Source organism: Choloepus didactylus, chromosome 22 (assembly GCF_015220235.1).
Source record: "Choloepus didactylus isolate mChoDid1 chromosome 22, mChoDid1.pri, whole genome shotgun sequence".
Classification (NCBI taxonomy): Eukaryota; Metazoa; Chordata; class Mammalia; order Pilosa; family Megalonychidae; genus Choloepus; species Choloepus didactylus.
Window position 1 is genome coordinate 25,935,764 of NC_051328.1, and position 288,358 is coordinate 26,224,121.

Consider the following 288,358-nt stretch of genomic DNA (forward strand, 5'->3'; position numbering starts at 1 on the left):
GGAGCGAGGTGTCAGCTCATCTGGGGCAACTGCTGAGTTTAGGGCTTTGTTCTTAAAGATTTGGAAAGATACAGCTTAGGGAAAAGTTGTGCAGACGGAGTCCCTAATTCATGCACTGGTCACTTGCCCTCTCACTTGGAGTAAATAACATTCTGCTGGATGATTAATGGGGGATGTTCAGTTCATTAAACTTGATACCCTGAGGGCAGGATGGACTGGTAAAATATTTATATATCTACATCCAAGGCTGCTTTCATAAGGGCCAGCGTGTGCAGATTTGCCAAAACATGGGCCAAGCTGGTCTCCATCAAGGTGGGGCCTTGGGTTTGGCTATTGACCTCAGGTCACCATTAGAGTGGAGAAAGACGCTCTCCATTTCCAGCAAGCAGAGCCATTTACCAGTCCATGGTGGGTCCTCTCAGGCGAGCGTTCATCTGGGTGCTCTCAGGGACAGCCAGGGTGCCCCCCACATATTCAAGACACTCTTCCACACTCCCCCACCTGCCACTCCTTCCCCCTTCGTGGGGAGAAAAGAGAAGGGACTCCCAAAGACTTATCAACATCCTGGGAATTTTCTATCCCTTTTCCACATCCACAGCAATGGCAGTAGGAGTTAAAAATAGGGGAGGTTAGGGGAAAACTGGAAACAAGGTTCATTACCTAAGGCTTCTCTCATCCATTTCAACAGATGAAAGCAAAAGAAATAAAGCAAAACCCATCCAAACAGTAAGCAGGTGGTGATCACTAATAGAGAAGAAATAAAACCCTTTTAGAAATCAGAGCCAACTACAAAAAACACTAAGAACGTGAAATGAAAGTTCTGAACAGTCAGTTCAAAGAAAAGGGTGTTTGAAATAAACCCTTAAAAACATTTCAAATACTGAATGGAAAAAAAAACATAGCTCCTTTAGATATTTGAAGCCAGGGTGACTTAATCTAAGGAAAGGACTTTTGGGATTCTACTTAAAAAAATAAAACAACTAATGAGTTCTTAGAGGCAGTGGGGCTTAGAGGACCAAACTGTAGATCGGGTGCTCATGCATGGGTCCATCTCCAACTCCTGGGTTGACCTGGGGCTTTTAACCCCCTTGTGCCTCCACTTGCCCAGCTATAAACCGGGGTTACTAACAGGCACGTCTTCTCACCCCCCAGGTCCCTGAGGAGGTATAACCAGATGATGGACCTGACCCTATTGAGGCATAACAGCCATTTTGTGACCACCTTTAGAGGCCAACCAGGTATCCTCCCAGAGGCCTTTGGGAAAGCTTACCCTTTTTTGGTGAGTTTCAACATTGATTCATTCATTTCACATTATGTATGCCTGCTATGTGCCAGTTTTTATGGTCCATGATGACAAAATGAGGAAAAACATACAGTAGGAACCAGGCAAGTTAACAGGTGATTATAATGCTTTGAGAAGACAGCCTTGGGGAGGCTTCCAGGCGGAGGTGATGACTAAGCTGACTTCTGACTGAAGGGCAGAAGCTGGCTGGGTGTCAAGGCTGGGTACAGCCTCTCAGGCCAAGGAGGTGGCACATGTGAAGGATGAGAGGGATGAGTTTTGAGGATGTCAATGAACCCTTTATGGTAGGGATATCAGCTGAGAGGGGCAGAGTGGAGAGCCCAGAGTAGGAAGCAGGAACTTCAGCAAAGGGTGTTTGTGAAAGTCAGAAACTGCATTCAGCTGCTGGGGCTGGAGGTCAGCAGTTCATAGTTTTGGTAGCATCTCAGTCATCAGCAAACCCGGATCCTTTTATTTTTCACAACTACCGTCCTTAGCAGGTGGCTCATACGAAAGGAAAAAGAATAGAATTGACATGGTTTAGGCAACAAGCAGGCTCCAGTGCAGCCTTTCACAACGTATGAAGGAACTTGGATTTTATCTCAGGTGTGGTCTGTGCCCATTATCACAATGAGTTTCACATTCAGCTTGCATCCATGCCTGAACAGGTATTTGTACCTTCCTTCTCTGTTTCATGACAGAGCTAGGAGTCCTTAGGAACAGGCAAACAGAAACACACTTAAATAGAAGAGAAAAGGATGAGAAGTTTAGAGACTTGCTTGAGTGAAAATAAAAGCCAAGAATCATAATACAACCCAACTTGCCAGGGGATCCCTGGTTTATTCCTGTTGTTTCCCTTCTAGTTTAGCATTGGTCCCAGATTTTACTTTTATTAGTATGTTTAACAAAGTGTGATTATTAATTTTCACCTTAAAATAAGCCAGAAATGAAATAGTGACACATCCCAGAGTAATTTGGGCAGATAATAAAAAATATATTTACAGCCTCCCCCTCCCCAGCCCCGAGGATCTGGGGGAAGGTGCAGATGTGTTGGACATCCTCACCTGGACTGGTGTTGATGTTGTCACAAACATTGGGACTGGCGGTTTGATGTACTGAGCCCTTGAGCATGGGTCTTGCCCTTATGAAGCTCATTACCACAAAGGAGAGTCTAAACTTGCATGTAATGGTGCCTAAGAGTCTCCCCCTGAGTACCTCTTTGTTGCTCAGATGTGGCCCCCTCTCTCTCTCTAACTGAGCCATCTCGACAGGTGAACTCGCTGCCCTCCCCCCTACGTGGGACCCGACTCTCAGGGGTGTAAATCTCCCTGGCAATGCAAAATATGACTCCCGGGGATGAATGTGGACCCGGCATCGTGGGACTGAGAGTATCTTCTTGACCAAAAGGGGGATGCAAAATGAGACATAATAGTTTCAGTGGCTGAGAGATTTCAAGTGGAGGTGAGAGGTCACTCTGGTGGACATTCTTATGCACTATATAGATAACACCTCTTACGTTTTAATGTATTGGAATAGCTAGAAGTAAATAACTGAAACTACCAAATTCCAACCCAGCAGTCTGGACTCCTGAAGACAATTATATAATAATGTAGATTACAAGGTGTGATTGTGAAGACCTTGTGGATCACACCCCCTTTATCTAGTGTATGGATGAGTAGAAAAATGGGGATAAAAACTAAAGGACAAATGGGGTGGGGTGGGGGGATGATTTGGGTGTTCTTTTTTCACTTTTATTTTTTATTCTTGTTCTGGTTCTTTCTGATGTAAGGAAAACGTTCAGAGATAGATTGTGGTGATGAACGCATAACTATGTTATCATACTGTGGACAGTGGATTGTATACCATGGATGATTGTATGGTGTGCGAATGTATTTCAATAAAACTGAATTTAATAAAAAAAAAATAAAAATAAAAAAAATAAGCCAGAAGGAGTTGGGTAGACCTCTATTTTCTCCCCCCAGGTTCTGGCAAACTCTCACCTAGGTATGTGTGAGAGGCAAGACTAGAGAACAGAGTTTTCATTTTAACTCGTGGTGAAGTCTGAAAAACCACCAGGGATGACCCATCTCTCTTTTGCCATCTGTTCCAGTTACGAGGCAACTAACACGCCCTTCCCAAGGTCAGCGTGCAGCGTGCTTGCTGACGAGCTAAGTGCACTTGGTCGTGAGCGTGGAGGGTTAGTGGTCAGAGAGAAGTGGCTGATGCTGCTGTCCCGATAGCTACTCGTGCTGTGGCCCCTGCTGGGAGCAGCCGGGTACAAGGAGTCACCATGATGCCACTTGGAAGGGTCAGTGGGAAATGTGGAAACCTACAGGATAAGTGTGCGCAGAAATGCTGGTCATGTGCGGGAAACAGAGGCTGAGCAGCCCTGCTATAAAACAAGGAGAGAATCATCTGACTGCTCTTGGGATAAGAAATTTGTTGTTTATTATAAAATGTAAATCTATAATGATTTATTTTATTATTTGGTAATATACTTTATTTTGAAATAAACTCTTTTGCAGCAATGAGCTCAAAAAATCAAAAGTGCTGAAAAAATAACCACTGAATTTCCATTTCTTAAGGAAGTTGATGATGATGATGAACAGGTAACTTGTACACAGTGTTTATCTTACCATCCACTGTGGCAAATAGCCACATGGAAATAGAAGACAAAAATTTGCTGATGAAGTATAAGCATCTAGTTTTAAGAAACTAGCTATTTTAAGAAGACTCTTCTATAGATGATGATTTCACATAGGAATCTGCCAAAGGTGCATTTACAGATCCCTCTGAAAAGCCTGATTTTTCATTTTTTCCAAATGGCTGATTTTTAAAATTTTCACTCATTTTTATTCCAAGTTTTCTTATGTGTATGCAAAACATGATCACAGTTAATGTGTTGACTCTAAAGGCAGAAGGAAAACTTTGCAAACGGTTCTGATTTAATCAGTATTAAAAGATACTTCAGAAAGAAACCCAGGTAATTCTACTAATTGGTTCAAATTTCCCCCTCCAATTCAGGAAATCAAAATAAAGTCTCTGGAAGTTCATGCTACTGAAGGGGAAACTTCTGACCTTATTGTGAATACCATTATAAAATTCATTCAGAAAATTCAACTATGAAGATAAAATTACTTGTTTCTGTGATGAGAATACCCATTCAGATTTTGATGAAGCATAATTTTGTGGTAAAGGCAATGATATTACAAAATTAAGACACCTAATAGACAAAAATAGGTTTGGAATTTGTTTTGGTATTCAGATAATTCAGAATTCCCTCCCCCTAAGCTGCAAGTTCAATCAAAAAGCTCTAGTTGTTTAAATTTACAGATATTTTTTAGTACTCTGTTAGAGTAACCAAATCACAAAATTTTGTGATGAAGTTCATGTGGAATATAAAAAATACCATGACAGAATGTACTTCTCTTTGCTGCCCATCATGAATGGGATTTTAGAAGCTTTTGTGCCTTTGAAGAACTACTTTATAAATCAACCTACATGTTCTGCAATGGAACTGCAATTCTTTTGCTAACAAATCTGTAAATTTTAATTATATTTTATTCAATATTAGTTGGAAAACTTTAATCAAAATCTCTAAAGAATAGAGTGTTCAATAAACTTCATTTTAAAGATTTTAGCCAATTTCAGCTGTTGAAAACAAAGCTTGCAAGCAGGAAGACAATGAAATTTATCCCATCAGTAGAAAGAAAAAAAAAAAAAACTGAGCAAATTAAAAGTTGAGGGCTCAAAAATTAAACAGGATTTCATTTTCAAAATTTTAATTGTTCTTTAGAATATTTTGACCTATGGGGAGACTATTTTGATGGCATTTCCATTTTTAATTGGATGACGTTATATTTTTGCCAAAATGGAAGGAAACTGAAAAGCTTTTGTTGTTTGGAATCATAAGTAAAGGCAACTTATTTGAAGAGTTTGTCCTACAAAAATGTCTGTCAAAGATAGGTACTTGGGGAAAAAAAGACAATATTTGGGCTAAATTATGTATACATTTGAGGATTAAGAAAATAGAATTTTCTCTGAGCTTACAAGGTACCTCAGTAACTTTGGAGAAAGCATTTTTGCAATTGAAAATATTATTATAATCTACAGGAAACACTCAATTGAGGTTGTCAATAGTTTCACTGTTACTAACAATAAAATACGACTTTAGTACATTTATGTTTGTGATGCTTGAACAAGTTTAAAAATACAACTTCGAAGATTACATGCAATTTTATAAAACAAAAAGATTAAAAAATAAGTCCATGTTAAAAACATGCATCCTTTAGGAAAATACCAACACATAGTATTAGAAATAGATACAACTGAAAAAATCATTATACCATTTTATCAAGCACAATTATCTGCTAATGTTATTAATATTCAGATAGTAGATTTAATTAAATAAATTATTTTTCTTTTGCTTTAATGGAAATAGATATATATTATATTTATTTGGTAGAAATAATCTTTTGAAAATAGATTTTAAGTAAAACTATTCTGTAAGCCTACCAAAATAATAAAATCAATTTATTGGTAAAAAAAATCAATATTTTAAATTACATATTTTAATTATTCTTAGAATTCCCTTTTACTCTCAAAAATGTCCTGGTTTGTTTAATAAATGATGTGGTCACTCCAACAATGGGAATAAAAACTGAGGAAATATTCAGCAAGAAGAGATAGCAAATGGATCGAAGGGTTGGCGAGCAGAGGGACAGACTGGCAGGCTAGCCATGGAAGCACAGAGAGAGGGAAGGAGGGCCCTATCATCCCGGGAGGTGAGGAGCCTCCAGGGGCTGTGGGATGGCATGCTGCTCAAGAGGAAATCCCTTGGTATACAGCTTGGGGTTAGGGGGGACAAGGAAGAAGCTGTAGTGAATCCCTGAAGAAATAACCCAGTGACCTCAAAATATAGGGTCCCTTTGGTGGTAACTGCCCACCCTCTTTTCTGAAAGAAACAATTTGTCAACTGGAGAAGCGGTGCTACCAGTTGTTGATGCATCCGTTTCACTCAATCATTCATGAACTCATTAGCTCTATCAACAAAGAAGATTTATCTAGTGCTTACTATGTGCCAAGCACTTTGTTAGGTATTGATGATACACAAAATGGAATAAGACAAAACTCAACGAGAGCATAGCCTAGTTCTGGAAATGGGCAGGGAAACTGAGAGCTGTGTGCTGGAGAACCTAGGGCCGAAATGGAGGCATGTAGGAGGCCTGTAGGGGTCCCAGAAGGAACATATGCTTTGAAAAGGACAGCAGGGAAAGGTTTTCAGGTTCTCCGATAGAATCACACCTCCTCCTTTTTCTCCTCCTTAGGGAATGCTGCCTCATCCGGCAGGGCTTTCTATCAGAATGCAGGCCATTGCTCTTTGCTCTTAGCATTTTTAATCATAAAAGAAGAGCAATATATAATGCAGATCCCAAAGAATGATTCGTTTTGCTCCCTTCGTGTGATTTCCAACCGTTTCATTTCTGTCTGGTCTCAGACAGTGTCTTGGAAAGACTTTTAGGACCCAGTAGCTGTTTCCTATTTTACGTTCCTCATGTGTTGTTTTTGGGCACAGAAACAAATCCAGTTCAAGCAAATAATGCTGTCATCAGGATCTTGTGCAGGCATTGGGCGGGCGAGGCCTGGCCAATGGAGTGCTATGCTTGAAATGTCATGAGATCTTCAGAAACATTTGTTTTTATTCAGAAGTGCTCATCTGTTGTTTCCTCAACCCATGCAGTTTCCCTGTGGGCTTAAACTCCCATTTGTTAAAGAAACAGATGGAAAACCAGTTCAACTTCTGTTTGGCTTAGCATTTAGGACAGCTTACCATGAGATGGGAGAGTTTGGATATTGCAGGTTGGGACAGATTATATTTAGCAGGTATGTGAGCAAACAGAATCACATGGCCAATTTAGAGAGGGGGGAGCTGGGACAAAGGAGAACTTCCACAGAATTCCACAGAATAAATCAGTGGGTGCCACTGGAAGTGAAACCCTGTGATACTACTGTGGACTCATTTAACTTGGGTGGGATGACCTAAAGTAAACCAGCAGAATCTTGGCTGTGTCAGGCAAATTTTGCCAACTGCTGTTGCTTTCCCATATATCTTCACCTTATTTCTGCCCTCCCCCCCACTGAAATGGAAGTGACCCCATACCCAAGTCAGCTGATATAGGCTATTGTTACCTTATATGTTCCACTCAAGAGAGCTAAAGAGCACCCCTAACCCACAATGGCACCCTTGTATTAGTCAGGGTCCTGAAGGAAAAGATGGCACATCGATGAGTTAATTTAATGAAGAGAGTTTAATAATGGGATACCTATAGAGGTGAAAGAGCAAAGGGAATAGACAAGGGATGATGAGGTGGCAATGAAGTGGCAAGAGGAGGAATGGTACTCCTGGACCCTTGTGAGACCTGTGGTGCAGGAAAGGAGTGGTTGGCCAGGAGCTGTGGCCATAGGTAGACAGGTGCAGCCACTGCTAAAACCATGGGGAGGCAGGGATGGAGCTGAGGTAATTAATACCCAGACCTTTGATCTCCTTCTGGTGCTACTCATCTGGGAGGTGGAGGCATCTGGGTGATGCACTCTGTAGAGGTCAATCTCCTGGGACACAAAGCAGAGTGGACAAGGATGGAAGGTGGAGGGTATATCTAGGAGGTCAAATAGAATCACTAACACACCCCTTAGTTTTGGAACACTCTCCCAATTTAGGTACTTATGATCTGTCCAAAATCCAATATGCTATTCCTCCCAGGGGTGGCAGAAATAGAAAATATGCCCTTTCAGTGTGATGGAGTTTTGGGCAGCAAACTAGATGCTTTGTGATCCAATAAAATACACAGCATGGAAACAGCCTACAAGGATTGAGAACCCTGGTTCTACCAAGCCTCTTAAATGTGACTGTATTATACCATCATAGACAAGATAATCCAAAAGTTATTGTCTTTAGATTTGCCATTTTTAATAAATATTTAAAATAGAATCTTGAACTGCGTGTCAGGAACCTAGGCTCTTGTTCCATTGGGCTGTGAGACCTTTGATAAACCTTCTCTCTGGGTGTTTTCTCATATAAAAATAAGGAAATTGAGTTAGATTCTGGTTTATACTCTTCTAGCTCCAGAGTTCAATAAATTAAAACCAAAAGACTTTTAGGAGGAATGATTATACTTATGCAGGTGAATGTCTGAACCATCCTCAGAAATGAGCTCATGAAGTGGCAAGAGCTAGTTCTGAGATGCTCTAGGGCACTGGACTCGTTGGGCATCACATCACCAGAATCAGCAGGTGGGCAGGTGGTTTATCACCATGGAATGCCCCCAGAGCCCAGGCCTTGCTGGTTAGCCCAGATGTGTAAAATGTTAGATCCTCTCACTTATCTCAGCATGCTTCCAGGGGAAGACTAACCCTAAATATATAGGCAACTTTCCCCTTCTTCACCCAGGGGGAACAGAAAAATTCAAGTCTCCCTTATATGAGTTTCTATCAAGGGGATCATTAGTAAAATGCATGTCCTATAATTCCCTCTAACCTAGTCCCCAAGGCTATCAGAACCCATAAAGGGGCTAACAGGGCCCTCCTTTTACCACCATCACCCAAGTCAGTCAGACCTGCAGTAAAGGGTAGACCTGGGGATGAATGAGGTTTAGGCATATAAGACAATTCACAAAGAAAGTCTCTCTTGCCCACTTAAAACAGACATAGGGTATGAACAGCCTACTTTGGCTCATCTCTTTACTTGTGATTCAGACTTGCAGGCAGCGCAGTGGTGAAAATCAACCCTCAGGAATATATACCTGTGCTCCACTTGGTATTTTGTAAAAACGGCACCAAAAGCAGCTGCCAGTTACACATCCTAAGAGCAATCAGGCTTCCTACATCACACTGTTAGTTGTTGACTATGATAGCCTATCTTGGTATCAGTTTTTCTTTAATGAATTCCTTAATAGATGTCATTTAAATGAAGAGAATATCTAAGGAAACTACAAAAAGATGGAGAGAGAGAGAGAAAGAAAGAAAGAATTCGCGTCCCAAACCAGACCTGAACGCCTTTATTCTCCTCAGTGATGTGCTCACACGAACTTCTCTGGCTTCTGACAGTATGTGGCTTTGAGGATAGAATTTGAAGCTACAAGTAGATCTTCATCCAAAAAGTGGGACAAAAGACTTTCTAAGAAATTCACTGGATCCCATAGGAAGCTCGTAGACATGGTGAGAAATAGATAAACAATCTCAGTTTGTCAGCAATCCGTGTAGGGAATTAATCTCACAACTTCCATGTTAATGATACTTTCACGTTTAATTTCCTGAGTGCCACACTGAAAAATGTATCCGTTGAAAGTGGAATTTCACTCCATAGAGCTGCCTTATTAAGTGAATGCGGGTGAGGTTGTACCTGTCAAAACAAGATTCCGTAAGCTCATTTAGAACTATGATTTGGGGGTAGGGAGGCAGAGGGGATTGTGTTGTGTAGGACTATCACTGCTTGCTTGGTGTCATTATTGCTATTAGTAATTGGCTACTCATTAGCACTCAGCATTAATTATTAATATTAATAAGAGCTATGTTATGCACCAATGTGCTCTCTGCCATTCTCAACATGGGCTTTTTTAGCTCATCAGTTTAGTGAATGACACGCTAAACATGAAGAAAGATGCAGATCAACCAGCAAGGAGCAGGCCTACAGACTTGGTCAGAGAGGTTCTCATTAAAGATAGAGACATTCTCTGGTCTTAAGACAACCTTGCACAAGGACACAATGCATAAAGCCCCATGAATATAGGGAAAGCTTGTATTATCTATAGGAGAAATGCAAGAGTGATCTAGACACTTGCTACTCAAAGTGTGCTCCAAAGGCCAGCAGCATCGGTGTCACCTGGGACCACCTGGGACCACCCTGGACCTCCTACCAAGAATCTGCATTTTCATGATATACCAAGACATGGGTGCATTAACATTCGAAAGCTGCTGCTCTGGAGCAGTGATTCTCCAACTTTGCTACATATGAGAGTCATGTTGGGAGCCCTGAAAAATCCCAACACTCAGGCTTCACCCCAGACCGACAAAGTCAGAATCACTGACGGTATGACCAGGAATCAGTATATTTATTAAAATCCCAGGTGATTTTAATGGGCAGTTTGAGAACCTCTGACCAAGAAGATCATATGAAGCAAGGACTAATTTCAAATCCTCTGAGAACTTTGAGAACTTATACTTTTCTAATCCTTAAATAGATCGGAGACCACATTGTGAATATGGTGCATCTACACACACCTGGACACCGCCTTCTGACAATATCCCACACCCCCATCCTCCTCCTAGAGTCCCCAAACATTGAGAGTCCTTGGCTGGCTCTCCTTGGCCCAGTGTTCTCCTTCTGCCTTCCTGCCGTCCACTCTGGGCTTTTGTCGCTTGTTCTCCCCTCCATGCTGGATCACCTGTTTAGGATTCCTCTGCTCTCAGGCAGCCTCTATGTTTTCAAGGTTTTAGACATCTAATGGAGGTGGTGGAGCTGGAAAGTAGGAAAGACTGGGGAGCCTTGCTCTGCATCCTCATACAGTTTAATAGTGGCCTTCTAAGTTTTGAAAACCTAGGGAAACCTTAATTTCTTAATGCTACATGATGCTAATACCTACCTTACACCTTTGCTTATTAAATTCTGAAGCACTCATCACATAGCTTATTTCCTTCTCCACCTCCTTATGTGATCAGGCCAGAAGGGAGGCCATTGTTCAGGAGGTCAGTTTATAAGGTCAGAGCTGATCCCATGGGAAGGCAGAGTAAGTAGAAAACTGGATTTGTGGCTGGAGCATTCTGGAAAGACATTCTCCCTACCTTTGAGAGAGATTTCTAGTCATCCTCCAAAATCCTTTCTCCCTTTTTCATAGTAATGTGATTCTGCTGGGCACATGGCTGCCAAGAAAAAATAAGGGCTGTATTTCTTAATCTCCCTTGCAGCTAAATGTGAACACACAACTAAGCATGTGCATCAGTTTCCAGGAACATACCTTAAGAGGTAGTTTCTGCATGCTGTTTCCTCCCTTCTTCTTTAGGCCTTCACTCACCCTGCTACTTGGAATACAGGTGCAGCTATCTTGGACCACAAGGATGAGGACCATCCCTTAGGGCATGGTGGGAACAGTGAATTATAAAGGACCAGGGTTCTTGAGATGGTTCAAGCACAGAAGCTTGGGCCACTTCTGTTTGGACTTTGTTTATGTGAGAGCAAATTGAATTTCCATCTTGTTTAAGCCACTATTGATTTGACCCATCTGGCACATGCACCCAAACCTAATCCCATCCCATGCACCGCCTAAAGTTTCTCCTCCACTGGCCAAAATTCTGCTTCTTACAGTTTATTTCTTTGTTTCTTAAAGTCTTGTGTCACTCATTAGGAAAGATCTAATAAAATGCAGATTCCATAGGATGAGCTAATAGCAAAGTTTTATAAAAAAACTTCTTAGCAGCTTGTCCAGCTCTGGGAAGTCGTGCAGATGGCACTGAGGAGCAGAAAGGCCAGAGGAGAGAGTGGAATAAAATCTATCCCTTCTCTATTCTGCCAACTGTTGTTTTGGGACAACTTGTCTTAAGGCCATGAGGGTATGGTTGATTATCTTGGAGGCTTCTACCTAATATCTTTCCAATGTTTTATTGTGAAATTTTTCAAACACATAAAAAAGTTGAAAAAAACTTTACAGTGAGCACATGTAGACCTACCACCTACATTCAACTATAAACATTGTAAAGTACTTGCTTTATCAGAGATCTGTGTGTCTATTCATCCCTTTGCCCATCCATCAACCCATCTTTTTTTAAAAAAAAGTATTTCAAAGAAAGTTGTGGACATTGGTATGCTTCCCCCTAAGTATTTCCCTGCTACCTAAATTTTGTTAATTTTTACAACATCCTCTTCATTTCTGTTAAATCCGATTTCTCTGACAAGGGAGGAAAATAGAAGCTCCAGGGCCAAGAACTATGACCTAAAGACCTACCTAGGGCTTCTCTTATCTCTTCTATTGGACAATTAAGGAAAGAAAGTAGCAACCACAGGCAACAGAGATGCCATCATTTGCAAGATATCTCGCCTCCTCTCTCTTCTACTCTAAAAGCTGCTCTAAGGTTGTTCTCTAGAGTTTCTTGAACCCTGTAGGTGTCCCCTCATTGTCTGGCTCCCAGTTAATGCCTTTTACTCCCATTACTTCTCAGGGTACCAAGACTATCCCCCTTTAGCCAGAACCTTTATAACAAAAGACACCTTCTCCATCTTTCTCTTCAACTACCTACTTCTGCCATAAAGGTCTTCAGGGAAACCTGCCTCCCTTTGTTCCATTCTCAAGTCATCTGACCAGGCCCTTCTGTGCCTGTCAAATCCTACCCATATCATCCCAGAAAGCCAGTTCCCCTCCTCTTTGCTCAAAACTCACGTTTGGCCCTGTGCCTTCTATCTTGGTGTTCCCTACGGTCACAACTCTTGACTCCTCGCAGCCCCAGCCTCCTGAACATCCTCCTGAGCATCCTCTGGAAACACCAGGATATAAGATTTCCTGGAGCTGAAGAGGGAACCAGCTGGGTACTCAGGATGAGGCCTCTGAGTTTTCTAGTAACAAGACAGATACCAGTAAGGAGTTACTTTGATAAAAAGCTGCCACTGATTGAGAACTTGCAATGTGTCAGGGTCATCTAAGCACTGTACACGTATTATATCATTTTATCTGCCCCCCCAACCATCCTTTGAGGAAGGTACTCTTATTTATCTTCATTTTACAGATGAGGAAACTGAAGCACAGAGAAGTTAAGTAACTGGCCCAAGCTTGCACAGTTAATAAGTCTTCTGGATGTATTTTTTTTGCATCAGAGATGCTCAGGTTGGAAAGAATGATCTTTGTGAGGAATTTGAGCCTAATGCTTTATAGAGTTATAATTGTTATGTTTATATTTTCATGTTGCTGGAGTTTTTCCTTTTGTTGGTTTGTTTCTCAAGTCAATGTTTTATAAATGGGAATCTTCAGATCCCAAGATCCACAGGCATTCCTTTGCTTTACTACACTTTTATTTAAAGGGCTCAATGCCTCCTTCCAGTTTGGGAAACACTGGCTTAGAGGCCAGGGAATAGGGTGGGGTGGGGTTGGTCCCTCCCATTGTCTCCTCTCCTTGTTGTCATGCCCCTGGACCATAATTCAGGCCATTTAGGCAGCGCTGTCCCAGAAACTTTGTTTCATCATCCACGTGGAGTAATTTTCTTACCCATCTCATCTGCACTTTGGGCTACAAGTGGAGGCAGGAAAGGAGAGAAAGATTTAGGAAAGAGGAAAGAAGGGCAAGGTTGTATTCAGGTCAGGGGGAAAGGCACAAGCAGAGACCCAGAGGAGAGAATTTGCTGACACATTCTGGAACAGTGGCAAGACTTGTCACCTGAGGTGATGAGACTGTACAGGGTAGTAGGAGCAGTGAGGTAGGAGGGCAGGTTATCTTTAGAGACCTTGAATCCCAAGCTAGGGAGTCTAGACTGTAGGCAATGGGCAGCCAGAGAAGGAACAACCAGGGAAGAAACAGACATGGAGAACCCCACTGCGGTTCCAGTCTCCCAGTGAAGCCTTAGTTCCTGGGAGGAAGCGGGGGTTGGGGATGGGTAAAACCCAAGCCCATCTTGGTCTGGGCAAACAGACTCCCTTTAGTCATGGGAGGGAAAACATAAGAGCTGAAGACTAAGGTCAGCTTTTAAACCTGAAATATAGTTTTTAGTTATCCTTCCTCTGAAAGAAAATTGTCTAATTTTGCTTCTTGAGCTGGCCTTTGCTTCAATGCAGCACTGGCTGGAGAGAGGGAAAATAACTATTACTCAGTGAACTGAAATCACAGCAATATGGCAAATAGTTCTCCATGCTTTTTGAAAGCACTGGACACTGGCAGCCAAGAGCAGCCAAGCTAGACCACACTGGGTCCCCTGATCTAATGACCAGCCCAGCCCTCTTCTGGCACATTCATGTCCAGCCCTGACTCTCCTGTGAAGGTGAGGCCCCTAGCGTGTCCCTTTTTCCAAGGAACCTGAATAAAATCAACAGAGCAATGGTCTTCAATGGTCAGGGGATGTACCAGCAAAATGAAGTATTCCATTTGGACAAAGGAAAGATAAGGAGAGAAGGACCTAGAGGCAGGTTGGGGACTAAGTTGGTCCCCAAGCCCCTTGGCGTGACCCAGCCCCAGCACAGCTGTGACATTAGCAGCCGGCGTCTGAGGCATAATAATAATTCTACAGATCAAAGCAGCTCTGTCTTTAGACAATTATAGTAAAATTGAAGCTCTCCTCTAAAAGAAACACATGCCCTTGATGTGTTTTCCCCTCTCCCCCCTCCTTATTTTATTCTTTATGAACAAATTGGTTTTCAGGGCTATAGAAAGAACCTATTGGAAGCTTAAATTCTTACTGTCTGCCCAGGGGTGGATTCGCAGGGTTAGACATGTAACATCTGAAAGCTGACTTTTTTTTTCAAATTGATATCCAAGAATAAAAGAGAGAATGGTAGGAGAAGCTGATCAGGAATGAATAAAGTCTCCTTTTAAGCTGAAATAACCCCCTCCCCCCCATTTTCCCTCCAGAAAAGCCGGACTGTAATTGCTTGCAATCACTCGGCACAAATTGTCTGCTCGTATTTGCTTTTTAATTTTGTATAATCTGGTCCATTTCACTCTCTCTGCCTTTGAGCTTAACCTCTCTCTCTCTTTCTCTCTTTCTTCCTCATATTCATTCTCTCTTTCTGTCTTATTTTAATTCTTCATGGCTGTTTTAAAAATTAATAATTCCCAGTGACATTTGATGGCTTTTACTAAGCAAAGGCACTCAGGGAAAATCGTATTTTATTTATTTATTTGTTTGTTTGCTTATTTATTTATTTATTTATTTATTTAAGGGACTGAATGGAATGGATCTGGGCTGTGTCTACTTAAATGTTCATTTCTGTGTTTAAAGCATTTATTTTAATGCATTAATATTGTTTCTTAAGATATGGCAGACATTTTAATAAACAAATAGACTGACCCCAGAGCTAGCAAAGAAGGATCTGGAACAAGAGAAATGATCTCTCAGAATAGCTGTGTACTGTTTTCTTCAAGTTTTTGAGCAGGCTTGTGTTTACTGGCATCTAACATATCTCATTATAATGGAAGCACCTCTGTTTAGCACGTGGCAACAGCCATACTGCTGTCTCCCCAACTAGTACTTATCCTTTATCTTATACCTGTGCTGTATTTATGTGGGAGCCAATGAATCTGGAAGGAGATACATCAATTGGTATTGCTTACTTTCCAATAGTCTCAAAGGTGATAGGGAAGTAAAGGGGATTTGAAAGGGGAAAAAATTCAAAGGAAAAATCCTCAATGCACAGAAAGGAAGAAAAAAGGAAAAGAGATAAATATTAGGTATGTGTAAAGGAAAAGCAAATAAAATGGAAAGCACAGATTGTACTGGAAGCCATGGACTCAACTCAGACTCAGATCTATGCTTCCTGTTAGCACCATATGCTGGTCTTCCAACAGAGAAATCAGATATCAAGAGAAAGAACTTTAGCTGAGCAGCCTAAGAGCTCAATTTCTATCCTACCTCTGATTCTTACAGCCTGTTTTCTCATAGCTAACTTAACTTCTCTGGGCTTCAGTTTCCTTTTCTGCAAAATTGAGATTTTGTGGGCTTGCTTACATGAAATAACAAATGTAAAGTGCTTGGTAGGTGATTGGCCTGTTTCAAATGCTCAGGAAAGGTTAGCTATCATCATAATTGTCATCATCATTGTCCCAGCTTAATAGCAAATGACTTCAAGTATTAGTCAAGATTCAATCAGGGAAGTAGATACTATGAATATTATAGACTAAGGGATTTATCATAGACATTAGATATTGCACAACTGTGGGAGGATCTAGGGAACTAAGTCTAGAAGAGCAGTTGGAGGAGAAAAATTGCTGGTCCAGATGGTTTCCCTGGAGAATCCTAGCAAACATTTAAAGAAGAAATAACACCAAGTCTACACAATTTATTCCAGAAGAGAGAAAAGGAGGGAACACTTCCCAATTCATTTTATGAAGCTAGTATTGTCCTCATACCAAAACCAGACAAAGACAATCCAAAAAAACAAAACCATAGACCAATATCCCTCACAAATATAGATGCAAAACTCCTTAAAAAATGTTAGCAAATAGAAATCATCAATATATAAAAAAAGATCAAGTGGAATTTATTCTAAGGATATAAGGCTGGCTTATATTTAATTAAATTATCAATTGATAAGTAATCAACCATATTAACAGGCTGAGAAGAAAAACCATATAATCATATCAATCAATTCAGAAAAAGTATTTGATCAAATTCAATATCCATTCATGATTAAAACTCTCACAAAAATTTGAATGGAAAGGAACTTCTTCAAATTGATAAAGAGCATCTACAAAAAACTTACAGTTCACATTTTACTTACTGGTAAAAGACAATGTTTTCCCCCTAAGTTTGGAACAAAGCAAGGCTGTCCATTCTTACCACTGTTATTCAATGTAGTGCTGGAAGTACTAGCCAGTGCAAAAAGGCAAGCAAAGGAAATAAAAGGTACACAGATTGAAAAGAAAGTATTTGTGGAAGACATTATTGTCTATGTAGAAAATCCCACAGAATCTAAGACAAAAAACAAACCAAGAAAAAATCCTAGAACAAATAAGTGAATTCAGCAAGGTTGCAGGACATGAGATAAGTATAGAAAAATCAACTGTTCATTGCTAGATACATCTAAATTAAAAATATAATACCATTTACAATTGCTCCAAAGAAAATGAAATACTTAAATGTAAATATAACAAGATATGTCCAGGACTTATATGCTGAAAACTACAAAATGCTGATGAAAGAAATTAATGAAGAAATAAGTAAGTAGAAAGACATACCATGTTCATGGATTGGAAGATTCAACATAGTTAAGATGTCAATTCTTCTCAAATTACAATTCAAGTTTAACATTATTCCTTTCAAAATCCAAGTAAGATTGTTTGTAGAGATAGACAAGGTGATTCTAAAATTTCTAATGGAAAGGAAAAAGTACAGGATAGTTAAAACAATTTTGATAAAGAAGAATAAAGTTGGAGGAATTAGCTTACCTGATTTTAAGAATAATATAGCTACAGTAATCAAAACTCTGCAGCACTGTCACACAGTTCAATGCAATGGAAAAGATGACTCAGAAAGAGTCCCACACAAATATACCCAAAGGATTTTTTCCAGAGGTATATAAACAATTCAGTGTTGAAAGATAGCCTTTTCATCAAATGGTCCTGGAGCAATTAGACATCCATGTGGAAAAAAAAACAAGAAAAGGAAACTCATCCTGTCTCAAACCTTATATAAAAGTTAACACAGGAGGCGGGGCAAGATGGCAGACTGGTGAGCTGTAAGTTTTAGTTACTCCTCCAGGAAAGTAGGTAAAAAGCCAGGAACTGCGTGGACTGGACACCACAGAGCAATCTGTCTTTGGGCATACTTCATACAACACTCATGAAAATGTCGAACTGCTGAGATCAGCGAAATCTGTAAGTTTTTGCGGCCAGGGGACCCGCACCCCTCCCTGCCAGGCTCAGTCCCGTGGGAGGAGGGGCTGCCAGCTCCGGGAAGGAGAAGGGAGAACTGCAGTGGTAGCCCTTCTCGGAAACTCATTCTACTGATCCAGACTCCAACCATAGATAGACTGAGACCAGACACCAGAGAATCTGAGAGCTGCCAGCCCAGCAGAGAGGAGACAGGCATAGAAAAAAAAAATAACACGAAAAACTCCAAAATAAAAGCAGAGGATTTTTGGAGTTCTGGTGAACACAGAAAGGGGAAGGGCGGAGCTCAGGCCTTGAGGCGCATATGCAAATCCCGAAGAAAAGCTGATCTCTCTGCCCTGTGGACCTTTCCTTAATGGCCCTGGTTGCTTTGTCTATTAGCATTTCAATAACCCATTAGATCTCTGAGGAGGGCCCTTTTTTTTTTTTTTTTTTTTTTTTTTTTAATCCTTTTTTCCTTTTCTAAAACAATTACTCTAAGAAGCCCAATACAGAAAGCTTCAAAGAATTGCAATTTGGGCACGTCAAGTCAAGAGCAGAACTAAGAGAGCTCTGAGACAAAAGGCAATAATCCACTGGCTGAGAAAATTCACTAAACACCACAACTTCCCAAGAAAAGGGGGGTGTCCGCTCACAGCCACCATCCTGGTGGACAGGAAACACTCCTGCCCATCGCCAGCCCCATAGCCCAGAGCTGCCCCAGACAACCCAGTGTGACGGAAGTGCTTCAAATAACAGGCACACACCACAAAACTGGGCGTGGACATTAGCCTTCCCTGCAACCTCAGCTGATTGTCCCAGAGCTGGGAAGGTGGAGCAGTGTGAATTAACAAAGCCCCATTCAGCCATCATTTGAGGAGACTGGGAGCCTCCATACACAGCCCAGCAGCCCAGAACTGCCCTGGGGGGACGGCACTCACCTGTGACATAGCACAGTCATCCCTCAACAGAGGACCCGGGGTGCACAGCCTGGAAGAGGGGCCCACTTGCAAGTCTCAGGAGCCATACGCCAATACCAAAGACTTGTGGGTCAGTGGCAGAGACAAACTGTGGCAGGACTGAACTGAAGGATTAGACTATTGCAGCAGCTTTAAAACTCTAGGATCATCAGGGAGATTTGATTGTTAGGGCCACTCCCCCTCCCCGACTGCCCAGAAACATGCCCCACATACAGGGCAGGCAACACCAACTACACACGCAAGCTTGGTACACCAATTGGGCCCCACAAGACTCACTCCCCCACTCACCAAAAAAGGCTAAGCAGGGGAGAACTGGCTTGTGGAGAACAGGTGGCTCGTGGACGCCACCTGCTGGTTAGTTAGAGAAAGTGTACTCCACGAAGCTGTAGATCTGAGAAATTAGAGAAAAGGACTTCAATAGGTCTACAAACCCTAAAAGAACCCTATCAAGTTCAGCAAATGCCACGAGGCCAAAAACAACAGAAAATTATAAAGCATATGAAAAAACCAGACGATATGGATAACCCAAGCCCAAGCACCCAAATCAAAAGACCAGAAGAGACACAGCACCTAGAGCAGCTACTCAAAGAACTAAAGATGAACAATGAGACCATAGTACGGGATATGAAGGAAATCAAGAAGACTCTAGAAGAGCATAAAGAAGACATTGCAAGACTAAATAAAAAAATGGATGATCTTATGGAAATTAAAGAAACTGTTGACCAAATTAAAAAGATTCTGGACACTCATAGTACAAGACTAGAGGAAGTTGAACAACGAATCAGTGACCTTGAAGATGACAGAATGGAAAATGAAAGCATAAAAGAAAGAATGGGGAAAAAAATTGAAAAACTCGAAATGGACCTCAGGGATATGATAAATAATATGAAACGTCCAAATATAAGACTCATTGGTGTCCCAGAAGGGGAAGAAAAGGGTAAAGGTCTAGGAAGAGTATTCAAAGAAATTGTTGGGGAAAACTTCCCAAATCTTCTAAACAACATAAATACACAAATCATAAATGCTCAGCGAACTCCAAATAGAATAAATCCAAATAAACCCACTCTGAGACATATACTGATCACACTGTCAAACACAGAAGAGAAGGAGCAAGTTCTGAAAGCAGCAAGAGAAAAGCAATTCACCACATACAAAGGAAACAGCATAAGACTAAGTAGTGACTACTCAGCAGCCACCATGGAGGCTAGAAGGCAGTGGCACGATATATTTAAAATTCTGAGTGAGAAAAATTTCCAGCCAAGAATACTTTATCCAGCAAAGCTCTCCTTCAAATTTGAGGGAGAGCTTAAATTTTTCACAGACAAACAAATGCTGAGAGAATTTGCTAACAAGAGACCTGCCCTACTGGAGATACTAAAGGGAGCCCTACAGACAGAGAAACAAAGACAGGACAGAGAGACTTGGAGAAAGGTTCAGTACTAAAGAGATTCGGTATGGGTACAATAAAGGATATTAATAGAGAGAGGGGAAAAATATGACAAACATAAACCAAAGGATAAGACTGGCCGATTCAAGAAATGCCTTCACGGTTTATAACGTTGAATGTAAATGGATTAAACTCCCCAATTAAAAGATATAGATTCGCAGAATGGATCAAAAAAAATGAACCATCAATATGTTGCATACAAGAGACTCATCTTAGACACAGGGACACAAAGAAACTGAAAGTGAAAGGATGGAAAAAAATATTTCATGCAAGCTACAGCCAAAAGAAAGCAGGTGTAGCAATATTAATCTCAGATAAAATAGACTTCAAATGCAGGGATGTTTTGAGAGACAAAGAAGGCCACTACTGTACTAATAAAAGGGGCAATTCAGCAAGAAGAAATAACAATCGTAAATAGTCTATGCACCCAACCAAGGTGCCACAAAATACATGAGAGAAACACTGGCAAAACTAAAGGAAGCAATTGATGTTTCCACAATAATTGTGGGAGACTTCAACACATCACTCTCTCCTATAGATAGATCAACCAGACAGAAGACCAATAAGGAAATTGAAAACCTAAACAATCTGATAAATGAATTAGATTTAACAGACATATACAGGACATTACATCCCAAATCACCAGGATACACATACTTTTCTAGTGCTCATGGAACTTTCTCCAGAATAGATCATATGCTGGGACATAAAACAAGCCTCAATAAATTTAAAAAGATTGAAATTATTCAAAGCACATTCTCTGACCACAATGGAATACAATTAGAAGTCAATAACCATCAGAGACTTAGAAAATTCACAAATACCTGGAGGTTAAACAACACACTCCTAAACAATCAGTGGGTTAAAGAAGAAATAGCAAGAGAAATTGCTAAATATATAGAGACTAATGAAAATGAGAACACAACATACCAAAACCTATGGGATGCAGCAAAAGCAGTGCTAAGGGGGAAATTTATAGCACTAAACAGATATATTAAAAAGGAAGAAAGAGCCAAAATCAAAGAACTAATGGATCAACTGAAGAAGCTAGAAAATAAACAGCAAACCAATCCTAAACCAAGTACAAGAAAAGAAATAACAAGGATTAAAGCAGAAATAAATGACATAGAGAACAAAAAAACAATAGAGGGGATAAATATCACCAAAAGTTGGTTCTTTGAGAAGATCAACAAGATTGACAAGCCCCTAGCTAGACTGACAAAATCAAAAAGAGAGAAGACCCATATCAACAAAATAATGAATGAAAAAGGTGACATAACTGCAGATCCTGAAGAAATTAAAAAAATTATAAGAGGATATTATGAACAACTGTATGGCAACAAACTGGATAATGTAGAAGAAATGGACAATTTCCTGGAAACATATGAACAACCTAGACTGACCAGAGAAGAAATAGAAGACCTCAACCAACCCATCACAAGCAAAGAGATCCAATCAGTCATCAAAAATCTTCCCACAAATAAATGCCCAGGGCCAGATGGCTTCACAGGGGAATTCTACCAAACTTTCCAGAAAGAACTGACACCAATCTTACTCAAACTCTTTCAAAACATTGAAGAAAATGGAACACTACCTAACTCATTTTATGAAGCTAACATCAATTTAATACCAAAACCAGGCAAAGATGCTACAAAAAAGGAAAACTACCGGCCAATCTCCCTAATGAATATAGATGCAAAAATCCTCAACAAAATACTTGCAAATCGAATCCAAAGACACATTAAAAAAATCATACACCATGACCAAGTGGGGTTTATTCCAGGCATGCAAGGATGGTTCAACATAAGAAAAACAATCAGTGTATTACAACACATTAACAAGTCAAAAGGGAAAAATCAATTGATCATCTCAATAGATGCTGAAAAAGCATTTGACAAAATCCAACATCCCTTTTTGATAAAAACACTTCAAAAGGTAGGAATTGAAGGAAACTTCCTCAACATGATAAACAGCATATATGAAAAACCCACAGCCAGCATAGTACTCAATGGTGAGAGACTGAAAGCCTTCCCTCTAAGATCAGGAACAAGACAAGGATGCCCGCTGTCACCACTGTTATTCAACATTGTGCTGGAAGTGCTAGCCAGGGCAATCCGGCAAGACAAAGAAATAAAAGGCATCCAAATTGGAAAAGAAGAAGTAAAACTGTCATTGTTTGCAGATGATATGATCTTATATCTAGAAAACCCTGAGAAATCGACGATACAGCTACTAGAGCTAATAAACAAATTTAGCAAAGTAGCGGGATACAAGATTAATGCACATAAGTCAGTAATGTTTCTATATGCTAGAAATGAACAAACTGAAGAGACACTCAAGAAAAAGATACCATTTTCAATAGCAACTAAAAAAATCAAGTACCTAGGAATAAACTTAACCAAAGATGTAAAAGACCTATACAAAGAAAACTACATAACTCTACTAAAAGAAATAGAAGGGGACCTTAAAAGATGGAAAAATATTCCATGTTCATGGATAGGAAGGCTAAATGTCATTAAGATGTCAATTCTACCCAAACTCATCTACAGATTCAATGCAATCCCAATCAAAATTGCAACAACCTACTTTGCAGACTTGGAAAAGCTAGTTATCAAATTTATTTGGAAAGGGAAGATGCCTCGAATTGCTAAAGACACTCTAAAAAAGAAAAACGAAGTGGGAGGACTTACACTCCCTGACTTTGAAGCTTATTATAAAGCCACAGTTGCCAAAACAGCATGGTACTGGCACAAAGATAGACATATAGATCAATGGAATCGAATTGAGAATTCAGAGATAGACCCTCAGATCTATGGCCGACTGATCTTTGATAAGGCCCCCAAAGTCACTGAACTGAGCCATAATGGTCTTTTCAACAAATGGGGCTGGGAGAGTTGGATATCCATATCCAAAAGAATGAAAGAGGACCCCTACCTCACCCCCTACACAAAAATTAACTCAAAATGGACCAAAGATCTCAATATAAAAGAAAGTACCATAAAACTCCTAGAAGATAATGTAGGAAAACATCTTCAAGACCTTGTATTAGGCGGCCACTTCCTAGACTTTACACCCAAAGCACAAGCAACAAAAGAGAAAACAGATAAATGGGAACTCCTCAAGCTTGGAAGTTTCTGCACCTCAAAGGAATTTCTCAAAAAGGTAAAGAGGCAGCCAACTCAATGGGAAAAAATTTTTGGAAACCATGTATCTGACAAAAGACTGATATCTTGCATATACAAAGAAATCCTACAACTCAATGACAATAATACAGACAGCCCAATTATAAAATGGGCAAAAGATATGAAAAGACAGTTCTCTGAAGAGGAAATACAAATGGCCAAGAAACACATGAAAAAATGTTCAGCTTCACTAGCTATTAGAGAGATGCAAATTAAGACCACAATGAGATACCATCTAACACCGGTTAGAATGGATGCCATTAAACAAACAGGAAACTACAAATGCTGGAGGGGATGTGGAGAATTGGAACTCTTATTCATTGTTGGTGGGACTGTATAATGGTTCAGCCACTCTGGAAGTCAGTCTGGCAGTTCCTTAGAAAACTAGATATAGAGCTACCATTCGATCCAGCGATTGCACTTCTCGGTATATACCCCGAAGATCGGAAAGCAGTGACACGAACAGATATCTGCACGCCAATGTTCATAGCAGCATTATTCACAATTGCCAAGAGATGGAAACAACCCAAATGTCCTTCAACAGATGAGTGGATAAAGAAAATGTGGTATATACACACGATGGAATACTACGCGGCAGTAAGAAGGAACGATCTCGTGAAACATATGACAACATGGATGAACCTTGAAGACATAATGCTGAGCGAAGTAAGCCAGGCACAAAAAGAGAAATATTATATGCTACCACTAATGTGAACTTTGAAAAATGTAAAACAAATGGTTTATAATGTAGAATGTAGGGGAACTAGCAGTAGAGAGCAATTAAGGAAGGGGGAACAATAATCCAAGAAGAACAGATAAGCTATTTAATGTTCTGGGGATGCCCAGAAATGACTATGGTCTGTTAATTTCTGATGGATATAGTAGGAACAAGTTCACAGAAATGTTGCTATATTAGGTAACTTTCTTGGGGTAAAGTAGGAACATGTTGGAAGTTAAGCAGTTATCTTAGGTTAGTTGTCTTTTTCTTACCCCCTTGTTATGGTCTCTTTGAAATGTTCTTTTATTGTATGTTTATTTTCTTTTTAACTTTTTTTTTTCATACAGTTGATTTAAAAAAGAAGGGAAAGAAAAAAAAAAAAAAAGAAAGAAAAACAAGGAAAAAAAAAAAGATGTAGTGCCCCCTTGAGGAGCCTGTGGAGAATGCAGGGGTATTTGCCTACCCCACCTCCATGGTTGCTAACATGACCACAGACATAGGGGACTGGTGGTTTGATGGGTTGAGCCCTCTACCATAAGTTTTACCCTTGGGAAGACAGTTGCTGCAAAGGAGAGGCTAGGCCTCCCTATATTTGTGCCTAAGAGTCTCCTCCTGAATGCCTCTTTGTTGCTCAGATGTGGCCCTCTCTCTCTGGCTAAGCCAACTTGAAAGGTGAAATCACTGCCCTCCCCCCTACGTGGGATCAGACACCCAGGGGAGTGAATCTCCCTGGCAACGTGGAATATGACTCCCGGGGAGGAATGTAGACTCGGCATCGTGGGACGGAGAACATCTTCTTGACCAAAAGGGGGATGTGAAAGGAAATGAAATAAGCTTCAGTGGCAGAGAGATTCCAAAACGAGCCGAGAGATCACTCTGGTGGGCACTCTTACGCACACTTTAGACAACCCTTTTTAGGTTCTAAAGAATTGGGGTAGCTGGTGGTGGATACCTGAAACTATCAAACTATAACCCAGAACCCATGAATCTTGAAGACAGTTGTATAAAAATGTAGCTTATGAGGGGTGACAATGGGATTGGGAAAGCCATAAGGACCACACTCCACTTTGTCTAGTTTATGGATGGATGTGTAGAAAAATAGGGGAAGGAAACAAACAGACAAAGGTACCCAGTGTTCTTTTTTACTTCAATTGCTCTTTTTCACTCTAATTATTATTCTTGTTATTTTTGTGTGTGTGCTAATGAAGGTGTCAGGGATTGATTTAGGTGATGAATGTACAACTATGTAATGGTACTGTAAACAATCGAAAGTACAATTTGTTTTGTATGACTGCGTGGTATGTGAATATATCTCAATAAAATGATGATTAAAAAAAAAAAGTTAACACAAAATAGATCACAGAGTTAAATTCAACACATAAAAGTATAAAACTTTTAGGAAAAAGCATAGGAGAAAATCTTTGGGATCTAGGACCAGGCAATGAGTTCTTAGACTTGACACCAAATGCTCAACCCATAAAAGGAAAAGTTGATAATGGAACTTCATCAAAATCAAAACCTTTCACTCTGTGAAAGACCTTGCTAAGAGGATTAAAAGGCAAGCTACACACAAAGAGAAAATATTTGCAAACAACATATCCCCACAAAGGACTTGCATTTAGAGAATATAAAGAATTCTCAAAACTAAATAGTAAAAAAAGAAAAAAATTAGGAGATGGGCAAATGACATGAAGAGATAGTTCACCAAAGAGGATATACAAATGGCAAATAATCGCAGGAAAAGATATTCAACATCATAAGTGCATGAATTAAAACTACAATGAGATATCATTACATGCCTATCACAATTGATGAAATAAAAAATAATGACATATCAAATGCTGGAGAGGATGTGGAGAAACCAAATCACTCATATATAGCTGGTGGGAATTTAAAATGATAAAGCTCCTATAGAAAATAGTTTGGGAATTTCTTTAAAAACTAAACCTACTACTAACTATACTCCTGGGCATTTATCCCAGAAAATGAAAACCTTCATTCACACAAAAACCTATACATGAACATTTATTACAGCTCTCTTTGAAAGGACCCCATACTGGAAATAACCCAGATATTCTTTAATGGGTAAATGGTTAAACAAACTACGGTACAACCATACCATGGAATAAAAAAGAATAAGTTATTATTAGCATGCAACAACCTGGATGAATCTCCAGAGAATTATGCTGAGTGAAAAAAGCCAACCAGAAAGTTATATACTGTCACCAGAAGGAAAGTTGGCAGTTAAAACATGGGAATATACAACACAGTGAATCTGTTGGTGGACTATGACTGCGATTAACTGTACAAATATAAAAAATATACAAAAGTTCTTTCATGAACTAGAACAAATGTACAACACTATTACACTAATAAGAATAATAGAGGGGTATATGGGAAAAAAATGTACCTAATGCAAACTATGGACTAGAGTTATAGTGCTATTTTAATATTCTTTCATCAACAATAACAAATGTAACACACCAATACTAAGGGTCAACAGTGGCGGGGAGTGGGGTATGGGAGGATTTGGGTTTTATGTTTTATTCTTATTTCTCTTCTGGAGTAATGAAAATGTTCTAAAATCGATCATGAGGATACATCCACAACTATGTGAAGATACTGTGAGCCATTGATTGATGCTTTGGATGGTTTGTATGGTGTGTGATTGTATCTCAATAAAATTGCAAAACTAAAGTTGTATACTTGTGATTCCATTTATATAACATTCTTGAAATGACAAAATTATAGAAATGGAGAAGAGATTAATGGCTGCCAAGACTTTGGGAGAGGGTGGTTATAAAAGGGCACCATGAAGGGTCCCTGTGACTATGGGATGTTCTCTATCTTAACTGTGTCGATGTCAATATCCTGTTTAAGATATTGTACTATAGCTTTGCAAGATGTTACCATTAGAGGGAACTTGGTAAAGAGTACATGGGACCTCTCTGCATTATTTTTTAAATTTCAAATCTACAGTTTTCTCAAAATAAAAGTTTAATTAAAAGAAAAATGATGAGGAGCTCAATGCATCCAATGACTCCACAAACTCTTTCATATTTAAAATCAAATTAACATTTTTATTTTCTCTGAGTTTTTTTTTTGTGTGTGTGTGGAGGAAATTATCTTACCTGGTATATCTCAAATATGTGTCCAGTCTTTCATCTTTTCCTATCTTAGTGATACCCATCAAGAGGGTAAATAGGTGTGATAGAAAGAGGGGAAATGCTACAAAAGCAGATGGATGAGTTTGTTCAGTAATTAGGCAAATGAGTGTCTCAGGCAAGTCAATTAGAATACTACAGACTGGAATATTTATTCTCCCTGCTATTGTAGGCAGGTTCCAATTGCTGCTAACATGAAACCTTATTCACATGTTTCAATCATGTTGGTTCTCTGATTATTTAAAGCAAGGAAAAGAGTTTATAGAGCAGACAACTGGAAATCATCTTAAGTGTTTTTACCAAGAGGTAAAACTATAATACAAAAGCATAAGAAAATGAGATAAAGATTAGGGGTGAAGCATGGGGAGAGGTGACCTAGAGTAGAGAGAAGGAGGGGAAAGACATCAGGACAAAAAAACGAGCATTAGAGGAGAAGCTCAAATATCAGGTGTAAGAATTCTGCTTGTCTTAGGCAGCAAGTTACCACTGGAGGGTTGGAAATGTGTTTCTAAAAGGAAGAGAGAAAAAGAGAGGGATTTGAGGTGTTAGAGAGAGAAAGAGAGAGAAATTTCTGTAAGGACAGACTTTTCAGTTAACTAAAGAAGGAACAGAAAAATGCAAACCAACAGTCATTAGAACAGGTGTCTGTTTTGGGCAGGGGTTGTAACAATGCTGACCAAAATGGTTTGAACATCTTTTTGTGAAGCAAGCACAGAAGAACCTTTAAACAACTATCCTTAAGGGCCCTTTTGTTTAGCTATGCCACCATCTTCCCGAGGAAGGTGGGATGGAAGGGAGCTACAACTCTGAGTTACCCATGTGCTAAGAACTTTCCTTGCATTATCTCATTTAGGTATCAGTATGCAGAAGATATTACTCTTTCATTTTACAGGTGTCCGAATGAGGTTCAGAAAGGTATGCATACACTTTAAGTGCTAACAATTCTCAGCCCATTCTCCCCTTTAAATATTGTAGTTACATTCCAGGTAAAATACTTAGATCATTCTAATAAGTAGTATATCCACGTATAAGGAAACTTCAGCTTCCACAAAACAATCAAACCCAAGGGCTTTAGGGCTGGCCATGGTGGGAGACCATCTCCATACCTGGTGCCTAGGACTTTTCTCTCCCATTGGGTTGTCTCATCATTACCTCTCTACCCACCAGGCTAGTTTCAAGGGGGAGTCAACCTCATGGAAGAAAACTGTTGATTTCCTCAATAAACCCCTCCAAAACTGGAAGAGGACTATATTGGAGGGCAGGGGGTGGAGTTTGCAAGAGAAAGAGAGGAGTGGGTCTTCCAATCTACTCAGGAACACAAGGTTCAGCCACCGTCCATCTGTGATGGTCCCCCTCCATTTCCAACCCAAAGCAATCAGTGATCAGTGGATTTCCTCTCACCTGAATGTAATCTCTAGTCTGTCCCATCCTAGAGCCAGGGTCCTTCCATTACTCCACACTGAAGGCCACTTTCTGACTGATGATTCAAATATTTTACCTAGAACATAAGTACAATATTTAAGGGGGAGAGTGGATAGAGAATTGTTAGTACTTAAAGTCTATGCATATGATTTTCCGTAGTTGATGATTTAGTAATCCTTTGTTAAATAAATAGTCAAATGCAGCTTAAGAATTTCCATCCAGACAGAAGGTAGAACAACATCTGGATCCCATTCTCCAGGCTTGAGAATTGTAATTTTTGAGGTTATAATTTTCATCTTGATGTTGAAGCAGCTACTTTTAGAATCAACTGGGAAGAGATGAAAGTTTGTGATTGAGTAGCACCCATTTTCCATCACAGCTGGCTGTGGTCTTTTCTATCAGACCATGTGCTATATTTTGACAGTTTTTATCAGTTAAATGTTCTGTACAAAGAAAGTAACATTTACAAAGAAGATTCAACTGTTGTGGATGTTCTCTGGTGGATGTAGCCCCTTTGATACTTTGGTTTGTCTCTATCTTTTTGCTTTGCTTATTGTGGAAGGTGATCTTTATTAACTACCTGTGGCTTCCTCTGCTGCGGGAGATGATGAAGAAGGGAGGAAGGGAGGAAGGCATCTCTTCAATTAGGAAATTAATCTGAGTGTCCAGCCAATTTAATAATTTGACAAATTGCAAAAACTCTTTCTCTTCTTTTCTCTCCAGGAACTTGAGAAGAGAAACGAGGAACAATTATAAAATGTCCCTGCCTAATGACCCTGTCAGGTTCTCAGGGAAATGAATATGTAGAAGGCTGCAGGACACCCTAGCAAAAGAAGTGAAGGACTTGGAGAAGAACCCTGCCATCTGCTTCCCACATTAATGGATGGGCTCCTCTATCGTCCTACTGTTTTCTGGAGCTGATCAAGAACAAGTGTGGTTTCCAGTACTGGCGAAGTCTGAATAGCACTTCCTCCTAGGTAAGTGATACTTCTGCTTCAGGTTCTAAGAAATCTGAAGAGCAAACAATAAGCAATGCAGTGTCATTTGTCAGGGGGCCCCTACTACCTGGGTGGTAGGGCATGTGCCACAAATAAAGGTAAAGCTGGGAGCGCCTGTTAACCCAGGTGAAAGGATTTTTTCTGATAGATGCATTCACTCTTCCCCAAATCAAACAGTTTCCCTCTGTAAAAATAAATTGGTACCTGCTTCTCTACAAACAAACCTTTGAGGGCAATATGTGTATATGTGAAAATTGCATGTGTATTTTCTCCTGACACAGTTTTTAAAGTTGTTAGTAGCTGATTTACAATGCTCATAATATTCAGCTTTTCATTTGAAATTCTAATAAGTCCTTTGAATGGGTTGAAGCTTATTAGAAAGTAAAGGGACTGAAATATCTTCCTTGGATTGTGAGGCTTTTGCTGACTTCTTCATGAATGGTCCAGGTCTTCCTTCAGTGTCAACTTACCTTCCATGGAATGTTCCTGAGTAGATATCAGCAATAAAAGTGAATATGGAGTTGGAAGTATTACAGTGCAGGACCCTCATATACGTTCCATGTTAATTTATTTTCCACCCCTTAGTTTGCCTGTTTCTTTCATGTACTAATTAATTGGCTGAGCTATCTTTGCCATTCTCCCAAGAAACCCTCTTCTTTTTCCAAACTCTTGGAATACGAATGCAAAGCTCGTGGGAAGCCTTTGGAGCACTCAGATCAGGGATGCTAATTTGATGGACTAAATGCATTCACCTTTGTTCCAAAAGCAGGTGTTGGTTGGTATGAAAACCAGGCCTGTCTAGCTCTAGGTGTCTATCACAAGGCCATGTTCTAATTTTACCAACTCCCTCATCTGCGTTGGGCACCAGATAATGCCATAGAGGTTTTTAAAAAAGGTCGTCAGAATTTGGAATGACAAGCTTCTATTTAGAAATCTTTTAAAAACAAGCAAGATATTCTTGGCATAGGTCTAACTCTCTTTTGGCCTGACCTTGGAGAAGATAAATCAAGGTCCAGCCTTACCACCTTATGTTCTTGTATCCTAGATCTCCCAACACTGTGATCTTAAATGATGGAAGAGTCTTAACTATTTGCATTTTATAACATAATAGAAAATTTGTGACTGAAAAGGAGAGACGTAACTTTGTAAACCAGATACCTTTTCTCATGTTTTTGTAGTCACTTCTCCTTCCTTTCCCTTAGGCATATATACCCCCGCCCCCTTTCTTTGTGGTGATTTTCTAACTTGGAAAAGGAAATAGTAATTGTGAGGTTTTATAGTGGGCTGAGGAATGAGTAGAAGGTGAAGAAATGGAGACAGTATGTATAGATGGCTCTTTTGTGAGAGGGAGGAGAAAGGAGCTCAATTTTTACTAAATAACCTGAGTAAAATTTATGGAGAAACTTTGGCTAATTACATATGAAATCCTCATGAGATATTTAGTCCCTTGGGGTTGTCAACTGGTTCAAAATTCCTACGAATTTTATTGTGCCTGCTGAGGTTACTTCAAGAACCTTCTATTTTTATACCATTTGTAAAAGGGTTTATGGTTGAATAAGATTCTGTCTGAATTTTCTCTCTAGAAGAAAAAGTAACAGTTTCCTAAAAAAGAGGCAAAGGCATGGTAGCATATTACAGCCTCCCAGGATGTTCTGGTTATCAATTGCTGCTTAACAAACCTCCCCAAAACACAGTGGAGCAAAACCAAAATGATTTTATTATGTTCATGGATTCTGTGGGTCAGAATTTGGTTGGGGCATGGTGAGGATACCTCATCTCTGCTTCATGATGTCTAGGGCCTCAGCTGGGATGGTCCAGCTGGGAGCCGTTAGTCTAGAGATGGTCTTCTCCATGAGGAATCAGCTAGGGCTGCACTATCCAAGAAAGTCCCTTCACTTACATGTCTGGTTTTTGGACCAAGATGGCCAGAACAGCTGAGGCTGGCTAGTGTTACTCTATCTTCTGAAGTACTAGCTTGAGTATCCTCATAGCATGACAGTCTCAGGTAGTCAGATTTCATAACATCACAGCTTACATCATCCCCAGCAAGCATTCCAGTCAAGGAAAAAAACCTATGAGTCCTCCTAAAAGAAAGGCCTAGACTGGCACAGAATCACTTCTCCCATGTTCTGCTGGTCACAACTTAAAGAAGGTGGAGAAATAGACTCCATCTGTTGATGGAAGAATCAATGGGAAAGGCATCTGATGATAGCCTTTTTGGAAACAACTGACCACACTGGATTTCATGACCAGAGGGCCAAGTGCCACCCAAGTAAATCAACCACTCAATCAATCAACAAAAATTTATTGTACCAACTGTGAGGTACGCAGTGGTGAACAATGCAGATGTGATACTGTTCTCTTGGTGCTTACATTTTAACATGAAAGACATGCATAAAAAATAGTGTGGTAAATCTAATCAAGGGAAATAGACTGGGATATGATGGAAGCATGTAGCAAAGGGGATCAGAGCTGACTTCTCTGAGAAGGAGCTATTTAGCTCAAGTCTTAACGAATGAGTAGGAAGAGACAATGTCTGATGTGTTGATTAAAAAAATAGTAACCATTGGTTAAAAGGCAGTACTTTGTGGTAGTTTCTGTGTTAAAGAAATATTCCCCAAACCCTCGCTCCATTTGAAACCTCAGGGTTTATGCTTTCCACCAGGCTGAAACTTTAAACCAAGCATGAGCCTTTCCATAAAGGAGGTAAATCAAACAAATGAAATACCAAGCAGCTTTTGGTCTTCACAAGTGGCTTAATTTAGGAGTAGGAGTTCTCTTTCCAGGGCCAGTATTTGGGAAGTCTCCAGAAGAAACTATTCCATATCAAAATGCACTGGTTAATTGGGAAGAGATTCATGGCTATGTATGACTCAGTCCCTATCCTCTCCATGAGACAGTATTTCCAGCTCCTTAACAAGTTGGAAAAATGCTTTACCAACCTTGGTTTGCCAGTAAGCATCAGACTTTTTAGTGTCTTTCAGCCAGCTGAAATAGTCCATTATATTTTTAATGCAATTAAAAAATTAAAATATAATAGTGATTTTATACTCAGATGTTGATGAAAGATGTGTTTTTAAAGCAGTAAATTAAAATCTCATTAATGTTTCAGTAAGAATATTTTGTGCTTATCTGTTTCATCTCTATTTTTGACCTATGGCTTAGAGTTCGCAGCATGAAGGAAATGGTGAAATCTGTTCACCATAAAATGTTAATTATAAGTAAATTACGGCACAAACGTTCAATCAGCCACATTAATTCTACATAAAGTGAATTATTGTAGCAGAAAATTTTAAAATGTGACTGAATTTTGTAATCTTCAGACTCCTTTTACTAGCTCTCACACAAACACTGATCCCCATATGTTTATCCCAGAAACTCTGAGGTCTTTGTGTGGTTGAGCTCATTGCACTTACTGTGTTTTGAAAGTTAAATGTGGTGTGCAGTTCCCATCTCTCCAAATGATTTGGAATTGCACATAACTCTGTTTGCCCCGTGACAACTTAAATGGAAGCTTTGATGTTTTTCAAGCAGAGAGTAGGGTTCCTAAAATGAAGGTGTTCACTTCAAAACTTAGACTATTTCTCTCCTAGAATGTGATCAAAATGCACATACCTATCTCTCTCTCTCTCTCTCTCTCTCTCTCTCTCTCTCTCTCTCTGTGATGTGTGTGTGTGTGTGTGTGTGTGTACATATATAAGTGTTAGAATTATTTTTTTTTCTGGCTTTAGGTCTGCTGTAAAGTTACAAACTTTTAAAGAAAAATGCTTTTATGTCCCCAAACCAATGGTTATCCCATTTGGGATCATGTCTCAGTATCAGAGAAATGCTGAAGGAGTCAAAAACCTTTCCAAAGAGTAATAAATACCCATTACAACTTATAAATTGATTTAAATATCCAGAGTGAAGGTGGCTCATTCTGTCAACTATGCTAATCGTTCAATAGTAGAAAAAACACTGGTGCTTCCCTGAACAATAATACCCCTGTGTATTCATTTTGTAATTAGAAATAGGGATGCTACTTAATATTAAGAGGATCCCTAATCCAGTTGCTATGTGCTATTAGGTACTGCACACAGGGGGAAGCCACAGATTTTGCAAAATACCCAGAAAGGGAGAAAAATAACTAAACCAAACAATATCAACAAAAATATTTCCATTACATAGGGCAGCTAACAGCCAACTGAATTCAAGAAACACAAAGTCTAAAGGAATTGGATAGTAGTGGTTTCCCTTTCCTCATTGGCTTCCATCCTAAGACATTTTGTGATGGATATAGCCTGTCTCCTTCCACCCATCAAGGTCTAGTGTATCCCTTGTGGATCTTGGATGTTGATGCTGGATATTTAAATCACATTCTGGAGGATCCCCATTTCAGATTAGTTGTCTGTTGTTTTCAAGTCAGCAGCCCCAAACTCTCTCCTGGTCTCATTTCACTCACTGCAGCAACATTGTTGCTCCAGTTATCTACTCTGTGACCTCATGGGAACACAAAACATGGGACATGTATGTTCTCTGCCAATGTCTGGCTTCCATACTAAGGATCAGTCTTCCCATTAGTTGAAGGTAGAGTCTGCTTTGTTCTTCCAATAAGTCATTGCATTTAAAACCCATGAACCCAAACAGAAGGCTGAAGCAGCCAAGAAAAAAAACAGAAATGCTTTATAGATTACATTAATAAGGAACATGCAGAAATGGGAATCATAGTATTGGTAAGAGAAAAAAAGTCTCCCACTCTGAGAGGGATGAGGGACGAGATTTCCAATTTGCTAATGGCAGAAGCTGTTAATCTGTAAGTGTAGGCAGACATTGGTGAGCCCTCTTTTAACATACTCAGAAATCCTAGAGGATTGAAATATCCAAGGAAGTCAGTTTTAGGGATCTGGCGCCACTAAGAGACAAGGAGTGTCAGCTTCCAAAGAGGCTAGATCTTCTAAAGAAAATATCAAAATAGTCAATGTAGAAAGGGTAATTGACAGCTATTTTAATTTAAAATCATCAGCAAAATTATGAAAAAATAAAGATATTTTGATGCTTCTATTATCATTTTCTTCCCCTTTTGTTCTGCCCAAGCTCCCAGTCTGGGCTCCCAGCATCTTCAGCTTCTATGATCCGTTTCTACCACGTAGAAAATCATAAACTCATTCACAAGGTGTTAGAAGCCTGTATTTTTCTTTTGTAGAATGCTGGCTTCGTTGTTTTTCTAAAAATGACACAGCTTGACTTTATAAAATTTTAAAATATGAAATACAAAGAAGAAGGCAAAATTTCACTAAAAATGTCACTACCCAGAAATAGTCATTTTGCAAATTTGGTGAGCATTTTCCCAAGCACTTCTCTGCCATGTATTTATAATAGCAAAGAGAGAGAGGTGAGAGAGGAGACAGAGAAAGAGAATGACAGGCTCAAAGAGTCTAGGAAAATCTGAGGTTTTTAAAAAAGGGATTATATGTGAGAAAGATAAATTGATAAATAATAAATTCAATGGTATTAGATTTGTTGTACTAGAATTTAACAGGAATAAAAAAGAATATGAAGGTAAAACTGCAAGAATCACTGAACCTTGGAAAAATATTTTTCAACAGAATATCAAAGGTCTACGTTTAAAAAAAAGATTAGAAAAAACTTTAATTGTCTAAATCTATTATGGTTGTTTTTTTTTTTCCTTTTTTTCAATTTTATGGAATATTGACTGACTCCCTGCTTAAAAGATGAGAAAATTAGCACACAGCTGCCCAATTTCCTTCTCCTGCCTCCTGATATTTATTCATTATTGTTTACTTTGTCATGGTTTGTAATACTTGTCATCTTGTTCTGAAATCATAAATACCACTTTTATTTTGTCTTATTTCTATATTTAAATAATAATTCAGTGCTCAATTCAATTTTTTAAACTCATCTTCTCCATTATTGTGTTCTTTTATTTTGAGTTATCTTTTAGTTGAATGAATTTTATTTCTAAGTAGATTTTTAGAAGGTTTTTAGATGCTATATTCCAAGCTCTTGCATACTTAAGAATGTCTGTTGCCTTTATATTCAGACTTTATATTTGTAATTTAGCTGCAGGGTATGCTTAATTTGAGTGTATTGGAACTGGAGGTGGGGAAACTGGCAGTGGGTTAAATTAACATCTTGCCATGATACCATCAGAAAATCCAAAATAAACACAGCTCATCTTAAGAAAGTATGATCTAAGCCCTACTGGCATTAGGGTGGGAGGCAGCAAACAAAATCTCTTGTGCTTGTCAAGGCTTCCTCTGTGTGTAGGCATAGAAAACAAATTAAAAATAGATAAACAAGAATGAAAGAATAAATGAAGAGAAACCTTAGCTGGTTATAAAATTTGGGGAATTTTCCATAACTATATTGTAGGTATTTTTCCATTGTCTCATAGCACTGAATACTATCATTTAATCACCAAGTTCCCATTCATATTTTCTTTGATTGGTAGATGAGATCATAGGTGCCATACTCTGAGTTTTTTTATGTTTGAAAATCTCTCACCATTATAATTGTATCTGAACATCAACTTGACTAGATATTATATTCTATATAGCACACTTTTTTAAGAATCTTGTAAATATTATTTCCTTATTTTCTGGGATTAAATGCTATGGTGAAGACAGAGGGCCACCTAATTTTAATTTATAGAGAACTTGATTTTTCTCCCTGAATGACTAAATTACTTTTTTGTCAGCCTTTAAATTCAGCAACTAAACCAGGATATGTTCAGCATCAACCAATTTGTATCAGTTTTTCCTATAATATGCTGGGCCAGTTTGATATGTATATTTCTTCCTCTTCTAAGGGACATTTCTTTCCTCATATATCTGAACTTTTTTCTATCTGTAACATTCTCTGTACTAGGGACATCAATTATTCTTTCTTTTTCTGTTACCTTCTCTAATTTTTCTTTTTCTCTGCATTCACTAAGATTATTTCAAGCCTTTCCCCTATGCCATTAATTCTATTTTCAGTCTTGTTTATTGTACTCCTACTTGTTACTTATTTAGTAGTTCTATAAAAATGTTTTGCTCTTCAATTTTTCTCCTCAACTCACAGCATCTTTTTATATCATTATGTTGTTTTAATAGCTTATCATTTAATTCCTATTTTTGTAAATTTGTGCCATATTCTGCCGGTTTGAATGTATTGTGTCCCCCAGAAAAAGCCATATTCTTTGATGCAATCTTGTGGGGCAGACAGAATAGTGGGGATTAAGTTGGAACATTTGAATTAGGTTGTTTGCATGGAGATGCGCCCCACCCAACTGTAGATGATAGGATATTTCCATGGAGGCATGGCCCCACCCATTCAGGGTGGGCCTTGATCAGTGGAGCCATATAAACGTGCTGACTCAAAGAGATGGAACTCAGTGCAGCTATGAGTGATGTTTTGAAGAGGAGCAAGCTTGCTAGAGAGGAACATCCCAGGAGAAAGCCATTTTGAAACAAGAACTTTGGAGCAGACGCCAGCCAAGTGCCTTCCCAGCTAACAGAGGTTTTCTGGATGCCATTGGCCATCCTCCAGTGAAGGTAGTCAATTACTGATGTGTTACCTTGGACATTTTATGGCCTTAAGACTGTAACTGTATAGCCAAATAAACCCCCTTTTTATAAAAGCCAATCCATCTCTGGTGTTTTGCATTCCGCAGCATTAGCAAACTAGGACACATATTAAACTATTCTATAGCATGAGTATTCAAAAAGAAATTTTGTTTTTCCTTGACTTGTGTTTTCTTCTTCCATACTGTGTGTTTCATCTCTCTTTTGCATGCCTCATTTCCTTTTCCATATTCCTGTTTCCACCCTAATCTTAAGGTGTAATCTTTTGGGGTCCTAACTTAATGTGGGAGGTCTCTTATGAGACTTTCTCCACAGGTGGGCTCTGGCATTGATTTCTGTCCCCACCCACCTCACACACAATGAAGTTGTCAAAACCAAAATTCAGGTTCGTTGATTGGGCAAATATCCTTCTTGACAAATACCTTTGGGGGAAAAAGTGACTCCCTGCTTCACTTTTCCTTCTGGATTCTGGTGGTTTCTTCAGTTTTAACCAACTTGATCCCTCATCCATTCTTCAATGCTTTTAAGGTTGTACTATGTGTTCCAGTTTGCTAATGCTGCCAGAATGCAAACTACCAGAGATGGATCAGCTTTTATAAAGGGGGTTTATTTGGTTACAGAGTTACAGTCTTAAGGCCATAAAGTGTCCAAGGTAAGTCATCAACAAGTGTGTACTTTCACTGGAGGATGGCCAATGGTGTCCAGAAAACCTCTGTTAGCTGGGAAGGCACGTAGCTGGCATCTGCTCCAGAGTACTGGTTTCAAAATGGCTTTCTCCCAGAATGTTCCTCTCAGGCTGCTGTTCCTCAAAAATGTCACTCTTAATTGCTCTCAGGGTGTTTTTCCTCTCTTATCTTCTCTGGAGCAAAAGTCTGCTTTCAACGGCTGTCTTCAAACTGCCTCTCATCTGCAGCTCCTCTCTCAGCTCCAGTGCATTCTTCAAAGTGTCCCTCTTGGCTGTAACAAGCTGTCTCCTTCTCTCTGAGCTTATATAGTGCTCTAGTAAACTAATCAAGGCCCACGCTAGATGGGCAGGGCCACACCTCTGTGGAAATTATCCAATCAGAGTTATCACCCACAGTTGGGTGGGTCACATCTCCATGGAAACACTCAATCAAAGAATTACAATCTACTCAACACTAATACATCTGCCCCCACAAGATTGCATCAAAGAATGTGGCTTTTTTCTGGGGGACATAATACATTCAAACTGGCACACTGTGTATCTAGCATTTTGAGTTTTCAACAGAGATTTGGTCTGAAAGAACAAGTTTGCTGTTATTGAAAGTGGAAGTCCCTTTGTGTTCTTTTATTTTTTTTTCTTATTCTTGCTTAATCTGTGAAGCTCAATCCAGATTTTCTACTTGCACTGAGAAATCTTGGGTAACTTCTTGACCTTTACTCTCCCTACCTGAGATGTGTTTTTTCCTGTCCCAACAAATTCTATCCTGTTGTTTATTTCCTGAGTGCTTTGGAGGAAGGGATTGTTCTGATGGGCTGTGTACTGGAGAACCAGGGGCTTGGTGCGTTCTCCTGAGATTTTGTTAAATGTACTTTATAGGGTTAATATCACCTAGTTGAGAGTATATCTTATTTCCCTAGTGCCCTCCTTGCAAAATATCAATCCCTGGCAGTTTTTACTGCCTCACATAAGACTCTGAGGTCTTAGAGTGGTAGGTAGGGGTCTTCTATTCTTGAAAGTACTTTCCTGACTTAGCCTAAGGCACTTAAACAACCCTTCAGTTTGTTTCTCTCCAAACTGTGAGGTATTGGAAGAAAATTATAACTATTTAATCTACTCTTTTCTACTAATTCTGGGGTCCAGAACTTAAAAGCAGCATTATGGCACACCAAAATTGTCTTTCTCCTCCACACAGCTGATATATTTTTGAAGTTTATGGATTGAGGTTATACCACTTTCTTTGACTATTGCTGGTAAGCATTTTGCTTAGTTTGTCACTACTTTTGTTCCTTTTGTTAAATGTAGGAGTAGGATATTCTGGTATATCCCACCACCACCATCACCCAATCTAAAATTCAGCTTTTTAATAGAAGATACCTAGAGATATTGATACTATACCAGATATTATTCCAAAAGAATGACTTGTGTCTTCATTTGGGTTCTTCCAGAAATAGAACTTTAGGCAAGTTATTAAGTAAAAGTAATTTATTTGTAAGGTGATCCCAAGTGCTAGTAGGAATGTGGGAAAGTGAAGCAAGGAAGGCAAGGAAGCTAATAAAGAGTGTATTATCGGGAGACTCGGGCAAGATGGCGGCATAGAGAGGAGTGGAAGCTAAGTAGTCCCCCTGGAACAACTACAAAAAACCAGAAACAACTAGTAAATAATCCAGAATAACTGCGGGGGGACAAACGAGACCATCCATTCATCATACACCAACCTGAATTGGGAGGAATGCCCGAGAACACAGCATAAAATCTGTAAGTAAAACCTGTGGAAACAGGTCGGGAGACCCCCTCCCCCATAGCCCGAGCTGCAGAGCTGCGTGATGCCACAGAGAAGCTCTCTCTCAGCAAGCGAATATAGCTCAGCTGAGCTCCAACTGGGGTTTTAAGTAGCAAGTGTGAACTGCTCACTACAGGTACGCAGCCCCAAAAAACAGACAGAGGCTTTGGGTGACGACTGACCTGGGAGAGCCGGAGGGTTGTCTTGGACTGGGTCTGAAGGGGACTATCTGTTTCTTTTTTGGCTCAGTGGAGAAAGCCCCAGTCATTTTCAGTTTCCAGGGCTGTGACTCTGGGAAGGGTGGAGACACCACAAGCAGAGAGTGAGACCATTGAAATGCTAATGACCTCCACCTGAGGGGTCTGTCTTCTCTAGGAGGAAAGGGGTGGGGCCCTTTCCATTCAGAACCAGACCCCAGAGCCTGGGGGAACACGGCCATACCTCTTCACACCAGGCAAGAATTATAGGCTAACAGGCGTCACCTGCTGGGCAGAAAAGCACAGTGACCCTAGGCATCAAAGGGTGGAGCAATTTTCTAAGACACACCCGCAGGGAAAGCAGATACTGAATATTTCTTCCCTCTGGGACCTGAGCCTATTCTGGTCTGGGAAAACCTGATTTGGATAACCAAGGAAACCATGCCTAGACAACAGAAAATTACAACCTACACTAAGAAAAACAAAGTTATGGCCCAGTCAAAGGAACAAACATACACTTCAACTGAGATACAGGAATTTAAACAACTAATGCTAAATAAATTCAAAAAGTTTAGAGAAGATATTGCAAAAGAGATAGAGGCTGTAAAGGAAGCACTGGACATGTATACGGCAGAAATCAAAAGTTCAAAAAACCTACTAGTAGAATCTATGGAAATGAAAGGCGCAACACAAGAGATGAAAAACACAATGGAAACATACAACAGCAGATCTCAAGAGGCAGAAGAAAACACTCAGGAACTGGAGAACAAAACACCTGAAAGCCTACACACAAAAGAACAGATAGAGAAATGAATGGAAAGATAAGAGCAGCATCTCCAGGAATAGAATGACAACACAAAATGCAGGAATGTACATGTCATGGGTGTCCCAGAAGGAGAAGAGAAGGGAAAAGGTACAAAAGCAATAAGAGAGGAAATAATCAATGAAAATTTCCCATCTCTTATGAAAGACATAAAATTACAGATCCAAGAAGCACAGCATACCCCAAACAGAATAGATCTGAATAGGCCTATGCCAAGACACTTAATCAGATTATCAAGCATCAAAGACAAAGAGAGAATCCTGAAAGCAGCAATAGAAAAGCAATCCATCACTTATGAAGGAAGCTTGATAAGACTATGTGCGGATTTCTCAATAGAAACCATGGAGGCAAGAAGGAAGTGGGGTGATATATTTAAGATACTGAAAGAGAAAAAAGAACAACCAACAATCCTATATGTGGCAAAACTGTCCTTCAAATATGAGGGAGAGCTTAAAATATTCTCTGACAAACAGACAATGACAGAGTTTGTGAACAAAATACCTGCTCTACAGGAAACACTAAAGGGAGAACTAAAGACAGAAAGGAAAATACAGGAGTGAGAGGTTTGGAACACAATTTTGGGAGATAGCACAGTAATGTAAGTACACTGAACAAAGATGACTGTGAATATGGTTGAAGAGGAAGGTTAGGAGCATGTGGGACACCAGAAAGAAAGAGGAAAGATAGAGACTGGGACTGTATAACTCAGTGAAACCTAGGGTGTTCAACGATTGTGATAAAAGGTACAAATGTTTTTACATGAGGGAGAACAAATGGATGTCAGCATTGCAGTGTTAATAATAGGGTGGGATTGGGGGAAAATACAATCAATGCAAGCTGGAGACTATAACAGAAACATTGTATTATGCTTCCTTTAATGTAACAAAGGCAATATACCTAAGCGAAACACATTTGGGAGACACTGGGAGGGGTATGGGACTCTTGGCATTGGTGATGTTGTCTGACTCTTTTTCTACTTTAGTTTAATGCTACCTTTCCTTTTGTTGCTTCCTAGCTGTCATGTGTTTTTGTTTTCTTTTGTTTTATTTTTCTCTTTCTTTTTCTTTTTCTTCCGTCTCTACCTTCTTTGATTCTTCCTCCTTCTTTGTGGAAGAAATGGAGATGTCATTATGTGGATAGTGGTGATGGTGGTGAATATATAAATACATAACTATACAGGGAACTATTGATTGTTTACCTAGGACGGAATGTATGGTGTGTGAACAAAGCCGTCTGAAAAAAATGGGTTCATGAAGAAACCTTGAGGGCACTATATTGAGTGAAATAAGACAGATACATAAGGACAAATATTCAGTGGTCTCACTGATATGAACTAATTATCATATGTAAACTCACAGACATGAAATATAAGTTACCAGGATATAGAAAGAGGCTAAAGAATGGGGAGCAGTTGCTTATTATGAGCAGAATGTTCAACTAGGGTGAACTTAAACATTGGAAAATGGACAGACAAAATGAAGGGATTGGGACTTCTGGAAGATGGCAGCTGGGAGAGACAAGGCAAAAAAACACCTCCATGAAAAATACTAGATAAAAGCCAGAAAGTGACCCAGAACATCAGTTCCAGTGATGCACCAGCTAGACAAGGTCTGCTAAATCCACAGGGACCGTGCACTTGGTGAAACTGGGAGTCTGCGTTCTGAAATGAGTGAGTAAGCCTGCTGAATATCTGGCAGCCATGCTGCAGTGTGGGGAAACTGTGGGTTGGTGTTTGGAGTCGGACTAGTTCTTTTTTAAAAAACCCAAAGCAGCTGTGGGTACGGCAGCGAGAACCACACAGTGAAGCGTGGCAGGAATGGGCTGTGCCAACTTCTCAACATCTGGCATGGATGATAGCCTTTCATGCACCTGCTGCTAGGAAGGCAGAGGGGAGCCATCTTCCCGGCGGGCTGGGAACACTCCTGCCCGGTGCCGGCACCACAGCCCAGAGCTGTGCCAAAAAAACCAGTGTGACAGGAAGTGTTTCCAGCAACACACACATGCCACAATATTGGGTGTGGACAATAGCTTTTCATGCACCCACAGCTAATTGTCCTGGAGCTAGGAAGGTGAAGCTGTGCGAAAAGGGGGAAATTAACATGCCCCATACAGCCATCCTTACATCAGGCTGGGAATGCCCCTACACGACTGGTGGCCCAGAACTTCCCTTGGGGGATGGCACTCACCTGTGACATAGCACAGCCTTCCCTCAGCAGAGCCCTGGGAGGGCACAGTTTGGAAGAGGAACCCACTCAGAAATCCCAGGGACCGTACGCCAATACTAAGGGCTTGTGGGTCAGCGCCAGAGACAATCTGTGGCGAGACTGAACTGAAGGTTTAGACTCTTGCAACAGCCTTAAATCTCCACCTGGGAGGTTTGATTATTAAAGCCACCCTCCTTCCCTATCCACTCAGACACACACCCCACATTCAGGGCGGACAGCACAAACAACACACCCAAACTTGGTGCACCAATTGGAACCCCACAAAAATCAGACCACCACACACCACAAAGACAAAGTTGGGGAGAACTGGCTTGAGGGGAATAAGTGGCTCATGACACCACCTGCTGGTTAGTTAGAGAAAGTGTATGCCACCAAGCTGTAGATCTGACAAATTAGAGATTAGTCTTTGAATTAGCATACATATCTTAAAAGAACCCTATCAAGTTAAGCAAATGCCAGGAGGCCAAAAACAACAGAAAATTTTGAAGCATATGAAAAAACCACACAATATGGGTAACCCAAACCCAAGCACCCAAATCAAAAGATCAGTACTTGGAACAATTAATCAAAGAACTAAAGATGAACAATGAGAGCATGGCACAGGATATAAAGGACATGAAGAAGAGTATGGCACAGGATATAAAGGACATGAAGAAGACCCTAGAAGAGCATAAAGAAGAAATTGCAAGAGTAAATAAAAATATAGATAATCTTATGGAAATAAAAGAAACTGTTGACCAAATTAAAAAGATTCTGGATACTCATAGTACAAGACTAGAGGAAGCTGAACAACGAATCATTGACCTGGAGGAGGACAAAATGGAAAATGAAGGAACAAAAGAAGAATGGGGAAAAAAAAATAGAAATGGACCTCAGGGATATGATACATAAAATAAAATGTCCAAACTTAAGACTCATTGGTGTACCAGAAGGGGAAGAGAAGGGTAAAGGTCTAGAAAGAGTATTCAAAGAAATTGTTGGGGAAGACTTCCCAAACCTTCTACACAATATAAATACACAAAGCATAAATGCCCAGCAAACTCCAAATAGAATAAATCCAAATAAACCCACTCCAAGACATATTCTTATTGGACTGTCAAATACTGAAAAGAAGGAGCAAGTTCTGAAAGCAGCAAGAGAAAGCAATTCACCACATACAAAGGAAACAACATAAGACTAAGTAGTGACTACTCAGTGGCCACCATGGAGGCAAGAAGGCAGTGGCATGACTTATTAAAAATTCTGAGAGAGAAAAATTTCCAACCAAGAATTCTTTATCCAGCAACGCTCTCCTTCAAATTTGAGGGAGAGCTTAAATATTTCACAAACAAATGCTGAGAGATTTTTCTAACAAAAGACCTGCCCTACTTCAGATACTAAAGGGAGCCCTACCAACAGAGAAACAAAGAAAGGAGAGAGAGATATGGAGAAAGGTTCAATAATATATTGTTGGATTCGATTTGCTAATATTTTCTTGAGAATTTTAGCATCTGTATTCATAAGAGATATTCGTTTGGAGTTTTCCTTTCTTGTAATGTCTTTATCTGGTTTTATCATCAGGGTAATGCTGGGACTTGTGTAACTTCTCCCCTTCAGTCTCATCAAATATATAATTGGATTTAAACAATAGGTGCTACCTCATTAGGTTATTATGCAGGTTAAACCACTAAATACATGTAAAGTACCTATGACAAAGCCTAGTACATAATAAGTACTAAATATATATTTTTTCAAGTATTGCTTTCTTGGAAGTAAATTCTACATGGTTACAATTCAGTATTCAATTACAATGTTGTTAGATTTCACTTGTTAAATGTTTATTACTTTTTCTTTGGTGTTTGTAAAGTGATTTGCTTATCATCTTCTTTATATATTCTGTTCTTGTCCATCTTTGGTATCAGGGTTCTGCTAACTTCCAAAAGCGAAGTGAATAGCCGTCCATCTTTTTCTATTCTCAGGAGTGTTTACATATATAGAAAATCATCTGGGCCTGGGACCTATTTTTATATTAGTTATATATTGCTGTGTAAGAAATTACCCCCAAAACTTAATGGTTTAAAACAACAAAAATTTATTACCTCATAATTTCTATAGACCAAGAAACGAAGCATGGATCTGTCACAGGCTGCAATCAAGGCATTGGCTAGGATTTCAGTCATCTTAGGGCTACTAGGAGGAGGATACATTTCCAACCTCACCCATGTGGCTGTTGGCAAGATGCAGTTTCCTGTGGGTTATCTGACTCAAGACCTCAGTTCTTCATGGGCTGTTTGCCAGAGGCCCCCTCAGTTCCTTGAAACATGGAACTCTCCCCAGGGCAGCTCACAACTTGGCAACTGGCTTCACTAAGGGAGAGAGTCATGTAGCAAAACAGGAGTGACTGTCTGTTTTGTAACCTAACCTTGAACGTAATAGCCCATCACTTTTGCTGCAGTCTATTGGCTAGAAGAAGTGAGTTGCTAGTCCAGCCACCCTCAAAGGGAGGAGATTACACAAGGGTGTGAATACCAGTAGGTGCTATTATGGGCCATTTTAGAGTCTGCCTGCAACAAATTTTAAACGTAGATCTTTGACTACCCTTCCACTTTCTTCTACAGCTGTTGCTCCATACTAGTCCTATACCTTTTCTTACACAATTTTGGTAATTTATGGTTGCCTACCAAATAATTATGTTTCTGTCTTGAAAATTTATTTGTTAAAAAATCTAATCTGGAGCTGAAGCTTATTCCTGTCATTATTTATGTCTCCCCTCTCTTTTTCTTTATCAGGAAGAACGTTTGTCTAATTGGTTGGCCATTGCAAAGAAGCAGCTTGTTATGTATTGCTCAACTCTATTTTTTGTTCTTTCGTTGATATCTGACTTTATTAATTACTTCCTTTTACTCTTATTTGAGCTTATTTTGTGTGCTTTCACCTAGATTATTGAAAGCTTGGTTTCTTTGTTTTCAATTTTAATTTCTAATAAATGCATTTAAGGTCATGCTAAAAAAAAAAAAAAAAAGAAAAGAAAAGGGACAGAGGTGATGGTAGCACATAGTGAGAATAACTAACAGTGCTGAATGTTCTGTGAATGTGGTGGAAGGGGTAAGCTCAGAGTCACGTATGTCACCAGAAGGAAAGTTGGAGGTTAAAAGATGGGAATGTATAAAACTGTGAATCTTGTGGTGGACAGTATCCATGATTAACTGTACAAATATTAGAAATCTCTCTCATGAACTAGAACAAATGTATGTCACTATAACTGGAAGTTAATAATAGAGGAGCATATAGGAAATACATATATATACCTTTTGCAAACCATATACTGTAGTTAGTAGTATTTTAACGTTCTTTCATCAACAGTAACAAAGTACTATACAAATACTATGAATCAAGAAGGGAGGGGGTTGGTTAGGGGTGTGGGAGGATTTGAGTTTCTTTTTTGTCTTTATTTCTTTTCTGGAGTAATGAAAATGTTCTAAAAATTGAAAAAAAATTAATTGTGGTGATGGATGCACAGCTGTATGATGGTACCAGGGGCAATTGATTGTATACATTGGATATTTGGATAATTGTATGGTATGTGAACAATCTCAATTTTTAAAAATGCATAAAATATTACCATGACAGGTTTGAAAGTATAATAGGTGTTAAAAACTAAGTAAACATTTATTGGGGGAAAAAAGTGGTGAGTCACATTAAATCTAAAGGGAAAAAATTAAAGCAATCTCTAAGCTCATTGATTAAGGTCAAGAGAAAATGTATCATTTTAAATCAGCAAGGTTAGGAGATTCAGGTAATCTATTTTGCATGTAAAGTGTTTATATAGATTATTATATTTTAAAAGTCAAGTGTTCTTCAGAGTTCCCACCCAAAGCATCAGAATTGTGTATATATTCATGTTATAAGGAATGCCAGCTTGTTCATTTTCTGGTACCCAGCAAAATTATACATGCTAGAAATCATTCTTTAAAATTCCTAAGTGTTCTGTCTTATATTTAGGATGTCAGGTGGTGGTGGAGAGACTGTATTATGTTTATTTGGCTGAAATAAGAGAAAGCCAAGGAGTAACTTAATTACCCAAATATACAGTGCAATTTTCTGAGGATATTTCTGAGTAATCGTTTTCCATATCCATACAAGGAGGGACTGAGAGAGACTGAAAGATAGAACAGGAGGGAATATGAAAGAGAATGAACACATCAAAGTCATGAAGCCTTGAAATGCTGAACTTTAACTTCCATTAGCAAGAGATTTTGGTCAGACATAAGAAATAACTTCTCGCTAGCCCTAGTGATAAATCATCAGAGTGGTTCTCTAAATGATCTTGGGCAGTATCCATTTCTGGCATCTTTTAGAGAAGAAACTACCATCTTTCATGAAAGGTCCAGGCTAGAGTTTGACATTATTATAACTACCAGAAGCTCTGATTATTCTCTGAATCAGATTGTCTATTGCTTTAAGAAAATTTATACACAAAAGCACATCTCAGTAACTTCTATCCACAAAATCATTGCCTATGCCAAACTCCTTAGTCACTGTATCTTTATGATTATCTCACAAAATATTTGGGCTGTGCCATATGCTTGCAAATGTGTTCCTTCCCTCTCTTCTTGTTTCTTTGTCACATTAAGTAAAGCTCCAGATTCATCTATGAATTTACATGTCTTTTCCCTTTCATTCTCTCTCCCTTCCCCCTGCCTTCACTTGGAGTGTCCTGGGCAGGCTCACTAATATTTCTTTTCCTTCTAGTCGTGTTTAAAACACAGCCCACCCTCCCTTCTTTTGGTTCCTAATGATATCTCTTCACTTAGAAATGCCATTTGCTTCCTGCCTTACCCAGGCTTCCATCAAAGGGAGCCCAGCATCGAGTCCTTTTAGGAGAGAAAATGTGAATTTCAAGACTAACTCTTAAGACAATTTTCAACCACACAAAATGTCACCTTTCTTCATTGCCATTTGTAAAAAGTACACTTTTTAGAGAGACTTTTGTATTTATGCTTGTATAGCACGTTACAGTTCAAAAAGTATTTTTGCAGATACAACTTTGCTTAATCCTCACCAAATTTCAAATCAATTATTTTTTAAGAAACTGAGACTCAGAAGGGTCAAGAATCTTGGTCAAAATTATACAGCAAATAAATGGTAGAGCTAGAATTTGAACCAGTGTGAAGGTAAGCATTCTTAACTGCTTCCAAATGAATATGGTCAGTGACAGCCATTTTACAGTGTGGCTGTCTTGTGCCCCCTCTGAACTGGACTTTCATGAACTTTCTGCTGATATGCACTATCACCCCTCGCGAGATTTGCTCATAAATTATTGTCACTACAACTAAATTGTAAGCTCTGGTGAGGCAAGATCTGGGCTGTACTTTCTGCTTAGTTATGGTGTTTGGGGAACATCTGTTGACTGATTGGTTAACTGGACTTTTGTACCAAATGATTTGGATATGCATGTAAGTGGCAGGGAGTTCATAATATTGATCGGGTCCTTTTAGACAAAACTTGGGTAAGGATAGGTATAAAAATAATCCTGTGGATTGACATTGTTGTACAGTAAGTATTATACCCTGTATTTATACAGCATCTCTCCTCTCTCAACTACCCCTACCCCCACCCCGGAGCTCAAAGTCATTTGTAAGTGTGGGCCTTATCCTGCTGCTAAATAGAAAATAAATTGCTTATCTCTTGGAAGAGAATTAACTCTTTCAGGGCACTGGGGTACCATTTAATAAATTAGTAATCCTCTAAATAGCACTCTAGATGCTAAAGATCTGTCATATATACCTGGAAAATGAACATGTTCCCAGTGCTTAAAAGAAATCAGGGCATGCCTAAGAGAAATCAGACAGCAAGCTTAAAATATATGTAATGTACTTATCTCTTTCTTCTAATAACTTTATGTTCATTCTTACTTAAATCTTTTTGTGACCAAAGCTGAATCTATTTGCTAAAAGCTGGCCCTTCTGATCTTTTAATCTACTAATATGAGAGCAATAAAGGGGAAGGGAGCAGATGATGGAGAAGCTGAGTGGTAGTGTTTATATGCATGGGGCCCATGACAATTTGTTCAGCTAAACAGATTTTGAGAGACTGATGAATTTTCTCGAAACCATTCAAAAACTGGCCTCAATGGTTCCCTGAGGTCCTGCAAATGTTCATCTACTGCCAAAATAGTGGTTAGTGAATTGGAATTAGCCTCATGAATCTCCTTGGAACCATTGCTAAGGGAGGTAGGGGCACAAGCATGAATTAACACTAGCTTTTTCTAACTTAGAAATTCAACTCTCAAACAATCCGAAATGAGGTCGAGGATGTGGGCACAAACTCAGAGATGCTGGAGATTGTCCATGGTGGGTGTAGAGAAACAGGAATGGTTAATTGGTACTGACTTGGGTCATTTTATAAAAGCAGATCAACTCTAGTCTTACTCTCTTGCCTTCACTTTCTCTCTCTTGCAGTTCCCTCACATGCTATCTTTAAGACACTGCTCCTGAAATTATGATCTGATCACCTCAACCCATTTAAAATTTTTTGGAATTCATTCATCGACTCAAATGCTTCTTAGATGCACTGGCTAGTCCAGGTGTTGCTACACTGAATTCTGATTGTAATTCAGCAGCACATTATTGATTGTTGAGACTTATGGTTTATGTGCAATGAGATAGAATTTGGAAACTGGTGTTGGTTTATTGACTTTCTGATTTACGCTGCTGGGAAGCTCACTGGATGGTCAGATGGGTTGCTGCCAGGCAGTTTGGCAGTTCAGTAAACACCCGGTGGTTATTCCTCCCAATTGTGTAGCATTCCCATCAGTGTTCCCAGGCTTTGTTCCCATGTGTTTATGAATGCCCCACTTGACTACTAACCATGATCCTTGATTCTCTGCCTTAATTCCATGCTCAGGAATTAGTCTCTCTCTGAAGCCTAGTCCCTCCCCTTTGGTTTTTTTCCTCTCCTCTTCCTGCCCGACTGACAGCCAGCTGCCAGGGGCTTCTTTACACAAGCCTCAGCTTTTCAAGGTAAATATGCCAAGTAAGACCAATTTCAGCAATCCACATACCCCTGAGCCCCTCAAACTCCAAGGAGCATCCTTAAAGAGAAGAATCAGCAGGCTGCTAAAAAGAAATCAAAGTAGATCAGCAAAATGTCTTGAAAGGGGGAAGGAAGGATGAGGTACATATACCAAAAGCCTTTGGTTTCCAGTAAGCAATGTGACTGGTGACAAAAATAAACACTAATGGGAAAAATGTGTACTCAGTCTAATTGTGTAATTGTAGGTTGCTTTCTGTACATCACACAGAGAATGAAGTAATGTATCTTTGGGAAGTATCTCAGTGGTTTCCTTCATGCATACCTATGCATTTTGCATTTAGTTCCACTCTGGTGTGGCTAAAAGTCCAAATAAACCAGGCTTGAGGATTATATCACCATGATTCTAAATCCTCGTCATCCCAAGATGAAGGCCAGGTTGACTTACTGGTCTGAGCTCCAAGGTAGCAAAAAGAAATGAACAAAGCAAGCACCAGAAACAAAGCCACTAATTCATCTCCCAGGTGGCCCTTTAACTGTTGCAGACTGCTTTTAATCATGAAGTAGTGGGTTAAACTGAGAAGCCCAGTCAGCAGTGCCCTTCTGCTGACTGACCTAACTTTCTAGCAAGTAAGGAAGCTGATAGACTTCTCATCCCACACTTATTGCTGACACTAGAGCCTCAGAGACTTTTCCAGGGAAGAAAAAGCTGGATAGCATTAATTTCCTTTAGTTTGGGGAGGTGGGTAAAAACCACAGAGGTTGTATCTTTTGATGGTGTGAGACAGTTCTGCTTCTCCTGTCTGAATCTCCATCCCTTCTTTTTCGACATTATATTGCTCTCAGGTTTGCACTACCCTCAGCAAACACAAGCCACTGGCTTTACTGCTCCAAGTCTCTGTCATCTTTGTCCCTGAGCCTGGCTGCCACTTCCTTTGCTGTTTGTGACTCTGATTTCCTCTTGAATGAAAAACACTATCACACTCTAGGCAGGTATGAAGTTTCTGTGAAAGTGGCATTTGAGCTGCAGTGGAATGAGTAATTATTCTCAAATTTTATTCTCAAATTTTCAAGAGAAAGCTGGAAATACAGAAAGAGTTTGAGGTTCCAAATATTCTAAATTAACGCAAATTTAGTAATAACAATGAAGTAAGGTTTATCATTAATACCTTATTCTTCTTCTTTTATAAATCAGGGATCTTTTAAAATTCCTGAATTTTGTACAATCCAGAGGCAATGCAGAGATAAATAATATGGTTTGGATTATTATTTTTTTTCCTGTCAACATAGAAAATTAGTAATCCATAAAACTTCAAATACACCTGGATGATTTCTTTCATCTAGTGATATGTATTTTTGTAATTTGCTTCACACCTTCTTCTTTCATAATCTTTGTCGCTTTTTTTTTGAGTTATTATAAGTTCAGGGAAAAGCCAATTTTTGTTTTCCCCAATTCATTGTTAATCTGACTCTATGATAAGGTCACCAGACCTTAGTCTACTCTTTGTTGATAGGCTAGAGTTCTCTGGGGCTGAGAGTTGCAGACATGAGAGACCGTGATAAACTGGAACCATTGCATTAGGCAAATACACTTTTGATATTCCCTTGCCTCAGACATAAAATTGATGGACTCACTTTTGTCATTTCTTAGGTTGAGGGCAACCCCAGAACCACTTGTTCAACTCAAGCTCTATTAATGATATCCGACTCAGGAAAAGGATGCCAAATTAAAAGTTGAATATTTATGTTAAAAGAAAATATTGCCCTTCCTTTTAGCCCTGGTTTAAGAAGTGGCATAATGTTTAGACATCCTGCGAAAGAATTTTCAAGGACCACTTTGGTCTGAAAAGTATTTTGAAAACTTAGCAGACATTAATGCGTAGTGGATAAAAAAGTGCAAACAGTAAGATTTGAATTTCTTTTGGTTGTTATTTTCCACTTGGAAACAGTTTTATCCTCCAAATACTGGTAAACATAGATTTTTTTGTTGCAAATAATAATAATAGACTACTTCATTTATGCAGAAGTTGCTTACAGCGATGTTGACTATTTGGACCAAAATAAAAACACCGAAAAGTAATGAAAAATATCTTACCGAACAAAAGTAGTACAGAAAATGCACACATTAATATCGATTAGGTAAAAATCATCACATATTCTTCTTCAATGTATTTTAAAAATATTTCATTAAAATATTTAAAATAAAAAAGTGCTTTGGTGCTTGAAGACTTCAAGCTTCAATTTTCTGCCACATTCATATATAAAAGCCCTTTATATCCAGATAATGCCAGATAAACAGGTATTGTTGTACAAAACATGTTTCCTAAAATTAATTTTATTAATTTTTACAATTTTTGTAGTTTACAAATTAAAGGCAACTACCAGAAAGGGAAGTGCACATCTTTTTCTTGCCTTTGTTACTCTAGTTGTGTGACCTTGAGCCAGTCATTTAATATGTCTGGCCTTAAGTATTTTCATTTGCAAAATAAACTATTACTCCAAAATTTCGTTTCTGCTCTTTGTAAGAGGTTAAGTGATTCCTGTGCAGTGAGGAGTCCAGTTGGACATGTCAGGTGGACGGGTAGGCTCTAGCCTTCCCCAGAGCCCAGGATGTCACACAGCCAGGATGTCACCTGACCTCCCTGTGTTGAAGGCTGTGGAGGACACAGTGTAGCCATGCATGTTTGGCTTCCCGTGTTTTGGCAGCAGCAGAATTCCCCAGAGCAGGGTGGGGGGCCACAGGAGGTTTCACCACCCATCGGGTAGCATCAGAAGCTACTGCTCGGGTGTGGGAATGAGTGCTGGGAGGGGACGCTCTCAAGGCCCAGACTTCAGCAGATCTCGCCGAGGGAGCCAGAACAGCAGAAGAGGCAAATGGTGGATTCCTAAGGTAGCTACAGTTTCTTGTTTGTGAGTGCCTCTGAGCCCCTACCCAACAACTGAGAGCCGGAGCAGAGGTGCAGTTCTTTGACAGCTTGTGAAAGCAGGAGCCTGGGAAATATCCTTCGTGCCTATTCCTTTATCTCAATGGTTCTCAACTGGGGACGATTCACCCTCCCGACGACATTTTGGTAATGCCGGGAGAGATTCTGGTTATCACAACTGTGGGGAGGGGTAGAATGCAGGGATGCTGCTAAACATCCTGCAATGCACAGGACAGCCCTCCAGTCCCCAGCAAATAATTATCCATGCCAAAATGTCGATAATGCCAATGTTGAAAAACCTTGTTTTTCCTCCTTTGTACCAACCCTTCTATGCAGTGTGAAATAGGAAACTATAGATTCTACCTTCATACACCAGGATAGTGAATACTGTGCATATGGTCATCCAATTTAACAATAATGAGGATGAGTCTATGATCTTAATAACATAAATAATATCGCTAATAACACTAACATGCATTGAGTCCTCTACCTGCCGGCACCACTCTAGCATTTGGCAGGAATCCACTTCACAACTCTAGGAGGTAGGTATAATCTTCATCCCCAATTTACAGACGATTTAAACAACCATGCTGGCAGTTTACTACAAAGCGTCAGCCACATTGTTTCCCCAATTCGAGTGGTCACATCAGTGAAAGGGCCCATGCAGGAGGGTATGTCCAAGTGACGGCCTTGCTCTCATCTCCGCCATGTCCCAGAACCTGGAAAATGGGAGGCCGAACTCCACACTCCCAGACATCTGCTCTGCATCTTGCGTTCAGCCCCAATTATGGAATCTGACCACCTCTGAAAACACATGATTTTTTCCTGCAAAAAAATAAATTACAAAACCACAGACAAACCAACATAGCACGAGGTCAGGTGGAAGGGGATTGGCAAGGATCCAGTGACTCCAAGTGTCTATTAAAATAGATCATTAAGGCCCCAGAGTCTGTTTTTTTGCCTCAATTATTCGAAGAGATGCAGATTGTTTTTAAATTACCCAGATAATTGGGGCAGGGCAACTTTGACTGGTTTCCATAGGATTTTAGTAGATAAACTTAATGAGATGGACTAATTAGTCCTTTAGCCCCTTGGTTCAGTGGCATTCGTTTCTTTAGAGGCACAACACAGACCTCCCATTCACCTTTTATCTCAATCAATCCTCTCGTATTTACTAAGGGCCCCAGGAGTGGGGCATGAGATGTGTAGATCATTCAATTTGTCGCAGCACACATTTTCAATATTATGATAAGAAGACAAGGGACTCTGCATTTTGTCAACTTGCAAGTCCAAGATCGATCAGCAAATAGATGGGCCTCCCATACTCTGAAGTGAAATGTGTGTTTTGGCGGTTTATTGACAGTTGATAACTACTGACCACCAGTCCTGATAGGGTTACAAAGGTGGGGTCAATGCGGGTCAGAGGCACAAAGGACGCCTCCTGCTTTTGCATTCTGCACCCCTCCCAGAAGGGACACACAGGTCAATAACTGAGCCACCTGTAGGATCTGAAGGTTTCTGCCTTTTCACCTCTGGCTGTTCTGTGGCTGACCCCAGAGGAACCTCGTCCCTCCTGCTTGGACTCTTCTTGCTGCCCCAAAGTCCCGCAGGTGGCAGTGAAGCCAGTCTCCACTGGGCAGGGAAGGAGGGACCAGGCCACCGTGGTGTAGGCTCGGCTGGCGAACCACTGCAGGGCCTGTCCCCTGCCTCCACCCCATAACCACAGAGAGTTAAGGACACACGGAGGCAAAGAAGCTGGCTGTCTTCAAGGCTCCCCCAGGAGTGTAGTTCCTCCTGTGCATATGCAAACCACTCTTGGCAAGTAGAAGTTTAATTAAAAGCCTCTCAGAATGCCTCTCCAGCTGGGGTGGGCCTCAGTCACCAGGAGGGGCCTTATCAAGTGGATTTGAAAATGTACAAATGATAGGCCTTGTTCCCAGGAAATGTCATCTGGTTTCTGCCTCACTTGGTGCCTTGCTGAGGGGGGAGGAGGGAGGCTGTATGCCTGTTTTTGATGCAGTATCCATTGTCTACCTGAAAGATGCAAATGATATTCAAATTTGGTTCCAGTGTACAGGCTGCTCGCGCATACCCCACGGCAACCCTCAAGCAAGTGACTAATGGGAACATGTGTTCTTTCTATTTTTATAAGGCTGGGAGAACAAGGGGGTGGAGGGCTGAGCTTGTGGGGTTTGAAATCTCTCCTTTCATGGGACATGCTGCAGTCTGCAATGACAGTAAGGCCCAATGGCAGCTCCATGGCAGTGGCCCAGTCCTGCCTGGATGCTCTGCTCCACCGAGGCACTTGAGCTGAATAAATGGCCCTGCCTGGCCCATCTGTCCAGACAGGAAAGGGGCAGGGGACTCAGCAGGGCTCTTAGTGCTGGGTGGGGCCCCCAGCCTCTCCTTCCCAGGTGTTAGTCTCTGCAGGGCTCTGTCTCAGCAAGCTCCAGTGGGGGATTCACCTTCAACCCTGCTCCTGACTTTCTCCATGTAAGGTCAGCAGGGGGGCTTGAAGGAACCTGAAGAAAACCAGATCTGCCTTCAAAATCTTTTGCAGCCTCTTCCGGCCCAAGTTAGAAAAAACAAACAGAAAAATATATCCATCCAAGACAATCTTAGTATCAAAAGTCCTTGTTTGCTGCTCAGTTCCTGTTGCTGATATTATTGTGAAGGCAGAGGTGGGCCCCCGACATCCTGACTGCTTTCTCTTCACCCCTCAATCCAGCGAACAGGAATCACGTGGCAAAGAGGGATGAGACAGGAAAACAAAATCTCTTTTAAATGAAAAAAATGATCTCTTATTAGGAGAATAACAGGGTATAAGAGTCTTGAAATTCTAGGATTTGGAGGGGCTGGAATAGAGTAACCAGATCAGTGGCCATCACCTGGGACTCTAGAGTCTTTTCAGAGGAGAAGTAACTGGTTTGGGCTCACCTCCTTGCAAAATAGTCTAGCTCTAAGTTTACTTGTTTTTTATTGGGTGTCACAATTTCCAAGACTATAGAATGGGGTTATGTGCTAACTCCAGTTAATTAATAGAAGCTACCTAAATTTTGATGATGAGAATCCCACAGCCAAGTTCAGGATCTCTGGGCAGGAGAGCTGGAATCAGTAGGCACAGGACTGGAGAAAAGGCATATAAACCATGCATGCACCATCCCTACCCCGTGTCAACTTTTTTGAAGAAGAAGAAGAAGAAGAAACAGTTGTGAGGCTTTAAAATGTTAAAAGACCACCAAACTGTATTTTCTTGCATTGGGATTGGACTCTTCATCCAAGTCTAGGCAGAGATACATCTTGTATTTAAAGAAAAACTTTGCGAGTGCTCAAGGGGAGCCACTACCAACTCAGCAGTTCTGAACAATTTCTTGGTATAAGGAGACCAACCAGTCACTTTAATTAAAAAAAAAAAAAAAGTCAAACCCCTTCCTCCCATTGCCAAATGGAGGAGAATCTTGGGGAGGAGATTAGAGCCACAAGTCCAGTTGCTTTTCCCCACGGGAATTCATCCCCATTGACCCAATTGGACCCCACTCCCTGCCTTGCCTCATCAAGGACACCAGCTGTTTCCGTATACTTTGTGGTTATGATTCTTAGAGATCAGGGGCTTTACACATTTCAGGTGTCTTACCCAGGTTCATTCCTTTTGACCAAACTTCCAGGATTTCCTCTCCTAGAGATTTTCTCTCCTATAATTGTATATAAAAGTGTCTAAAACAGCGTTATTCTAAATAATAAAAACACTGGGACTAACTAAATGTCCAACAATAAGTAATTGCATTTATAAATAATGGAACACTTATGAATTACATTTATATATAACCGGAATGTTAGGAGCCTCTTAAAGACCATGCTTTTTACAAAGATGTTTTTGAAGACTATGAAGTGGACGAAATAGGATACAAGTTATCGTATATATGTTTAGGTATATACTGGGTGTTTCAGAGAGGAAGAAGGATATATAAACATATATAAAACAAAAATGGGTAGAAGAATATGTCAAATATTGATAGGGGTGATCCCCAAGAAGTAGGATGATAGGTGAGTTTGGTGGCTTTCCTGTAATTTTTGTATAGTCTAAAAATTGTTTGTATAATCAGTAAACAATTTTTTTAAAAGACCCTGGCTCTCATAAAAATTTGGGTGCCTTATTTTTAAGAGTATCTCTGTACCAGAGTCCCTAAAAACAAACGAATTGCCATAGAGCATCTATGAGGGTGAAGTGAAATGAATTTTCTGTTGATATCCACTTGGGGTTAATATCCAATTTGCATAATACGATTTAAAAGAAATGCACTCTTTTTCTGCAACTAGGTGTTTGGCCTTCTTTATCTGGAAAATTATTTCAATTTTCCATTTCTCCTTGCTTACATGGCTACAGTCAAAATGCATGCCTTTTTTGTTTCGTGCTATAACCCCAGAACCTAGAATAATGCCTGGCAAGAATGCAGAGTGGAAGTAGTGTAGTCATGGTAGGGTCACCCTGTAAACCATGCAAAGAAGATTTCCTCTACAGACAGAAGGGACCAGCTGGGTATTTTCTAACCAGGCAAGTGGCATACTCTCCTGTTCTTTAGGATGCTAACTCTGGGGCCCATGGAGGATGGATTGGAGCAGACAGTGATTGGAGTCAGTTTGGGGCCACTGCAGCCATTCATCTGGCAGATGATGCAGTAGATCAGGGCAGGGGGGATGACAGGAAGGTCATGATGTAGAAGACAACTTAGATAACTATTATGACTGTCTTCAGATTCTTATAGAAGGTCCTAAGTCTGTCCAGAGTATTGGATTCCAGTCCTGAGCCAGTTCTAACCTTGTGAGTTTAAATGGAGAACATAGTAGGTTTGGGGGATGATGACATGCAGTGATCCACGTTTATTCTCTCTGTCTATTAATTTATTTATGGTGGGTGAAGGAGAAAAAAGGCAACAGATGGAGTTAGAAATGGGCATGACCCTACATTTGCTCTGCTAACTCCCCTCGGCTTAAAGAAACGTAGCTACTTTCCTGCCCTGTGTGTCTGGCTGACCTAGGTGGTCCTCACTGGTTGCTGGTCGTGGGGGCAGATGCATTCATCATGGAAGAGGCTAGCTCACTGCAGGGAGGGGTGGGAGGGCATCTCGTTCACCCGCTGAAGAAGGAGCAGAGGGAGGTGTTTTCTTCTGCTGTAATAAGATTGTCAGGGTCCCTTCCCGGCCTGAGCATTGCAGGGACTGATGAGGCTGCCAGAATGGCGAGCTCACTCTTCTTAATTAGCACTAATGCAGTTGAGGCTGTTTTCTTAGCCTGACCAAAGGGAATAGCAATTAATATGGTGGGGGAGACAGACGGAGAGTTCAAGGCCAGCATGTGTGCCCTCGACCCCGGGGTCACTGGGGAAGAGGCGCCCTGGGCCTAGGAGGCTCACATCTAGGGGCCTGGAAGACAATAGCCTGGCTCTGCCGGCCTGGACAAAGGCTGGGGCTAGTTCTCAAACATTAGCTCACCGCAGCCTCCCCATTACTGAGAAAATTCCACTTCTGGAAGGGGGAATGGCTTACTGGTCTCCTAATTAAGGTATGGGGATGTGTGTGCGTCAGTGTGTTTTAAGGGACTATTCCCCCCCCACCCCCAAACACACACACTTAAACTTCTAAAAATCCCAGAACCTGGGGAAGTGCCTCTATTCTCACTGCTGGCCTGTGGCAACTCTTGTTGCTGGTAGAGGCTAGATTTGTCCTCCCAACAAACAAAACATAGTATTCATTTCCCCTAAAGCCTATACAGCCTCGCAGGGCTGGGAGCTTAGAAGGGAGGGATTATGGCCTTTTGCAAGCTGGGGAGAGGCCCTCCACGTGGAGGCAGCATAGCTGGAGAGCTGAAGCCAGAGCTAGCGACAACCCAACAACCCGGCCTTCCAGGGAACCCCCACAGCGAGAGCGAACGGGAGCCTGTGGCATGGTGAGTGGATCCAAGTAACTGTTTCACTCGTTCAGGATGACTTTAGCACTCACATGTGACAGGTGGACGGGTGGTGCCACGAATAAGTGAAAACACAATGGACTTTCAGAACCTCTTTCCTGTTTTAAGATTCTGATCCTCCCAGAGATGATTTTAGTTCTTTTACATCTTGCCCTCTACTTTCCTTAGGCTGGTTTCTTCTATTATTTTTTTTCCCCTGTAATTAAATATTGCTGCCTAACTCTTTCAGGTCAGCAGCAATGTCACTAGCATCAGCCATGAATCATGGCCCGGCTGACATTTTAAAAATGGCATCGTCAGGGCAGCGAGTGCAGGCCAGACACCCAAGCACAGTGGCTGGACACCGTAAATTACACTAAAAGTCTAATCAGAATAATCAACACGCTGACATCTTTATGCATGTGGGCAGAATGCAGGGAAAGAAAAGGCCCCTCCTTGTATTTCTCTGAGATTTCACTTGGAGCTGATTCCGGTGCTTGCTGTGGATACAGAGAAAATCCTTGGGTATCTCTTAAGTATTCTGTGATCTCTTCCCTCAAATGTACATTTTGTGATGAGAGCACAAATAATGAGTGCCTCTCAATACTGTGCAGCATAGCCATATATTTTTTTGTGCAAACATCCCACATACACATATGTTTTCATCAATTACAGGTACATTCAAATGCTTCTAGCTCATACACACACACTACAAACACGATTTAAAGGCATTCTTAGGTGCTTCTGTCTGCAGAACTGCAATCGAACTTGTCCACTGTAAGGACAATTTTCATAATTCTGACCCAAATTCTTTACCGAGCCCCAATAATGTGGGGCCAGATTAAGGTCAGACTGGACAGCCGCTGTCTGGCCCAAATCATTCATCAGCCTTCTCACTCCATTTCCATTTTTGACTTTTCCCTTTTTCTGTCTTTCTCAAACTACCCCCCACCCCATGCACATCCTTCTTATCTCTGTAGTTTGCAAAAACAAAAGCAAAAACAAGAAACCTCCTGAAGGGCTTGAGGCTTTCAGCCTCTCAAGGAAGGTTAGTGCTCACTGGCTTACTGAGGTATGGCCAGGCCTGAAGGTGAATGCAGTTACATTTGGCTTTAATCAGTTTTTCAAACATTTATTGAGCACCTGCTATGTCCCAGGAATGAACAATATGTGTCCCCTAAATCTGGTGGTAAGACTGTAGATGCTACTTGAAATATTCTGATTTTTTTCAATGATGGCAAGAGAAAGATGTGGCTGATCTCTATATGCTGATTTTTCAGATGGGTAAACTGCAAGGGTCCATGTGGGGAGTGCCGCGTACACCTCCCCTCTAGTACTTCTTTTGTTATATCCTGTGGGATTTGACCCTGTTCTTGAACGCCCTTGGGTCATCCAGCATATCCCAACCACCGGGCGGTCCTCAAACCCTTGGATTCCTGGACCTAAAAACGTGGACTCTGGTTTGAGTTCTGGCTTTTCTACTCACCAGCAATAGTACCTTGGTCATTTTGCCTCTCAGATCCTCAGTATCTTCATCTATCAAGTGGGCTTCTTGCCTTTAAAGTTGTAGTGGAGATTAAATAAATGTGGTCATAAGGCATGGGGCATTGTGCCTAGCAAAAACAATTGATAAATGTGAGCTGGGTGTGTCCCGGCTGGGCTGTGTGGGCACCCCCAAGTGGCCGCAGCATGAGCATGCATCCTGAGCCACCATCCAGGCAGGGAGCTAAACAGGAAAGCACAAAGGCCCCAGGATGCAAGTCTCAGGAACAGTTGCCAGCTTCTCCCTGCTCGTTCTCCCATTGCCAATCCCTCCCCAACACTTTGTTACAATGATTCCTATAGACAAGCATTTGCTCAATAGGCACTTGTTTCAAATGGGAAGCTCTAGATTAGGTGCTGTGGGGCAGGACAGGTGAGGTGGGAGGAGGGAAAGGGCAGGGAAAGAAACAAAGCAGGGAGGGTGTAGGGATTGGCAGGATGCATCCTGCTGGGGGCCTTAGGGCCGAGTTATGAGACCACCATGTGCGTGTGTGCTGCCCAAGAGAGCTTCATGTTAGAAAGTCTGTCCAGGGCTGCTGCGGGGCACAATCTCATGGGAGGCAGACGCCTATGGAGTAACATCAACTTTGGTGCTAAAGAAATGACTGAGGTTGATAGTTTACACCACCAGTTCTTACTTTACAAATGAGCTCTTTGCAGAGTTCCTTGAAATAGTAAGCCGCCTCAGTGAATTTAATTATAATTCTGTGAATAAAAATATTGGTAGTTCTAACTGTTGGGCCACTCTGCTTATGAACACTTATGTGGGGGGAACAAGAAGCACAATGTCCTGAGCTAGTAAAGGCCCCCAGAGGGTGACAGTTAGTGATGGCTTCTATTTGTTGAGCACTTAGCATATGCCAGGCACTGCTTTGGACATTTTATGTAACTGATCTCTTTCTAGTTGTATAGCAATGGTAACGTGAAGGCATTACACCCGACATTTACAAATAAGGACACTGAGGCACTAAGAGGTTAAGTGACTAATGAGTTACAAGTAAATGAGGCCCAAAGGCACCCTGTTTGTTAGGATGCTTTGGGCTAAAAGTGGTAAAAATCCATCTCAGACTGGCTTAAATAATAAGAAAAAGTATCATCTTTACCTAATGACAAGTTTAGCAGTAGGATGTGCTCACGGTTTTTTCAATTCAGTGGTTCCATGATGTCATTGAGGACCTGAACTTTTTCCTTCTCTCCCTGCTAATGCTGTCCTTGCAATGTTAGCTTGCCCTTACTTCAGTTCCTGCTGGGATTGCAATATGGGCACAGAAATTCCAGGTATTACATTGAGACAGAGGGAAAAGGAACCATCTGTTTCTAGGACTCTTAATAGCAACCTTCTCCCAGAAGCCCCCAGCAGACCTTCCTTCCTTTCACTTAGTCCAGATTTGGATTACATGATCAGATCTAACCCAGTCATTGACAAGTTACAGCTTGGACCAGTCAGCATCCAGAACAGGGGTGTGTGGACAAGGATGGAAACCAGGGCAAAACCGGAAGGAGGAGGAGGAATTGGAAGTTGAAAAGGCAGCTGACATTGTCAGCCACAACCAGGATTTCAAAACTCTGTGAGAAGGAGGAGAAAAGTTAGTCTTCTGTGTTTAAAATTGAGTTTATCCGGTACTTAACCAAAGTTACAGGACTTCTGAATAGTTATTTTTGTTTCCCCTAATACCTGCCTATTGAATAACAGAGGGAGAAATTCATAGTATTCATTGGAGATTGGGAATGACATGGAAGGTAGAGGGAATTGGGAGGATAATTGCAGTGATCAAGAGGAAGGAAAAGAGGGGAAATGCAAAGGAAGGACTGCATATGAGTATTGCATATTGCTAAAGCTGCTGAAATGCAATATATTAGAAATGGGTTGGCTTTTTCCAGGTCTAAGGCCATGAAAATGTCCAAATTAAGGCATCAAGAGGAAGATCTTGTCTGAGGAAAGGTGCTGCTATCCGGGGTTCCTCTGTCATGTGGGAAGGCACATGACAACATCTGCTGGTTCTTCTCTCCTGGTTCTGGTTTCAATGTCTGTCTCCAAATGTCTCTCTATGCTCTCCTGCTTTACCTGCCTTTTACCCTCTCATAAAGGACTCCAGTGAAGGATTAAAGACCCACCTTGAATGGGCTGTGTTGCATCTCAACTAAAACCTAACCAAAAGGTCCACCCACAATAGGTCTGCCCCACAAGAAAGGATTAAAAGAACATGGTCTTTTCTGGGATACATAACAGATTCAAACCAGCACAGAAAGTAAATGTAGATATGATTTGGCAATTTGGTCCACAGGGCAATAAGGCCAGATCTAAGCCCGGTGCCTGGAAAAGTAATGGCGCCACTGACCAGCATGAATTTGAAAGGGAAAGTTGCTTTGTGCAGGCAGATGAATGTGAATTTGGGAATGGTCTCTTTACTCTTTGTATGAAACTATAAAACAAACAGTTCATATGTTTTCTATGTGTCAGTCGGGGTGCCAGAGCAGTGAAGAGGGGTAGACAGGGTAGTCTCTAACTTCATGGAACGGTTGCACGGCATTCACTACAGAAAATGAGCTTAGCCTGAGTGGTGGGAGGAGAATTCACATTAGTAACCTGATTACCAGCCTCCAAAACATTATTGTCAGAAAGGTTATGATGTGCTAGAGTCATTACTGTTTGCAAAGAAAAGTTGCCTCATCCAAGTGTCGAACAGAGAAAAATATTGGCAGAGCTGACCTGATTCTTCCCAAATAAAATCAACCATCTTCCTAAAACAAGCTGTTTTATTTCCATGAATTATCTCCTTGTCTTTGCTAAAAGGAAAGATAAGATGTTTGGATTTGAAGTAAGAATAGGTCATAAACAAGGATGCCAGGAGACTAAATATGGGGCATCTTTGCCCCTGAAACATGGTAGAGGAAATGTATTTTGTTATGAGGAAATGCCTGGAAGATGGGTCTTACTGCATATCTGTAATTCATCCTGGAATCTAGCAGGCTTTCCTGGCAGATTGCAGGAGATGGCTCCAGTTGGAGGAATTTAGGTTGCTTTCATTTGTGGCTTTTCTGCAGTTCTACAAAACTCAAGGCTTTACTCACCTGGAATGAGTCGAGGTAGAGACTTGCCTCCAGCCTTGCCCCGGGTGTGTGTGCTCCAGGAGAGAAGACTAAATCCTGCCCAGCAATCCTTCCCACCCAAGCTGAAGTCCCGGAGAGATACAACTGTGGTGTCTCATGTATTAACAAACCTAGGGTATCTGCAGTCACTCATTACTGAAAATTCTATATTAGCCAAGCTCACATGGAGATTTATGGCAGATCTGCAAAGATTTAGTCTCTAAATTTAGGCTCTCCTGCCTAGAATTTTTTGTCTTTTTTCTGTTGGTTTTTATTGGCATAAAATGCTTTATATTTACTTTTGGGTGTTTATCACTATGACAGGGATGTTTAGATGATGACTGTAAATGAAATATGTATGTATCCTAAAGATATTTACGTAATTTAGCAAAATTATTTTTCAGGTTCTTTCAAAATCATCTGCTCAGTTTATGTCTTGCCAGCACCACAAAACATTTTACTAATCACATCCTAATATGGGAATGAACACGCATTACTTAAACATAACAAGTATATGAAAATATAAGTAGTATTTAAAATATCTCTTATACAATAAATTATGGTCTCTATGTTAAAATACCAATTTCTAGAGAAAATTGATTTAGGAAAAACAGCTAATCTCAGTACTCTGTGAAAGCAGCATTTTTTCAGTATCATTTAATTTTCAAGCCAAGAGATTTGGGCTGTTGTTTCATTTTGTGTTCCATTATTGTTTTTTTCCATTCATTTGCTGAACAATCATCTTCTAAAACATCCCACTTCTGCCGTAGTATCAACTGGCGGGTTACCAAAAAAGATGTAAATGATTTAATTGAATTAGTTTAATTAGGTAAATTAACAGTTAAGCATATCACACACAAGCTTGTTCTGTTTGTACGACGTTATGAAGATAATTTAGTGCAGAAGGAGAATGGGCATGACCAAAATTCCAATGCAATGAGCCAAATTAGCTGGCAGAGGAAAAAATACAAAGATAACAGTTGCTGGAATTAAATCTCGGTAAATAATTTATGTGATGGATTCATTACATAATTTGAGTCATAGACAACAACCAGTTCATAGTCAATGAATTGGCAAAAGCATTGCTACGAGCAAAAGCGTGAAGAAGACCAAAGTGTTTCAGATCTTTCTGGAAGCATATGCCTAGGAAAATTCCAACATTCCTCTGTAATTCAGACAAATTGAGGCAATGCAAGGCAGCTTGATTAGGCAAAAATCTGAATTAAAGCAGAAAAAAAAAACCATAGTTTGCTTGCTTTCAAGTACACGCCATTAAATCAAACAAAACTGGGTTTCTCAACCTTGGAACTATTGACATTTTGTGCCAAATAATTCTTTGTCGTGAGGGTCTGTCCCGTGCATGGTAGAATGTTTAGCAGCATCCCTTGCCCCTGCCAATGGGATCTCACTAGTACCCCCTCAACTGTGACAGTCAAAAATGTCTCCAGACATGGCCAAATGTCCCTGATAGAGGTGGGCAGTGGGGTGCAAAACTGCCCCTGGTTGAGAACCACTGCAAGAAAACCATTGAATGATATCTAACATGGATCATTAGGAATCCTGTTTTAGTGAATTATTCACAATGAGTTGTAACCTTCCTAACACTTACATAGAATGTTATATAAAACCTGAAAAATATTTATTACCTTAAATGTTTTAAACATTTTCTTGTTCTTTCTCATTCACCCATCTGTTCTTTCATTTGGCAAGCATTTATTAAGCATTGACCGTATAGTCTCAGTAGATGCAAAGACTATCAAACACCTTCAGGGACAAGGAGCTGTAGGAAAACCTGTGAATGAATCGCAAAACATCTAATAAATACTGGCAGATGTGGGGAGGCTGCTGAAAGCGTGGGCATTTGTGAGACAGCGCCAGCCTTGAGTAACTCACTTTCTGTTTTGCGTGGAAGAAAGGGAGGTCAGAAAGAGGGAGCAGGGGCCACCACAAGGCATCAAGGGCTGAGCTGAGACATTAGCTGATACAGTGGCAGTAAGAGAAATCGAAAGATTTTTAAGCAATGAAGTGTTATAATGGAGATGGTGGCCTTTTGGAAAGAGCAGAGATTTTTCAAGTCACACACACAGGTTAAATTCTGACTTTGTCACTTACCAACTGGGTCAGATTTCTGATCTTCATGTCCTTTTCTGTAAGATGGAAATAATAATAGTGACCCTAGAGGGACCCTAGTGAGACAGAGTATATAAAGTGCCCGCAAAGTATCTGCCTCATAAAAGTCACTCAGTTAATATTAGTTCCCCTTTCCTTCATTAGCCAGTTCATCCCATTTATGGCTTTCTCATGAAGGATGCAATGGAAAGCATACGTTTGTGATGTTAACATTCCCCAACATCTGGATTGCATTGTTGAACGTCGCTGAAGTTGTCCAAAGCCTAGCTACTGGGATTTTGTTTATTCTAAAGCTGAAGTGTTTAAATCCCTTAAATTGGTAATGTCAGTTTGACGTCCAAGTTAATCTTCCATGAGATTTTAGGATCTGGAATCTGGAGGTGGCTTCCTTCACCACATCCATGGATCCAGAACCAAATGAGGCCATTGTTACCATGGCTATCACGGAGGACGTAGAAGACTGTCTATTGTAAGAAGCGCTCGTTTTCCATACAAAGAAATGTAACTGTTTTGCTGAGCAAATTTCTGGTAACATCTTGAAATCCAGCAATTTCTTTCTATTGGAAAACAGCAACAACCAAAGAGAGAAGAAGGGAAATCTGTTTTGCATTTGGAAATACCAACAAAACCACATTCCCAACGCTTTGGCAAATTCATTGCTAATGTACATTGAGCTTTGTGTAAAAATGGAATGCAGGGCTAAGCTACTTTCTCTGGGATTATGGCATGTCTCTCTCTCACATACACACCCCACAGTGATACATCTATAAATGAAGAGAACATTGCAAACAGACACACACACACATACTTCATTTTCAGAAACATATAAATCTAATATAGTAAACACCCTGACAGATGCCCTCTATGCCCCTCCCTGCTGGGCACTCTCTTCCTGTCCTGTCTTGTAACAACCTGGCCATGGCCCAATCAGGATTCCCCATTCCGGGTAACCAAAGCCTCAGACCCCCGCCGACTCTGAAGACTTTTGAGATCAGCCCCTGCTCAGCTGCTACTGCCACCACCTGCAGCCAATGAGGAAATCAGAATCTTCCTAACCCCTTCCACTCCCAGGGACTTATTCTCAGAAGTTTATTCAACTTGTGCTTGTTATGGCTGTAATGACTTGTGAGTTCAGCTTGTCCCAAGAGGGAAATGGTTCCTTCCCAGGGGCATCAGGATTCAGAAGGTTCTAAAGGGAATGGTCAGCTGCTGTGCTACATCTCTATCCCATTACCTACTCTCTTCCCTCTCCCTGCCTCCCTCAAAATTTCTCCCCCTTTTTAAAAAAGGTTTTTATTTTGAAAGTATTTGATTTAGCAGAAAAAGTTGCAAAAATAGTTGGGAGAGTTTTCACATACTCTTCACCCACCTTCCTTTAATGGTAATACCTTATACAACCATAGTACAATTATCAAAATTAAGAATTAACATGGGTACTATACTATTAACTAACTGCAGGCTTTATTTGAATTTCACCATTGTCTTCATCAATGTCCATTCTCCATTCCAGGATCCAATCCTGGATCCCGCATTGCATTTAGTTGTCATGTCCCTTTAGTTGCTTCCAATCTGTGACAGTTCCTTGGTCTTTCCCCCTCTCTGAGGATCTTGAAACTTTTGAAAAGTACTGGCCAGTTGTTTTGCAGAATGTCCCTCAAGTTACTCTGTCTGATGTTTTCTCATGAGCAAATTAGGGGTCTGCATTTTTGTTGAGAACACTGCAGAGTGATGTGTACTTCTCAGTGTATCATGTCCGGGGTACGTGATCTCGATTCTTCTTTTAACCAGTGATGCTCACTTTGCTCACTTGGTTAAGGCGGTGCCTGCCAGATTTGCCACTGTAAAGTAACTATCTTTCTGTTTGTAATTAACAAATATCTTGAAGGAAATACTTTGAGACTCTGCTAATATTGTTTCTCCCCAGGCTTTCATCTGCTAACTTTGGCATCTATCGGTGGATCGTGCCCTCAATTATTCCTGCAGCATTCTTGGGATGATTTCCTAGTTCATTCTTTCCACATTTATTCATTGGAACTCCAACAACCTGACTCAGCACAGAATCAGTATCCTCACCTTGCAGGATTTTGCCCAGCCTCACACATTTATTCCCAAAAATGATTCTACAGATACTTTTCAAAAATGCAAAGCAAGAGAAGAAAGTCAATAAACAAAGGAATAAGGGAGACTGGACAGATTCTATTCCAGGCTCTGTGTGACTTTGAACAAGTCACTGAGTTTCAGTTTTCTCCTGTTAAAACAAAGGGAGTAAGCCATCTCTACAGGCCTTACAGCTTTAAAACACTATGATTCCGTGACAGGAGGTCAGGTTGTAAGAGAATCTGCAGCTGGTATTGCCAAACTGCCCAAAAGTGAGACAAACACAAGGCAGCAACAGCTGCAGACAGGGGAATTCAAGGAGAAGGGGAGGAAATGGTCCATGAATCTTTTACAAGCACTAGTGATACTGACATTAATAATACTTTACACAATGAGAAATACATTGGAGAGGAATGTTAAGGTTTGGGGAGGAGGCAGCCCCATTTGGGATGAGGTCTTTTATCTCTGCCTGGCCCTTGAAACAGATGAATCAGCCCTTTTCTCCCAAGATTGAAGAATTCATAGTGTGTGTATCCACTGTCTTTTTCATTACTTTGCATCAGGCTCAATACCCATTTAAGGCTTAATGGTGGCAGAATTACACTGGGTATAAAATATAGTTTTAAATGAGTATATCTTAAGAGTTAAAGTTTCATTATTATCCTCTATATAAAGCTCACAAAGCTTCCAGGCCTCAAGATTAAAAATCTTCTTAATCTCTTATAAACTAAGTCTGTTTCTTCTGATTTGCAACCCAGAGAGAATTTTTAGTGCTATTTTCAGTATTACATATTAAATATTAGAAATTACAGTTTATTTTGTCTATCTTGCTAGATAATTTTAGAATATCAGATATCTTTTAAAAAAAAACAACAAAAAAAGACTTAGAGAGAAACTTTTATGGGAATAAAAGGGAGGGTGGGCTCCTAGGAGTTAACTGTGAATGCTGAATTGGGTAAGACACCCAGGAGTGCATGATGGGCAGTGATCTCTCTTACCTGGAGGGAGAAGTCTAGAGAGGCGTGAACTCAGAACTAGTCCCCAACTCTTTTACTTGAGCCAGTACTTACTAAACTCCTTCCCCCAACTAGTTTGTTCTCAGATCTGCTAGCAAATAGATGGTGGCTCTGGTTTGGGAGCCTGTTTCGTAATTCCCCATTTTTACCAAGGAACTTTGAAAATTTCACTGTAAAAGTGTTTTCTGTAATATCATTTGGTAGATTATGGGGAGGGGTGGAGAGCATGAATAGCCAATTTGTCACAAATTATGGTGGAAATTCTATGTTATTGCTTAAACTGCAAATTAGTTCCTTCCCAGCAGGAACCCATATTTAGCTCAGGCATTGCTATATCTCTAATGCTGAGTACAGTGCCTGGCACATAGTAGGTGCTCAGTAAATCCCTGATGCAGAATAAATGGTTGATTATAGAAAATATCTCTGTATGGGTTGCACCCTAAGTATGTCCCTTCTGTTTACCTTTGTGGTGATGGTTGGAGGTGATCCAGCAGAAATAACTGCACTTCGAGATCTATACCTTTGTAACAATATTTTTCAAAATGTGTTTCTTGGAAAGTTAATAGATACCATTCAATAACAGGGTTCTGTGGGCAAAGGTTGAACTTTGAAAAGTGAAGCAGTTTTGGCTTTTGGTTTTTGTTTTTAAATGCAGAACTTATCAGAGCCTTTGATAATTTGAATGGGTGTCAGGACTCATCAAGAGAGTCATAAAACATTTGACTACTGAATCTTTTTTTCCATAAAGCATAATTTCATGCTATTGACCAAATGAACACAGTTTGAAAAACAATGGTTTATATTACACAGAGCATTTATTTTATTTGGGTAAGTCATCCTAGAAGTTTTGGTTTCTTCTATTCTTCTATCTTTAACCTTGGACTAGTTACTTGGAAAAACTTCAGGATCAAATGTATAATGTAAAAACAATGCCTATAAGCACTTAAGTACTTGCTCAGTGAATGAATAAATGAATGGATGGATGGATGGATTCTTAGCTATATCAGAATAATATTGTTAGATAATTGGTGACAGTGATGCTAATACTTATATCATTTACCAAGAGTTCTTAAGATTTCCTGAGGCCACAAATACTCTCATATGGAAATTTTGGCCATTCCCATTGCCACTCCCACCCCCAAATAAACTACTCATTACCTGTTGCTAATTGCACTGACATTTTAACTGTCTTTCCACATCTAGGCTGGCTACCTTCCTACCAAGTTTCGTGGCAGTCTGTCAGGTTGGTACCCAGGACCCAACTCACCCTCCAGTCTCAGCTACCACTTCCTTACATATGGGCCACATTTCACCCAAACCAGCCTACCTCCTGTTTCCTGAGTATACTCTGAAATTTCTCACCCCCTTGCTGCTATTTGTGTTGTTTCCTCTGTCTGGAATGCCTGGGGAATTCCACATCATTTGTGGGATGGGCCTTTTGGAATATTACCATTTTTTTTCACTTCCATTCAAACCACCCCTTTGTAAGAATATCTAAGGTCCTGCTATTTTCTGCGTCTCCATGGCACTCTGTTATATCACTCATAATCCCCCAGCATTCGATTCATTGCCTCTTTATTGCACCCTCCCATACACACTCCCTCTGAATCATAAACTCCTGAAAGGCAGCATTTCTCTCTCTCTCTCTCTCTTTTTTTTTTTTTCAGTACCTAGCACAGCTCCTTGCATACAGGGGGCACTCAGCTAATATTTGGTGAGTTGAACACCCCTCTTAAGATCTATAATTACATCTATATCGTTGCTTTGCAACAGAGGAGCACAGAGGCCTGCCCTAAGAACGCAGGTCATGCCCTAAGAAAGCTTAAGTTCCAAATGGGAAGCCCAATTATCTTCTCGAATTATATAGCCAAGCATCAATTTACTAATGGGCTACATTGCAGAAGTTCATTTGTAAGTCTGTTGTTCAGAACCTGGGTTGACTTTTCCCTTCGAAACAGTATTATACACGGTGGTTGTGTCTCCCAGCCAGCCCACAAAAGCCCATTTAACTTGTAATGTGTCTGAAAGTCCGATACTAATAGCAGCCCCAGGGGTTCATCGGCCTCTTCTCTCAGGCCATTGCCAGTCTTAACGCTACAGACCTTGCCCTGAGGCAAAGTACAAGGCAGGGGAGGAATTGGATAAGGGGCACCATCTCCAGCAGCTATGGATGATGGACAGAAGGAAGGCAGGAGGGGAGAGAAACAGCTGTGATACGCCGGAAGGAGGAAAGTAGAAGGCAAGTGGGCATGGGAAACTGAGCTAGGGTATCTGTCCTGCAGCAGCTACTCATGTGTAATGGGTACAATGTGTGCCAAGTGTCTGAGGCTTGGGGATTAATATATTCTGACATTTACTTCTGTTAGACTGTCTTTGGAAGGCTGCTTGCCTATGCCTGTCTCCAAGGTTTTCAGTTGCTCTTCCTTTGGTTTTAACCACAGTTGAAACTAAGTATGTCAGCAAAGAAACCAAGGAAAGACTTACTTTAACTTATTTTAACTTCTTATAGTAGAGGCAGCTACTATAATATAGACCAGAGGCCACAAGTTCAAATGCCAAGGGGCCAGGAAGGCCATGGAAATGCGTGGGGTAGAACAGGAGGAAGAATTTGGGGGACTGTGGCAACCTGCAAAGCACATGCCCCATCTACAGAGAGCAGCCTCTTCTCAGAGCCAAACATTTGCACAAGTTTCAAAATATTCAACTTTTTTCAGGAAAAGCCGTAAATTTGAATTGTATACTATCTCCTGGTTTTTACAGGTTGACAGTTAATTGTTGTTTTAAAATATTATGTAAGGCAAACACACACAGATACAAGCACATTTGTGAGGCTAATCGCATCTATACAATCTTTGTTGTAAGGGTTGTATTTCAATTTATGTGGTCTGGGAAAAAGATTGTAAGTAGAATGTTTGTAGGTGAGATCATATATTCCCATTTGATGGACATTAAAATTTCAGAGATGTATTCCCACAGAATAAGATTTTTGTTCAACAACACACCTGAAAATCACACTGCAGGGAACAGTGTCTATATATATTTCAAGGTGCAAGTGTCAATTTCTGATAAAATTTTAATAATAATGCACCATGCTTCTATTAAATTTAATTGCTAATATCTATAATGCCATGGAAAAATGACTCTGAAAACTAAGGAAATTTTTGGCCAGGGCCTGGGATGCTTTTACACAGAAACTCATGTCAGCAGTTCCAAAGTCAACCCCAGCACATGGCTATTCTCACTCTCTGCCGAGTCTGGACCACAGAAATCTGTTTTGAAAGCTCTCTGCCATTCTACAGTAGCCACTAGGGTCAGTCAGCTGAAGTCCAGGGACCAAACAGTTCTTTGGCTATGGTCTGATAGCCCTTTGACAGTGTCCCACCAGCATGAAAGCTGTTTGGTTGGTGGCCAACAAAGATGTATTATGAAGTCTTCGATGCCACCAGCAGCTCTATCAAAGAGGGCAGCCATGCCCATCTCACATAGCAGAGGTCTGTGCTACTTTGCTGTGGTTTCAGACTAGAAATCAAAAGCATGGCATACTGGCTTTAGGTACTGGGTCCTAATTCTAGAACTGCCATTGTGAGCTGGGCTAGTCACTTAACGTTTCCAGGCTCTAGTTTCCACATCAGCAAAAAGGTACCCATATCATGAGGCTGATATGGAATGAAATGAGATAGTGCTTGTACAAAGCACATAATTTAGTACTTAGTGGGTGATGTCTTAGTTTGCTGGGGCTGCCGTAACAGAGTACCACAAACTAGGTGGCTCAAAACAACTGCAATTGGATATGACTCCCAGGGATGAATCTGGACCTGGCTTCATGGGATTGAGAATATCTTCTTGACCAAAAGGGGGATGCAAAATGAGACGAAATAGTTTCAGTGGCTTAGAGATTTCAAATGGAGTCGAGAGGTCACTCTGGTGGACATTCTTATGCACTGTATAGATAATACCTCTTAGGTTTTAATGTATTGAAATAGCTAGAAGTAAATACCTGAAACTATCAAACTCCAACCCAGTAGTTTGGACTCCTGAAGATGATTGTATAACAATGTAGATTACAAGGGGTGACAGTGTGATTGTGAAAACCTTGTGGATCATACTCCCTTAATCTAGTGTATGGATGGATGAGTAGAAGAAAGGGGACAAAAACTAAATGAAAAATAGGGTGGGATGGGGGGGATGGTTTGGGTGTTCTTTTTTACTTTTATTTTTTATTCTTATTCTGATTCTTTCTGATGTAAGGAAAATGTTCAGAAATAGATTGTGGTGATGAAGCCATAACTATATGATCGTACTGTGAACAGTTGATTGTACACCATGGATGATTGTATGGTATGTGAATATATCTCAATAAAACTGAATTTAAAAACAACAGCAACAACAACAACTGCAATTTACTATCTCACCATTTTGGAGACTGAAAGTTTGGAATTAAGGCGCCATTAGGGCCATGCTCCCCCTGAAGTCTGTAGGTTTCTGGTGGTGGCTTGCTAGCAATCCATGATGTAATGCAATTTCTGCCTCCATCATATGACTGTCTTCTCTCTGTCTCCCACTGTGTCCAAATATCCTCTCCTCGTAAGGACACCAGTCATATTGAGTTAGGACCCACCCCAGTCTTATTAACTAATAACACCATCAAAGATCCTATTTCCAAATAGAATCATGTTCAAGAGATTGGGAGTTAGGACTTTAAAATGTCATTTGGGAACACAATTCAGTCCATAACAGACAGTAAACTTTGTGATTATTCATTCTTAGTGGCATCATTGGCATCATCCAAGGACTCAGGCTCTCTTGTTAGGTTCTTCCTCTACCCAGCAGCTACTGACTTTAGACCACATTGATCCAGCAGCAGGAGATGTATCAGCACCTCATTTGGGCCTGTTGGTACAAACTGGAGACAATGCTTCTTTTTTTTTTTTTTAATTTATTGAGGCTTGTTTTATGTCCCAGCATATGGTCTATTCTGGAGAAAGATCCGTGATCATTAGAGAAGAATGTGTGTCCTGGTGATTTGGGATGTAATGTTCTATAGATGTCTGTTAAATTTCTCTATATCTCTCTCTCCTTTCTTTGTTTCTCTGTCGGTAGGGCTCCCTTTAGTATCTGAAATAGGGCAGGTCTTTTATTAGCAAAATCTCTCAGCATTTGTTTGTCTGTGAAAAGTTTAACCTCTCCCTCAAATTTGAAGGAGAGTTTTGCTGGATAAAGTATTCTTGGTTGGAAATTTTTCTCTCTCAGAATTTTAAATATGTCATGCCACTGCCTTCTTGCCTCCATGGTGACCGCTGAGTAGTCACTACTTAGTCTTATGTTGTTTCCTTTGTATGTGGTGAATTGTTTTTTTCTTGCTGCTTTCAGAACTTGCTCCTTCTCTTCAGTATTTGAGAGTCTGATCAGAATATGTCTTGGAGGGGGTTTATTTGGATTTATTCTCTTTGGAGTTCGCTGGGCATTTGTGCTTTGTGTATTTATATTGTGTAGAAGGTTTGGGAAGTTTTCCCCAACAATTTCTTTGAATATTCTTTCTAGACCTTTACCCTTCTCTTCCCCTTCTGGGACACCAATGAGTCTTAAATTTGGACGTTTTATTTTATCTATCATGTCCCTGAGATCCGTTTCTATTTTTTCTATTTTTTTTTTTTTTTTGCCATTCTTTCTTTTGTTCTTTCATTTTCCATTTTGTGGTTCTCGAGGATACTGAGTCATTGTTCAACTTCCTCTAATCTTGTATTATGAGTATCCAGAGTCTTTTTAATTTGGCCAACAGCTTTTTTTATTTCCATAAGATCTTCTATTTTTTTATTTACTCTTGCAATTTCTTCTTTATGCTCTTCTAGGGTCTTCTTTATGTCCTTTTTATCCTGTGCCATGCTCTCATTGTTTGACTTTAGTTCTTTGATTAATTGTGCCAAGTACTGTGTCACTTCCGATCTTTTGATTTGGGTGTTTGGGGTTGGGTTCTCCATATCATCTGGTTTTATCATATGCTTTAAGATTTTCTGTTGTTTTTGGCCTCTTGGTATTTGCTTTACTTGATAGGGTTCTTTCAGGATATAAAAAATACTGATCTCTAATTTGTCAGATCTACAGCTTGGTGGCGTACACTTTATCTAACCAGCAGATGGCGACCGCAAGTCACCTATTCCCCTCAAGTCAGTTCTCCCCAAGTTTGTCTTTGTGGTGTGTAGGGATCTGATTCTTGTGGGGTTCAATTGATGCACTAAGTTTGGGTGTGTTGTTGGTGCTGTCTGCCCTGAATGTGGGGTGTGTTTGGGTGGTTAGGGAGGCAGGGCAGCTTTAATATTCAAACCTCCCAGGTGTTCCTGGAGATTTAAGGCTGTTGCAAGAGTCTAAGCCTTCATTTCAGTCTTGCCAAAGATTGTCTCCTCTGCTGACCCACAAGTCCTTCATATTGGCGTAGGGTCCCTGGGATTTCCGAGCAGGTCCCCCTTCTCAGCCGTGCTCTTCCAGGACCTCTGCTGAGGGAAGGTTGTGCCACGTTACAAGTGTGCGCTGGCCCTCCAGGGAAGCCCTGGGCCACCGGGCTGTGCAGGGGCATTCCCAGCCTGTCATTTCAGAATGCAGACTCCTGGTTTCACCAATTCCCGGTCCCTGTGGATTTAGCAGACCTTATCCGGCTTGTTGCATCGCTGGAACTGGTGTTCTGGGTCACTTTCTGGCTTTTATCTACTATTTTTCACAGAGGTGTTTTTTTGCCCTGTCTCACTTAGCCGCCATCTTAGGTTCTCCTTGAAACATTGCTTCTTAAAAGGAGAGGTGCAAGTAAAGAATCACCTTCTAGGTTTTGTGTTCCAAGAGTCAAAATTTTTTATCCCCTTATCCAGGGCATAGTTGTCCTCAAACCAAATGCAACTAATTTTTCTTTCCTCTGGGCATGTCTAGGGTTGATGATCTAGCCATGACAGGCCTTCTTCATGCTTAGACACATCATTGAGGTCTCCAAGGAAAAATAAGCTTTTAAAGGACAGAGCATGTCCTTTTGTCTCACAGTCTGCCATGCCTAGCTTGGCACTAGAAACAAAACAGTACTAATAAGTTGCCTTTCTAGCAAGTAAATATCTCTTTTTGAGTGATATTTAAGATTAAGACTTCTCATTTCACCATGGATGGCCTTGACCAAATGAGTCCCTATACTAAATCCAGAGAATGAGCTGTTTAAACTAACAGTGAGAATCCCTTGTACAAAGTCATGTAGAAATGAATGGGGAGAGAGCCAACCTTTTGCAAAGTTTGATCAAGCCCAGCATATGAGGACAACTCTGATTGTCCCAGCTGGTATTTGATATGGCTCATTGTTCTCTCCGAGGGAACTATTTGGATAACACATGGGCTCCATGTGATGCCACACCTGTTTCCCTTCTGAGCTGAGGCTGAGCAATTCAGAAACCTGTCCACAGCAGTACCAAGGCTAGAGTTCTGACCCTCTGGGTCACCCAATGGAAATGTCAAGACCATCACTGCCCTGGCTTCAAGCCAAAAGGGCCCCAAGTTTATGTATTTGGAAACTGGGTTCCCAAAGCTCTGCTCTGCTATTACTCCTCTCATTCCCAAAACAGTTAGCATTCCCAGCTCAGAGGCAGCTTCCAGACAGCCACACATTGAGCAGTAGTGCTTCCAGCTGTTGGGATTTCAAGTTGTCTTTATTTCTTGGCTGGAGGGCTCTGAGGATGAAAAGGAAGGTTGGATTTGTCAATGAGGAATTAGTAGTAGCTGCATCTGCTGCTGATTCGGGTTATTGGCATCCAAACCCCTTTCTCTGTCACCCCATTGGCTTTAGCTTTAAAGAGCCTGCCAGTGACTCAGGCTTGTCCTGGTTCATTTCTTCTGCCTGAGTTCACCCTCTCAGATCACTTCTGCTCCATATCATTCTCTCCACATATCTATTTACGCTGGACACAACAATAGTCTCCTCTTTTCTCTGTATCTGCTCTGATACCTCTTAATGCAAGAACATCTACAGGGGGCTTGGAATGAACAACTATTCACTTAGGTCCCGGGCCAGATCCTTCTACCCAAGCAGAAAAAGCAGCTCCACAGGCTTCTACAACCAGAACTTCTTCTCCTACCCCCCACCACCGCAACAACCTTCCACCCCCGCCATCTTCCCACTCCCATCTTTCACTGCTCGCCTGCAGCCTGAGTCTCCCATGTCCATCAGAAGAGAGGGTGGATACACTTCCCTCAACTGCCATCTGCTTTCCCCCCAGCGTGTGGGAATCAGAGCTTGGGATAGAGATTGATAAAAATGAGCAATTTTGCCTTAAAAAGAATCTAAGAGGGCAATAGAAGGCCATCCATGCTATTCCCTAGGCTATCTGTCTTTGAAAAGGAAGATCTGGCCAAACCTACAGAACTTGCTGCCTCTGGAGTTTACTCTTTATTTCTCTCCGTGCAGCATATCCTTGTGCATGAATTAAAGATTAAAGGCAACTTAACCTGCATTTTTCTATATCTCCGTATATAGGAGAGGGAGGGATTGTGTGTGTTCAGTATGATCTCCTGGTTCTAACACCAGACTAGGAGATGGAGACTAAAAGGCGGAAAGGTCAGTGATTTCTTCCTGACTCTGGCATGCCATCTTACAACCTCTGGCAAGTCACTGAGCTAGTCTGTGCCTGTTTCTTCATCCATAGGAGAAGTATAATGACATCATATCAGTGAATTACTGATGTGTCCCCTTCCAGGCTCTGTGGGTGTCTGAGTGGTGATGACATCATTATACCATTGATCATTCAACAAAGGACATAAGGTGTGAATCACCTTTCTTCAGAAAGCCAGAATTTGGCCCCCTCCCTCATTTTAAAATATAATCAATTTTAGATGGTGCACAGCTGAACTGTAATTCTAGCTGCTTCTACCTGCCAAGCAGAGAGTTACTTTTGCAATCTCTTAGAACTAGGGTGTTTTTAATTCCTTTGGCTGCTTGCTCAAGCAAATATCATGCAATGGGATGGCTTAAACAATGAGAATTTACCAGTTCACGTTTGGGTTGTGAGGCTAAAAAGAAAGTCCAAATCAAAGTGCCATCAAGGCAATGCTTTCTTCCCAAAGACTGGCATTCTGGGGCTGGTTACCGGCGTTCTGGGGCTGGTTACCGGCGATCCTTGTCCTGGGCTCCTCTGTTGCATGGCAATGCACATAGCAGCCGCCCCGGCCTCTCTGTTCTTTTCTGGGTTCCATTGAAATTAAACTTCTGGCTGCTCCCTGTGGCTTTCTCTCTGTCTGAATTTCATTCTGCTTATAAAGGACTCCAGTAATAGGAATAAGACCCATCCTGATTGAGGTGGGCCACACCTTTACTGAAGTAACCTCATCAAAAATGTCCTATTTACAACGGGTTCATGCCCAGAGGAATGGACTAAATTTAAGAACATATTTTTCTGGGGTACATACAGCTCCAAACCACCACATAGAGTTTCTATACCCAACTGACATTTTGAGCCATTATCATTCTTTGTTGCAGGCATTGTAGGATGTCCTGTGCATCCAAAGATGTTTAGCAGCATCCCTAGCCCCTACCCACCGGATGCCTGTAGCAGACCCCAGTTGTGATAACCAAAACTGCCTCTAAATTTTACCACATATCCCACACTGGGAAAAAACTTTCTTTAAGTTCCATTAAGAATCACTTTCTTAGAATCAGGCACCCTTAAAAAGGCGTCACCAAAAACCTCGATCCAATTAGTTGTTACTTTAAGCAACTGACATATAAATGCATAGGCTTATCCTGTGGCATAGTTGGGAACTGGAATATCGCCAGAGAATATAAACCAGTCCCAACAAAAGCTCAAGAAGATAAGGCTGAAAATTGAAAATACACCCCCAAATCATTCTGGTATTTTGCATCCTTCATGCCACTAATGTCTTGTTAATGCAAATCAAGGATCATTGACCTGATAAAACCTACTCTACAGCACTAGCATTGTATAACATCTGCTGGACACTCAGTTCCTCATGCACAGGCAGGATGTGAGCAGGAAAGTATTTTACAGATGCATGTGGGTTAAGTGTGCCCATTTTGCTCTGAATCTATAGTTACATGTCTATGTAACAAGTATTAAACAGAATTTATTACATTCCATATGAATGTATAGGCCTGGGGCAGCTACATTACGCTGTCAGTGTCTGCCAAAATGGATGTCTTTAGGATGATATTTCTTTAAATATCAAATAGTAAAAAGATGGGAGCAGGCCCTAAAGGTGGATGCTGTTATCTGTGACCATTGGACATTATCTCCAGGTCCAGCAAGATACCACTTTGTCCTGCCTCGACTGTAATTTTGTGATAGGTCTTTTGACTTAAGGGACACTAAGGAAGGACTTTGTAGACTGATACTGTGATCCCTCCATCGTTTCCCCAGGATCAAAGAACCCATATGGCCAATAAGTTCTATGTGCAAAATCAGAATTGCTGGCAATGTGTGTAAGAAGAAATGACTCTTGGTGTCTATCTGTGGTCAACTCTGAGATGGAGAAATTCTTTTGGAGCTGTCTTTGCAGCTGAAGCAAAAGAAGCATCTGATGGGACAACCTGAGCCCAGCTTCCCAGTCCAGATGTTTGTGCTGTTACCTGTTCCTAGAGACAATGGAAGGTCCCCTACACCCCATTCCCTTGGTGCACACCCCTGCAGGCATCAACACTGGATGCCTCTTGGAAACCACATTCCTAGGAGGAATTGTTTGTGTGGCAGTTTCTGACTTCCCCTGGAGCCAAGGGAGAGATTTACATTTTGCTGTAGGTGTTCAACAGGTCCCAGCCATTTCCTCTCCTTTCAAAAAGATTCCAAATGAACATAAATCTGACTCCAGCTCTGACAGCCTCCAGTCATCTGTTTACCAAAATAAACTTTAAGCATACATTGAAAAATAATTCCTAGTGAAATATGCATCCCCATGGCATTCAAGCCTGGTATTTAATGTCTTTTTTATGGTTAATAATGCATCAAAAGCTTCCCCTGTCTGAAGCTGTCATTACATCACATACATGATGTGCAGTGACCATTTCAATGACTAAAAATCTTGGAGTTGGTTTTCATTTTTTTTTAACTACTAATGTATAATTACAGTGGCCCGTTTCCCCTCTATCTTTATTTCTTTTTAATAAATCTCCTGCTTGATGAGATCAATCCATTGAAAACACCTAGAGAGGTTCTTTGACTGATACAGATAAAGAGATGTTCTATATAAACAGCTCCAAAAACTGGTCATTAGAACTGGGTTCTGTTTGGAGAGCACCTGGTCGTCTTTTTTAATTTATGTTGCTTTTTAAAAAAAAAAAATAAAATCATCCAAAGATCCTGTAAAATAGTACAGTTAAGCCTTGTCTTTCCTAGCAGACGTGTGAATTTAAATCAAAATATTGGCATTCATTTTTATTCTATCTCCCTGAAGTTAAAAAAAAAAAAAAATCAGGAAAGTCCCATTTCCTTCTGTTAATTAGAAAATAAACATATCTTTAAGAGGAAAAACGTCTTTCTTATTTCCTATTAGCTTTGGTCACCTCCTGCTGAGAATAGCATGTGTGGCAGTAATGATGAGGGTTAAAAGTTTCCTTCTCCCTTTAGCTAGAGGCTCATTTCATACTTGAAGTGCAACAGCCCCAGGTCCCATCACAGCCATCTGGAATGACCACATTAAGCCCGGAAGTGATTTTTTTTGCCACCCTGGACCGTTTCAAATGGTCTGAAGATGATGCAACTCTGTGGAAAAGCCGGCTTATAAGTGCTTGGTGGTTGGGTAGCGTCTGCTTACCTTGATTTGTGATTCTCAGGCCCAAGTGAGATAATTAGATAATGTATGTAAAGTGCTTAGGACAGTGCCTGGCACATGGGAAACACTCCGGAAATGGTAACAGGATTTGAAGGATTCAGATTCAGAGGGGCAGCAGAGCAAGACAGTTAAGATCATGGCTGTGGAATCAGATGGTCTGGGTTGGAACATCCTGGCTCAGTTTCCTTATGTGTAACATGGGAATAATAATAGAACCTACTTTACTCTTGTGATGGTTATTATGACGATTAAAATGAGATAATATGTATAAAGTACTCGATGAACAGTAGCTATTAACAGTGACAATAACAACAACTGTAATTAGCCCTGCATATTCTCCTGTATTTGCCACCACTTAGGTAATGTGATTTAATAGTCTCCTCTGTGGTCCCTTCTGCTTAAGATTCAATAATGATGGAGGATTCATACCCACAGCGAAGATTCATCCTAGGAGATCCTGAATGTTTTCCTTTACCACAGACAGGGCACACCCGTGTTTTAGTGAGTAGGAAGAGAACTGAAGGATGGTTACTTTCGCATCTGGCAGGTTCTACATTTTGAGTGTTAGTTCTAGGAAACCATTACAAACCACAGAACATAGGCTGAATTCAAGCCTTCTTTTGTGCCTGATGGGCGAGCCGCTGTTCAGAGACGGAAGGCCAGCCCTGTTCATGTCGAGGTGAGCCGGCTGAGGCAGGGGGAGGCAGGGGGAGGCAGGGGCTTCTCAGACGGCATCAGCTGGTCCCTGGGCCTGGTCTCTGGGTCTCTTGGCCGCCCCTGACAGGCAGAGCACTTAGGAGACTGAAGCCTTAGAGTTTCAGCTGACACAAGAAGTGCTTTGGCTTTTTTCTTAATGCTTTATGAGGATCTGAATTTGTGGAATCCCCAAAGGGACTGCTACTCTTAAAACTCCTCACAGGAGTTTTTCTTCCATCTTTGCCTGTAAAGGGACATACCAAGATCCAAAGCCCAAGCCACAGCATCTCTGAATGCCACCAGAGCCAAAACATTCCGAGCAGTCTGCTCACTGGGCTTAGTCTCCATTCATCCCTTCCCAGTCCTCTCCTTTAAATCTCCCTTTCTTGGCCCCCGCCTCCCAAGGGCTGACAGGTCTCACAATCTGGAGACAAATGCTGCTGCCTTTCCCTTTCAGAGGCCATTTCAGAAGTTACCATTTGGTTGTGTTCTCCACTGGCTTCTTTTCAGTTCTTCTGCTCCCTCGCGGCTGCCTAGTTCAGTCCCTTTCTTGGTTCCCCTATTGTTTGACTGCACGGTACTTTTTATAGTGTCAAAGCAAATTTGTGTTTCCAGTAGTTGCACCTTTTGCTTTTTGCCTTTATTGAATTGCAGGCGGCCTTCTCGATTCTAATTCCCATGGAAAACTCAAGTGTATCCACAAGAAAAGGCACACGCACACACGCAAACCAAGCAAGCAGATGCTCCCGTTCCTTGGCACACCCCCGCAGACGCAATTGCATACCACAAAGCTGGCTAATGTTGATGCATCCAGGTTGGAAATGACAGGAGATTGTGGAGGGCCAGTCATTTAATGAACCCCTGCGGGACCAGTCTTGGTTACTAACAATTTCTCTCCAACTCATCAGGCACAGGAATCTCACAGCCCTCTGTGTTTCACTCCGTCACATCCCCCCTCTGCCCCCATCTTCCTGCTCTACACAAACAAACCAATTATAACAACAGATATAAATTGAACCCCTTTTCTGAAAATGCACTTCAACCTTTTTTTCCACCTTTCCCTACTCAGCTCCAATCAGTCTGCCCACCAGGTGCACTATGTATACACGCTCACACACACACACACACACACACACACACAAATAGGCATGTGCGTTCACACTTGTATGTGTATTCTCTGTCGCACAGACTTCACAGATTTCCTATTCTTTGGTCCAACTTGGTTTTAATTGTTGCTATATCCTCTTAATCTACTATCTGGTAGAATTCAGATACAGGATCACTTTAATTATTTTTTGTCTTCCTTTTTATACTAGAGCCAATCCAAACCCTCAACTCCCTCTGCCATACCTCAGCATAACTTCCTGATTTATCTTGGACAATGCCCTGTGTAACTCATATTGAGATAAATTGTGCCCTCCATCCTGGTTATCAATTGATAACTTAGCTTAGAGGCTTTGTATAAAGACCTATCCTTGCTTAAATAAAGTTATTAAAACAGCGGATTTACAAACTCGTGTAAATTAAGGCATGAGAAGTTGCAGAGTTGGAATTGGAGCTACCATAAATAAGACAGCCAGATGATCCCATCTATGTCAGTGCTGCTCAAAGACCCTCCTGGGCTGTGAACCATTTGTGAGCAGAGCTCAACAAGTGGAGAAATTCAGAGTAAGAGTTTAGAAACTTTGATAGCTGACATTGCCGCAACAGTCAGGCAGTGTTTTATTTTCCTAGTAGTTCATTTTTATGTATTTTGCTAAAGTATCAGCCCATGTAGGATTAGAAATTAAAAAAAAAAAAAAAAATGTCTTTCACCACAGATAATTTGAAAAGTACAGTTTTCCATTATCATGAAGATTTTCAAGTTTACCTAAAGAAACAAGGAGTCCCTTAGAATAATTACATTATTTGGTGCATTTAAGTGTGTGTTTACAGACCTTTAACCGTTTGAGTGGTTGGTATGATAAAGAAAAAGCAGAAAAAGTTAAAGCTAATAGATATATAAATAAAGATCACAAAGAAACACAGATAAAGTTGCTGCCCTGAGTAAATGTAGATATGTGGAAACTGATCACACTTTTCAACAATTCTGTTTTATAATAACTTTTGGCAGCAAATCTACTGTGTAAAGCTACCTTAAATCCTAGTTTGTCGGCCCTACATCCATATTCTAGAGGCTAAACTCTTTTATAATGCAGGAACCAGGTTCTCCTACTAACATGCCTGTTTAAAGCTTGATGCAGTTGTTTTTCAGAGGAAGACATTGTTAGTCCTTTGGCATCTACAAATCTCTACGGAGTCAAAACCACGTTATAGCAGGGTTCTATGTGCCCTAAGCCTACACACTGAAAAGCAAACATTTGAGAGAGACTTCTGTTCCCTCTGGCATGTGGAACAATTACCCAATTATCTAAACAGAATAAGTGTCTATAACAAATCATATGCTAGAGACATTTCAAAAATCATAATAACTTGCATGTTTATCAGAGCACTTTCCCATTTCCAGTGCTTGTCCACCTTGATTGATTCCCTTGATCCGCAGAGCTGACCAAAAAGGGAGACGGGGAGGGCTTATTACTTCCATTTTAAGGTGGGTGCCTGCTACCTGGAGCTGGCCTTCCACTGTCATTGTCTGTCTGTCTGAATGCTGCAAGGCCCCGGAGGTCGCGGGGAGGAAAGAACTCTCCTTGCGGCCATTTTTGCATTGTGTAACACAAGGAGAATCTCAGAGGGGAGGGGGATTCTGACAGTCCTCTGGGCTTATGGGGTGTTTTTTTTAAAAGCAAATACCCATGGGTTTTATCAGATAGGCTGTGACTGGAGGCAGGGGGGCATAAAGGCAATGCCGGGCATTAAAATGACAAAGCACTTTCATTTGTGAGAACCATCAGAGGAAGGTGGAAACGAACATATTTTCTGAGAGAAAAGCAATTTCGCAAGCACTGCCTTGTGTACAGATGAACAGGACAGCAAATCGGCTCGGGATGGCCTCCGACATTCCCAGGGAAAGACGGATGATTGATGTTTTCTCATTATGTGGACTGGAGAGGGAGTTTTATGCAAAATTCAAAGAAGGAAAAAAATCCCAGTTCCTGCCGCACTTCCTTTCACAAGGGCCTTCCTGAACTGGAATCAGCTGTGGCAGTGGAGCTGACCCAGAATTACCCAGAGGTGATGGGGATCATTTCTGGGGCAGTTAGATGAGCCAAACACAGGGAGGCCTATTTGTTGTAAAGGATGATGTTCCCTCTGGGGAAGGACACTAGGTAATAAATGGCTTTTGCAGCAATTAAATGCAAAAGCTAGGGTGGGCCTTCAACTCTGCAATGTTATCCCTTTTTTTAAGAACAGCAACAAAAATGGCGATGAGCCACCAACTCGGAAGAAACTTTCCCTCTCACCGGCGACACAGTGGTTGTCTGGTTTTGCTATCAGTGAACTTTCAACTGCAACTATTTATGAGATTTACAGATCACATGTTCAGTAGGAGCTGAGAGGGTCCTATTCCATCTTGCATTTGCTAAAATGCATTCGGAATCACATTATTATAGATTATGCAAGATTGGAGCATGGCTGAGATGAAAATGTAGCCCTTGATGCTTCTGAGAGAAGGAAGCCAGACTGACCCCTTGGAGACTGAGCTACTGGCTCTTTGTTTTTCCGCACATCTACTTGCCTGAGGGAATGGTTCAGTTATTCCTTCCTTTTAATTCCTGTCTTGTGGGAGATGTGAAAACATGCAGCAAGGAGAGAATATCCCTGCAAACTCTTGTCATATACCAACAGCTAGACACAACACACAAACACACATGCATGCACACACACATCCACACACACACACACACACACAATTGAGTCAGTGTTTTAGAATTTTATGTAGAATTGGCAGTTTGCTTATGGGGAAAGAGGAACAAGAATTAGAGGTAAGGAAGGCAGGAATTCACATCGCTTTTGATCAGCTTAGTGACCTAAGGGAAATCACCTAATCTCTCTGGGTCTCAGTTTCTTCATCTGAGGCTTTGGATTTGATGACCTTTGTGATTCCTTCCAAATTCAACATTCTCTGATTCAATAAATTCATTTCTAAAGGACAGACTTGCTCCAGAAGGCTCTTGGGTTTTGCGTGAATGTGTGTGTGTGTGTGTGTGTGTGTGTGTGTGTGTGCGCGCGCAGCCCCAGTTGTGCACAGGAGATAATGCTACTACTCCATTTCATCCTCTCCTAGGCCCAGCTTCTATCGGTGTGCCCTCTGCTGTCTTTCCTTCAGCCCTCTGTGCACTTTTAATGGCCCCATTATATTCAGACAGCTACATCTTCTGAAAATCATAATTAGAGTGATGTTGGAATGACACATCCGTCAAGCCCCAAGCGCCAATGCAAACCAGCACTCGATTCCCGTTGGAGGCGGCCAAGGTAGCCACAGCCCAGTCAAGTGTGCAGGGATATTGGCTACATGCTCCAGTGCACTGTAGCCTATTGATACCCCTGAATAAACTAATCAACCCATTTGTACTTTCTTGAAAACTCATCTTGGAGTCAAAGAAATTGGTGTGGTAGAGACAATACTGACAGCGAGTGGACTGAAAAGAAGAAAGAGAAGCGTTATAAGCAACAAACTTGCTGCCTTTCCAAAAGGAGGAGATGCTGTCTGCCCAGAAACTTGGGGCAAGATTGGGGAAATGTCCCGGGCATCCAGGAGACTGGAGTTTTTGCCTTCTTGCCCAAAGCTATGTGTTTATCTCAATACTTACACTGATGCCCAGAGGGAAAAAACTCCCCGTGTCCCAGTACTTTTACAATTGTTGTTTAGTAGAAACAATATTCTCCTTCCTTTCTAAGAACTTTCCACAAAATCTGGATACTCAGATTCCAAACCTTCCCTTTGACTTTTGTCCAGGACTGCTTAAGAACCACTTCCACTTACCATCCGTCTTGTGATGATAAAGGAGCAACACTGGATCAAGGTTGGAATGTTGTAGGAATTCCAGGTTGATGGAACCATGGCTGAACATGTTCAACAGTCCTCTTGATGTCCCTTAAAAGACTATTCCCCCCCACCCCCAGACTTCTCCAACTCAATAAATAGCACCACTGCCCACTTGCTCAAGATAAGAATTCTCCTTTACCTCTGTCTTCCAATCTATCAGCCAGACCAGTTGACTTTACCTCTAAACACATCCTGAATCCAGCCCCTTCCCCCATCCCCACTACTAATATCCTGGTCCAAGCCACCATCATTGAACCACTACAATAATCTCTTCACTGTTCTTTTCACTTCTATTCCTGACGCCTGTGATGTGTTTTCTGTACTGAGGCCAAAGTAATCTTAAATATGCAAATCAAATGTTATCTCTCTCTCCATCTCTCTCTCCACACGTTCACCCATACCCATATCCAGTTTAAAATAGTCCATGGCTTTGCATCACACTTAGAAATGGCTCCAACTCCTTAATCTTACTCTGCCTACTCTTCAGCCTCATCCAAAACCACTGTCACCTTTACTCCCCACACTCCAGCTCTGTTATTCTTCTCTTCCTCAGACACAAGTTATCTTCTACCTTTGAATCTTTCACTAGGTTTTTCATCTGTCCAAGTCCTCAGATCTTTGAATGGCTGACTGTCCTTATTCAGATCTCATCATAAATATTCCCTCCTCAGAAAGCTCTTCCCTGGTTGTTTGGAGAATTTATTGTCTGTCTAAAATGTCAGCTCCATGAGTGCATAGACTGATATTTTTTAAGCTACAAAAGCTATGACAAAGAGGCCCAACAATAGAGCAGCTAAAAGAATGAACAAGATAATTTCTTGCTCACAAGAGAGCTCTTTAGTATTCTTCCTTCATGTTGTTCCATCAGTGCTCAAGGAAATTCTGCCATCTGTAAGATCAAGCTGAGTCCCCACAGGTTCCTCACAGTGGAAAAGGGATTCAGGAGGAGGCAATGCATCCACTGTCTTAAGGTCTAGCATCTTCTCCACTCACATGCCATTCATGAGAACTCACCCACATGCCCACTGCAAAGGAACCTGGGAAACTTAGCCTATCTATGTACCCAGGAGGAGAGCAGAACAGATTCTGCTTGAAGTAGATAATTATGGTCTCTGCCACATCCCCAACATGCAGAACTGTACCTGGAACTTAGTCTGCCTTGAATTAGTGAATGAACAAATGAATGAAAAAAATATAAATGAATCTCCTGGCTTAATAAAGTAGGCATCTCATTTCAGTTCCTCTTTGAAAATTATCAAAGCTGCAAAATACAAAGATCTTAGGATGGTAAAATATAGCCTTCTCCAGTTTGATCTTACATGGCACCCTTGTACCATAGAAGGCATTCATAAAATAAACTAATCTTCAGTTATGATGGATTTGACCAAATTATCCATCTTCTCCCTATAAATCTATACCCCTTATACAAACTAGAAAAGGATAGAGGAGGGTTCCCACTGGAAAACTAATGGAGGGTATTGTGTTTTTTCTGTTTTTAAGCTCCTCGTCTTCCACTTATGCCCCTCAGCCACTATTCTCTAACCTCAACAGAATGATTACATTCCTCTAAGGCCCTGTCCTACTTACTCCATTCAGGGTGTTGATTACAAAAGGAGAAAGAAAGAAAATGAGAATTTTATAGCAAGCCATTGTTTTCATCTAAACATTGTTAAAAAATCTAGTTCTACCTTAAATGTACATGTGAGCATATTTAACAAAGTCCTATGGGACAATTCATGTGTAGGGGGATAAACTGGTAGATTCTTGCATGTCTGCACTTAAGGTAGGTAATGGGAGCTCATTAGTGGGACTTTCAAACTCATCTGTAGTGAGTTTTGCATTTCAGGGCATTTGCTACAAGCATCTGCAATGAAGTCCAGTCTAAAGGCCTTTTTAAATGTTATTCACATAATAGTTTATAAAAGAAAAATAGTCAATGGCCTTTATATAATTATTTCAGAAAAATAATTCTTTTGGTAATAGTTATAGGACTGTGGATAGCCTACTATGTGCCAGGCTCTGTTCTATGTGCGGGAGATAAGGTCATGGACAATTAATTCAGGATTTCCTAAAGAAAAACAAGCATAGCATGATGCAGGGTTTCTCAACATTGACACTATCAGTATTTGGGGCTGGATAATTCTTTCTCATGGGATGTGTCCTATGTATTGTAGGATGTTTAGCAGCATCCTTCCTCTACCCACTAGATGCCAGCAGCATCTCCCCAACCCCAGTGGTGATGACCAAATACTGTCTCCAGCCAAATGTCTCCAGGGGAGCAAAATCACCCCTGGTTGAGAACCACTGCTCTAGTGTAGAGTGTGTGTGGTCTTTGGGATCAGATTTTGGTTCAAGTCCTGCTCTACCACCTGTCTGCTTTCAAATACTGGGCAAATTTCTTTACCTTTCTGGGCCTTGGTTTCCATGTCTGTCAAATGCCTTAATATGAGAATAACATAAGATGATGCATGTGAGATGCTTAGGTCAGTGTTTGGCACATAAAAGTGCTCTTCAAACATTGTCAAAAGGGAACAAGGTTTGAGTTGTTCTAGGACCATGTAAAAGCCTCCATTATTGTAAAATCTAGGAAATGATTAATCATGCCAGCTTTCATGATTTCAACAGTGTTTTCTATACTATTACAAGCATATCTATGTTCTCTGTCTCCATCATTTAGAGATTAGTTTTAAAATATTAAGTAGGACATCAGTGCTATTTGTGGCATATAGACAGAGAACTACTAAAGAGTTCTTGTTCTCAATTAACAACTTAGTATTTTCCAGTACTTTCCTTTCTAACAGCTCTTTGACCCACCAGACATTGTGATGGCTTCCAAGAGAATGTGTTTCCCTACAAGTATAATTGTCCTTTCTTTTCAGAAATTGGGAACCACATGTCCTTACTTTATTCACTGTGATTAGAGCTGGGACATAGCACAAAATATCAGAAAGAAGATTCGTATGAGAATGAATGTATGCTTCCAGTAGAAACCAGATTTTATGTCCAATTACTTTAAAGTTGTGAATAACATCAAATAATTTAGGCGTGTGTTCATCTCTGCTTCAAATCTGAGATCATAACTTTGGCTAACAAAGGACTTGGGATGTGAACTGCTAATCAGATTAGTATTATAAAGGTAGTGTTTTTATAGGGAGAGAGGGAGGATCAGGAATCACAGTATCAGGATGGTGAAATACTGTCAACAATCATGACCGTTCAGACTGATAAGAATACATCTGACAAGTGACTTGCTGATTTGATCAAGGAAGTGTTAAGCTGAAACAGGAAGGATGGAAGAAAAACATATACAGCAAAATATACATAAAATTATACTTGTTGGAGGATAATGAAAAAGATATTAAAAGAATAATAGGTGTTTTCTGATATTCTCAAGAAAAAATACAGGAATGAGAATCATAAATAGCCTTAATCCCCTTAGTTATCTGTATCTCAATGCATCTTACATGACTAACAAACAGGGTGAACTCAAAAGCTTAATGCAGATTGGTAGACTCTTTGAGATTCCCAAAAATTGATTGGTAAGGTGTTTTATCCTTGAGCCAGCAGATTGAAATGTAGTGGAAAACATATATATCTGGATAAAAAGAGAAATAAAGAGAAGTGACATTGTTATGGAAATATACTACAGACCACCCAGGCAGGCAGATTGCTTGGCTCATGCTTTGCTACCCATGACTATGAACTTCACATAAGCAAAATGTACTGTCACAGGGTTTCTCAACTCTCCTCACATTTGCTCTGTGTCTTCTCCCTTTAAAGACACACATCCAGGAACATTCCTGAGATGCCTTCTTCATAGAAAGTTGAAAAAGCCAAAAGAGAAATTGCTAATTCTGGACTTAATTCTAATAAATCCTTTAGAACTGGTGTGAAGTCAATTGGTGGAACACATTTCAATGTGAATTTTAGTTTTTTAAATTTAATTTTACTTTTATCAAAGTTGTTCACACATATTGCTTTGAGATTCAAATAATCTTATAGGCCTTGTTGCAAAAAGAATTCTATTTCCCCTCAAATCCCCTACCTGGTTCCCGCTCTCCAGAGGCAACATCTTTCAACTCTTTTAACTGATTCCTTAGGGGTTTGCCTCCACATCTCTAAACAGCATGCTTTTATTACTGTTTCTTGATTTTGATTTCAAGGCATTATCTATTGACTTCCCACTATGAAAAATGAGGATCTGGTTCTTTTAACACTCCCCCCCCCCTTCAAAAAACTACATAAAATTCCCATCTTTCCAATATCTGGCATTGTAGTTTTTGTTAAATCAATAGTTAACCTGCCTGAGCCACATAGTGTACTATGATCACTCTTCCTTTCCTGTACAACTCTGTTTTCAATAGTTCTAGTTTTGCTTTCTTAGTTTTCTACATAGCAATCATGGATGCATCCATAAACTCTCTCCCAGTTGTATACATTTCCTCTCAATATATTAAAAAATATTTGGTGTTCTATCAATTTCATCTTCTTGTTAGGTCCTTCTAGAGCCTTCTGACCTGCTCCCATTGGGCTTAGTCGGTCTCTAGGCCTGGAGTGCAGCAGCCACCTTCCCATCATCCTGAAGGTTCCTTTCTCCTCTCTGGTGTATATGAGCCTCTGTTTCCTGCATCCCGTCTTGTTTTATCCCTATCCAGGAGTAGTTACTATTATGAATTTCACCTTGCAGATGAAGCAAACCGAGGCATAGGGAGCTTAAGTAAAATTTCCCAAAGTCACTTGTGGCACTCACAAATGGAATGACCAGACCCCAAATCGTATCTGCCTGACACCAAACCCATGCCCTAAATTACTCACTCAGCAGTCATCACTCTCCCTCTATCAGTTCTGGCTGAGAAAACTGGGCAGTGGAAGCTGGGGCCTCTACAGGTGGTTAAGGGCTTTGTGTAGGAAGTGCTTCCCAGGTTCAAGCCAGATTATTGCAAAATTCCAATCCCCAAAGCTCTTTTCCAGGCCCTGACTCACTGTCCCTAAAGGTAGCTTCTTATTCTAGGATTGGAAGGTAAAAACAAAAACAAAAATCTTCTGGACATGTGACACTATTCTCAGGCTTTTAATGTTCAGAAAAAATGATTAATGTTTGTATTAAATTGAGCTTATTAGCATTGAATGAAAGAACTTCTTTGAGCCTTCTTTTTTTTTTGGGGGGGGGGCTTATTTAATTATTTTTTTCCCTTTTTTTTTTAACCTCCTCCTCAGTGGCCCTAATGTGGTTCACAAGGAGAAGAAATTGGTGTTTGGAGTGGTAAATCTTTAAATAAGAAAGATGTCTTTTCATCCACATAAGGAAAAGATTCCATCCTCCATTGTTTTCACCAATTGCTGGCTGTTGCTTTGTTATGGTCTCATGGACATTTCCTGAGCTCCTTAAGCCACTAATACCAGTCATATCTCCAGCAGCCTCAACACATACTTAAGTCATTATTTTGAGAACAGATTTTCCCATAATGAAACTGACAATTCTATTTCATAATTTGTTGAGTGGTTAATTCAAAATATACAGTTCTCTATAACCAACTTACCAATGGAATGCCTGCTATGCCTCCAGCTACAAGCACAAAGGCTTGGCATGACCATCATCAGAGAGCACCAGGGAGTCTAATTAGAAGATGGTGCTGTCTTGTACATGGCACTCCAGAAAGACAGCAGCCAGTCTCTGCGTTCTGTCCTCCAAAAGCTCTGAGCACTTCTTTGGTGAGCTTGCAGAACTATGCTGGCCAGGAATGAATGCTCAACTCAAGAAGAGATCCGATGTCCTTCTATTCTAAGTATAAGAGGGACACTGGGCACCAGGAACAGCTACAGAGGAGGCAGGGGATTTGAAGCTGTAGTATGCTAGGAACAGATAGAGATTGGGGAATTTTTAATCTGGAGAAGCCAAACACAAAGGTGAGGTATACCAATTATCTCCAAGTACTTGATGTATATCTTATAAGGGGAACTGTTCCTGACTGGTTCCAAAGGGTAGAACTTGAACCAATGGGTAGAAACTGTAGGGAATCAAAATTCACTCCAGACAAAGGAGAGCTTTCCAACAGGGTGTCCTTTCATTGGAAGTACATAGATATTCCAGAGGAGAACCAATACCAGGCAGTAGGTAGGACTAATAATCAAAAATACTCCTTCTCACCATAGGGTTCTATGAGTCTAAGTGATGGAGGTTTATGAATCACTGATAAAAGAAAAATGTTTCATGCAGTTCAAAGTCTCACAACTTTATTGAGTGATTCATGAATTGGGCAGCATCCCATTCAGAAAGAAGCAGGGAAGTCTGCTGAGGGAGTGGAAACAGGAAGCTCATATGAGGGAACATGGAAGCAAGTGAGGAAATGTTCTGATTGGCTGACATTAAGAGCGGGGATCCTACAAAGTGGGTAGCAGATACACACTGATTAGTATGGTATGCTCATCCAACCTGATAAGCTATTTCTATTGGACTGAAACTAGCTTTATCACCAAGTGTTGCTTATCAGTGACCCTGTAGGGTATGTTCCCTTTTTCTTGAAAAACCCCTGCAGGTCACTTGTTTTTGTCTTCTGGGAAAGCTCTCTCAGAAAGTGGTCTTCTCCTGGCAATGTCTAATGCAGGCGGCCATTTTATTTTACTTAATATCACTTCTTATAAAATGAGAGAAAGAATTTTTGGCAATTTGAAAAAAATATCTATTTTTCTGGAAATAAGATACTGCTACTTTAGAGCAGGGGTCAGCAAATTTTTTTCTTAAAGATCCGAAGAGTAAATATTTTAGGTTTTGCAGGCCATGTGATCTCTGTCATGATTACTCAACTCTTATAACACAAAGGCAGCCATAGACAACACACAAACCCATGAGCCATCTGTAAGCCAATAAAACTTTATTTACAAATTAGGCAGTAGGCCAGATTGGCCCACGAGCCATGGTTTGCTGGCCTTTGCTTTAGAGGATGCTGGGATGCACAAGAGGGACTTGGGAATAAAAAGGTTGGGCTAATGCCACTGATGTGCTGGTATCACACTTGTGCACAGCACACATGTGTATGTTTGAGGGGCTGCATACTTGTATGGGTGTGGTTGGGGCGTTGGTAGGGAGAAGAAAAGACAGAACATGTGTTTGCATGCACATGACAGAATAAAACCTCTACGATGCAGGGGTCAGAGCCTGTACAGACTTGTTCTATGTCAAGGTGATGTAAAGATTCCAGCCCCAGAGGTACCCCTAGGGAAGTTGTACACAGTGTCTGAAATTCCTACTGCTTGACACTCTTTGCTTTGGGCTTCTACCTTGTGAAAGAAAACAATCTAACTAAATGTAAAGAGTTCATTGTGAGTGAAAACACGGTTAGATCAGATTGACTGGTTGTCACATAGTCTTTCGAATGGGGATATCAGGCCAGGTTGGTGCCTGGTGCATCAAAGTCCTCAACTCCTAGACAGAGGAGAGTCAGCAGTGAAGAGAGAGCGCAGGTGGGGGAGGGCAGAGAACTGTTTTGACTGCCTGGCAGGTTTGATTAGGGATAAGCCTTCATCTGTTCTTCCAGCCCCCTGTGGTACTTGGTAATGACTGCAAGGTCATTTTAAGGAAGATATTTCAAGGCAGCTAATGAGCATTTGTGAAGACGAGGACATTTCTGGTTCTGTGAGCTGGCATTGTTATATAGTTGAAAGTGGCTACAATACCGTGCATTCTAAGTTTCTTGGCGTCCACGTACTTTCCTGGCACCTTGCTTTTCCCAGCTTATTACCCCTTGCTGTACTCCAACCATTAGCCTTGACAACTGACTGTCCCTTCCTTCCAGATGCATCCCTTTTCTTCATCTGGAATTTAAAAGCCTCCTGTCCCCGGTAACATTCCACTTCTTACTTGTACACACATATACATTTCCTCAAGCCCCTAAAAAGCACCACTGCCGCCATTTGCTGCTGCTTTGTGTGTCCATGGCGGCCATTTTGTCATATCCGAGGAGAGGGAAAACAGCCTCCCCTGGTCGTTCTGAAGTGCACTGTGTAGTACTGATTTTTTCCAATCATCTCTAAATAGAGGTTTCTCTCCCCCTCCTACCAGCTCAGCACCCGAGCGCGCAGTGAGCGTGCCCCGCATTTGAAATCTGACATCTCTCTCTCACTCATTCACTCTGTCTTCAGCTTGGCAGAACGCTTAAAATTGGTATCCCTTTAACTAGGCAAGCTATTCTTCTGCTGGGAGATGACCTTTTACACAGCAGATAGGGCTGTCATAAGTGATCTTTGATATACGGAAGTTTCCTCTGTGTTCTGACAAGGTACAGTGCCACACAGAAGAGCAGTGGGTGTTTGCAGCATGTTTCTGTGCAACGTATGTAAAAAATATTATATTACTGCACACGGAACTGGATAAATTATTACCAGTGCTTGAAAATACAGCCATCCCTCATGAGGCACAGCTGCTCAAATTTTTTTTTTAGTGAAAAAATTTTTCCAGATTCAAAGGCTCTTGGGGGAAAAGTGGGAGAAAAGTCATTGAAAATGGGGAAATTTTCCATGGGCTTTGTAAAATTTAATCGTAGACTCCCAAAATTATGGCTTTAAATAATTCTTCCCACAGACTTGGGGAATGAGACAATGAATGACTTTTTATTCTCCAAGATAATATTTTATCCTGAATTCTTCAACCTTACCCCTCTTTTCTTATCAGAAACCTAAGGTCTAAAATTCCCCCCAAGCAGAACATTATTTGTTGTTGTTGAATTTTTTTTTTAATTAATCCATTTTACCACAGAATTGTGAGATTCAGAAAGCAGAATGAAATGCCAGATTTCGGAAATGGGAAATGATAAAGATTTGCTCACATGGCACAAATCCGCTGGGCACCACACTCAGTGTTAATGAGTCTTAACTTCAGGACCTTGTCATTTGCTCAAATAATACACATGCCAAGGGTTATTAGTATACCAAGGAAATGTGGGGTCATGCAATCTCATGTAATGTGTTCTCAAATGGAATGGAAATACTAAGGATGTGCTGGCTGGCTGCAGTCCCCTCTATTTTGTCAGTTAGGCAAGAATCCTGAGATGACAGCTCTTGGAGTGAGAAAACCACTTCTCTTTGCTACCTGGCCCTTTCTCCAAGCTGCTGGCAAAATGGATCCTGAGGGTACTCCCAGTTTATCTGAGGGAGATCATGCACAGACTTACCCACAGAATGAAATGATGCTATCTGGCCATGTAGGAGGAAAGCCCCTGAGGCATGAGGCTTATGGCTGCCCCACACTACACCAGTTCCAGGATAGTGCATCAGAATTCAATGATGATAATGACCTCCAAGAACTAGACTTTTAAGGCCTGAGTGTCACCTGATGGCCACTCCAATTTTAGGGTTCCCTCTTTTGATTTCCTGACAGATGGCCTGCATTCCTGATTCTCACGGTCATTGCCCAAGGACCGTGCATGCCTCCTGTGCACCTGCATTGAGTGACTTACTAAATATAAACCTAGGAACAGATCCATTGCTATGACTGGAATTCCAACATTAGAGTATCCCATGTTGGGTCAAGGAAGGAACTGTTCTCTACTAAAATGCAAATACATATCTCTGAGAGATGAAAACAATATTAATATTACAATTAAGATAATTTTAATTTAGTCTTTCAACTAACCACTATGCTATACTATATACTATACTATACTATACTATACTATACTATACTATACTATACTATATTATTTCATCTCCCTATAATAACCCAGCAAGGTAAAAATATTAAAGATAAGGAAACTGAGGTTCAGAGAGTTTGAATTTTTTATCCATAGTCATACACCTAGTAAACATTGGGCCTAGGATTCAAAGTCTGGGCACTTTCTAATATGCCTGCTTCTTGTGGCTTGTCTTAAAAGACTCTTTCCAATTTGTTTGTTAGCTGAAAGCTATTTAGGGGCAGATACTCTCCTGAAGGCATGTACTTTTCCCAGAGTGCGGAAATGTGTGCTTGTTTTTAGAGCACAAGGCACTGCTGTTTCCTTAAAGGTGAGAGTCTGGCAAGTGGAGGTCCATCGTGCCCATCCCCTTGGAAGACCAGGCACTGGCCCAGTCATGGAGAATAGAACATCCTCGTCTTGCCAAAAAGCAGCTGGAAGGTGCAGAGTTGCATGAGAGCTAAAGCAGTCCTCCACCCAGTTCCTTCAGATCCACTTTCCTTTGCCTGCTCCACAAGGGATTTCAGGCAACAGAGAGGCCACCACAAAGATAAGCCACACAGAGTTCCGCTGCCGGATGTTTGGTCCCTTTGCGGAGACGCTTTTCTCTTCCTTTGCCGCAAATGTCAGCCCTGCTGCCTCTCTGTAACAGTTCACGTCTGTGTGCATTCTTTCATTTTTCTCTAGAGATTCCTCCTGTTCAGGATGTTTTTGTATTTTACATTTGAAAAAGCAGAGGCTCTGAACAGAGCCCCAGAGCCTGAGTTTCCAGCTGCAGACCCCATCACTGCTGTGCAGCCTCCGTTCATTGCACAGGGAGGAGGGGCACTTCTCTTTGCTAACTGCCACTCCGGCTGCCATTCCTGCTGCTGAGTAGGTTGACCAAGTTTTGAAACCCACTTCCTAGCTGGGGAAAAGCAAGATGTTACTTCACTCTGGCCGCTTACCTGTTTAGAGGTCTTGGCTTCACATGTGGGAAAATGACTCACAGCCAGGTTGTTGGATTCTCCAAACTTCAAGTGCAAAGAAGAGAATTACTCATATTAAGCACATGCTCTGTCCCCTCCTGAGTTGGTCAGGGTCCCCCTGCCATTCATGCTCACCTCTTCCTCCCATGCCCTGGCTCCTTAGGCCAAAAATTCACCAAGTCTCTTTGCCTCCCCTCTCCACAAGCAGTGTCAAGAAGGACAATCAGACTGAGCCACATGTGGGCAGGTGTGGCAGGATTATCTTGGGGATCACCCTGGCCAGAGCAAGCTTTTGGATTCAGATGGCCAGTGACACACATTTGCTTAAATTGAAAAACTTAAAAGAATTATACCACATCCTGAACCTCACCTTCTTTCAAAAAAGGATCAAGGAGTCAGTTCAGGGACCCTTGGCCCAGATGCCATAGGGGAGTGTGACATAGGTGTTTTCATCAAAAATCAGCCCACGGTTATTGAACATCTATTAAATCTTCTCCAGGGAGTTTGTAAAACATCCCAGCTTGTCTCTGATTCCACAATTATCCCCTGCCCTCTAATCCATTCTCCAACCAACAGCCTGAGTGGTCTTTTTAAAACATAAATCAGATCACTCTCCTGCTCAGAACACTCAGAGGCTTCCAACTGCACTTAAACTAAGATTCACACCCTTTGCCTATTTTTCTATTGGGTTGTTTGTCTTTTACTTGCCAATCAGGGCTCTTTGGAGATTATAGTCATCTATGGTATGCTTTTCTCAAATCTGTTGTTTGTCTTTAGACTTGGTATATAGTCAAATATGTCCAACATTCCCTTTATGTTTTTGGGTTCCCTGTCTGGATTAAGATAGGTGCCCGTCTTAACACAGTCATACATGGAACCCATCTGGATTTTCCCTCTAAAAGCGTTTTGTTGTTTATATTTTTATAAGGCTTTACTCCATCCAGAATTTATTTTTGTATTTGGTCAGAGACAGGAATCTAACTTTATTTTCCTCTAGATTAGGGTTGAGAAACTATAGCCCATGGGCCAGTTGCCTGTTTTTGTACGTAAAGTTTTATTGGAACACAGCCATGTCCATTTAGGTACCTATCATCTATGGCTGCTTTCAGATTGATAATGGCAGAGTTGAGTAGTTGTGACAGAGACCATATCATCCACAAAGCCTAAAATATTTGCTGCCTGATTCTGTACAGAAAAAGCTTGCCAACCCCTGCTCTAGACGGCTAGTCATTTGCATCAGCACAGTATATTACAAAAATCACCCCTGCCCCTGAAATTAAATTCCATCTTTGTTATATATGAAATTCTAATGTGTCCTAGGATATTTTCCTGGATTTTCCATTCTGAGCTACTGATCTACTGATATCTGCCAATACCAATTTCACTTGATTACTGTGACTTTTATATCTGGCAAGTTTTGTCTGCCCTAACAATTCTTATTTTTCATGCTTTTCTTGGCTGTTCTCATGTAATAATCCTTCCATTAGAATTTAAAATATTTTATTCAATTCCAAAAAAAAAAAAAGAAAACAAAACAAAACCTTTTGGAATTCTAATTAGAATTGCATTAAATTTATATAGGTATTTTTAGGAGAATGGATATTTTTGCAATGTCTTCCTAAGAAAATGTCTTTCTATTCATGTTTCGGATCTTTCAGTAAGATTTTATAGTTGTAATCAGATAAGTCTGTAGCCTACATTCAAGGTCTGGTATAGAGACAGAAACCACACTAGTAACAGGGAAATTTTATATAAAGTATTAACTACTAAAACAGTTAAAAAAAAAAAAAGAAGACCCTAAGAAATACAAAAATAGCAAATTCAGGAAGCAGCTACTATCTCTAGGGCTGAGGGAGGATACACAAGGATGGAGATAGGAACTTAGACTTGGGACGCCCCCCAACCCAAGGCTGAAATCCAGAACTCACAACAGAGGATGGAGCTGCCTCAGGAATGTACAGCCTAGGGTCTAAGTTCCTATTTTCTTAGATTTGTCTCTAAATATTTTTATAGTATTTTTAAAAATCTCTCATTTTAATATTTCATTTCTAGGTGCTTGTTGCTAGTAGAGAGTAAAGCTATTGTTTTTTTTTTATATTTATCTGCACTATCTTTACTAAATTCCCTCATTTATTTGACTAGTGTTTTATTAGAGTCTCTTGGGTTTTCCAAGTATTCAAAAATAACAGCACAAAGGAGATAAATTTTATCTATTTTTCTCAATATTGATGCCAATGGTTTCATTTTATTGCCTCATTGCATACTCTGGTTTCTCCAATAATGTTGACTTTATTTATCCATTCTAATGGGTTTTTTTGTTTTTTGTTTTTTGTGGGTTTTTTTGGTTTTTTTTTTTTTTTTTTTTTTTTGAGTATTAAGTTCTTCTCTGTCCTTGCTTATTTTTGTCTTCTAGGTATGTCCATTTCTGAAATATATGCTTGGGTATATACAACTCCTATTTTACTGTTATAATTTTGTTAATATGGATTTTTCTTTATATATTTAGCTGTTAGACTGTATGGTGCATACAGGTTTATGACTGTTCTATCTTCTTTATAACCTGTGCTTTTTAACATTATATAATGTCACTTTTCTTTCTGTTCTGTGCCTTCAACCTTAGATCCCAGCTTTTCTGACATCCATATTGCTATTTTGCTTGCTTTTACCTGGTTGCTCATCATTTGACTTTTAGTTTCAACTCTTCTTTCTCAGTTTCTCATTGTAGAACCAGTCAACATGGCTATCACTCTAGTTTCCCCAGAAGTTTCAATAATTACTGTGTTTTTGGACTCTGGCCCCTAGTTGTTTCCAGTGGGTCTCAGTAACTTCTGGGTGTGACCTTCAATCAGAGCTAAGCTTTGCACATACACTCTGCTCTTTCCACTTTAATTCATCCCTAAAATGGCACTGGAATTCGTGCCCTACAGAGTAGGATGAGCAGGTTAGCAACTCACTGCCCTGGACATGCCTGACTTGACTTTAACTCATGTTGGCCCAACCTCTTGCTTAATGACAGACAGACATAGGGTCTCCTTCCTTTCTGCTTATATCATTAGCAACTCGGTGTATTGTATTCTGGCTCTGTGGCAGGTGTGTTCCATTCTTTACACATATTATCTTACTTAATCCTCACAATAACCCAGCAGAGTATATTATTATCCCTGGTATGCAGACGACGAGGGTTAGGTGGCTTGCTTAAAGAAATGCAGCCTGTAAATAGCAGAGATGGAACTTGGTCTTTACTCTGTTTTATTCTGTATGTTATACTGCTTTTCCCGTCTCCAGAATCCACCAGCCATTATTGTTTGGCCTTCATTTCTTCCTGTTAATATAATTTACAACTCCAGCCTATGCTGAGAATGCAACCATGGGGTGATTGAGGCAGAAAGGGAAAGCATTTCAGAATGACTGAGCAATGGCTAGTTCACCAACTTTACTACACAGGCACTGAGTAATGCCACCAGAACCTCTTGCTTGTGCTTAGCACCTTTACTCCTCCACGACTAAGAGATTAGATAGTCTCATTAAACCTCTGAAGATTCAGTCAAAATCTTTCATAACAATGTTTGGGGTTATATAGATATGTAAGGTACAAAAATCTTATCTCCCCCAACTTCCTGTTGACAGATCCTCCGACACAGGTCGTCAGAATCTCCCCACACAGTATTCATGGGACTGTGCAGGACACAGTATCAAAGTGCCATAAGATGTGCTATCTTCTTCCTTGAAAACTGCACACTTCAGTTGGGGATGTGTGCCTTCCCCGCCCCCCTAAAAGAAAGAACAAACATAGATGGCTCATGACACAAGTGCATCAGTAAGTGCCACAGAAAGCAGAGTCAACAGTGTCCCAGGGGAAGATTTAAAAACATTATGCAACTTGAGCTAGACACAGAGGAAGGCAAGAAACTAAGCAAGAGAAAAGAAGGAAGATATAAGATGAAAATAATGAGAGCAAATGCATGGAGACAGGAATGTATCACATAGTGAAGGAACATTGAACAGACCAAGTGGGTCAAGGGTTTGTGTGAGAGGGATTATGGTGGAAGGTAATTCTGGGGTTAGTTGATATAGATCATGCTCTGGTTAAGGACTTTGGACCTAAGCTGTGGGTAACAGAAACATTTGAAGGTATCGGAGCAGCAGTACCAGGTATACGCTAGTTCCTTATTGATATCAATTTCACAGTGGTATACCTGGTGGATTGGAGTGGTGTAAGATAGTTTAGTAACTGGAGCAAGGACAAGAACAAACATTTCACAAAAGAAAACCTTTAAAGGGCCAATAATCATGGGGAAATAAACCATTTAGCTTCATAAGTTGTCACACAAATGCCAATTAAAACAACTGTGAGGTACCCTTCCTAGCCCCCTAAATGCAAAAAATATTTTAAAATGGTGATACCCAATGTTGTCAGAGAGACTGACCTTGACTCTTTCATATGCTCCTAGTAAAAATTATTTTTAGGAAAGAATTTAGAAATGTGGACAAGATTCTCCAAAATATTCAAACCCTCTTATCTCCATCTGAAGAATTAATCCTAAGGAAATAATAGGAATGGGTTCAGCATTTTAGACACACAAGAAAAATTCATGCAATGCTGTTTATAATAGCAAAAAATAAATAAATAAAAATAACTTAAATGTTAAGAGATAGGGGATAGGTTCAGCGAATGATAGTGCATTCGTACCATGGAATACCGTGTAGCTATTAAATATGATGTATATGAATAGCAGTTGAGATGTAAAGCTATCCATGAGATGGTGCATTCATCCTTTCCCATTGGTGTCCAGTTATAAAGCCAGCATCTAAGCATCTGAGTAGGAAATAGTCTGCTTCTGGGCTCTCTGTTCTGTTCCTAGCTCATTGGTCTGTTTGCCTAGCTCTATGCCGATACCACAGTGTCTTAATCACTATAGCTTTATCAATCTTGGTATCTGGTAAGGCCAGTTCCCCTGATTCTGGCTGCTATGTGAAGAACAGATCTGGGTGGAGGGACAAGAGTTAAAGCAGCAAGGTCAACTGGAGGCTGTTGAAGTAATCAAAAATAGAGGTGGTAGTAGAAATGTCTCTGAGAAAAAGTGGGTTAATGCTGATGTTCTACAAAGCCCCAGATCAATCATTTTTACCCTATATATTGACAGCTTAGTAAAATACCTTAGATATGGAATAACTCCTTTCAAATAAGTTTCATAAGTATCAAGGAAGAGAAATCAATTACTGAGTAGAACATGGACTGTAAGATCTGCTTGCAAGAGGCATGTGTACCCTGGGCCATCCCCATGTCTTCGATATATGCATCCAGATATCGAGAGGGTGCATCTTCCTCCCCCAACCATCACATTCCATCAGCCTCTAAAGCCCACATTCCTGGTAATGTGCATTGCCACTCACTTTTGCTGACATTATAAACACCACAAATTAAGACTTCAACATTGACTCGAGTCAGTGGTGAAAGAAGTGCAGTGTTGCTGCCCATGTAACAAACACAGAGGGGTCCCAAGTGGTTGTGCCTTTTAGAAAAACTAATAAATGATTTCAAGGGATTTCCTTCCTTCTATGAAAATAAAATGAATTAAAGTACAGCAAGTAGGTGGTGAAAGCCTTGCTGACATGACTGAAAATTCTATGGAAGAGCTGATTGAAGGTCAGGGAGAGAAGATGGTCCAAGACCTAAAATAATTTTCCAAGAGTTTTCTTGTTAAAGAATTACAAGTCAGTATTGATCTCCTTAAATTTAGTGAACTGTTTTAGGATTTAAAACTGTACCTTTGGTAATTATGATTCAGCAACAGCATAGATAGCTTATTGGTTCTATACCAAAAAAAAAATGTATGAAGTATAACATAGAAAGTCAGCTGTCTATATTTTTTAAAATAAACCAAATGAAAAATAAATTATAATTTGTTTAAGTTATCTTTGTTGGGAGGGGGAAATAGGGTGAAGAGGAGAGGAATAGACATCTTGGAATATACCTTCTTTTTATATATTTGACTTTGGATATGGATAAATATTTATATAATTATAAAACAAAAGTAAAATGTTAAAAGCCATCCTTAAAAATCAAAATCAAAATGAAATAAATGAGCCCAACTGTTTATCCAATGGATGGCATGGTCACATGACTGTTCTAAGTGATTTTAAAGCATAGTTATTTGATCTACATCATTAAGAACAAAAAGAACTCCAAAAAAAAATTAAGCTGCTTTCAGTAACCATGCTGAAGATGGCTATGTTGTCATTGTTATTCTGTGATTATGGGTTGTATAGTGAGGGGTGAATCAAATAAGTATTTGATTAGTGCCATTGAGAACTGAGTTTTTTTTAGCATGGGAAAAAAGAAACACAGCTGTAAGATCAATAAGGTAAAATAAAAACTTAATCATTATGAATTTGAGTGGGAAGTATCAGTATGAATTTATGGTATTTTATCTTAAATATTTAGCTATATATTTTACATAATTGTAATATCATAGAATGTGTGTATATGTGTATGTATGTATGTGTGTAAGTATATATATATATACATATATATATAATTCTTGCTATGTTCACTGAAAAGGCCTAGAAACAGTGATTAATCCATTAGAATGAGCAACCCTAGCATCTAGATTGTGGTCTCTAAGTACTATTTCTCACTAAAAGAATCCAGAGCTCCTTGGAGAAATGGCTTATTTCAGGTCTGGGGTAGGAAATATATAAGATACCAGAAAGCAAGAACACATGAATCAACTTGAAAAGCCTCCCAGTGATCAAAGATGAGACAATGAGATTACCAATATGACAACCACAATGAATTTCAATGGATTGAAACACAGAAAATCAAATATGTTCAAATTCATGAGTTCATCATAATCCAAAACAAAAACAAAAACAACTCAATGGTCACCTTTGGAGAATGGTCGGGAACCAACTCATTATTTTGTATACTGGCAAATAAAGGAAAAAGGAAGTGTTTATTCAACTTTTCTATATGATCTCTATCTCAGGGGAAGCAATTGATGGGAATTTTCTCTCTATAGAAGCACTCCAGCTTTAAAAAAAGAAAAAAAAGGAAGTCAGAATGATAGAATTAAAAGATCCCTAATTTTGGCCCCCCGAGGAGCTGGGGGAGAATGTGGAATGTTGGACATCCTCACCTGGACTGATGATGATGTTGTCACAAACATTAGGACTGGTGGTTTGATGTGCTGAGCCCTCTACCATGGGACTTGCCCTTATGAAGCTCGTTACTGCAAAGGACAGGCTAAACTTGCATATAATTGTGCCTAAGAGTCTCCCCCTGAGTACTTTTTTGTTGCTCAGATGTGGCCCTCTCTCTCTAACTAAGCCACCTTGGCAGGTGATCTTGCTGCCCTCCCCCCTACATGGGACCCAACTCCCAGGCGTGTAAATTTCCCTGGCAAAGCAGGATATGACTCCCAGGGATGAATCTGGATCCAGCAGCATGGGATTGAGAACATCTTCTTGACCCAAAGGGGGATGCAAAATGAAACGAAATAAAGTTTCAGTGGCTGAGAGATTTCAAACGGAGTCAAGAGGTCACTCTGGTGGACATTCTTATGCACTATATAGATAATACATCTTAGGTTTTAATGTACTGGAATATCTAGAAGTAAATACCTGAAACTATCAAATTCCAACCCAGTAGTCTGGGATCCTGAAGACGATTGTATAACAATGTAGCTTACAAGGGTTGACAGTGTGATTGTGAAAACCTTGTGGATCACACTCCTTTTATCTAGTGTATGGATGGATGAGTAGAAGAATGGGGACAAAAACTAAATGAAAAATAGGGTGGGATGGGGGATGATTTGGGTGTTCTTTTTTACTTTCATTCTTATTCTGATTCTTTCTGATGTAAGGAAAATGTTCAAAAATAGATTGAGGTGATGAATGCATAACTGTATGATGGTACTATGAACAGTTGATTGTACACCATGGATGATTGTATGCTATGTGAATATAGCTCAATAAAACTGAATTTAATTAATTTTGTAATCCTTAAAGAGTTAATGGACCTAAGCAATGATCATCAGTAACGTCACATCAAGAAAACAGAGGCAATTGACATTGAACACCCCCTGATGGACATACACACCACCTATGAAGTAGTCTTGCCAAAGAAATGAATCTGATCAAGACTTTGGAACTAGCTGCCAATTTACCAGTGATGGAGAGAACAATGGAACATGTCAGTATCACCAGGGGAATGCAATCAGCAAAATCCAGATACTGTGAAACTCTTCAGGACATATGACCCAATTTCTTCAACAACAGCAATAAGAAATTTGCAAGGACAAAAAGATATTGAAAGGGAACACCATTGATTAAAGAGACTTAAAAGACCTATCAACTAATCTCAATATATGAAGCCTATTAGATCCTGATTCAAACTTTTAAAAAGTCAAACTTATGGGACAATATGGGAAGTTTCAACACTGGCTGGAATTCATATGATATTTGGTGATGTTAAAGAATTATTTTTAGGTGTAATAATGGTATTATAGTTATGTTTTTTTAATTTGTTATTATCTTTTAGAGATGCATACTGAAATAATTATCGATGAAATGATTGAGATTCGCTTCATAATAATAAGGTGGGGGAGAATAGCGAGCATAGATGAACCAAGATTGGTCATAAGTTGATAATTGTTGAAGCTAAGAGATAGGTACATGGAGGTTGATTATTTTTCCACAATAAAAATAAAATTTAAGATTTATTTTATATAGCGTGCATATTACATAATGTGTATATATATACATATTTATGTAATTCCAAACACATTATTCTTTAAGAAATAACTTACCCCACCCTCCCATGCTTCACATTGTGCCCCGTTGCTGGTTCCCTCCTCTTCTCTGCTTGCTGCTTCCCTTGCTTCTGCTGACAAAGGTGATTCTGATGGACCATTAGTGGACTAGAGAATGTGGCTAAACTGCTGTATTCCAGCTTATCTTGTGCATGCTCCATTCCATCCTCATTCTCATCCCAAGAATGCATGTACTGTGTAGCTTGATTTTGCTACAAGGTAAAGGAGAGTTTGTTTTAGCAGCTTAACATCTTTTTTAAGTCATTTTATTCCAAAGTTGATACCATCATTAGTAGTCTGAAGGGTTAACATAAAATTTTCAGTTATACCTTATTGTACTATATAGGGAACTTGTATATTGTAGTTATGACATAGACGGGAGTTTGTGAAGTTCTCTTTGTAAATTTTTAGACCAAAGAAATATTCACAGGGATGGCCTGAGGCATAGAGGAAGAATTGTATCATGTGCATCTCATTTTGTTCTCTGAACATGGATAATCTCATGTACTCATCCTTAGCAGGACCTGCACTTTTTGCATTAGTTTTGCCATCACTTCTCTACCTGGACTGGCAATGGCTTAATTTTCTGGACAGTGGGAATTGAACAGGGGTGTCAAAGGGATAGGACCCCATGTTTCCAAGTCATGGTTCTGTAAGACTCACTGCTGAATCTCTCTTGGACAGGACAGTGTTAAGATGTCCTTCCATATTGCCAAGCATGGGCCAATCCCCTGACAGCCATTTCCCACTGAATTATACTGGCTCTTACAGGAGGGTTAAAATGTAGTTGGATGCACCACATTTAATCCATCTCACCAAAAATTCCTGACTTGAGTGTGATGCTTCATAAAAGCCTGTGCAGCTAAGTCAAGGGGCCATGGAATGAACAGCCACCCAACTGGTGAGAAATGGAAGCTGAAAAGCAGTCTGATGGTCTCCCTCCCTTAAATTAAAGAAAATGGATCTGGAGACTGGAAACCTCCTGGCCCCACAAATGTAAGTCCCCAGGCCCAAGTGCCTAACTCTTTTTTTTTTTTTTAATTCATTTTATTGAGATATATTCACATACCATGCAGTCATACAAAACAAATCATAGATTCGTTTGTTCACAGTACCATTACATAGTTGTGCATTTATCCCCCAAATCAATCCCTGACACCTTCATTACCACACACACAAAAATAGAAAGAATAATAATTAAAGTGAAAAAGGGCAATTAAAGTAAAAAAGAACACTGGGTGCCTTTGTTTATTTTTTTCCTTCCCCCATTTTTCTACTCATCCATCCATAAACTAGACAAAGGGGAGTGTGGTCCTTATGGCTTTCCCAATCCCACTGTCACCCCTCATAAACTACATTTTTATACAATCGTCTTCAAGATTCATGGGTTCTGGGTTGTAGTTTGTTAGTTTCAGGTATCTACCACCAGCTACCTCAATTCATTAGAACCTGAAAAGGGTTGTCTATATTGTGCATAAGAGTGCCCACCAGAGTGACCTCTTGGCTCCTTTTGGAATCTCTCTGCCACTGAAGCTTATTTCATTTCCTTTCACATCCCCCTTTTGGTCAAGAAGATGTTCTCCATCCCACAGTGCCAGGTCTACATTCCTCCCCGGGAGTCATATTCCACGTTGCCAGGGAGATTTACTCCCCTGGGTGTCAGATCCCATGTAGGGGGGAGGGCAGTGATTTCACCTGCCAAGTTGGCTTAGCTAGAGAGAGAGGGCCACATCTGAGCAACAAAGAGCCAAGTGCCTAATTCTTAACACTGAAAAAGTTAGAAGCCTCAGGACAAGTGGCAACTACAAGTCTGTCTTTAGATGACCAATTCATTAAATTCTGTAAAGCAATTGGACAGCATCTGGGACGTGTTTTGTCATTAGGGGTGGTATTGGCACTATTACTTGTTTTAGCCGTGAAGAGGTGTGTGTGAAGGTGTCTGCATGAGAGGGTGTGTGTTTTAGATGAAGGTGTCACTAAGTTTGTGTGTTTTGTGGATGGCTGTGAGTTTTTTGAGAGTTTCATTACTATTTTTGTTTTGTGTTGTGTCTACTGAAGAAATGTCCCTAAGTCTCTGAGTCTGATTAATCTGAAAATTCTCTGTTTCTCTCCTATCTCATTGGAATCACCCAAAGTATGGTCCTTCCTCTGAATGAATCTGACTGTGTTCATTCCTAGCAGCCAAAGAGAATCATCTCCAAATTTTACATTTTCCTTTCTTTTTACCTACCAGAACAAGTTGACATTCTGATTATCAACACCTTTGTTACATGATGCAAGGAATAAAGCATTTGAATTACGTTGACTAAACTCCAGTTTAAATAAAATCTTGCAAATAATTACTTGAATATAAATTATTTATCTATTAATTCTTGAATTGGGGGATTCAAAGGTTTTCAGGCAAATATGTCATGATAAATTACTTGTATAATTAGTAGTAAATGCATTATTGTTATAATTTCCAATGTACAATAAGCAGAATCCAGCCATTTCTGTTTCATGTGTTCTTTTTAAACCTTTATCTCCCTTAAAAAAATCTTGTTTAATAGATCACAGACATGATCTTTTAAACTGTTTTCAGTAGTTATGCAAAATCTTCACAAAAGTACTGGTGGGCAGACTACAGGGACTTCTTGACTTTAATCAGCCATGAGAGTAGGCAGGATTTAGAAGTCATTTCTCAACTCAGGATCACCTGCAGAAAATGAAAAAGTCCCAGGGAAGACTGCTGAGTATAAAATGCCATTGTGTACATAGACTTTTATGGACTCTGAAAAGCCCTTTGACTCCTTGGAAACAGAAGCTATGTTGGAAGTGGAAAGAGTAGAAAAATTCATGTGACATGTGCATGTGAACACAGCACTGATGTTTAGGCTTGAAAAAGAGTAAAGAGGTCCAGGAAGAGGGCTCATAGCCACTGAAAATCTTAACTGCTAGCCCAGAGGGGCCGGGCTGAGACCTTGAATGGGAGGGAAAGGGCGTCGAGATCAGTGAAAGAGACTTTGAACTATTTGTCAGCGACATTGACTTCAGAGCCCCAGACCAGGCAGCAATAATCCAAGAACTGGAGGAAGGTCTGGAAAATGGTCTCAGCCTGAGGATGAAGAAGCGATATTTAATGGACACATGATAAAGGATAACTATTGTTTAGGAGAAGCTCCCCTGTGGACCTCACCAGTGTTTGCTACAGCAAACCCGGACAGGTGAGGAGGGATTGCAAAAAGTGCGCTGCTTTCTGCTGGTAGGTGGAGCTTCCAGTCCTGCCTATGGCACTGCTCACTGTGTGGCCTTGGGCAACTCACTTAACTTCTCTGGGCTTCAATTTCTCCACCCATAAAGTCAGGAGTTGGAATGGCTGGCCTTAGCAGCCCTTGCAGATATAACATTCTATAATTCGACCATGATGTGCCAAGAAGGAAGACCTTGAAACCCCAAAAGGATTCCAGTCAACAGAGCATTATCTGGGAAAACTTGACTCCTCTCCTGACTCCTAGGCACCTTGCAGCTCTAGATGGCCACCACCAATGCACACACCATACACTATCCAGAAAAACAGGGAAGGACCTGTTAACATCTGAGACAGCTGGATAAAGAGAAAGAGAATGACTTAGGCTTTCCTGTGGCTGGCTGGGAATACATAGGCTGAGTTTCAAAGCAGTGGAGTACCAGGAGAAAAGAAGCCGTCACCTCCAGAGTCCAAGATGTGCATGGTGACCCTGGGATAGATGCCTCTTCCTGTTGACAATAAGAACAGCAATCTCATGGAGGGTCCTGGCATAAATATGTAGGGGGAAATATTACAGCCAGAAAATTAGAGTTGAGCCTGCACCCTGTCATGGGATTAGCATGTGAGCTTTACTGTACACCAGCTAACCACTCTCAGCACCTCTGAGCTTCCTATTTATGTTCGTGTACCACCCAATTAACACCCTGTTAATGGCTGCACACACGCATCGGCTTTGCCTTGTCACCACTACCCTGGAGCTCTTAACTACCCCCAACCTGCCTCCCCATATAATAGAACCTTAATTAATACTCCCTTTCGGGCAGAACACAATCTGTTAAAACGAAACAAAACAAAATCAAATGGCTTTGATGTGAGGATGTATGCTACTTGTCAAATGTAGCCATTCTGTCGTTTGCCCGAAACACACCCAAGTGAGAATGCAGCTGAGTCACAGTGACGCGTGCCGGTGGCATAAATACTATCACCAGACAGACAATCGGTTTTCTGCCTGGATTTGAAGTATTTCCAAAGAAAGCCTGCTGTTGCACATCCGTTCTCGCCAGTGCTGGTCTTTTCTGGTTACGAGGCAACCAGAAACCAGAAGGTTGGGGATAGGAGGTGGGAGAGCTCAGTGGGAAAACTTTGGCCTTGAAGTTACGGTTTCAAGTGAGGAATAATGCCCTGTTCTGTGGTATAAAAAGAATCTTTTGTGTGTCCTTTTGTGTGTGCCATATCACTGACAGACTGACCAAGTGATATACTGAAACAATTATGATTCCACAGGGTAAGTTTCGAGGGCCTTGGCTCTTCAAATATGCCTTGACTATAACTTCAAAACCAAGAAAGGACCATCCTAATTCTAAGTAATTAAGCTGACTTTAATACTAAAATAATATCCTGTGTTTGGTAGAGCAGTGTTTCTCGACCCTGGCTGTGTAAAGGAATTGCCTTTGAGCTTGTTAATAATACGGATGCACAGAGCCCGGCTCCTGAGATGGGCATCGTCGGGGGCAGGTGTTTCCATCTGCATTTTAAACAGGCCCACAGGTGCTTCTGCTGCCCAGTAAGGACTGAGAACCACTGGCATAGTGCTTTGCAGTTTAACCAGGACTTTTTCATCCATTCTCTCTTTTGGTTCTCCCTAAAACCTATAAGGCCAGAATGGTCTCCATTTTATTGACGAGAAATCAGAGAGACTCAAAAAGTTCCACCACTTTGCCCAAGGGCACAGAGTTGATAAGGAGCCAAGTCACCTGGACTTCCGCCAGCAGGACCAGTTTCCTGGGAGTACAACCCAGGCAGTCAGACTGGGCCCATGCTCAGAAGGGCCCAAGCTGGGTTTAATGCTCCACTGTCACCATCTTGAAATTGTTCAGAATTTTGAGCAAGGGAATCACATTTACATTTTGTACTGAGCCTTACAAATGATGTAGCCAGTCCAGGTTTCTAGACCTGTGCACTGTGTTGCTTCAGACGTACTAAATCCATGCTACGGAGTGCAGATTTCCCTCCAAAGTGAATCCCTGCTCTCTAGGGTCATTAGCTTGAGTGTGCTAGAATGGCAACCTGGGAGAGAATGATGATGAGGAGGATAATAATAGATAATAATACTGTCATTTATTGAGCACTGTTATGAGTGTTTCATAAATCAATTCACTTACTACAACCACCCACTATGATTATTGTTTCCATTTTATAGATGAGGAAACTGAGGCACAGAGAAGCTAAGCATGAAAACACGAAGGTTGTATTGTCTATGTCTATGAGAGTGGCTTCTAGAGCTGTCTTATCTACTATTTATCATCTGGGTGACCTTAGGCAAGTTACTCAACATCTCTGAATTTTAATTTCTTCACCAGTAAAATGATAATAATTGCCTCAGAGAATTGTTTTGAGGATTAAATAAATTAATATGAACAAAATGCCCAGCACATAATAGCTGCTCAATGGATGTGGGGTCCTTTAACAAACCTTTGCATTCAAGAATGTTACCCATTACATACTGAAATAGGTATTTAAATGGTCCCTTACTTAAGGACCTGCAGTGTTTTCACAGCATTGGATAATACAGTCAAGGTGCAATTAGCCATACATTATGATATTTTTAAGTGATTCAAGTGACACTTCTTAAGTCTAAGTGTAATCTTTCCCACTTTAGCATTTATCATAGTTTAATAACTACCGAATGCTGTTGAATTAAAATACTATCCTGTTCGGGGACATGTTGACCCTTAGCATGGTAAAGCTCATCCAAAAGCTCAGCTTGCATCTGGAAAAAATCTCACCAGAGCAACTGAACTCACATGCTCTTTAGAGACAAGAAAAGACTGTAAGTAAGACAGAGGGCCTGTGGCCTTCTGAGGAAACCAGGCAGCTTCATATCTGCACTAAGAAAAGGCATAGGCCTGGGGCTTACTTTTAATAGTGACATCTCTATAACTTTTACAGGTTTTATTGAAGTGCTTCCATACTTCATTAGCTCATTTGGTCCACCCAACAGCCTGCATGGTAGGAAGGGATGTGATGTTAAGACCTCCCTTAATAATTGCCTCCTTGCATATCCTCCGGAATAAACCTACTACAGTAGACCTCTGTTCAGTGCCATACATACATTTGCTCATATAGTTCTCATATAACCTGCATGTTAAGCAAGACTACCCATTACACAGATGAGGGAAATGTGGCTCAGTGGAGAGAATGAATTTGTCTGGGGTCACACAAATTTTTGGAAGAGGTGAGATTGAAACCCAGGATGGCCTGGCCAAAGCCTATCCACTTTAAGTTCCTTTCACTCTTTCCATGCTAATAGCCGTGCTGTCCTCTGTGCTCTTTAGTGGGAAGGAAGAGGCCAGGCATCTAGAATGTGGCCAGTAAATATCTGGTGAACAAAGGAATGTGAATTAGGTCATAAGAACACCAGTGTGTTCCAATGGCATATGAACTGACTTGAACGCATGACCCAGTCAAATGTACCATTGTTTCAAAACATTTGCTTTTCCAAGCAGCCAATTTTCTTTTATTTATTGCGCGCTGTCCTTCCTGCTCCACATCATGAAATGCACCAGCTTGATTTAAGGGTATGCGTTCTCCTGGGCAGTTAGCCATCCTGATTCAACAGTCTCATGGGATCTCTTTCCATCTGGTATGTCTCAGACCTGGATCCAAAGTCACTGAGCCCAATTCTCCCAGTGGTCGTTCCCTGGGAGACAACTTAACATTTTGGAAAGCCATATGAGGTCACTGAAATGATTTTAGTGAAAGACCCCTTCACTCCTCTGAAGAGTTCCTTGGTGAGTTCCTTGGGACTTAGGATACTGGATGAAAACTGCTCACCGTATGAGAGAAAAAAAGTGTGCTCTCCGTGTGGGTCTACTCATGCTGAGTGTTGAGTGTCAAAGCCAGCAGTGAGAAGCCTGGGTCCTACATGCAAATCATTCATAATGTATCCCCAAACAGAATACTTAGACAAAAATGTTTTTCAGCTATCTCAGAGAACTTGAGAACTTTAGAATCCCAACAAAAAGGCCAGGTAGTTTGTATTACAGTAATTTAAATCATCCTCTGTTGTCTTGATGTGACCATAGACGCCTCTTAGAAATAATGAAAGCTTGGAGACTTACCTCCTCCCAGAAAAATTTCACACATGCAGTAAGCACATACACACAATTTTGCAAATAATTTTAAGTGATTTGTGGAATCTGTGGGTTGCCTTTTGGAACCTCTGCTCCAGGGACTTTCTTTCCTGACTCAAAACAATCTCCAAGACCACTGTCTTTCTCTTTCCATCCATCACTTTCTGTTGCTTCTTCCACTTAGGAGTCAAAAGGGGGAGGGATTTTGTTTTCTATAGTCTTTTTTTAAATTTTCTACTGTATCATATCATAAGCCTTTTTCCATGTTGCTACCAAATCTTCATAATGAATATTATTAATGGCTGCATAATATCCCATCCAACAGCTGTCTTAGAATTTTCTCAAGCAGTTCCCTAGCGCTGGACACTGAAGTTATTCTCAAATGTTTGCTATTTTAAATAACATTTCAGCAAACAATTTTCCAACAGCCTTTTCCATTCCCCACCCAAGCTGCCAAACCTTTTCCATTCTCTTAAACTATCAGAGTAGCCATCATTTTCCCTTACTTTCTTGATTTAAATGTACTCACATCTCTTCTTCCAGCCTGGAAAGAAAAAAAAAAAAAAAGCAATGCCTTTTTTTTTTCAGCTCCTCAATTAGATGTTTGACTTTATCCCATCTTGGCACCGTTGGTCATTCCCTTTTTTATCCTTGTATCTTTTGTTTTTCCCTTTCCTGGACTCCTTCCCTTTCGCCAAGCAGCTCAGGTCCTCCTCCTCCTCTAGATAAAGCTCTCTTGTCTCCAGGAATTTGCATGTGCTCGTGCCCCTTCTTGGAATACCCTTTCCTCCCACTGCACCTAGGGATGTCTACCGAACGTTAGATGGAGAAAGACATTGTTTAACAAGGCGACCTCAGGGTTGGAAAGGGGGGAGTGTTGCTTTCAGCAAGGGCTGAATATGATGGTGAGCTGGGAGCCTCAGGGCTGATGTGGCTCTGTGACCACGTTTCATGATATCAGCCTCTGCAGAGCTGGAGATTTGGGGCTTCTTTGTAAGTCTCCGAAGCAGAACAGCTTACTGGAAAGAGGGCAGGGTTTAGAACCGGGCTGACATTGAATCGAGTCTCAGCTGCACCATATACTAACTCTGTGACCCTATATATTATCACTGAGCAGCAGTTTCTTCATCTATAAAAGGATTAATGAGATATTATTTGGCATGGTGCTGAGCCCCATAATTGGGTCTTCTCCTCCGTTATAATAAACCTTCGTAGCCCAGTCTAACCTCATACCTGGCTCACTACAGACACTCAATAAATATTTGTTGAATGAATAAACATTGACCAGCCCTCACCTGCATCCTGGCTCATCACAGCTCAGGCAGATGAGCGGCAGTGTAGTGATGCAGAGAAGTCTGTGATTGCAAGTGCCCGTGTGCCCAGGTAGCAGCTATCTCCAGATAAGGGGGTGGCACCATGCCAAGTACCCATGGCCTCTCCAGAGAGGTGTGATAATAATTACATTCCCTCATAGTCCTTCTGCAGAGTGCCTCACTTCTTGGAACACGTGGCACTTCACAGACACTGTCTCAGTGATCTTCGCCACATGCCTTGGAAGGGGGTGAAAGCACCGCATACCCTGCCAGATGCCCTGTGGGTGCCTGGCAAGGGAGGGCTGCTAAGGAGAAAGGATAAGGAGGGATGAAGGAGGCACATGAGCTCATGCACAGGTGGAAAGATGGCAGAGAGAGGTTCAGACAGCTTATGGTCATTCAGGCAGAAGGACTAAATTCAGGGTCTCCTGTCCCAAGGTCTGAGTTTTGTCCTCAGCACACCCGTAAATGGGAAACAAGCTCACTGTCTTAGTTTGCTAGGGCTTCCATAACAAAATACCACAAACTAGGTGACTTAAAACACAGAAATTTATTTTCTCACAGTTCTGGAGGTCAGAGGTCTGAAATCAAGGTGTCAAAAGTCCATGTTCCTTCTGAAGTCTATAGTCTATAGAAAGAATCTGTTCCCTGCCTCTCTCCTGGGTTCTGGCAGGCAACCAGCAATTTTTGGTGTTCCTTGGCTAGTGACAGCAGAGCTCAATCTCTTCGATCTCTGTCTCCATCTTATGGCCGTTTACTCTCTGTGTGTCTGCTCTCCCCTTCTTATAAGAACTCCAGGCATATTGGATCAAGGGTCCACCCTACTCCAGAATGACTTTATTTTTACTTGCCTAATTCCATCTGTAATGATCCTATTTCCACATCAAATCACATTCTGAGGTACTAGGGATTAGGAGCCTGGCATTTCTTTTGGGGGTACACAATTCAATCCATAATACCCACCTAGTGGCAACTAGAATGGGAGAAAAGTGGGAGATAAAACCACAAAAGCCCAGAATGCTCATAAATCAATCATTCAAGCCCACGGTCTCAAGTCCTTACCACATACTAAGAATGTCCTCAAACTCAACTGCTCAAGTTGTGATGACGTTATGCCAAGCTGCTTGCCATACCCAAGGGTTCCCCAATTACCTCACCCAGGTAGGCCATGCTCCCCTCTGAGCACATCCTGTGCTTCTCCTTTGTGACACTTGACTAAGCTGTCATTATTTGTTTGTTTGAATGGTTATTTATATAAACTCTATCTCCCTGGCCAGACTGAAAGCTCTATGAGGCCAGGAAGCATTTATGTCTGATTTATCTTATACATACCACCTTCCAAGCACAGAGCGCTCAATAAATATTTGTTGAATGTCCAAGTGAATGATAAGATTTAAATGAATGGGAAAACAGAAAAGCAAGTTCAAAAAAGGAAACACATTGTACCAAAGATGAGATGGCATTTGTAATGCATATACCTACTTTGGATATAACCTTATTTGTAGTTTCTACCTATGGTTCTAAAAGGAAATTAGTCACTTTTAGTGTTAAATAGAATTAACATTGTAAATTTCTACAGCTCCATGAGGCCAGGGATGCTGTCCCTCTTGCTTATCCATTGTATGATGGTTCACATAGCACAGATTATACACTAAATAAATATTTGTTGAAGGATGGATGGAAGGAACCTGTAGATGTTTAAAAATTCATCAATCCATGCTCCATTATTTGAGAATGTTTAGATAATTAAGATATGGTCTAACTGAGTTTTTTCTTTGTATTTCTTTTACCTCGTGTTTATCATTATTCTCTGCATCATTTGAATAAAAAATTGAAGTAGCAGCAAGATAAGTTTATCTTACAGTATTCTTTAACTCAAAAATATATTTACAAAGTGCCTACTCTGTTACACACAGGGTTAGGTGATGGAGATGTAGAGGAGAAAAGGGCATCTCACCATGTCTCCTTTCATAGAGCTTACAGTATTGAAAATATGTTGGCTAAGCAAGTCAACAGAATTTGGAGCAGTAGTTTAAGATACTTAACAGTTAGCTTTTGTTGCATAACAAACCCATCCCGAAAGTTAATGGTTTAAAACAACCACCATTTATTTAATCCATAATTCTATGTATTATGGTCAGCAATTTGATCTGGGCTCATCCGGACAGTTCTGCTGACCTGGGTCAGGCTCAGCTGATCTTAGCTGGGGCTCATTCATGCATCTCCAGTGAGCTGCCAGGTTGGCTAGGAGCTGGCTGCCTGCCAGCTGGGATCCCTTCATTCTATTCCACATGGCTTCTCCAGCAGGCAAGCTTGGGCTTATTCACTTAGTAGTTTTGGGTTTCCAAGAACCTGACAGTGGAAGCTGCAAGATCTCTTAAGGCCTAGGCACCAGAACTCACACAATGTCGCTGTTTTTTAATTCTACTGGCCAAAGCAAAGCACATGGCCAGCCCAGACTCAAATGATTGAGAAATAGACTCCACCTCTTGACGAAATGAGCTACCAAGTATTGTGGTAATTTTTTTCAATCTACCACAATATATTTACTAAAAAAAATCATTTAAGTCTCTATCTTACTTTAATAGTTTTCACTTGTATATAAACTAAGCATGATACTTAAGGAAATGCAGAGCTGCCAGGAATTTTATTTGGCAACTCTTCATTAACAATTTTAGATTCCTTTGTTCAAATAGCCTGCCTACCCTCCTCATAAAATCCCACACTGGGGTGATGTTAGTGTTCATTTGCACCTTCAGGAAACAAGGAAAGCTTCACTACTCTGAACTTGTGAGGGCAGAGCCACTGGCTAGTGGTCAGCTGCCCGATTTGCCCTGGAACATCTTGTGTAAAGCCACACACCGTGGTCATGCTTCAGGTGCTGAAATATCAGATGAATTCATCAGTGGTTCAGGATGTCTCTTTGTGACTTATTTGCAGGATATTCAGCAGTCCTCCTGAACACTCTGTGAAGTGTGGGGTATACGTCTGGTGAGGCCTAACACCCATTAGACACTACTGCTGTAAATTGGATGCGTCAGCCCCAGCGAGCTGGCGCCAGGGTGTGAATTAGAGAGAGATGGTTTCGGCTGTTCCTCTGGCCTCCTGACTCTGTTCCCAGGCCATCCCACAGCAGACCAAGCCTCCAGGCAGCAAACCCGACCTCAGCTGCCACAGGATAGGTCGAGTCCCAAGTAGGTAGCTGGGGAACTGTGGCAGTTGCCTCATCCCGTTAGCAAACTGACAACACAGCGGCTCTCAGGACACCGAGTCTTCTGGTTCCTCTCCTTGGATGTAGGGAGCATGGTGGGGAAGAGGTCCTGGAGAGGCAAGGAGGGCAAGGAGGCAGGTAGCCCAGGGTGGAAACCCAAACCGTTTGTGGCTACTGCTGTAATTCTCAAATTGGGTTGCAACAAGTTTTCCAGGAGGAAATCCCCTCTGTGAGGATATGAAAAATGAAAGCTGGCTACTAAGGCCCTCTGGAAACATGTCCTTCTCTAAAGATCATTAGAAAGGAAGTAATACATTGTTTTAGGTTGGTTATAGGCACAGAGGCAGAGGAATGGACAGTGTGGTTAAGGGTACATTTTTCAGACAATCAGGGTTTTATGGAGAAAATCCCTCTTGTTGGCCAAAACCAGTGCCATGAGCTATGGAAGAGAATTGCAAACCTCCTCTTCAAATAAATAAAGATGGTCACTTCAGTTTTGCCCCAAGGTTGCAGTAGAAAGTCATCTCCAAAATCAGTACTTTATCTATGAGTATGATCTATGCATGTGAAAATTGAAAAGAAAAAAAAAAAAAACTTTTGATGAATGGACACCAAAGCCCTAATTTGCCTCTACAAGGAGGATGGAGACCAGGAGACCAGGACTGGGAATGGTAATCAAAGAGAAATTCAGCTTTATCTGTAATATTCTATTTTAGAAAAAGAAGAAAGATGGATTCATATGTATCTTGTGTAATTAGAATTTTAATTTAAAAGAGAAAATGAAAGTCTTTTCGGCGTCTGTTTCTGTGTAACCAGCCACCTGAAGATTTAATGACTTGAAACAACAGGGATGTGTAATTTCTCATGATTTCAGCTGGGCATTTCTACCCCACATGGTGCAGCTGAGGTCCTCAAGTGCCGCCTTCAGCTGTGAGTTCCAGGGTCTCTCGCCACATGGCCTCTTGTCACTTAAGCCGAAGCTTCTTTGCCACCTGGTGGCTGGCTTCCAAGGGACAAATCCCAAAGCACAAGCACTTAGCAAGCATGATGCATGTAGAGGCCTGATAACATCACATTGGCCAAAGCAAGTCACATGCCCAAGCTCAGAGTTGACTTGGGAGGGGACAAAGTAGGGCGTGAATCCAAGGACGTGTGGTTCCTTGGAAGCCACCAAGGCCCTGGTCTGCCACAGACCAAATGACTCCCTCGGGTACAAGGCTCTTGAGTGATGTGGTAGTTGTTGATACTTTCCAAGCTTTGATGAGCTTCCCTAGATTTCAGACTCAAAACTCTCCACCTTCCCACATTTGCTCTTCTTTGTGTTTTGCTTTTCCATAGTCTCTGCCTTTCTCTTCTTCCCTCCCTCATCCAGTAATTTTTTTCTTGATGGGCATGGGGGTGGCTCATGCCCCTCCATTATTTTCTTCTGTGTTATAACATGAACTATCCCATAAGGAAAACAGTGAGGCCGTCTAGAATGACAGCTGTGATTCCAGCAGCTTGCAGAGATTTAATAAAAAGGACAGCATGGACTTTTAGGTCCCTCATCAATATATATGACTCTCAGTTATTCAGCATTTATTTAGCAACCATATACCACATCCTGCCATTAAGGCCAGATTCTCAGAGGTTGACTGTGCCAGCTCTGGACCCAGACTACCCAGCTTTGACTCCTGGCTCTGCAATGTGTATAATCTTTGGCAAGTTTCTGTGCCCCAGTTTCCTCGTTGGGTGGTTGTGAGGATTAAATTAGTTCATAAGTGGACAGCAAGAATAGTGTGTGGCACATAGTATGTGCTCAAGGATTATCCACTGTTGTTATGTTGTTGCTATTATTATTATCACCAATATCCTGTTTAATCCTCACAGCCACCTCATTTTGTAGGTATTAACTCTCTCTTTGTACCTATTGGGTACTTGAGGCTCAGAGAGGTTAAGTACCTTACCCAAGGCCACCCAGCTAATAAGTGGTAAAGCCAGGATTCAAATCAAAATCTGTCTGATTTCAAAGCCATGCCCATAATTGCTACATGATACCTTACTCAGGTGTACAGCCCCCAAAACAAGGTAGGTTCTGGTGGTTATCCTTATTTAGTTTTCTTCCAGTAGTTGTTTGATCATTTTTTAAAAAACCCATCTAATAAGACCTGCCCATGATCAATACCCATCCACACTGAATCTTTAATGCTCTGTCTTATCAAATTAGCAGTTTCCTCCACACCTCAGGATGGAAATCAATGTTCCCATGACCTTAAACAGGCTCCAACTTGCTAACGCACATGCTTCGGTGCATCAGTGGCCTGAGGGTGAAGGGAGCCCCTCTCAGACACATCCACTTCAAACAGACACAGGAGGTGATGACCAGCCCTGATGAGCCTGGCAATTGGGGGTCCCTCCATCCCCAGACAGGGCCTTCCCGTCTCTAATTCCAAGGTGTGGAGTCTCTCCAAATGTCCCCAGGCGCACAGCACACAGCCAGGCAGCCTCTGGTCTCCACTTTATCCTAACACCTAATCCAAGTAATACAAGGCCTCTCAGCCCCCAGGCACTCCCCTCTCTAAACCAGCCTGTCCTCAGCACTCTTCACATTCAGCAAGTTTCAAAGCTCCCCTCATCCTATAGAATTTCATCACTGGTGTGCAAGCTTCTGCCTCAAATGGTCTCCTTTTCCCCCCAGCACTCACCCTGCATTCCAATCAAGCTCCTTGCCCTACTATTTTCCCATTTTGTTGCCACCTCTGGTTCTATCCTCACACAGAGACTCCTTGCTGCAATTCCCTGCTCCTTCTTCTTATGCCACTAGGGATCCAGTCATCTTTCCTGCCTAAAATCTCACCATGAAACATTCCAAAAGAGTCCAGTCTATTTTTTTTTTCTTTACCTTCTCTAAACTCCTGCAATTTTTCAAATCTAAGGAACACGATTTAGCACTTAATTGTCTGTACCTTTTTGGTCTTCTTTTCTGAGCTGTGGCATCTCTCTAGGCAGAGTGCAAGATCCTTGATTTCCAAAAAGTGTATTATATCTTCACTTATAATCTTCATAAGAATAATAATAAATAGCATTTATTCAGTGATTACTATGGACCAGGTAATGTTTTATGCAATTTAGGTTATTTTCTTTTTTAATGCTCATGATCACTTCATGAGGTGGCTCTTCTTATCACCTCCATTTTGCAGACCAAGTGCTGAAGCCCAGAGATCATATAACCGGCACAAAATCATCTAGTTGGTGAGTGATGGACCAGACTTCAAATCCCAGTAGACCGACTTCAGGGCCCGTGCTCATAGCCACTACACTGAGATGCTTCCCATAGCTTAACACATCTGTGTCTCACAGTCAATACCTCTTGTGAAATTGTTCCCTAAAGCATGCACATTTTTCATTTCTATCATCATCACAGACTCTATGGAGTGATCGCATATAATGATGAGACACAACTTCATGTTAGTTATCTATTGCTGCGTAGCAAATTATCCCCAAACCTAACGGCTTAAAACAACATTTATCGGAGGTGGGGCAAGATGGCAGCATAGGGAGGTGTGGAATTTCATTAGTCCTCTAAAGCAGCTAGTAAACAACCAGGAACAACTAGTAAATAGTCTGGAACAACTGTATGGGGGATATCCATGTCCAAATACACATCGTACACCAGTCTGGAATGGGTGAAAGGGCTGAGACCATGGCATAGAAATTAATAAAAATGTTCAAATAATTTATTGTGGTGATGAATGCACAACTATATGATGATACTATGAACTATTGTTGGTACACTTTGGATGAGTATCTGTTATGTGAATATATCCCAACAAAATTGTATTTAAAAAACAACATTTATCATCTTATAGTTTCTGTAAGTCAGGAATCCGGGTACACTGGGTGCTTCTGGCTGTAGGTCCCTCACAAGGCTGTATCCAATGTGTCAGCTGGGGGTGCAGTCATCTCTAGGCTCAACTGGGGAAGGATCCACTTCCAAGCTCACTTACCTGATGGTTGGCAGGATTCAGTCCCCACATGGGTTGTTGGACTGAGGCATCATTTCTTTGCTGGCTGTTGGTCAGAGGCTGCCCTCAATTCTTGCCATTTGGCCTCTCAATTGAGCAACTCACAACCTGGCAGCTGGCATCATCGGAGTCAATTGAGCAACTCACAACCTGGCAGCTGGCATCTTCGGAGTAAGCTCAGGAGAAAAGCGAGTAAGATGGAAGTCACAGTCTTCTGTAACCTGATCCTGGAAGTGGCATCCCACCGCATTTGCTGTATTCTGTTCTTTAGGAGTCAGTCAGTAGGTCCAGCCCACACTCAAGGGGAAGAGGTTACACAAAGGCATGAAAACTAGGAGTTGGAATTCATTTCGGAAGCCATGCAACTGAAATCTCTACAAGACAATTATGGAAGACTTCCCTGAAGATGTGGCATTTGAGCTCACACCTCACAGATGAATTAGTTGGCCAAGATGCATGCATGGGGTGGGGAGGTCAGTCAGAGGGGCATGACTGTGGGAGGCCCTGGGCCAGGAAGGAGTTTGGCTGGTTTAGGGGAGAGTAAGATGCTGCAGAAGACTGAAATATTGGATGAGGGGGAAAGAGACCCAAGATAAAGCTAGGTCAAGGCCTTGTAGATGCATCAGGAATTTTCATCCTTCTCTTGAGAGCAGTAAGAAGTCCCTGAAAGATTTTAGATTGGGGCATATGAGAATGGAAAATGTGTTGGAGAAGACCAGAGTGGAAGAGTGTTACAGGCTAGAGGCTATTACACTGTCCATGTAAGAGCTAATGCTAGAGAGGAAGAATTATGATGAGTTTGAGATATAATTTTGGGTGGAGAATTAAGACTCATCAACACAGCTCTGTCAAAGCCACCCAATGCAGGCAACTGTTCAAATTCCCAAGTGCTAACAAGTTCCTGCCAGGTAAAACTTTATTCCTCCGGCACCTCTGTTTGCTGTTACAGGTGAAGCTATCATTCTTAGACTTCTTTTTATAATCTGAAGGAAAGAGAGCCTTTCGGGGAAAACCTTCTGGTTTCCTGGAAAGCCACAGTAGAAGTGAAGGAGCTCTTCTGTGATAGATCCCTCTGTTTCCACTTTCTTTATCTTTCCCCTTCTGTCTCAGGCAGTTCTAGGAGGCTCTGGCTTTCTTTCTGCACTTCACACTTACCATCTGAGATGTTCGCTCACTGTTTCTTCCAGAGAACATTACCACTGCTTCCCCATTCCTAATTCTCTCTCAATGTTTGTCATTATTATTAATAATGCCTATGTCTTAGTTTGGATTACCCTGGAAATAGAAACACAGACAAAAACTTGAGAAATTGTCTATTTGGGTGATGATCTCAGAAAACATTGGTAGGAAAGTAGGGAAGGGAGAAAGAGAAGACAAAGGAGCTGATAAAATATGTGTCATTGAGCATGTTTCCACTGTGGACAACTGGAGCTTCACCCTGCTGGGGAACTCAGAGTTCACCGTTGTCCTGCCAAGGGGAGGAGACCCTGGCCCATCACTGGTTGGTGGCTGCTTCCCACCCTGTTCATTCTTTGGTACTTCCCAGCACAGGCCTGGTGGGCTCCCACATGGGAAGTCACAGGGGGTTACAGCAAGCAGCCTTCTTGGATAGGGTGAGGGTTGAGAGGACATAGTGGGACATAGCAAAACCTAAAGATAATAATAATGCCTAAAATACTTTTAGATGTTGTTAGCCTATTTAATGCTCACAGAAATGCTAGCTCAGTCCTTGACACATAAAGGTGCTCAGCAAATGTTAATTAACCTTGTTAGGATTGCCATCATGTTGCCCAAGGCCTCTCAGCTTGTAAATGTCAGAGCTGGGATTCACACCAGGTCATTCAGTGCTGAGCCCATTGGTCTTTAAAGTGTAGAACAGGGAATGTGTCGCTGCAATGAGGACTCCCCCCTCAGCTGCGGTGGCAACTTGAAGAAAAGGTGCAATGGGTGGCATGGAGGACTGACATGGCTTTGGGCCAGTCCAATTAGCAGGGTTTGTCTGATACAATTGTGAAGAAGGAGACCCCAGAATGACCTCTAGTGATATACATGAGATCACAGAAAGAATAAATGAGGGTGACAAACAGTACATATGGCTGTAACTATCAGGCCAAAAGTACCAGATAACATACTAACTCGTGTTAGCCCAAACTTACTAATCCAATTGAGTGTAGGCAAAATCCACCATTAAGAAAGTGCCCAATCACTGAGAAACTTGTGGATTCTTAGCAGCATGTATGCTCGGCTACAATGTCTTCTTTTATTCTGGATGCTTGATGTTATTTCAGAAATGTGGGCTGCTTGGATGGATTCTAAGCAGAATGCCAACCATGGAACAGGGAGACTGCTGGGGATGTAGTGTGAATGGCGGGAGAGAAAAGCCTGGACTTGAGAAAAACAATTGCTCTTGTTCAGCTCCCTCAGCTATGAGCTGCATGACCCTGAGTCAGAGAAAGCCAGTCAGGGGAGTGAAGCTGATATCTAATACTCCTTCTGTGACCCAGGCACCGTCCTTGGCACCTTCACGAGCTGTTGAGTTAATCAGTGTGACAACTCCATAAATTATCATTCCATTTGTACTGAATTCTGAGATGCAAGCAACTTGCCCAAGGTCACTCAGCTATTAATCAGAGTGAGAATTTGAACTCAGTTCTGCCTGATTCCAAAGTCCTCACTCTTTCTTCTCTGCTGCGTCTCTGTCTCCTTATGTGCTTTTTACAACTATTGCATCAAATATATAGGAAGTGCCTCCTTAAAATATAATTTTCTGTATACATGGATGTAGGCTGTTGGATGAAGCAGATCACCCCAGCTCTCACCCTGCTGCTTGGCACCCCTGTTTGGAAAGAGTTAACCGTAGAATGCTCCACTACCTGTGTCTTTTCTGCACAAAGCTGTCACCTGAGAGAAGGGCTCCTTGTCATTCGTAAATCAGTGGGACAGGATCTGGTTCTGGCCAGAGAGTTAGCAAAATCCAAATGGAATTTTTTAAGCCAGGTTTTCTTTTATTATTATTATTATTCATGTCAGGAGTCCACTGGGAAAATCTTTGTCTGCATTAAAACATACATAAGAAGGGGAGAGAAGAAAAGGCAGACAAGAGTGTGTCCTACAAAGCCTTTCTTTGAGCCAAGCTCTGTTCCTCTGTCAAGTTCTTTGCCGTGCTCTCCACAAAGATGGAATCTGGGTTCAAGGTTGAATTGAAGCTGGCTCCTGATGGAACACATATCCCCTGAACACACCTCTAGGAGATTAGCCTGTCATTAAATATTTGTAGGATAACAGGAGAAGCCTAATTTAGTTTTTGTTTCCTTCTCTCTGTGGTTTAATCACAGATGAAAGAGACTAATAGCACTGCAGAGCTTTCTGGTGATCAAAGGCCAATCAATCCTCTTTGTGGAGTAATTAACTATTTGCTAAACTTGCAGAATTGATTTCCATTTAGGGCTAAGAGAGAGGGTATTAAATGAAGACCAATTCACCAGGCGAGAGAAGGGAATCTCGGGCCGATGCCAGGAGATACTCAGGGTGATGAATTGGAATCTGCTAATTAGAGACTGAAAAATACAGCCAGAACCTGACCCTATTCAGGAGTGCTTTGGGGAAAAACCAGGCAGGAGGAAGGGTGGCCAGGGATGCTGACTTTATCTGCCAGGCAGCTGTGCACACTTGAAGCAGGAATAGCCTTGGCATCCTGTTCCAGGCCAAGAGAGGCTCGAGTGCAAGCAGATGCTGGGCTGGGGAGGAGGCAGAACGCACGTGGTCGAGAAGCCAGGGGCAAGTCTGCAGGGGATCAGCGTGGGGAGGGAGACTGTGCACTGAGGGCTCGTGCAGGCACATCCTACAGCACTGGGCGGGCACCGTGGCCATTGTGCCCCCAGGAGATTCTGCTCAGACACTTGAAACTTGCACTTGAAGCCAGTGAAGAATTTGGATTCTGTTGGAATCGATACAGAGGCCCTTAGATTCTGATCAGGTGAATGTTCTTGGGACTTTATATTAAAAGTTTATGCCAGCCTAAAACTGTAGAGACTTAAGACAACGTCGTCATGCATCTGTTTAGGTTTGCCACATAAAATACAGAATGCCCACTTAAATTTGAATTTCAAATAAACAAATAATATTTTTAGTATAAGTATGACCCAGGTTATTTGTTGTTTTAGTATAAGTATGTCCCAGAGAATTCGGTATTTATCTGAAGTTTAAATTTAACTGGGTATCCTTTATTTTTTTTTTTTTTTTTTTTTTGGGGATTTTTTTTTTTTTTTAATCATCATTTTATTGAGATATATTCACATACCACGCAGTCATACAAAACAAATTGTACTTTCGATTGTTTACAGTACCATTACATAGTTGTACATTCATCACCTAAATCAATCCCTGACACCTTCATTAGCACACACACAAAAATAACAAGAATAATAATTAGAGTGAAAAAGAGCAATTGAAGTAAAAAAGAACACTAGGTACCTTTGTCTGTTTGTTTGCTTCCCCTACTTTTCTACACATCCATCCATAAACTAGACAAAGTGGAGTTTGGTCCTTATGGCATTCCCAATCCCACTGTCACCCCTCATAAGCTACATTTTTATACAACTGTCTTCGAGATTCATGGGTTCTGGGTTGTAGTTTAATAGTTTCAGGTATCCACCACCAGCTACCCCAATTCTTTAGAACCTAAAAAAGGTTGTCTAAAGTGTGCGTAAGAGTGCCCACCAGAGTGATCTCTCGGCTCGTTTTGGAATCTCTCTGCCACTGAAGCTTATTTCATTTCCTTTCACATCCCCCTTTTGGTCAAGAAGATGTTCTCCATCCCACGATGCCGGGTCTACATTCCTCCCCGGGAGTCATATTCCACGTTGCCAGGGAGATTCACTTCCCTGGGTGTCTGATCCCACGTAGGGGGGAGGGCAGTGATTTCACCTTTCAAGTTGGCTTAGCCAGAGAGAGAGGGCCACATCTGAGCAACAAAGAGGCATTCAGGAGGAGACTCTTAGGCACAAATACAGGGAGGCCTAGCCTCTCCTTTGCAGCAACCGTCTTCCCAAGGGTAAAACTTATGGTAGAGGGCTCAACCCATCAAACCACCAGTCCCCTATGTCTGTGGTCATGTTAGCAACCATGGAGGTGGGGTAGGCGAATACTCCTGCATTCTCCACAGGCTCCTCAAGGGGGCACTACATCTTTTTTTTTTTTTCCTTGTTTGTCTTTTTTCTTTTTTTTTTTTTTTTTTTTTAACTTTCCCTTCTTTTTTCAAATCAACTGTATGAAAAAAAAAGTTAAAAAGAAAACAAACATACAATAAAAGAACATTTCAAAGAGACCATAGCAAGGGAGTAAGAAAAAGACAACTAACCTAAGATAACTGCTTAACTTCCAACATGTTCCTACTTTACCCCAAGAAAGTTACATACTATAGCAACATTTCAGTGAACTTGTTCCTACTACATCCATCAGAAATTAACAGACCATAGTCATTTCTGGGCATCCCCAGAACGTTAAATAGCTTATCTGTTCTTCTTGGATTATTGTTCCCCCTTCCTTAATTGCTCTCTACTGCTAGTTCCCCTACATTCTACATTATAAACCATTTGTTTTACATTTTTCAAAGTTCACATTAGTGGTAGCATATAATATTTCTCTTTTTGTGCCTGGCTTATTTCGCTCAGCATTATGTCTTCAAGGTTCATCCATGTTGTCATATGTTTCACCAGATCGTTCCTTCTTACTGCCGCGTAGTATTCCATCGTGTGTATATACCACATTTTATTTATCCACTCATCTGTTGAAGGACATTTGGGTTGTTTCCATCTCTTGGCAATTGTGAATAATGCTGCTATGAACATTGGCGTGCAGATATCTGTTCGTGTCACTGCTTTCCGATCTTCCGGGTATATACAGAGAAGTGCAATCGCTGGATCGAATGGTAGCTCTATCTCTAGTTTTCTAAGGAACTGCCAGACTGACTTCCAGAGTGGCTGAACCATTATACAGTCCCACCAACAATGAATAAGAGTTCCAATTTCTCCACATCCCCTCCAGCATTTGTAGTTTCCTGTTTGTTTAATGGCAGCCATTCTAACCGGTGTTAGATGGTATCTCATTGTGGTCTTAATTTGCATCTCTCTAATAGCTAGTGAAGCTGAACATTTTTTCATGTGTTTCTTGGCCATTTGTATTTCCTCTTCGGAGAACTGTCTTTTCATATCTTTTGCCCATTTTATAATTGGGCTGTCTGTACTATTGTCATTGAGTTGTAGGATTTCTTTGTATATGCAAGATATCAGTCTTTTGTCAGATACATGGTTTCCAAAAATTTTTTCCCATTGAGTTGGCTGCCTCTTTACCTTTTTGAGAAATTCCTTTGAGGTGCAGAAACTTCTAAGCTTGAGGAGTTCCCATTTATCTATTTTCTCTTTTGTTGCTTGTGCTTTGGGTGTAAAGTCTAGGAAGTGGCCTCCTAATATAAGGTCTTGAAGATGTTTTCCTATATTATCTTCTAGGAGTTTTATGGTACTTTCTTTTATATTGAGATCTTTGGTCCATTTTGAGTTAATTTTTGTGTAGGGGGTGAGGTAGGGGTCCTCTTTCATTCTTTTGGATATGGATATCCAACTCTCCCAGCCCCATTTGTTGAAAAGACCATTATGGCTCAGTTCGGTGACTTTGGGGGCCTTATCAAAGATCAGTCGGCCATAGATCTGAGGGTCTATCTCTGAATTCTCAATTCGATTACATTGATCTATATGTCTATCTTTGTGCCAGTACCATGCTGTTTTGGCAACTGTGGCTTTATAATAAGCTTCAAAGTCAGGGAGTGTAAGTCCTCCCACTTCGTTTTTCTTTTTTAGAGTGTCTTTAGCAATTCGAGGCATCTTCCCTTTCCAAATAAATTTGATAACTAGCTTTTCCAAGTCTGCAAAGTAGGTTGTTGGAATTTTGATTGGGATTGCATTGAATCTGTAGATGAGTTTGGGTAGAATTGACATCTTAATGACATTTAGCCTTCCTATCCATGAACATGGAATATTTTTCCATCTTTTAAGGTCCCCTTCTATTTCTTTTAGTAGAGTTATGTAGTTTTCTTTGTATAGGTCTTTTACATCTTTGGTTAAGTTTATTCCTAGGTACTTGATTTTTTTAGTTGCTATTGAAAATGGTATCTTTTTCTTGAGTGTCTCTTCAGTTTGTTCATTTCTAGCATATAGAAACATTACTGACTTATGTGCATTAATCTTGTATCCCGCTACTTTGCTAAATTTGTTTATTAGCTCTAGTAGGTGTATCGTTGATTTCTCAGGGTTTTCTAGATATAAGATCATATCATCTGCAAACAATGACAGTTTTACTTCTTCTTTTCCAATTTGGATGCCTTTTATTGCTTTGTCTTGCCGGATTGCCCTGGCTAGCACTTCCAGCACAATGTTGAATAACAGTGGTGACAGCGGGCATCCTTGTCTTGTTCCTGATCTTAGAGGGAAGGCTTTCAGTCTCTCACCATTGAGTACTATGCTGGCTGTGGGTTTTTCATATATGCTCTTTATCATGTTGAGGAAGTTTCCTTCAATTCCTACCTTTTGAAGTGTTTTTATCAAAAACGGATGTTGGATTTTGTCAAATGCTTTTTCAGCATCTATTGAGATGATCAATTGATTTTTCCCTTTCGAGTTTTTAATGTGTTGTAATACATTGATTGTTTTTCTTATGTTGAACCATCCTTGCATGCCTGGGATGAACCCCACTTGGTCATAGTGTATGATTTTTTTAATGTGTCTTTGGATTCGATTTGCAAGTATTTTGTTGAGGATTTTTGCATCTATATTCATTAGGGAGATTGGCCGGTAGTTTTCCTTTTTTGTAGCATCTTTGCCTGGTTTTGGTATTAGATTGATGTTAGCTTCATAAAATGAGTTAGGTAGTGTTCCATTTTTTTCAATGTTTTGAAAGAGTTTGAGTAAGATTGGTGTCAGTTCTTTCTGGAAAGTTTGGTAGAATTCCCCTGTGAAGCCATCTGGCCCTGGGCATTTATTTGTGGGAAGATTTTTGATGACTGATTGGATCTCTTTGCTTGTGATGGGTTGGTTGAGGTCTTCTATTTCTTCTCTGGTCAGTCTAGGTTGTTCATATGTTTCCAGGAAATTGTCCATTTCTTCTACATTATCCAGTTTGTTGCCATACAGTTGTTCATAATATCCTCTTATAATTTTTTTAATTTCTTCAGGATCTGCAGTTATGTCACCTTTTTCATTCATTATTTTGTTTATATGGGTCTTCTCTCTTTTTGATTTTGTCAGTCTAGCTAGGGGCTTGTCAATCTTGTTGATCTTCTCAAAGAACCAACTTTTGGTGATATTTATCCTTTCTATTGTTTTTTTGTTCTCTATGTCATTTATTTCTGCTTTAATCCTTGTTATTTCTTTTCTTGTACTTGGTTTAGGATTGGTTTGCTGTTCATTTTCTAGCTTCTTCAGTTGATCCATTAGTTCTTTGATTTTGGCTCTTTCTTCCTTTTTAATATATGCGTTTAGTGCTATAAATTTCCCCCTTAGCACTGCTTTTGCTGCATCCCATAGGTTTTGGTATGTTGTGTTCTCATTTTCATTCGTCTCTATATATTTAGCAATTTCTCTTGCTATTTCTTCTTTAACCCACTGATTGTTTAGGAGTGTGTTGTTTAACCTCCAGGTATTTGTGAATTTTCTAAGTCTCTGATGGTTATTGACTTCTAATTGTATTCCATTGTGGTCAGAGAATGTGCTTTGAATAATTTCAATCTTTTTAAATTTATTGAGGCTTGTTTTATGTCCCAGCATATGATCTATTCTGGAGAAAGTTCCGTGAGCACTAGAAAAGTATGTGTATCCTGTTGATTTGGGATGTAATGTCCTGTAGATGTCTGTTAAATCTAATTCATTTATCAGATTGTTTAGGTTTTCAATTTCCTTATTGGTCTTCTGTCTGGTTGATCTATCTATAGGAGAGAGTGATGTGTTGAAGTCTCCCACAATTATTGTGGAAACATCAATTGCTTCCTTTAGTTTTGCCAGTGTTTCTCTCATGTATTTTGTGGCACCTTGATTGGGTGCATAGACATTTACGATTGTTATTTCTTCTTGCTGAATTGCCCCTTTTATTAGTATGTAGTGGCCTTCTTTGTCTCTCAAAACATCCCTGCATTTGAAGTCTATTTTATCTGAGATTAATATTGCTACACCTGCTTTCTTTTGGCTGTAGCTTGCATGAAATATTTTTTTCCATCCTTTCACTTTCAGTTTCTTTGTGTCCCTGTGTCTAAGATGAGTCTCTTGTATGCAACATATTGATGGTTCATTTTTTTTGATCCATTCTGCGAATCTATATCTTTAATTGGGGAGTTTAATCCATTTACATTCAACGTTAAAACCGTGAAGGCATTTCTTGAATCGGCCATCTTATCCTTTGGATTATGTTTGCCATATTTTTCCCTCTCTCTATTAATATCCTTTATTGTACCCATACCGAATCTCTTTAGTACTGAACCTTTCTCCAAGTCTCTCTGTCCTGTCTTTGTTTCTCTGTCTGTAGGGCTCCCTTTAGTATCTCCAGTAGGGCAGGTCTCTTGTTAGCAAATTCTCTCAGCATTTCTTTGTCTGTGAAAAATTTAAGCTCTCCCTCAAATTTGAAGGAGAGCTTTGCTGGATAAAGTATTCTTGGCTGGAAATTCCTCTCACTCAGAATTTTAAATATATCGTGCCACTGCCTTCTCGCCTCCATGGTGGCTGCTGAGTAGTCACTACTTAGTCTTATGCTGTTTCCTTTGTATGTGGTGAATTGCTTTTCTCTTGCTGCTTTCAGAACTTGCTCCTTCTCTTCTATGTTTGACAGTGTGATCAGTATATGTCTCGGAGTGGGTTTTTTTGGATTTATTCTATTTGGAGTTCGCTGAGCATTTATGATTTGTGTATTTATGTTGTTTAGAAGATTTGGGAAGTTTTCCCCAACAATTTCTTTGAATACTCTTCCTAGACCTTTACCCTTTTCTTCCCCTTCTGGGACACCAATGAGTCTTATATTCGGACGTTTCATATTATCTATCATATCCCTGAGGTCCATTTCGAGTTTTTCAATTTTTTTCCCCATTCTTTCTTTTATGCTTTCATTTTCCATTCTGTCATCTTCCAGGTCACTGATTCGTTGTTCAACTTCCTCTAGTCTTGTACTATGAGTGTCCAGAATCTTTTTAATTTGGTCAACAGTTTCTTTAATTTCCATAAGATCATCCATTTTTTTATTTAGTCTTGCAATGTCTTCTTTATGCTCTTCTAGGGTCTTCTTGATTTCCTTCATATCCCGTACTAGGGTCTCATTGTTCATCTTTAGTTCTTTGAGTAGCTGCTCTAGGTGTGTCTCTTCTGGTCTTTTGATTTGGGTGCTTGGGCTTGGGTTATCCATATCGTCTGGTTTTTTCATATGCTTTATAATTTTCTGTTGTTTTTGGCCTCGTGGCATTTGCTGACCTTGATAGGGTTCTTTTAGGGTTTGTAGACCAGTTGAAGTCCTTATCTCTAATTTATCAGGTCTACAGCTTCGTGGAGTACACTTTCTCTAACTAACCAGCAGGTGGCGTCCACGAGCCACCTGTTCTCCACAAGCCAGATCTCCCCTGCTTAGCCTTTTTGGTGAGTGGGGGAGTGAGTCTTGTGGGGCCCAATTGGTGTCCCAAGCTTGCGTGTGTAGTTGGTGTTGCCTGCCCTGTATGTGGGGCGTGTTTCTGGGCAGTCGGGGAGGGGGGGTGGCCCTAACAATCAAATCTCCCTGATGATCCTAGAGTTTTAAAGCTACTGCAATAGTCTAATCCTTCAGTTCAGTCCTGCCACAGTTTGTCTCTGCCACTGACCCACAAGTCTTTGGTATTGGCGTATGGCTCCTGAGACTTGCAAGTGGGCCCCTCTTCCAGGCTGTGCACCCCGGGTCCTCTGTTGAGGGATGACTGTGCTATGTCGCAGGTGAGTGCTGTCCCCCCAGGGCAGTTCTGGGCTGCTGGGCTGTGTTGGGAGGCTCCCAGTCTGCTCAAATGATGGCTGAATGGGGCTCTGTTAATTCACACTGCTCCCCCTTCCCAGCTCTGGGACATTCAGCTGAGGTTGCAGGGAAGGCTAATGTCCACGCCCAGTTTTGTGGTGTGTGCCTGTTATTTGAAGCACTTCCGTCACACTGGGTTGTCTGGGGCAGCTCTGGGCTATGGGGCTGGCGATGGGCAGGAGTGTTTCCTGTCCACCAGGATGGTGGCTGTGAGCGGACACCCCCCTTTTCTTGGGAAGTTGTGGTGTTTAGTGAATTTTCTCAGCCACTGGATTATTGCCTTTTGTCTCAGAGCTCTCTTAGTTCTGCTCTTGACTTGAGGTGCCCAAATTTCAATTCTTTGAAGCTTTCTGTATTGAGCTTCTTAGAGTAATTGTTTTAGAAAAAGCAAAAAGGATTTAAAAAAAAAAAAAAAAAAAAAAAAAAAACGGCCCTCCTCAGAGATCTAATGGGTTATTGAAATGCTAATAGACAAAGCAACCAGGGCCATTAAGGAAAGGTGCCCAGGGCAGAGAGATCAGCCTTGCTTCGGGATTTGCATATGCGCCTCAAGGCCTGATCTCCGCCCTTCCCCTTTCTGTGTTCACCAGAACTCCAAAAATCCTCTGCTTTTATTTTGGAGTTTTTCGTGTTGTTTTTTTTCTATGCCTGTCTCCTCTCTGCTGGGCTGGCTGCTCTCAGAGTCTCTGGTGTCTGGCCTCAGTCTATCTATGGTTGGAGTTTGAATCAGTAGAATGAGTTTCCGATAAGAGCAGCCACTGCAATTCTCCCTTCTCCTTCCTGGAGCTGACAGCCCCTCCTCCCCCGGGACTGAGCCTGGCAGGGAGGGGCGCGGGTCCCCTGGCCGCAAAAACTTACAGATTTCGCTGATCTCAGCAGTTCCACATTTTCATGAGTGTTGTATGAAGTATGCCCAAAGACAGATTGCTCTGTGGTGTCCAGTCCACGCAGTTCCTGGCTTTTTACCTACTTTCCTGGAGGAGTAACTAAAACATACAGCTCACCAGTCTGCCATCTTGCCCCGCCTCTCTATTTTTATTTGTTAAATCTGGGAGTCCTACTGTGGTTAAAGCATGCCCCTCCACTTACTGAGTTATAATCTCTTGGACTCTCAGTTTCCTTCTCTATGCATGAGATTCATGGTAGTAACTGATTGATTTGTTATGACGATGAAATGAAATAACTGAGAATGAAGCGCTTCATTCAGTCCAGTGCCTGGCACATTTTACGTTCTCAGTAAATTTTACCTGTCATTATAGCAAATACCCTGTATTTGATAAATAAAAATAATAGTGTGGCTAAATATTATCAATGTATTTCTCTCTTTCTCTCCTCACCTTTACCTTCAGCTCTTTCCTCCCTGTCTTTCTCTTCCTCTCTTCTCTCCTTAACATTCCTGGGAAAACTGCAGTGCCCCCTTCATTTTCCCACCTTAGAGGGGCAGGATGGCTATTATGGGTTGAACTGTGTCCCCCAAAAATGATATGTTGGGGTGCTAATTCCCAGAATCTCAGAATGTGACCTGATTTGGAAATAGGGTCATTATGATTGGAATTAGGCAAGTTAAAATGGGGTCACACTGGAGTTAGGATGGGCTCCTAGTCCAGGATGTCTGATATGCTTACAGGAAGGGGAGACCAAGCTGTAGTGAGGCAGACAAAGGGTAGAACACCACGTCACAACTGAGGCAGAGACTGGAACCCAAGGTTTGCCAGCCACCGCGAGAAACAGAGGTGGGGGGCTGGGTCTTCCCTAAAGACATCAGAGGGAGCATGGCCAGGCCGACACCTTGATTGCAGAATTCTAGCTTCCAGAACTCTGCGATAGTAAATTTAGTTTGGTTTAAGCCACGCTATGTGTAGCAGTTTGTCACAGCAGCCCCAAGGAGCTAAGCAGTGGGTGGGCAGCGGAGCAGCCTTGATGCATCTGTCATCTTGGTCCTGCTCTTTCCCTTCTCTGGGCCTCAGCTGCTGACAATAATGTTACGGATCAGGTGAAATGAGCTAATACAAGGAAAGCACTTAGAAGAGTGCCTGGTGTGGCACGTGTAAGTGGGCAGAAATGTCCATTTCGGTAAGGACACGGGAGCCGGGCTGGATGCTGGTTCGGCTCACAGGAGCGAGTAAATGGCTGTGGGTCCTGGTTTGGGTTTCACAGTTCTGCTACGGCCAGAGCAGCTCGAACTTACGTGGTAACTAGAGCAACTTTTGTAACATGAGCCTGTGGGGGGACTGAAAATGAGGACACTTTTCTCTGTCCCGCAGACCAGTTGTAACGGTTCCTTACCACTAGCCAAGCCCCGCCTTGCAGCAGGTCAGCTGTGATTGAACAGTGTTTCTTGAGAACATGGATGATCGATCTCCCCCATGGCTGCGGCCACCACAACCCCCTTGTCACAGCTTGTGTGGATTCCCTCTGGAAAGAGGCCAGGGCAGGCTGGGGATGTCCCTTCTGTACTCTGCTCAGCAGCCTCCCTGTCAGCAGCACCTCAGCCCCCAGACAACGCTGCTTCTGGGAAAACAGCACAGCTCAAGCACACACACAGGTTGGAGACCCTTGCCTCGAACCAAGCAACTTAGAGAGGCCAGGCTGGATAGCACTTCTAATTCATTAAAGGCTATGGATTTCACAGCAGGTGAGGTCCCAGATGAGGAAAAGATTCGGGAAAGCTGATCCTATTATACTCCCCTTGTACTTTAGCCCTTAAGTAGCCAATCACTTTTTTTCCTTAACACTTCTGTGTATGCCAGGCACAGTTCCAAAAGGTTTGCAAATACTAACTCATTTTATCTAGATAATAATCCAGTGCAGCAGGGACTATTGTTATCCCCATTGCACAGATGAAGAAATATGGGTACAGACAAGTTAAGCGATTGCCCAAGTTCTCACAGCTATTAAGTGATCCGTTCATCATCACAAATCACTTTACTCCAACTCCATACGTGGTTGCAGAGAACAGCTTTAGGCAGTGCAGTGTGCTAGGTGCTGGGAACACAAGACTGCCTTTGACCCCATTCCTGTCTTCTCTGTAGGTTAAATGCTTGAACTAAAATGATGCGTATGTTACCAGCATGGTGATTCTCCAGACAGAGAGAAATACATAGGTTTGTCAAGGGATGAGGAAGCAATGAGTAGAAAGAAAAAAAAGTGGGCTTTGGGGCTTACAGCTATTCCTGCCACTCAGGAGAAGATATTTGGTTCAGATATCCTGGCAGTGGTGCAGAGGTTATCCTACTGCATATAACAGGCCTCCCAGATTTGGTTTAGGTTTCATAATATTTGGCTGGAAGTTTGCAGGCCATGCTGTGTCTTAGGGCCTTTGCGGGGTGCACTGTGCTCCTCTGCTGGGAAGTCACCCCACAGTCCTGTCCCTGGCCAGCTGGACACCCAGAAATAAATGGAGCTGTGCTGCCAAGAAGCCTTCGGGGAAAGGAAGAGGTTAAACATCTTAGCTTTTAAAAAGGTTTCAGTTTGAGTCTTTATTGTAAATTGAATTCACCTGTCAAACAGCCAGGACTTGGTATTCGTTGGCACATAGACCACTGCCTCCGGGGCCTCTGCAGCCCCTTGTGAACAGGAGCAAGATGGTGCCCACTTAAGACTGAGCTGCACAAAATTCCCATTGCTCTTTAAATTATTTAGGAAAAGGAGAGAGGAGTGGCTGGGAACAACAACAAAAAAAGGTGTCCCAAGTGGCATTTAAAGAAGGCACCTCTATGCTGGCCACAACCTCTCCTGAGCTGACCAGCAACGTTTAAATGCAGGGGCTGCCGTGAACTGACTCACTGCTGGATAATTACGTTAGGGACCAATACGGCCTGTTGAAAATCAATTCTGTTGGACCAGTGTGTTTGTTCGGAAAGCCACTCAGCCAATTCAGGAGTATATTAGGCAGCAGGCCCAGTGCGGTGACCTCCCCCGGATTGGGGTTGACACTTGAACGAAGGCGTTTGTCCAGTTAAAGGACAGTACTAGCAGCAGGCTCTTATCTCCCCTAAATTGGATTACTCAGATCTGCTTGTTCTCTTTAAAGATAGCTGCTCTTGGGTTTTTTCCCCTTCTCTATCTGTCTGAGATGGTTACCTCGTGATTACTATTTAACTTGCCACCCTTATGTATTCTCAGACCGTTAACACTTAATGCCACCAGTGTCACTTCCCTTTCCAATGTGGGGAAGGTCATCTGATGCTGACACCTCCATCTTTCAGGTCACTGGTTGGACTGTCAAATGGGTTTGGATCCAGATGGACTGGGCTGTGTGTTCTCTTGTGGAATTCATGATTAGCAAGCCTGTGATATGCTTTTCAGGGAGCAGAGCATAAAATAGCATGAACTGCCTTCAGACACACCAGTTTCTTCCAAGGGAACTTCCTTGGCTTGAAAACCCGCATGCCTGCTCACTAGCCAATGTCTCTTGAGTGGGAGTGCCACACAGCCACCATGCCCTTGGACACAAGCTCCCTCCCGCCCTCTGGAGCATTGTAGCACTTGACTGAAGGGTTAGGATGCAGGAGTGACAGTGCTTAAAGATGGTGCCTGGGAGAAGCCTGAAAAATCACACATAGGGCCCACGCTATTGGTTTGAGTTTCTGCTCCTGAAGCTGCAATAGCTGACTTCTCAGCCACACCCAGGGCTATGTAGGGTGTTGAGAAGGCATCGAGAAGCCCAGAGAACCCTGCGTACACCTCACGAAAGAGTTCAGGAAAGACTTATTGCTGCAATTATGGTTCCTTTAATGACACATAAAATTAACTGCTCCAGATATCCATTGGCTTTGACAGCTGAGGATTTCACTGTGATAAAAGTGAGGCCACACACACTGTGAGTGATTGAATCTCCATATCCCAAACTGTGTCAACCAATTAGGCTACAAGAATGAGCAGCATCATTTTCTAATGAAGCTATAATCAGGCAGAAAGAGCAGATATTTTTGTTCTGAATGGAAAGGTAATCATCAAGGGGAAAGGCTTGGAATGAATCAGATGTGATGTCATTGCAGCCACCTATAGGTCCAATGTTATTGGAATCTTGACTGATGGGGACTCAGCCTCTCCCTCAAACTGCTTTGCCTAAAGGAAAGCAGGCTCTTCAGTGTGGAGTAAGGCAACATGGTTTCTGAAATAAACACCTGGAAAGTCAGTATCCATGGATATCACTAAATGTGAGCCTCAGCACCTAGACTGGGCACATAATAGGTAATCAGAGAGTAAGTAAGGAGGGGGAGAAAGAAAAGAGAAGAGAAGAGGGATAGAGGGGAGGGAGAGAGAGAGAGGAAAGAAGGAAGGAAGGAAGGAAGGAAGGAAGGAAGGAAGGAAGGAAGGAAGGAAGGAAGGAGGGAGGAAGAAAGAGATGAAGGAAGGGGAGAGAGATAGAGAGAGGGAGGGAAGGGGAGAGGAAGAAGAAAGGGAAGGAGGGAAAGATGGAGGGGAATAGATAAACTAGCTCTCTACCCAAAGCCTCCTTACATAAAAACTGATTGATAATATCTGTACTCCTTATCTCTTGAAATTATTGTGAAAATTAAGTGAGTGAAAGATATGGTACAGTCACCTTTTATTAATGCAGCTACTAATAATGCCTCCTATGAGAGTAATCCTGTACTAAACACTGTACAGAATTACACAAATATTGGTTGATGCTGATGATTCTGCTCTTGGCTAGAGGGAATTCTTCTGGCCAGTTAGATCACCAGCAAGGTGTCAGGATTCCAGAGTGACTCCAGGGAAAGGGAGAGAGGGAGCATGTGTAAAGAGCATCTGGGAATTCCAAATATTTACTTGGAATTTACAATAGAACCTCCCAAGCCCTTCCCTTGGCTACATTCAAGATTTAAGATTTGCAGTGCCATTGCTATGGCAGATTGAAGGTATAGAGGCACTGGAGAACCACATGAGCTCCCTGGAGGGATCCTTGAGTGAAAAGTTTAAAAAATGCTTCTCAGGAATCCATTCTGCTTTGATCTGTGCTTTTGATGTTCCAAAAGGAAGGCCAAGAAATGCAAGATCCTGTGGACCCTAGCAGGATAATAAAACCATCCCCAATTGTGCTTCTAAGTCTTTTAAAAGTGTGTTTTCACATGTGTTTTAATAAAGTCATTGATTTTCCACCGAACCAATGCATTGAAATGCCACAAGAAGATATCTGATTCTCTCTATAAACACATAAGCCTCACCTCAAATGGATGAGAATTCACTGGAGTTCTGATGGCCAAATTGATAGAGGCTTGACCACACAGCCACCCCAGCCTTGGTGAGAGCTGGTTGTCACAAGGGAACTTTCCTGTCCTTAACTGGGAACGTGGGCCCCCAAGAGTCCACAAATGACCAGCAAGGGTTCAAGCCAAAGAGCATTTGAGTGTGTTTCTTTTACCAATTTGGCTTGTGTAGCTAATTGCACTGTGTGCAGAAAATAACACCCACAAAGATCAGTCCATCCTCTGAACATCGGACCCTCAAAGTCAGTCACAGAGCTCTCTGGGTGAAGCCCATCACTAGAAACGCCCGTGGAAACATCAAATGCAGCTTCAAGTGGAAAGTGACTGAGAGTGAAACTTTAAAGATCAATGAGAAGGCTAAATTGAACCAAATTCTTTTGGGGTCTGAAAAGGACGGAGGCTGGGGTTGGGGGCTGGTTGGGGGGATGGGGGTAGTAAGTAACACACCCTTAAGGTGAAGGACCCTTGCCAGAGAGATGAATTAACTCACTGCAGAAAGACTCATGGAACTGCTCCCAGTTGCAAGGGAGAATGGGACAAAATGGGCTTCTCCTAAGAACTTATTTTCTAACCAACTTCAAGTAAACTTAGAGGAGTTGAATACTTGGAATGTAATTACATGGGGTGTGCTTTGACCACCAGCAGAAAACAAACCTATGGCTTTAGCAGGTTGGGGGCAGTTTCATTTTAAGCAGTCTGCCCTCCCAAATACAGGATTAGTAAACAGATATGGAGAGACCTTGATTATAGTGAGAATGATGAAACACTGCTCTTTTAAAAGTTGTTTGTGGAGGCACTTTTTTCCCCCCTTAACTGGTTGACTGCCTAAGGAACAAGCTTGATATTCTGCCAGCTTTTTAAGAAATTACTTAAATATCAAAAGTTTTCACTCTGTTTTTGTGTGTGCAAAATATCAGCTTAAAGCCCAATGGGAGTCAAATTTCTTGCTTAGTATACAGAGGCTTATGAGTTTTACAGGGTTTGGGGCTTTAATCTACAAAGTATAATTTAATCCTCTTTGAGCTATCTGCACCACAGAGCCCTGGTTGTAAATAAACCACATGGTTACAGTGGATGCAGCCACAGCTGCCTGCCTCTATCACTCACCCTTAGTAAATATTTCTGCAAAACAGATGAAATTAACTACTGTAACAGATAAATAGAGAGTGTAGTTCTCAGAGCAAATGTTTTACCACGGCAGTCAAGCTTAAACACAACTGATAGCTCCAAGTTGAGGCTGGCCACCTGCCAACACCAATGACTTTCTCTCTTGCTGAGCTCTGCTGTACTTGGTGGCCGGTATCTGCCTCAGTAAGGAGTGTAGTTGGCCCAGAAAACCCACTGGGTAAGGAGGTTATGTGTGAGGAGCCGTCTGAAGCCGCAAGGTATCCAGGTGGGACAGATGCTGATGTGCATGAATTGATTCTACAGCAAAGCCACGTGCACCATTGCAGATTGCAACAGATATCCAGTTCTGGGCTTCAAAGCCCAGAGAGAGTCAGAGGAAAGTCAAGAAAAGGTGTCGATTCCTTTGGGGTTGATATTGCTCCAGGTAAAAGGAATGATGACAGTTGTGAGTAGTGCTGTGTTGGGAAGTAGAATCCAGTGGAAGAAATTTGTTTGGGATGACATGAATTTGGTACCAACTGTCAAGCTTGGACTTCACGGTTATTTGAAAAAGCAAACATTTATTTGACTGTGTCTCTTCTATATAGCTGTAGTATCATAGAGACCTGAGTTTGAATTTGGATTCTTATACCTGGCTGCTTTGTGCCTTTGTGCTGGTTATTTTGCCTCTCTGAGCTTCAGTTTCCTTCCTGTGTAAAATGGGAATATTCTACCTCCTTACAGAATATGGCCATGAAGATTAATTGCAATAATCATCATTGTCATCATCAATCTTAAATGAAATGATGATGATGGTGGTGGTGGTGGTGGCAGTGGCTGTAATACTAAGTGGTTAACTTCATGGTACAGGGAGTAGAGGCTCTTATTTCTGCCTTGGGTTTTTTAGGCCAGAGGTCTTCTTGGTTAGAGCTGTGGTTCCCATTTTTTGGAGTCTGAAGCTTGTGATAACCGAGGGGTACTAAGTTCCATAGCTTTGTTACTCTCCATAGCTTTCTTAGCCATCAGTTCCTTTTTGCCTCAGATATCACAGGGCTTGGCTGAGTAAATAGAAGCTGCCTGTCATCTTCTGTGCTCCCCCAGACAAAGTGGGCCTGTATATACCATTGGCGGGGGGAGGGGGGGGATGCCAACCCAGAGGATAGTGGGAGAATCCCAAAGTGTCATAGGTATGAGAGGTTTCCAAAGGCCAAGTACTCGGACATTTCACCAAAAGGCTGAGAAAGGTCCAGGATGTCGACAGTTGGATCCATATGACTGCTCTGGGTGTCTGAATGTGATGCTGAGGCAGGGGTTCAGCAAGGAGGCTCTTAACACTCCCTGTAAGTAGAGAGATTGATTGTGTGGTGTGGGGTCCCTGACCCTACAGGGAAAGAATCCTAAACATGGGAGAGACCTAAGATAGAGGTTCAGTTCCTCCATCCTGGTCTGAGAGACATCCTCAGGGAAATGAAACAGCACAGATGTGGCTTCATAGGTAATCCTGATTTCTTTATGGCTCAGTTTCACAACTCAGAGCCAAGATGGTCCAAATTGCAGCCACACTGAGAAAACTGAGGCTGAGTCATATCCCTGCCCTAAGGGGCAGCAGGGCCCAGAGCTAGGGTTACTGAGGGATGTGACAAATATCATAGCAGCATTTGTGACCTCACTCACAGATTAGCATCATATTTTTAAATAGCTAGGGCTAATTGGATAATACTTAAAAGAATAAAAATAAAACATTTAAACTTCTGATTGACCAAGAAAGCAGCGTAAGATGCTCTAGGTTACTTTTCCTCCACAGAATCTTTGAAAAACAAGCAGAGACTAGCAACGCCATCTTCCTCAAAGCTCAGAAAGTAGTAAAGGGTTGTGGTAACTGGACAAGTGCCACATCAAGAAAATGCAGCTTTAAAATTGGTAGGAAAAGCTCATGACACCCTGCTGGCCCCTCCCCTAACCCCTCTTCAACAGAGTGGACCTGGCCTGCACTCCCATTGTGGGTCCCTGGCCCTGTTCTAGAGGGAACAGAGCAACTCCTAGGTGCATACTGGGGTGCCCATATGTCGGTGCCAACCCATTGGGCAGCAGCATGAAAGACTGAACCAGGACACTTGTCTCTGACTCACCCTCCCAGAACTTGCCCAGAAGGCAGAGGCATTTTGCAGATAATGTTAGAAACAATTAAGTCAAAGTGGCCTAGGACAGTATTATTGGTTTTTAAGACCTACAACTGAGCATCCAGGAGTAGAGGGGACATTCAGATTCCTGTAAATGAGGGAATTTCTAAGGCTATGAGCCCAGGACAAGAAATAGGCTCAGAAAAGATGGGGAAGACCCTGTACTTCACATTCACCTCAGGTTAATCTTCTTGAAAGGAATGTAAAATGCTGAAGGAGAGCAAAGCCAATGCAGAACCAATTTGCAAACACTGTGGAAGGTGTTGTGTGCATTGGTTTCTTTGTTTTTGTTAGCTCCTGCCACTCAAGGAAATCTCTACCATATCAATAGCTGGGAACAAATTTAAGGAACAGACAGCTCAGTGACTAAATTCCAGAGTTAACACATTAAAATTTAAAATATACAGTGTGCAAAAAAAAAAATTACAAGACAAAGAAACAAGGAAACAATGGCCCAAATAAAGGAGTAGATAAAAATTCAGAAAACATCAACAAAGCAGATGAGACTTTATACACTCCAGACAAAGACTTTCTTAAAATGATGTTCAATATGCTCAAAAAGATAAAGAAAAACATGAACAAAGAACTAAAGGATATCAGGAAAAATGATAAATGAACATTATGAGAATCTCAATAAAGAGATAGAAATTATAAAAAGCAGCCAAACAGAAATAATGGTGTTGAAGACCACAATATCTGAAATGAAAAACTCTCTAGAGGTTTTTAACAGAGATTGAAGCTGGCAGAAGAAAGAATCAGTGAACGTGAAGACAGGAAAATTGAGATGATTCAGGCTGAAGAGCAGAAAGAGAAAAGAATGGAAGAAAGTGAAGGGAGCCTGAGAGAACTGTGAGACACCATCAAGCATATGAATATATGCATTATGGGGGTCCCAGAGGAGAAGAAAGAAAGGGGAAGAATGAATATTCAAAGAAATAATAGAAGAAAACTTCCCAAATTTAACAAAAGATATGAATATATACATTAAAGAATCCCAACAGACTCCAAACAGGATAAACTTGAAGAGAACCATGCCCAGACACACAAACTGTTGAATGCAAAAGACAAGAGTGAGTTCTCAAAGCTGCAAGAGAAAAGCAATATGTTATGTATGAGGAAGTCCCAATAAGATTAAGTGCCAATTTCTCATCAGAAAGCAGGGAGGCAAGAAGGTAGTGAGATGAAATATTTAAAGTGATGAAAGAAAAAAAAATGTCAACCAAGAATATCATACCCAGCAAGATCGTCTTTTAACAATGAGGGAGAGATTAAGGCATTCCAAGATAAACAAAAGATTTTGTCACCAATAGACCTGCCCTATGAGCAATGCTAAAGGGAGTTCTTCACATTAAAAGGAATAGACACTAGACTGTGGATTGAGGAGGCATAAATAAATAAACAGCCCCAGTAAAAGTAATCATATGCGTGATACAAATGCCAGTACTATTGTATTGTATTTTTTGCTGTGTAACTCCACTTTTTTTCTACTTACAGTCTCTAAAATACAAATGCATAAAAAGTGATGATAGAGCTGAGGTTTTGGAAATACAATGTATAAATATATAAATTGTAACAAGTACAACAAAAAAGGTAGGGGAACTGCGAGAAATGGGAACAGTGTTTGTTAAGTTGATATCAAATCAAACATGATTTCTATAAATTTAGAATGTTAAATTTAAGCCCCACGGTAACCACAAAGAAAATATCTGAAAAATATATACAAAAAGAAATGAGAAGGGACTTAATATGGTACAGTGCAAAAAATCAAATAAATATGAAAGTAGGCATTAATGGAAGAAATGAGTAACAAAAAAAAAAAAAAAGGTGAAAGACTTATAAAGGCCAAATAGCAAAATAGTAGAAGGAAGTCCTGCATTATCAGTAGTTACTCTAATTGTAAATGAATTAAACTCTCCAATCAAAGGGCAGAGATTCCCAGAATGGATAAAAAAGAATAACACAACTATATGCTGTTTACAAGAGACTCACCTTAAATTCAAAGAAACAAGTAGGTCAAAAGTGAAAGGATGGAAAAAATGTATACCATGCAAGTAGAAACCAAAAGAGAGCTGGGGTGGCTATACTGATATCAGATAAAACAGACTTTAAGGTAAAAACTGTTACAAAGGAAAAATAAAAGTCACCCTATATAGATAAAGGGATCAATTCAACAAGAAGACATAAAAATCATCAATATATATGCACCTTATGACAGAGGCCCAAAACATATTAAGCAAATATTGACAGATTTGAATGGAGAAATAGCCAGTTTTACATTAATAGTAGAAGACTTCAATATACCACTTTCAATTATGGATAGAACATCTAGGCAGAAAATCAATAAGGAAATAGAAGACTTGAATGATACTATTAACCAACCAGACCTAAAAAACATATATAGAACATGTCACCCAACAGCAGCAGAATAACATTCTTCTCTAGTGCACATGGATCATTCTCCAGGATAGACCATATGTTAGGCTGCAAAACAAGTCTCAATACATTAAAAAATATTGAAATCACACAATGAATTTTCTCTGACCACAATGGAATGAAGCTAGAAATCAATTACAGAGCAAGAACTGGAAAATTCAAAAATATGTGGAAATTAAACAAAACACACTTAAACAACTAATAGATCAAAGAAGAAATCACAAGGGAAATTAGGAAATATCTGAAGGTGAATTAACATAAAACAGAACTTACAAAAACTTATGGTTTGCAGCAAAGGCAGTGCTGAGAAGGAAATGTATAGCTCTAAATGCTTACATCAAATCAGAGACCTAACCTCACAACTGGAGGATCTGTGAAAAGAGAGCAATCTAAACCCAAATTGAGCAGAAGGAAGGAAACAGTAAAGATTAGAGTGGAGATAAATGACTAGATTTTTTTTTTTAAATACAGGGAATCAACAAAACCAAAAGTTGGTTCTTTAAAAGGATCAATAAAACCAGCAAACGTTTGACTAGATTGGCAAAGGAAAAGACAGGACATGAATAATTAAAATCAGAAAAGAAAGGGGGGACATTTCTACTGACCCCACAGGAATAAAAAGGTTTATAAGAGATACTGTGAACAGGTATACACCAACAAATTAGAAAATTTAGATGAAATGCACAAATTCCTAGAAACACACAAACTACCCACACTGACCCAAGAAGAAATAGAAGAACTCAACAGACCAATAGCAAGTAAAGAGATTGAACCTGTAATCAAATCCCTCCCAACAAAGGGAAGTCCACGGCCAGGTGGCTTCACTGGTGAATTTAACCAAACCTTCCAAGAAGAATTAACATCCATCTTGCTCAAACTCTTCCAAAAAATTGAAGATGAGAGAACACTTCCTAACTCATTCTATGAAGCCAACATCACCCTCATACCAAAGCCAGATAAAGATACCACAAACAAAGAACATTACAGATCACTATCCTGCATGAATATACATGCAAAAATCCGCAACAATACCAGCAAACTGAATCTAATAGCACATTAAAATAATTATATACCATGATCAAGTGGGATTTATCCTAGGTGTGCAAGGGTGGTTCAACATAAGAAGATCAATTAATGTAATACACCACATTAACTGAATCAAGAAAAAAAAACATGATCATTTCAGTTGATGAAGAAAAGGCATTTTACAAAATGCAACACCCTTTCTTAATAAAAACACTTAAAAACTAGTAATAAAGGAAAATTTCCTCAACATGACAAAGGGCATATGTGCTGGTTTGGATGTATTATGTCCCCCAAAATGCCATGTTCTTTGATGTTATCTTGTGGGGTCAGATGTATTAGTGTTGATTAAGTTGGAATCCTTTGATTGAGTGTTTCCATGGAGATGTGACTCAATCAACTATGGGAGAAACATTTAATTAAATTATTTCCATGGAGATATGGACCCCACCCATTCAGGGTAGATGTTGATTTAATTGCTGGAGTCCTGTAAAAGAGCTCACAAAAAAGGACCTCGGAGCAGCAGAGAGTGACATTTTGGAGAGCAGCTGAGAGGGACATTTTGGAGACGGCCATTGAAAGCAGACTTCTGCTGACACTTTGGAGATGCTAGCCCAGTGTTTGCTCTCGAGAAGTTAAGAGAGGACAAAATGCCCCAAGAGCAACATTTTAAAGAAAGCACAGGAGCTAAGAGTGGAGCTGGAACACAACCCGGGATCAGCAGATGCCAGCCCGGTGCCTTCCCAGCTAACAGAGGTTTTCCAGATGCCATTGGCCTTCCTTCAGTGAAGGTATACTTGTGTTGATGCCTTAATTTGGACATTTTTATGGCCTTCAGACTGTAAATTTGTAACCAAATAAACTCCCTTTATAAAAGCCAATCCATTTCTGGTATTTTGCATATTAGTAATTTTAGCAAACCAGAACAGCATATATGAAAAACCCACAGTTATCATACTCTATACTGAAAGATTGAAAGCTTTCCCTTTAAGATCAGAAACAAAACAAGGATCCCCACTGTCATCAGTTATTCAGCTGTGCTGGCAGTTCTGAATAGAGCAATTAGGCAAAAGAAAGAAAGAAAGGGTATCCAAATTGGAAAGGAAGAGTTGAAACTTGCCCTATTTTCAGACAACTGATCCTATATACAGAAAATCCTGAAAAATCTACAACAAAGCTACTATAATAACAGAACTCAGCAAAGTGGTGGGGTACAAGATCAACACCCAAAATCAGTAGTGTTTGTATATACTAGTAATGAAAAATCTGAAGAAGAAATTAAGAAAAAATTCCAATTACAAGAGTAAAATAAGAAACAAATATCTTGGAATAGATCTAAACAAGAATGAAAAGGACTTGTATACAAAAGACATTGCTGAAATAAATCAAAGAAGACTAAATAAATGTAAGGATGTTCCATGTTCATGAATTGGAAGACAATATTAAGATGCCAATTCTACCCAAAGTGACTTACATATTCAATGCAATCCCAATCAAAATTCCAACAACATTCTTTGCAGAAATGGAAAAGCCAATCATCAAACTTACATGGAAGGGTAATAGCCATGCCATCTTGAAAAAGAAGAACAAGTTTGGAAGACTCATACTTCAAGAACTTAAACCTATTACAAAACCACATTATTCAAAATAGCACAGAACTAGCACAAGAGCAGACATATAGAACAATGGAATTAAATTGAGAGTTCAGAAATCAACTCTCACATTTATGACCAACTGATTTTTGACAAAGGTGCCAAGTCCACTCAATTGGGAAAGAATAGTCTCTTCAACAAATGGTATTGGGAAAACTGGGTGTCCGTATGCAAAAGAATACCTCACACAATATCCAAAAATCAACTCAAAATGGATAAAAGACCTAAATATAAGAACCAGAACTATAAAACTTATAAAGGAAAACGTAGGGAAGTATCTTCAGGACCTTGTGTTAGGCAATGGTTTCTTAGACTTTATACCCAAGGCACAAGCAACAAAAGAAAAAAATAGATAAATGGGACCTCATCAAAATTAAAAATTTTTCTGCATAAAGGACCTTATCATGAAAGTAAAATGTCAACCTACAGCATGGAAGTAAATATTTTGAAACCACATAACTGATAATGCTTTGATATCCAGAATACATAAATAAATCCTACAACTCAACAACAAAAAGAAAAACCAATTAACAAATCGACAAAAGACTTCAATAGACATTTCTCTAAAGAAACCAAAAAGCACATGAAAAGATGCTCACCATCATTAGCTATTAGGGAAATGTAAAGCAAAACCACAGTGAGATACCATTTACACCCACCAGAATAGCTACAATTTAAAAAACAGAAAATTATAGGTGCTGGAGAGGATGTGGAGAACTAGGAACACTCATTTATTGTTGGTGGGAATGTAAAATGGTACAACCACTGTGGAGGACAGTTCGGTAGTTCCTCAGAAATTTCAGTATTGAATTACCATATGACCTGGCAATCCCACCTCTAGGTATATACCCCAAAGAATTGAAAGCAGGGACTCAAGCAGATATTTGCACACCAATTTCAGAGTCACATTATTCACAATTGCCAAAAGATGGAAGCAATCCAAGGATCTATCAACTGAGGAATGGATAAATAAAATGTGGTTTATACATACAATGGAATATTATTCAGCCATAAAAAGGAATGAAGTTCTGATACATGCAAAAACATGGATGAAACTTGAAGTCGTCATTTTGAGTGAAATAAGCCAGACACAAAAGGACAAATATTGTGTGGTCTCATTGATATGAAATAATTAGAATAAGCAAATTCATAGGGTCAGAAACTAGAATACAGGTTACCAAAGGCAAGGGTGGAGGTAGGGGATGGGGAATGTGGAGTTAATACCTAATTGGTACAGAGATTCTCTCTGGGGTAATGGAAAAGTAAGTTTTTGTAATGATGGGTGGTGATGGTAGCACAACATTGTAAACATAATTAACAGCACTGAATTATATACTTGCATGTGGTTAAAAGGGGAAAATTTAGGTTGTAATATATGTTACTAGAATAAAAAGTTTAAAAAAATACATAGGACTATACAACATAAGCAGAAAACCCTAATGTAAACTATAGTTAATAGTATAATTATAATAATATTTTTTCATCAGTTGTAGCAAAGGCATCACACTAAGCAAAGTGTTAATAGTAGGGAAAACTGTGTATGTTTGTGTGTGTGTGTGTGTGTGTGTGGAAGGGGGCATACATGGGAGGTATTTTCTGCAAACCTAATTTCTGCAAAATTTCTCTTACTTAAAAAAAAGAGGATTTAAATACAGGGCTATAAGAAAATGCTGTTAACTGGAAATGAGTTTTTTTATAAACAGATAAACAGATAAGGAACTCCACACACTGGGCTCAGAATACAGTCAGTCCAGCTTGGAAACCAAAGACCCAAAAGGACCCGGGTTATCTGTTCCTAGATATGTTTTTAAACTGAGATGGAACAGCTCTCAAAGACTTATTAGCTTTTTTTTCTTACTTTTTATTTTTATTTTCAAACTGACAAAAAATAAACAGCAGTATAGTATAAAGAACTCCAATATATCCTTTATCCCCCTTCCCTAGTTGTTTACTTTTTGCCCCATTTGCTTTATCATTCAAGCCTTCCTTCCTTTCCCCCACCTCCCTCCTCCTTCTCTTTCTCTCTCTCTGTATGTATGTATGTATAGATATGTATACATACATACATATATGTAATTTTTCTCAGTCATTTGAGATAAGTTGCTGACATTGTGTCCTTTTATCCCTAAACACCTCAGTGTATATTTCCTGAGAATGAGGACATTATTTTACATAATCACAGCACGTTATCCAAATCAGAAAACTGAACATTTATAGAATACTATCAACTAATCCACAGTCCGAATTCAAACTTTGTCCATTGTTCCAATAATGTGCTTCATCCAGGAACACGTATTACATTTAGTTGTCACATCTCTTTAGTTTCCTTTAAACTAGAACAGTTCCTCAGTCATTCTTTATCTTTACCTTTTCTTTCTCTTTCTTTAACCTTGACATTTTCGAAGAGGACAGACCATTTATTTTGCAGAAGGTTACTCAATTTGGGTTTGTGTAATGTTTCCTTATGATTAGATCCAGGTGATGAATTTTGGGCATGAACACCCCAGAACACTATGTATTTTTCAGTGCATCAAGTCAGGAAGGATATGATATTGGTTGATGCCATTATTGGTGATGTTGTCTTTGATTGCTTGGCTAAGGTGGTGTGTGCCAGATTTCTCCACTATAAGGTTACCATTTTTTCCTTTGCAATTAACTAGAAATTTGTAGGAAGCTACTTTGCGACTATGTAAATATCTTGTCCCTCATCAAACTCACCCACCGGTTTTAGCATCCATTGGCAATTCTTGCCTGAACCAGTTACTATTATAATATTTACCAAACAGTGATTTTATGATTTCTTTATTCTTCTACCTTTTTAGTTCAGTTCTATTGCAAGGAAGAACTTTCTTTTCTCCTCATTTATCTATTTATTTATTAATTCATATATATCTGTATGAATTCATGGATTTGTATGGATTATTCAATGGGTTTTAATCCGTTACTATCATTATTTATTTTGATACTCAAATTGTCCCAGAGTTGGACAGTGGAAGCCCTTTCTGTCCTTTTGACATCTCCTTGCTTTTTGAGCACTTTCTTTCCTACAGAACAGCCAAATGTTTAGGCTTATCTTGTAACTTTTCTGCACTGGAATCAGCCGTATCTCCAAGGAGCCCTGGATACTTTTAGTGGAGAATGGAATTTTAAAACCAAGATGTAGGCATCATGTCTGTCTGGGCATCAGGGCTACTGGAGAGTCATTCTAGGCCCTCTCAATGGAGATATATATATATAATGTTAAACATATAAAATAGTTTTGTATAGGTTAGAGTGAAACAGTAACACATCCCAAGGTAATCTGGGCAGAGAATAAAAACATATTTGCAGGGCCCCCCTGAGGAACTGGGGGGAAATGCGGAGGAGTTGGACTTCCTCACCTGGACTGATGCTGATGTTATCACAGATACTGAGGCTGGCGGTTTGATGTACCGAGCCCTCTGTCATGGGACTTGCCCTTGTGAAGCTCGTTGCTGCAAGGGAGAGGCTAAACTTGCATATAACTGTGCCTAGGAATCTCCCCCTGAGTGCCTCTTTGTTTCTCAGATGTGGCCCTCTCTCTCTCTCTCTAACTAAGCTACCTCGGCAGGTGAACTTGCTGCCCTCCCTGCTATGTGGGACTTGACTCCTGGGGGCATGGACTCCATGGCAGCACGGGATATGACTCCCAGGGATGAGTCTGGACCTGGCATTGTGGGATTGAGAAAATCTTCTTGACCAAAAGGGGGATATGAAATGAAACAAAATAAGGTTTCAGTGGCTGAGAAATTTCAAATGGAGTCAAGAGGTCACTCTGGTGGACATTCTTATGCACTATATAGATAACACCTCTTAGGTTTTAATGTATTGGAATTGCTAGAAGTAGATACCTGAAAATATCAAACTCCAACCCAGTAGTCTGGATTCTTGAAGATGATTGTATAACAACGTAGCTTACAAAGGGTAACAGTGTGATTGTGAAAACCTTGTGGATCTCGCTCCCTTTATCTGGTACATGGATGGATGAGTAGAAAAATGGGGACAAAAACTGAATGAAAAAAAGGGTGGGATGGGGGGTGATTTGGGTGTTCTTTTTAACTTTTATTTTTTATACTTATTCTGATTCTTTCTGGTGGAAGGAAGGTGTTCAGGAATGGATTGGGTGGTGAATGCATGACTGTGATGGTGCACTTTGGATGATTGTATGGTATGTGAATATATTTCAATAAAACTGAATTTAATTTAAAAATAAATAAATAAATAAATCATAAAAAATAAATATAAAGCATGAGTTCATACTGAAACCTTCAATTCGAATTCGAATTCTAATCCTACAGAACTCTAGCCTTCCTCTTTTTGAATATTTGGGGAAAAAAACTACTCCTCCAATAGTGAGACACCTAGCTTCCATTTTCCTCAATATATTTGTTCATTTGCTCAATTCTGGAATCCACAGAGACACAGAAAGTAGTTTTAGGACTGCTCACATTAACACTGAAAACCCAACTGACTAGAGATCAAATTTCTTTACACTTTTTTTGTCTTTAGACTGAAGGTACATAGTCAAAACACTGTATTCAAAAGTTACTTGGTGGTTCTCCCTAACCCTCAACCCCAATTTTGTGCAGTCATGTTATTCATTTGAAAAGCAGTTTGGTTCATTTGTTTCTGTTAGACTTTCTCTCCATTTTTGTGGATTTTTTGAGTATGTAAAACATTAACACGACTATAGAAGTCAAAACTAAATAAGAAGGCATGTTCAGAGAAGTGTTACCACCCCTCCTAACCCTTCCACCCTGTCCTCACCCACTCCTTGCAGGTAACCAGTCTCATTCATTTCTGGTTCTCTTCCCTGCTTCCTTTTGCTAAAATAAATAAATACACATGTTGTTTATTTCCTCTTCTTTCTCATACAAAAGAGAAGACACCATAAATGATCTTTTGCACCTTTCTTTTTCCCCTTAATACATCCTGGAAATCATTCTACATCAGTTCATAAAGCTCTCCTTCATTCTTTTTTACAGAAGAATAGTACTGCATTGTGTGGCTGTACCACAGTTTATCCAACCAGTCTTCTAATTGTGGGCATTTAGAATGTTTCCAATATTTTACAATTATAAACAATGCTGCGATATATAACCTTGTGTATATGTATTTTCATGTTGTTGAACAGGTATCTTCAGAGCACATTTATAAGAAATGGGAATGCTGGGTCACAAGGTATACTGCATATGTAGTTTGGTTGGATATCACCAAACCTCTTTCTCTAAAGACTGAAACAATTTGTATTCCCTCTAAAAATGTGTGAGAGTGCCTGTTTCTTCAGAGCCTTGCCAACATAATACGTTATCAGATTTTTTAATATTTACTAGTCTCGTAGGTGAGAAATGATATTTCAATATAGTTTTAATTTGCATTTCACTTATGTGTAACTTTAAACTTATGCTTAAGTTTTTCTTATATTTAAAGGCTATTTTTATATCTCTTTTGTGAGTTGTCTGTTCATGTTCTTTGCCCATTGTTCTATTGGGCTTTTGGTCTTTTTCCCTTCAGTATATAAGAGAAATTAGCCTTTTATCTGTAATACATAATGCAAATATTTTCTCTCATTTGTCTTTTGATTTTGCATATAGTGGTTTTTTGTTTGTTTGTTTGTTTGTTTTGATGAAAACTTCCTTTAAAATTTCATGTAATCAAATTTATCAACCTTTTCTTTTATTGCCCCTGGATATTAAATTAAATTAGAAACCCTAACTCCATACTCAAGAACTTGCCCATGTTTTCTTCCAGTAATTGTAAGGTTCATTTTTTCATATAAATCTCTGATCCAATTTTGGAGTATGTTCTTGTGTGTGGTTGGAAGTATAGATCTAACTTTATCCAAATGGCTACCTAGTTATTCTAGCACCATTTATTAAAAAGATCATCTTCACTTCAGTGATTTGAGATGCCATCTTTAGTATATCCTAAATTTTCATATACAATTGGGCCTATTTCTGGACTTTCTACTCTATTCCAGGAGACCACTGGTTTAATTAGGCATAATACCATGCTATTTAACTTCTTATGAGCAACTGTGATAACTTCCTCTGGGTACCTGTTCTTTTGCTAAGGCCCTTACTTTCAGGAAGTTCTTCATTGAATCTAAACTTCAATCTTCCTCATTGCATGGGCTCATTTCCTCCATGCATTCCCAAGGTTTTCTTAGTACCCTTCCACCTATTTTGTCAGGTGCTATGAACTGTCTCCTTTTATGAAAATGTGGCTGCTGCTTTCTGCCCCAGAGGTGACTCTCACTCTCATTGACAGCTCTGACTGCCTACTTTTCCAGTAATTTGCTGAGTTTGTCAAGCACTGCAGAATTATGTAAATGCCATTATCATTTTTGTCATCATCATCATCAGCTGAAGCATCCGCTGCTTCCCATCTTTCACCTACTGTTTAGAGCAAATGAAGTAGCTGCTGATGTTCTGAATAGAGGTTTTATCCATGGAATATCCAAAGTCACAAACCCTTGTAGGTCGATTCGTGCCTTCATGATGTCAGAAAAGCTGAGGGAAAGATCACCATACACTGCTTACTCTTCTCGGTTGAGGAACTGATGTATCTCACAAGAGTTGGATAAGCAGCACCTCCCACCCCCCATCAAAAATGAATTTTCTGTCCCTCCCTGGGTGTGATGGCAAAACATCTGATTGAAAAATATTATATTTATGATTTTAAGAAATAGTTGTAAAAAACAGTTGTAGACTTTCTGAACCTATTTCTCTCACTATTATAAGGTAGAATACAAGGTTATATGTCAGGACAATTAACCACTGTTGGAGTCCATTCAACAATATCTGGTGAACAATTGCTCTTAGCAATTGTAGCAGAAGCTGTGAGAGACTCTAAGATGAATCAGACAAGATCCTGTCCTCTAGGAGTTTACTCTCAACTGGAGGATAAAATGGGAGAAGACAAATATAGGCATAAACAACTTCACTACAAGGCAAATTAGAATGGCTATGGTAGTGTAGAAGAACTATTCGTTCTAGGGACTCTTTAGAAAAGATGAGACTTAAAATTGGACTCTGAAGCATAGGTCAGATGGCATAGGAAAACAACCTGGCATTTGGAATGACTTAAGAAAAATTACAGAGGCAGACACTTATATTGGATTGAATCACGTGAAATTACTGTTTTGTGGGTCAAAGCAGTAAAGTATTGGTATTTCCATATGATTCAATCTAACACATCATATTTGGGGATGCTATAGGCTGATTGTAGACCTAATAGGACTAATAGACTAATTTGGAAGGGTTAAGAGGTTCTATAGTGGGAAATACATCTGGGCCAAGTTGTGAAGTATTTTGAGTGTTTATGTGAAGAATTTAACCTTTATTTAGTAGATACAGGTAAGCATTGAAGGTTTTCAGGAGAAGAATGCAATTCATTTAATTATTTATTTATCAAATATTTGTTATTATGATGTACCTAGCTCCCTAATGGGAGAAGCTCTAACAACAGAGCCACATTTCAGAAACATAAATATGGCAATAGTGTGCATGCTGGATGGGGGAGAGGATAGACTGTAGATGAGACTACTACTTAGGGGACTACAGGAACTGAAGAGCAAATGAGGGACTGAAACATGGATGTGAGAGTGAACAGAATGGAAATGAAAGTCATTCCAGAAATGGAATTGGCACCAGAGATGGTGATGGAATCAAAGTAAATGCAACAGGGAAATGGCAGACCAAGAGTCCCTGAGGTGACAACTTACAAGAACTGGGAGGCTCCCAATGATATCCAACCATTCATTTATTCATTCCACAAGTATGTATTGAGCACCAACTGTATGATGAGCTGGGAATATGGCAGAGAAAACAACACAAGCACACTCCTCAAGCGGGAAGAAATGGGCAATGATAAACAGAAAAAAAAGATAGGATGCAATGACAGGAAGTGCATGCTTCAAGGAAATGTCAGGCAAGGTAAAAGAACTGGGGAGTGGGAGGAGGATATTTTCACAGAAGATCATCATGGAAGGGTTCATGGAGAAAGTGGCACTGGGGCAGAGATCTGAATTACAGGAAGGAAGGAACAATGGAAGACCTGGGGAAAGGGAGTCCCAGGGAGGAGGAACAGCAAGAGTAGAGCCCTTGAGGCAGGTAAAAGCATGGAGTGTTCAAGGAATAGCCAAAAGGCCAGGACAGTTGGACTGAACTGAGGGTGGGAAACTAGTAGGAGATACAATGGAGGGACGGGGCAAGAGCATGTTATGACAAGGAGTTTGGATTTTATTTTGAGCATACTGGGTTTTGGGTTTAGAGAGAGATGATTGGACTGATGACTTTTGAAAGTTTATCTGGCTCCGATGTGGAGAATTGACTGAAGAAGGACACAAGAGGAAGCAGGAAAAAAACTGATGTGGTGAGGGTGTTGAGAAGTGGTCAAATTTAACACTGATGTTAGAGCCCACAGAAGTGACCCAGGAATTGGACCCAGGGTTTAAGGGAAAGGGGGGAATAAAAGATGACAGCCATTTCCTATGATGGGCAAGTCAGAGGAAGGGACTGGACTTGCATAGAAAATCAAGTTTTCTGATTTAGATATGGTAGGTTTGACATCCCAGAAGAAATCCAAATGGAGCAACTGAGCAGGCAGTGGGGTACATTAGCCTGGAGCTCAGGGGAAAGGTTGAAGCTGGAGGTCTAAATTTGGAGGTCATCAACATATAGATGCACTTAAAGCTCTGCACCTGGAGGAGACACTTTGCAAGTGAGTGTAAACGGAGAAAAGGAGAAGCTTGATGACTAGGCTCCAGGATGCTCAAAATTTACAGGTAAAGAAGAGAAGGAAAAACCAGAAATGGAGACTCAGAAGGAGGGGCCAGTGAGGGAGAAGGAGAACCAGAACAGCATGGTATCCTGGAAGACACAGGAAACAAACTTTCAAGGAGGAAGGGACAACACCCTCTGCGTCAGTGCTGCTGAAAGGTCACATAAGAGGAGGACAGAGAATTGAAAAGAAAATAGGCAAAAAGGAGATTATTTGGACCTGGACAAAAGTAGTCTCAGTTGAGGGGTGGGGAAAATACCTGAAGAGAGAATAGGAGGTAAGGAATGAAACAGCAAGTATAGACCACTCTTTTTAGGATATTTGCAATAAAGAGGAAGAGGGAAACTAACAGAATAGTAATTGTTGGGGCAGGGAGGCGTAGGGTCTAAGAAAGTTTATTTTTAAAGAAGGGACACCTTGTCTTATGTTTGTGTGCTGAAAATAATGATCAAAGTGAGAAAGAAATTGATGATTAGTCAAACAGGGAGAGGGGATGGGATCAAGAGCACAAGTGAGGACATTGGACTGAGATAGGGACTTGGGCCATTCACCTATCTAACAGAGATGCAGAACAATACATTGATTTGGCAGTAGTACAGTGAAGACATTATCTCCTTTTGTTTCTATTTCCTCAGTGAAATAAGAGGCAAGCTGAGAGTTAGGATGGAAGAGTGGTATTGGAGATTTGAGGCAAGAGCAGAAACATGAAGCCATCATCTCGGAGACTGGGAAAGTGAACGGACTAGAGAAGTATAGTAAGATTGCTGAGCAGGACTGAGATGAGACTCATGGTCATGAATTAAAAGTAAGATCTATCAGCCTGGTTGTGTCATTTTCTTCAGTCAGTTCTGCTGCCCATTCACCTACAGGTATGGATTTTAAAAATACGTGGGCTTAACCACAGAGAATTTTAATAAACAGGTACAGTGGAGAAAAAGAGGGATAAGGAGGCTGATGCTATTCAAAAAAGAGGGGTTTTGTTTATGAACCTTGGAGTCTAAAATGGGTAAGGACAAAAATGAAACATGACACAGGTGATGGACAAAGAAAAGTGATTTGAGTCCCAAAAGGGGTTGAAGTCTTGTTGAAGTCAGAATACTAGAAAGGGTGATCTGGGAAGATAAAAGGTGTTGGTTAAAAAGGATGCTTCAAATAGAGAATTTTAGAAGTGATGAAATTTCTGATACTGACAAGGTCTAGGATATGACCATGACAGGGGAAACATGGAAGGAAGAAGAAAAGCCTTGTCAAAAGTGAAGGGGTCAGCTAACTGAGAGGCCAGAGGGTTAGACGGATTACCTGGATGGATATTGTGATCATCAAGGATAATGTCAGGTACTGATGGTAAGAAAGATGGTGAGCCAAGCATTAAAATATTCTTTGAATCAGGAGATGTGTTATGAAAGGTGATCAATGACTATAGAGTGGAGGTATATGGGTGGTACACTGTGATGGCGTGTACTTCAAAGGAGGTTTTGGAGAAAGAAGGGAAAGTAGCCTGGAAGCAGCAATGGGGAGCAATGAGGACACTCAATCAACCTCTTGGCACTATGGAAATGAGACATAGAAGGAAAAGGGTCAACATTTGAGGGGGCTGCGGGAGAAGGAGTGGCCTCTAGAAAAAACTGGTACAAGACAATAAAGGTAACATTTATAGGAGAGGTTAAGGTGACAGGGGATTTTGATGATGACAGACCATGAGTTACAGAGAGCATGGTACAAGGATTTGGGGGGGGAGGGGTGGTTAGGGAACGGTAGAAGATTAAGGTAGGACAAGCATGGGGTACAAGTGTCTGGGGAAAGATAGATGATCTAGGAGTCTTGAATTTATAGGTAAACTGAGGTAAACAGGGGTGTAGAACATGATGGTATTTGGTCTGGTGGTCTTACAGGGGGAAGTTCTGAATTATACCTCATTCTTGGGAGGTCCCTTAACAGGCAGTAGTGGTAGGAAGTGGTGGTCAGAGCAGGAGGCCAAGGAACCCTGCAGACCTACCTTAAATCTTTGTGGGTGCCATTACAGCTGGAGAGGGGGCTCTTTACTGTCAATGAGCAGTGGAAGTTTGGGGAGAAGGGATAATGAGAAGAAAATTTGAAGTTGTGGCTGGTTTTAATTTTGTAGGGGCTAATGGCCCTTGAGAGTAGAGGGTATGAGGTTGCCACAATGGTGGAGAATGGATTCTGTGGTAGTGAGCAGGAGGTTTTAAACTCAGAATTGTTGGGAAGTTTTAATGAGATAACTACCACCCAATACACTTTGCATCATGCCTGATGCTTACTTAGTAGGTGATTAGGGTCAGTTCTCTCCTTCTCCATCACTTTCCATGGCCTCCAACTTTCCCTCCAAATGCACACAGATGGACTCCATGGAGCTAATGAGAGTATGGATGTGAATCAGTATAGATTCATCTCCAGCTGTTAAAACAACTTAGAACATATGCACTGCTGTGGATGGCTAGAGGCAGACTGGGCATGGAGTTAGAAGAAAAGGAATTTGTAATATGCAGTTTGTAATATGTGGCCCAGACATTTCAAGATCATTGAAAAAACTCACAATGTTGAGTCCAGCTATTGGGAGAATTGGATGGCAAAGCCTTTAGTATATTTAGGAACTGTATTTTGAGTGCATGGAATTTAACTAGAACAAATCTAAGTAACACCTCAGTGTTGAACCTTTGCTGGCAGCCAACAGTACAAATACCTTTAAATAGAATAGCTTTAGTTTATTTAGTTAGTTTATTTGGTTAGAATAGCTTTAGTTTGTTTTGCTCACTTTAGCTATCAGCTTGTAGATAGTTACATCAATACCATAAATACATCAATGAAATGAGAAAAATATTCTGCAGCAGAAACTTTGCTCCTGGTAATATTAGATAGATTCAGAAAAGGTACACTAGCATAAAAGACAAGCCCTTCACCAAGTTCTTTATCACTTTGTTGTTTAACTTCCAAACTACAATGTTTGCTGAGCTTGGGTTTTTTAAATTTCTGGGAAATTTGAAGTTATAGGGAAAAAAAATTGTCTCCATTTATTTGATCGATTTCTTTGTTTTCTGGGGGAAACCACAGGTCCTAACACATAACACTGGGTATATATTTTTTATTTTTATTTTTATTTTTATTATGATTATTGATCACTACAACAGTTTGACACCCTTTTTAACTTTAATCTACCTTATTAATCTAGGAAAAGGGAAAGCATTATATATTTCTTGATTTTCCTGAAAAAATGATCACATGAGATGTTTAAAACCATGGTTTCTTCACATAACAATTGGGCACACATTTACTAAATTAATTTGCCTTTAAATGTTTTAAACTTTGCCTCAAATAGAGCTGCCTAGGTTTATTTTGCTTTGTTTTGTTTTTGCCTATGTGAAAGGTAAACAAATTCAAGAACAAAAACAAGTCAGCAATATTAGGATGAAACAAAGAAAGTTCTATTTCAAGCGAACTCAGAAAGCATTCATTTTCCTATAAGGAAAGAGAAAGAAAGGGAGGGAAGGGGATCCCCTTTTCCAATTTAATAGGAGATCACAGGATTGAGAAGGGGCCAGGTTCAAACTTCCCTGCAACTCCGAAATCTTCCCACTTGCCCCCATGCTTCTGTGTTGGAGCCTCCTGAGGTAGCAGCAACTTGTTTCTAATAAACCCAAGCACAAAGTGGCCACTCCACTGCTGATCCTTTGAGGAGCAGGCAGAATAATGGTCCCTCTGCCAACCTCAGGGGCGGAAGGCAGCAGGAAGTTCCCAGAGGTGAAGGCAACAGGTCCCACTTCCTTCAGCTGTGAGAACTGGTCTCCTGGAGGCAAAACTGCATTGCATTCTTGCCTACAAGTTTATTGTTCTGTTTGTCCTCACAGGTAGGATGGCTAATGAGTTCTCTTCCCTCACTGCTTTTACGCTCTTGCCATGCTGTCCCCTCCCATCTTAATCCCCAGCAGTCCGTCCTCTGTCCCTACCTCTGTGAGAACAGACCTCCTACTGGTCAATAAACTCAACAGTCTCTTCTTGGTTATTTTTCTGATCAGCTTATTCTTACCATAGAGGCATAGAGGAGAGCTGATGACTCTTCCTGGCCTCCTCTCCTTCCTTGGAACTTTCTCCTCTGGTTTTTGAGTCTGTCTTCTCCTGGTTCTGCTTCCTTATGGGATAACCCTTCTCTGCTCCTCTTTCTCCATCCACCTTCAGAACATAAGCATTTCCCCAAAGATACTTCCTTGGCTCCTTCTTCTCCTCTATCTGGCCTCATCCTGGACATTCTTATCTGTTCATTTTTATGTATCTCAATGTCAAACCAGCATCTGCAGACTTGATCCATTTAAGGATTCACCTGCTAAATATCTCCAACTGCATGACCATCAGGACTTTAAACCAATAGATATAAGATGGAATTCAACAGCCTGTCCTTAACCTGCTCCTCTTGTGTACCTTCTCTCTCCTAAAGGTACCACCATCTTTTTGGTTACTCAAGATAAAAGCCTCCTTTGATTTCCTGTTCTCCCACATCCTGCATCTGATTTGTTTCCAAGTCCTGTTGTTTCTTTGTTAAGTTCTCTCTCATCTGCCCTCTCCTTTTCCATCACCTTTGTTGTTTACCCCTAGGTTAGACCCCTCATTATCCCTAGGTAATCTGAATGCCTTCTTACTACTCCCTCCACACATACACCCTCCTGATCGCTACTTGTCCACCCATCCTGTACCCCATCATCAAAGGAATTTTCCTAAAGCAAGACCCTCATCAGACCACAAGTAGGCACCATCTACATCTAGTTAATCCCTTTCTCCCCCAATATTTTTAGGGTAAGTAATGTGGAGAGGAGGAAGGATGGGTGGAAAGATGGATGCATGCATGGATGGATGGATGAGTGGGCAAGAAGAAAGGAAAGAGGGAGAGAAGAAGGGAAGTATAAGCAGCACCATAGATTTATTTCTAGGTTTGTTGCTAATTTGGCCTCTGGAAAATAACTGATGTGAAAACCTCTGCCACCGCTCTTACTGCATAGAATATATTGTTCATTGCCCACCTCGAGGGCTTTGTGAGCCCTTCATGGAAAGCGATCACTATGCATTTATTAATACCATTGCCTCGTTGCTTTTTGTTTGTGCTTTTGATTAATTTCAGGGCAAAACAAGGGTTTGCTGATCAGATGCTCCCCTTATATCTGGTAAGGTGAATATTCTTAAACACCAGCAAAGGATTTAGTTTCTTTTTCTAGACCAGATAAATAGTTTTGAAAGAACTTCAGAGAAGTTTTTCTTAGTAAATGAAGTTGAAAGAAGCAAACAGAAAATTATTAGTAAGTTTTCCTGTCAGTGGTTGTTTAAGCAGAGGCCTGTATTTACTGGGAAGATATACAGTCTTTTGTGACTTCAGATTCTCAGAGTACTACAAGCAGTGAGAATGGACAGGCCAAGTTACCTGATTCATAGGAAAACAGGGCAGCTTAGGTCTCTACAATATAATCTAAGTGATTTAATCGCTAATGAAATGAAGTATGGGTTCTTTCCTATCCCTCCTTTGCCCCTATATATATTATCCCAGAATAAAATGTCTTTCTCTCCATAATGACCTCCTATTTATTTAATAGCTCCAATTTCCCCCACACCCCCTTTTTATCATCTGATTTTATTATGTAGTCCAACATTTTCAGTATATCAGAAATATCTCTCTGCCAGCCCTTCCTTAAGAAGGAACCTTGGGAAAGAGAGAATCAATAAGGAAACTTAACTGCTCAGGTTCTGTAAAATGCCCTTTTTCCTAAGCCACTTACCACAAGGCACAAAGTTGCACGTGGTTAGGTGAATTTCAGAAGATATATCATTGCTGACTTCTGCCTTGTTTTTCTTCTGCTGTGTGATGCTGCACTTTTAACCCCGAGTTCACCAACTTTGCTCCCCTATTACCCTGGTTTCTCCCTCCCAGATCAAGGGCTCTGCTGCTGAAGTTGTATTATGAGACCTTTTCCCAACTCCCAGAGTTACTGAATAGAAATGTCATGATTTAAAATCTTCCCCCCTTCGTATTGCCCTTAAACTTTGATGTCTTATCTGCACTAGGCTCATTTTGGATAACTTTATAAATGTAACAGAAATTGCATATTTGTTATTTTTCATTTACTGTATCAACAGCTCATGCTCTTCCACAAAAAGCACCAAGACTTCTAGGTATCTTTGCCGCTGAAATAAGTTGGAAAGTTCCTCCTTTTAAACAGCTCATAGATCAATCATGACACACATGAGACCAAAGTGGTAGATGGACCCACCACCCAGACCAGACAGTGCAGTTCTGTTCTGTGGCTACAGAACAAGGATTCCAGGCAAAAGGCCAGAGATGAGTCAACACAGAGAACCTGCTCTTGTAACACTGGGAGATGCTGAACACATTGTTTCTAATCGTTTCTCTTGGACATTTTCTGCTCTTGGGTTGCCCTTTATACAAATGCTGTCCATGGTTTTTCTATCAAGTACCACTGAGATTTTCCATGCCTGGCAAGGAAACAGAAGCATAGGAATTCAGCAGAGTAAGACCAAACTGGAAAGGGGGAAGTACAAATGAGTATGAGTTGGATGCTACTCTTCATTTCAGAAGGAAATGTAAAACAGACCTTGGAGAAACGGTGGTGTCCCACACCTGTTGTGTTGGTATCGGTCTTTGAGTTGGCTCCCTCCCCTTCACCAAACCACAGTGATGAGTATTTAATAATGGTCATCCTCCCCAGCAGCACCATGCCGTGCCTCCTCCTCATTCAGTGATTGTATTAGCTGTATGTGCCCACATCCATCCATGGCACTGCAAGCTCTTCCCTGCTCAAGCCAGTTTTCAAAATTCAGCCAGGCCATCTGTGTCTTTAAGAAGCTCTTAAATAACAACCAAGACAACAAAACACTGATATTTGTCCCTATCATTTGTCCCTGTCACATTCCCCAACGCAATAGACTATCTCCCAGCACATGCGTGAATTGCTTGCCCCTACTCTGCATTATCTACTGATAAATACACTTTACATACTACCCCTAACAACTTCCGCAATCCACCCCCTCTTTAATATCTGTTAACCACAGCCTGACCAACATCATCCCAATAACTACATCCTGCCTGCCCAGATTAGTTATGTAATCCAATTTTTTTCACTGCTTCCACTGTCTTTTCCTCCTTTCCTGTCTAGCCATCAGCTGCTACCTGGGCCACCTGACTAGTTCCCTTGCCCATCAGTAGGTGGCTCAAGACTCTTCTCTCTCTTCCCCCATCCTGCCCCAAGTGTAGAGCTCCCTCTGCTCTTGGAGCAGCCTGCTTAGGATGACACTACTTGATCCCTGTTACATTCCTTGTCAAAGGTTTGCATTGTGTCCCTGAGTAGCTGGGGCATACCACGAAGAGTGACCACAGCCCAGCCCTAATCGTGATGACCCAAGCCCCAGTGAAAGATGAATAATAACAACTTCCCCAGCCAGTCCCAGAAGAGCCCACTGAGGATGTTTGTTTTGGAATAATGAATATGGAAATGTGGAATCTATAATAAACTGCAAGCAGTCTTTCAACTCACTCGTGCCAAAAATTCGCACTCGCCTTTTCCATAACTTGTCACTTGTGTTTTTTGTTGTTCGATATGTAAACAAGGACAGGGAAGCCTTTGTTCCTTGGTACCTACTTAGATTTGCCCATATCCCAACCCCCCTCCTTTTCCCACCAAGGCATGCAGGATTACACAAAGCAAAAGTCATTAATTTTTATCTCTGACTATCTGTAGGGTTTTTAATGTGGCCTGGCTTGCTTATGCACCACCAATTACATGTCATAAGTGCTTGTAGATGCTGGAGCAGTATCATGGGCTGATGAATCACTGCCTCCTCTCCTGATTAGTATGCAAGGGGCCATGCTCCTCTTTGAGCAGCTGGCATGCCAATGAGGGTCTGGCTCTGCCGGTCAAGGCATCTGGACATGAATTCAATATGGATTGCTTTAATTAAATGGCTAAGCGCACAAGACACTAAGAAACAACTCCATCATTGAGTGAAACTTGAAAATATAGTCGACACAAGCAAAAGAGCAGAAAGGGTAGGAAGGTATTTCATCACCACCACCCACCTAAAATCCTCAAAATCCCCCTGTGTGAAGCACAACCACTTGCTAAAAGTGTGATGAATTGTGGAATCCACAATGAAATACCGAAGGTGAATCTAGTTCATCACCCTTCAATTTAGAAATCAAAACAGCAGAGCAAAACCTACTCTTCTGCCCTTTGAAACGGTTTTAATTATGCCCTTGCTTGCAAACTACTGATGCAGCTGATTTAAAGAAGGAAGGATGCAGTTAGAGGTGGGTAGCAAAGCCTGAACACACCTGTTATCTAAAGTTCTGAAGGAAGAGAACTAGCTACTGTAACTTTTGTGAATATCAGGAAGGCTGGGTGGCCCATCAGTGTGCCAATTCACGGAGGAGGCAAAGGGGAAAGTAGCACGGACCTTCACTGTCCACTTGGAATGGATTTTGCACAGATGAGTAAATGAGGATCTGTCAGATCATGTTTGCTTCCAGTCTATCCTTTATTCATCTGTTTCAAGTAGAAAACAAAATGCAATATTTTCATAAGCCAGTAGATGTTGCAGCAATAACCCCAGTTTTTTTCCTCCAAGCACTTACCTTTAATTCTGTTGCAGTTTCCCCTTATTTCCACCCCACATTGTCTTTGGCTGTATATTTCACTGGGAGACAGGATAGAATAATGGCGAGGAGTGACAATCCTGGATTTAGACAGATCTGGACTCCAATCCCAGGTTCATTAGTTCCTAGCTATATGATCTTAAGCAAGTTGCTGGACTTCTCTGAATCCCTTTCCCTGTCTCAGAAATGGGAATAAGAACAACTACCTCACCAGTGTATTGTAGAAACTTAATAATTAATACATGGTAAGTCTTTAACATTGTAGTCTTTCAAAAATCATGAGCATGATTAATGTTTTGGTAGAATGTGGTCTTGTCAAGTGGTGATGTTTTGTGACTAAAACAAAGAATACTAGTTTCCTATAATTGCCCAGATTTACCTATACACACCAGCAGTGTTTAAACAGGACTGTTAAAATAGATTACTACTCAACCACCATCACTCTAGTTTCTACCCATTCTCTATGTCCCATCAAATATCTGGGAGCTTCAATTGATTATAATATGCTTTACAGACAGACCTGGAGCTTTATTTTTTTTTTAATAGTTTATTAAGACACCATTGTTAAAAAGACCCTGAGGCGCTCTGCCTTAAAAAGAAAAGCATATGAAAATGATTAAGACAAGCTCAGCAAGAAGGTGTTCCTCCCTCATTCTGAGCTGGAAGGATGATGACTAGAAAAAGAAGTTAAATGCTTGCATCTACGCTCACCCTGTCCTATCTAATACATTCTCTGTGATTTTATACATCTATGGAGAATTGGGGCATTCCACGCCAGCAGGACCCTCAGGGTCCTAAGAGTCAGCTAGGGGCAATTGACAGAAAGCAGCCTGTCCACAGTGCAAAAGTTCAGTTAAGCCACACATGGAGAGTATGTGAAATTGTAACCGTTCCCTTCCATAATGACTTGACATTTGATATTATTACCTGAGTAACAAGGGAAGACACTTGCTGAATCTTGTTGTTAGCTTTTGGGTCTTCAGAAACGGGAAGTCCGATCTAGGTTCTCCTTTGAGCATCATCTATTCACCAGCCAGGTGCCGTCTTTGGAAGGAAGCGTGTTAGGAAAGATGAGTGTCCTAGGAAAAGGGCCCCAAAGCATGTGGTGTGATCCTAATCAACATCCCAAAATTGTCTCCTTTGGGAGGGAGGGAGGTTGTGGAGGAAACAGAAGAGGGTTGTTTGGTTGAGTACTGACTCTTTGAAAGGTTGAGTGGGATTTGGGAATGAATTACCATATCTGGTCTCATGGAACGATTGGGACACTGGACAGCAGTCATTGCAGTGGTGTGTGGGTGCCTGGCAGTAGAAATGAGTCTACTTGGGTCTTAAAATCAGCTCTTATGCCATGGATTGTTTCTCCCTATCTCAAATGATAAGAGGAATATAGAGAATACACAGACCTCAAGAACAAATAATCCACAGGCTTATCAGAAAAAACAGTTTGACCATTAAGACCCATGACCCTTTCTACAGCCTTCTTCCTTGCCAAATTTTCTACTTTGTGTTATTTAAACAAAGCCTTCCAAAGCTGTATATGTTAAGAACTATCTAAGATGTCAAAACAAGGAGTTTGATGAGTTTGGCAAAGGAATCAGTTGCATTTATCTTTTAATGTCCAAGAAATGTTAGTAGAAGGGGTTTTAATATACAAATTGATATGCTAAAGGCCAAATGAGGGCTGTAGTTTCTATTTTCTTTTTAACAGCTTTATTGGGATATAATTCGCATACGTAAAATTCACCCATTTAAAGTATATAATTCAAGAGTTTCTAGTATAGTCACAGAGTTGTACAACCATCACCCCAATCTAAGTTTAGAACATTTTCATCGCCCAGAAAGAAACCCAGTACCCATTAGCAGGCACTCCCCATCATTCCTCCCCTCCACCACACCTCACCCCCATCCCAGGCCCTGGCACCCCTAATTTACCTTCTGTCTCCATAAATTTGCCTATTCTGGACTTTTCATATAAATGGAATCATACAATATTTAGTCTTTTGTGACTGGGCTTCTTTCACTCAGCATAGTGTTTCAAGATTCCTCTACATTTAACACATACAGCACGTATCAGTACTTCATTCCTTACAGCTCAAGGCTTCAAACCCTCATCAGAACCCCCACTGCTTGAGAATCAAGTGTCAACTTCTCAGCAGAGTCATATGAGACTCCCACAAGATGGTCTCAGCTCAGTCTCCAGCATTATCCCCACTGTGCTTTTGCAGTATAGGACCAAATGCTCTCCTGTCTTTCTCTTCCAGGGAAACTCCTTCTCATCCTCCAAGGTGCTACTCAAATGTCCCCACTCCTTTCTGGAAGTCTCTTCTGAATTCCTCAGGCATAGTTGCCAGACTCCCCGCCCCCACATCCTAGGGCACTGAGTTCTTACCTGCGTAAGAGTCATTATCATCCAGTGCCATAATGACTGTGCCATAGTAGGCCCCCAAATATGTTTGCCAAACTTAGAAATTAATTAGAGGCAGAACCTAAGATGGCAGCTAGGTGAGACAAGGCAAAAAAACACCTCCGTGAAAAATACTAGATAAAAATCAGAAAGTGACCTAGAATACCACTTCCAGTGATGCACCAGCCGGACAATGTCTGCTAAATCCACAGGGGCCATGCACTCGGTGAAATTGGGAGTCTGCATTCTGAAATGAGTGAGTAAGCCAGCTGAAATTCCCACAGCTGCGCTGTGGTGTGGGGAAACTGCAGGTTGGTGTTTGAAGACAGACTAGTTCTTTTAAAAAAAAAAAACCCGGGAGCGGCTGCAGATACGGCAACGAGAACCACGCAGTGAAGCACTGCGGGAGCGGGCTGTAGCCAATGCCTTGGTGTCTGGCGTGGAGGATAGCCCTCCCCACACCTGCTGCTGATTGTCCCAGGGACAGAGGGACAGAGGGGAGATCCAAAAGGAGAAAGAAACCATACCCCTTGCAGCCAGCTTCCCAGTGTGCTGGCAACACTCCTGCCTGGGGCCATACCCACAGCCCAGAGCTGCGCCAGGAAACCCAGTGTGACAGGGAGTGTATCCCATGGCACCCCGCACACGCCACAATATCGGCCGTGGACAGTGGCCTTGGGTACAACCACAGCTAGTTGTCCCAGAGCCGGGAGGGCGGAGCTGTGTGAAAAGGGGTGGGTTGAGATGCCCCATTCAGCCATTTTTGCATGAGGCTGGGAGCACCTCTGCACAGCCTGGCGCCCGGGGCTTCCTTTGAGGGAAGGCGCGCACTTGTGACGTAGCACGGCCTTCCCTCAGCAGAGGTCCTGGAAGATCACAGCTATCAAGCAAAGCAAATGCCAAGAGGCCAAAAACAACAGAAAATCTTAAAGCATTTGCTAAAACCAGACAATATGGAGAGCCCAATCCCAAACACCCAAATCAAATGATTGGAGGAGACACAGTACTTGGCGCAATTAATCAAAGGACTATAGTCAAAGAATGAGAACATGGCACAGGATATAAAGGATATGAAGAAGACCCTAGAAGAGCATAAAGAAGACCCTAGAGGTGACAGTGTGATTGTGAAGACCTTGTGGATCACACCCCCTTTATCTAGTGTATGGATGAGTGGAGGAATGGGGATAAAAACTAAAGGACAAGTGGGGTGGGATGGGGGGATGATTTGGGTGTTTTTTTTCACTTTTATTTTTTATTCTTGTTCTGGTTCTTTCTGATGTAAGGAAAATGTTCAGAGACAGATTGTGGTGATGAACACATAACTATGTTATCATACTGTGGACAGTGGATTATATATCATGGATGATCGTATGGTGTGTGAATGTATTTCAATAAAACTGAATTTAATAAAAAAAAAAGAAATTAACAAAAAAAAAAAAAAAAAAAGAAGACCCTAGAAGAGCATAAAGAAGAAATTGCAAGAGTAAATAAAAAAAGTAGAAGATCTTATGGAAATAAAAGAAATTGTTGGCCAAATTAAAAAGACTCCGGATACTCATCATACAAGATTAGAGGAAGTTGAACAACAACTCAGCATCCTAGAAGACCACAGAACAGAAAATGAAAGAAAGAATGGAGAAAAAAATCGAAAAAATCTAAATGGATCTCAGGGATATGATAGATAAAATAAAACATCCAAATTTAAGACTCATTGGTGTCCCAGAAGGGGAAGAGAAGGGTAAAGGTCTAGAAAGAGTATTCAAAGAAATTATTGGCAAAAACTCCCCAAACCTTCTACACAATATAAATACACAAAGCATAAATGCCCAGCGAACTCCAAATACAATAACTCCAAATAAACCCACTCCAAGACATATTCTGATCAGACTGTAAAATGCTGAAGAGAAGGAACAAGTTCTGAAAGCAGCAAGAGAAAAGCAATTCACCACATACAAAGGAAACAACATAAGACTAAGTAGTAACTACTCAGTGACCACCATGGAGGCGAGAAGGCAGTGGCATGACATATTTAAAATTCTTAGAGAGAAAAATTTTCAACCAAGAATACTTTATCCAGCAAAACTCTCCTTCAAATTTGAGGAGGGGCTTAAAATTTTCACAAACAAATGTTGAGAGATTTTGCTAATAAAAGACCTGCCCTACTTCAGATACTAAAGGGAGCCCTACCAACAGAGAGACAAAGAAAGGAGAGAGAGATATAGAGACATTTAACAGACATATATAGTACTTATATCCCAAATCACCAGGACACACATTTTTCTCTAGTGATCACGGATCTTTCTCCAGAATAGACCATATGCTGGGACATAAAACAAGCCTCAATAAATTTTAAAAAAAAAATGATTGAATATATTCAAAGCACATTCTCTGACCACAATGGAATACAAATAGAAGTCAATAATATTTGATTTGAAACTCCACTATTTACTTCCTACAGGATATAAAATACATAAACTCTAATGACAAATCAGTGGTTTTGGACTCAATGTAAAATATGTAATATTTGACAAGAACTATATAAAGGTGGGGGAATGGAGGAGTATAGGAACATAGTTTATGGGTCCTATTAAAGTTCAGTTGGTATCAAAGAAAACCAAGATTGTTATGGATTTAAGAGGTTTAATTTAAGCCCCACAGTAAACACAAAGAAATTATCAGAGAATATGACCATAGAGATGAAAAGTAGAGTATGGGTTATGAGAAGTGGAGGAAGGGGCAATGGGGAGTTAAGAAATGAGTGTAGGGTTGCTGTTTGAGGTGAAGGGAAATTTCTAGTAATGGATGGTGGGAAGGTGATAGCATTACAACATTCTAAATGTGATTAATCCCACTAATGGAATGCTAGGGAGGGGGTAGAATGGGAAGATTTAGGCTGTATATATGTTTCCACAATTGAAAAAAAAAAAAAGACAGTCTAAATAGATAACAATTGAATGCCAAGGATGATCCTGGATGGGATCTGGGGATGGAGGACAGGAGGCTCAAAGGGGCACAGTTGGGACATAAAGAAAAAAAAAAGGAAATATAGAATGTAAGCTTTGTATCAATGTTGAATTTCTTGAACTTCTTAGCTGTGCTTAACGGGATTGCATAAAAGAATGTTCTTCTTCATGGGAATTGTATATGTGAATTACAGTGTTTGTTCAAAGATGTGTGCAGCTTGCTCTCATATGTTCAGAAGATAGAGCAATAGATGATGGATGATAGATAGGGAGGGAGGGAAAGAGGGAGGGAAAGAGAGAAATGATGGTGTGACAGCATGTTAAAGTTGATGGATCGGGGTATTGGGGGAGGGGGGTCAGGGTATGCTGTGTATGGGGTTTGTATTGTTTTTGCAACTGTTCCTGTAACTTTGAATTTATTTCAAAATAAAATTTAAAAAAAAAGGAAATTAATTAGAGAGAATTGACCTCAAATTAACCATCCACTTCTCTCCATCCTCATGTCACCATTGACCATAATGCCTCTTGCGGAACTACTGCGGTGTACCCTCAATTTCAGTCTTCCTTCCTGAATCCATTCTCCACAAAGCCGTCAGAGAGGTTGTGAAAGGGTCAAATGAGACCTAAAATACATGAAAGAGATTTGAAAATTCTAAAAGCACTGTACACATATAAAGTTTCTAATTGTTTAATTTTATGCCTGTCCAATTTTGATTTTTAGAATAAAAGTGATAAAGAGAAAGGTAAATGTTGCATCCCTTGAGATAACTGGAAGTACTCTGAGCTGTCACAAAACTGGATCTGAGACCCACAGGATGAGTTGGTCTATCCTGTGCTCCACATCAATGGCCGGAAAACTTCAATCTTCTCTTCCTCATGGGTATCTGCTTCAGAAATTCTAGAATCCCTCCCAGAGGCCCTAGAATCACAGAGTTTAGGTAAAGCCTCACTAATTTCCACACCTCTTGAAGCTTTGTGCTCTCTCTACTTGCCCACTGACACCACACCTATCCTAAACTCAGCGGGAAGGTTTCCTTCCTCTTGCTTTCATCATTACATTCTCTGTTTTCTTTCTCCATTATGCTTTGGGAAAGCTCTTGGGCTCACTTAACTTATTCAATTTCTTTTGTGGAAACTACCTTACGACTTCCTCTAACCATGATCTCCCACAAAACTGACATTATCTTTTCCTCTGCCAAAAATTTTGGCATCTTCTCATGATAAACACTGCAAATAAAAGTATGAAATTACCAATGCACTTGTGAATCTAATGTTTACAGTATCCAAAAAAGAAGCTGATGGAAAAATAATGCCCAATTCTGTTTCTCTCCATCCTAGATTAAGTTACCATCTCTTGTTTGAACCTGCTACAAAAACCTCCCTGTTTTTGTTCTTCCCTCCTACCACTCATTCTCCATGCAAAAGTCTACGTGATCTTTAAAAAATAAAATCAATCTCAAAAAAATAAAAAAAGAAGAAGAAATCAGATCATATCACTTCCTTGCTTAAAATCACACTCTGCCTCCCTAGCATATAAATCAAGTCCAGGCTCCCTGACCTAACCTACCACCTCTACTTGATCTGGCCTCTATCTGCCTTTCCACCTCATCTTTTACTTCTTTTCTTCATCAAAAAACAAACCAAGCTCTTCCCTGCCTTAGGACTTGTTACTAGCTATTCCTCTACCAAAAACCTTCTTCTCCACAGCTAAATACTGCTTGCGACTCAGTTCTCAAGTTAAACATCATCTCCTCAGATAGGATATTCCACCCAACCTAAATTATCTGACTGTATTAGTCAGGATGAGTGAGGTTGTGCTGTGGTAACAAGCAACGCTAACATCTCAGTTGTTTAACAGAAAAAAAGTCTATGTCTCCCTCATTCAAAGTCTGCTAAAGATCCAGGCAACTCTCCAGAGCTGCTCTCCTCCATTGGTAGCAATCCATGATCCCGCCATCTCAACACAAGGCCTCTTCTGTGATTGCCACAGCAGGGTCAGAAAATTCTGGAGGGTCTCACACTAGAAATTAAATGATCCAGCACAGAAGTAATATGGGTCACATCCATTCACATTTCATTGGCCTAATCAAGTCATATGACCATGCCGAACTCCAAGGTAGGTGGGAAGTACAATCTTTCAAGTGTCCAGAAGTACAGGAGAATAATAGATCAGCCCTGCAAGTCTACAGCAGCAAATACAACACTGATGATTTATCCATGATGTTTACAGATTGGGCTGAGCCTCTTGCCCTCCAAGAATAACATTGATACTTCAGGAGAAAGCAATCCAGCAATAACAAGCCTTGACTCCACAAAAGAATTCAACAAGACTTCTCTCTGATCCAACCATTGCCATGGGTATTAGTCCACTCATGTCCACCCTGTCCATTAGGTCCGATCTGGCTACACTTGGCTCTCTGCCCAACCTAATTGCTCTTGTCAGACACTCCAGTGACCTTTGTATTGAAAGATATACTTTGGACTATCTCCAGGGCCAATATCTACATACTTGATCCCAAGCCAGAAATACCTACTGAGGGAAGTCATCAGGGTAGATAGACCTAGCTCCTGCAGGGGGTGCTGAAACACCTCAAGGGAGCCCATGTAACTCCTGAAAAGATCTGTTATTTTCTTGTCCCATCCTCTTAACCCCATCACCTTTGCTATCAGCCTGTGTTCACTGGGATATTAGGGAGACCATCTGGGGAGCATTGCCCAACTTATCCATGCCTCTACCCAAAATGTCTACTCGGTCTTTCAGAGCCTTCACTGATCTTAGAGGTAGTAGCTGACCCTCCTCCTCCATTCCTCCTGACATTAGTGCTTGCCTCTTTGTAGACTTGACCATTACCTCCAAATTCCCTAGATTCTCAGTCTCTTCCTATCTGCCTCTTTACCTTCAGACATTCACATTTTCCTCTAACCTGGCAAATTCTCCACTCAACTTTGCTATTTACTCAAATTGCCAACCTGTGTCCCTTCATTTCTTGTCAAACCTCTTTTACCTTCCACATTCTCATTCTGCTGAACAATAGCACCAAATAGTGTGTACCCCCCACACCCTCACTTTTTTAAAATCCACTTCTTCCTTGGCTTCAAGAATCCCACACTTTTCTGTCTTGCACCCCTGCCTCTCTGACCATCCTTCCTTCATACTGTTCTAGAATGAGACTGGCTGCTCTAACCAGATGGTTTTCCTCACTGCCCCTCAAGGAACAATGCTGCCTCTATCCTCTGTATCCTTGCCCTTGCTGTTCCCTGTACCAAGAATGTATTCTCTTCTCCTCTTGGCCTGTCAAGATCCCACCAGACCCTATTGAAGGGTCATCCTTTCCATTAAACCATTCATGGTTACTCCAAGCCACCATGATAACTCTCCTTCTGAACCTAGAATATCTAGGATTGGCAAATTTTTTCAGTAAAAGGCCAGGTAGTAAATATTTCGGGCAGGTCATATAGTCTCTTGCAACTACTCAACTCAGCTGATGTAGGAAGAAATCATCCATAGACAATATGTAAATGAAGGGTCTGATGGTATTCCAACAAATATTTACAGAAACAGGTGGCAGTCCAGTTTTGGCCCTTTTTGAGCCCTGCTTTCTTAAATGACTTGTCACTTTTCACATATGAACATCTTATTTTCCAACTAGATTTTGAACTTTTTCATACTTCTTAATATGTTGAAACGCACTTAATGAGATTCTATAAACATGGGTAGACATCAAGTAAATAGAGAAGAACACATTGGAGACAGCCCTTGTAAAGGTCTATCATGTTGGACACCATGTAGTCGGCTCACCCAGCATAGCTCCCAAGACGCATTAGGAGTGCCGTATTTTCTGACTTACTTCCTCCTACAAAAAAAAAAAGAAAAAAAACTTTGCAAATCAAGGGCTGTTGGAGAAGGTTGGAAACCAAGAGCAACTCTGCCTACACAGTAAGGAGCCAGAAAATGTTCCTGTGCTGCCTATGCTGCAATCACAAGAAAACATACCTTTCTAGGTTTCCTATTCTGATTTCAATATCTGTGTCTTTCTCTCACCATTCTACCTGATGGGACCATACATCAAGACATGCTGCATAACCTTATTATTCTGTTATGGCACATTTAAATGGGAAAGTTTCTTTAAACCTAGCTGCCTCGCCATTAAATGTGTGAAAAGTATATCATAAGCTGCAAAAAGTAGTCATGAGGATTATGTGCCTTCTCTCTTCTCAGTGCTTTCTGACTGATTTCACCTACGTCTGGGCTCCCCCCTTGCCCCCTTGTCTTTATTATGCATAGCAGGCTGGTGGATCAGGCAGGTCAGCGGGCCCACCCTTCTTCATTCTCCCAGCTGTGTGCGTGTACAGCTAATGCTGCCTGCTTCCCGAGCAAAGGCAGATCTGCCCATCCAGGCTGTGCTGCTCGAGCAGAGAGAAGCAAATGAACTGTGAGGGCTGGGCTTTGATGCCTGTGGGTTGGGAAATCACGAGTTTTATTCCCAGCCTCTACCTCCGGGATTTTTATGTGCTTAACGATTTCGTACACTTTGTAGTTATTTCAGTCCTCAGGAGGGAATGTGAGTGCAGCTGTCATGGAAAGTTGATAGACACCAGAAGGTTTCTCTCTCTCTCTCTCTCTCTCTTTCTCTCTCCAACACCCCCCCCCACTCTCTCTCTCTCCAGTTTACCAAGCTTATGAGGAGATGCTCATTCACTATTTAAGGGAGAGGGACAAAGCTAGTATTTTGTCAGTAGGCAAAATACAAAACAAAAGGAAAGGCATCTAGCAGAGGAGAGCAAGTCGAGTTGCGTGCCAAGCCTGCCATTCTGGGGGCTTCGAAGGAAGAAGGTTGAGGGAATAAAAATATGTCCAAGCTGTGTGTTGCACTATACTCTTCCAAAACAGGTGAAACAGCTGTTGGTCTAGTGTCCAAGAACTTATCATCTGAAAATTAGGCTTTCCTTTATTGCTCAAATCGCAGTAGAAGCAGCACTACTTGACAAGGACTGGTTAGATTAACAGAGAATAACAGTTATTAATAAAAGGGATTGGCCATGGATTGGGCAGATCCATTTGCAACTTTTACCTCATTTAATTCCCCTAACAATCTGAGGAGGTTAGGTGCTATCATGTTTCCATTTTCTCAGATTAGAAAACAGTGACTCAGAGAGGTGCCCAGCTCGTAAGTGGCAAAGTCAAGTCCAGGCCCTTAAACCCTGAGCTGTCTGGCTCCCCACAATGAGTTTGTTTATATAGACTTATGATGAACCCAAGATATGTTATGGAGCCCTAGAAAACATTTGAGAGCAATGTTCTGCCCCCTAAGACTCAGCAGAAACATGGCATTGGGAGGGAAGAGAAGGACATTTACGAATACATTTGGCTTTGCTCCCTGTCCTAGCCTTTGGCCTCATCTGCTGTTGTCAGTGCTCCAGGTCCCTCTTCTCTGCTAGACCAGGAGCTCCTGGCACCCTGGGTCACCTCTGCCGGCTCCCAGGCACCTAAGTAGGTACCGAGGCAGAAAGCAGGCACCAAGGCAATGGTTGACATGTGGAACGGAGCCCTCTGGCTGTAGGGCCATCGTCACCAAAAGCAAAATGATGATGCCAGACTCATCCTTTGCTATGTCTCCAAACCAGGAGATGTTTGTGGCCTAGGAGGCCTTCACTTCACTTCATGATGATGAGATTTTCAAATAAAGCCTGGCCAGCTAGAAAGAGGTGTGGAGAGTGGCAGAATGAGTGAGGCGAGCAGGAATTTCAGGGACTCAGCATCCCACAGCTTCAATATTACTCAAAGCCCTCAAAGGATTATACGGCCCTATAATTCCTGGTTGTCTCTTATATATGTCACAGCAGTGTTTGCTAAACAGCAGAGAGAAACTACACACGGGTAGGTAGGAAAGGTTGTTGGGATAATAGCCACAGAATTATCGCCACCCTCTCAGCGTCAGCAGAGGGAAAAATTGTCACTACGTTACAGGAAACACGAAACCAGCATTTTCCAAAGGAAATGCTCCCCACTAGCTCTGATGTGATACAATGTGGATCTGTGGCTGTCATGGACTTTTATATTCAATAAATAAATGCTGTATAATTTGCTACCCTCGTCATTATTAGAGCGTTTTATGTAAGTGGCAGTAGCTTGGCTGTTCATTGCCATGGCAGCTCACAGGTTTGGTTTGGTTTACTGTTGACGTTTTATAGAGTCAAGGTACAGCAGGTCCATTTGGAATATGTTTTTGTTTTTGTTTTAATAAGGGGTCATTAGCCTGAAGCATCGATTTGGACAAAGAATTCCATATCCAACAAAGCTCATTGTCCGTCTTCTGACTCTCAGGCCCTCAATTTAGATACAGAGCTGAAGATCTTGCTTTTCATAGTTATTGTAGCCCTGTGTTTTTTTCCTCTTCAAGACCTCCAACCTTTTCCTCCTCCTCCTTTTCTCCCTCATTTGCACTGGATGCTAGTCTCTGTCCAGCTCTCTCTGGAGATAAAGACTCACTTTAGCATACAGCGCGCTATCTTTAATGCAACCGAGTTCACTCTCATCATTTTAATAGTGGACCTAAGGTATGTTGCCATGTGAACAAGCCATCGTGTCACCATAGCAACCAGCCAGATTGCAGCACACCAGTCTGAGGACTGGACCTTTTTTTTCTCTTTTTCTCTCTCTCTCTTCCTCGCCTGGGCTCTTTCTTTTGTTAAATTTGCTGAAGTGCTCACAATAGGAAGATTCAGTCAGCTTTTTCAAGCAGGGTTTCGTTTAAACCTGTAAATTGTTGTATAAACAGAAAGGCCAGCATGGCACTAGACTTAGTTTCAAAGACGACTTGATGAGACTTTGAATCCGGACCCCACCCCCACTCTCTGCTATGCCTTACAGTTTGATCAAAAAAGAGACGATCACACGTATTGGTGGCATTTGGACTTCCCCAGCCCCCCGCCCCTGAGTTTCTTCTTAGCTTCCCCCAGCGGGACTCCGTGACTCTCACGTATGGGCCTTGTGACCACAGCTAGCCCTCAACGATGCTTGGAAGCCCTCTACAGTTTCTGAGCTCCGTAGGACCCGAATTAGACCCAATTAAAGATGTGGATTCTCCTTCCCCATTCCCTATTGCCAAGTAACCTGTGCTGATTCCAATTCCAACCACTTGGGGAGAGCAGGGATGTTGAAAGGACAAATGATGGAGGGACAGGTGTTGCGTCCGCCTGCCCATATTCATCAATGTTGCTTGGCCTTTGATGCTCCTAACCTTCTCATCTTTGTTCAGGGAAGCATAAAGAATCATTCTTCCAGGGCCTCACATCTTTTCCCATCTTCTTCCCTGCTCTCTTGCACATGGCACATCTATTACCTGCTCCAGTCCTCATGCGCCTCCCACCCCTCCCTCCCGCCCTCCACAGCTCCCCTCCCCTTCGGCTCCTCTTCTCTTCCCCAGCATTTACCACTGGCAAATGCTCGTACTGGCAAATGCACCACCAGGCCGGGCTTGCCTGTGGGCCCAACCGCAGACTCAGCTGCAGGCAAGGCTTGGGTGGGGTGGGCTGCCCGCCCCGGGCGAGAAGGACCAGTTCAACTTTGGGCATAAAATTACAGCAAACAAGCTTCGAAAAACGCAGGACACTTTCATAATTGATTTATGCAGGGGCGCTGAAAGTTCTATTACCTTTTGTTTAGCTCAGGGGGCCTGACTCTATGCAATCCATTGCTGAAACTAATTACAAGATATAATTAAACTGTGACACAAAGATATTATACCGTTAGTTTACTAATGACACCGCGAAGCTGTACCACCAGCACAGGACAGTGATTACGCTTCATTTATTATTTATCCTTTTGCTAAATGAGACGCTGACATTTTCAAAAATTACTTTGAGGTTTCTTAATTGTCGGCAGCAGGATGGACTAGAAGGAGATCTCCTTCCTCTTAGTTACTTATCCAAACCTCAGAAGCATTATTAGCCAAAAGAAAAAAGAATAAGGGGGGAAAAAAAGTAAAAACAGTCACCCAAGAGTAATAAGTAAAGCCTAATTGCATCTCTTTGGGTATTTTCGAATTTTTACAAACAGCGCTTCACAGTGGATGGGGCTGCTGACCCAGGGTTTGAGGCTAGGCAAGAAAAAGCCTTGTCGTGGGGGTGAAGGTGACTCGGCTTCTCTCCCTGTGCAAGTGCAGATGGCCCTGGATGTATGGGAAGAGACAGGCCGTGCATGACTGGAGAGAGGTTCCAGCCTTTCCCTGGAGCCCGGTTCAGCAGGCAGAAAGCAGGTAGGGCTTTTCGTTGTTGTCACCACAACTTTTCCCCTTGTTCTTTTCCCCAAACCAAACCCTTTATTTGCATGTGAGAAAAGTCAGGTCTACGGGGGGTGAGGACTAGGGGTCACGTGTACTTCTGCTTTGGCCTCCTCTTGTGCATCGGCCGTCGGTGGGAGGACTCACATGCCCCAAGCGGCTGCTTTTCCCTCGCTGTGAGAGGAGACGCTTCCTTTCTCCGCGCCCTTAATTGTTGGTATCAGTTCCGGCTGTCGGCAAGCGCGCAGGAGCAGACCGGGAAGTGGAATTCCCCCTGTCACCTTTTGGGACTGGAATTCTCTGGGCGTATTTATTTGCCATCCCCATATCTCCAGCCATGAACCTTGCTTTATTGCCCTCTCATTTATCACATTCTCAGAACAATAAAAGATTAATTTACTAGCTGCCGTTTGATGAGATTTTGATGCCGCGAGTGTATGTGTGCACGATTGTGTCTCCTTACGGCTCATCTGGGTCAGGCATCCTACAAGGTAGCGCTGGCCCCGAAAGCCACTAACCTCTGTGTAACCCCAGTGATGATGCAATCACTGCAGCCGCTGGTCGGCTTCAGACGGGGTTTAATTTCTTCTGAGTGTAATGGCATCCGGCATCTATAATTATGCTATTTTCTCTCCTGTGCTGATTAAATACGATTTACCCAGAGAGCTAAATGATGAATATTTGAGTGGAGTGTGTTGAGCCAATAGCTGGTAAAATAACCACGATAAATAAACCTGGAGCAGGGAGGGGACTTGGCAGAGGCTATGACTCTTCAGGTAACATCAGCAGGTGCAAAGGGAAAGAAAACAAGATGAATACAAAAGGCAGAACAATACCCTCCAGCTTCTGTTTAAAGGAAAAACAGCTCTGAAACCTGCAAACCTCATCTTGGGATCTTACTGAAGCTCAGCAGCAGTTATACAATCAGACCCACCGTCAATAGCATTGTTTCCAGACCCCCACCCCCTTAAGAATAATCTTCATTCCGTAGCATAGAGCTGAGAAATGAAATTCAATATCACCTCTTTTCATCACCCCCAACCTGCTCGTCGCATGTCTCCTGTGTTTATTAAAAATAGGCCTGGCTGGTCTCAGGGTTCTTCCTTCTGTATCAAAGAGTCTCACAGATTAAGTGAAATATCTGCGCACACTTGGATGAAAAAATCAAGAGCCTGATGCCAAAACCAGCCAGAAAATCTTGTGAGCATTTCCCTCACCTTAGCCCAAGAAACAAACCAAGAATTTTTAGAGATGATAATTCCTTTCCCCACTGTATCTAATTTTATGCAAATTTATGCCCTAGTGTTTGAATTTACTGGTCAGGAATGCAGCATGAGGAGGGAGACCTAAGTATAGCAGTGGTCAGAAGTACAAACACGTGGACGATAAAAATTAAATCACTCATCAGCAGGAATCTATTGAGGCCACCAAAGAGCTAGATAAGAATGAGTGTGGGAATTCCCAGGATGTGTAAAACAGTGTCCTATGTTTCAAGACTCATACAGTATTGTTTGGTAGAAAAGACCTGTACACATAAAACCATTTGAAAATGATTTTAAGCCATTTGAAATTGCATCTAAATTTTGGATTGAATGGTAAAGATTACACAAGCCTTCTGAGGTCAGAAAAGGAATTGGGCATTGTTGGTTGGGAGCAGCAGGGAAGACCCAATGCAGGCAATAACCGTTGAGATGGACAGGAAAGGATGCTAGGGGGACAGATATAGAGACACAGGAATGGGGGAGTCAGAGGTGCAAACGAGAGAAGCAGCATGAGGTGGACTGAATCGTGTACCCCAGTTTGTACATGTTCGTGGTCTTGGTCTGCATTCGGGTGGGTATGGACCCATTGTAAGTAGCGCCCTTCAAGTTGTTACTTCAGTTAAGGTGTGGCCCAACTGAATCAGGTTGGGCTTTAATCCTGATTACTGTAGTTTTATAAGTGAAAAGTGAAAGTCAGACAGAGAGACGCCATGGGGAGCAGCCTGAAGCTGGAAGTCAACAGAACCTGGAAAAGAGAAAGGAGAAGATGCCACCATGTGCATTGCCATGTGCTAGAAAAGCCAAGGACCAAAATTCACCAGCAGCCAGCCACAGAACACCACAGTCTTCAGGGAGAAAACACCGCCTTGCTGATGCCTCAATTTTAAACATCTAGCCTCAAAACCATGTGCCAATAAATCCTCATTGTTTAAGCGAACCCATTGTATGGTATTTGTTTTAGCAGCCAGGAAACTAAAATCCAGCGTATACCTTGTATCCAAAGCCCGGTGTCCTGTGGCCTTTAGATATTACTGCTCTAGATCTCACTTTGTCTCCATTTTCACTTTGACTTTTCTCCATGTCTTTCACTGACCTCAGGGTTATACTAGGAGAAACAGGTTCTCAGGGGTAACTCTCCCCTGGGGTGAGAGACCTGCTGTATTTTATAAAATGCCTAGGGTTTTGGTTAGACTAGAAACTCCTGGATTTGTTTTCCCCTTGGCCTCCACCTTTTTTGTGATGAAACATCTGGAAAAAGAAGAGACGTCCTCTGAGCACTTCCCCCAGTGGACTGGCGAGTGTGGGCAGCTGTTTGGAGTACTCACGGGCAGCCGGAGAGGGTAGGACCCGGCAAGGACTGTAGATGAGGCCGTGTCTTGCACATCTTGCCTTCCAGGCTTCGCCTCTCCTATTTTAGCAGTAACACCTTCCTCCTTGCTACTCCCAGGGGGGCTGCAAATGGATTTAAAAGCTTCTCTTACACATAACGGTAATCGGGAAGTAAGTGGGCAATGACATCCTCATAGGGAAATATTGTTTGAGCATATGTTGTTGCATACAAAGAAAACACCATTTCCTTAGGCACTTTGCGTTTGTTAATCATTTTGCTTTCCTTCCCTCTTTTGCTAACCTTGCTTTTTTTCTTTCTTCTTTCCTGCTGAATGCTCATATAATAAAACCATTGTATTTCTATTTGGGTCTGTTTCAATGCCTTTTTTTTCAATACCTGGTCCCATGACATGTTTTTATACTGCTTTTGTCTGTATTGTCTTTTTGTTTGTAAATTATGTGAAAGATGAGCCACCAAAAGAGAATATACTTTGGATAGTCCAAAGAGATACTGGTATTCACAGAAATCTGGCAAAAGTGAAATTTAAACTCAGAGTAGTATCAAAAGGTTTCTCCTATCAGTGAAGGGTTTAGAAAACCAAAAGGTAGAGAAATCTCTTCACAGGAATTACTGAAATCAGGGCCAGGCTTCAAAACTTCATGGAAAAAACAGCGTACATATTTCTGCATTTTCACCAGGTGGGAGCAGCCCAGAAGAAATTTCATGTAGTTGAATTATTTTAAACAGTCTGTATCTGAAACACAAATTATCTGATGAGTGTGGGGGGAAGGACACAACAATTTCCTCTAACTTATGGAAAAGTGAAATGTACTCAGTAAATCCTTTTTCAGTTGGATCCAATGATAACAGGAGGAAGTGAAGGTATTAGGTCTTCTTGATTTTGATCTGTCAAATACTGAGACATGTCCTAAAAGTGACAGGAAGAAGGGGAACAAGGGCCGTTTGGTGAGGGGATGAGCCAAGAGGTGTCATCCTTCCTCTGTGGCCACAGTTCAGAGAGCAAAGAGCTCCGGAGAGCTTCTCTCGGGAGCCAGGGAGTCAGAGTCTCCATCCTGGCTCGGCCATTTATTAATCATGTGGCCTTGAGTAAGTCATTTAATGTCTCTGGGTTTCACTCTCCTTGTGTTTAAATTGGGGGAAACAATCGTACCTATCTCCGAGGGCTGTTGACTTTCCTGGCACATAGCTTATGCTGTAAGTGTTGTGGCCATCACCACTATTGTGATGATGACAACAAGGACAACTATTGGTACTCCTGTTTCTAATGCCACTGTAGACTCTGATATACCTGCCTCGTGGCCTTGAGCAAGGTCCACAACCTCCCCGTTCTACATTTCCTCATCTGCAAGATGGCGATAAAAGTGGGAGAGACCTGATAGGGGTATTGTGTTAAATGAGTCTACACAGGTACAGCATTTTGAACCATGTTTGCCACCTAGGAAGCACTATACAAGTGTTTGTTATTGCAGTTACGATGATGATGATGAATATTACTATTATTATCATTACTGCAGAATCTATCACATGTATCAGCTGCTGGCCTCGGGTAAGGTCCTCAATATGCATTTGCTCATCTGGTAAGAGGGGTTGATGTATAACAGTCCCTTACAAATGAAGTAGCTGCAAAGACCGAGCCAAGCAGAGCATGTGAAGTGTGCAGCCCCTTTGCTGGCCCATAGCCATGGAAAGCACTCAATGAATGCTGACTGCTGTGCGTTTGTTCATGTATCGAGCTCTAGGCACTGGGACTCCAAAACCGCTCTCTAATTTTCCCAGCTCTCTGTCTTCTCTACAGCAACCCTGACACACTGCTGCAAAATCAGTGATGGGGACCATGTGACCTCCCAAGTTAGCCATTCCATTTTTGGACAACTCTTACACTTAGAAGAACTTTCTCTTTTTGCTCAGAAATTATGTGGAGGAAGATGAGTTATCTGTTGCCATCAGCAATAAGTGCTAGCTCCATGCTCCAGGCCCATACAGAACACAGTTTGTCCCTCTTCCATATGACAACCCTCCAAATATTTGAAGACAGTTCTCATGTCTCTCCTAAGCATTATTGTCATCAGACTAAACATCACTAGCTCTTTCGCCCTTTAGTTGTCTCATAACATGATTCCCAGGCCCCTCGCTATCTTGGTTGCTCTCATCTGGACCTACTCCAGATTTTCAACAGCCCCCCTAAAATATGTCACACAGGACTGCATTCAACACTCCAGATGGGCAAACTCGCCCCACAGTGGACTGCTACCTACCCCATCCTGGTAATGTCTTTTATTAATGTATCCTAAAGTTGCGGTAGCTCTCAGAAAACAAGTCAGGCTTCCTTTGTCTTATTTTGAGTTTTGATCAACTCGAGCTCTGTATACAAAAACTGGGCGTAAGCAAGATTATCCTTATCCTGCTTTGGACAATTGAAGCTTTGAACCTATATGGAAATGCCTCGCACACCAGTTGTTTCATCTTGTTAAGTGTGGCCTATTGCCAACTTATTGAGATGTATTTAAAGAATGTTTATTATCATTTTATTAGAAAATAAATCCATACTTATTGTAAGCTATTTGGGAAATGGAGAAAAGTACAAAGAAGAGAATGAATATCAGTTATAGCTGACCATCCAGAGAGAACCGTTCTTGGCATTTTGGTGACTTCTTCCGGTCCTGTTTCATTTGCATGTCTGATATATGTATGCATGCGGTTGTTATTACAAAATTAGGGTAGCATTGTATATAGTTTTGATTCCTTTTTTTTTTCATTTTATATTATATCATGAGAAATTTCCTACTTTGTTAAGTAATATCTGAAAACATGACTGTGAAGTGCATCCTATGGACATACAGATAGTCTGAAATTTATCTCACCATTCCTCAATTATTGGACATGAAGATTATTTACAACATTTCGCTGTTGTAAATAATGCTTAAACGAGCATCTTTGCCTAAATCAGGGTCTCTTAACCTCGGCACTATTGACATTTTTGGCTAGACAACTCTTTGCGTAAGGGGCAGTCCTGTGCATCCTGGCCTTTGTTCTCTAGATATCAGTAACACCTACCCCCAGTTGTGACAACCAAAAATGTCTCCAGCCATTGCTAAATATTGCTTGGGGTTAAAATCCCCCCTCCTACAATCAGAACTACTGTCCTATATCTCTTCTTTGCACATGGGGAAGGGTAGATGTGGGAGAAGTCCACCTCCAGAGAGTAAGGGAGTGCATTATCAGCAGAGAATTTAAAAACAATAATAAAACCAACTAAAACTCGGCCTCCTTTTTGTTATCGTAGTGCACCAGTAATTCTAAACACAATGTCAGTGATAAAATTCTCCTTCCTGCCAAGGCAGAATGCTCCCATTTCCTCCTACCCCACCCCCCCCCCACCCCTGCCTGCTGCGAGTTTGTCATTTTTTTCGAAAGAGTCCCCAAAGCATGCTGTTTATGCTCCCCAAAGTCTTATAGAATTTTAACAAAGCACTTCTTTCTGTGAGTTTTGCTTATTTTATTTTGCTTACAGCCTCCCAGATTCTCGCAGGTCTCAGAGCTGTTAAGAGATAGGCCCAGGAGACCATTGCTGTACTCAGAATCATCTCATCTCTCTGTTAAGCATTATTTTCGTACTGGATCAAGTTCAAGGTGCCTGCTTTCCTCTTCTCTGAGGGGTGTTATCTGCTAGGTTCCTGGGGCCACATGTCTGAGGGTCTGAGTCACCCTCCCTGTTTTGTCACCATATCTGAATCTCACTGTGACTCAAGGAGGAGTCTCTGTTCTCCCAAAACATGTTCCCATTTAATACTCCTCTGCCTAAAAACACCTTTTAATGTCTTCATTTCCTGGAGCTCGGGTATGAACAGCCCTCCAACCTGTCCCTTCCCAGGCCATCAATTTGGTTTCCCACAATCTCCTGACAGGCCCCTTTGCTACACTGGGTCAGTCTCCTTGCTGGTGCATGCACTAGACTTCAGGATTTCACATATGTTGTCCCACTTCCTCTAATGCCCTTGCCCTTCTTTGTTCCCTACTCCACTATCCTCAGTTTCTTGAATCCTAAAGCGTTTATTGACATCCTGCGTCTTATCTTGATTACGTAGTCTGTATCATACTGTATCATGTCACATCATTTGATATATACATATATGTATGTATGTATTTCTAATTGTTTTAGTAGCTTGGTCCCATGTAGCTTAGTCCCATGCAGACAATTGGAATATGAACCTACTGAGGGAAAAGATGTCTTAGAGTTCTATATCTTCTCAAAAATGAGTCAAAAATACTCAACAAATTGTTGATGATAAATGTATAATTTGTTCTGTTCCAAAATTATTTAACCAACTGTCTCATTTCCTTCCTTAGAGATGTTGTAGATAAAATTTGTATGTACAAAATTCAGTGTAACAATTAAAAATATATGCATGTGTGTGATTCAGGTAGCTTCATTTAAACTTAAAACTAACTACATTGACTTCCAAACCTAAATCTCAAAAAATGGACCTGATTTTTCCGTTACTCATCTATCTGGTGAGTGTCTTCTGCAGGAACCACAGGATCAGTAATTATAATAGTTCTAGGTACTGTTTTTCTACCTTTAACTGATTATACTCTAACATTCAAAGCCAAGCCACCATTTAGCATAGATTGCAGAGATCATAGGAGCTGGCAAATTTAGGGGTGAGCTCTGGCTCTACAGAACCAAGGAGCTTCTTTCCTCTCTTTTTGTTCATATTCCTGTAAAGGTAATTGCTAATATTCTAGATATGTGGTACTCATTTCCAATATCTGGTACTCATTTCCAAATGTCATCCCACAGTTCATTTTAACTGAAAATAATGCCTTCTTGTCCTTTCCTCTAACCTTTCAAACTCCAATATTTAAGAAATTATCATCACATTGGGGGTAAAACATTTTAAGCAAAATTTGAACTATATATTTTAACAAATTTAAAAATTTTGGTTAAGAAACCAAAAAGATGCTATAAAGGAAGGAAAAAATGGCCAAGGATGAGAAGGGGAAAAACTCAGATCTCATAAGTAAGCTTCTTTTGAGAATCAGCATATTGCTTTTATTTTTCCATCTGTAAGAGCCACTGCCTTTGGAAGTCATGAGGTAGCCCAGGTCAAAACAAAACAAAATTTCCCTTGACGCGGCTACTGGCATGAGAGAGATTCAAAGGGCTGTCCTAGCATGGACTGGATTCTATTCTGAGAATATGTTTTTGCAGAAAGAAGATTTTCCAGTTCAGAGAGACAAGAGAGTTCTTTAAAATCCAGCCTCCAAAAGCTCCTTGACCGACAACCTTCAGTGCTCACTGTCCTCTTGGGGTCAGCCCAGATTGATTTAGTGATTAACTCCAACATTTTCCTGGCTTCTCCACTACACTAGCACATTTCAGGTTTCTAAATATAGGTCAACCCAGGCAATTAGGAGAGATCTTCTGTTTTTGAAAGGTATTCAGCAGGCAGAGAGCCCAGTTTACAAATAAGAGATCATGTGTACAATGTTTGGCCTCAGTGACTTAACAAACAGGGACTGCTATACTCTCAGCTACTTTATTTAAACTTGTTGGTATATAAGAGAAGCTTTTGCATTTTTGGTTCAAAAACTATATGAACCACAAGAAACTTTAATTTCCCATCAAAAATGTTTGTTAACTTTGTAGATCACCTCCATTTTTAAGTTGACAACCTTGTGGTCTTGCTGTTCTTGCAGTGTTGGAGATGAACCAAAATGTGTTGGATGAATCCGTGTTTCCACTTACCAGTTGGCCATTGGAAGATTCAAGTCTTCCATTTAGTCCTTACCTAATGCCACACGCTTACCTAGTGCCACACACTTCTTTTACTAATGCCCAAGCTGGCAAATTGATCACATTGCCCCAGGAGGCTAGAAATGATAATCTGGCTTTGACTCTGGGTAGGACATTATTTAGGAGGCCACCACTCAAGGCCCACCTTTTGTATACACAATCAGATTCCCTTTGGGCAGGGCCTAGCAGCCTATCATGGGGACCCAGAAGGTCATTTGGTCCAGATCTTACATTCACAAAGGATCTCAAATATCGACTCTTGTCATTATCTCCAAATGAGATGATATATTCCATCTTTTAGAGTTAGCAGTATTAATGTGTTAAATGGTAACATTCAAACTACCACAATTTTTGAAACTATTTTGACATTATTAAATTTTTTTTTTTGACATGAGGAATGAAGAACAAAATATATGGAAGCACATTGGGTCCGGGTCTCTCCTTGGTTTGGAGCCCACATGCTCACCTAAGGAAAGGAGGGCAGTACTCTGCACAATAGAACCTTTGTAGAACCAAAACCCTCGTTACCCATTACCCAACATGCAATCCAGCCACATCTGCAGCATAGGTATCACCTGGGAACTTGTTAGAAATGCGGAATCTCAGGCCTGGCCACAGACTTACCGAACCAGAATTTGCATTTTAAGATCCCCAGGTGATTCTTATACATGATAGAGTTTCAGAAGCTCTGATTTAGAAGGCTGTTGAAATTTTGGGCTATCAGACTGAGATTATGTGCATCTTCGTCCATGCAGAAGCTGGTTAGGCCTTGTAGCTGCCAGGGCACTTACTGAATTTTACCCTCTTCCAAGAGGAACCAACATACAAAATGAAATAGCCCACCATTGTGAGATGTTAACATATCAAAGCCGTATATTCTTTCTTCCTTTCTGGCTCTCTCCCGCTCCCACTGTAATGGATATGGCTGGTGAGTTAGCTATGCAGAAACTTCCTGGGACTTGGGACATTTCAAAGAAACGGAAATTCTTGGGCATTGCAGTGGTGAGTTTTGGCTTCAGCACTGCCGAGAGGTCTCAAGTTGCACCAATGATAACCAATAAAACTGCCTTGGACCCTTGTTTCAAAGTCAGCAAAGACATGCAAGTCTGTGAAACTTGGGAATAAACTGATTGCTATTCCTGAGATACAGTAGGGTTTTTCATCCTCATCTTTAGCTTTCACACCCAGAACAACTCATCTTGAGTGTCATCTGTAGGCTATTTCAGAATCCATTGTCCCCTTTCGTGGACCAATTGCCTAGAATCTGACCAATACAATGATGTTTGAAAGCAGATGTCTCTTGTTCTCCCTTATAATGGCTTATTGACCAAACTTGGGCTTTTCTCTCATCCCAATACCTGGTGAAAAGCCCCTTTCTCCAGTCACTCTGGTGAACTGCTTCCTTCTTGAAGATTCCAGAATTGCCCAGCTTACAGTCTGCTTCCTTCCACCTAGTCACCACCATCACATCTGTAGCTCACTCCGCTGTCGAGGTGAGTGTGGCTCTTTCCTCCTGGTCTTGGGCAATTTTTCCTAGGCTCCTTTTTTTCTTTTTTTGTAATTTTATTTGTGGTCCCTGCCATTCTGCCAGGGCAAGGGGGTAAAGAGATCTGACACTAAGTGCGGGGAAATGCTGAATCTGGAATCTATCTTCCAGACGGCACAAGAATAAAAATTCATGGCAGGACAGCAGCTGCTGACACACTCTCAAAGACATATTGCAGGTAGCATTATTTATTGTGGCAAGGAGTTCATAGAAGTACTACCTCAAAGCACCCTGCAAGATCCTAAAAAGCCCATCTCCCATCAGGTGAGGCAGATTTATGGAGGCTGCTCTTAGAGGGGTCAGGCGGGAGGCTCAGGAAGCAGGCTCCTTACAGAAAGCCTGGATTCCCTTAACATATTCAGTGCAGTTTGATTGGTTCAAAGGAGGGCTTGAGTCTGTAATGTTGACCATAAAATTGCAGTGACACACTGCTTTAGATAAGAGGGCTGAGAAGGGGGCAGGGAAGCCGTGGGCGCAGGAAGAGCCGGCGCTGGCAACACCAGAGCATGCACTCGTATTTTAGGTTAATGTGAGGGGTAGGAGGGGAGGGATGGGAGTGGGCAGACGAATGTTCACACAAAGGAAGGCTGAAGCCACCGGCCTGGACACCGCCGACACCCTGCCTCTGTGCACACAAAGGCACATGTGCACAGACGCACACAGAGACACACGGGACCCCAAGGTGCCCAGGGAGCCACCCAGACAGAAAACAGCATGCTGAGGCCAGGCCAGACAGTTTGACCCCACCGTGGTCCTGGAGTCACCCCGAGCAGGGCCTGCTTTCCCCTTTACCCCTGCCGACTTGATCAGGTGTCTCACATGGTGGCTTGCTGACCAGTCCGGGATGCACAGGCCTGCAGCCCGTGCCCTCCACCCAGGCATGGCCCAGAAATGAGGTTTTTATGCAAGCTCCATGCGGCATGCAGTGGATGGGAGGCTGCCAGAGAAGGGAGCTGAATTCCTCTCTTCTGGAATCGGTGATGTCTACGCAGGGCTTAGAGCAGGACAGGCAACCTGAGAAAGGAAGCCACGGGGAGGTGACTCAATGCCTTTTTCTGAGACTAGAATTTTTGAACCTAACTCAAGACAGGGGAGCACCACTCACTGACTGTGGAGCACATCTTTGATACGCATTTGGTTGTCCTGGTCCGTTTCTACTGATCGCATGTTGGTGGCACCACATTATCTTTTCTAGTCCGAATGGGTGGCCTCTGGGAGGCTCACTTCAGAGACCTAATTGCTGTCAACTCTCCACATTCGAGTTGGAGAGATGAATATATAAGAGGATGAGACGGCCATCTAAATAATTTAGGTGATTATCTTTGTCTGAATTATTCAGCAAGGGCCTAAATTGTCCTATAAATTCACATAAAGGTAGGTTTTTGGTTTGAATTATACAGATAATAGTCTTAATTCTTCACTTCACTCAAGCCCATGGGTCTGTTGGTTAAAGTGACTTTCTCCCTTTACTCAAACTGACCTCACTCACGCCCTTGATTCCTCTTGTTGTGAAGTGTTCCTCCCAAGCAGGACTCCTCTGTTGGTGAGGCGTTTAGATGTCCATCTTGGTTCTTAAGGTCAGCCTCTAGAACATGAGCTGTCGGAGGGTGGGAGCTTGAAGGTGTTTACACTTATTTTGGTGAGGCTCCTCTACGTTCTTACCAGAGTGGTGAAGCTGTTCAGATTTATCCATTGCTTTTTCCTCCTTCAGAATCCTGCCTGTTAAGAGACTCCCCATCTATCTTTTGCATGTCCTGCTCATCTCTCTCCCACCCATGATTGTAAAACCGTAAACAGCTGCCACTGTTATATGCTGACTGCTCACAGATGCAGTTATTTTTCCCCTTGGCTTCCAGTTCTAGCCTCCTTGCCAGCTCTGTCCTGAGGGAGGTGGCCACTGACTTCTCCAAATCCGGGAGGATGTTCAACTGCTCAAATGGTCATCCTTGCCCATCGGCTTAAACAGCCGCTGCTCCGAGTACCACTGTTGACCCCCTGAGGCCCAGTGTTTGACCTCATTAATACAAAAGGGGAGAAAGCTAAGTGAATGTTTTCACAGTCTCCTTTTTCTCCAGGCCAACTGGAGGTTATCAAGGCCAGAGTCTGCTCTCTAGTTCATAAACCTGTTAGGGTATTCCGAGGCATGATTCTCTTATGCAACTGTCTGTGCTTTTCCTTGGGACGGCTAATCCCACAGCGTGACTGGTGGAAGCCACAGTATTGATTTCTGTGTCTCTCTAAACCTCAGTTGTGTTCAACGCTTGTTAGACATCTGAAGGAATATCCAGTAGGCTCTGGGGGCAATTTGAGCGTGAGGCTCGATGGGCTGCTCCTGAGAGGATTTTCTGTAAGGTTGTCAGGCAAGCCAATCGAACGGATTTTAAGACGAGAGAGAAAAGGGTGAGAAGAAGCAGAGACAGAGGAAATGAGAGAGAAAGAGAGAACAGAGAAAGAGAAAGAGAAGAGAAAAGAAAGAGGAGAGAGAGAGAGATGTGAAAAAATAGAGATGAGAGAGAGTGAGGGAAGAAAAGGAAAGAAAAGAGATGAAAGGGAAAGAAGAAAGAGAAAGGGTCTTTCTCCCACTAATAGAAATCTTGAAGGATTTCCATCCTTCTGCCCCTTTAGTCTCACTCTCCCTTTGTTAAGCACAGAGCTTTTTTCATTTTCTGGCCAACACCAACTGGAAGGAGAAGAATGTGGGCTGGGTTGGGGCATGCACCCGGACGTCCGCAGGGTGCATGTACTGGGACATAAGTGCGGAGGCCCACGAAGCGTGGGCCTGTGGTATGTACAGCATCCACACTCTCTGCTCCTATGCAAGGGAATGGGGGACACTGAGGATGCTCCTGTCAGAGCAGATGGGAGCTATGAGAAACACTGATGCCAAGGGAAGGATTCTGCTCAGTTACCATCCATCTCAAGAGTGCCTCTTATGACAAAAACAAAGAAAAACTGGAATAGTTTCCTTCCAAGGATTATAATCACAAGGTGAAAGACAGCTTCACTGGAATAAGCCATCCGGAATTTGACAGTGACTTTTCTCTGTCCCTCAGAACCTGAACCCTTTAAAAATTGATAATTCAAGATATCCAGGCTGCAAGGCTTCTGGCTCTATCTAGGCCAGTAGTTCTCAACAGGGTGGGGGGGGGTGGATTTTTGCCCCCTGCCCCATCCAGAGGACACTTGGCAATGTCTTGAGACACGTTTCATTGTTGTAACTGATGGAAGGTGCTACTGGCATCCAGCGGGGTGAGGCCAGGGGTGGTGCTAAATGTTCTACAGTGCACAGGACATCCCCACAACAAAGAAGTATCCAGATAAAGATGTGTCAATAGTGCCAATATTGAGAAACCTTGATCTAAGTTATGAAAAAGTCTGATTTCCCTTTTTTTCTGTCTGATTTGCTTCTCACTTTTACCTAAAGCCTTCCTTTCTTCAGCCAGAAGTAGGAGTCACAACTAGGGCATTGAAAGAAGAAGGAGAAACAAAGAGACATATGCCCAGGCCACGCCTGCCCAACTCCCCCTGAATCACCTCCTCTGGGGGTGAGGCCCGAGAATCTATTGTTTGAAAAAGTTTTCCAGGGGATTCTGGTATTCAATCCGGTTTAAGATCCCTGGGGAAAGATAGGTGGCCCCTTCAAGATGCTGTCAAGTGTTAAAGCACATATGCAGATTTTCTTCACACAGAAATCTATTTCCTCAGTTCTAGAATTGGAAGAAGGTCCCCATATCTGAAACAGCCCAGAGCCATGCAGGTCTGACTTACTGGATGCTCTGGAATCCAGCCATACCAAGGTCCCCCTCTTCCCCGGTGTTCTCCACGTAGACTCCTGAGGGGCCTGCTCAAATGCCCCTGCGCTATTTGCAGCACATTAAAAGCATCACCTCCACAACAGCTCCATGGAGTCTTTGTTTTCTACAGTGGGGCTTTCTGAGCAGTCCTTTGTCTCACCCAGTGGAATCTGTTTGGGAAGGGGATCATAGCAAAGAAATTACATCAAACGTACTAATTGAAAAAAGACAGAGCAGTTCTTGGTAATATGAATCATAGTCAAAATAAAGTGGAGACTTCAGGTGATGACATGGGTCATTAAGATTTGTAAAATCTGTTTTCTTCCTCCATATAGGTAAGAGAGAAATAAGAGGGGGGGAATTAGGGGAAGAGAGAGAGAGACAGAGGGAAACTGCCCCAATCGTTTTTGGTTATCGTTACGGTTCTGTGCTTTGCAGGGCCTGTGGAACTCTGACCTAGAAGCATGTAAGGCCTCTCATCACCTTTCCTCTAGTGAAAGGATAGTCCCTATAACATGGGTGGTGGAACATGGGACCTCCCTCATCACTAGAGCCAAACGGCAGCCCTTTCCGGGGCTCAGCCTCAGCCTGCGCCTCCTGGGCTGTGTTGTCTTATTGGTTTTCCTCTCCAGTCTGCAGCATCCTCTCTTGCCCCTCCTCATCATCATTACCTTTCCTGAGACTCCAGCCTGCCCCTCATCAAGATTTATATCGCCACATTCATTAGGTGATACAATACTGTCAACAGAATCGGTGGTGGCAGCGCAGGCCTCATTATCTCCGTGGTTAACCCCTGCTTCCCCAGTGTTGGGCCCTGTCAGGGATTTTAAATTCAAATTGAATTTTAATGCCGCAGCTTTGATGTTGGAGGTAGAGCTGCCTCGTCAGGAGGTGGCTGGGGATGGAGAGTCCATTGTTAGGCCTCCTCTCCCTCTTATGAGCTCTAAGCAAAACACCCCTGGAAAACACTTTTTCTCTTCAAGGGATTGAACTGCACCATTCTGATACTGTAACTTATTTTATTTTCTTGTTGGAATAATAAATTAAGGAAATTTTATTTCAAACACATAGATCATAGCCGATTTTCTAAGGACCATATTGGGGCCCAGATGTTATATGTGCCCCCAGGGTTTAAGGGATCCTGGCCTGTAAAATCATCATCTCCATAATTCATATTTAGAGAGGAAATTAGTCACTTTGGAGACTTTCTGACATTAAAAAGAAATAGCACTCTTTTCTGGGTCTTTATCTCCTTGTAGTTCTCCCGAAGTGCACAGATATTGTTGTTTGAGATCTATCAAATGCACATAGTTTTAATTTTTATGCATTTACAAACTCAGGTGAAATTGTCCCAGCCATATTTATTAGAGGCTCTGGAAAGTAGTGACCTTGTCTTATTTTGGGCATTATTATAGAATAATGAAATGAATTTTCACTAAATAGCTGGTATATGGTAGGTACTCACTGAATGTTCATTTCTTTTCCATGTACTACATCTCCCTTGCCTTGCCACCCATATCAGTCAGAGCCATGGTCCTCAGTAAATACTCACCAGCTGACATTGCTTAGTCCAGCCTCTGTCTGTCAGCCTTGGCAGTTAATAGCACTACTGCTGGCCATTTCGATCACTTGGTAAGGCCCAGAAATTCAAATTATAACCTGTGAGCTGCTGTCTATCTAATTGCCCTCAATAGCCATCAACAGTAGAATGTCTTAAAATTGTTGCTTGAAGGAGTAGACAAAAAAGTTAAATAAAATTAAGGCTAATATTTACTGAGTCCTTGCTAGGTGTCAGGTATTATGCTAAGTGCTGCCACATCTTATTTATTCTGCAGAATGACCCAACATGGTAAGGTTATTATTCCACAGACCCTTCTCCAAGGAAAGAACAGCAATTTGGAGAGGTTCTATAACTTGCCCAGGGCCACATGGTAAAAGAACAAGACTTGAACCTGGTCTACTTGTCCCCAAAGCCCAAGCACCTTCTCCTGCCTCTCATTTCTCTCTGAAAATGACAAGTATTAGGCAACATTTTAGAGCCACCTTTGTCCTATTTAATTCTTACCTGTTAAAGCAAGCAGGTTGCAGGTAGATGTATTTGAATAACTTCCACCTTTAATGTTTTATTCTGCATACCTGATTTTGCCTACTCAAACCATGTAATAAGTAAAGCCAAAAACAGGGTTTGTATGTTTATTATCAGTGTACATATCTGTAGCAAACCCACTGTGTCCATGTCAGAGGACGAGTGACCAGCGGTCTGGGGAATGACTGGCCCTCTCCTCACCCAAGCAGGTTTGCTCTGGAAATGGCAATTACATCAACGGGGACATGAGGGGCTCCTCATTAAATACATGGGCTTTGAGACCTGGGTTTGCATCCTGACTCCATTGCTTGTTAGCTGGGCAACCTTGAGCAATTGTTTAACCTTTCTTAACCTCAGTTTCCATATATATATATATAAAAAAAAGGATACTAATAATACCTGCTTCACACAGATTTAGTGAGATGATGCATATAAAGCTTGTTGAATAGTACATGGTCTATGGTAGGTGCTTAATAGATGTTTATTATCACTATCAACATCACTGTTATTATTGTTACGTCTGAGGCAAATTAAAGCAGAGAATCTACCCATAACCAAGATCCAATACAGAACAGTTTATCTTAGGCCACTGACCAAAGGCCCAGATTCTATTTATACATTTCTCTGAATAGGAGCCCAAAGAATAGAGGAGGATGAAGCAAGAAAGAAACTATTAAAAGCATTGTTGTCTGGTAAATTTGTTAGAGCTTCTAATGTACAAGTCAATCTTGAACATGCCTGAAGAGAGTAATTTTCTAATTGTGCTCATATTAGGACAGTACCGTCTGTCCTTGGGTCTTTTTTCAGAGCAAGGCCTAGAAACGCGACTACTTAATGTTAATTTCCTATGTCATGGGTGCCGAAGGCCCATCACAGTTCTCTCATCCTTCCTTCCCAGACTTTATTTCCACAATGTTCATAATTCAGTTGTAACATTGCACTTACACATTCTCACACAAGGTCTTGGCTTGTGGTGATGTTTTTAAATGAGAGAGTTTGGACATTGTTATGCCTTTTCAGTTATGTCTCTTAAGATGAAATTTCACGAGCATTTAGCTGAACCAATTGCCTAAGTTATTTCCATACAGAATGTACAAGGGTCGAGATGCTATGGTTTGAAATACACGCACATACACACACAGAGAGAGGGGGGATTGTAATGGAAAGTCTGAAACCGCGAACCTCTCTGAGGATGACACGTGAACTGCAGCTGAACCATGGGACCCCACTCAGGGAGTCACGGAGGTGGAGGGACGCCAGTCCTGCTGCTGGTACACCTGGAAACAGGGAAAGAAACTGCAGGCAGCAAATCTGCTCCATGGTTGGAGAAAGCTACTTCATGTCAAGGAGTTCTCGATTGGGTAAAATCCAGTGAGGGTTTTTGCCTCCCTCTATCCCCCCACCTTTCTTACCTGTGCATCTACTTCCTCCTGACAGTCCCTTGCCCCCTATGTCCCTTGGCAAAGTATGAAAAGGCAACCATTGCCTTGTCATCCAGTCCCCTCTCTGACCCAGGCCCAGCCTCCTCACTAACCCTCAGTAGCCCTCCATCCCCATCAGTCCCTTCACAGCAGCCTCACGTCTACACTATTAACTGAAAAGCAAATAGATTTGCTGACATCCTACGCGTTGTTACCTACTTCCGGAAATGGACACTGAGTATTGCAGATTACTCAGAGAAAATTTAAAACACTGTGCAAAACGTTGTGGAAATTTGGAAAATTTGCTGAAACCCAACTTTATAGTCAGAGCTTAATTCTCAGAGCCAATGAGAAAGATTTAATAAGTGGACTAATTAAGCTTTAGAAAATCCTACACCTTTCTTTAGATGCTTTCACCAAACTTTGCCATCCAGTTGCCAGCAAACACCCAGGCACGAGCGAGTTTTGTTTGCTATCATTTCCTCAACCCCTCTTTAGTGTACATGCTAATCAGCAAGGAAGTGGACAAAGGAAGAGGGAGGAAACAGGTTTTGAGCATATACCTAGCTCCGTCTCTGGGCAATGCAGAGTTAGCCATCTGGCCAATCTGGAAGAGCGTGTTTAGATGTCAGACTAGTGTCCAGTGTCCATCCACAAAGGACAACCAAGGGAGCCCACATTCCACCTCTTCCCTCTTGCCTCTTCCATGGCTAATACAAGCTCTCCCATTTGAGTTCCTTGCTCCAGGATGGTTGCTAAACAGCATGCTACTTAGCAACTTCTCCCTGTATTCTGTGTCTCCAAATTAAGCACATTATCCATTCCCCCACTTTCTATATGTAAGAATTCTTGCTCATGTTTGTAGAAAACATAAGTATAGGCCACATGTCCATACTGGGGGAGGAGACTGCTTATTGGGGAGAAGCTTTGAGGCTCATGGTGTGGCATCCATTGCCTGGGTGATTTTACCACCTGAGCTCTCAGGCTAATAGGTAAAAGACTGGTGACACCCACATTCCAGGAATGGGCCCATCTGTCAGGGATAAACTCCCTTAAACAAGTTTGTGAAATCAAACAAGAGCAGTTAACAAATTCACAATGAAAAATATAACCCACAAGGATTATACAGCTCGGTCAATATAATAAAGGTGCATGGGAACCCAAATCCTAATTAAAATAAAATATTTTAATCTATAGTGACAAGTAACTGTCACTGAGACTGGTGCTTGCAGAATTTTAATGCTGAGCATTGTTCTTATAAGCAGATCTACTTAGAAAGCCAAGGAACAATGTAAAGTTTTTCTAGTTGTGCCAGTTTGAATGTATTGTGTCCCCAAAACACCATTATCTTTGATGTAATCTTGTGTGGGCAGACATTATCGGTTTTGATTAGATTTCCTTGAGTGTTTCTTTGGAGATGCGCCCCACCCAGCTGTGAGTGATGACTCTGATTGGATAATTTCCATGAAGTGTTGGCCCGCCCATTGGGTGGGCCTTGATCAGTGGAGCCATATAAATGAGCTGACAGGCAGAGGGAACTCAGTGCAGCTGTGAGTGATGTTTTGAAGAGGAGCTACAGCCAAGAGGGACACTTTGAAGAAAGCACAAGAGTTGCAGATGAGAGACATTTTGAAGATAGCCATTGAAAGCAGACTCTTGCTCCAGAGAAGCTAAGAGAGGACAGATACCCCAAGCGTAACTAAGAGTAACATTTTTGAGGAACTGCAGCCTAGAGAGGAACGTCCTAGGAGAAAGCTGTTTTGAAACCAGAACTTTGGAGCAGACGCCAGCCACGTGCCTTCCCAGCTAACAGAGGTTTTCCGGACACCATGGGCCATCCTCCAGTGAAGGTACCCAATTGCTGATGTGTTACCTTGGACACTTTATGGCCTTAAGACTGTAACTGTGTAACCAAATAAACCCCCTTTATAAAAGCTGATCCATTTCTGGTGTTTTGCATCCTGGCAGCATTAGCAAACTAGAACACTAGTGAACATTGAATCTGGTCAAAGTAAGGCAGATTAAACAAATGCCTAACGATGGTCTTGCCCATGAGACCAGATATTCGAAATGTGTTGGCCAATACTTGCTGAATCTATCTGCCCATTGGCTTTGCCAATGTGATTCCAATATCGTTCCAGCTTCATTGAATAGTTTTTACTAGGCATTGCCAATATTTGCGTCCATGAATCTCCTCACTCTGTGTTTCTGTGGCTGACCAAACCTTTCTCTGATGAACATGTTCTTCCATTACATATTTTGACACATCCAATTGACACAGTCATGCTGACCTATGCAGTAGTCTATCTTTAAGGAGACTCTGCCCATAGAGAGTTAAACTTTAATGTCAACACTCCTTTAATTCCTCTCCCTCATTTCCAAATCCTTGCAGGATTGTCTCACTATTGCCTTCATGCACCAATAGCAGAAAACAGAGTAGAATAGAATGTAGTTAGTTAAACTGTAGGGCATTACAGATACTGAAATCTTAAAACTACTAGATATAGTCATTCCTGGATCTCATTTAAATGCATGGTCCCCTTCCTAGAAATTTCTATGGAAATTCCTAGTTCTGATCCTGAAAATCAGTCTATCCTTACCCTACTGGCATTGGGTTCTTAATTCAGATCTCTATGGGTTGTTTCCAGATCTGGTGGGGTTTGATCCTTTCACAGGCTGTTTCCTAAGCTTCTCGCCAATGGTAGCTCTTGGTACTGCCAAAGAATTCTTCTCTGGAAGTTTATAACCTTCAATGGTTTTTCACATCTACCTGTGATTCCAGTGCCTGCCCCCATCTCCCCACCCCAAACCTGTGTTCTCCCTCCTGGTTGGTTTTCGTACAACACCCACCAGCTGGTTTTTAACGCTAATCGTACCTGAAGGCACAGCTCAGTGGCTCTCTTCTGTTGTTCCAAGGTAGTTAGGTGATCTCTCTTCATTGGTACACATTCCAGGATCCCGGCCTCATTGTCTGGGGCCCTTCCACCACTCTCAGCAGACAAGGCTCTCCACCTTCTTCAAAATTCAGGTTCCCCTCTGATCATACCCAAATATCCTGTTTCCAGCTTGAGGAAACCCATTTTCAATTCATGCACAGAGATGACTGCTTGATGTTCCTTGAGCTGAAACCTATCTGGGCTACAGTTGCCGGCTCTGCCCATGGACACAGGCTGTCCCTGGTGGCCCTTCAGGTGCCCCATCACCTTCTCTTCTTATTTGTGCCCCACATGGGCACACACAATTCCACAATAGAAGATTGGCCCCAAGAGGAGAGCCAGGCAGTTCCTAAGTGCTTCGGGGAGATATTTTCACAGAAAACTTGGAATAACTGAGTTCACAAAGGCCATCAAAGGGCAGGTTCCTTTTTAATTATTATTCCTTTTTAATTATTGCCCTATTCCCTCCAGAATTTAAATATTGTGAGCTATTATTGTAGCCTCCTAAAAGTGTTCTGTTAAAATTAAGTCCGGTATATCTTTAACGTATAACTGTCAAGGTGTTCTAGATTTGGGCTGGAAATTAAAACTGGAGCCCACGTGCTTTACTGAAGACACTGCAATACCCAGTCATCCTAGAGTGGGGAAAGCTGGAGCTATTTTCAGGCTCTGAATCCCATCACTTCAGGTCTTATATATCTTGGGCATCTTTCTTGAGGATGTCTGTACCCAACAGTTTAATTCCTTGGGTCAGTCAGTAATGCAAACTGATCACAGCTAAGGCCATTACCCTGCCCTGGTTCCACTTCTTTCTGCTGTTATTAACCCATTTTCTTTGCCTTCTACCTTTACAAATGGCAAAGAGCAATGTTTGTGTTTGTTGGGGTTCAGGTTTGATTTTTAGGTTTTTTCCCCAATCCGTACAGCCAGCTACCTGTAAGAGAAGTAACACAAACTTATACGTGAATCTCAAACAGCATCTCAGGACCCCCTTTCTACCAACACTTAGAACCTTCAGTTCTGGGAATGCCCTGTGCTTATCCAGAGGGGATGTTCAGAGGATACTATCAAGACCTTTTCTGCAAAAGATAAAAGTAAGAAGCAAAAAACAAGCAGCTTGGCAAATGATTAGGACCTGAAAGTTCTGTCAGGATGTTTGGAATCCTCAAAGCCATCTCCAAAGCTGGCTCTGTTAACTCAACAGGGTCTTATAGATCTGTTAGGTGAAATGATCAAAAGCATTTTCACAAAAGTATGTCAAGCTTTCTTGAAATGGCCTTGATGGTTCCCTGTGGGTCCTGGTTCTAGAACAAGAACAGTTAAAGGCCCCTGCCTAGCCCTTCAGGGTGGACACACCTATTTGCTAGGTGTTCAGAACTCTTAGGGTGGCTGTTGATTAAAGAGAAGGGAGAGCTGAGATGAACAGATGCCAGCCATATTTCAGGCTTTCTAATCAGGGGCGAGCAGATGCTTTCCTGAACAACTCCATGTTGAGATGTCACTAACATAAAATTAGTGTTTTTCTCTATCGGCCAAAACGCAGGATTTACATGATCCCTCTCATGTATCTCTGGAGGACTGGAGTATAATCTCACAAACGGCAGGGATCCAATAAACCTTCATTCCAGAGAAAATTCAAGTCTGAGGAAACTAAAAAAAGCTTTCTTTCACTAGCAGAGGTCCAAACTCCTCTGCCACGTGTCAGGGAGCCTGCTCCCCTTTTGGGCTGTGTCTCTCTCACTCCAGTCGATGGTCTCTTGTCTGCCCTTTGATGGCCTTTGTGAGCTCAGGTGGGCCCTAAACAGCCTGTGAAATCAGTGGAGGAAGACGGGTTAGAGCGTAATCTAGGTAGACATCCCCTGAGCCCGCATGGGGTATAAAATTTGGTGCCATCACAACCAGATGGAGGTCACACAAAGCATCCTGGCACAGGGGGCCTGGTGGGGACTTCTACTCATCACCTCCTGATCCCACTGTCTCCCTTATCTTTGTTTACAGCCACATCTTGAATCACCTGGTAAGTTCTTTCACTCCTGGTTCTCCCCAGAATGGCAAGTGACTGGCTGGCTGAATCTTTAGTTGGCATCACCCAGTAGGACTGACTCTTGGCTGCACTGTCTTCATATGGCAACTCCGAGGGTGTGGGGAAAGATGGACCTGGCTCCTGCATGTGTTGCCAGCAGCCTGTGGTCAGCACTTGGGGTGATGAGGCCTGGCCGGCCAGCCTGAGACCTCACCTGTGGATTAGAGAGCACCAGCCTGGAGAAACACTTTAATGGCCCCTTCCTCTCCTTAATAGAGACGAATATCTAGGGCACGTTATGCAGGGTGTGAAGCCTGGTGGTTTTTTCCTCCACATTGAAAACAAACAGCTGGGTTCCTCTGAAGATGTTGTTATGACTCACCACTCACATCCCCACCAAAAGGGTGGGATTGTTGCTGATGAGGGAGCTGCAGGCCTCCTTTTCCCCACGGCTGTGAATAACTGGAACAGGAACGCATGTATAATAGGGTTAGATGAGCTTTAAATCACCAACTAAAACCACACGCTTGATTTGTTCCCTTTGGAGGGGTGTTTAACCAAGCACAGACTTTATTCCTCGGCCACGTGGCCCTTTGACTATCCCATTTCAAGTAGGGCCAGGCCAGAATTCTGAGCAGCCTTGCCCCACTTTAGGATAGAAACTTCATTCGGTCCTTGCCTTCAGTCCATCCATGATGTGTGTCCTTTTTGAAGGGGTGGGCTAGATTCAGAACTTCGGGGACTCGGTGACATTAATGTATCTGTTTGATGTAACACCAAGTCTTTATTAATGGCATCCTACATTGTAAAAAAGATATAACAAGAGACAAGGAAGTTTCTCCCCCTTGAAGATAATAGCCGTCAGGCTGAAGAAGACTGGGGTCACAGAGCCACTCCCTGATTGGTGGCTAATACCCTGCATTGACATTTCTGCAGTTCCTTCAGAAATTCTAAATAATACATGTGAAAACAGACAGTTATTTACAGAAGATATACACACTGCATGTGTATGTACCAATGATATAATCTTGGCTCCGGGAGCTGCCTTTTGTGTATGGCTGCAGCAGCAGAACCACTGCAAAAGCCTTCAACGAAGCAGTCCAAGACATCCGTGGGGGAACCTGGGTTAGTTGGGTGACAAAGCATGAGGGCTAGATAACAGGAACACTAAAGAAATTCATCTCTGCCATAGACAGCAGATGGAAGGATCCAAGTAGGCACATCTGGCCAGCAGCTTTAAATAGAATTGAGCCACAGAGACTCTTGGACTCAATGCTTTTATATTTTTTCAAGATGGTTCCCATTTTCCATAGGTGAAGAAAAGCATCTTCAGCTTTCAGTGAAAAGCAGCTCTATCAGATTTTGTCCCTTCTGTTTTGCCATTAAAGAGCTGGCAGTGGGCATCAGAATGGGGCAGCAAGAAGGTCTCAGCACCTGGGCTCCGATGGATGAAAGAGAAACACCCAGAGGGATGCTGAGCCCAGCTTCCGTCTGGGGCTGGGAGCCCTGGGTTCCTCTGGCCAGACTTGTGTTTTGGAAATGATGTGGATACCCTCAGAGGCCCCCTTGCTGTCTCCTTTCCACCTCTCCACTACTGGGCGCCCATGGTTGCCCTTCTCTGCCCCACTTCCCCTCCATGGGGTGGCAGGCAGGAGATGCTGGCAGTGATGCTGATAATGATCCAGACACCCATCCACCTTGCTGGCTCCCTGCTGAGACTGAACATCTAACAGCAAATGTGGGGGTTCAGGGAGCATTAATGGGGCACAGGCAGTCCATCTTTTCCTGGCCCAGATGTTTGGTGGAAGGTTGTCGTTTCTGGGTGAGAGCAAGGAACCAAGGAGGAAGAGCCAGACTACTCAGAATAAGGATCAGGGTGAATATGTACGTTACTTTTCCTGAGATGTGAATGAGCCTGGTGCTAGCTTACCCCTCCACCTCCTCACCTGCAAATCCCCACACCTACTTGTCAAGCTGATCAGGATTTGGTGCACTCCCCCTGTACACGAATCACATGATTTGATTTCAGATTTGTTGTATTCAAGGCCACAGCTTGGGGAATTTGAGGAGCACTCTTCACAGGGGTTCACAGAGCCAGTTCCCTAATTTTCTGCAGCCCTTTCTAAAGAGTTCTGCTTTTCATGATGATGTTTATGAGGTTTTGAAAATCAGATGTATTTCTAACAGCATTCCTGTGGGATTGTTGTTCTGTCATTGTTTTTATTATTTATTTGTAGGGGTGTGACCAGAGGAGGAGAGAAAGAGATGTGTGTGCATGTGTATGCGTGTGTGTGAGCGTGCACTGCAAAGGGAAGTCTAAAGCATTTGTATAATAGTCCCTTCCAGAAATGTGTGTGCATGACAGACTGTTTCAGATCCAGCGAGGCAGAGGCAGCTTTTCTGGCACATATTATGAATTCCAAAATGTATAATAAATACACATTTTACAAAAGCAATATGTGTTTTAAGATATGATATATGCAAACAATCTTATAAATCACTAGGTTTGACTAGTCAGCCGAAGAGGCTTCTGGGGAAATGGTGGTATAGTGTGCGTGTGTTTTTAATAATGTAAAAATATGTGTAATATGTTTGAAAAACAACAGCCAAAAACCCTTTCTACCTGCCAACTTTACAGTACTTATTTCCCAAGAGCCTGCTGTATCCTAGACTCTCAGGGAAATAACAGGGGCTTAAATAAAAAGTATAAATATGAGTAAGACGTGAAAACTCCACCCGCCTCAGTACATATTTCCCTGATGGACTTGCCCAGCCCAGGCTTCATATGTCAAAAAATATGTATTTTCTGGTCTACCATGGAAAGATTTCTGTAATGTTATGACACAAGGCAGAGTCACAGAAGGTAAGAGAAGAGAATTCGTCAGATCCTCCATTCTAATACACCCCATGGAGCCTTACACTGTCATGGTATGTTAAGAGCTGAATGTCAATTCAGACTATGAATTTCTTGCCCTTTGTCAGCTGGCAACACCCCTTGGATTTTTTTCAGGCCCATTTTTAGTATTGAATGGTTCAATGGAGCTCTCCTGGTGTTAGGTAGAGATGGTCACAGTGGGATTTGGGGCTTCGCGATTACCCTCCACTGGATCCCTTAAGCTCTTCAAGTAGCTACATGAGTCTCATCTCCTTGTGGACACTGTCTCAAGGGCATCGATACCCTAATCTAATTCAGGGCCGGCAGGGAACAATGACCCTCACATGCTTCTCCATTCTGCCTAGTCTCCTACCACCCACAATTAGCAAGGGAACATGCATTTCTCACATTGTGGCAGCCAAATTTCCAATACAAAAATGAGACAAGTACCAAGACAAGGTAAAGTATATTTAATAAAGAAGAATTCTATATAATGTGCATCTTGTGAAAAAAGGATATATGCAAAAATTTCAATGAAAGGATATTCATATCAGTGTTATTTATAATGCTGAAAAAAATAGAAGGAAGGTAAATTTCCAACAGTGAGATATTCATTAAATAAGTTATGGTATACCTGTGCAGTGGAATACTATGCAGCCATTATAAAAACAATATGCAGCGGAGGCGGGGCAAGATGGCAGACTGGTGAGCTGTATGTTTTAGTTACTCCTCCAGGAAAGTAGGTAGAAAGCCAGGAACTGCGTGGACTGGACACCACAGAGCAATCTGACTTTGGGCATACTTCATACAACACTCATGAAAACGTGGAATTGCTGAGATCAGCAAAATCTGTAAGTTTTTGCTGCCAGGGGACCCGCGCCCCTCCCTGCCAGGCTCAGTCCTGTGGGAGGAGGGGCTGTCAGCTCCAGGAAGGAGAAGGGAGAACTGCAGTGGCAGCCGTTATCAGAAACTCATTCTACTGATCCAAACTCCAACCATAGACTGAGACCAGACACCAGAGAATCTGAGAGCAGCCAGCCCAGCAGAGAGGAGACAGGCATAGAAAAAATAAAACACGAAAAACTCCAAAATAAAAGCGGAGGATTTTTGGAGTTCTGGTGAACATAGAAAGGGGAAGGGCCCTGAGGCGCATATGCAAATCCCGAAGAAAAGCTGATCTCTCTGCCCTGTGGACCTTTCCTTAATGGCCCTGGTTGCTTGGTCTCTTAGCATTTCAATAACCCATTAGATCTCTGAGGAGGGCCCTTTTTTTTTTTTTTTTTTTTTTTAAATCCTTTTTTCTTTTTCTGAAACAATTACTCTAAGAAGCCCAATACAGAAAGCTTCAAAGACTTTCAATTTGGGCAGGTCAAGTCAAGAGCAGAACTAGGAGAGCTCTGAGACAAAATGCAATAATCCAGTGGCTGAGAAAATTCACTAAACACCAAGAAAAGGGGGGTGTCCACTCACAGCCATCATCCTGGTCGACAGGAAACACTCCTGCCCATCGCCAGCCCCATAGCCCAGAACTGCCCCAGACAACCCAGTGTGACGGAAGTGCTTCAAATAACAGGCACACACCACAAAACTGGGCGTGGACATTAGCCTTCCCTGCAACCTCAGCTGATTGTCCCAGAGTTGGGAAGGTAGAGCAGTGTGAATTAACAAAGCCCCATTCAGCCATCATTTCAGCAGACTGGGAGCCTCCCTACACAGCCCAGCAGCCCAGAACTGCCCTGGGGGGACGGCACTCACCTGTGACATAGCACAGTCATCCCTCAACAGAGGACCCGGGGTGCATGGCCTGGAAGAGGGGCCCACTTGCAAGTCTCAGGAGCCATACGCCAATACCAAAGACTTGTGGGTCAGTGGCAGAGACAAACTGTGGCAGGACTGAACTGAAGGATTAGACTATTGCAGCAGCTTTAAAACTCTAGGATCACCAGGGAGATTTGATTGTTAGAGCCACCCCCCCCTCCCTGACTGCCCAGAAACACGCCCCATATACAGGGCAGGCAACACCAACTACACACGCAAGCTTGGTACACCAATTGGACCCCACAAGACTCACTCCCCCACTCACCAAAAGGCTAAGCAGGGGAGAACTGGCTTGTGGAGAACAGGTGGCTCGTGGACGCCACCTGCTGGTTAGTTAGAGAAAGTGTACTCCACGAAGCTGTAGATCTGATAAATTAGAGATAAGGACTTCAATTGGTCTACAAATCCTAAAAGAACCCTATCAAGTTCAGCAAATGCCACGAGGCCAAAAACAACAGAAAATTATAAAGCATATGAAAAAACCAGACGATATGGATAACCCAAGCCCAAGCACCCAAATCAAAAGACCAGAAGAGACACAGCACCTAGAGCAGCTACTCAAAGAACTAAAGATGAACAATGAGACCATAGTACGGGATATAAAGGAAATCAAGAAGACTCTAGAATAGCATAAAGAAGACATTGCAAGACTAAATAAAAAAATGGATGATCTTATGGAAATTAAAGAAACTGTTGACCAAATTAAAAAGATTCTGGACACTCATAGTACAAGACTAGAGGAAGTTGAACAACGAATCAGTGACCTTGAAGATGACAGAATGGAAAATGAAAGCATAAAAGAAAGAATGGGGAAAAAAATTGAAAAACTCGAAATGGACCTCAGGGATATGATAAATAATATGAAACGTCCAAATATAAGACTCATTGGTGTCCCAGAAGGGGAAGAAAAGGGTAAAGGTCTAGGAAGAGTATTCAAAGAAATTGTTGGGGAAAACTTCCCAAATCTTCTAAACAACATAAATACACAAATCATAAATGCTCAGCGAACTCCAAATAGAATAAATCCAAATAAACCCACTCCGAGACATATACTGATCACACTGTGAAACACAGAAGAGAAGGAGCAAGTTCTGAAAGCAGCAAGAGAAAAGCAATTCACCACATACAAAGGAAACAGCATAAGACTAAGTAGTGACTACTCAGCAGCCACCATGGAGGCTAGAAGGCAGTGGCACGATATATTTAAAATTCTGAGTGAGAAAAATTTCCAGCCAAGAATACTTTATCCAGCAAAGCTCTCCTTCAAATTTGAGGGAGAGCTTAAATTTTTCACAGACAAACAAATGCTGAGAGAATTTGCTAACAAGAGACCTGCCCTACTGGAGATACTCAAGGGAGCCCTACAGACAGAGAAACAAAGAAAGGACAGAGAGACTTGGAGAAAGGTTCAGTACTAAAGAGATTCGGTATGGGTACAATAAAGGATATTAAAAGACAGAGGGGAAAAATATGACAAACATAAACCAAAGGATAAGATGGCTGATTCACGAAATGCCTTCACGGTTATAACGTTGAATGTAAATGGATTAAACTCCCCAATTAAAAGATATAGATTCGCAGAATGGATCAAAAAAGATGAACCATCAATATGTTGCATACAAGAGACTCATCTTAGACACAGGGACACAAAGAAACTGAAAGTAAAAGGATGGAAAAAAATATTTCATGCAAGCTACAGCCAAAAGAAAGCAGGTGTAGCAATATTAATCTCAGATAAAATAGACTTCAAATGCAGGGATGTTTTGAGAGACAAAGAAGGCCACTACGTACTAATAAAAGGGGCAATTCAGCAAGAAGAAATAACAATCGTAAATATCTATGCACCCAATCAAGGTGCCACAAAATACATGAGAGAAACACTGGCAAAACTAAAGGAAGCAATTGATGTTTCCACAATAATTATGGGAGACTTCAACACATCACTCTCTCCTGTAGATAGATCAACCAGACAGAAGACCAATAAGGAAATTGAAAACCTAAACAATCTGATAAATGAATTAGATTTAACAGACATATACAGGACATTACATCCCAAATCACCAGGATACACATACTTTTCTAGTGCTCATGGAACTTTCTCCAGAATAGATCATATGCTGGGACATAAAACAAGCCTCAATAAATTTAAAAAGATTGAAATTATTCAAAGCACATTCTCTGACCACAATGGAATACAATTAGAAGTCAATAACCATCAGAGACTTAGAAAATTCACAAATACCTGGAGGTTAAACAACACACTCCTAAACAATCAGTGGGTTAAAGAAGAAATAGCAAGAGAAATTGCTAAATATATAGAGACGAATGAAAATGAGAACACAACATACCAAAACCTATGGGATGCAGCAAAAGCAGTGCTAAGGGGGAAATTTATAGCACTAAACGCATATATTAAAAAGGAAGAAAGAGCCAAAATCAAAGAACTAATGGATCAACTGAAGAAGCTAGAAAATGAACAGCAGACAGTCCAGCGGGAGGCGGAGCGAGTCCAAAATGGCGACTCTCAGGCTGGCGCGCTCCGTTTCGCTGAGGCTTTGAGGAGGTCGCCAGGGGCCGGAGGGACGATTTCCCCGCCGCGGGGACCCTGGAGGATGAATCGGGGCCTCTGTTAAGGTTAGGCGGCGCTGGTGGAGAGAAGTGGCAGCAGGGGCTGCGGTGGAGTCAGCAGACCGGGATGTGCGAGAGTTACTCCAGGTCGTTGTTGAGGGTCTCGGTGGCGCAGATCTGCCAGGCGCTGGGCTGGGACTCGGTGCAACTCAGCGCCTGCCACCTCCTCACGGACGTGCTACAGCGCTATCTGCAGCAGTTGGGACGGGGCTGCCATCGGTACTCTGAGCTCTATGGCCGAACAGACCCAATTTTGGATGATGTTAGTGAAGCTTTCCAACTTATGGGGGTTAATCTTCATGAACTGGAAGACTATATTCACAATATTGAGCCTGTCACTTTCCCACATCAAATTCCTTCATTTCCTGTTAGCAAGAACAATGTCCTTCAGTTTCCTCAACCTGGAAGTAAAGATGCAGAGGAAAGAAAAGAATACATACCTGATTACATGCCACCCATTGTGTCCTCTCAAGAAGATAAAAGTGGAGCCAGTAGTTCCAGCCCCAAGTCCGGTGATCCCCAGACTGACTCTCAGAGTTGGTGCTGGCCAAGACAAGATTGTCATCAGCAAAGTCGTTCCAGCCCCGGAGGCTAAGCCGGCTCCTTCTTTGAACAGACCTAAAACCCCACCCCCCGCCCCCACCCCCATCCCCACCCCCCTGCACCTGCCGCCCGCCCAGCCCTTGCCGCTCCTGGCCCCGTGCAGCGCCTCGCCCGCCCTCCTGCCTTCGCCTTCCCCGGCCCTCTCTGTGGCAGGGAGCTCCAAAACCCCGGTCCGAAGCGTGGTGACTGAGACAGTCAGCACTTACGTGATCAGAGACGAGTGGGGTAATCAGATCTGGATCTGTCCCGGATGTAACAAACCTGACGATGGAAGCCCAATGATTGGTTGTGATGACTGTGATGACTGGTACCACTGGCCCTGCGTTGGAATAATGGCTGCCCCACCAGAAGAAATGCAGTGGTTCTGTCCCAAATGTGCCAACAAGAAGAAGGATAAAAAGCACAAAAAGAGGAAGCACCGGGCACACTGAGGGCTCCCCGTGGCCTGAGCAGCAGCAAGTCAGGCTCCTGTCCTGGCGCCCCTGGACGGGAGTTGGTGCAATTCTGCCATCACATCTACCACCAAATTCTTGCACAAAATGAATCTTGGAAGATCAAGGACAAGGATACGCCGTCCACTCTGGATTTTTCCCTTCCAAAACAGACTGGCCCCTGTGGGTTCCGTGGTAGCGTGATTAAAGAGAAACTCAAACGGAGACACGGCCAAACGACAGCCACACCTCCGTTTTTCTATTACCAGTGACAAGTATTAATAAAAAAAAAATCAGACATCTTCCCTCTTGATTTTCTTTGTTCTCTCCAGGGCCTTTTCATTAAGGTACTAGATGAGAAGATGATGTATAAACTGCCTTGACTGTAATTTAAGGATGATGTCATTAGCTTGTACACAGTTTTCAACCTCCTTTCCTCTGTAGTAAGAGAATCATAAAAACACAAAAGAGAACTCCAGTTGGGGTATTGGTAAATATTTTTGTGATGAGAATATATGAAGCTTTACCTCCCCCGCCCCTCGTTTTTAGTACTAACATGGAAAATGTTCAGGTTTTTGTGAAATACCTTATATTTTTTAAGAAAAGGGTTTCTATCATGTCCTGTTTACTTTGGTGCAAATTATTTTTGTTTACTATAACATATTTTATATTGTTGTTGCATTCTAATTTTGCCCTTCTTGAAACTGCTGGAGTCTCCTCACTGCTTGTACATTTCATCAACTTGTATAAAAACTCTTCATACTAAAGGATTTCCCCTAATGTAAATAATAAATATTTATGAAGTAGTTATTTTTTAAATTTTTATCGTGCTTAATTCTGGCTTTCTCTGAAATCAACTGTGATTTCAGCCATGTCTATAATGACTGCTGTACATAAAGCAAAGAAGGCTGGAAAAAAAAGAGCCATAGTTCTAAGTAATTTACCTGCAGTTGAACCTGTGCAGTGCCCAAACTTGTGGGAAAAGGACCCTAGCAGTTGGAAGGAAAACAAGGCAATTTAAACTTAACAGTTTATGATTTGAAATTGTTTTTGTTTGTTATCTATTTTGTCTCTGTAAATTTCTTTAGCTTACTTTTATTAAAAGGACATGTAGATTCCATGAAAGTAAAAAAAAAACATACTGTAGCATTTTGTGTTTATATTGTTTTATTTCTGCAAAGCTGTTCATTGATACTGAGATTTAAGGCTAAAATGAAGTATATTATGAATTTTTTTTTAAGAAAACTCATCAAATTTCAGGGTATCACAAAACTTTATTATATTACTATACTGCCCACTATTTATTATATGTTATCGATGTCTGAGAGGTAAACCAAATATTTTATTTTTAATGTAAAGCATCAAATTTAATTTTATTAGCATATTTTAGTAACTTTGGAATAAATATGAACTCTTACTTGATTTTGACATAATCCCAGTTGGGCCAGTGTGATGGATATCTTGAATGCTAGATTATGGGCTTTGAACCTAGTAAAGATCTATTCATAGAAATTGTGATTTTTAAAAAAAAAAATGCAAAGAAAATTGATATTCATGTATGGACTAATCATATTTTAAAACGTATTATGTGGTTAGAGAAATGAGGTTCTTCTGCCATGAATGTTAAATTGCAAATCAGTGGAAATGGACTAGATCTTCTAAGAGTGCAGTATTACATTGCCCTTCTTGTTCTGGAGGCCAAACTTTTCTATCCCTGCAAAGAAACAAAACATATATATGTTGAGATGTGTTTTTTGATTTATTAATTTGAGATCATTCTAAATACTTTATACAATATTTTCACATGCACAAATATACCCATTAGTGCTCTTTGGAGAGGGTTGAGAGTGGGGGAAGTGCAAAATAAAGATTATTGGCTGTTTCCTAAAAAAAAAAAAAAAAAAAAAAAAGAAAATGAACAGCAAACCAATCCTAAACCAAGTACAAGAAAAGAAATAACAAGGATTAAAGCAGAAATAAATGACATAGGGAACAAAAAAACAATAGAGAGGATAAATATCACCAAAAGTTGGTTCTTTGAGAAGATCAACAAGATTGACAAGCCCCTAGCTAGACTGACAAAATCAGAAAGAGAGAAGACCCATATAAACAAAATAATGAATGAAAAAGGTGACATAACTGCAGATCCTGAAGAAATTAAAAAAATTATAAGAGGATACTATGAACAACTGTATGGCAACAAACTGGATAATGTAGAGGAAATGGACAATTTCCTGGAAACATATGAACAACCTAGACTGACCAGAGAAGAAATAGAAGACCTCAACCAACCCATCACAAGCAAAGAGATCCAATCAGTCATCAAAAATCTTCCCACAAATAAATGCCCAGGGCCAGATGGCTTCACAGGGGAATTCTACCAAACTTTCCAGAAAGAACTGACACCAATCTTACTCAAACTCTTTCAAAACATTGAAGAAAATGGAACACTACCTAACTCATTTTATGAAGCTAACATCAATCTAATACCAAAACCAGGCTAAGATGCTACAAAAAAGGAAAACTACCGGCCAATCTCCCTAATGAATATAGATGCAAAAATCCTCAACAAAATACTTGCAAATCGAATCCAAAGACACACTAAAAAAATCATACACCATGACCAAGTGGGGTTTATTCCAGGCATGCAAGGATGGTTCAACATAAGAAAATCAATCAACGTATTACAACACATTAACAAGTCAAAAGGGAAAAATCAGTTGATCATCTCAATAGATGCTGAAAAAGCATTTGACAAAATCCAACATCCCTTTTTGATAAAAACACTTCAAAAGGTAGGAACTGAAGGAAACTTCCTCAACATGATAAAGAGCATATATGAAAAACCCACAGCCAGCATAGTACTCAATGGTGAGAGACTGAAAGCCTTCCCTCTAAGATCAGGAACAAGACAAGGATGCCCGCTGTCACCACTGTTATTCAACATTGTGCTGGAAGTGCTAGCCAGGGCAATCCGGCAAGACAAAGAAATAAAAGGCATCCAAATTGGAAAAGAAGAAGTAAAACTGTCATTGTTTGCAGATGATATGATCTTATATCTAGAAAACCCTGAGAAATCAACGATACACCTACTAGAGCTAATAAACAAATTTAGCAAAGTAGCAGGATACAAGGTTAATGCACATAAGTCAGTAATGTTTCTATATGCTAGAAATGAACAAACTGAAGAGACACTCAAGAAAAAGATACCATTTTCAATAGCAACTAAAAAAATCAAATACTTAGGAATAAACTTAACCAAAGATGTAAAAGACCTATACAAAGAAAACTACATAACTCTACTAAAAGAAATAGAAGGGGACCTTAAAAGATGGAAAAATATTCCATGTTCATGGATAGGAAGACTAAATGTCATTAAGATGTCAATTCTACCCAAACTCATCTACAGATTCAATGCAATCCCAATCAAAATTCCAACAACCTACTTTGCAGACTTGGAAAAGCTAGTTATCAAATTTATTTGGAAAGGGAAGATGCCTCGAATTGCTAAAGACACTCTAAAAAAGAAAAACGAAGTGGGAGGACTTACACTCCCTGACTTTGAAGCTTATTATAAAGCCACAGTTGCCAAAACAGCATGGTACTGGCACAAAGATAGACATATAGATCAATGGAATTGAATTGAGAATTAGGAGATAGACCCTCAGATCTATGGCCGACTGATCTTTGATAAGGCCCCCAAAGTCACTGAACTGAGTCATAATGGTCTTTTCAACAAATGGGGCTGGGAGAGTTGGATATCCATATCCAAAAGAATGAAAGAGGACCCCTACCTCACCCCCTACACAAAAATTAACTCAAAATGGACCAAAGATCTCAATATAAAAGAAAGTACCATAAAACTCCTAGAAGATAATGTAGGAAAACATCTTCAAGACCTTGTATTAGGCGGCCACTTCCTAGACTTTACACCCAAAGCACAAGCAACAAAGAGAAAATAGATAAATGGAAACTCCTCAAGCTTAGAAGTTTCTGCACCTCAAAGGAATTTCTCAAAAAGGTAAAGAGGCAGCCAACTCAATGGGAAAAAATTTTTGGAAACCATGTATCTGACAAAAGACTGATATCTTGCATATATAAAGAAATCCTACAACTCAATGACAATAGTACAGTCGGCCCAATTATAAAATGGGCAAAAGATATGAAAGACAGTTCTCTGAAGAGGAAATACAAATGGCCAAGAAACACATGAAAAAATGTTCAGCTTCACTAGCTATTAGAGAGATGCAAATTAAGACCACAATGAGATACCATCTAACACCGGTTAGAATGGCTGCCATTAAACAAACAGGAAACTACAAATGCTGGAGGGGATGTGGAGAAATTGGAACTCTTATTCATTGTTGGTGGGACTGTATAATGGTTCAGCCACTCTGGAAGTCAGTCTGGCAGTTCCTTAGAAAACTAGATATAGAGTTACCATTCGATCCAGCGATTGCACTTCTCGGTATATACCCGGAAGATCGGAAAGCAGTGACACGAACAGATATCTGCATGCCAATGTTCATAGCAGCATTATTCACAATTGCCAAGAGATGGAAACAACCCAAATGTCCTTCAACAGATGAGTGGATAAATAAAATGTGGTATATACACACGATGGAATACTACACGGCAGTAAGAAGGAACGATCTTGTGAAACATATGACAACATGGATGAACCTTGAAGACATAATGCTGAGCAAAATAAGCCAGGCACAAAAAGAGAAATATTATATGCTACCACTAATGTGAACTTTGAAAAATGTAAAACAAATGGCTTATAATGTAGAATGTAGGGGAACTAGCAATAGAGAGCAATTAAGGAAGGGGGAACAATAATCCAAGAAGAACAGATAAGCTATTTAACGTTCTGGGGATGCCCAGGAATGACTATGGTCTGTGAATTTCTGATGGATATAGTAGGAGCAAGTTCACAGAAATGTTGCTATATTAGGTAACTTTCTTGGGGTAAAGTAGGAACATGTTGGAAGTTAAGCAGTTATCTTAGGTTAGTTGTCTTTTTCTTACTCCCTTGTTATGGTCTCTTTGAAATGTTCTTTTATTGTATGTTTTTTTTCTTTTTAACTTTTTTCTCATACAGTTGATTTAAAAAAGAAGGGAAAGTTAAAAAAAAAAAAAAGAAAAACAAGGAAAAAAAGATGTAGTGCCCCCTTGAGGAGCCTGTGGAGAATGCAGGGGTATTCGCCTACCCCACCTCCATGGTTGCTAACATGACCACAGACATAGGGGACTGGTGGTTTGATGGGTTGAGCCCTCTACCACAGGTTTTACCCTTGGGAAGACGGTTGCTGCAAAGGAGAGGCTAGGCCTCCCTATGGTTGTGCCTAAGAGCCTCCTCCCGAATGCCTCTTTGTTGCTCAGATGTGGCCCTGTCTCTCTAGCTAAGCCAACTTGAAAGGTGAAATCACTGCCCTCCCCCCTACGTGGGATCAGACACCCAGGGGAGTGAATCTCCCTGGCAACGTGGAATATGACTCCCGGGGAGGAATGTAGACCTGGCATCGTGGGACGGAGAACATCTTCTTGACCAAAAGGGGGATGTGAAAGGAAATGAAATAAGCTTCAGTGGCAGAGAGAATGCAAAAGGAGCCGAGAGGTCACTCTGGTGGGCACTCTTATGCACACTTTAGACAACCCTTTTTAGGTCCTACAGAATTGGGGTAGCTGGTGGTGGATACCTGAAACTATCAAACTACAACCCAGAACCCATGAATCTCCAAGACAGTTGTATAAAAATGTAGCTTATGAGGGGTGACAATGGGATTGGGAAAGCCATAAGGACCACACTCCACTTTGTCTAGTTTATGGATGGATGAGTAGAAAAATAGGGGAAGGAAACAAACAGACAAAGGTACCCAGTGTTCTTTTTTACTTCAATTGCTCTTTTTCACTCTAATTAATATTCTTGTTATTTTTGTGTGTGTGCTAATGAAGGTGTCAGGGATTGATTTGGGTGATGAATGTACCACTATGTAATGGCACTGTAAACAATCGAAAGTACGATTTGTTTTGTATGACTGCGTGGTATGTGGATATATCTCAATAAAATGAAGATTAAAAAAAAAAAACAATTTGCAGAGACTTGGAAAAGATTTCACAATGCATTTGTTTTGTTTTTTTATTTCTTTTTTTCATGATGTACTCTTAAATGCAAAAAGCAGATTGCAAAACAGAGAAATTTAAGAGCATTCCATATTCTGTTACATATGTTGTAGCCGTCATTTTTTACTTACTGAGGGCTTCAGACAAAGTGCTAGATGTTCTATATGAGCTCCTTTAGAATTTTCATATAATATAATAATATATTAATATTGTATAGATATGCATACGTATTTGTAGAAAATGTCCAGAAGAAGAGTATACCTCAAAAAGTTCACTGGTTACCTTGGGGGTTGGAGGGAACTTTTTGCCTGTCTGCATTTGTTACTGCAAGCAATAAAAACTGTTTTTTAATGAGTGAAAATATAATTGTTTTAGTGGCCTAGGAGAAAGAAACCTACAGATATGAGCTTAAAGACTACAATGTATATAAAAGAAATAAGGCAGTAGAACAAATACTAGGTCAGCAGGTGTTTTTATAACGTGCCTCTGCCTTCTTACTTCTTTAGGGAACTTTTGATGGCCATGTTTCCTTATTTTCTGAACTCCTTCTTAGGTGACAGTCACCTCAGTACCAGGCCAGGAGAGTTACAAGGAGAAACCAAGATCAGGTTCCAACCTGTAAATCCTCCCACATTGGCAACTGGAAATGGGTTGTGGCCTGAAGTGACCAAAATGATCCCTTCCCCTTGGTCTTAAAATACTATGAGTGTAGGGGAAGGGGCTCGGTGCATGTGGAAATATTCATAGTTTTTTTCATTTCAGTCCTTCTTACTGGCAGTTCATCAGCCTCTTGACTCTTCACTCGCCCCACCCATAACCTTATACCTTATTGTTATTATATAAATAGGTAGAATGCGCTCAAAAAAGCATTATCAGAAAGAGGGTGGGAATAACACTGGTAAATGGTTGAACCAAACTACAGTTCAGCAAACCATGGCCCAAAGAACAAATCCAGCCCACTGCCTGTAATAAAGTTTTATTGGAACACAGCCACACTCGTTAGTATATCTCTTGTCTGTGGCTGTTTCTGGGTTACAGTAGCAGAGTTGAGTAGTTGATGCAGAGGCCATGTTGCCTGCAAAACCAACGTATTTACTATCTGGCCCTTTACAGAAAAAACCGTACTTGACATTTTATACGATATTTATTTGTTTGTTAATGTAATGTCCATGAGGTTAGGAACTTGGTTTCAGTGAAGAGTCTTTCACTAGCATCAATAATAATGCTTGGCATACCATAGATGCTCAATAAATCAATTGAATAAATGAAACTCAGTATAAAAATGACAAATGAAGAGCTTAATCTGGAGGAAAATATCATCCAAGGAAAGAAGACAGTTCTACGCAACTGTATCACATTGCTGAATACTGTAAAAAAGAACATAATTTTTTAAGGATATCAAAGACACATCATAAAACAATGAAACAAAAGATGGGAGACTACAAAGTTAAAGAAATTGAGGACTACAACAACACTATAACGGAATGCATAGATAAATAAAAATAGCCAAGAGTAAAATATGGTTAGTTAAAAATAAAATTTAGACATAAAGCTAAGGCTTTAATCATGATGAATGCAGAGGAAAAATAAAAGACAAAGCAATAAGAGAAAATGTAATCAATGTGAAGGACAGTCAAAAATGACCCAACATAATGATAATTGATATTCCTGAAGTAGAGAACCTGCAAATGAAATTTTTTTCAGACTAGCGCCCCCCCCCAAAAAAAAAAATCCCTAACATAAAGAAATAATAGAATCTGTGGAGAGAAAGGAAATTAATTACAGACTGGTAAAGAAAGACTAACTCTGAGCTATCTTATGGTTAAAAGTTTTAATGTTGAGGACAAAGAAAAATTGTGTAAATTTCTAGGCAGAAAAGACAAGTCACTGGCAAAGGGGTTGGGGTGGGAATCAGACAGCTCTGGGGCTTTGCCAAAGCAGTGTTTGCTGAGAGAAGACACTCGACAATAATGACCACTCAGTACTGGAGGAAAGAAGTGTGTCTCTGGGTGGGAAAACAGTACAAGGGGATAAGTTTGTCTAGTTTGCAAACAGCTATCTGGGGTGGGGGCAACACACACATGTACACAATGTGCTTAGAATCATTCTGAACAGACACACAAGGAACTGGTAACAGTAGTTGTAAGTAAAGAGGTAGATTGGGCTAAGGGGATCTGAGGTGGATGGGGAGCCACCTTACTGGAAAGACTGGCTTGTTGTTTTTGATGTTCAGATATTACATTTACAATAAAATGTGTTAAAATAACATATTATTAGAAAATTCTAGATGGTTTTTAAAAAAAGACTTATCTACCTATGTGAGACAAAGTGGATGTAGAGAGACCAATTAGAAGTCTATTAATGTTGTCCGGGCAAAAGGTGATAGTGAATTGAACAAGGATGGTCACAGTGGAGGTGGAGAAGCAAATGGATGGGAGAGTAAACTCAGGTCTTGCAGGTTGATTAGAGGTGAAGGAGGGGACCAAGGAGATGAGAGCATTTCATGCAGACTACTTCATTAATTCTCCAGTCAGCTTGGGCGGGGGTGGGGGGGGGGTTGGGGGTGGCAGTAAAATGGGGCAGACATTGTGTTAGTTGCTTTATATACATTTTCTCATGTAATCCTTAAAGGCTCAAAGAAGTAAGGCAACTTGCCAGGGTCACACAATTAATTTTGCTAAAGAGTCAGGTTTCAAACCCAGGTCTCTGACTCCAAAGACAATGATTTTTCCATTTCAGCAACCCGGTTAACATGGTTATTCTCAGGGGCTTAGAGCAGTTAGGAACTTTGCCCTCACTTACACAAGTTAGATACTCAGAAAGAGAACATAGACTTCCCACCTTGTGCTTTGATAGACTCTCTTTAAGGAAACTGCTTTCTGAGACATTACACACACACACACACACACGCACACATACATACAAGCTGTGGACTTCAGAAATTGTCTTTAGAATTGTAATTAGGTTTTCTTTCATGCTGTGTTTCATTTTGGCATATCTGCTGAATTTCTTTAAGGTATCATTGTGTTAGGGGTCTGTGCCAGTTCGAATGTATTGTGCCCCCCAAACGCCATTATCTTTGATGTAATCTTGTGTGGGGCAGATGTCTTGGTGCTGATTAGATTTGCTTGGAATGTGCCCCACCCAGCTGTGGGTGATGACTCTGATGAGATATTCCCATGGAGGCATGGCCCCACCCATTCAGGGTGGGACTTGATCAGTGGAGCCATATAAATGAGCTGACTCAAAGAAAAGGAACTCAGTGCAGCTGTGAGTGACGTTTTGAAGAGGAGCAAGCTTACTAGAGAGGAACATCCTGGGAGAAAGCCATTTTGAAACCAGAACTTTGGAGCAGACGCCAGCCACGTGCCTTCCCAGCTAACAGAGGTTTTCCAGACACCATTGGCCATCCTCCAGTGAAGGTACCCGATTACTGATGTGTCACCTTGGACACCGTATGGCCTTAAGACTGTAACCATGTAGCCAAATAAACCCCCTTTATAAAAGCTGATCCATTTCTGGTGTTTCACATCCTGGCAGCATTAGCAAACTAGAACACTAGTGAACATTGAATCTGGTCAAAGTAAGGCAGATTAAACAAATGCCTAACAGATGGTCTTGCCCATGAGACCAGATATTCGAAACCTGTTGGCCAATACTTGCTGAATCTATCTGCCCATTGGCTTTGCCAATGTGATTCCAATATCGCTAAACCTCCTTTTTATAAAAGCCAATCCATCTCTGGTGTTTTGCATTCCACAGCATTAGCAAACTAGAACAGGGTCCAATAGATTCTCCTTTGGTTGCCTCTAAACCTGACCTCTCCAAGTCTGGCCCAAAATCAGGCCAGGCAATCGGGTGGGCTGCCTCTGATGGCCTGCTCTGCATATACTCTACCTAGTGTGTCCCACCAGCCTGTCCAGCATGCATCATTGTTATCAGCAGATTTCAGGAACAGCTTAGATGCTTTTCAATTTGTTGCAGTATTTCATTTGTAGAGTTGGTGACTGCTCTTTGGCTCAGCCGCAGGACCCTGTTCTGAGAGGAGCAGGGTAACTACTTCATGCAATCTCCTTCCAGCTGCAACTGTATGTCCTTGCGTCTTGAGTCTGCTCCACTTTAGAGATGGTTTCCAGTGCCTGCCAAGTTTCTAAGTGCAAGGAATAATGCATTTGTTGAGAAGATTCAAATCTACATGAATAAAAAGCTCTGGCTGCCTTTCCCATGCTGTTCATGATCATGAGAGCTGTAGCAACCAAGAAACTACTGGGTTCTGATGCCTTAGAGATTTAGTAGCAATTTCCATTGGCCTCCTCACTACCTTTGTGATAAAATTAGTTCTCAATATAAAAGACAAAATGTCCCACTGACTATGAGCTCTTCCTTTTCGTCACATGGTATATCACTTTCAGGTCACTAATATGTGATAAACTATAAAGACTTTTTATTTTGCTGACTCCAAGTAGAATAAAATATCTAATAGGCTTATTTATGGCGAATACATGCTTCTTTTTCATTCCTGGGACCCAGTTCCCTGGAAACAGCTTGAAGGGAAAAATCAATACTTTTGACTGGTTCTTTTTGGGGTCACAACTTCTACTTAAAATTTTCTTGAAATGAATTAACTCTGAAATGGTCCAAAAATGTGTAACCTAAGAAGACCAGTATCCTAATGTGTAAAGATTAATAATGGGAGGCATAGAAAGGGATGTTAATAGTGCACAGGAAGTTGTATGACATTCAACCAAGAAGTGTGGGTTGCCCCCACTTAGTGGTAGGAAAGAATAGAAGAAAGGGGACGGTTCAGTGAAGCAGTCCTCTGAGCAAGCAATCACAATTTTCTTCCTCCAATAGAACGAATGCTTTGTCAATAACATGCATGCTGGTATAGACTGACTATTTTGACTAAGACTAAAATTACAACATGATAATGACAAAGTTGCTTAACAGGAGAGTTACAAAAAAAAACTTATTTTAATGGAGGAGAATATTAAGACCCATATTTTTATAATAATTCAATTTAAGAAACTTCTTCCTTGAGGCTAAATGATCGCTTACAAAAGTAAAGGAAAAGAGTGAAAGCATCCAAGGATGTTTCCTTTTGGACACAAAAATTGAAAGATGCATCTCTCTTACTGTAAAGAGCTGGAAACTCTTTATAATAAGGCAGATGCATTTAAAGAAGAGGAAATCAGAAAACCTTCAGTGATTGCTCTAGTAGCCTTTATTAGGCATATCTGTGACCTACAGACAAAAATGTTTTCATTGGACAACAACTACAAAGTGAACAAAATCATGAAAATTTAATTTATCCTACAGTTTGGGAAGTTATTCTCCTCAATAAATGGTAGACCCTAAGAGAAAACACTATCATACATTTGGATTTTAGCAAAGACTTCATGTAGCCAGTGAGATAAATGGACAGGATGGCACTTAGAGCTACAAAGCCAGGGAGACTAGCCTTGCTCTGAGACTTTGGAGTCACAATGCTGCCCTTGAGAGTGATTTGTCGTCTTAGGCAAGGTTGGTATTAAGTAAACTCAGGGTAACTTTCAGTTCATTCTGAAAATTAACCATTTTCATTAGATAGAAAACAAGGACATCAACATGCAGTTTGTCAGCCCTGAGATTTGTCATGATTAGAATGCTGAAAATCGTGCCAACAGTGTTTTGTAAGGCACCTTAGCAGGGGTTTTTCAAACCCTTAGCAAGTCCTTTTGGGAAAAACTGAAAAGTATAAGGCATAATCACTCACCTTGAGCATCTTACCAGTATGTTTAATGAAAACAACTCAGGGTGCCCAAAAAAACATTATATAATTGAACCAATTGTTTCAGTCTCTATAGAATCTGTCCTTTAAGGCACCTAGTAATGATAATTATGTTTTTCTTTTTATTCTGAGAATTTCCTTTTAAAGGAAAAAATATCTAAGGAAGGATTTCCTGTCAAGTTAGCATGGCACATTCACACACTGACTTACCTCTTCTGCTCTAACGTATAAAATATAGGGAGAGAAAATTTAATATGTAGCTGGATTAACAGCACAATAGATATCCCCATGGACCAGAACTGGAAGGAGATACAGAGTGATGAGCAGGGCTAACATCAGGGACCCACCAGGCTCTCCATCTGGAAAAAGGTTGTGGCAACCTAGAGTTTGGTTTCTGTGCGGTCACGGGGATTAAATGTGCTTCATGAGACCTGGGAAAATGGAAGGCTCTGTGCTTGCATCCAGAGGCTAGGACAGGGTTTTAAAGAAGAGAAAAATAAAAATAAAATCCCTGCCTGCTTAGTGCCTAGAGATATTTCTTCGTAGGGAACTATAGCGATGGAGGGGTAAGAAGACAAAGACAGCTTCCAGAGAAATGGAACCAAGCTCCCAGCAGTTTCGGTGACTAGACCTAAAATATTTCCAGTATCACAGTGGAGCAAAAGTGCCAAACTGCCATCATAGCATCTTTTTCTAGCCCAATGACCCAATAACTGGATGGAAAGTCACAAAACTCCAAACAGAGATAGGTGAGTTTAGATGAAGAGAGAGAAAAGCAAACAATCAAACAAACAAACAAAAAAAAACCTTACACTCTAAATGAAACTACAGACCAAAATTCCAAACCACATGAAGAAATCTAATGCTAATAAGGATAACAAACAAAATACATAATTAGAACATGAATTCTAGTTCAGAATATTCTGAAATAGTCTGAAAAAAATAACATGTGTTTTATGATATTCAAAGATTAAGGAGGACTCATGTTAAAAATGAACAAAAAGCTTTTCTTAAAACATGAATAAGAAACTGTGAACTAGAAATAGGTAGAAACAAAACAAAAACAGTTGAATATGAAAAAGAATGGATCAAAAATCTTGGACTTCAAAAATTAAAAAGCCATTGTCAAAATGATCTCTACACTTGATACACACACAATTTAATGATTCCTAAAGAGAGATCATTAGGCACCAACATGTCTAGCAGGAGTTTCAGAAAAAGAGAATAGAATGGTGATGAATTTTACAGGATTAAAAATGTAATTCCTTATATCAATGCACTCTAAGTGTGAAGGAAGCCAAATGAAAATAATTCCACACCAGACACACTGTAATGAAAGTACAGAAAATCAAAGTTGAAAAAAAAAATTAATGCTTTTAGAGAAAAAAGGCAGATTGTTTTTAAAAGATATGAAAATTAGTTTGACTACAGACTTCTCATCAGCAGCAATAGATCCCAGAAGACAGACAGTTGAATAATAACATCAGAGTGCTAAGGAAAATAAGCTGTCAACATATATTTTAAAATCATTTATTTACATATGACAGAAAATTATCTTTTAAAAATGTGAGAGTTTAGTAAGGTGGAGAGGTCAAGATCAATGAAAAAAATCAAAAGTTTATCTACGTATTAGTAATAGCCAAGTGAATATTAAAAAAAGAAAGAACAAAAGAAAAAGACACTTGCCCCCATTCACAATAGCAAGAAAACATCATAAGAAATATAGGATTAAATCTAAAGACCTTTATGGAGAAAAGGGCTTTTAAAAACTTGCCTAGATGGAGAGATAAACTATCTTCAGTGATGAATAGAATCAAAAATGTCATGTTGTCATGTTCTGATTTATCTATCAGCTCAGTACAAATCCAGTAAAAATCCCAGCAAGAATTTTCATGGAATTTGGCAAGCTGATTCTGAAGTTCTTATAGACAAGAAAAGGACCAATAAAAGCTAAGAGAACGTTGAAGAATCAGGTGGAAGAACTCGCCTTCCAGAAATTGAGATTTATTATAAAGCTAGGGGAACTAAGATAATGTTGGGTCAGGGAAAGAAAAATGAAACAGGATAGAGCCCAGACACAAATGTGCACACATAAGAAAATTTCATTTATTGCAGAGGCGTGGAGAGGATATGGTAATCAATCATTTGTACTGGGACAACTTGTCATACAGGTGAAAAAATCTAATTGTTTCTCAACCCCAATATACATTTAAAAAATCAAAACTTTGAAAATTTATAATAAAATAGAGGAGAATATCTTTATTACCTTAGGACAGGGAAGAATTTTTTAAGGAAGATTTTAAAAAGGAAATAACGATAAGATTGATGGATGGATAGATAGAAGATAGATGAAAAGTAAAATGACAAATTGATTACATTAAAATTTTTAGAAATAACTTTCCTGTCTGTACACAGCTGGATAGAAAACATAATGCAAGAAGGTATTCCATTTTCAATACATCCCCCCAAAAAAGTAAACTAAAAAGAAATGTGTGGGATTTATGTGAAGAAAATTTTTAAACCATACTGAAGGCATTTGTAAAAGGCTTAAATAAAAAGATATACCATTTTCTTGAATAAGGAAAACTCAAATATTTATAAAATGTTAATTCTTCCTAAATTAATCTATCAATGGAATCTCATTTAAAATACTTTTCTTTGGAGGGGTATAAAGAAAATTAAGACAATGATACCAGTAATTATTCTGATCTAATACATATATAACAGCTAGGAAATTTCAGGGAAGACGGAGGGACAAGTACTGGGATAACTTATCTCTATCAGATTATCAAAACAGATTAAGGAACAAAAATAATTTAAGCAGTTTGTTATTTATAAAGAAATAGACATTGATAGAATCCAGGAGTAGACTTAAACATGAAATGAAGATAATATATCAAGTCAGCAAAGAACAGATAGATTATTTAATGAATAGTGTAAGACAATGGCCAGTCATTTGGAAAAATGTATAGTGATATCAATAAACCAAAATAAATTACAGATGAATCAGCAGCTTTAAAGTGACAAATAAAACATAGAAGTTATAGAAGAGAGCATATGTGAATTTAGTATTGTGAAGTGGGAATACTTCCTAAGAAGGAGAAAAAAAACAGAAGCTATTTTAAAAAATTGGTAAATTTGACTATATACAAGTCAATAAAGAAGAGCTGAATAACCCAATATAAAAAATTTTAATTCAATTTTATTGAGATATATTCACATGCTATATAATCATCCAAAGTGTACAATCAGTTGTTCACGGTACCATTATATAGTTGTGCACTGATCACCACAATTAATTTTGGAGCATTTTTATTACTGCAAAAAATAATAATAAGAGTAAGAATAAAAATCAAAGTATAAAAGAAGACCCAAAACATCCCATTCCCCCATCCCTCCTTATTAGTCATTTACTTTTTGTCCCCATTTTTCTACTCATCAACCATACACTGGATAAAGGGAGTGTGAGCCACAATGTTTTCACAATCACCTGGTCACACAGTGTAAGCTATATAGTTAAACAATCGTCTTCAAGAATCAAGGCTACTGGGTTGCAGTTCAACAGTTTCAGGTATTTCCTTCTAGCTATTCTAACACAATAAAACTAAAAAGGGATGTCTATATAATGCATAAGAATAACCTCCAGAATGTCCCCTTAACTCCATTTGAAGTCTTTCAGCCACTGAAACTTTATTTTGTTTCATTTCTCTTCTCCCGTTTGGTCAAGAAGGCTTTTTCCCTCCCTTGATGCTGGGCCCAGGTTCATCCTCACAAGTCATTTCCCACATTGCCACATACACCCCTGGGAGTCATGTCCCACGTAGAGGGGAGGACAGTGAGTTTACCTGCAGCATTGGCTTAGAGAGAGAGGCCAAATCTGAGCAACAAAAGAGGTTTTCTGGGGGTGACTCTTAGGCCTAATTATAAGTAGGCTTAGCCTCTCCTTTGCAGTACAAAGCTTCATAAGGGCAAGCCCCAAGAGCTAGGGCTTGGCCTTCTAAATTGGTAGTCCCCAATGTTTGTGAGAATATCAATAGTGCCCCAGGTGGGGAAGTTTACTATTTCAACATTTTTCCCCAGTCCCTCAAGGGGGCTTTGCAAGTATGTTTTTATTCCCTGCCCAAATTATTCTGGGATGTATTGGGGCTTCACACCAACCTATACAAGCCAACCAGATCTCACTCCCTATTCAAAGTTCCAAGTAATTATGGTGTTTGATAAACTGACCATACAAGTTCAATTATACTGTGTGCTTCAGAAAATATAGATTTTGCACCAAATAAACAGCTCTTCCTTTGGTCTCACACAGAAGTTGAAGTTTTATAACACTGTTCCTGGTATAATCACATAGTTATGTATTCACTACCACAATCTATATGAGGACATTTCCATTTCTTCTGCAAAGAAAGAGGAGAAAAAAGAAAACATTTTTAGAAATGATGACTAAAAAAATAAAATAAAGATAAAAATACAATACAATAAAAAGTTCAGACACCACCACCAACACTAAGAGTCCCATCCCTCTCTCTTACACCCCCCTCTTATAGACATTTAGCTTTGGTATATTGCCTTTGTTGCAATTAATGGAAGTTTATTACAAGTTTCTGTTAACTATAGACTCTGGTTCGCATTGATTATATTTTTTCCCCAATACCATCTCATTTTCAACACCTTGGAAAGTTGACATTCATTTGTTCTCCCTCATGTACAAACATGCCTATATTTGTACATTTAATCACAATCACTGACTGCTCTAGGTTTCACTAAGTTATACAGCTCCAGTCTTTATCTTCTATCCTTCCTTCTGGTGTCATACCTTCCCCTAACCTTCGTATTTCAACCATATTCACAGTCATCTTTGTTCAGTGTACTTACAATATTGTGCTACTATAACACAGTATTGTTCTATCCATTTCTGGATCTATACAATCAGTCCTCTTGAACATTCTATACTCCTTCAGTATCAAATGCCCCATCTCTATCCTCTTTCTATCTCGTGATATCTTCATTTCTACACTCTTCTCCAAACCTCTCTCTCCTATCTTTTCCTATCTGTCAGTAACAGTCCATTTTGTATTTCTTGTAGAGGAGGTCTCCTGTTCATGAACTCTCTCAGTGTCTATTTATCTATAAATATTTCAAACTCTCCCTCATTTTTGAAGAACAGTTTTGCCAGATATAGGATTCTTGGTTGACCATTTTTATCTTTCAGTATCTTGAATATATCATACCACTGCCTTCTCAACACCAGGGTTTCTGCTGAGAGATCCACACTATGTCTTATCGAGCTTCCCTTATATGTGATGGATTGCTTTTCTCTTGTTTTCAGAATTCTCTCTTTGTCCTTGACATTTGAAAATCTGATTATTAAGTGTCTTTGAGTAGGTCTTTTAGATGAATTCTATTTGGGGTATGCTGCACTTCTTGGACTTGTAATTTTCTATCTTTCATAAGAGTTGGGAAATTTTCATTGATTTATTTCCTCTATTATTCTTTCTGCCCCTTTTCCCTTCTCTTCTCCTTCTGGGACACCTATAATACAAATATTTGTGCACTTCATGTTGTCATTCAGTTCCCTGAGACCCTCCTCATATTTTTCCATTCTTTTCCCAGTCTGTTCTTGTGTGTAGGAATTCAGATATCCTGTTTTCTAATTCACTTATCCTTTCTTCTGCCTCTCAAAGTCTGCTTTTGTATGTCTCCATTGTGTTTTCCATCTCTCCTATTGTTCCTTTCATTCCCATAAGTTCTGCCATTTGTTTTTTCAAGTTTATAAATTCTTCCTTATGGTCACTAGTGTCTTCTTTATATCGTTCATCTCTTTTGTCACATTTTCTTTCAACTCATTGACTTGATCTAGAATATTTGTTTGAACATCTTTAATTAGTTGTCTCAACTCCTGAATCTCAGTTGTGGTGTTGCTTTGTTCTTTTACTGGGCCATATCTTCATGTTTCCTTCTGAGCACAGGCTGATTTTTTGCTGTCTAGGCATCTGATTTTCTTGATTGGTTTATTCTGGAGGTTGTTTTCTCTTTTTCTAGGATTTTCATATTTGTTGTCTTTGATCTTTATCTTTTCTTTGTTTCTCTCACTGGCCAGTTGTCAGATTGGCTCTGCCCCCCAGTCTTCCTCCAAAATCAGGTGCCCACCATGGCCTGCCACAGGGATGGGGATAGGCACTGGGAACCCCAGTAAGTTCACTGTGTGTGGTAATACAAATCTGCTGGCTTCCAGTGGTGCTCTGCTTTCCACTGACCAGCAAGACCTGGGTTTATTTTAGAGCCCTGCTTTAACAGTTGGGTCTTCCATATTTCTCAGCCAAATCAGGGTCAGGTTTCCATACACAGTGTGTAGACCGGCTCCTGTGATCCTAACAAAGGGTCTGGAACATCTTTTTAAGTGTTTCAATTCCCTTACACCTTCTGGACTATCCAGCAGATGGCACTGTTCAGTAACTTAATTGTCTTTAGAGGCTGCTTTGCCTCTGAGCACAGGCTTCATCTACACATGTGAGCTGAGGGATCCCTATGCCCTCACTTTGCCAGCCAAAATCTGGCTTGATGTGGGGTTCCACCTGTGGCAGATGACTCCCTCAGCTGACCCAGTACTCTATCCATCCCCCAGGCAGGGAAACAGCCTCTGGCTGCTCTTTCCCTCAAGGGTGGGGGAAGGGCTTTCAGACCCAGGGCTGGAAACAGAGTCTCACATTTTCTCAGTGTCTTTGTCCCTCACTGACCTAAGACTTGAAATGCCCTCCCCTGTCCCCTGGGTTTCACTGCTGTGAGAGATTTTGTTGTCTGTGTCGCTGGTAGGAGGGATCTCATCTGCTGATTCTGTTCCTTTTCCACATGAGACTGAGTGAGGTGGAAAGGAGAGGACAAGCTGGTCTGGGATGGAAGATTCCTATCAGATATTTCTTCTCTTTCTTCTGTTCAGCATCTGCAGGGTTCCTCTCCAGTCTATATCTTCTTCCAGAGTTTCAAACAATCCAGCATTGTCCTTTCTTTGGTTGAATCTCTGGAGATAAGTTTTCAGTGGCTGTTTACATCACCATGTTGATGAACATCACCCCTCATAAAATTAAGGAATTAAAAACATCAACATGATATCAAAACTGAACTCTCAAATCAGCAAAAATGCAATTTTGTGAACACAAATTCCTGGCAAGGGATGCTACCCAGGACAATTTTGGATGACAATTTAGTGGTAATTATAAAAAATTAAATACATATATTCTTTTATCCAGGATTCCACTTGCACAAATTTACAAATATGGCTTAAAAGTATGACTGAGCTTATATACAGGGGCACTTGTTGACTGTTGTTCTTATATAGAAAATAAAATCTAAAATCTGGCAAATAGGGTACTGGTTAAATAAATTATGGTGTACTCTATTATGGTATACGACATAGCCTTTTAAAAGAAGGAGATAAATGTGAACAGGCTGATGCAGAAACATCCCCAAGATATATTGTCATATGAAAATCCAAAGTGCAACAAAGAGTATGTTTTAGTATGAGTCTTTTGAGTAAAACACAAAAAAGCTGTATGTGTTTATGTGGATTATGTGTATCATAGTATGTATGTTTCATACGTAAATTGTGAGGTATATGCATGGAAAATGCTTTTAGACAGTTACACAGAGATGGTCTGATGGGAGGAATATGAATTTATCTTTATTTTATGCCTCCCTACTTTTCTGTTGTATTTTCTATTGATGTGAAAAAAATAATTTTTATTTTCATATCCAACGGGAGTTATTTGGATAGTAGATTTGGGGGCCATTCATATTCTTCTAGATTAAAATTAACCTAACAAATGTTTTTCAGATGGTCCATAACCTTTGTATCTACACTTTTTTATGGAAATCCTATCAGTCTATGTATTACCTCCTTGTAGTCTATGAACCCCAAGAATATTATCAAATCAGCTTTAGAAATGCCCTTATCAGTTTAGCCTCATTATCGGGGATTTATGGGTTACTATAGAGCAGGGATATTGTGTGCTATTTTGTGAGATTTTCCCCTCTCTGGGGGTCAGAAGATACCTGTAACAAATAGTGATATTAATTGATATTTCTATTTGAATATGTTAATAATATGTTTGTGATAGTAATATTTCTGTTGAAATATTGCTATTTCTAGCAGACATGTATCTTTATACTTCTCCCACACTGATTGTTAGAGTGTTGAAAGATTATGAGCTAGTTTACAAGCTCACTGAGGGCAGCAATTGTATTTTCTTTATTTTACATTCTTAGATTCCAACACAGTGCTTAGCACAAATTAGAGCTCAGAAAATATCGGTGGAAGAAACTAAATTAGAAGCTGCTTCCTTCCATTGGCAACTGTTTGCATTGAAAACTAATGGATTGCAAAAACCTAATCCCTGTCCAAGGATTAGCTCAACCCACAGGAAAGTTAACTAAAAGCAATCGCTGTTCCCAAGGGATATCTCTGGTGATTGCCATGTTTTGCTTTTCCTGGGTTGCACTTTTTGAGGCTCTTAGAAGAGATTTGACAAAACCCCACTAAAATAAATTGCATGAGACTTTTTTCAACAAAAATTTGGGCAGAGTGGATACAGTGATTTTTTAAATAAATTATAACATGAAAAGACACTCAACATCATTGGTCATTAGGAAAATATAATTTAAAATCCTAATGAGATACTTTCAGATACCTAATAGAATGACTAAAATTTTTTAAACTTATAACACCAAAGACTGGTGAGCAAATGGAGCAACCAGCACTCACATATACTGCTGATGGGAATGCAAAATGGTACAGCCGCTTTGGAAAATACTTTGACATTTTCTTTTAGAGGAAAATATACACCAAAACAATTCTACTTGTATGTATCAACCGAAGAGAATTGAAAACATGTGCATGTACATGTCCACACTAAGACTTGTACATGAATGTTCATAGCAGCATTATTCATAATAGCCAAAAATTACAAACAATCACCCAAATATCCATCAGCTAGCGAATAGAAGAACTGTGGTATATCCATACCATGGAATATTACTTACCAATTAAAAGGAACAAACTATTGGTCCTTGCACCAACATAGATGAATCACAAAAGCTTTATGCTAAGTGAAAGAAGCCAGTAACAAAAAACTACTTACTGAGTTATTCCATTTATATGGCTTTCTGGGCATAATAGAGACAAAAATAACATCAGTGGTTGTCTGGGCTGGGAACAGGGAATGGGGATTGACAACGAAATGGCAAGAGGGAACTTGCAGGGGTGACGGAGCCATTCTATATCTTGCTTGGGGTCGTGCTTATGGGACTTTTTCGTTTGTCAAAAGTCATGGAACTAGGTACACTCTAAAAAGGTGAATTTACTGTCTGTCATTAGACTGCAATAAGCTGACTTTAAAAAAAAAAACTGAAATGAATAAATGATAAATACCACATTAGGACAAAGGGTGCTTTCTTAGAATAAGAACAGGTGCCATTAGATGATAACGTTAAAAGGAAATGATAACCAGAGAACTTTTCATCCCAAAAGTGGCGTCAGCCCAGATCTTCATTTCCATACGGTGGCTCCTCAGTGCTTCGGAACAGCCTCCAACAGTGGGCATTGCTGACAGCCACGCTTCTGCACGTTCAAAGAGCCTTCCCTGGGTCCACTGTGCTTGCTGTTGCCCTGCTGTAATAGTTGCTTGGTTCCCCACTGCTCTCTGTTCTCATTTGTAGGAAGCGTGTCTCCAGGGCTGTCAACCAGGCCACACTCCAGGCCTCCCTGAGTCTCCATGGTTATCCCTAACCAAGGAGAGAATGTAATGTTTCGGGTTGCACCAACCCTTCATTTTAAAACAAATGCCTAATGAAAGGGCAGGTGCACCCGGAGCGTCTGTGATTAGCTGTAATTCTTGGCAGAGTGTGACATGCTTATTCTTCTGAATTAGTGCAGGGCGCAAGGCATTCACCACGGTGCTAATTGCGATTGGATGAAAACAAGCAGCCCCAGTATGTGGGCATGAGGCAAGACAAAACAGATGCCAGAGCCATTCAGCACCATACCCTGCACTGGGCGCTGCGCTGGCGGCTGAGAATGGGTTTGTCTAAATGTCAGTCTCCTGTGGGTAGGGTATGGGGAAGTGAGCCTGGAATCCAATATGATTCTAGCGGGGTAGCTGGGCAACCACGCACCCTTCTGCCTCCTCTGCAGTACACTCAGTGCTTGTATGCAGTGCTGCTCTTTATACTTAGAGAAATGATGTGCCACGTTCTAAAGCATCTCCCCCAAAGCTCAGCACTATGTGCGATTTCCTCCTCTTTAAGGAAATGAGTGTGCTCCAGCAAAGCTAAGTGTAGGCCAAGTTGAACTCACACCACCAGACTTCTTCAAAATTGCAAATCTAAGGAAAAGAATATGATTTCAGTGTCATTAATCATGGCAAAATAAAATTGTTCACATTTTACTTTTTCACAATTCTCCTCTTCTTCTTAACTACCCCCCTAGCCATAAAGAGATAGGAGTATCTAATAAGTCAAATCTGAATCCTCCAAGCATAATAATGGGGATCAATAAAAGAGCTAATATCACTGTCCATTTTTAATCAAAATATTCACCCAGAGGTGGTGACAAGGGGATTTCATAAATTGAAAAAATAAATACTCCTCATTGTAGTTCTTATTTACTTCTCCTTTAGTTAAAAATAAAACCGGATAAAAATAAAATGAGGAAAGAGTTCACTTAATGAAAGTTTACTTATCATCTTAAAGAAGAAAGAAAGCAGCAATACTGAATCTTTCAGACTGTACTGGGATAGACTTGTCTGTTCCTAAGAGTCTGGCCCAGCTGCCCCTCAAGGCTTCCCCAAGCTGGGTCAAGCCTGCTGATGGGGGGCTTTGGCAGGCAGGCAGAGGAGAAGCTGGGATGAAAAGTTTTCATGAAAAGTGGTCAGGGCTCAGGAGTGAAGGAGCATCCTGTAGCTATGAAGCTGCTACCTGATGCCATTTAGGGTTGTTGTCTTTATAGGAGAATGCCCCCATGTTTTATTGAATGTTCCATTATCAAGACTGGGATGCAAGATAATTACAGCTCAGAGCCTGGTTAGTCATTACTAGTCACTACTATGTCTGCCGAAATTCCACGTCCCCCAAACCTAGTCAGAATTATTCTCCCAGCCAAAACCTGGCTGCCCCATCTCAGTTTGGGGTGGTTATGTAGATGCTGTGTGTTTCCCGATTAAGCAAGATGATGGTCGGAGAGGTACAAGGAAACATGGACTCAGGGTGGCATTCCCCAGCCACAGGCAGAGGCTGGAGAGCATCACAAAGGGCAAAACTAATGGTAACGAGGGTGTTTGCCGGATGCTGTAGAGAAATGGATCAGAACCTCCATCTCCTTCTCCCTCATGTTGGTCTTGGAGAGCTGCCGCAAACAAATTACTACAAACTCGGTGGCTTAAAGCAACAGAAATGCATTCTCTCACAGTTTTGGAGGCCAGACGTCCAAAATAAAGGTGTTGGCATGGTGTAGTCCCCCCGAAGTCTCCAGGGAAGAATCCTTTCTTGCCTTGTCCAGCTTCCAGTGGACCCTGGTATTCCGTGGCCTGTGGCAGCTCCACTCCAATCTCTGCTTCCACCTGCACACGGACTTCTCCCCGGTGTCTCTTCTGTCTTCTCTTCTCTCTTATAAAGACCCCTTCATTGGATATACAGCCCACCCTAACCAAGATGATCTCATCTCAAGAGCCTCACCGTATTTAACATCCACAGAGACACTTGTTCCAAATAAGGCCACATTCTGCAGTTCTGGGTGGAAATATCTTTTTTTGGGGGGGGAGGGCCACTATTCAACCCACCATACTCCCCTTCCCCTACTTCCAATCAAGCTCTTCTGCCTTTGGTACCTTCCTGTCTTCAACTGCATCATGCTCTCAAGACTCACAAAAACACAACCACAAATCATGTTTGCTTTTTCTTCACCATGTACACAGCTACAGTGGTAGACTGCAAAGTGCACTGGAATTGGATTCAAGGCACTGGGTTAGCCCCTTCCATCTGCCACTCATCACCCAAGTAACCATGGCCAAGCCACTTAGGTTCTTGGCGTCTGTCTTCGCATCTGTAAAATGGGAACACAACGATGAATGTTCTTCCTTCACAAAAGCATTGTGAAAATCCTAGGTGATAACACCTCTCATGCTGCCTGGCCCCTCATGGCTGTTCAAATATTCTTGAGTCTCAAAGGGGAAGACTAGATATTATCCTGTATGTATATTTGCTTCAGAAAAGGAAATAAATGGTAATTCTTTAAAATTTGTAGTGGTCACATTACACCCACCCGCCACACACACACACTCTCACAGACACACTGGAAGTTGGAGAAGAACCAGACTGAACCACCTACCAGATACAGGCTGGCAACAGGCTGCAAGGAAGGCAAAGCTTAGCTGTTAGTGTTGTCTTTGCCCAGAGGACCTAAAGGTTACATTTGCATTTGTAATCACTGCCCTGTCACCATGTGATAAATTGGAGAGCAGCTATATCTTTCTCTGTTTCCGTCCCGTTGCTGTAAAGAATGAGTGGTTTGTTTTCAAAATTGACTGTAAGATTGCCGTGTTTCCTCCACTCCCAGTCAACCATTGGGAAAGCAGTCAGGTTGCCGAAATTCCTGCTAGAAGAAGGAGCTCCCATGACACCCACACCCCGAGGCTGCTTACATTTTCATCACTGTCCTTGGGACTCTTGCTTCTCCCTATGGCCAGCCAGCATCAGGAGCCCACAACCCAAACTGCCTTCCCCTGCAGCTGTTTTTATACAAATGCACAGGCTCTTCCATTAAAGTAGAAGACCTGACCAGGGAAATTCCAGAGGGGTGATGAGGTCATGGGCCAGAGTTTCCAGGGTGATGACATAGAGGTTTACTCATCCCTCTTCTCAAAAGCACCAAACACCACCCAGGCTGATGGCAGTGGTTGGAATCACCTAAGTTTATTACCAGGGTCCTGTGGAGAAATTTTCCTGTCATCAAACCATTTTGGGTTTCAAGGAGGATGGAATTCTGTGTCCAGCACTCAGTGAGGCAGTGAGGAAAAGAGTCACGGGAGGAAGGAAATGGCCACCACGCTGACCCCGGCTCACTGGGTCCCACCCACCTCTCCCCCCATCCGGCCTGCTGTTCAGGCCCTGGGTTTCCGGATCCCCAGCAGATCCCACCTGGTCTCCAGAGCCAGCTTTACCTTTGCCGTGCACGCTTGGCCTCCGAGGAGGGAGGAGGTGCCGGAACTTCCTAAGATTCCAGTTTGGGGAATCTGAGAACCTGTGTCAGGAACCTGGTGTGTCTAGAATCACCTATACGAGGGTAGTTAGGAGAAAAAAATGAAAAGATGCCTAAACTAGGGGATGGGGGAGAATGAGTAGAGGATACAGGAATAAAGCTAATGAGAGCCAAGAAATCTTTCATTTATTTCTGGAAATGGAAATGGGCTCCTTGAAGGGACAGGGGAAAAAAAAACTATTGACTAAAGCCAAGTGGAAGAGAAATGAGGGAGAAAAGGAGAATGGTGAGTGAAAACTTGGAAGCATGTGACTCAAGAAAACTCAACCCCTGGCTCACATTTATATAGGATTTCTTCCTTATTGCCCAGCAACTTTTAGTCAGTGCCCAGTAAATCCCTTCCCTTTTAAGCCTATGGGAATAATTTTATAGTGTAATTTGTGTAGCCAGTAACAGGGGTCAAGACTGTGTGAAGTCAGAAATGGGGCAGGGGGTCTGCAGCCAGCAGAAACCTGGTCCCTGCTCCAGCCTCTCTTGCTGCTGCTGCAGGAGATCTGTCTCTGTGGCTCTGGAGGACATGGATCTTTCCGTCCCTTGATAGCTTCCCAGGCAGAGGCAGAGGTTCCTGGGAACAGATGGGCATGGGCCAGGCCACACGCGGATGATAAGAGACAGTCAGGCTGGGTGGGAAATTGGTAACCCAGAGCTTCCTGGAGATGAATCATAAATGTGGTCTCATTGAAGGCCATCACTGGGTTTGTTACCAGCTACTTCTAGCTGCAAAACACACCACTGCAAAATTTAGTGGCTTAAAACAGCAAACGTTTATTATTTAGCTCATGGCTGCATGGGTTGGCTCAGATGGCCGAGATGGCTGGGACAGCTCAGGCAGCTCTTCTGGTCCATCTGTTTTCTGTTGGTGGTGTGGCTGGGGCTGGGTGCTCTGGTGGCCTCACTCACATGTCTGGTGCTTGGCAGCTGGTTGGCCTAGGAGGACCTCCACTGGAACTGCTCGGCTCCACTCCACGTGGCCTCTCGTGCTCCCACAGGCTAGCCCAAGCTTTTCACACAACAGCAGCATATAAAGAGAGCAAGAGCAGAAGTTGCAAAAGGCTTAAAGACTCAGAAATTACACAACCTCACCTCCACCCAATTCAAAGGATGGGAACTGCAATGAATTTGTGGCCGTTTACAATCTCCCACAACTCGCAATCCTGGCGCCTAACACTCCAGAGCTGGAGACCCTACTTCTGGTTGGCGGTGCCACCGTGGACAACCACTTTGTCCTCTAAAGTCCAGTTTTTCCCTCTTTTCGTCATCTGGAAAATAAGAGACATAAGCTGGATAATCTCTGATGATATTTTTAGCAATAAAATCTGATGATGATAAATTATAGCTTGTTATTTGTTGAGCCGTTACCATGTGTCATCCCAGTTTTAAAAACTTTACGTGAAATAACTCATGTAATCCTCATACCAACCCTCTGAATCCCATTATCCAGGAGAGGAAATTGAAGCACATCAAGGTTTAATAACTTGCCCCAGGTCACACAACTAATGTGGCTAACTCAGAAAATAAACCCAAGTTCCCTGACTCCAAAACCTGTGCTCTTAACTGCCCCACGGTGTTGCCTCCCCAGAGCACCACAAAACTTACATGAAGCATTGAATAACTATAATGCAATAATATCATCTGTCTACCTGCAGACTCCTTGCATTTTTTTCCACTGTTTTTACTAGTTTTTTTTCCTGAGACTTAAGTGGTTAAACAAAACTCTCCCCTTCCTTCCTTCTCCCGTAATTTTATCCATCCATCCATCCATCCACTCTTTAATTCATAAAGATATATTAAATTCACAGAAATGTTGAAAAAGTGAGTGGTCATCATTAACAGTCATAGTTGCTTGAGACTTTGAGTTTACAGACTGCTTCCTTCCTTGCTACTGCATCAATTTCATTTTCTCTCATTTATTGGTTAAAGATATTATTGTACCCACTTTACAGATAAAGAGGTGAAATCATGAAAGGATCATAAGACTATTAATATTTTCACCAAGGGATAGTGATCAGATTTCAGTTATACTCTTAGCCTGGAGTCCCAGAAAACAGATTTCCTCATATGGTATTTGAGTTAGCAATTAATGTCTTATATTAAAATGATATTTTATATGTATTTTATGTTTCATAGTATTTTATTTTAAATACTTCATACAACTACAAATTCAAACAGTACAACAAAGTTTATAGTGAAAGCTGCCTTCTCTCTGTTCCCCCAAGCCACAAACAATCCATGTTTTTGGTTTCCTGTGGATTTTTCAAGAGATGTTTTTATGTGTTGGTCATCAAATCTCTCTCTCAATCTGAAAGATAGATTTTTTTCCCATTTAATACATAAATGGAAACATATCAGACACCAGTTCTCTACTTTGATTTTTTAACTTAATATATTCTTGAAATAATTCTTCAATCTTTTATGGATGCATAGTATTCCATTGTATGAATGTGAATAATTTATTTAACCAGTCCCTTATCAATGGGCCTTTAGGTTATGTCTCATCTTTTGCAATTCTATATAATGCTGCATCTGGTAACCTCATACATAGATGTTTTAACAAATATGTGAGCATATCTGTTGGAAGAATTCCTAAAAGAAATTGCCAAGTTAAAAGTTATGTGCACCAGTAGCAAAGAGCACACCTGCACCCAGATCTTGGTTTGTAGTTAACATTCTCTCCTTAAAGGATCCAGAGTCCCTTGGGAAATGGCCAATCCCAGGGAAGAGAGCTGGGGAGGCACAAGGTGAGCCTGGAATATCTTATTGTGCAAGAAAGTAAGGAAGTGCTCAAAGAATAACGGTGGCATGCCTGAAGAGTACAAGAGACTTCAGAGTGGAGAACCCTGGCAGATACCACCATATGCAAGTATCAAAGTAACATCTCCAATAATGGAAAAAATCAACATTGCCTATATCCTCATCAGCTGAGAAGGACACAGCATCACTGTGGTGTCTTGCCCAAAGAACATAACCTGAATCTAATCATAAGATAACATCAGACCAACTCACAAAGAGGGATATCCTACTAACAACTGACTGGTACTCTCCAAAAATATCAAGGACCTGCAAGACAAGAAAGACTAAAGAACCATTCCCATATTACAGCACCATAAAGAGACATGACAGCTAAGAGCAATGAATGACCGTAGATTGGATCCTGGAAGAGGAAAGGGGGGAGTGAGAAGGAAGAGAGGGAAAGACTGAGGATTATAAAGCAAATATGATCTAACGTTAGCATTTGGAGAATCTGGGTGTGGAGGACACAGGAATTCTTTGTACTATTTTTGCAACTTTGCTGTAATTTCAAAATTACTTTTTAAGGTGAAAGAAATTATACGTGCATTTGAAAATAGATGAGCATTTGAAATTTTGATAGATTTTATCAAATTGTCCACTATAGAAACTACAATTTTCCTCTCCCACTGGAAATGTACCAAAGTGGCTCTTCATATTTACAAAATACACTCACACATTACACCAGGAGAATTTATTACAACTTCAAGAAATAGGCAAAGATATTTTCTCCATTTTATACAACTGAAGCATCAAGAGTAGTGGTTAGGAACACAGGCTTTTGAAACAATAATTATATGCTATTTCATCTCCAATCAAACTGGCAAACATTACAAAGTTTGAAATACCAAGCATTGGCAAGAAAGTGAAGAAATGAAAACTCTTATAATTTGTTGGAGGGAATATAACTTAGTACAATCATTTTGGAGAGCAATTTGGCAATATCTAGGAAGTTTGAAGGTGTGCATATCCTCAACCCAGCAGTCCTACTTCTGACTTATCTCCTAGAGAAATCCTCAAAACGTGCACAGAGACACACACCCAGTCATGTTCCCAGTCACAAGACATGGAATAGTGGAAAATGGGAGATAACTAATGTCCACCAAAAGGAGAATGGTTGAATATCTTTTATTCTATTTACTATAATACAGCAATTAAAATTTTAAAATTAGAACTATAGTTTCAACATGGAAAAAATTTAAAACATAATGTTGAATTATTAAAAAAGCAGCAGATTTCAGAAGGATTTCCGTCCTTTATGTACATATTTTAGGGTGCTATATAGTGTTTGTGAATACACTCACACATGTGAAAAAAACTATACAACTTTTCCCCGGGAGGATATAGCACCAACTTCAGTGTAATGGTTATTTGGGAGAAAAAAGTTAGAACAGGATAAGGAAAGTCTACAAATTCATCTGTACTTGTAAAGTTTCATTGCCAAAAAGAAGATATAAAACAAAATGACAAATATGCGAATGGTAAACTGGGATGCTAAGTACATAGGTGTTTATTATATTATTCTCAGTCCTTTTCTGAAGGTTTAAAATACTCCATAGCATGATTTAAAAAAAAAAAAAAAAACTGAGGAACAAATGAACATGAACCTCAGAGTCAAATAATCCTGGGTTCAAATCCCTCCAACACTAACCACTGTGTGATCTTGAGTGGTTTCTCCTTAACATCTCTGGACCGCTCTGGAAATAATAATGCTTACTTTGTAAAGCTGATGTCAAGACCAAATGTGATGGTGTACGTAAAGCCCCAGCACAGGGCCCCTAATATGTGCTCCAAAATGCTAGTCATTACTGCAATCCAGTGGTTCTCAACTGGAGCTGATTTTGTCCCCCCAGGGGACATTTGGCAATGTCTGGAGATATGTTTGGTTGTCACAACTGGGTTGGGGGGTTCCTACTGGCATCTAGTGGGTAGAGATCAGGGATGCTGCTAAACATCCTACAATGTACCAGATTGCTCTCCGCAACAAAGTGTTATCTGGTCCCAAATGTCAATAGTGCTGAGGGTGAGAAACCCTGCTGTAGTCCAAGGCCACCCAGAACTTGAGTGCAGGCTTCCTGACTCCCACTTGAGTGCTCTTATCTTTGCAACATGTATTTGACCATGGCCTTTCCGTTAAAGGATGAGTGTAGTTGGATGTCTGAATCACATCACAGCTCCTTTACTGGAGGTTTCTTTCCATTTGACTCCCCAGCATGCTAAATTCCTCTTTATCCTCAGAAACCGCTAGTTAACAGTGTCCACCTCTCTGGCCACTAGGTGGTGCTGGGAAATGTTCCCCTGTCCAAAAATGAGAAGACCCTAGCTCAGTTGACTAGACCATGAAACCAAGGGGATGGGTATTTACCCTCCTTCCAGCCAATCAGCTTCACATTGGGTAAAACTTAACATGTTACTGAGCAGAACAACTCCCTGGCACATAGACGTCTTCATAAGTATTTCTTGAATGAATCAATCAATCATTCAATGATTGTTTCTTTGATCTTGAAGATTAGTCATCATTCTTGGCAAGCATTTGGAATGGGGATCTACCCAGTTTTTACTCACTTGTATAAAGAGAGAAACCAAAAAACAATTGAGTCAGAAGCTCACTGAGCCTGGTGGCCCACCTCAGAGTAGTCCTCTAACAGCTTCACCATCAAGCCTGTGGCTAAGCATCAAAAAGCTCTGGTCAAGGCACAGCTGGAATTTTGCTGAAACAGGACTCTTCTTTAACCCGAGCTTCAACTGACAAAAGACACAGAATTAAAATGTGAGATTGACCTAGAGATGATGGGCACAATTACAACACTTAAATCTGGTTTGATTTTAGCAGAGCTTGTGCAAAGCACTTGTTCTTTTAATGTAGCTTCATGAATATGTACAATTTCTTGTTCACTTTTTGCTTTATCATAGGCACTGATTTGGAGATCCCAGATATTGTGCTTAGTCAGAAAACAACTCTTGAGTCCCTAATGTTATCTGCTTCACTACAGATTTTGGACAAGGTAGGTATAGCTTCTCTCTGAACTCGTTTTTCCTAATTTTTGTTTTGGCAACACAGAAGCTCTTTACAGTTGTTTCAAGGAATATAAAAATAACCAAAATAATTAATCTAAATGTATTCTAATTTCTCCTATGTGGGCATGTGTCCAAAAGGACTTGAAGGAGATGACATTCATCAAACCAGACAATCCAGTGAGTAGATATTGCTTCTAGTTCTAACTTTCTTCTTGTAACCGAGTGACCTTGAGAATGATACTTAACCCTTCAATTTCTTCAACTACAAAATAAGAAATTTGGACTGGATTATTTTGAAGGCATTTCCCTAAACTCTTTAATGTTGCACTCTTTAATGTTGTGAAGATTGGACAACAATGATTTAAAGCAATGATTTCCATAGTATGATGGCCAGTCCATCTGCTTCTGTTTGGTTAGAAAGGTAGCTTCCCGGGCTCCATCTGAGGTCTCCCAAATGAGAATCTCTGAGATTGAGGTTGAGTTCGTTGTTAACAAACTCCCAAGGTGATTTGGAAGCATAGTAACATTTGAGAAGCGCTGCCCTGAAAACAATTGAAAGCATCATTCAGTTCAGTGCTGTGAGATGTGATGAACTAGATGTGAGACCAGCTGAAACTGGTTGAAATTATCTTGTATTTGTAGGAGAATTAAGGTTAGCATCTGGTGGTTGTTTTACCTTTTGATTCTTGCCTCTGTAGAATTTCCTTTGGCCTTGTCCTCAGTTGTCAGATAACAGGTATAAGCTTCTTGGGCCTCCACCCCTTGGCTGCAATTGAACGGGAGGAAAATCCTTTTGGAAATGACCACTGAAGGATAGTATCTCCTCCTAGTCCTACACTCAAAATGTGATCTTGTCAATCTGTAACACTCCCATAAATATCATAGCCATCACCTCCTAATTTGCAATCAGCTTTCTTGTCAGTCTTTTGCTATGGAGAGTTGGAATTTGCTTCCAAGGATGTCACCACTAGGAAATGACCAAGGAGGTGCGGGTTGAGGGAAATCCTGCTTTTTATGTGGATCCGAGATGGCAGGTTCCTAGAGAGAAGGGGCCGTGCCCGAAGATCCCACGTCAGACAGCACCAGGCTGTACACTCGCAGCTCTGGACTGGGAATCAGAAAACCACTCAGACCGCACTGTTGTTTGTTGCAGTTGGCAATATGGGATTATGCAGCATTTCAGCCTTTCTAGATTTGTGCCTAAACCCTCAAGGAATCACAGGGGTCCCTAAAGAGACTTACGTCTTAAAGGAAAACTAAATCCTGGCTTTGAAATACAAACAGGGCCTCCCAGTACTGCCTACAGAGGCTGCCCACCAGGATCAGTCTAACTGCTCGGTGGGGTGGCTGTTGCTGTTCTCCAGGGCTTCAGCAGATATTATTTTCTGGCATTAAATAAAGGGAATTGGAGACATAAGAACATAGTGTCGCTGTTGTCTGCTGCGGGTTAGATATAAAACTCTCGTCCCAAATCACAGGCAAGGCATTGTGTGTGATCTGTCAGGTAAAGTACTAACAAGTGCCCCTTAATGAGAGAACCACTCGCCCATAAAGAGCGTTCCTGGCAACACCCACTGCCGGCCAGGGATGGATGTGGGGTTTATTTGATTTGGGGTTGATTTATTTGTTTGCCTTGCCTCTAGAACAGCATAACTCGGATTTAATGTCTCGAATACTGAATCCAATACTTCTAGGTTCACTGACTTGTTATTATTTCGCATTTATGAAGTATATGTCAATGTACTTGGTACTTCACAATGACTCATAAAAAGGCACGATCCTGTCTGTCGAGCCTAAGGTTGCTATCTGTTGAAATACTGCTTGTGTGCAAATGATCACAGGATAGATCTGGACATACTTTGCCCTCAAAACAACTATATATCCTGGTTTCTCAACTCATCTGAGCCCAAACAGGGTTGCAATAGCTGCTGCTGTATCACTTTGATGTTGGTACCCTAACACAAGAGACTCAGCACTTGGTTCTCGACACAGGAAATGCTTAGCACACGTGGATGGACAAACGGATGGATGATGAGCTCTCTCCTCCGTGGACATCTCTCATTTTCTATTTATCCTCTGTTGGAGATTGAATCACGTCCCCCACAAAAGACATGTTCAAATCTTAATCCGCATTCTTGTGGGTATGAACCCATTTGCAAATAGGACCTTTTGAAAATGTGGATATTAAAGTGTGGCCAAATTTGAATCAGGATGGGTCTTAATTCCTGTGCCTGGAGGATTTATAAAGAGAGGAAATTCAGACACAGTCAAAGAAAGCCACAGGAAGAATCCAGAGGAGAGAGAAAAATCACCACGAGATGGAGGACTGCCATCCCCACAACACTAGTGATTTTTGAAGGACTTCTAGCCTTCAAAACCATGAGACAATAAATGCTTGTTTTTTAAACCAACCCATTGTGTGCTATTTGTCATAGCAACCCTGGAAAACCAAGATACCCACCCACAGCTTCATGAGTCTTACAGACCTTGTGGCATAAAGCTGGCTGACTTGGAAGGGAACTATGGCTTATGTGACTTTTTTCAATGAAGATAAGATCAATATATCTATGAGGTAGGTGGACAGTAACATAATGAGAAGTTGATTGCACAAAATCACATGAACTTGTTAACAATATGGTATCAATGACAATTTCTTGGTTTTTATATTGCACTACATTTGTATGGAATGTTGCCATTGGAGGGAGCTGAATGAAGGGCATACAGGACTCTGTTCTGTTTTTGCAACTTCTTGTGAGTCTGTAATTTTTTCCAAAAAAATTACATGAACTTCAGCCTCACGTCTTTATAGTCACACATCACTGCCTACACCTTCCAGGAAGGAGGCCCTCCCATAAAAATAGCCATTTGAGGTGAGTCACTTGAAGACCTCTGAAAAGTAAATGCCAAAGCAGAACCAGATGTGCAAGAGATTAATTGGGGAAAAGCTTGTGAAAGATAAAGTGGGAGGGAGTAGGGATAGGCAGAGGGAGCCTTCATGCTGCGAGACAGTTCTGGCAACTCCAAAAGGAGAGGAAAGGAAGGATTTGGTGGAAAGAGCCCCAGAACACAGTGCAGTCTGCTCTCAGCTGGACCAATGAGGAGTCCCTGAACAAATGTCGCCTGTTAGAGGAGTCTTGCATGGAGCAAGAGTGACCCAGTTCTAGTACCTCCATAATGCTCAGTTATTGGCGGGAGTAGCCAGGGAGCAGCATGGCCTGGAATGGATACTGGTGAATCCAAAGGTACGAAGACATCTGGAATCTGTCAATCTGCCATGCTCCCAGCAGCAGGTTCTCCTACAGGGAGATCTGAGCAGTACATCTTCAACACCACCACACCAGGCAATTTCGTTCTCTCACTCCTCTTGCCTTCCTATCCAGCTCTTTAGTGACTGTGACCTTGTCCTGTTGGACTCAAATTCTAACTCCAAAACCACAGTGAACTCCATCCTCTGCTTCTTCTACATATCTGCTCCCTGCCTACCCAGTGCAGCTTAAAGAAAGTCATAGAACCAAGCCAATTAATCCATCATATGTGCATGTCATCCAACAGCAGGTGGCCATTCCTGGGCCTCAGTATCTTGTTTTCTGTCTCCTATTGATTCCATTTCACATTTCTCACTGTTTTTATTTTAGTCCTGTTCTGCTTTCATCAAGCCTGCATTCTTGCTGTTTTCTGGAGATGGGCTTGCCATGTGAGCTCTCTCAGAGCTTCTCATCACCACCTCTGCACATCTAAAGCTGTTTTCATCAAGTGTCAGAAAAATAAATGTCCCCCATCCACCTAATGTCTCCCCTCTCTGTGGACTCTCAGATGTCTTCCACCTGCCTACTTTGGCAGCACTAGTTATCTCTCTCTCATGCATTTGCATCCCTCTGCTCCGCTGAATTCTTCCATGTGGTCTATGAACACTGGCTCCTTTATCCTCAACTAAACTTTTCTCATGATCCTTCTACCCCTTTGAGCTATCCTTACATATCTCTCCTTTCCTCATCACCAAACCTCTTGAGAGATTTTTCTACACTTGCTGCTGCCTCCTCTTTCTTACCAAACACACATCCCCTATCCCCTTACTTCTCCCACCACTCTATTAAAAACTGCTTCCTGATGGGTCTTTATTGCCAAACCCAATGCCACATCTTGGGTCTCATCTCCCATGACCTGTCTGTGGTATATGGTAACAGTTGGTTTGTCTGTCATCACCCCACCACCCCTGATTCTCTAAATTTTCTCTTCTCTTGCCTTCGAGGTTGTGTCGCTTTTAATTCTCTCCCTATCTTTCTGGCCTTATCTTTTTTCACTCCCCTTCTTACTGCCTCTAAATATAAAGGTTCCTCCAAGATTCTGTCTTCATCACTCTTGATTTTATTCTACATTCTCTCACTTCATAGTCTCATCTATTTTCATGATTTTAACTCCCCATATGCTTCAGAGAGTCTAAATTCTCAGCCCTAATTTCCCTCCTAAATTTATATTTCTGATCAATGCCCCTGTGTGCCTTGCCAGAGCTTCAAATTCTGTGCCTGCATTTTCCTCCCATGCTTTCTTCTCTTCCCAGATTTCCTGTTTCTCTTAATGAGGCCCCCATTCTGTTGGTCATTCAGATTTGAATCTTGCAATCAATTTGACTCTACTCCATTGCCTTGTCCACCTTTCCCCTGCAGTGTCTTTCCCAGCCCCTCCATTCCCACTGCCACAGTCCAATCTCCAGCCTCACTACCTGCCCTGCAGGTTCATCTAGACACCTCTAAATTGGCCTTTCCACTTTGGGTTTATCTCCCTTCTGAGCCATCATACTCAATGATGGCAGGTTTATTTTCCTAAAAGCAGAGCTCCGTTATGTCCCCTTTGTGCTTCAAGACCTTCAGTGACTGTACATTGTGTGCTCAACTCCTTCCTGCCCGGCAGCTAAAAATAACCTCCTCCCAGCTAAACTGCCTTGATGTGTTTTTTCTAACTGTCTTTCTTTTATCACTTATTACTAACTGGGTCATTCTCCGAACTCCCTCCCTACCCTACACTGATGCCCAAAGAAGCAAAGATAGTAGGCATGTGTCTGTGTATGCATTTTACTCTTATTCCTAACCTACCCCTGTATGTCTTTACTTGGAGTAATCAGCCTCCCAGAAGGGATGTGAAAAGAGAGTATTCCATTGGGTTCTACTCTTAAATGGAAGTCATAGTGTGGTGATTAAGAGCAAGGACTGGAACCATCCTGCCTGCCTTCAAATCCTGTAACCTGTGACATGTAATTTACCTCTCTGAGCTTCGGTTTTCTTATCTATACAATAGGCTAATACTGTATATGTGCCAAAGAATTATTGTGACAATTAAATAAGGTAATGCATGTAATAGGCTTAGAACCATATTAGGGCCCTAGATACGCTCATGTTAGCTATTGTTATTAACATTGTTGTTATTATTTTATCACACTTGCAGCACTACATCATCCACAGCTCAGTTATTCACTGTTTGGCAAAAGAGACTAAGTTGACAACAAGATACAACTGGTAAATTAGTTGCCTGAGTACATTCACTAAGACTTTGAACTAATAATTTGGGGTAGTTGAGATTACCCAAGATGGGTTCCAGAGGATCCTGAAACCAAAAGTCTTTACTATTCCTAGTAAGAATGAACACTCGTTTGAGTTTTAATTGTCCATAATTAAATGTAGCAGCTTCCACTTCCAGACAACTGCAGCTTGAACTGAAGAAGGTAAGAGAGTCCTGTTGGCACAGAAATCTCTAGTTCCCCACACATGAGATAATATAATACACATGACTCAGATTGTAAGTGAGACCAAGAAACTGGCAAAGATGGTAAAAGTCAAAATACAGGATAAAAGAGGGTCAATAATGAAGGAAGTAAGAAAGGAAGCAATTCAAAATATAAAAGTTGTTTCCAACCAATGAAGACAGATTAAAAAGAGGGTTAAAACAGTTAGAATGTATAACAATTTATAATAATATTTTATTTTGGAAATGTTTATGTGATGGCAATGCTGATATTAGCTTAGCGTTCATTGAACACCTACTGTATACAAGCACCATGCTTGGCACATTATACCATGATCTATAACTGTATTTTTTAATGTTTCAGTACTCAAGGATTACATGACAGTTGATGAAGAATATCTTACATGAAGTGTAAATGTCTAAAAACATAATCACGTCCTAGACTTTTGGGGAAAGCACACCCACGTGAATTGAGAGACAATAAGAACAAAGACCTGATTCAAGACTCCTTGTAACAAAATTGTTTGAAAAGTACCTTCTGCTTTAAATAGGCAACATTGAAGTATGAGCCAACTAGCTTCTGCACTGTCAATATTATGCTTGTAACAACCAGTGTGGGTTTCCCCCCCTTGATTCTGCACTAATTCAATGTAACAAGAATAACCAAAGAAGCTTGCAAATAAACAACAGCCACTTGCAAGTGACAACCAATTCTTGGATCACAAGGGCTGCATCAAGCTCACTCAGTGGGAATCTGTGCAACTGCCTGATTGCTGTTGGACTCTTCCTCATAATTAGGGAGAGGAAGGGGCGAGGATTCTGGCTGATGTAAATGATCGTCTTAGAGTCTGTCCCTACCCATATTTCCCCAATTGGGAGAGGAAGAAGAAAAGACAGAGTAAGAACAAAAGTACGGATGAAACAGAATAGACGACTTCTTATAGTGGAAAGGAGAATATAGCAAACTTATGAAGGTAGCAGGTTGTAATTTGGATAAAATTGATATGGGTAGCAGAATTGAAAAAGTTTGGGAGATATCATTTTTTTAAATTGTGAAATGTAATATATATTTAGAAGAGTGTGTATCTACAGTTTAAAATATAATTATAAACAAGTAACTGTGGCATTACCACCTAGGTCAAAGCATGGAGCATTGCCATCCCCTCCAAAACTCCCCAGGCCCCACTATGCGTTCTTTACGGATCATTACCTCCTCCCTCCCTGTTAGAGATAACCATTATCTGGCCTTTTTATGATAGTCATGTCCTGGCTTTTCTTTTGTGTCCTGCTTCTCTTCTTCAACATTTTGGCTATATTGGTCATCTGGATGTGCAACTGAGATGCATTCATTTTCATTGCAGTGTGATATTCCATAGTACAAACAGAATACCAGCTATTCTTGTTGACGGATGCATTAGTTGCTGTTGTGGACATTTGTGTCCTTGTATCTTGGTGCCCATGTTCACAGATTTCTCTCGGGCAGTGCCTCTGCAACTCGAGGGCACATCAGAATCACTGAGAACGTTTATTAAAGCACAGAGGGCAGAACCTCACTCACAGAGTTCCTGATTCAGTGGGACTGGGGTGGAATCTGAGAATTTACGTTTCTGACAAGATACCAGGAGATGCTAATGCCTCTAGCCAGGGGATGGGGACACACTTGGAGAACCACTGCTCCAGGTCATAGGAAGGGATTTTCCCGGTCAAGGGCCACTCCTCTCTTCTGCTTTATGGGGTAATACAAAACTGTTTTCCAAAGTAATGTCTTGGCACCCCCACCACACTGTTCGAGCACTCCTATCGTTCTCCTGGAATCACATCAACACCGATTATTGTCAGGCTTCCATTTTTGCTACCCTGGTGGAGAGAAGTAGTCTCTCTTAGGAGTTTTAATTTGCATTCCCCTAATTCTAATGAGTTTGAGTGCCGATTGGCCATTTGGATTTCTTGTTTTGTGAAATACCTGCTCAAGTCTTTTTGCCCATTTTTGTGTGTGTGTGTGGATTATCCATCTTTTTCTTACTGATTTGCCAATACTATTTATTAAAAAGACTGCAGTAGAATTTTCATTAATTAATTTTCAAAACCTCAAGAAATCATAGTATGGTCAGAAAAAAATCTCCTTTAGTAATAGCAAGAACCAGGTAAGGAAGAAAGCTCTTTAGATAGCCTCTCTTTTGAGAATGGCTTTAAGGAAAAGGGTTAAGAACTTTTTTCCCCCAAGTAAGTTACTACCTGTAGAGCAAAACCCTGTAGGGGAAATAGTAGCATACCTTATTCTTTCACTGAAAATGTGTCTGCAAGCACAAGGCCACCTTTAAATGGCAATAATGCAACTGAAATAGACATTCAAAGAAAGGAGACATATTATTGAATCCAACATGAACCACTGACACTTGCCAGCTTGCCTCTGAAGGACGAAATACGGAGCGGCAAAAGCTTAAAGTGAATGAAATTGTATCCAATTCTCAATCTAATAAAAATACCTTGGGCTTAGAGCCAGAGAGTAGATTTGAACCATGGATTGAACTTTTATCAGGGCCTTAAACTTAAATGACTAGAATTATTCTTAAAGTATTATCCTACTCAGTCTTTTGGAATAAATATGTGCTTTTCAATGAAAACAAACAAACAAACAAAAAAACTTCATTTCAACATAAGGAAGAAATGCGATATCTTTGACCTCATGTGATCCAGAAAAGCAGATGCTTAATCCTAGTGCACATTTAGCATGTAGTAAAGGTGGCCTGTTACAGCCTCCGTCTACTCACAACACACACACACACACACACACACACACAAGCATCGTATACATGCATATGCACCCACACTCACACACTTGCCTGAAAAACGTGGGGCAAATATGCATATACATCAAGGAAAAGGGATGTTTCTTCTACTCTGAAGAACTAAATATTGTATTGTTAAAACTTTTACAACTCTGTTTCTCAACCAGTCAAGAACATAGGAACCACTTTAGAATTACTAGTTTGTATAAAACTTAATTATCTAGGAACTGAAGTCAGTTGTAAGTTTTGACAGAGGAAAAATATACCTCAAATTGTTGTGTATTCTGAAAAAGAATGTCATTCCCAAAGAATATATAGACTTGCTTTAAGATATGAATATTTATGACTCTTTTTTCTACATAAAGTCATATTAACAGTAATTATAGATTACTCAAGAGGTCTGTTCAGCTGGTAAGGACCCTTGAAAAAGAGGCATAATCAAGCTGTTTCCAAAAGCCTGGTCCACGCAGCACCTCAGAGGTCAGTGGGTGACATGACCCAGGTGACATTAGTAGGAATGCAGTCAGCCTGAATCCTGTATTCCCAGTTTACTTCTCTTCAGCCTTCTTGTGCTGGGGCCTGTGCTCACAGCTCCAGATCTCAGTGGGGACATCCTGCCTGGGCACACAGATCTGTGACTTAGGAACCCTTCGGTGACTAAGACGCATTCCTCCAAGTACCTGGCCGTAGGGAGAAAGCCAGGCCCCAGCAATCACCAGATGCTGCCAGGACAGCCTTGTCCTCAGGATGCCTTACTTCTGGGGACTCCATGGGCAACCACAGACCAGCTCTCTCCCTGAATGTCATGACTTTGGGGCTTGGAATCACAAGACAAATCACCACCCCATCATCTAGTAAAGTTCTTCTACCCAGAGTGTCTCCATACTGGGTCCATCCCCCAGAAACCTTTGCTGGCAGCCCTGCATCTGCTCGTGGAGGTGTGGACCTTCTCACTACATTCTAGGAGAAAGGGACAGAGGAGTGGCCGCTGAACCACAGTGCAGTCTCTACCACCCACAGCTGCCTGAGGCCCATATCCCACCGAAGTATGTCTGACTGTGATCTGAGCCCCGGGATCCAGCCCTCTTGAAGTTCATGGACCTAAAGAAACAGCATGGGTTCCTCTATTATTCCTTCTCACCTGCTAAGATCTTTCTTCTTCTCACCCTTCTACTTCTTCAATCACCAAAACCTTAAAGTAGTTGAGGAATAGGACTTACAAGTCTCTGCTCATCTCAGAGTCACAGGGGCCCGTTTTGGATTACCTAGATCACCACTAGGGTCCACAATCTAATGAAGTTCCAGGAGATTCTGAAGAAGCCAATGGAGACGCCAGCTTCAGATTGTACAAATTAATCCTAATTGCCCCTAGTCTCTCAGAGAACTCTGGACAGGGTCTTTCACCTCTTCCTGGACAAGATCGTTGGACACAATCCTCATCTATTTACATAACTACATCTCAGATGGCCAGCTCATGTGTGATGTCTATTAATTTATTCATATATCAAATATTTATCCAACAAACATTTATTATCTGCTGTTTGCCTGACACAATGTTGAGAAGTGGGGATATAAAGATGAATAAAAATATAGTCCCTTTCCTAAGGGAGCTCATAGCATACAGAAAGAGACCAATGAGTAAATCAACAATTTTGGGACAATGTGATAACTGCTATTAGCTTTGGGGAAATGAAGGAAGATACTTCCTATTCAGTTATCAATACCAAGTGAGTAGAATTTGGCCATCCTGGGAGTCATGCTCCTAACATCCCTCCTTCTTCACAGGATTTCCAGGGACAAATGGCTGAAGTAACCAATTTCTCCAGGCCATCCCAGGCTGGAGCAAAGATCATGTTAATATGGTAGGTTTCTGGCCTCTGCCTAAAGTTGAGGACCTCCAGTATCACTCAAAATCTCCCCCCAGGTATTCTGGGGAGTAACCTAGCGTGGTAGAAGAGGTGGTCATGTGTGCTCACGGATGTTCTCTCCGCCTCCATTGATCTCTAAGTACTCTGCCACACACAAAGCTCTGTGGATGCGCCTCACACTGCCCCTGGCATGGCTGCTGTGAGGGCTCACGGCTTCTGTCCATGCTGAAGCACTGCCTCCTCTCATTCCCAAAGCTGGCAGCATTGCAGTCTGCCATCCCTGCTGCCAAAGCTGGTGACATCTGTGTCCCTGTGCCTGTCACGAAGGGCAGCCTGCTGAAGCTGGGGCTGATATGGCCCTGAGCACTGGTTGAAATGCCCCAGCCTTCTACTCTGCCACTGCCACCACCAGGAAACTGCTACACTGCTGAGGAAACTCTCTTTCCCTGACTTTTGTTCCATATGCAGATGCCTTGGTCTCAAAGCCCTCCTGGTCCCATCACTCAAAGAGGCTTTATGTAAAAGTAGTCTCAAGCCTTTTAGTTGTCACCAGCACTCAGACCAATGTCCTGGGTTTTACTTGGAAGAAGGAAAAGAGGTGTATAGAGGATAATCTTCACAGTAGAAGACATCCTGTGCCCCAAATCTGCCCGCCCCATTGATCACCGTGTCATTCTCCTTCAATCAAGCTTACATGCCTGGCCTTCTCCTTCGTCCACCATTCACTGATTCTCCCAGCAGGTCTGCCCACGGCCCTCCAATCATGCCCAGGGTATGTGAATCCCTGTGGATGCACTTTGCCTTCCACTTCTCAATTCCAATATTATCATTGAATATTTAGAACCTTCAAACAATGGCTGCCAAATAGAAGTGTCTCCGGAAGCCAAGAAGAACTTCAGATCTGGAAGCACCAACTTTCACTTCCAAGTCTCCGCTCAGCTCAGAGTCACAGGGGCCTGTGACTTTCACTGGCCCAATGGGACCACTTCCCATTCCCCACAGGGGCCAAAACATCCCTTTTAACCTTCCTGAGAATTCTGCACTAAAAGGATCTAAAAGCCCTTATCCTGCTTTCACAACCCTTTCTTTCAAGGGAGTGCGGCCTTGCACACTGCAGTTACCCCTAAGAGCTCCTGACCATCCGTGTACCATGCAAACCTGGCAACTGACACTTGGAGAGGGTCTTGCATCCAACTGACCCTGGACATTTGAGGGGCTCTCTGGAGCTCCTAAACTTCAGTGCATGTCACTTTGGTGATAACTTTTCTGACTTTTTAGAGCTAAGTAAGGTTGTTGCTGACCAAGTGGATTCTGGATAAGTGATGATGCAAAAATCAAAATTAAGCCACTGAATAGACTATGCAAAAAAAAAAAAAAAAAAAGAAAAAACACACACACATTGGGTTGCATGCATATGTGCATTCATTGTGATATTTTTCTATGCCTATAGAATGATTAAATCACTGAAGCAAAGCCCTGATGAAAGCTATTCACAATTTAGCGTTTACCATCATGTGGAAATGTCAGTTCCATCTACCAAAGAGAATATTACAGGCATGTTCAGTATAAAATGCAAATATAATAGCTTAGTGGGTTGGATACGTCAACTGTGTTTCATTTAAACCTATTACCTTGGCAGATTAAATACAGCTACAGATCTTTCACAAGGAGTATATTCTGATGAAGCTACATCTTATATCAGCTTTTGTGGATCATCAGTTCAATTGAATATGAGTAGAATAAGGACAAAAACAGGTGGAGGATATGGAGTAAGTGGGACACAGCCATGGAGAAATAGGAGGATGTGCCTCACAGACCTCTAAATACCTACTAAGAGATATTTTTATTTGCTCAAGGATAAACATGAGCAGTTTGCAGCAAAAAAGAGTTATCCCTTATATGATGCAATAGATGAGTACTGGCAAATCCCACCAGGCCTGCCCAACCATTTCCAAATCTTGATACCTATTTGTATAATCCAACTCACCTGAGCTGGGACAGATCTAGCCCTAACTCAAGCTGCGACTCTGGTTCCAACCTTGGAGCTCCTGCAGCCAACTGGAGCACCCAACTCCCTTAGTCAATCTCCACATGAGTGGAACCCTCTCTCATTTGACCACATACTCCAGACTCTAACTTCAGCTTCCCCTTCAGGCCTCACTGTGTATATGCCTCATCTAGCTCTTGCCACTAGCCTCCTGGATATAGCTTCTTGCCTGTGTGCCACATGGCCCATCATTCCGTGGCACCACCCAATTGCTAGCAAAGACTCCCCCAGGACTGCCCTGTCCTGCCTCTCCCCTCACGCCTCCACTCTGACAGAAATGCCGCTCACTCCTGGAATAGTCCACTTTTTAAGCCTGTCCTCTGCTCAGTAAGACAAGCTTGGTGAAAATTAACCAGCCCCATCCAGTTTGTCCAGCAAACTGCATGATCAGTTATGAGCTTTGGGGTTCATATAACCAGAGGCATTTCCCTGTGGGCTTTTCCAACAGAGTGTCTTGCAAATTACTACAGAGAATTGCAGAAATATTTGATACATTTTCGAAGAGCATTCCTTCCATGGCTTCTGTGATCCTTTCTGCTTTGTCTTACATCAATATGCTATGAAGATGATCTATTCCTGGCTATTTATATGTATAGCCCCCAAATCATGAAGAAACACTTACAGCTCAATGTTTCCTGCTCTAAAAAAATTCTGCTTGACCCATACTATCAGAATTGAGTCTTTATCCCAAAGAAGAGAGTAACCCACAGAGGAGTTACCAGGCTGTTGAATGGGGTTGAGGTGGACAGCTGCATCATGGGAAGCAGATCTGCAAGGGAAATCTGGGCACACAGACCTTTACTATATAAATATGAACTGGGCTTCAGGGAGCTGTTTTCCTTTTGATTCTGCCCTAATTGTGTGATCTTGCACTGGTTTAATCCTTTTCAGCCTATTTTCTCCCTATGAAATTAGGAAGTTGACCTAGAGCAGGACTTTTCACCTCTTCTATGTTTCCATGAATATATTTCCATGAATATTTGAAGCATATGTTTACAAACATTGTCTCATTTAAACCTCACAGTCATTCTAGGAGGTTGGTATTATGGTCCCCATTTTACAGATGATCAAACAGTTCTTGAAGAGGTTACTCAATAAATAACTAATAAATAACAGAGCAGAAATTCCAACCCTGCTTGAACTGACTCCAAACGCACTTCTAGTTAGACATAGTAAGATGCTCCAGGGCCGCCTCTCATAACTGTCATGTTTGTTTCTTGTCATTCTTCCCCTTCCTGTTCATTCTAAACTCCTGATGTACCCCCTTTTCTGATTTCTAAAACATATGTGTCTATACCTTTGGTTTGTGTGAAGGTAGCACAGTGTTTTAGAGTTCTGCATCCATTCTTTACAACAAGGTAGAAATCGATAAGAAAGCAGCAAAAACAGAATTCCCCAACAGCTGCTTGCAATATGAAATGTAAGTTAAAATGTGACCCAAAAAAATTTTTTTAACTCAAAAAAAAATAACTTTCTAATACAATCATGTAAAACTTCCGAGTATAGGCAATGATGCCTAATGTGAGTCATCTGTAATTTTCTGGAGTCCACCTTTGAATCATAAATGTTAGGAGTCCGATGGTGGGAACCTTTTCCCAGATGGCAATGGAGTCTAATCGACCACCTAGCCTTTGCATCTGTTCACAGCAAATTAGTGCTTTTGTTTTTGTTTTTGAGAAAAACGTACCACCCCACTATCAACAATAAGTCAACTTCTAGTGGAGTAGCTATTACTTATATGAAGAGGTCTATGGAAGTGAAGATGATCCTTTATCAGAAAATACTTGCTTGTACAAATTAAAGAATGGACTTCAAAGTCAGAATTGTCCCATGAACAAGGTCATTATATTCTCTATATGAATATAACCAAAAGCACTTCTATTTCGTTAATGTTTTAGTAGTATTTGTGAATTTTGGAATTCCTAATGATGTCTTGAGCTATCTCTTGGGACTATGAAGGGGTATAATACCAATGACCTCATACCATTTTGGCTCCATGGAAGATGGGAACTTACATAACCATCTTCATTCCTCCTTCTATGCCAGGCAGCTTGTCTCAGTTCAACCAGGTATTAATTGAAGTTCCCAGAAACTAATGTTGCTAAAATATTTGCAAAAGAAGCATTCAGCAGTCCCTGACCACAGAAGAGCTTTCACCTTTTTTGGAGAAACCAGGCTTTAGGTCTTTAGGTGGCAGGTGTACCCAGGTCAAAAGGGAAGTGGAAACTTCTTAGAAATGGCAGGGAGAAGAACAAGCTTCCCAAGGCATAATCTAAGGGAAACAGGCCATTTTTCTAAAGTAACCTTGAACTGTTAATTTGGTGTTTCCTTCCAGGGACTCTGCAAAGGAAGTTCAGCTTTAGCCAGAGCTTCTAATTAACTCCAAAGTTTCTACCACATCAGCAAACACCTAAGGACCACCCCAGTGTATGTCTCTTACCTGACAGAAGTGAAAAAACTAATGCAGGTGAGAATTGCACCGTAGGAAATCCTCTTTTCACTGTGGGAAATGGTTGCTGTATTTCCCTCAGCTTGATTATCTTTTGGGCCTGTAATCTTACAGCTGAAAAAATAGCATCTATGATACTCAGAATGAGAATAATACCATTAATTTATTAAGCACTGAAGCCCAGTATATGCCAGGACCTGTGCTAGGTGGGTGCTGAGAACACAGGGATAAAAGGCATGGTCTCTGCTTCTAAGTTTCTCATTGTCAAATAGAAAAAGGCCAATAATTATAAAACTTGGGTAAATGCTGTGAAAGAAAGCATCAAAGTGTAGGAAGGGGAAAGCTGTTGCAGTATAAACCCAAAGTGGAAGGCTTGGGGGAAGAGGGTATGCTTCTTGCTGGAACCCAGTCTTGAAGGTAGAGGAAGAGTTGACCAAATGAAGAAGATAGAGTTGAACATTCCAGGAATTGGGAACATTGGAGCATGCAGTGGGAGATGTAAGAGTTTCAAGATATAAGTCTGGGGAAAGGCAAGACCCAGATCAAAAGGCATCTTGAAGGCCATGTTGGGAGGGTGGAAATCCATGGAAGGATTCCAGAGAATTGAGTAAAATAATCATATTTACACTTTCTGTAGGTCAATTAGAAGCAGCGCAGAGAATGCATTGAGGGCTGGGCACATCTAAGAATGGAGAGAACAATTAGACTGTTGGAAAAGCCATAAGGAAAATAAACCAAGAGAGGAGTATTAGTAACACAGTAAAGGAGAGAGATTAAGAAAATAGAATTAAAAGAACTTGAAGAGCAAAGGGAGGTACAAGGAGGGGCTGGTGTGGGGATGAAGATGAGTTTAGTTTGGGGTGCATTGAAATGAAGGTACCAATTGGGCCTTTGAAAGGAGGTGTCAGCAGGCAGCCAGATATCCAGGGCTGAGTTGAAGAAAGTGATCTGGGCTGGAGATGATAATTTGATGATCAGTTTATAAATGATTATTGACCCCAAGGGTTTACATTTGCAAAGACCAAGCGTATACAGCTGAGAAGAGGACCACAGAAACCCTCAGGATCACTAATATTTAAGAGGTAAAAAAAAAAAAAAGGAAGCTAAGTCTGAGACAAACCTGAGACAGAGCTCCAGAAACAAAGGAGGAAATCTAACATAAAAGAGTGTCAGGTATGATAGAGGAGAGTTTCATGAAAGAGGGTATGGTCAACAGAATCCAGTGATGCAGAGAAGGAAAGCACAATTTGATTGGTCATTAATGATCTGGAGCAGTTTTTATGGGGAGGTAGGAATGAAAGCAGATTGCTTCGGGTAGAAATGCAAAAGCGGGTGAGGACATAAAGACAGGACAAATGTAGATCTGTGGGTGAACTTCATTTTCATAGGAAGGAGGTAAATAGGGACAAGCAGAGGTAAATAGAAGGTTACGGAATAGTTTCTGCCATTGCCAATTGCACTGAACAGTGGCTTTTAATTGCTGGCAGGATACAGGGAGTATTTTCAAATCACACAGAGCTACAAGATGAAAATCTTGGAGGGGGGTGGGTTATGAGAAAGAATGGAGAATAGAGGAAGCCTTGGGTCAGGGACTGTGAAAAGATATTTTTATGAGAACCCATGAAGAATAATAAAAGGTCATTAGATTAAGATTCAGAAGACCAGCAAATGCCTCTTACTAGCTTTTGAACTTAGGCAAATTTGTCACCTCTTTGAGCCTGAGTATCCTCGTCTGTAAAATAAGAGTAAAAACTATCCATCTTTCCTACATAACTAGTTGTAGTGAAAATTAAGCAGGATGATATGTGTGAACACCCTGAAAACTGGAAAGCCCTATACAACTGTGAGATGTCATTGTGAGAGACAAGGTGCCTTCTTGCTGCCCTTTACCATTTACTGACATGCTTTTTCCTGTTGAAGTTATTTCAGGCTCCATGGAAAAACTTTCTTCCAAATTATAGGCAGGATCTGTCTATTCTGGGGCTTTTTATCTTTCCTTTTCCTGCCCATTTGAACTATAGCAGTCTCTGGATAGATAAGAAGAAAATTTTAAAAATAAAAAATAAAAAGTTACAATAGTACTAATCATTTAAAAATTGATGGAATACATGTGAAAAACACACAAACACATTTCCTTGTAGGTATTTAATCTTGCCAGTTACAGCCTTTCGGGAAAACCTTAGTAGAGATCACAACCTTAGGTAAAGGTGACATTGTACCATACCTGCTAAGCTGCCAGTGGCTACAGGACAAGCAGGTCATCACGGACACCCACACTATTCACACGTTTCAAAGAATAGAGAATTACGGTTTCCTTCCCCTCTTTATTGTTTTGAATTAGCACTTCCCTCCTGGATCAACAAAACACACACTCCCATGATGTTTGCCATGCAGTTGCTAATATCTATATTTTTTAATTAAAGCAAAATATAACTAAAACTCCTGTGCTAGGTATTTTAGCTAAAACAATGGGTTGCAAACTGGCATGCTGTGGGCCAAAGCTATACTTGCAAATACCTTTATTTGACTTATCAAGTGCTTAAAAAAAAGATCCATAAGCTAATATTTGAAAATTGATACATTTTATATTTTAATATCCCAATTTCTACCTCTTCTTGGTTCTTGGGAAGATTGGGCAGCATACGGCTGGCCTCGTATTCCCACAGATGCCAGGCAAGCAGAGCAGAGTGAGTCTGCCCTTCAGTCACCCCAGGCCCTGCTCCTCTCTATCGCCTCCCCAGACTGGTGCTCCCCTAGAGATTTCAGAGTTTGCGACCCCTGGCTTAAAGCCAAACCACTAGAGTACAATGGAAGGGAGGAAGTTTGTGTCTGAGGCTAGAGTGGCTAAAATAAAGAAAAAGGAAACAAACTTTACCCAGCCCAAATATTTGAGGTGGAGCACAAATCTTCTATTTTGTATGCTTCTTTGAATGCTAGGGATTAAAATAAAAGCAACTAGGCATAATGCATAACACAAAAGGAAAATCTGTACTACTCCAAAAACTGAGGCAATTGGCCAAAAGATTCCTGAAGCCTTTTCCTACTCTTGCAAGGGCAAGAAACCTTGATAATCTGTGACTGAATCAAAAGACATCTGGTAGAACACACTTCTCCTTTTGAGTTAGGGAGATAAAGTTCCTTATAGGCTTTATTAACATAGACATACTGACCATGCCTGGTCTTTACCACGTAGAAGAAATAGTCCCAAGCAATGCATTCTTTGGCTCTCGTCAAGTGGTCTGTTGTCTGTGGAATTTCCTATTCCGCAGCCCCAGAGCAGAAAGCAGCCCCCTCCTCCCCACCCTGGCTTTGGCCGTCATGAGGTTTAAAGAGGATCATTTGTTTTCATTACAGCCCCTTGAAGCCCTTCCTTCCCTCCTCATTAATGAATTTCCAGTCTTTCATCAAAAAACAAAAACAAAACAAAAAAACACAAACACAAAAAAGAACCTGACAGAGGACATGGTTAAGTGGCTGGCGCTCATGGCTGTGCAGGCTTTAGAGAAGCTTTAGAGAGAGGAGACGGCCATTTACTGATTGCGAGGAGGGGTTGACATCCTTGGTTAGTATGCTAATTTCGTCTCCTGCATTTAACATTCAGATCAGGTCTGTACAGGCTCTCCAGAGCTGCAGAGTCCAGGGATGGGTGGCTGTCTGCCTTGCAGCATTGAACACTCCCTGTGTGAATTACATAAATACCCAAACATTCCATATGCTCCGACTTCTCTCTCTTTTCCTCCCTCTCAGAGACACGATAGACACAGAGCCACACACATTCAAGCTCACATCCACACAATGCCAGCACCGGCACACAAGCCCTGCAGACACTGGTCTCTGAATGCCGAAGAAATGCAATGTAAGGTGCCCGAACTATCCATGATATGGACTCAATTCCTCCTCCTTTGGGTCTCCAAGTCTCACTTCTGCAGGAAGTATATTTCTCCTGCTCAGGGTACTTGAAATGTATTCGAGAGTCCAAAATAAGGAAGCACCATAAAGATTAAAATCCCAATCACAATGAGGACCTCTTGTCTGTTGACCTTCCAGTCCCAGAAATCCTAAAAAAAAAAAAAAAAAAAAAAAGTCCCCAACAACATTCATGTGAAAAGACCCAGACAGCGCAGTTAACTGAACATCCAGAAAGAAGGAAAATCCAACTCATTTTATTCCTTTGGGGTTCCCACTTTGTCACATGTGTTTGGAACTCTGTATTAAAAGAGTCCTATCCATGGTTGGTTTTGGACTCACCAAGCCACGGCTGGGTGACAGCAGAACAGGAATCCCAAACTAGCTCCCACATGGCGGTCCAAATGGCAAAGATGATCGCCTGGCGCATTTGCCAGAAGCACAGCCAATAAAAAACTGAGTTTCCTCAACCTCCAGCGTGTTTCTGTAACATTGCGGCAGCTCCCTGGAGACACACGGAGAATCAGCAGCTCCCACTATCAGAAGGCAGGTTTGGGGGTTGCTTTTAATAGACTGAAGCAATTTTGAGCAAGCAGGAGGCTCCAATTAAAAGGAAAGGACAGGTTGGTTTTATTGTTTTGTTTTGTTTTGTTTCTCCCTTTTTTTTCCCCTCAACATATGGCATTACTGTGCCACCTGGAATGCCATGGTTCCTTCCTGTGGGCACTCTGGTGTCCCTGGTCCTGTCCCCTTGCACCCACCCATATTCCATGTTCGGCTGAGGAACCCCTGGCAGTTCCTATCGGAGTCTCCGACAGAAGCTACGGGTATTTTCTCAGAGCTGCAGATTTGATTTTCCTTGATTTTTTTTTTTTCTTTTGGCTCTGGTCCAAGATGTTTTCCTGTCATCATCTCACTGTCTTTTCCAGTAATCTCTTTTTTAAATATTGCCAACAATTAGTCAATTTCTCTCCACCACCACCACCCCCACCCACATATCCACGCAAACACACCCTCCACTGAGCCCCATCACTGTCTTGTTTTGCCTTGAAGTATAAGAAATTACAGCTTCTCATTAGCTGGAGAGCACGTTTGGAACGGCTTTGTGTTTACTCACTTAGTAAGTGATGCTGGCCTTTTTAATTATTCTCCCTCCGTGTGCCATCAGAGAGCAGCAAGCTGTTCAAGTCAAACCAAGCGACGGCATATCCTCCGCAAGGCAGTTGGAAGCAATCGTGTTTTACTTCACTGCTGCTGCTTTCTTCCTTTCCTGTCAGCAAGCCAAGGAATCCCCCCAAAGCTCTTACGTAGGAGATACCAAAACTGTGAGTCACTTTTCACTCTCAGAGCAGAGTGCGTCCACTGTGTCTTGCATATTAGCAGACCCAAGATGGGGGTTTCCTCCAAGCCACCAATGCCTCTGGAACCAGCTGCCCGGTCATCACTTCGTTTTTCTTGCTATTGCTCCCTCTTTCTCTTCCATCCCCATCCATTCTTTCATTTTTAAGCGCTTTTCTCATTTTCTCTTTCTTTCTGTGTTGCCGACAGCCGCAGAACCAGCAAGAGCTGGGTCCCTCTCACCTTCTGTTATTTTTTTTTTCCCTGCAGCAGCCTTTGGCTGCTACCTCTGCAAGCTGGATCACCAAAGACACACGACTCACTCACAATGAATAATCAATACAGATATTGATCTGTGGAAAATGTTTGTAAATTCCTGAAAGGGAATCAGGAGCAGGGGGCAGGGAGGCTCATGGAGGACGACAGTGCAATGCTCGCGGCGGTAGGAAGCAGAACCTCATTTGGATCCCAAGTCTAGCAGGCTCCGAGGTGACGGGGACCGGAATGCGGGTGAACGGGGGTGTGCGCGTGAGTGCGCGCGTGAGGAGGGTGTTCTGTATTCTCGTGTCTCTACAGCTGCTTTCCCCGAAGAATCAAGAGCCCAATGGTCGGGAGCCCCCGTCAGTGCCATGTCTTGGCTGCGGGCCAGCACTGTTTTGTTTTCATTATCACACGCTACTTTGCAATTTGCATAAATACAGGGTTATTCTTTATCGTGTCGCCCAAAAGATAGAAGAAAAAAATAGAAGTCTTTGTTGTGTGCAAGAGGGGCTCGCTGACTACTCATCATGGCTAAGGATTTACCTCTGAGGCAGGGCTTTGGGTGTAAGTAGAAGGCTCCAGAAGAAACACAGGCAAAGAAGTGGTACTCACAGAGAGCAGAGAATACAGGAGAGATAAAAAGACGAATTGAAAGATAACTGCAGGGCACTCAGCTTGGTGAAACCAAATATCATGAATACGTTTTCCTCTTTGGAGTAGCGGGCAAGCCTTGGACAGGCAAGGAAGAGATCTGGATCACTAGGACCTAGCCAGTGTCCTGTGGTCTAGACAGTTTACTCTTTCGGCTGGAATGCACTGTTTATCCTTGGTGGAAAAGGTATACAGCACAATGAGCACAGACTTGCTTCATCTCCCTCATCCAAAAACTAGAAACAGTGGGAGCAGATGGGGTGTTTCCTTCTCAGCTGCTACACACTCATGGCTTTCGAGCAGGTGAGAGGCTTCAGAACTGGCCCTTTTTCCTGACCTTCCCTGCAGCTGAGCAGTTCAGCTAAGCTTCCTGATTTGCATTTGCCCCAGTAGTGAATGTAATTTGCATCCTCCCCTTGACTCTTCCAGCTTCTGGAAAGTGGGCACAAGAATATTGTGACATGACAAGTTAAGGATGACTTTCTCTTGCTTGTGTCTCTTGGCTGTGAAGAGGAGGCCTTGGACCCCCAAAGTTATGCTGCAAAGTGGATGTTGTTCATGCTCATATGTCCCAGGGAGTGGCACCTTCTTCCAGATCTCTCAGACCACCGGATGGTCCCCTTTTGATTTTCTGTATTTTCATCTCTTCCCCCAGCCACTCTGTTTTTGCAATTTGGTAGTAAAATCTTTTGGGGGTCATTCTACCTTTTTCCTCCCATTGCCCTTTCTATCTCCCGCTGGCCTGGTGACAGAGGGATGCATAACCTTTGAGATAGCCATCTAGAGTAAGACCTCCACATGAGGTTTCAATTCCAGGGACCCCCTCTCCTGAAAGGAGCTGTCCGCTTTATCAGCCAGCAGCAGCAGCCGCAGCAGGAACACGGATTTTTTATTCCCTTTCTGGCTTCTGATTAGCTCCTGCAATCCAATTAGCAGAGGTATTTATATCACACGGGTGGAGGTGCTCCTACCCATCACAGCAGCTCAAGCCCACTCATAAATTCTGCCGCTAATATATCTTCCTGTGACATGGATTAATTACAGCACCAGGCCTTCCTGAGTAGGTCTACCCGTGAAGTTCTACATGAATATCAGAATTAAAGAAGAGGCAAAAAGGAGTGACTTTTGTGTTCATGAAGGTTGTTGCTCATTGTTCTAGTGTGTGTGAAAGGAGCCAGATGGGCCAGAATAGGGGCTTATGGAGGATTCAGAAGTAGCTAAATATGGCAGACCCATGTGTTTTTTTTCTCATATCATTGAAACATTTATTGTGAAACTTCAGAACTCTTAGAGACTGACTAACCTCCTGTCTTCTAGCCTTTACGTCCCTAAAATAGTTAAACTACTTAAAATAATTCCATGAAGAGAAATGTTATAATCTTCGTTGATATTCCATTCCAGTTGAGTACAATTGTGGCATTGTTGTATCCTGGCATCTATCTACAGTTTCACTCCAAATTTAATCTTACATTCATCAATCTCTAGCATCTATCTATCCATTCATCTAGCTATATTCATTTATATATCAACTATTTATTCTGCTTCCCAGTCATCTATTCATCCATGTGCATCTAGCTATCCATTTTCTAACCATGTATTGATCTATGAATATCTTTCTATTATCTGTCATCTACTTGTCTATCCATTTGTGTCTCTATTAATTCATTCGTCTGTATTATCCATCTATCTGTTCTTCTATCTATTCATTAATCTATTCATGTATCTATCCGTTCAGTCATCTATCATTTGCTTATCTGTTACCATTCCCTTTTTCCTTTGTGCCTTTTGTTAGCTATGATCTTAACAGAACCCAGATTCACATTCTCAATCATTTTTAAGGTAAATAATGCCCAATTTCCAAAGGAAGTCTATGAACGCTGTATACTTGGTTATCTGTTCACTATTTAAAAGCATCTTATGAACTAAAGAAGTAAGTCAGTAAAACCATAAGACTTTAATTGGGTTAAAAACCCCAAGAAAAATACTTTATCCTGAATTCCTGGAGCATTTTCCTTACTTAATAAAAATATGCATTTCTACTCCCTTTTTAAACCATAGTTTTATAAGGGGAATTTCAGATAACATCTACACATAAATCTCATTATATCTACCACTGAGAGACCATCATGCAAGTGATCCAACTCAACCAGAGATAACTTGAGATCACTTTTATCATAAAGTAAAACTAATATTAAACCTAAGAGGGTAATGTGGTTGTACATGTTTGGGTTTACCCTGTATTCAGGTTGGGGGTTGAATAGCCATTTGAGAACTAAACAAGATTTTTTTTCCTCATTACTTTTAATTAGAATGTATTCAAGCCTGGAATATATCCAAAACTTGAGATTCAGCACCTTCTCAGAGTGACCTCTGGTTTTTAGCTCCAAAAAAGGATAGGTCACAAACTGGACAGCATTAAACAACAGCACTTCATTGTCTCACAGCTCCAGAGGCTAGAAGTCCAAACTCGTGGTGTCAGCAGGGCCACGCTGCCTCTGAAATCAGTAGGGTTCTGGCAATGGCTTGCTGGCAATCCACGGTGTTCTCTGGTTTGTGTATACCTTAATCTCTGCCTCTGTCACACGGCCATATTCTCTCTGCCTCTCTCCTTCTCAGTGTGTCCAAATTTCCTCTTCTTATAAGGCCACCAGTCACACTGGATTAGGACCCACCCTAATCCAGTTTGGCCTCATTTCAACAAATAACATCTTCAAAGATCCTATTTCCAAATAAGATCACATTCTTAGGACCAGGGGTTAGTACTTGAACATATCTTTTTGGGCAACACAATTCAATCCATAACAGGGAGAAATTTTAATGAGTGTATCTCCTTTCTGTTTTAGACACAAATCAGTTTGTTGCTGTGAGTGAGGAAGACTGAAGAGTTTGGCTGAGTTTTCTCAGTCTTTCTCTGTAATCCCAAACAGTAATCCAGGTCAGAATCCTAACTGAGCAGATGTTGTGTTGTCTCTGACAACACTGTCCATCTCTGATATCCAGTTAGTTTGTAAGCAGGTTACAGATCAAATAAGGATAAAAGCCTGGTTTTGTATGTGCATGTGTGTGTGTTTTTTAACTCACCAGAAGTACACTGATTAAGGCAAAGCCCACAAAGACCAAGTAAGTTCTGGAGCTGCAATCCCAAAAGAGTAGGCACAGACCCAAGCCCCGGTTTCCTCAAAAAATCAAGGTGGATGAAAACCACCTTATTCCTTTTGTTATGTTATTTCCTTTCATTCTCTCCCCATAGTTTGTCTGAATTTGATTGTAATCAGGAATGAAAAGCTGTTCTAGTCTTGGTTTTATTTGCCATGTTAACCCACAACATTTTTAGGGTCCCTCAAAAGCATTTTAATTTCTTTTAAAATAAAAAACATGTAGACTTTTAGGATGGAGATAATGTTTTCACATACAATATTAATACATTCATCTTTATGTGTTTTTATACCAATGCAGTCATAAAATATGTTCTAATATTTTTTATGGAGGAACGGGCCTGTGAAGGCAAAAGAGTCCAGGGTCCATGAAAGTCAAACAAAATGTGGCTCTGATGTTAACCAAATCAGTCAGTTGTTGTGCTGGAAGGAGCACAGTGGTTAGAGGCCCAGACTCAGGAGCCAGACGGCCTGGGTTCATAATCCTAAAGCCTCTTCTTGCTAGAGTCGCTCAACTTGTCTGAATCTCATGTTCCTTACCTGCAAGGTGGGGATAAGAATAGTACCTACTGCACAGGGATGCTGTGAAGGTTTAATGAGATTATTCACATAAATTGCTTAGCATGGAGCTACACTTAAGGGCTCCAAACATTTGTTATAATAATTGTTGTTAGTATTGTTTTAGCTTTGATGGCTTCCCTTTAAATGTCTACCTCTCTGTAATCCAGCAGATACAACTAAATCAATTCCTTTTATCTAAAAAAAAAAAAAAAAAATAGATTATCTTCAAGTCACCATGGAACGAAGAAAAAGGTGATAATTGAGGTTTTCTCCCTACTCTGGAAATCAGAAGATTTTCTCTCCTAGAAGTAGTAAATTCTATACTCTGTACCTGGAGCTAGATCTTTATTCAATATTATAAAACTCCTCTAATAAATCAGCATCATTTCTCCTGATTGGAGATTTGATTCTTCCCTAACCTAAAACAATTCTGCAAAAATCTTATTAAGAACCACAGGTTAAAAAGAATATTGTCGAAACTTTCTCTCTCTTTCTCTCTCTTTACTTTATTATCCCCTCATTTTTTTTGTCATTTAACTCCAATTACGAGATGCTAAGTGCTTTTCGAAATTTCATTGTTAATATCTTCTTACAGTGCTATTAACGTAAATCAAGTTTAATAGTGTCCCAGCAAGTGTAAAAGCAATCAAAAATTCAGTACTCACGAATCATTCTGTAATTTCAGCATAAAATGTTAATAGAAATAATATCCAATACCATAAAATATCGGTAAATTCAACTTTAAATATACATGATGAATTACTTCTCCATCCTATAGCATTCATGAAATATTCTAGTATGAAGTCCTTAATTGGCTGAGCCATACCTCAGTCATGCTCGGGCCATCAGAAACCCCCTCCTTTTTGTCACCCTTACCAGCCAATCCCTGCTTTATGAACAGTTCAATGAAAGGCATTTCTTCATCCCAAACACACCGAGTTGTTTGGCAATGGGGAAAAATGACTCCGGATCAGGGTGAGAAATACAGTCAGCTTGGAGGAATTCAAATTAATGAGAACAAAGACATTGTAGTTCAATTCTAAGAACCTTGATCAATAGTTGCAAGGCCTTATGCTCTGGGTGATCCACAAAGATGGCTAAGATTTAGGTTTTGTCCTTGGGGACTTCATCGTTTTGTGGGGGTGGTAAAGGCAGAAACATACACAACTAAGCCCTTGAGGTCCAGCAATGGTGACAGCTATTCTGTATGCCCATAGGAAGCCTCTAATGGACCAGTAATTGATTGGCTAATTTTTAAAGTTGGCTAAAGCAGGGGCAATTAAAAATATACATATATAGCACATACCCTAAGCATTTTAGCTCAAAACACCATATTCACAGTCACTCACTGATCCTTTGATATCAGGCAAGGCTGTCTCTGAGTGTGCTGCTAACGGATCCACTGCTTCCTTTTGCATGAACCACTACCGTGATGTGGATCTACAATTTCTAGTTTCTGTTTCTTTGAAGTGAAGAGAGACTTTAAAGGTGCGCAAGAGGCCAATGGAGTGTCGAATCCTCCTTACAGTTGTCCTGCCCACACTGGCAATTTTTAACTCACCCGAGTGTTTTCACAGCCTTAACGTGGCTGCCATGGAAACAACTCTTTGTGCACCCATATATCCTCGGTTTATATTTTATTCAACTAAGTTATGAATTTCATTAACAAGAATAACTTCCATAGAGAATTGAGTCTTAGTCAATTCACTGCTCAGCTGGGAGGCAGGGCAGGGTTTTCTATCTGGGAGAGCCTGGAGTGCCCTGGGCCTGGCCAGCAAGGCTTGCAGAGGGCGCCGAGCCAGGCTGCCAGTTCAGCTGGCGAGCTAAGGGGAGGTTGCTTAAGGAACGTCTGTTCTGTAAACAGAGAGATAAGTACGGGGACCCAGGAAAAAAAGAAAGCAACGTAGGGTCAGAACAGGGATCCACATGCACCAATATTCAGGCAGTGCTAGGATAATAGTAGGTAAAACACAGTGTTAATTGGTTCATCTGACATCAAGGAGTCAAGTTAGTATCTCGAACACCCCTAATTAAACAGCTTGTTATGGATCTGACCCCAGACATTTATTCAACTCTTTTTAAACCTGGCTTCATTTACAGCCTCTAAGTCTATTCAGAATAATAAGCCCCAAATGTTGACTCTCTGTTGTTGAAAGTCATATTTTCTGCATTTGTCCTGAAAGAGCTTTCTTTAAGCCTGTTTATCCTCTAGTGTCATATGTATATCTGTGTAAGACCAGGTTTGCCAGCACAATGATAATGTTTCTTTCTTTATTTTAACATTTGTGTGTATATTAAAATATATAATCAGTGCATAATCTCATAACATCATGGATATTATCTCTTAGGATGAGGCTAAATCTACATAACTAAAATTGTGAGCCCACTGAAAAAAAAATGTCAAGTAAAGTAACAATGAAGATGATCCAGGAATGCGGCAAATGCCATTAGGTTTAGGAAAACGGGCTTAAGCTTTAAGAAATACCTGTAAGTTAGAGTATTCTGCAATTCGGCCACCTCCAACCATTCAGACTTTTCAAATGGAAGATCCTCGAAGTCATAAGTAGCCTGGGTTCGTGGGAAGCGACTCACCTCTTAATTTTGTCCCAGTTTTGGTTCTGCCCTTATTGTGTTTGCCCTTTGGGCTGAAATGTTTGAGCATCCACTCACAGGTCTGCCTTTTAAAAAGACAACTGAGAGGCCTCCTTTTAGCAAACAATTCTAAATGGTTGTTGTGGCCTTTCTTCAGTCTGACCATGCGGAATCCTTTTTCCTGTAAATAAGTCTCTTTTGGTCACATTTCTGCAAAATCGCTTCTTTCCCACAGAACACACCTAGAGATATGTTGTCAAGCACTTAGGAAAGGCACCTGCGAAATACTTGCTGCTCGACTTCACTTGTCTTGAGGAGTGAACTCCCTCTGCTCTCCCGAGCTCTGTCCTTGGAAAGTTCCCTGTCAAGCAAACTGATACAACCACAGAGAAGCATTCCGAGGACTCGGTATGTGTCTGGCTAGAACAAGAAAATGTTCTGGTTATTTCATATACATAATGCGCTGCTAAATTCACTTTGTATTTTGCATTTTCTTATGATGCAAGAAAAAAGTATTACTACTTTCAAGTCAAGTACTTTAAACATGCTGTTTTGCACTGTCCATCTTAGTGTATGACACCCAGGTGAGGAGAGATTATTCACACTTGGTAACCATCTTGTCTGTCACTGGAAAATAATTGTAAGAAGCAGCAACTATTTCAGGGTTTTAGATGTTAGAGGAGTGTAAGAAAAAGATGCAAGAGGCTTCTGGGAAACAGAGATATAAAAAGAAAAAAGAAAAATTATCACTAACCTGTGCATAATAGAGAAAATTTTTAAACAACCTGAATGTCCAGCAGTAGGTGATATATTAAATAAAATATGATTTATCCATATGATTCACTGTGCAGCCATGTTGTGAAGAGATATTTAAAGACAGAGAAAGTGTCTACAATTCATCGGTAAGTGAAAAAAAAAAGTTACAAAACAGTATAGACAGGAAATCCCAATATTATTTTTAAATCTACAAAAAGATATGGCTTTTAAAACTAAAATTTATACTCATATACTAATAATCTACAAACATAAAATACATATTTGTATATAAAGATATATAAAATACTTACACCAAAATTATAACTGTGACTAGAGATATTATAAGACTTCTTATCTTCTTTGTGTTTTGTGTATTTCCCAAATTTTCTACAATAGACACATATGTATTTTGTAAGCAGAAAAAAACCCCACAATATGTGATATACAAACATATGTATTTATATTTATTGCAAGGTATGACACAGCTAGCAGCCTGACATGCAGAATTTCATTTATGAGCCTTTTGTCTTTAATGCCACCAATTTTGTAATCCTAGAAGCATGTTTACCTTGTAAACTCTGTTTTCCATTATGATCATGACCATGAACTGGGATGTTGTGATTAGTCAACTCTTCTTAGAAGTATCCCACATGGCTACCAGTTTTCAGAGAATTCAAATATAAATACCCCAAACTAAGGCAATATCAAAAATAATTTAATCATCCTGAGTTGATTCTGAAGGAATCCCGTAATCCCTTAGTGCTCCAGTATTATTTTCATTTTGAACATCAATGACCTCTCAGAAGTGAGAGTTAATAGATGTGTCCAGTTCAATGCCCATCTCAAGTTTTCCCGAAAGACTTTCTGGCCCCACCATCCCACTGATGGCTCCCTCTCTGAGTTCTTGGCCTTTTAGAGTATATGTCTCATCCTTTGGCATTCCTTCAGTTCCTTCCCCTATCTCTACGCTCAAAGACCCTTTTCCAGGATTCTCCAAGTCCACCCACCCTGACCAAGGAAGAAAGCCACAGATTCAGCCCAATCTTCTTGGGAGGTGAAAATTAAGTCAGGTCCAGAGCCTCAGGTCTGGTGGGTTGATTACAATACTAGGGTACTGCCTTACTTCCAAGACTCCTTGTCCCAGCATGCACTGCCCCCAGGGATCAAGCTTTGGATTCTCTACCCCAGATCCAGAGCCTCACTCCCTATAGGATATGCCCAGCAAATTCCTGTAATACTGTTGCCCTCTGCATACACCTTCCTTCATACACACAAACATATCTTTCCCTAGTGCTCAACCGAAAAAGGGTTTGGGAACTTGGCTATCCTACAGAACATCCTTGTGAAAATTGGAAAAAGGAGACCCTCCTGGGCAGACAGATGTTTTTAAAAGAATGTAACCCTTCTGGGTAAAAACAGCCCTACAGACCCTTAGCTTGGCAAGCAGAGAACAGGTCATATGCACTCAGCTCCTACTAGCTCCTTTGTGAAGCACAAAAACTGCATATCAAACCATCAGCACTGACGGATTCCATAATCAAAAAATGTTTGAAAATACTGTATATTATGTTTGCCTCTTGGAGCTTAAGAATGCTCATTGGTATATTAAAGGCTCTAAAAAGGCCTATATAACAAGATCTGTTTAATTTCCTTTAATCTAGCATTTCTCAGACTTATTTGTTCATTGAAGCACACTCCATTTCTTTGCTTGTTTGTTTACTAATCACCTACCTTTCCCCTGTTCTGGTTTGCTAATGCTGCCAGAATGCAAAACACCAGAAATGGATTGGCTTTTATAAAAGGGGGTTTATTTGGTTACACAGTTACAATCTTAAGGCCATAAAGTGTCCAAGGTAACGCATCAACAATTGGGTACCTTCACTGGAGGATGGCCAGTGGTGTCTGGAAAACCTCTGTTACTGGGAAGGCACGTGGCTGGTGTCTGCTCCAGAGTTCTGGTTTTAAACTGGCTTTCTCCCAGGATGTTCCTCTTTAGGCTGAAGCAGCTCCAAAATATCACTCTCAGTTGCTCCCCCAAATGCCACTCACAGCTGCTCTTTGAACTCCTTTATAGGACTTCAGTGATTCAATTAACACCCACCCTGAATGGGTGGGGTAACACCCCCATGGAAATTATCCAGTCAAATGTTTCACTCATAGTTGATTGAATCATGTCTCCATGGAAACACTCAAAGGATTCCAATCTAATCAACACAAAAACTTCTTCCACAAGATTGCATCCACCATAATGGCATTTTGGGGGACATAATACATCCAAACCGGCATACTCCCCAAACATATTTTCCAAAAGAAGTCTTGCTCAGTTTCCTGGGACCTCCTGTCAGAGAAGGTAGACCTCATCTCTCACCTCCCTAGAGTCCTGAGTAGGCCCAATCCAGAAGCAGCCTCGCAGCACTCTCCATTCTCTTCCTTTTGAACCATCTCTTGCCTTCAGGATCTTTTGCCACCAACCTTTTCTCAAAACAATGATAAGAAATTGCAGTATCCCTCGGACAACGTGGTCACACAGCCCCAACAGAGCCTGGGCTGTCACCTGGGCACCTGTCCTGCCCCAAACAGCAGATCTCACCCAAGTCTCAGCTCCCTCTGATTCCACAGGCTGACACTCCCATGCACTAACAGTATCACTCCTTCATTATTTTATGTAATTCTTATGTTACTTCTATTCTACTCAACCAGAGTGCTTGGGGCAAGGATGTGAACTCATCAAGCAATATTGAGTGCCTAGTGCTGGCACATGTTGATGGAGTACTGAGAGTACCATTTGTTAATAACATGCTTGTTAACAACAATAACATGAGATTATTAAATCTTATGTTGTTCATAGGAATTTCTGTTACCATCAAGAGAAGAAAAACTAGTCCTAAGAACCCAATATCCATGAATAGGTGAATGGCCATACAATAGAATACTATTCAGTCATAAAAAGGGATGAAGTATTGATACATGCTATAACATGGATGAACCTTGAAAACATTATGCTAACTGAAAGAAGCCAGAAACAAAAGGCCACATGTTGTCTGATTCCATATTTATGTGGTATCCAGAACAGGCAAATCCGTAGAGGCAGCGCAGAGATTAGTGGTTGCCAGAAGCTAGGGGAAGAAGGGAATAGGTACAGGGTTTCTGTTTGTGGTGATGAAAAAGTTCTGGAACTAGATAGTGGCGATGGTTGCAAAACATCATGAATGTGTTAGTACCACTGAATTGTACTCTTTAAAATGTGTTAAAAAGGTAAATTTTATGTAATGTGTGTTTTACCACAATTAAAAATTTAAAACAAAACAAAATAGTAAACTAGATCTAAGAAAGCCCTGGACACTAGTGAGATGCTTTAAAGAATGCATTGGGTCATGCCCTGGAACCAGCCGAGGATTATTCTCCGTAGTCCTGTATTTCCTCATCCACAATGTTTCAGTGGACAAATTTGTCACTGCATCTCTGTTGTAAAATTTGAAGAATGGAATTCCCTTTACAGGTAGTTTCTTTTTCATTATTAAGGCATGGTATGTCATATCACAGAATTTTGGGTTTGCCATCTCTAACCTCCTAACGTATGAACGTGGGTAAGGCCACACATTGAGTATTATGCTCCATTCTGAGTACTCCACTTGGCAGGATGAGTCTTTCCAGAACTACACCAAATACGGAATGGTTGAAGGAATGGAAGGGTTGGCAGAGGAGAATGCAGTTACATAAAGGCTTTCATTCTCAAAATAAAACTGGAGGAAACCATAACTTCTGCACTCTAGAAATGACTCATGGACAATATCAACCAATAATCAGTCTTTTTAATTTAATGTCCTGGCATCTATAGGTTAAAAGAAGTTAGGGTTTTTTTTTTTGTTTTTTGTTTTTTTTTTTAGGTTAACTACAAAGCCATCAGCAGGGAAAGTACATAAAGGATATGTCAACCGCCTTTGGGCCCCAAAATGTCCTGGATTCCTCTGTAAACAGGAGGCTCCTTTTGTGTCTTCAGTAGAAAAAAAAAAAAAATAGTCCTATTGTGAGGCTGTGAGAGAAACAACCTTTAATCCTCACAAAGCCCAATAATATTATGTATATTGACTGAAACCCTGTGGAGTGGGCCTGACGGGGTTTTTTTCATTACCACAGTACATTGTAACCTAGCTACCTTTGAAAAGTAACCAACATCGAGAGGCACTTGACATTTGCAAAGTATTATGGGTGTCCTCTCTATGTCTTCTCAAGTTCCCAAATTTACAATGGTCTTAATTTAAAAGTTAAGCCAGGGGATCAATTGCTTAGTGGAGGGCCAGGCTGCCCTTTTTAAAACAAAGCAAAACAAAACAAAAATACCACAGCCCTGTGGGCTGGTGTGACCTGACTTCCTCATTTGGCTCAGATTTTGGTGGGCTGCAGGTTGTCTTGTGTTTAATTTCGAAGGAAGGTGTCTGAACCCAAATTGGATGGCCATGTTGCACTCCTCCAGGTGTGGCTGAAATATAGGAAGACGGCAGCAGCAGCTGGTAATGAGTTGGTGAAAATGAAAAAGGAACATAAGTAGCTTCTTTAGCAAATCCCCTGGAAATGACACGGAGCCTTGAGGATCAATAACATCGATCCATCTGAGGGCTACAGTCCTACTCCATCTGACTTGTCTGCAACAGTCACAACCCAGGAAAACAGCAGCATTATTACGGGCAAAGCTGTGACCAAATCAACTGGGAAAATCAAACTCTAGCCTGCTTTCGGCTCCCACTGTTTGGGCGATGGCCATGGGTCAACATTAGAGCAAGGATCATGCTGAAATCCCCAGGGAGAACTTAAGTGGGCCATGGCTTTGCTTTTGGAACATATCTTTATGACCTTCAGTGATATTTGCACCACTATCTTCTACTGAAATCCTGATCACTGTGTAAACCAAGTCTCCTGGACTCATAAACTGGGGAGTCTAAGTTCCTGTTTTGAAAATGTTCAGATTACATTTGAGTCTGTTTTGGTCAAAAATGATCTGTTTCCTATCAAAATCAGGCAGGCATTAATCATTGCTAAGAAAATTCCACTTATTTACCATAGGCTAGTGCTGGGTCTACAAAGATGAATAGGTAACTCTTGATTCTGGAGCTCACAGTCTAACGAGCGAGACAAATACAATACAAGTGATATTCAGTATGCCAAGTATTGTTGCGGCAGATCCCTGAGGTGCTCTGGAAACCTATAGGTGGGAAACCAACTCAGTTGGGGAAGATTTTGCAGAGAAAATGATACTTGTGCTACAGTTGGATTGGAAAGGGCCTTGAATGCCATAGTAAAGTAGACTTGCCCTGAAAGCATCAAGAAGCCACACATAAAGCAAGGGACTAACATAATCAGATGGCAGTTTTTGATAGCTAACTCACATGGCAAGTGTATCAGTCAGCTATGACCACAAAAATGCTGTGTAACAGAACTCAGTATTTAAAACGACGAATATGTCTTTTTCCCTTGTGTGTCTATAGGATGGCTTTGACTCTGCTGTGCTTGGCTGGGATCAGCTGGACTTGGCTCCAGGTTTCAAGTTGGGTTCAAGTCTGCTCTAAGGGTTTTCTCATTCTTCTTGACCCTTCACTATCCAGGACATATTATTTTCATGGCAGATCAATAGAGCATAAGAGCATGAGCAGAAACATGCAGTGCCTCTTGAGGCTCTCAATCCAGAATGAGCACCCCTCTACCTACTCACATTCCATTAGCTACAACAAAGTCACATGGTTGAGCCACACTCCAATGCAATGAGGAAATACACTCCACCTCTAGGAGAGGAACCGCAAAGTCATATGGCAAAGGGTGGGGATGTATACAATACAATACAAATACATGGAGAGCATGAAGAGTTGTGAACAATGATTCAATCTCCCATGCCAGGGAGAGGAAAAGCTGGGGGTAGAGAAATCATAAGTAGGTTATAATATGCCAAGTACGGGTCCATGCAAAACAGAGGGAAACAATCCATTGAGCAACAGAGAACTTTTCTGAAACTGCAGAGCCCAACCAAGTTGGCCTCACCCATGTATTTAGTATAGGGAGAAAACTTCAGCTAGAACATTATTAAATGGATGGTTGAAACATTTAGGAATTCCTGGTTGAATTATAGTCTTGGCAGCAGCTGCCTTTCAGACCCATCTGGTTTGAATTGGCAAAACTGCAGCTGTGCTTGTTGGTTTGGGTGAGCCTTTCTTTTGAGTAATGGGCCTGCATGGAAGGGGTGGAGAATGGGATGAGAAGGATGAAACTGTTGTCATAAAAAATGGGAAGGGAGAACAACAGAGCTACTACTGTTTTGCTTTGCAACATGGAAGTGGGCCTGTGGTTCTGGGCTGGAGGACAGATTCTTGTAGGATTATAGGGTCCCCTTTGCTTCTCTGGAGCTGTCATACCCCATTGATGCTATCACATCACATGCTTAGGTTATGAATTGATTGTTTCACTTTTATGAGGCTGGTATAATTAGTTTCACATTTTTAATTTATAGCATCAGCTAAGCTTTTTAATCCGTTATTTATGGCAAAGAACTAAGAACTAAATTGCCTCCTGCTCCTCACAGAAAAGCATTTCAGTTCCTCCATTTGTAATCAGTTGTTTGGCTAAATCTTGTGGCTTTCTTAAAGGAAAACTTTTCTCACAAAGGAGTTGATGTTGTTTCTCTGGATTTCTTCATCCTCGAATCCTGGAAACTCTGAAAAAAAATAAAAAGCCTCAAACGTTTAAAGGGAGTAATGTTTCTCTGAAGCTCTGTTTCAGGAGAAAGTGAAGCTGACAGGGATGAGAAAGTCATGCCAGAAAATTTCCATTTAAAGAAAGGCCCTTGTGTTTGGCCACATTTTCTATCTTTGGCCGCCCCCTATGCAGTGCTGAGGTGTATGATTATTTTTCTGAACTGACCAAGGAGCATTTAGCACATGAGAAGTGAACGGAAGGAGCTAGGATATGTGGGAAGAGATATGTATCGTGAACCAAGGATCCTAAAGATTGGCAAGAGAGGGAGGCAGTGAACTGTTGACTCAGAAAGAGTCCTGGCATACATCTAGCTCCCGACGCATCTGGTCTGGTTTGGGAGAGCAGCTGCGAGGCTTCTGGAATCCTCCTCTTTCATGTTGACTTGTATTGATGGCTGCACCGCAAGTCACTGAAAAATCACAGCCTCGCTTGTGGGTCTGGAAAGACAGGCTGCTCCATAGCTCACTTAGCACTCTTGCTGAGATGGCACCAAAAGAGAGTGGATTGCATCCAGACTGGTAGCCCCAGAGGTAGCTCGATCTGTAAGCTACAGTTTAGGCTCAAATCCCAGCTTTGATCCTTTGCCCAAGCCTGTTTGAGCTGGAGTGATGAAGGGTTAAAGAGGAAGCACTAGACTGCGGCAGGAGCAGCTCCTGCAGAACAAAGGGGAGCCTTGAGGCTGGGCTGAGGTCCTTCTCCTCCCTACTCCTCCCCATCTAGGCCCAGGGGTCTCTGTGTTTATTGAATGTTAAATAAATACCAATTGAATCATATGTTTAATGAGGTGTATCAAACATGTAATAAGATACATATCTATTAAACAGTTGTGAAATCTCAGTAAATATGTTCTTAATAATAAAGGGTGCAGATGGCTTACAGATTGGACCAAAGAACAAAGACTAAAGAAGCTTATGGAAGGAATAGGAAGGCCATCTTCTGAAAACTGAGCAGACAGCTGATTTTCAGCCAGAATTTGATACATGTATCTGCACTCAACTAGAGCAAAAATGGGACCCAGGCCCATAAAGGAGAAGACCATAAACTCCAAAACCTAAAGTCTTGGAGAAATGGCAATTAAAAGTAAAGACAAAAGAATGGTTGCTCACAAAAATGTCAGCAATGTTTTAAATATACCTTCAGGTTTGGGAGCACATGATTTTCAATATCATGCATTTACCCCTTGGAGTGTCCCCAAACTACAGGGACCAGCCAAGTATTAGAAAACAAAAGAGTCACATGATGTGTAGGTAAAGGATTATTAACTTGTTTTTCTTTCTCTAAAAAGTGGTAATTATCATATTATATTGCAATATGCTATTGAAGTTACATCAAAAAACTGCTACTGAAAACCGATCTCTTTCTCCTTGCACATATAGGTCACTGTAAGAGTCTGGTTAAGCGTGATTGCCAAATAATTGGTGCTTAGAGTTGAGAGAAAAAGAGGTGGGGGGGGGTAGGGTGTCTTAAAGTGAATTCTGAAATAAACACGAAGCTCAAATTCATACTTCCCGACCTTTTTCAAGCCATGGCTCCAGCAAAAATGTTTCTATTTGTTCCGCACACTGGGGTACAACTGAAGCTATCCGTGGCTGGATGCTGTCAGCCCAGGGGCTCTGATCCCCCAGGCCTCGCCAGGCCATCGTGAAGGGAAAGGAATCACAATCACACTCACTCGTCCGGAAGCTATGTCCTCTACCTTAGAGAGAGGCTTAAGAGCTTCAAGAACTCCAAGGTAATTTCCGTCTTTCAGCTCAGCAGCCATCCCAACTTTAAAATAGTTAAAAACTATACAGGCATATGTACCAGGATAATAACAATTAACATTTTCTTATTGCTTCCCATCTATCAGACATTGTTCTAAGGGTTTACATATATTACTTAAACCACATGACTATGAAGTAGATATTATCATGACTTGCATTTAAGGAATGAGGAAATCGAGGTTAACAAAAGGAAAGCCACTTACCCAAGATCCCCCAGTCAGCAAATGGTGGCCTTGGATTCAAAGTCAGGCTGTCTGGCTGCAGAGCCTCTGTTGGGAAATCCTACTTCTATATCAATACTTTGAAAGAATTTTAGAATCACAGCCCACATAGAAGGCACATTTATGGACAGTGCTTAGGTAAACCCTGGAGGCAGTCCACAGCCCCAGGCTATAGACATAGGGGTTGGGGGTGGGGAGAGGCAGCAGTGGGCTGAGAGCTCTCTTATCTCCACAAACCTGTAACCCATTTACACTTTACTAGAATCCCGAGTGGGACCAGGTAGGAAGTTCTGCTCTATATAGCCATCTAGGGTGTTTACAGCAGGGTTGTTTATAGTAGCAGAACAAATGCCTTACAGTGAGGCCCTGGAAAATTAGATACATGATAGGGATAAATAGAGATAAAGTCCAGATGTTTCCATACTAGGCAGCCTTTATAAAATATGCTGTAGAGATTCATTCGTTGACACGGAAAGATGCTCATATTATGTAAATAAAAGCAATTGACAAAACAATATGTAGAGTTTGATCTCATTTTCATTTTTTAAAAAAGACTAAGTATGTATAGAGAAAAAAAAAGGCTTACAGAGTAGTCACCAAATGTTAAGAGCTGTGATGTCAGGGTAATGGAATTACCGGTGCTTTGTTTGTGTTTTTGCTTATCTGTTTTCTCTTTCTATTTTTGCAAATGAACATGAAAAGCTTGAACATTTTTTACTAAGAAAAGTCACCTGCTTAATTCTTATAGAAAATTATTAGTGTTGAGATTCCATTTCAGTCTAAACATAGTTTCCCTAGACCAGTAACTTTTCAGCCTTTCCTTGTCATCATTTTTTAGCAGCAGAATTTTTTTCTAATCAAATCTTACTGGTAGCCCCAATGTATAAAAACAGCTCAAATAGAACTGTTCTGATTGAAGCCAGGTGTGCGGCTCAGAGCCCACCACCCCATTCCCAAAGCTCCTGGTCCATAAAACATTTCACACACACTGCCCTGGACTACTACAGGAGAATCACACTTGCCACCCCCACCCCACCCCCCAAAAAAACTGCTTTGAAGGAGTCAATCTATTTAAATAATCAAAACAATAACAACCAAGAGAAATAAAAGAAAATTTGATTAGTTAAAAAAAAAAACTTTGGGGATTTAAGTGTTACCAGATCCTGCTCTGTGGACACTAAATAGGAGCCACCTGATGAGTCTAACCGTGTGGCAGCCTCCTTGGTGTCTGATGTGATGCTTTCATCCCTGAGGCAATTAAACTTCTCCTGCTTTGTATTTTCACTTCTACTATTTGATTTCTGCTCATCTCTGTATTATCCTGTGTTTTGTGTTTAAAGAAAAATGGGTGTTTCCCTGAGTTGATAGATCGGGTGATCAGCACATACACTATTGATAGTAATCATCCTGAGTGTCACTGGGCATAGACCTCAAGAGGAGTCCAGGAGGAAGGCCAAGGCCCAGACGCCCTCCCATTGTTCAAACTTGCTTTCATGAATGTGTACCTGCCTCTGAAAAAGGCAAGTCCATTTCACTTGGTAGAAAGTGATTTTAAAGAAAACTGGGTTTTTTAATGCAATATGGTCCCCATCACCCAATGTCCATGACAGATAAATACTGGCAGGGTGAAAGTGGCCAAAATCCATCCACAATATGGCCTTGGTGGACTCTGAGCCAGGAGCCTCAGCCTCTCTTGCTTTAGAATGGACCCAACAGTCAAGCAAAGAGATTACCTTTCTGCTTATCTTTATCATTCAATCTCAAGGAAAAAAATATGTAGATCCCCCTTGAGGAGCCTGTGGAGAATGCAGGGGTATTGGCCTACCCCACCTCGATGGTTGCTAACATGACCACAGACATAGGGGACTGGTGGTTTGATGGGTTGAGCCCTCTACTACAGGATTTACCCTTGGGAAGACTGTTGCTGCAAAGGAGAGGCTAGGCCTCCCTATAATTGTGCCTAAGAGCCTCCTCCCGAATGCCTCTTTGTTGCTCAGATGTGGCCCTCTCTCTCTAGCTAAGCCAACTTGACAGGTGAAATCACTGCCCTCCCCACTACATGGGATCAGACACCCAGGGGAGTGAATCTCCCTGGCAATGTGGAATATGACTCCCGGGGAGGAATGTAGACCTGGCATCGTGGGACGGAGAACATCTTCTTGACCAAAAGGGGGATGTGAAAGGAAATGAAATAAGCTTCAGTGGCAGAGAGATTCCAAAAGGAGCTGAGAGGTCACTCTGGTGGGCACTCTTACGCACAATTTAGACAACCCTTTTTAGGTTCTAAAGAATTGGGGTAGCTGGCGGTAGATACCTGAAACTATCAAGCTACAACCCAGAACCCATGAATCTCGAAGACAATTGTATAAAAATGTAGCTTATGAGGGGTGACAATGGGATTGGGAAAGCCATAAGGACCACACTCCACTTTGCCTAGTTTATGGATGGATAAGTAGAAAAATAAGGGAAGGAAACAAACAAACAGACAAAGGTACCTAGTGTTCTTTTTTACTTCAATTGCTCTTTTTCACTTTAATTATTATTCTTGTTATTTTTGGGTGTATGCTAATTAAGGTGTCAGGGATTGATTTAGGTGATGAATGTACAACTATGTAATGGTACTGTGAACAATCGAATGTACGATTTGTTTTGTATGACTGCGTGGTATGTGAATGTATCTCAATAAAATGAAGATTTAAAAAAAATAAAATAAAATAAAATAAATGGATAAAAGTAAAAAAAAAAAAAAAAAAGAATTACAAGAGGCACAATAATTTTCAGCCAATACAGCCTAAAATTCATAAACAAAATTTCATCAGGAAGAACCTCTGAAAAAAATGACAATTTGAGGAATATTCTTTTAAAGGATGGATCAGCTGTTTTCTAATATGTCAAGATGAAGGAAATAATTGAGATATATTCAGATGAAAGAGAATAAATATACCTTAAAAAGAAAAAAAAAAAAAAAAGAGGAAAGCGGAGTGCAGCCATCAGCCATAAGAATTTGCTGAGTCATCCATTCCATCATTGGAGGCCTACAGTTTTGTTATCTATGCCTACCGGCTCAGGAAACCAAAATAACTTTTGAAAAAAAATCTTTCTTAAAGAAGTTGGGATGTTCCTCCCTCTTTTTTCTTCCCCTGGTTTTCTCCTCTGCCATCTCTGTTGTTCCCCCATATAAGAGAAGCCTTGTGACTCAAAAGGATTCATGATGACATCATAAGCTCAGCTCTAAGCTGAGTTGAAACCTTGTTCTGTATGCTACAGGTTATTAGGGTTAGCCAAAAGAATGTGCATTTATTTACTGAAGGTACTTTATAAATCAATACCTTGTTTTTGAATTCAGGTCAATAGGAATAACTCTGAAACACAACCAACAACTACAGCAACCTGAAAACAGCACTTTCAACTTATTGATTTTTAGAAAAGTACCTTTTCCTGGCATTATTCATACACCTTGATAAGCAACTCAATGCAATCAAAATTTTTAATAGATTTTTACCCCTTTTATTTATTTATTTATTTATTTATTTTTCCAACGTGTCTTTGAATTGCGGCCAGTTAGGTTCTTCAAAAAAATTTTGGGGGAGAAGTAAAGGAACGAGTATGCATTTACTCCTTGCCATTTGTGTGGGGAGGCACTTTGCTAACTTGGTGTTCGAGCACAACTAAATAGATCTAACAGTTATTTACCATTTAATTTCATTCAGTCTTTTGGTAATTTTAGATATTTCTCTAATTTCACTGAGAAATGTTTATTTCTTTTCACCCAACCATATTTATCAAACACCTTGGCTGAGCATGGTCCCAACTTGGGCACTTCGAAAGGCAAACATAACCAGAACAATCCTAACCTTCCAGGCCAGGCATTCATAATTTGGGATGTTATGGACTTCAGGGTATCAGTGAACCCCAAAGTTATTTATAAAATATTGCACATGTGTGTGCATCCATGTGCATGCTCATTTCTTGGAGAAGTAGGACATACATGGTTTGGGGGAGGACTATGACCCCAAAGTGGCCACAAGTCATTGTTCTAGAGGAGTGGTTCTTCAAGTGTAGTTTGGGAACCCCTGAGGTCCCTGGGGCCTTTGAGGTCAAAATGATTTTCATATCAATACCAAAATATTGTTTGCCTTTTTCACTTTCATTCTTTCACAAGTGTACAGTGGAGTTTTCCAGAGGGCACATGGCATGTTTTATCACAACAGATTGGATGCAGAAACAGATCCGATAATCCAGCTATGTTTTATTAAACCATACAGTAGATATTTACAAAAATGTGAAACAATGCCACTCATCTCAGTAAATTATTTTGGTTTGGGAAATGTAATTTTTTTATTAAAACAAATTATTTATGTAAACATGCAATGGGTTTATTTTATTTTAAATGAATTAATGATTTTTTATTTCTCCATTTCAATCTCTAATACATCAGTAGATATAACCCACACAATTTTTATGAGTTTACACAGGCCCCGAGGCCAAAAAAGTTCGAGAACTGCTGGTCTCAATTGCAACACTAATAGGAAAAAAATAAAATAGGATTATAATCAACTTCACAAGTAGACAGTTTGTGTTGTTCCTCATATATTGGATCAAACCATTTGACATTGCCAGTATTCGACTACTGTTTGCTTACAAAATGGTTATAAAAGATGATGTATGTTTTTAGCCCACCAGATGGGTTACTGTCACTCTGTTGCTTAGGCACTTACAAAGTTGTTTGTGCAGTGTTGGTAAGCGAGTTTCACTGCTCTAGCTGCATACTCTGACCCAGATTCTTTTTACAAAACAATATTTTCTTTCCTAAGTATTTTATTCATCCTACTTTTGTTGCTTAACACTATTATATAAACGTTTCCCATTTTATTTAAATCTCTTCATTTTAAAATTATGTAAATATTTTGCCTGATTATAAAACTTAACGTGCTCATTTTTTTAACTCTTTGAAAATACAGAAAACTGTGAAGAATTAAATCAGTCTTAATATCACCATCCAGAATAACCATGCCTATAGCTTTGGCATATCTTTCTGCTTCTGCACATATTGTTTTACATGCTTGATAGTATATAGTTTACACAGTTTTATATTGTTTTTCAAGTGATGAGCCATTTTTTATATCTCTGGAAAACCTGTCATTAACTCAAATTTATTTATGAATAATATTTTATTATATGGATACAACATTATCTATGAACGATTCCATTTGTTATCATTTTCACTTTCTCACAAATATAAATAATGCTGCTATGAACATCTTTGAGCAGACACAACTCTTTTTCCTCTTTGGCGATTTTTTTTTCACCTTGTTTCTCAAAAATAGAATTGTCCAATTTCAGCTTGGAGGCTTCTGTCACACAAACATGCTGCCAGTAGTGTTCAAAAGCACAGAAGACAGCACAGAGAATGTTCTAGAGGGAATGGCAGCTTCCACACTCTTACCTGTGGGATAGATTACTAGAAGCAGAACTATTGGGCCAAAGGGCATGAACACACTTTTGGCTCTTTTATTGCCAACTTGCTTTCCGGAAAGTGCCCCGGTTTACGTTTCTACCTGCCAGGGTGGAGTGGCTCGTTCACTTTTCCTTGCCAGTGTCGGGTGTTCTCTCTTTATCTCTCACTTGTTCTCCTCTCTCTTCTCCTCCCCTCTGTTTTCCAACCTAATTTAAGAAGCAAAATGGTAATTTGCATGACTATAGTGAAGTAGACATCATTTTGCCAAATTTCTGCTGCCCGCTGACTTTGTCCCTCCAGTGAGTGAGGTTTGTTTTCAAGATGGCTGAACAGCGCCTGCGTCAAGCCTCAGTGTCTAGTCTGCAGTCATGAAATGAGCAAAGGCAGCTGGCCCACATGACCACTAAACTCATCCTTTTGGCTTTGTTATTACCTATTTGCTAACCAAATGAACTAACCAACCACTATTAGGAATTTTTCTGGCTAGAAATACAAACTGTTGAAAGCACAAGTGACCTTCTCACTGTTCCCTACACTGGGAAATGCCCTACTGCAGTCTAATTTTATGCCCTCTCATTTAAGAGGAAAGGGAATAACTTACACTTCAGAAAAGAGCAGTAACAGAAGAGTAAATGTGAGCTAGTCTCATACAGCTGGAAAATGAGTGGTTAGGAAGCCCTAGCCTGTGTGTCATCTAGTATCTTACCGTCTCTGTTCCTTGGGTTTAAGTCTCTTGACTGGGCTCCACAGCCTATGTCTGCATAATTTTCTTTTTACAATTCCACACAAACTGATATCTTAAATGTTCTTTTTGCTTGTATATCAAGAATGTAGCCATGGGTAGGGAGAGAGAAGGAGGATGGGGAGGAAAAGACTAAATATATGGTAACAAAAGAGAGGACTCCACAGAATCTTTGAATTTAAAACCTACTAAGGCAGCCAAGCTATGGCCTGGATAGGAAAGGCAAAAGCAAAATGTAAACTTCTCTAGGGATATGAAAGAGATCAGAATTGAAAGAGAAACTCCAGACATAAATGTCTAAAATCAGCAAACTCCCTGTTTTCCTGTGTTCTCTTAGCCAGATCTCTTTATTAACTGTCTCCCAGGCCTCCCCAGTATCAATAGTGGTTCATAATGATGACCTGGGGGCACAGCAAGTTCCTGAAGTGCCCTCTGACTCATCAAAGAAATATTGAATTAAATGTATTTTGTTGTGGTCTAATTCTTTTAAAATTGGTAATCCATGTGAGGTATATATGATAATTCCCTATTAATCCAATATTTGATTCAACCCAGAGCAACATTTGAGTAATCCATTTCCCAACCACATTGAAGAGTTGATAGTAGTTTTTAAAATGTAGTTGCACGTGCGTAACTTGCATCTCTATTGTAGGTTGCTTGAGACATTTACATAAGCACAGCTGAATATCAGTTGGTCTCTTGCTCTGTGATAAAAGTTCATTTTTAAAACCTCAAATTGCAATTTGTCAAAGTCCATTTGCCAGTTCTTTAACAATTTCAGCCAAATTGTAAATTGTCTAACTGTCTGCATCATTTGCATACATAATCATGTTAGAGTGATGGTATAATCTAGGCACATCATTTATGAGAAGAGAGAACAATAGCAGCCAGCCTCCAATTCTGGGGATACTCAGAGTAATTTATTACATGGCTGATGTTTTCTTTCTAATTTCCACCAAATGATCTCTTTTAGAATGATGAGCACTAAGGACTGCTGTCCCTTGTGTATTATCTTTACTGCTTTCCTAATCTTGAACTGAGGGCCAAGAACACCACGTTACATGTCTACTACACACACACACACACACACAAACACACACACACACACACACACTCTCAGTAATTTCAGTCCAAATAATATCACAAGAGTTCAATGAAACAGCCTACTCAAATGTGCCCCGTGTTAATTTAATCACCAGATCTACTTATTGGGTATTCTTTTTGTGCATTGACAATTTACCAATTGCTTGTTTCCTATTTTTAATCAATCTTGCAGATAATTTACCAGCCAACTAAATCGTTTTACTGGCCTATACACTGCTCTACCCAACAGAGAGCAAAAGTAAATACAATCAGTCTTGTGTTTTGCCATCAGAAATTTATGATGACCCCAGGCAAGTAGCTTTCCCCAAGACTAATTTATGTATAGTCACATCTGTCACTGCAGCACTTGGACACGTCCTGGACTCTTTTATTAGTTATTCCTGGTAGCAACCCTGGGAGATCACAAGGTGGGTCAGACATGCCCTTTCTCGGGAGGCCTCTGAAACAGCATTATACACCTACAGATCTGGTCTTAGCCCTGCAGTCGGGAGCAGGTCCAGGACATACATGGGGATCACTCAAGTTTTAAGGACTCAGAATCTCCACAAGGCCCAAATTCGTTATTCCCCTTATTAAGTCTTTCCCCCACAATAAACACTGCAGCCCAGAGAGGAAATCACTTTCCTAGAGTCATAAAGCAATTCAGCAGCAGTAAGTTAGGCTACCTTGTAAGTTAATGGTTAACACAGACCCAAACACACCTGGATTCAAATCCTGACTCAGACATTTGCTGATTGTCTGCCTGGTTTTCCTGCACAGTGTCATCCACTTTAAGATGAGGATTCCAATGCCTGCCTCGTGGGGTTATTGTGAGAGTTGAACCCTGTCCAAGTATGTTCTGGGCTAGACCATCTGCCCTCTTTGTTTCCTACGGCTGCCATCGCAAAGTACCATAAACTGGGTGGCTTAAAAATCAGAAATTCTTTTCTCACAGATCTGGAGGCTAGCAATCCAAAATCAAGGTGTCAGCAGGGCCGTGTTCCTCTGAGACCTGTAGGAGAGAATCCTTCGTTGCCTCTTCCTGGCTTCTGGTGGTTTGCTGACAGTCCTTGGCGTCCCTTGGCTTATAGCTGCAGCACTCCTGTCTTCACCCTTGTCACACAGCCTTCTCCCCTCTTCTGTGTCTCCTCTCTCCTTCTTATAGCACACCAGTCATAATGCATTAGGGCTCACCCTAATCCAGCTTGGTCTCTTTTTGACTGATCGCTGCTTCAAAATCCCTAATTCCAAATAAGGTCACATTTATGGGCATGTCTTTGGAGGGGACGCAATGCAAGCCTTACTTTGTCAAATTCTCACCACAGCCCTGCAAGGCGGGGTCTGTGGTACAACGGGTGTGAGCTCCTGGTGCAGGGTCCACACTCGTCCTTCAGAAAACAGTAGCCATTGTTGTTAGGATACTGTACAGTAGAGAATACTAACTCGGTTGTTTTTCTTTCCTGTCTTAATGCCTGCTGTTTATTTACTGAAAACCTCTTGGAATTCAGAGAGGAATCTTTTCCATTCAAGTTGCAAAATCACAGGTTAACAGAAGTTAAAATAATTTAGGCTTAAAATATTCAAGTGTGGGGAGAGAGCAATTGATGAGGCTCTCTGCTAACTCTCAGAACATGTCCATAGAATCTCAGTTTTCATATAAAAATCTGAACTCATCATAATATAGATGCACAGTTGTCACTGACACAACCAGGAGTCATGTTCACTTACCACTGTGGATTATTAAGTGGGGAATTTATACACATAAGTTTCTTACAACAGCGTTTGTCCTCTAGTAAGTGCTCAGTGAGTATTAGCTAGTGTTATTACTATGAACCACTCCCCTCCCCCCATCCCACCCCACTAGTTGTGTTTGACGGATCAGCTCTTTTAATTTCTTAAAATCAGAGAGACCCTCTTAAACAGTTTAGGATTTGTTTGGATGACTTCATCTTTTTCTGGCCATATAACTTTCCATAAATGTTTATGGAACAGAAATAAATGTGTTCCCACTTTAGAGATATAAAGATGAAGACACGAATCCTGCCCTCAAAGAGCTTAGTCTCTGTTGAAGGGAAAAGTCCTGTCCATAATGCAAGCCAAACTGTGGGAATTATTTTATAATGTATATATGTGAAGTACAACAGGATTGGAGGGGTTGTGGAACTTTCCAGAGGGAAAGGCCTTGAAGAATTCAGTTGTCTTTCCTTCCTTCCTTCTTTTCTTCCTTCTTTCCTCCCTTCCTTCCTTCCATCTCTCCACCCACCCTTTCCAAGGTGGGATGAGCAAGAAGGACTGCTGTCCCTTGTAATTACCTTTACTGCTCTCCCAATCGTGAAATGAGATCAGCACAGATTACATGCCTGCTTCATACACCCACACCCCCATACCCCCACACCCACACACAGTAATTTTAGTCTGAATAATATCACAAAAGTTCCATGAAGCATCCTCCTCAAATGATACCTCTGTATTAAGTCAACACCAAGTAATGGGAATAGAAAGTCAGTTGATATGTGGTCTTGGCCTCCAGGATCACCCCAGGCCTATGGGAGATGCATGTGTAGGTCAGTGACTACTATACAGTGGGGTATAGTAGGGTAGATGCTGATCAAGTAATCACAGAAGTCCTGAAGGAGACTCTTCTTAATTGCAATGAGAGGTCAGGGAAGGCTTCCAGGAGGAGGTGATGCTTAAGCTAAGTTTAGAAGAACAGGTTGGAGAGGTCAAGAAGTGGGTAGAATGCAGGAAATTAAAAAACAAACAAACACAACATTAATCAATGCATGGAGTCAGGAAGAAGGATAGAAACTTGTGGCACCCCAGGTAGTTCAGAATGTACAGGAGGAACTCAGGATAAAAGCACAGTAAGGTGGGCAGGATGGTTGGGACTCTACTGGGGTGGAAGAGAGCAAAGGAGGTGGCCATTCCAGACACAGGGACCAGCATCCTCAAAGTCACAGAGATGTTTAAAAAAAAAAAAAATGCATGACGTGAAAGAAGACTACGTGGTCTAGTGTGGCTGGAGCAGAGGGTAGAAAAAGTCTGCAAAGGTAAACTGGGACTGGAGTCCATCTTCCTCCTGTGGAATTCCTGTCTGGCTCCCTCAGAAACATCTGGTTCGCCAGTTCTCTGGGTTATAGTGTAGGCATTCTGACTCCAGTGACTCTCATATCTTCTCCTGCCATAGCAAAGGTTTTGCAACTTTGATTTTGATTCTGAGCCAAACTAGCCATATGGCTGTGCTGCCCTAATACAGAGACTCTTTGAGCCATTTTTTCTGGGTAAAGTTCATATTTTCTTCTCAGCCTTCAGATTTCTCTTCCACATGGCTTTTGATTGGCCTCCTATTTCAGCCAACATTTAGTGTCAGAAAATGATGGTTAAGAAATAAATACCTAAGAGACGGTTGGTTCAAAATGAAGGCAGTCTTTTGTTGGTGTTCCTTCTAGAGAATTTCAAGGGCTCAGGAATATTGGGTCTAGCCCAGAATGTGGTCACATCTATGGATTCTCACAAAGTTGGTACTCTGACACATCATCCTGAGGTTAAGGAGTAGGTGGTTGGCGGCAGCAGCCTTATAGTGAATTACAGTAAGCATAGATGTTTGCATTTGAATGTCTGTTTTTAGAAGATGACCATGTTAGCCACAGAAAAAGAAATCTTTTCCTGCTGGGCTAGGTGGCTTCAGATTTAGCTGGATTCAAGGACGCAAACGATAACATCCAATTCACAGCCTACTTTGGTTCTGTCTTCCTCTGTGTTTGCCTCATTATTCCCAGGTGGGCTATTTCAATGTGGGGACCTCTGGCAGCTCCTATGAATATAAGCACCCCACAGGGAGAGACCATTCCATTGTCAGTGGTTCCAGCAAAAGTCCTGGTTTGGCACTCATTGTTTGTGCTTGGATCCACCACTGTGGACAGGGTGATGCAGTGTTCCCACTGGCCAGGCTTGAGTCAACCTAGAGCCAGGACCTAGGGTCAGCCCCATCCCAAACCAAGTGGACTGAGAGTGCCCCCCTCTTTGAAAAAGTGTCCCCCTGCAAAGAAATTTAAAATGTATGTTCCAAAGGAAGGACAGAGATACAAAGCAATCAATAATCACTGTCCATTATAATTGCCTCAATAAATCATAATGTTTTGGAAAATTGGGTGATGCAAGTTGGGTGAAGGAGATACAACCAAATTTTTTTAAAAAAACATTAATGAGGTATTAGGTAATAGATAACTAAAAAGGAAAATATCATTTAAAAATATGTTTTTTTAAATATTCAAATG